We start from the raw sequence: 288,358 nt of genomic DNA, 5'->3' as shown, positions 1-288,358 counted from the left end.
AAATCTGTCAAAAAGCATGTGGCTGTCAAAAAACACGTGGCTTTGTTTACCTCATGCTAGTTAGGTTAAGTTGGCACTACTGAGGTTTAGGCCCGTCATGATGGCAGTACTGAGGTTTGCGATGCGTTGTTGTCTGTCAAAAAGCACGTGGCTTTGTTTACAAATCTGTCAAAAAGCACGTGGTTGTCAAAAAGCACGTGGCTTTGTTTATCTCGAGCTAGTTAGGTTAAGTTGGCACTACTGAGGTTTAGGCCCGTCAAGATGGCAGTACTGAGGTTAGCGATGCGTTGTTGTCGATGACAGCTGTCAAAAAGCACGTGGCTTTGTTTACAAATTCAAATTTCGCGCTAGTTAGGTTAAGTTGGCAGTACTGTCGCGCTAGTTAGGTTAAGTTGGCAGTACTGGAAGAGGCCACTGGCTGAGGTGGAGGCGGCCACTGGGAGCCGGAGGTGGCGGTGGCGCTAGAACCATCCAATTATACTACTAATGTATAAACTACAGCATCTTTTGCTTGAACAATCCGCTTCAACATATCATGCGTAGAATTCCACCTTGTCACTACGTCTTGCTTCAATTTGAGCTCGGGTAGTCCCATTTGTTTTTGAACAGACTGCAGTTTAGCGAGGGCATGCGAGCTCCTTTTGAAATATTCTACTATTGCCTTTACTTTTTGTATGACAACATTTATTTCACCACTGCGCAGTCCCGTCTGCACCACAAGGTTTATTGAGTGCCCGAAACATGATAAGTGACGCCAGTTACATAATCTTATTGCAGCAACAATGTTACTGGCGTTGTCACTGACGACAGCAACAACTTTATTCTCTAACCCCCACCCACGCACTGTCTCTTTCAAGCGCCCTGACAAATTTTCAGCAGTGTGTCCGTCCCGAAATTCAACACATCCTAACAAAACAGTACTCAGCTGGCAATCAGCATTGATATAATGGGCTGTGACGGCCAAGAAATTTTGATTATTTATGGATGTCCAAGAATCGGTTGTAAGACAAACAGCTTGTACATCTTCTAGGAGTTTCTGCACCTTTTCAACAGTGTTGCGGTAATATTGTGGTAATAAACTGGTGAAAATAGTTTTTCTAGTTGGGAGATTATATCCTGGGCACAGTAAATTTACAAAATATTTAAATTCGGGCTCCTCCACCATACTGAAAGGATAGTAGCCTTTAACTACCAGTTTCATTAATTGTTCGTCAATTACTTTTGATTTATGTGCAGTAACCGGTTTCTTTACTATAATATAGTCACCCATACTTGTCTGAGTAGCATTTCCGCTTGAGTAAGGCTTATCAGGAGGTCGCATTTCGGTAATGTTGTCTGTAAATACATCTGATAAGATTTTCGAAAGAGGGAACTACCCAAAAGAATGGGAAGTTTTACAAAAAGAAAGGACACAGAAATCTATCAAAGAATTATAGAGGAATAACATTGCTAGACTCGTTAAGTAAGGTGTACACAGGGATACTAGTGAATAGGCTAAGCAACTGGGCGGAGAGTCAGTCGATATGGTCAATCTACCAATCGCAAAACAACAGATAGCATAATGACCGTCAAGATGATCATAGAAAAATATCTGGATAGAAAAGAGGGAAAAGTGTACCTAGCTGCAATAGAAAGCATTCGATACGGTTAGTAGAAGAGCTTTATTGGAAAAATTAGGGAACTTAGGGGTATCTAGGAAAATGATCTTAGCGATTGAAGCTAGATACAGGAAGGTATATTGTAGGGTTAGATTGGAAGACAATCGGTTGAGCAGACTAATAGAGTGTAATGTAGGTCTAAAACAGGGCTGTAAATTATCGCCCATATTATTTCTCCTGTTCATTAATGACATCCTCCAGGGGCACGGTAGAGATAGCTGGGCGGTGCCAGCGGTAAATGGGCTTGAGGTACCAGGCTTAATATTTGCAGATGATCTGATCCTACTAGCCCTGACAGGGGGAGGCTTACAGAAAAGCCTCAACGTGGTTGAGGAGTTTGCAAGGAAATGGTCCCTGAAAATCAATGGAAGTAAGTCGAAGGTGTTGGTTGTAAGTAAAACTAAGAGAAGGAAGAATGAAAGGATATGGGCGGTACAAGGAGAGAAGATTGAAGAGGTAAGCAAACTATAATATCTGGGGGTAATTTTAAACAGGAAAGGAGACTGGAACGACCAAGTGAGGGCAGCGAAGTGGAAAGAAACCGCAGCACTTTCGGTGGTCAACATCCTAGAGTCAAAATTTCCTGGTGTAAATTACAGTCTGCAGAGAATGGTTTTGAAAACGCTGGTGCTGGGCAGAGCTCTGTACGGGGTGGAGCTATGGGTTTTAGAGGACAAAAAAGACATGTTGAAACAGATTATATCCAGTTTCAGTAAAATAATAATGCAATTACCACAATGCACGGCTAATGCCGGGGCATTACTAATGTGTGGGGAGTGTATTGAAGCTGATTGTGTGAAAAGAGTACTAAAATATTGGATGTGACTTAAACTAGGAGAAGGGGGTGCAGTCCTACAAGCAGCATATATCCAACAGTTGAAACATATGTGTAAGGGGTGTTGGTAGACGAGAGTTAAAGAGTATCTGAATAGGATTGGTATGGGGTATATCTGGAAGACAGTCTGGCACGGGAAAGAGAGCTGTAGACTGAGTGAGATAGTAGAGAGAATTAATGACATCTAAAGACAGCGCTTGATAGAGGAAGGTAGGGAGAAGTGTTCCCTTAGCCTGTATAATGAAATCGCCAAAATAACAAGAATAAGCATTACCAATGTTAACAGAGCAGAGATAAGAGGAATGGTATGGTGGTTATTGGGGCTGCATAAAAATAGGGGATGGATAAGAAGAGCGGACAAGTCACGGTGTATATTATGTGAAAAAGTGGCAAATGATCTGCACTTGGTGAAAGAATGTGTGGCTCTAGATAAAGTGAGAAATAAACTGTTGAATCAAGAAGAGCAAACCATATTTAATCAGGGGGATGATCATAAAATTATGAATTGGTTTGTGGAAGAATGGTTAAGAGCTGGTAATTTAAATAAATACTTATGTGCGGCAAAAAAATTATGTGTGAATAAAATAGAAGAAGGATATGGTCAATGCTGCTCTTAGGGTTTAGGAGTCTTAGAGTTAGAAGTAGTTAGTATATGACTCAACGATCTGCCATGTGTGTGCAACAAAATTGATCATGGACAAGTATTGCTGACACTAATGATGAGGGAAGATATGTACCCCCATAGAGTGCAGTTAGATTTTATTCTTAATATACATTCTTATGTATGTTGGATTAGATGTAAACCAGGGATCATATTGAGTAGGAGGTAGTAGGAAGAATAGTATTAGTTAATAATTAGAGGTACTAAGATAGAATTAGGAATGAGGGGTAAGGGGATTCAGGATATAACCGTTTAAAAGGGGTGGGACGGGCCCACCCGAAAGATGTAAGTGCCAACTTAGTAGAGTTAGACTGGGCGTGGTACCTTGCATGGAGACTGGTATCCTGCTCGTGCGGGGTCCACCAAGTATGTTGTAAGAGTATAGGGAAGTAGGGTTGGCCCTTACATGTGGACTGGTCATCCGCCAATGTGGGGGTCCACCCAGTAGTTTTAGTTGGTAGAAAAGAGAGCGGCTTCAGCTTTACGGGGCAGGCCGCAATGCAATGGTAAGAGGGACACACGGTAATCTGGTAAGTTGTGGGGGTCCTATTAGGGCCTAGTGGATAGGACCGGTCGTGTCATCATCGGGAGGGCGGCTTCTTCTCGCCAGGGGTGATGGCACGGCCGGGCAGTAGGGGTAGATGCTTAATTTTGGCTCCTGTTTTACTGTACATTAGATTTTAGAGTCATAGGGTTGGCCCTTTCATGTGGTATGGTCATCCGCCCATGTAAGAGGCCGTCAGTAGATTTAGTTGGTACAGTCATGCTTATACTGTTTTTCTTTTTGCTTATTTTAATGGTTCCTTTGTTATTAGTAGGGGCAACTTAGTAGAATTAGTCGAGGGTGGTGCCTTACATGGAGACTGGTATACCGCTCGTGTGAGGGACCACCAAGTTAGTTGACAGGATTGCAGGGTTAACCCTTACATGTGGACTGGTCATCCGCCCATGTAGGGGACAGCTCAGTAGACTAGTTGGTGTGCTTATAGAACTGATTATAATTGTTTAGTTTATTTTATTTTATGGTTCTTTCTGTTTCTTTTATTCTAGCACTGTGAACATGTATCGGGGCTAACAGCCTGTAATGTTCAACGTTCAATAAATAAATACATCTGATGCTTCAGAACTAACTTGTTGTTGTGGGTATGGTTCATATCTTGAGGTACAAACGGTCGGGTGGTTTACTTTTATGTGTCTCTGTAAATTACCTAAAGAACCACAGACAATGCTTAAAATTTGTGAACAATGCACACACTTCGCTCTTTTACTCTCTTCCACTTCACTGAAATGGTTCCACACTTGGCTTCTTCTCCGTGGTGGCATAATTGTAAATGTAATAATATCATTTTTATATACTCGCACAAACTCGGAAATACACCAACTAGTTGAACTAAATGAACTGTACGAACTTGTTTACGAAATGAACTGTTATAAAATTGACAACTGCACAAGCGCAATAATAGTCGACCTGTGTATCAGTGTTGCCAAATCCAGCGACAGCGACAAGTCTCTTTGAAGTCATTTAGCGACAGAATTTCAAAGTTAGAGACAAACGACTTTTCTGGCGATTTTAGGAACATTTAGAGACAATTCTGACGAATTATGATTTATGGCTTGATAAATTTGGTGAGTCAAGTATGTTAGCTAACGCTATGAAAAATGCAAGTGGTAAAGACGCATTCTGATTGACTGCCAGCATCTTTTAACTTAAATAAATGCAATGAAGAATATTATGGTATATTTTTATTTTAAACTTAATTATCATATTTTGTTATGAGAAATCGTTTCGTATTGGATTTATTGCACCCAACTCTAACTGAGCATATAGTCATTTTTCTTTTATTATGAATAGCGCCTGGGGCAGTCAAAGTCGAACTTCTTCAAAGAGCCAAATTACTGAAAAAAGATTATGACAAATGTGTTATAGATGACTTAGCAGAGAAGACTAGACATTATGTCCTAAGACTGCAGCCTTATCACTGCGAGTTGAATCCCATAGAACCAGTTTGGGGCCTTGTTAAAGGTTAGGTAGGAAAAGACACACAACTTTTAGGTTAAGGGACTTGCATGCCTTAGCTAACGGACTTGCTTATGAAACAGCTGAGAAAAGGCACCGCAGGCGTATTTCAATCATGTGGTGAAGGGAAAGGAAAACTGTGGGAGTTAGACGGGATTACGGACTCTGTGATGACCGGTAAATGAAAATGCATCATCATCAAGTGAAGGCGACGACTCTTACACGGATATGGAGGGAATCGAGCCACTGCCAAAATACGACTAATGAGACTGCGTAAGTTATGTGCAAATTACTTTGATTGTATTGTTTATTTATGAGTCATATATGTCTGTCTATTCTCGTAAGTTACGGTAGTAAAATTGGTACATATCAGCGTATACACGGCCCGGTGCAGATCCCTTGCAACCTTCGTCGCCTGATTTGAGGGAGCTGTAAAAGTAAGATTTTCTTTTTGCTAGGCACGTGAATATATATTTTTTAATTATTACATCGTCGTTGCCGGGAAAAAAACCTCCTATGTGGAACAATTTAGCTTAGAACTTTGGCCGGTAAGGTTCTGTCATCTAAGGTGCAATATTGTGTGACAGTTGTCAAGGCATTCTCGCTCTTCATAACGTATGTGCTGCGGGTCAGTATATCTCCAAAAATATTAACACATAGGAGGTTTCGTCCCGGCAACGACGACATATCATACAAATAAACTGTAAGTGGATTATGGAGGTTAATTCGACTTACCGACTTTTAATTTAGAATTTGCTGAAGTTTGTCTAACATTAGTTGGCGACCCTGTTGTGCAACTATCTGACGAGAAAGCTAGGAAATAGAGAAATAAGAATATGCCGGCATGGTTGTTGGAAAAAACGTGATGGACATGTTCATGTTATTATGTGCATTGAAAGCCATCGATGTGTATTGTGAAATAACAATTATGTATTTAGACCTAATCAGTGATTTCGTGTTAAATTTTAACTGTTGTATATATAAAGATGCACAGTCGAACAAATTATATACATGACACGGCATAAGCCCAAAAGCCTATAATTATCATGTCTATATATACATGCGCATGCGCGAAGTTGGAGGAAATGGAGATGTGAACTAGTGAACTAAACGAACTAGTTTTTCGAACTGTTCCTGGCAGTAAACTAGTTCACATTGACCTGATCGCAAGAAAACTACTTTTCCCATCACTAATACATAAATGGAACTTTTGTATGTTCTCAGACATTCCTCAGGAGGATTCCTTATTTTCCTTTCATTGACTTGGGACGGAGCATACAATTTGCGCATTTCTTATCCTGTTCATCTTTGATACTACAACGTCCTATAATTTATGTCTGCTCTTCAGAAATTCTCTCATAACACCTGTGAAGATATCTAAAACAATAATAATCACAACTGATATCATTAATGTTTTTCAGTAACGATGGGATAATATGAATATTAGCCTACATCATAAATGAACGTCAGGGCTGAAAATTAAAATCCACAGCCTGTTTTCCGGCAATTCGACCGGGTCTGGAACGGAAAGACTGAAGTACCATCTAGCGGCGAGAATAGGAATTGTGCCGGCTGCAGAAGCCATTCGCTCTCCGTTGGAGCAATGATTAATGACTGACAGAAAAATGAAATGATAAATGAAAGTGCTTCTGGAATGAAAGATGGCATGGAAAACCGGAGTGCCCTGAGAAAAGCTTGCCCCGCCGTCTCTTTGTCCAGCACAAATCTCACAAAGAGTGACCGGAATATGAATCACGGAACCGAGCGGCCAGAAGCCAGCGCGCTGTCGATTGAGCCTCGGAGGCTTAAAGCGTCAGGCATATTTTTTTAAATATAATTTTTGAAGAAATGAAGCAATTTTGCATTATATCGCATCGACACAGATAGGTTTTATAGCGATGATGTTCTAGGAAAGGGCTAGGAATTAGAAGGAAGCGGCCATGGCTTTAAGTAAGTTACAGCCCCAGCATTTGCCTGGCGTGGAAATGGGAAAGCACGGAAAACCATATTCAGGACTGTCGACAGTGGGGTTTGAACTCACTATCTCTCGATTGCAAGCTCACAGCAACGCGACCCTAACCGCACGGTCACTTCATCGGTAATACCATTTTTTAGAATAATTACTTGCAGTAAGGCCTAGGGTTCAGTTCTCTGCATTTGTCCAAAGCATAGTCTTCGTATGACGTTCAATGGATTCTTAACCTTTCAAATAACTCCAGTTAATATGCAACTGTAATTTCTTGGAATTAACCTATCGTCTTTTCTCCTTTACAAGCGCTGTAGTTTCAGTAACATATCCCTCTCAGAAGAAAAATTAAATCTAAATTCCATTTTAAAATTGAACTAATCACAATTTATATATAGCGAGCGAGCTCTCCGTGCGGTTAGGGGCGCGCAGCTGTGAGCTTGCATTCGAGAGATAGTAGGTTCAATCCCCACTGACGGGAGCTCTGAATATAGTTTTCAATGGTTTCCATTTTCACACCAGGCAAATGCTGGAATTGTACACTAACTAAGGCCACGGCCACATCCTTCCCACTCCCATCGTCGCCATAAAGACTACCTGTGTCACTGCGACGTAAAGTAAATAGTAATAAATAAAGGTATAACAAAATAAAAAGTAAGAAACCTAAAATTAATACTCTAAACAAATTTCGTATCTCATCTGTTATTCCGAAACCACGAAGGAACAAATAAGAAATAGGGTTAATTCTCAAGGAGGAATATTCCATAAAGCGATTAGTTCACTAGTAGCGAGAAACTAAAGGAAGGGAAAATTCCGTTCTGTGCTAGAAGTACTACAAGTGTCCGGCTTCATGGCTAAATGGTTAGGATGCTGGCCTTTGGTCACAAAGGTCCCGGGTTCGATTCAAGGCCGGACGGGGAATTTCAAACCATAATTGGTTAATTCTTTTGCCACGAGGGCAGAGTATATGTGTCTTCTTCATCATCCTTCCATCCTCCTCACGACACGCAGGTCGCCTACTGGCGTAAATTCAAAAGACTAGCACTCCGCAAGCCGAACTTGGCCTCGGACACTCCCGGCACTAAACGCCATACGCCATTTCATTGTTTTAATGCTAAAAACTTTTCTTTGCAAAGTAGGGGTCTCCATACTACGAAAAAAAAAATGAATCAGTTTCCTCAAGTGTGGCGAAAGTTGAACGGCTAAATGGCCCGGAAAGGTTTCAGATTGCGACTCTTGGATAGCTCCTTCAAACTTTAAAAAAATCGGGAAAAACAGCTTAAAATCGCTTATTAATTTACTCGTTTTCTTTATTATTCAAATGCTAACATAATTAACCTATTTACATAATTATTCCTCTAATGTGTTCCTTGGTTAAATACCCTCAGGATTTTTCTGATTTTTTGAATAATGTCTACACCGAATGTATTTATAAGGGCTTGAGTGGAACTCTGCATTGACTCACATTAGCGCTCGTAGTAGTGCTTAAGTGAAGCTCTGCATTGACTCACATTAGCGCTCATAGTGGTGCTTAAGTGAAACTCTGCATTGACTCACATTAGCGCTCATAGTGGTGCTTAAGTGAAACTCTGCATTGACTCACATTAGCGCTCGTAGTGGTGCTTAAGTGAAACAATGCATTGAGTCACTTTAGCGCTCGTAGTGGTAGAAAAAGGCAAACTGCTAATGTAATCACGGCCGACTCGACGCGCCGCTCCAGGTAGCGCAGCGAGGGATCCTGTCGACCGTGATGTAATCGAACGGATAACGATGATTAAGGAAAGGATTGTAATTTTTAGAAATAAATAAAGAATATATTCTCATACTTTATTATATTTACCTAAAATTCTTAGCTCATCTCCCTAGGATGTTTTCAACATTGAGTTGCTTGCCTGAAGGGTTAGTACTGTGGAGTTTTAGTACTACAAGTTGTTAAAGCCAAATCATTATAGCCGGTCTCATAATCACCGTATAAGTATCCACGGATCTCTGTAATTGATAACGTAATGAGAACAACTCCGGGGGCGTTGTGCATACGCTGTATTCTAAGTCACAGACGATAAATCAAGAGCACAGCCAAGGGCGCTAGGACACCAGTGTGTGTGTTTGCGCGCGCGCGCGTGTGTGTTTCCTCGGCAACAGTGACGTCACTGAAGCACTCGAGAGAAGAAACAAGCAATTTCACTTCAAAGCCACCACTTCATTCGAAAGGAATATAACTCTTATTATTGTGTTAGAAAACGGTAGAGTAGCGAGATACAAGCCCGATGTGCTAGAACTTATCTGTGAACATACAATGCAACTCCGTATGGGGTTCCGGCATCCTAGACGTCACCTACTTCCATTGATTTTAGGGCTATCAGGGGATTTGTATTATTTCATTTCCGTTATACAAAATAATGTAAAATTTTCTGACCAAGTTAATGTATCCTTTATTAGGAATCCCATTCAAGGAATTATAATAATAATAATAATAATAATAATAATAATAATAATAATAATAATAATAATAATAATAATAATAATAATAATAACCTACGGGGCTCAGGCAGCAGTGCGCAGACCTCTCACCGCTAGGTTCCGTTGTTCAAATCCCGGTCACTCCATATGAGATTTATGCTGGACAAAGCGGAGGCGGAAAAGGATTTTTCGGCGTACTCCGGTTTTCCCTCTTATCTTTCATTCCAGCAACACTCTGTAGTATAATTTCATTTCATCTCTCAGTCATCAATCATTGCCCCAGAGGAGAGCAGCAGGCTTCGGCAGCCGACACAATTCCTATCCTCATCGCTAGATGGGGACTTCATTCATTCCAATCCTCACCCGGTCGAATGACTGGAAACAGGCTGTGGATTTTCATTTTCAATAATAATAATAATAATAATAATAATAATAATAATAATAATAATAATAATAATAATAATAATAATAATAATAATAATTGTACCGGAGGTACAGCAACTCCGTACATTCAAACTAAGCCCCTTTTAGTAGGCCATCTATAATACCACGGCCGACTTGATGCGTCGCTCTAGCTAGCGCAGCGAGGGATCCAGTCGGCCGTGATAATACGAACAGATGAACGTTTATCGTCAGATGTGTAGTGTACTCTCTCTGGTGCGAGGACGAACAATCAATTTTCGAATTAATTTTGTTGTGTCAAGGTCTTCAAAACTGAATTGTTTGTATGTTGTTGTTGGTGTTCAAAGGTTACTAGCACTTCTTTCTCTTTCCGCCTTCTTTAATTTTCCACCAATCATAAAATCTGAATATTTATTAAATTAGCCAATCACCGTTGTGGGTGTGTGCAGGGCTTCGGCTCAGAGAATTCTTGAATCTTCGTCTCCGCTATAAAAGCTGGGACCATTTGGGGCCATGTTCTCTTTTGACCGCTCCAGTCAAGAAGTTTGGAGTGTGTTCGTAGAGGAGGCAGGGGGCTAGCCTGGCCCATCTCCGGAAGGCCCACCAGCTCACGGTAATGGCATGCATACATACATACATTATCATTATAGACTGTTATGCCTTTCAGCGTTCAGTCTGCAAGCCTCTGTGAATTTACTAAACGTCGCCACAATCCTCGATTTTCAACTAGTGTTGTGGCCTCATTTAGTTCTATACCTCTTATCTTTAAATCGTTAGAAACCGAGTCTAACAATCGTCGTCTTGGTCTACCTCTACTTCTCTTACCCTCCATAGCAGAGTCCATTATTCTCCTAGGTAAACTATCCTCCTCCATTCGCCTCACATGACCCCACCACCGAAGCCGGTTTATGCGTACAGCTTCATCCATCGAGTTCATTCCTAAATTAGCCTTTATCTCCTCATTCCCAGTACCATCCTGCCATTGCTCCCACCTGTTTGTACCAGCAATCATTCTTGCTACTTTCATGTCTGTTACTTCTAACTTATGAATAAGATATCCTGAGTCCACCCAGCTTTCGCCCCCGTAAAGCATAGTTGGTCTGAAAACAGACCGATGTAATGATAGTTTCGTCTGGGAGCTAACTTCCTTCTTACAGAATACTGTTGATCGCAACTGCGAGCTCACTGCATTAGCTTTACGACACCTTGATTCAATCTCACTTACTATATTAGATAGATAGATAGATAAATGTCTTTATTGGCGTAGTTAAGGCCATTTGGCCTTCTCTTACACTAAACCAATTTGTACATAGAATCAAAGTTAACACTACCGTAATTAATACTAAGTATAGCACAGTTAAAGACAATCTAAATATTTTATAACAGAAATAAAATTCCACCCCAGTGAGATAAACATACTTACAACAATAATAATAGGCCTAATAATAATAATAATAATAATAATAATAATAATAATAATAATAATAATAATAGATAGTAGTAATAATGTACTCACACCATCAGTAAAGGACTAGAAATGCACAGTTCATTCGTATCCTGCTGTACCTCTTAACGCTCTTTTAAATGACCTGGTGGTTGGTATTCCTCTGACGTCATCCGGTAAGCGATTCCATTCTCGGGCGGCAAACACAGAAAATGAGTTATTATATGTTGCAGTTCGATGGTGAGGAATGACGAGCAGGTTTGATGTTTGAGCCCGTGTACCTCTGTTATGCACATTTGAGAAATAATGGAAACGCGAAGAAAGGTAAGTTGGGGAAGATGTAGTAAGGACTCGGTGGAGGAGAGACAGAGTATGATGATGACGACGAACGTGGAGTCGCGACCACTCTAGTTCTAGGAAAGATGATGACACGTGGTCATATTTTCTTAGATTGCATATATACCTCACACATGCGTTTTGAGCGCGTTGTAGCCTTAGGGACAGCAGTGGCCTCACATCATTGAAAACAACATCGCAATAGTCGAAATGTGGCATTACAAGAGCCTCGATTAATTTCTGCTTAAGTTTTATCGGAAATATGTATTTATATTTATATAAAGAATGAAGAGCAGAGAAAACCTTCTGGCAGATATGTGAGATATGTCCAGACCAAGTCATGCGTTCGTCCATGATAACGCCGAGGTTCTTCACTTGTGGTACAAAAGGAATTGCGACATTCTGAAGGATTACTCTCGGCAATGGACGTTTATTGATACTTGCCATTTGATTTTGGTGGCCAAGAACGATTACTTGTGACTTTGTAGGGTTCAATTGCAGGCCGTGGGCAGCAGACCATTCACTAACAGTCTGTAAGTCAATGTTTAGTAAGTCTATATTTTCCTGAAGGTCTTGTGCTGTAGAGTCTGTGTAGAGTTGAAGGTCGTCAGCGTACATGTGGTATTTGCAATGTTTTAAATTCGATGATATGTCATTCACAAAGAGTGCGAAAAGAAGTGGTCCAAGTACAGAGCCATGAGGGACTCCTCTATTCACGTGACGCCACGATGAAACAATTCCATTATTACCTTTCACACATTGTTGACGTCCGTAAAGATAGGAATGCATCCAAGCAATCGTACTTTGAGAAAAATGTAGAGCCTTCAGTTTTACAAGTAATATGTCAATGTCTACGCTGTCAAAAGCTTTACTGTAATCTAGTAGTACTAGAACTGTGACTCGTCCTCTGTCTATTTCCTGTCGAACGTCCTCAGTCACTTTGAGTAAGGCTGTAGTTGTACTATGTCCTTGTCGGAAACCGGACTGGAAAGGATTAAGGAGATTGTGCGTTTGAAGGTACTCTGACATTTGTTTATGGACTATATATTCTAAGATTTTAGATAAAGCTGATAAAATGCATATTGGACGATAGTCTCCCTCGTTCGAAGGCGTTTGACTTTTCGGAAGAGGTAGCACAATAGCCTTCTTCCAGAGAGTTGGATATGTGGAGTATAGAAGAGAGAAATTGATTATATGGGTTAAAGTTGGTAATATAAAATCAAGAATTAGTTTCACCATGTCAGTCCCAATGTCATCAATTCCTTTCGCTTTTGTGCTTATCCTAAGGACTGCTTTCCTGACTTGGAGGGGTGTCACGTGACTGAAATAGAATTTATCTCTGTCAGGGGTGGGGTGTGTATCGTAATGGTTCATAAGTTTCTGTTTGTAGACAGGTCGTACTGCGGAGGAACTAGTAATAAAGTACTCGTTAAGAGCCTCGAGAGGTACTGTAATTTCGTCTTTGTTTTTGTTCTTCGTAAGTCCAAGGTTATTAATAGATTTCCACAATGTCGTCGCTGTTCTACCGTTAGGCGTAATTAAACTGTAAGCGTGCCGCAGTTTAGCATTCCGTATTTGTTGTGTTGTCTTGTTTCGTAACTTCCTATATTCGTCAAAATTTTGTACACTAGGGTCATTTTTGTATTGTCTGTGGGCGCAGTCTCTTTGTTTCATTAGTTGTCTAATGTCGTCATTTAACCACGGAGAGGGTTCTTTAGATATTCTCGCTCGCCGCTTTGGGGCATGCTTGTCAAATAATTCCGTTACTTTGCTGTTAAAGAAAGTAATTTTGTCGTCTAGTTTGTTATATGTCATTATGTTATGCCAGGGTATGTTGCTTGCGTCCTGGAAGAGTCTATTTTTATTTATATTTTTCAATGGTCGATAGGTAATAAATTTCTGGGAGCGTTTCGGTGGTCGGAGGTCATACGAGATGTATATTGCGTCATGTGCAGAAATACCAGGTACAGAGGTTTGATCAACATTGAGAATTCTGTGTGAATTGCTGGTAACTATAAGATCTAACAGAGTGTGCGAATGAGATGTGTGGTGAGTTGGAGAGAGAGGCAAGATGGCCATATTATAGGATTGAAACAATGTTTTAAGTCGCGTGGTTTCGGGAGAAGTTACGTCAATTATGTCCGTATTAAAATCTCCCATAATTATTGTGTGGGGATAGTCTGGCAGCAGTTCAGTTAAGTCAGCTTCAAAGTCTTCTAAGTGGCCTATATTCGGAGGTTTGTAAACTACTCCTACAAGTGCTTTAATCCCGTTCGCTGTTATTTCTACGAACATGTATTCTGGTTTTCTCTCATACCTGCCTGGTGAATGACCTAACATTTTGGGTTTGAGGCTGGTTAAGAAATAGCCACATACCCCTCCACCTCGCTTGTGTGTGCGGTCATTTCTCAGAAGCGAGTAGCCTTCAAGTTGACACAAAGAAGACGAGCTCTTATCTGTCAACCATGACTCAGACACTAGTAGGACATGGAAAACAACTGGGGTGAATATTTCTGTAAGCTCATCCATTCGATTGGTAGCTAATAAGCTTTGGCCGTTTATATGGCAGACGTGAAGGGCTCTAGGATGTTGCGAGACGAAGTTCTTAAGAATGTTAGCGGTACTTTGGTCAGGGTTGGAACTAGAGGGTGGGGGGAGCGGGGACAGCGGAAGGAAAGGAGAGGGCACATGGCCTGGTGGCTGCTGAGATAAACAGGTGACGTCAGAGGAATGTCCATTGTGACTCGTGACAGTAACCAACTTGGTAGAATGTAAATCACCAAAATAGACAAATAAACACTAGGGGCTAGGAGAAAATTATCGTTAACTGAAGTACAGGGGTGCAGGTAATGAATTAACTGTGCATAAAATTACCTAATAGTTTTAAAGGACAACTAAACTAGGGGTGTCTTGTCTTAAATTAATGAAGTATATATTACTGGTAAAGTATTGAAACTATTTAAAAATATTACATTAATACTAATCCTAAAAAATAAGAACGCAAATACACGTATTTGGTTAAATTCAAAAGTTAATTAAAATTAAAAATGAAGTGTTACGAATAGGAAATGTATATACAAATATAGCAATACTGAAATTTCAAAGTTACAGTTCAGAATAGTGGGCAACGGAGTTTCATAACTATGGAAAATAATGTTATCTTAATATTTACAATGCGATGTGTTCCATCCGTGTTGCTCGGATTTTGCTGCCGTCTGGTTTCCGAATGATGACCGTGCAGTCTTTCGTCCACACGTTACGCAGTCCGTGGAGCTCCACTGCTGCACGAAGGATACTCAGCCGGCAGGTCGTCATATCTTCCCGGATGGTGACCCCACTCCCTTTAAGCTTCCTCTTATTATGAAACAGTCTGCTGCGATCTCTGTATGACACAAATTTAACTATTATCGGGCGAGGTTTCTGCCCCACCTTCGGACCAACACGGTGGCTGCGCGAAATATCGGCTAACTGAATATCAGCTCCTATTTTTCGTGCAACATCCAGTACAAGATAGTCAGTGTCTTCCCCTTCAGTCTCAGGCACACCAAACACTCGCAGATTGTCTCTCCTTTGGTACTGCTCGAGGTCATCAGTCCGAGAGATAATTTCTTCTTTAGACGATGTCCTTAGCTCCTCCAAGCTTTGCCTCAATTGTTCAATTTCACTGTCCTTTAAACTGAGTTGTTTTCGAAGTTCCTCATTCAAAGTCTTGAACTCGGACAGTGCCTCCTCCACTCTATTTAAAATTTTAGTTTCTATGCTGGCTGCAATCGCATCGGCTAGCACCTTCGCTACGTCCGGCTCCTGGAGTACGCGCCGAATGGTGTCCTCCACGCTAGGGTTGGCAGCACTTCCTCTGGGCTTGGATGCAGGCATGACGCTACTTCACAAAGCAATCAGTAATTTAAAGATAATTATGAAACCGTAGCTTCTGGGAGAATACACAACCTAAATACTTGAAATTATCGACCTGTTCTAGCTTTGTATCACCAATCTGACATTCAATTCTGTTGAATTTATTACCTACTGACATCAATTTAGTCTTCGAGAGGCTAATTTTCATACCATACTCATTGCACCTATTTTCAAGTTCCAAGATATTACACTGTGACACCTTTTAATCATGTAATAGCATTAGAAAGCTAACGTGAGGGTAAGGTTTCAAAATCCTTCTTAATGTAAAATTTAATCTTTCTATGTAAATTTCAACCAGATCTCAACACATTAGTCTAATTTAAGGAATAAAGAGTGTTAACAATATTTTATTCCCTTTAAACTTGATACTCATGTGATATGATTTCGTAAACTTTAAAACTTTCCCTTCGTAAATTAAAACTTTCTCTCTATCTAGTTACCTCCGTAGTATAGGCTTAGCCTCTGTAAATCCAGGCCTTAATCCTACATCGGGTTTTAAGAATTTTCAGGTGAATTTCCAAACGAGTGCAAGTGTCCGCCTGCTAACATTTTGTTTTTCGGCCAATAACTTTAATCTTCCCTTTTTTTCACTAAGGGCAGGTAGAATGGGCATCTATCGCCCCATGTTAAAGTTTCAATTAACATTTAAAAGTAATTTAGACTGTTGACTATGTAAGACATTGGAAACTGTTTGTATTGTCTTTATGTTAATGTTAGATTGTGCCTTGGAGAGGCTTCAATCCTGTAAATTTTAGAGAGTAGCCTCCTAGAGATTTAAGTGTGTGGTGAAAAGATGCTCTTTTTAATGCGGTAAATTTGGAAACTCTGTCTCCTAGAAGATTAATTTAATGGAGCAGTGGCGCTCTCGTAAAATTTGTAACTTGGAAGCTTCAAGCTCATTCTGTTAAATCGTTTTTGTCTGATTGTTCTAAGCTTTTCTTATATAGTTACTCAAGATCACGAGCTAACCTTATATATTCAATTCGTTATTGTTTAACAAAGTATAAAATCTGAAAAGAAACAAGGAAAGAAATAACATTTCTTATTTTAGAGTTTTAAATTAGGATTTTATCTTTTCCCTGTCCACCCATTCATGTCCGCACCTTCTTACACCTCTATGCTCCACGGTATCACAGGAACAATTGGTAGCAGAGCGTGGTAGAATGGGTCTGGACACGGCTGATCATAGAACATGAAATCGAACTCTAATTTTTTTCTGGAATTTTCTAAATTTTGTCACTTTTCCATCACTATATCTGGTGCTAGGGAAGTCCTTGCACCGCGGTATCTGCGCAAGGAGGAAATAATTTACGAACTTTCAATTAGAATGTCCAAGGTGGTGGTACGGTTGCGATTGACGCAGCTAAGCTTAAAGAGACTTTACAGTTTTCCATCTGTATTCCGATGTATGGGGACAAGGAAATTGATGAGGCTCTGTCCAACATCACAGTCAGTACTAGTGAGCTTGCCTCTGTTTCAAGTTTTTTGAAGTAGGTGAACCTTCTGGAAATCAGCTAAAGTGTGTTCAAGCTAGATTGTTTCATTTTTACAAAAGGTCTAAGGAAATATTATCTCTGAATCTGAAGGACGATAATAATTTTTATGGTGCCAGTAAATCTACCAACAAGGGGCTTACGTGTTATTTTTATTATTCTGTAATTTTATTTTTTATATAATTATATTTTTGGGGAAATAAATTTGGTTTTGTGTTCATCTCTGAAATACCAGATGACAGTCATGGTGTACTGAAATTAATGAGCGGCAGTATATTTTACATATAGGAGTAATTTCACTTTCCATATGATTACTGAAGCGGAATGAAGTGATATATTATTAACAACTGAATAATTATATTTTACTTTCATCAAAGAATCATCCTTGGATTAAATGACTGTCTCACAAACGCGAGGCATGCTGTCAATTAAATTTTGTAGGCATTTTGAAACTATATGATCTCCACACATCTATATCAACGTTCCAGAGATATTCCTCGATGGATATATGAACTTCCCTGATACGCCTCTCCAGTTCATCCCCGGCCATTTTAATTGGATTACAATCCGGGCTTTGCTACGGCCAGACCGTATTTTTCAGTACTTTCTGTTTTTCCTTTGATGCAACGTACTTCTTACATAAAGCTGATCGATGTTTTGGTTCATTATCCTCTTGTAAGGTGAACCCCTTCCATATTTAGCACAATCCGCATGGTATAATATGATACTGAGGTATGCGGTGGTAGTCCTTCTAATCCATAGATCCTTCTTTTTTCACAATGTCTACAACTCTATCTCCAGCAAAACACCCACAAACCATAAAAGTACCCCCACTGTGTTTAACTGTAGGTAGAGCGCACTACTGTGCCACCTTTTCTCTTTCATATCAGTGAATAAATATCCTCCTTCTGGTTCCAAAAATCCTAAACTTCGATTCATCTGTGAATAATACTTTCTTCCACTCTTCATGTGCCCAATTATGATGTTTTCTAGCCCATTCGAGTCCCTCATTTTTATTTATGTGCTTCAGAAGTGCTTTCCTTGCTGATACACATCTTTCCAAGCCGACTTCAGTCACTTTCCTATTCACTGTTGCAACAGTTATTTGTGGCACTGTTTTGAACCTATTTCTCTTACTAGTAATTCTGATTAATCTATCATTACTCTTAGTTGTTTTACGAGGTAGTCCTGTTCGTGGTCTCTCCTTAGTCCTGCCTGTCGTTGTATGGTGGGAAAGGGTGTATTGAACTCCCTATATAAACACGCTCCATTGTTTCGCAGTTTGATGAACGGATAAACTCTTTTGCCTGATTGCTACAGTTGAACGACACTTTTCTATGAATATCTCCAATTTGGGAGCAATAAAAGCGATGTGCACACTGTCAACCGTCACTAAGGAACTGAAATTCAGGAACCAAATAGTATGTAGCTTAGCCAACTGAGGACATCACAACATTACAGGGACCAAGTTCGATAGCTGCAGTCGCTTAAGTGCGGCCAGTATCCAGTAATCGGCAGATAGTGGGTTCGAGCCCCACTGTCGGCAGCCCTGAAGATGGTTTCCGTGGTTTCCCATTTTCACACTAGGAACATGCCGGCGCTGTACCTTAATTAAGGCCACGGCCGCTTCCTTCCAGTTCCTAGGCCTTTCCTATCCCACCGTCGCCATAAGACATATCTGTGTCGGTGCGACGTAAAGCAAATAGCAAAAAACATTACAGGAAGAAAAGAGGGGCATCGAATGGGCCTTCACTCGTCAACTACGTAAACAAACATACCAGTTCATGTATCTATTGTTTATGTACACAACATTCTTTTGGGGTAATATTGCATCTAGATGAAAATAAACACCTAAACCTGACATCTTTACAAGTGTTGTACTATTCCTTTGCTTACTCAAGCGTTATCTTGGGATTATACCATATCTACAAGGATTTAGATAAAAATTATTAGGTGAATTGAAATTAATGAGTGGTAGGATATCAGTAACAGAAGGTTCTTAGGCATAAGGATACAAATTTGATAATGTTTGCATTTTATTAATATAAATTTTCAGGCACATTTACAACAATTCTGAAAAGAATTATGTAAATAATGACCATAACCAACCACATCCAGCGTATTATGGTGGATGCTTCGTTGTAGGTATTTCCATGGTAGAGGTATGTTTCGAGGTGGAATTGTACATGCTTAGTAAGTGTTTATACACCCTCCATCTAAATTATAAAATTCTCATATTATTTAATTACTTTCAAAAGGCAGGCCTTGTCGCTGCAGCCAGATTTGTCTCTCTTCTGACGAGCGTTTCAAGTCATCATATTTCTAGAAATTCAGCCTTCCCCGGTCTTCCCCTTCCCTTCTTACCCAGAACGTTTCTTTCCAACATGGTCCTGCGGAATTTGTTACGACGTATTGTGTAGCCATTGAATTTGGACGACTATGCCGAGAGACAGCGTCACTTTCAACCACTGTTTGGACTTTCTCAAATCCATCCTTCAAATCTGTAAAGGGTGATATATTTCTTGTTTAAATTGAATAAACAAAGGCTTAAATTTCAAAAGAAATTATTGAAATATCCTTCTTTCTGTGGTTCCTAGCATGGACCGTACACGCCCTGGCGTCAACCCACGGTATCCGATAAAGCTAAAGTGCAGGCGTTCCTGTTACAATACGTTGCATCCTAGGAGAACATTAACGAGTGTAAGATACCTGCATAGAATCCTGAATGGTAAAGCAGTTAACCGAGAGTTACTCCACCAAATAAACCGGTATGTAGCTTTTAAAAATAACAGGAATAATTTAACTTTCTTTATTAAAAGATCAAACACAGATCACCACATGAATTCACCATTAAACAGCATATGTCAGTCAATTAATAAAATGCCAAACGTGGACATATTTCACGAGGAGAGTGTCTTCTTAAGGTCGGTCAGAAGGGAACTCACACAGAGAGAAGATCTAAAATACCATACTTGTGTACAATGAATGGTTTCAGTGCTCAGATTATTTTAGTTTTACAATGTATATTTTAGGAGTGTACCCGTTGCATTTTCGGACGTGTTCCAAAATGGCGCCTAGGAAAGGTATAGACCACTCAGTCCCAAGAGAGTATACAAGAAAATCTTGACATGTGAATACAATAGGAGGCCATGATTAACTTGGAACGACTACCTTTCAAAGGCGGTGCAGAACAGAGCAATGTCAAGGGAATTTTTCAAAAAACAAGTAAAATACTAGATATTATTTAAAAATATACTTGAAAAACTGAACTCGAGAAGAGAGGAAGCAAACTGTTGTTGCTGCGTCGAAGAAAGGAAATGGTAAAGATTGCGGTGGAAGTTTCAAAGAATAAATATTATAAATTAAGAGAAGACGGCAAAATACCTGCAGAAACACTGTAAAAAAATATAGATACAGCAGGATATACTATAATTGATTTAAATACGTACGCTGATAAACCCACAGAGTGTCGGCCTGCGGATCCCAAGATAGCGGGTTCAAACCCGGCAGAGGTAGTCAGATTTTTGAAGGGCGGAATAAAGGCCACTCGACACTCCATGTCGTACGATTTCGGCATGTAAAATATCTCTGGTGATACATTTGGTATTTACCCGACAAAATTAATTAAATCTCAGCCATAGACGCCCATGAGGGATGCGGTTTACTCTGTCTGCCATCTAGTGGGCCTAGAGTAAAACGGAACGTCGAAATTGACGAGCAGACAGTCAGATGGCATCAAATCGAAATGTCTGCACACGGTAGCTGAGGCCATACGATTATTATTATTATTACTGATAGACCCGAGGCGCAAGAATAGCGATACATTGGAAATCATTAATTGGAAGTCGTAAAAGAAGAAAAGGATAGGAAAGAATTATTCCGTCAGAAGAAGAATCGAGGTCGGAATAATATTTTCAGAGAAGCAATAATTTTAAAATTGAATATTTTTATAAGACGAGACGGAAGATCTTACGCAGATTTAGAGAATTGGTTAACTAGAACACAAGAGAAGACTAATAGAATATTTAAAAAAAGAAATATTACTCTAAGAAAATCTTAAAAATGAACATTTACTTGTCGACATTATGTGATTATATGGACAGTTATTCCGAGAAGAAGATGACTTGCTAAGAATCCAGATGGACCAACCTGGAGGGAGATATCATCCAACCAGCAGACCCTACCTAAGATGAGATGAGGAATACAACCGAACCTCGAACCATGGCCAATGAACCAGCGATGTGACGAGCAGGAGGAGAGCAACTGACAGCTGATACGATGAAAGACGAGCTAAGTGTTTGCCATAAGTATTATAATTCTTAATTTAGCTAAGCATATGCATTAGCTTAGAGTATTCTAAGTGTGAAATATTTTAAGAGTGCAAGTGAAACAGTGAAGTGAAGTGCATTACATTTAATCTGCTAATACTATATTAAGTTAGTGTATAATTAGATTGATATCTCGTGGAGTATGGCTAAGCATGAAATAAGTGAATTATCAAGGTAATTGAGAATACGAGTAGGAAGAAAAGCTACCTAGCAGCTGAATGCAGAGGTTGTCGTATGGTGAATAATATCTATGGATCTCGCGAAACCATTCAGTTAACGATTACGTCACAGGTGGATCGCATGAGAGGAACTGAAAGAGGTAGTCGAGTTATTCTTTGTATAGTAATATTGTTAAATGCACGAACGCAATATTTTAAGGTTAAGCATTGTAATATTGGAAAAGAATTGATCTATTTAAAGAGTATTTACGTAAAGAAGAATGGTACGTCTTGGTAATTGCATTTATAATGAAAGAGGTTATGATGAGGAATGGTATTGAGAAAGATGAAATGGAATTAATCGAAGGTTTTATAATGAAGAAAGGAGATATATGAATTAATTTGTGTATGATAATGTGGGTTACGGTGATTATGAGACGTATATATGGATGGTAGATGCTAAATATGAATACATTGGATCAGTTAGACGATGCAAGCACAAGGAAAGAGATACACCGTGGGAGTGACATAAAATAAGGTATGAATGGTGGATATTTACGTATAGTTGAGATTAGATAGATGCTGTAACGTCAAGCACAGCTGTTAATATTAAAATATAGGAATTTTATGATGTATTCTCGTAACATATGTGAAGTGAAAGGTGTGTTGAGCCAATATAGATGTTAGAAGCGACGCATATAGATAGTACCGAGATATCATAACGTAAATACTTATTGAATTACTTGCACATATGATATATTATAAATGAGCTTAACGAATGGATGCATATTGAGCCGTATAGCAGTAAATTAAGAATTATTTAGATAGAACAGTGAGATAGATTATTTATATTTTTGAGTGTTGATTTATAATTGAAGGGGTTAAAGGTATAGTGGTGTAAGTCACTTTATCATCGTTTTTAGGAAATGAGCATAATGCGAAAGGTATTGTAGTTAATTCAGTAGACAAGTTTTTGTGATGGTATTGTTTTAGAGGTACTACGTAGGTCCAAACTTAGGGATTAGGCTTGATTTGAAATTTTTTTTGCTCAAAAGTTGTACCTCACGCACTAACCAAAGTCACTTGCACCACTGTGCCTTACCAAAGCCTGTGACATACACCACTGTATGACCTAAAACCAAAGACTTACACCACTATGGACATCAACAAAATGATGTAAAGTTGACTTGCACTTCTCAAACACATTTTTATTGAACATTACACAAAGTATAAGAATAATACAAACAATTTAATTTTTTATCACGAATGGAGTCTTAATGTTTTTAACATGGCAATACGGATTCAGTCTATTTCATCAGGATATGTGGTTTCCACAATTTCCAGAGGTCCAACATCTACAAGCTCCTCACCTTCTTCAATAGTGGTTCGCAGGGAAACGAAGAATTCATGTTTCACTGGTGGAATGTATGGCAGAAGATCAAGCATATCTTTCTTTTTAGCCTCGGTAACAGGCCTTCCCCTTGGGTACAAAACATCTTGAGAAACGTTGGCCAGAGAATGTCGCCTACCGGGCTTTGCTGCCTTTAGATTTACTTTAGAAAATGGGATATCCTCATTCACAGTTTCTTTGTAGAAGAGAGTGTAAGGTTGATCTTTCAAAATTCGTATCCATTGAATTTTCAACCAATTAACAGCAATGTTGTTCTCATTTTTCTTTCGTCGCGTGATACAACTTTCCAACTTTGCAACAGATTTGAAATCCTCTCGGCTCATTTTCGTCACCATGAATGGATTGTTCCTTCGGCACTTCATTATGATACTGTACCAGTCGTCTGCAGTATAAATGGACTTGTTCTTTGCGTACGATTCAATTGATCCAAATTCAGCGTCGTTGGGTAGAAAAGAGTGGCCACTTACCATAAATTTGTGATCGATAATTTCTGCATTGCTTTGAGGGCCCTGTATGTACTTCATGAGGTACAAGGAAAACTTAATATTACGGTTTTGGCCCGTGCATGCGTCACTGTACAACACTATGTGCCTAGCAGATGACGCTCTTGCTGCAAGATGTTTGACGATACAGGAACCAATCTCTTGAGACCCACGAGAAGCGATCGTTTCATCCCAGCAGAACATGAAGCCTAAGCCTGTTCCAAGTTCATGGCAGCCAAGGTTATAACAATACATATTCCGCTTATAGTAAGCCACGGACGTCGTCAAAACAGGAAATGGCAAAGCCTTTTCGAGGTCGAATGTCAGACCATAGAAAGATTCGTCTTCCCGTGCTTTCACTTTGTCCCGATCTCTAGCCTCTCTCACCTTTTCGGCATTTCTGAGGTGTAATTCTTTTTCAGCCTTCAGCTTTGTAGATTCGTCTTCATCTTCACACACTTCAATCTTCTTGTCAAGCACATCGCATCTGGTGCACGTATCTTTAAGAGGCCGGTGGAAATGCAAGTTGAACTCATTGCTAAAGGTTCGACGGTAGATGGCTTCAGAAACAGGAATATCACCTTTTTCCGTGCACTTTTCTTTGTACAGTTCATACATTGTACGTACATTCATGTCAGGAGGAAGGTATTTTCTGTTAGGGTTCTCTGATCTACTGTAGTGCGATTGATACGATGGGAAAGATGCTATGTGGTCACGCACACCATTCATGGCAGCCTCCGGTGTTTTATTTTTGGGGGGATGGCGTCCTCGGCCATCACTTCCTGGTTGTTGACCCTCTCGTACTTTTTGTATTGCCCTTGTCATTCGCCCATCCGAAACTTGGAGTGTTTGTAAGAAAAAACGCTTGCACATAGTAACGCTATTGCCTCTGACTTGGAATCTGAAGCTGTTTGAAACAGACTTTGCATTTCTCGTTGAATTTCGTGGGCGTCTTACATTAGGTTTCTGTTGCACAATCAAACCACATAAAAATACGTTTTGTTCAGAAAAACTGCTTAGCTTCCAAAAGGTGTCGAAAATTTCTCGCCTCGCCACTTCAGGTACGTTCTCCACACACTTTTTTTTACATTTACAATCAAAGTTCTGATACAGCTTACCGGCCACTTCTTTTCCTCTAGAGGACACGTACGGGAGCCCTGAATTTCATGCTCGCTTTCGCTTTTGAGCTTTACTTTCGTGTTTTTGTCTTTTCCTCGTTCTCGGGTGAGCGTTTTCTCGATTCTCAGAAGTTCCAGCAGTAGGAAATTCGCTGGAATGGTTGCGCTGGCGTCCGCCGTCTACCTCTTCATCTCCTTCTGATTCTGAAACAACAAACATCTTGTTACACTTACTACCGAAATAAAAAACTGCAGGGGAAGCTTCGATTCAGCATTCAAAATTACGTGAAAAACGATACTCAACACGACCATTTTCAATAATCACAGAAAATTCACTAAAAACATCACTCTTCATGCATTTTTATCCATTTTTCCTTTCTTTTTTTCCGAACCGATTACAAAGGTGTATTATTCAGGGAATAGTAGACCAAAAGGACCTAAGGCATAATCTAATGTAAGTACTTGCTAAAAACGTTGCAACAAAATAGGTTAGTAGGTGAGTAACTGAGAGGTTAGAAGGTGAATAGTACTTACCATCATCTGTTTCTGATGTGTTTTCTCCTTGTTCACGCTCCAATTCATCACTGGACTCCAGCTCATCCAACGGATCACTTAAACTTATTTCAGAATCCATCGTTTCTTTGAGTATTCACGCATGCATTCAACACTCGATGAACATCGCGGAACAATTACAACCACACTGGTGTAAGTCTGACTCACACCACTTCAGTTATCAGCAAAACAGATGATCCATTACCAGTCTAACTTGTGCTGCCATCTAACGACGAAATGAGTGAAGCTCTGACTTACTCCACTTTTTCTATGAACAGTTTTTTATTTCTACATCGCCTTTCTGTGCCTAAGTCAACTTCTACCGAAAATTGACTTACACCACTTTGACTTTAACCCCTTCAATTCATGTAGTAATTTTAAATGAGAAGATAGTAAATTAGGAGCTGTGATTTAAAAGGCAATAGGGATGGAAACCTTAGCACGTCAGTCATCATAATACATTTCTTCGCCAAAGAAATACTGCATTAACGAATTCAGATAGCAAGAGGTTAGATTTTATAAATTGTAAGGAGGAATTCCATTTTTAACAACAAAGTGATTATTTTACAGTGATAGATGTGGATTATTGATTTAATTTTTCAAAGATGATTATGAATGATGAAACTTGAGTTCATTTCAGAAATAGTGAATTCATTATATTATTTTATTTTGTTAGTAAGCCAGCGCTGAATTAAATGTAGAATATTACGAATTATTATTGAATTTAATTAATGATTGTGGAAGTTTTTATTAACACGAGTTCTCAATTCTTTATTTTTTTGCATAGTTTAATAAATGTGTTTGCTCATTATTTTTTTATACAGTGAGTGATAATTTGTAGCAATTGAGAGTAGATGGACTTAGATTTTAAGGTGTTTATCATACGATTTGCGTTAGAATTAAGCGGCCAATGATTAATTTACTATAGAATGCGATATGATGGAGACGTTCATCGGTGATTGTCGCGTGCGGTCCCTACCTTTTTTCTCTGAATTCACATTAAGCCAAGCCAAGAAGAAAAATAACATATTTTTCTTATGTGAAGAAATACCCTGAGATTACATCTGGATGTCTGGATATTATGGCTGTGTCGTACCTGGACGCGGGAAGGGCTCAGGAGAAATTAAAGTATTAATTTGGAACACACTTACCACTGTCCATAGTTGATAAGTGTAGTATTAGGTTTCACTTTTTAATGTTTATTTTATATTATTATACTGTAACATTAGAATTGGAATTGTGTTGTAAGTTGGCAGCAATGCCTGTTGAACAATAAATCAAATAAATAAATAAATAAATAAATAAATAAATAAATAAATAAATAAATAAAACTTATTTTATTAAAACCTAACAATCTGGACCCTAGGCATGAGTTCTGCAGATTATGGATTTCTTGCCTGAAAGATCGGATTATCCCAATTCCTGAAGCAGCATTCACAAGGCGGGACGCAGATGGTCTGTAATCACGTTGTCTGTCTGACCTTAAACCTGCAGCACGCTGGTCACGTCCTAAGTCTACATTTGTCTTGTCGGAACTCGGAGGAAGTTTCTCTGCGGTTTCCTCATCTCCAGCACTGGACGAGAAATAACAGTTATGAGAAGAAACCTGTCGTATTTTTCAGGTCTCTGAAAGTATGTGCGGTATTTCACGAAACATGATGCATAGTGAAAAATAAAATTACAACACACAATGAAAGTGGCACTTTTACAATCTCTCAAAAAACATTAATAACGTTATGGTCCAGAGTGTTAAGTGTACAATGCAGCACATTCCGCCGTTTGGACAATGAATCATGAGTAATTGACTCTCTCTACAGGAACAACGACACCTGCTGCTTGTTGTTTTAAGGGGCCTAACATCGAAGGTCATCGGCCCCTCACAATGACACCATTTTGTCAATTATTAATATAGGGGTTATGAAGTTTGTTGATAGGAGTAACTGTGTTCATTGTTATGTTAATCAACACAGCTGTATCAACGAGTTTCCCTTTGAGAGCGTTGCTGCAGCGTGAATCCGATGCGACTATTTAAGCACGGACATGTAGGCAGATGGATTAATGTCTTCTTCTTCTTAATCTGTTTATCCTCCAGGATCGGTGTTTCCCTCGGACAAAGCGAGGGATCCCACCTCTACCACCTCAAGGGCAGTGTCCTGGAGTTTCAGACTTTGGGTCAGAGGATACAACTGGGGAGAATGACCAGTACCTCGCCCAGGCGGCCTCACCTGCTATGCTGAACAGGGGCCTTGTGGAGGGATGGGGCGATTGGATGGGACTGGCAAGGAAGAGGGAAGGAAGCGGCCGTGGCCTTAAGTTAGGTACCATCCCGGCATTTGCCTGGAGGAGAAGTGGGAAACCACGGAAAACCACTTCCAGGATGGCTGAGGTGCGAATCGAACCCACCTCTACTCAGTTGACCTCCCGAGGCTGAGTAGACCCCGTTCCAGCCCTCGTACCACTTTTCAAATTTCGTGGCAGAGCCGGGAATCGAACCCGGACCTCCGGGGGTGGCACCTAATCACGCTAACCACTACACTACAGAGGCGGACTGGATTAATGTACCGATCAGTACTAATCCATCTGCCTACAACGTATTACCCACCTCCACGATCTGTGTCAAATAGACCCTGTGAGGGTGAGAATGGTTAAACTAGCTACGACAATTTACAGGAGGGCCCCACTGTGTGCTATCCTCATCATTAATACTTAAGAATTCTATGAGATTCATGGCCTAAAGTAAAAGAGGCCGCGAGTACTCATAACGTAAATTCTCCGCGCACCTAGCGCATTTTACTTTCTCTTCCAGGCGCCTAGCGCCATTACTATACACCACTTAGTTAACACAGCGCGCATGCGCCGGACCACACTCTGACCAAAGACTGACTAGATTATCACCCTAACCCAACCCACCAGAAAATTTACAGCCATGGAATTAGAATCGAAACAGACTTTCAATATTCATGGAATTAGAGATTATTACAGACATAACGCTCAAGAACGGTGTTGTTCGACGGGTAAAAATATTCTCGCATTGTTTTTTTCTTTTTTTTTTTGCTAGTTGCTTTACGTCGCACCGACACAGATAGGCCTTTTTTTTTTTTTTTTTGCTAGTTGCTTTACGTCGCACCGACACAGATAGGTCTTATGGCGACGATGGGACAGGAGAGGGCTAGGAGTGGGAAGGAAGCGGCCGTGGCCTTAATTAAGGTACAGCCCCAGCATTTGCCTGGTGTGAAAATGGGAAACCACGCAAAACCATTTTCAGGGCTGCCGACAGTGGGGTTCGAACATACTATCTCCCGAATACTGGACACTAGCCTCACTTAAGCGACTGCAGCTATCGAGCTCGGTACAGATAGGTCTTATGGCGACGATGGGACAGGGAAGGGTTGGGAGTGGGAAGGAATCGGCCGTGCCCTTAACTAAGGTACAGCCCCAGCATTTGCCTGGTGTGAAAATGGGAAACCACGGAAAACCATCTTCAGGGCTGCCGAAAGTGGGGTTCGAACCTACTATCTCCCGAATACTGGATACTGGCCGCACTTAAGCGACTGCAGCTATCGAGCTCAGTTTCTCGCATTGTGCCTATGGCTCAGTGCTACGAACAGGGGGGATGGCATGGCAGATAGATTAGTGTGGCAGTCTTGTCGTACCGAGGTACGTGCATTAAATGCGGCCATGTGAACTATGGTGATCAAATGCGTTCAAACTGGACCAAGGGGCTGTTATCCTTTTCATGGCCGCCGAGGGACAAACATCGGTAGACATACATCGGAGAACAAAGGCTGCGCATGGGGCACTATGTCTATCGAAAACCAGCTTTGTGGAATGGTGCACCAAGTTCCGTGCGAGTCGCGTTACGGACAACAACAAGCAGGCGGTGGATGTGCATAGTCCTGATCTCTCCCAGTGCGATTACCACGCCTTCAGACCCGTCAAAAAGGCCTTGAAGTATGGACGCTTTCTGTAGGACGAGGATGTGCAGCAGGACCCGGTGTTTCACCACACGACGATCATTTCTTTACAACTTGCTATACGTCGCACCGACACAGATAGGTTTATGGCCTGGGAGCAGGAAGCAATAGGCCGTGGCTTTAATTAAAGTACAGCCCCAGCATTTGTCTGGTGTGAAAATGGAGAATCACGGAAATCCATCTTCAAGGGCTGCCGGAATTGGGCTCGAACCCCCTATCTCCAGGATGCAAGCTCACAGTTTGGCGCCCCTAACCGCACGGCCAACTCGACGGAGATCTTCAACCTGGTGTGTAGGTCGGATGAGTGACTCAAATCTCACGGCGATTTTGCCTTTTTTGCATCCCGATTCATGACTGCAAGTTCGTCGAATGGAAACTTTCTGATCGCCCCTTGTATTTGTATACATTAATTTGTGAGGGTATACTTCTTGTTGTTGATGTTGCTAATTATTTTCATGTTTCAGTAATGAATGAAAACCTACGACCTGTTTTCCGGTCAATGACCGGGTCAGGGTTGTAATGAATGAAGCCCCCAACTTGCGGCGAGGATAGGATTTGTGCCGGCTGCCGAGGCGTGTCGCACTCTTCTGGGGCGATGATTAATGACTGACAGATGTAATGAAATGATAGTGGAGAGTGTTGCTGGAATGAAGGATGACAGGGAAAACCGGGGTACCCAGAGAAAAACCTGCCTCACCTCCGCTTTGTCGACCAAAAATCTCACATGGAGTGACCGGGATTTTAACTACAGTATCAAGCGGTGAGAGGTCGGCGCGCTGCTGCCTGAGCCACGGAGGCTCTCATGTTTTAGTAATATCAAAATATAAATTTGTTTCGAACAGCTAACCTCAAGAGAATTGTTTAAATTAATTGGAGTGTTTGGTCTGAAAAATGAAAATATTTTTATTCCCCATAATGTTATAATGTTTATTTGTGTATTAAGATCGATACAGCCAACTGTGCACTACGGTTACACAAGCTACCTCCGTCTTTTCCTTAAGGTTACACCTTTCTGTTTACATTGTAACCAAGAGATTATCAACCTCACATTTTTTCAGCCATTCTTCCGACGGGATGTCCCGCGGTTTACCAGGTTCTTTCCATCAGGCGAGTTGACCGTGCGGATAGGGGCGCGCAGCTGTGAGCTTACATCCGGGAGATAGTGGGTTCGAGCCCCGCTGACGGAAGCCCTGAAAATATCTTCCCGTTTTTCTTCATTTTCTCACCAGGTAAATGCTGGGGCTGTACCTTAATTAAGGCCAAGGACGATTCCTTCCTACTCCTAGGCCTTTCTATCCCATCGTCGCCATAAGACCTGTCTGTGTCGGTGCGACGTAAAGCAAATTAAAATAAAACAGGTTCTTTCTCTCGATCCTCCCTCAACTCCGTAAATTCATTCTTAAAAATTGTCCTCTCTATTGTCTTCTCGTCTTATATCATTTACCCACGTACTTTGTGCATCTCTTTCAGCCAGCGGAGATGAGATTTCCATTTTTCCTGTAAAATGGGCAATTTGTGTGCCAACCTCTCCGAGTTCATTCTCTTCAGATGACCATAAAATGTTAACCCTCCATTTTTTTCATAACGGTGGTAATCTTTGAGACGTTCGACTCAGAACGTCCCGGGTTCGATTACCGGCCGCGTTGGGGATTTTAATGGTGTTTGATTAATTCTTCTGGCTCGGGGACTTATTATTTGTGTTTGTTCCAACACACTCCTCTTCATATTCAGGCAACACACTGCCAACCACCACAGAAACACGCAATAGTGATTACATCCTTCCATATAAGGTTTGCGTCAGGAAGGGCATCCGACCGTAAAACAGGGCCAAATCCACATGTGCGACACAGTTAGTACCCGCGACCCCACAGTTGTGAGGAAAATTGGTAGATGAAGAAGTAATATTTTCGACTCTGCCATACTGTTCCTTGTTTGACATCAGGTGGAAAACAAAACCCTTAGACAATTTCTTAGGACACCAAATATTTCTGAGGAACTTACTTCCCCTCTTTCTCAATAGAAATATATTACATTTTTGGTAGTTTTATTAATAATAGTAATAATAATAACAATAAAAGTAATATGTGCCATGTACATTCAGCTGCAATAGGTCTTTAGAAACACTGGTGTATCTGAGACGTCAACTTTCCGGCAGGCAACCTCTTGGGATCGCCGTAATTAAACTCCTTCTAATATCACCAACCCAATGTAGAATGGAATACGCTGTCTGAAAATAAAAATTTAAAAATGTATTTTATGTTGCCTTCGAAACTGGTGTTTCTCTGATCATTCTGTACATGCGGAATGCCACATTCAGAATTATAAGAAGTTCACCCAATTACTTGTTGCTGGAGGAGGTGGGATACATTCATGGTATGCTTTGTCTTATCATAATATGTGTTGGCGACCACGGGGCCCTTATATGAGTAGGGAAATTCTTCCTCATAATGTGCGTAGTGAAATAAAGCTAGATCTGCTTGGGAACCAGCTCAGTAACACTAAAGAGTTTTCTTACTTAGGAAGCAAAATAACAGCTGATAACCGAAGTAAGAAAGATCTGGTCCGCAGAATTAACCAGGCAAAGATTGCCTTCAACAAAAAGAGAAAGCTCTTCACATCTAAAAATATCAGCTTAAAACTGAGGAAACAATTATTTAAGACATATGTATGGAGCGTAATTCCGTATGGAAGTGAGACCTGGACACTAGGGGTGGAAGAGAGGAAGAAGGTAGAAGCCTTTGAACAATGGTTTTAGAGACGAATACTGGACAATAATAATAACAATGGCGTTTGACCTCCCGAGAGGCCTGGTGCAGGTCTTTTGATGTGACTCCAGTAGGCGACCTGCGCGTCGTGATGAAGATAAAATGATGATGAAGGCGGCAAATACACCCAGTCCCCGTGTCAGGGCAATTAACCTATTATCATTAAAATTCCCGACCCTGCCGGAAATCGAACCCGAGACCCCTGTGACCAAAACGCAGCAGGCTAACCATTTAGCCATGGAGCCGGACTTCCTCCGACAGATCGAGGGAGTAATGGAAAGAATTGGAGAAGCCTCAATGAATATGAAGAAAAGAAGAAATACATGGATTGTACATGTAATCAGACATGAGAGTTTACTAGCCTTCACCCTGGAGGGCTCTGCGGAAGGAAGAAGTTGTAGTGGAAGGCCTAGACTGGAATTCAGCTGGTGGAGGAGGTGTAATGCCAATCTTATGTGGAACTGTAGAGGATGGCACAAAACTGCAACCTCTGGAGAGCTACTGCCAACCAACCTTAGGGTAGTAAACTTTAGTAGTATATTGCTCGTTTCACGACGTAAGGATCCATCTCGTATAAAATTACTACAGAGTGACAGGTGCTGTTAGACATAAAGTTTCCATCTGTCTTCATCTTTACCGTTTCGCCGTCTCTCAATTTTTCTCTCAAGTGTTTCCTTATGCACGTTCTAGGACGATCAACGGTAAATGAAGGCCTTTGTAACAGGGCCATTATCAACAGAGGCAGAATGTAGAGACTTGCTTTTGATGGGTCGATATGCAGATTCCTTATCCATACCTTCGCTAACTGGTGTGGCACGCTCGTCATATATATGACTTCAAGGGTTCTTATGCCGCGAAATGAACATTTCTTGTGCTAGGCTCCTCATTTTCGTATTTCCTCTCCAGCTTTCGTGGTTAACGCTTGTTCCTTTCTGACTCTGGTGTTTTTACGTTTGCAAGGCCATAAGAATATTTAGTGTACCCTTCTTTGCGGCCGTTAGCTTCTCTTTTGTTCTTACGCTCAACATTAAAGTGTTGTATGCCTTTATATTCCTCTGCTGATTACAGTATTGGTAAGAGAAGATGGTTGCCTGGATATCCTTCCAATAAAAATGAAATATCACTACTATTAATTCCAAGTCGCATACGCTGTAAAAATTAAGATTTACCCAACAAAAGTGGTATCATTAATACGTTGGGCACCAATTTGTTTGTTTCATCTTTTTTGCATTTTTCTCTAATTTTGCTCTGTGGGCCGAAGCGTAACTTTTATCCTATGCCAGTGGCTTATTAGGAAATTCAAACATAACCACCTGCGTCTACTATAGCGTTCTTGTTCTTCTTGATCTGTTTACGCTCCACGGTCAGTTTTTCCCTCGGACTCAGCGAGGCATGCCACCTCCGCCGCCCCAAGGGCGTTCTGGAGTTTTAGACCCTGGGTCGGGGGTTACAACTGGGGAGGATGACCAGTACTTCGCCTAGGCAGCCTCACCTGCTATGCTGAACAGGGGCCTTGCTGGGGGATGGGATGATTGGAAGGGATAGACAAGGAAGATGGAACGAAGCGGCCGTGGCCTTAAGTTAGGTATCATCCCGGCATTTGCCTGGAGGAGAAGTGAGAAACCATGTAAAACTACTTCCAGGATGGCTGAGATGGGAATCAAACACACCTCTACTCATTTGACCTCCCGAAGCTGAGTGGACCCCGCTCCAGCCCTCGGGCCACTTTTCAAATTTTCGTGGCAGAGCCGGGAATCGAACCCAGGCATTCGGGGGTGGCAGCTAATCACACTAACCACTACTACAGAGATGGAGCTATGGCGTTCAACGTGTTAATATATTTACTATAATTACGGTACAGTATTTTAATAAAATGTAGAGAACAGGTTTCCATAACGTGGCACTTAAAGGATTGCTAGAAATATCCTTTCTCCTCAATGCATTAACACAGTGCTATTCTACTGCAGATTACGTCGATTCGAAAGAGCTAGATATAGCTCTCAATTACACTTGGAGTCAGACCACAGGCAATCTATAGACCTTTCCATTCAAATACCCTTATTCCCTTGCAGGAGTAGCAGCGTTTGTCCGTTACCTTCGCTTCTGGCAGCAAAATGACAACTCCAACTTCAAAGCAAGTGGTAGAACTTAGTGTAGTTCACTCCTATGTTAGTAGATGACGGTAATGTTGCCATGTGCAGCAATATGACAATTACTTTCACATCACTGAATGAGAGGTATTTCATTAAAAGAAGAACAAGCATGCAAAGTTTCTACCCTACCCGCATCATATTCCTAATGGCCATTCAACATCAGAGCTTGTTAGATAACATTCGCGAACCTCAGTTCCATTTCGTGCTTGTAGGTGGAGATAGTAGTAGATAGTAGCCTTGCATATGTCAGGATGATGAAGATTATTAATTTGTTTCACTGAAAATAATGTTTTTCTGTAACCAACTGAAGGATGAAATTCATCATTTTATTATCATTGTAACCTGTAACTGGTGCCAGTTTTAGCCTTGCAGGCGTCCTTCTTTCCTCAATACCGTTTCAGAAGGTGAAGGAACTCACAGCTCACTAGTTCGAACTCATGGCGGTATATAGAACTGTGCGGATCAACATGACGAACATGGCACAATCAATTCGCCGAAATAAACTTTTCTTTTAAAAGTACTGAAATTGTGGACCGGATAGGTCCGTTGTGTTTTTCGTGTAAGGAGTGGTAAGAACGTTTGCCAGGTGCCAATTTCCGCTGTTAAAATGTTAACGTTTTCCCAATATCTGTGTGAATAATTATTTTGTATATAGGCAGATGTGGAGTCAAAATAAGTGTTAGCTTCACATGGATTTTAAAAATGCGGATTAAATTACTTTGAAAAGGACAGTTTTGGCCTTTTAGGTCTTAAAGTCCCATTTAGCCGGTTTTAAGCTAATCTAGTAGTTATATATTTGGTAATATGTCAAAGATATTGACTGCTTTCTTGTGGTTTGCGATGCTAAAGCCTTCACATAATTTCCTGCCAGGACGATGTACCTCTTGGTTGGTCACCTGGTCCACACATAGAATCCTGAAATTTCAACAATACATCCACAGCGATGGCGATTTCCTGATTGCTGATTACCATGAATTTAGTTTATTAAACGTTTATTTTAAATCCAGCCTCTTTGCTTACTTCGTGAATCACCCTGTAAGTAGGGGTGGTAGAATAAATCTACGGTATACCCTGCCTGTCGTAATAGGTGACTAAAGGGGGCGACTGGGGATTCAGAAGTTTGGAGCGTCAGTTGTTGGCCATGGTTCCTCTAAATGAGTATTTTATTTCTTCCACTTACTTGTGTCGGATAACTCACTTTCAACTTTCGTATCCTACCTCCCTCAGTCAACACTTGTTCTTTACCCAATCGCACTGTATTAGGTTTGTGAGGCTATTTCGGACACATTCTGGATGTGGCAATATAGAGCAGCTGAGAAATTTGAACTCAGTAATCAAGAAAAGGAATTCATGAATTTCGGAGCGGAATTTAAACAATAAATAGACTAGCATTGTCATGTAAATCCTAAATTACTTCGTGAGGTGAATATCTAGGCCCAAGGATTCCCAAATTTCAAATTTTCGCTTTCAATCTATTTTCGACTGTAAATTGTGTTCAGTGTAATGAACTGCATTTTGCAACAACAGAAGGGATTGCTGATGTACATAAATTTTGTTGAGTACGACTCATACTACGGAAAAATCGGTGTAAAACGGAACTTGCATAAAACGGAAACCTGTTTTAAACGGACTCCTTCTGTAGTCCCGTGAAGCTCTATGGCACTTTGTGCATTCTAAAACGGAACCTATCAATCGCGGAAACGGACTGATGTTTTCAGCCCGACCAGGGAATAATGTCTCAATAAACCGTAACTCGTGTCAATGTAGTGTTATATGTAATTCGTAACGGCAAGCAAGGATTTCTACCATACAATTGAATTTTGTTGTTGTCCATACGTTATTATTTTTTATGTCACACCGATGATGGGATGGGAAAGGGTTAGGAATTGGAAGATAGTGACAGTGGCCTTAATTGAGGTGCAGCCTCAGTATTTGCATAGGGTGACAATGGGAAACCACAGAAAACTATCTTCAGAGTTACTGACAGATGGGATCAAACGCACTATCTCCCGAATTATTTGTTGGAGCCAATAATGTGATCACGTATCACCACCTGTCTATGCCTTAAGAGTTCATCCCCGCCGCCAAACCCCCCCCCCCCTCACTTCGTTCCCCTTCAGGCGCTGGAATGCTGGACATCCTAACAGGAGAACACATGTCTCAACATAGCAGTGCACTTTCAACACAGTTGGCCAGTTTTTTCTACCGGTGTAAGCTGCTTACACATTAACGCCAAGGCCGGATTAAGGACGGGGCTAAAGGGGCTGCAGCCCCGGGCCCCACGTGCCAAGGTGTCCCGGGCTTTAGCCGAACCTAAAATTGTATAAAAAGGCCAGCTGCTCCACCTCGTGTGTATATGAATATTTACGCCCGCAAAATATCGAACACGCACTCTTCCTTCCTTCTTATCAGCTGTCGGCGTTAATATTTCATCACTGCTAGAATCAATTACCGTCCGGAGACACGAATCCTCGCTACTTACGCACTGTGATTATTGTGAAAGTTATTGTTGACGAAAATTTAAATCTGCCAGCTTACGAGTACGGGCAGAGGAGGAAGAAGTGAAGAGGGGAAGAGGTCTAGGAAGTGAGCGGGAGGGGACGGGGAAGTACGGTGGAATGTAATGCTATTCTATATCTTTGCATCAGGAAGAGAACTTCCAGTTCACCTCTGATTATTGAACCATTCGTAAGTTACAACTGTAATGTTCTTGAAAAATGGATAGAAAATATCCTAGTGGTGCCAAAAAACGTAAATTAAAAAACAACATTTGAAAGAAATTGAAAAGTTACCGAAAATATCAACATTTTTTGACAGGAAGTCTACAAGTGCATCGACGCTTGAAGAGACTGTTACTGGTGAATTGGAATCTTCTACAGGTAAGGGAATAGTGTAATATCTTAGTCTGCTGTTTTAACAGTGATTAGGTCTTTATGGAATTGGAAAGCATGAGCATTAGGAAGGTGGTTTTAGGAACAATGGAAGGGAATCCTAATGTGTATTTTAAAACTTCAGTCACATTGTATGGAACACTCGGAGTCGTAAATAATAAATTGCCGATCTCGTTGGTGTAGTGGTAGTAATAATGACTGCCACCCCCCGAAGACCCAGGTACCTTCCCTGGCGCTCCCTGGGGTGGGGGTGGCCTTGGTATGGGGTCTCATTAACTTGTTCAGGGCACTCCGAACTAAACCCAGACCCGACACGGTGTGGTCACTCGTTTACTTACTTAGTAATAAATTATTTAATAAATGCACGAATTAAAAAACCCAATGCTCTACAGCCGCGGGGGACCTTGCCTTTCTAAGTGACCGCTGCCCAATCTCTAGGACCTGCAATTCCGAGGTGTTGTATGGTCAGCACAACGCATCATTTCGGTCGTATTCTTCGTTTTCTTGCCCGGGACTGACATCTCACCGTCAGATGACTCCTCGATTGTATTCACGCTGGCTGAGTGGGCCACTTACCAGCCCTCAGGTACAGCTGAAAATCGCTCACCTGGCCGGGAATGGAACCCGAGGCCTCCGGGTGAGAGGCAAACACGTTACCCCTACACCACGGGGCTGGCTAAATACACGAACACACAAGTACATTTTTACTTGTGTTCTTATGTTGCAGATTCAGATTTAGTACTCAAGAATGAGGCTATGTGTGTCATAGAGCCTGGTTGCAGCTCTGCCACTGCTAATGACAGTCCTGCTTCAAATTTCCTTCTGCTGATCCTGGTTGTTGGCCTGAGTGCATGATGGACGGGATTAGGGAGCAATGTATTCATCTTGGGCCTCAACACTTCCAAAACCGTTCAGTTACGGGAAAGTACCTTGAATCGAAACAAGTGCAAAAATCACAAAATCGTTAATTGTCAAACAGTTTGTTTATGCGCAAACTCAGAAATAGAGACAATGTTGAAAGGATTTGGCTTGTATATTCGCCATCTACTGGAAAAGTGTTTTGTTACCATTGAAAATTACTTTCAAATGACAAGATGAACTCTGCATTTTCTTCACATGGTTTTGTAACTGGAGAAAAGCAGATGAAGCTGTCAATAGCCATGAAGACAGAATAGAACACAGTAATGCAATTAATTCTTGGCTGTATAGGAAGAAAATTTCCTCACGAGTTGATAGTCAGTTAGTTAAACAGATAACTTTAGTGTCCCAGTACTGGGGCGAGGTGTTGAAACGAATTGTGGCAATTATAAAATTTTTGTGTGTGCGAGGACTAGCATTTCGTGGAGAAAATGAGATTTTTGGAGTGTATAATAATGAGAATTACTTAGGAATCCTTGAAGTAATTTCCCAGTTTGACCCTTTTCTGAAGGCGCACATTTCAAAACACGGTAATGAAGGAAAAGGGAAGCCTTCGCATTTATCGAAAACAATTGCCGAAGAACTGATTCATTTAATGGGGGAAAATGTGTTAAATACAATCGTAAGTGAAATAAAAGAATCAAATTACTATTCACTGATAGTAGACTCTTCCCCGGATTGTGCTCATGTAGACCAATTGTCAATTGTATGTAGATATCTTCATTCTGGGGAAGTCAAAGAAAGGTTCCTTTGTTTTAAGGCTATAGAAAGCCACACAGGAAACTCATTGTTTAATTAAGTAAAATCATTTTTGGATAGCAAAAGCATACCTTTGAGTCAATGTAGAGGTCTTTCTTGTGATAATGCGGAGAATATGTCTGGCCAGTACAATGGGTTTCAGGCACAACTAAAGAAGAAAAATAAATTTGCCCCGTTCGTGCCTTGTGCAGGACACTCATTAAATTTAGTCGGAGTAAGTGCTGTTGAATCCTGTCGTGAAGCTTTGAAGTTTTTCGCCTACCTGCAATGAATGTATGTTTATTTCTCAAGCTCTTCTCGTAAATGGGCTATGTTATCGAGAAATTTGGAACCGCACTTAAATTACAAACTTATTCACCTAAAGGGTTTGAGTCAAATCAGATGGTGTTGTCATTACGAAGCAGTGAAAGCCTTGCGTATCAACTATGACAATATTTTGTGTGTATTAGATATTATATGTGAGAATGCTGAAGAAAAACATAAGTCCCGGAGAGAAGCAAAATCGCTAAAAAAATAAGTTCATAAAATTTGAATCGGCTTTTATATGTGTCTTTTGGCATGAAATTTTGGAAAGATTTGATAAAGTTAGTGTGAATTTACAGAAACCTACACTAGACTTGTTAAAAAACCTAACCCCATGGCACTACAGCCCCTGAAGGGCCTTAGCCTACCAAGCGACCGCTGCTCAGCCCGAAGGCCTGCAGATTATGAGGTGTTGTGTGGTCAGCACGTCGAATCCTCTAGGCCGTTATTCTTGGCTTTCTAGACCGGCATTAGACTCGTTAACAGGTTATAAACTTCCGGAGTCTCTGGTTACATTCACAGCCAATGAAAGAGGTAATTTTGACAAATATGAAGAGGAAGCTAAAAAGTTATGTGAAAAATATCTCACAGGTTCTGAGCATACATCTGAAAGACAATCAAAGAAGAGATATGCTGATGGTAATGCCCTTAACGAAACTATTTTGAAAGGAAGAAAATAATTTGAAGTAAAAACAGTTTTGGTGATAATTTGATAGTTTATGTAGTGGACTTAATAATCGTCTTCAGATTGATATTTTCTGTAGTGGACTTAATAATCGTCTTCAGTCTTACAAAACATTTCAGTCATTATTCCTGTTTCTAGTAGACTGTAAGGCTTCACGTACTGTGGATGAAACTTCTCTTAATAACTGCTCACATTTTTACCGAGATGATCTTGATGAATCTTTGAAACTAGAAATGAAACATTTTTATGATTTCGTGAAAAGTGTAGATGTAGTTGCCATGAGATAGCTAGATACATATACGAAAATGATTTGATTAGTTTATTTCCAAATGTATTTGACATTAAAATTGTATTTGGTAATTCCAATAACCAGTTGCGAAGCAGAACGTTCTTTCTCTAAACTGGCACTAATCAAAAATAAATTACGGTCAACCATGCTTCAACTAAGACTGGACGGTTTGACTATCATGACTTTAGAACATGACATAACAAATAAGTTATCGTTCGATGATGTTTTACAGTCATTTGCAAATTTGGAGGCAAGGAAAAAGACATTTTTAATGTAAAAGTTATTCAACTACCAATTAGGTCAGTTCAGTACAGCATTGATTATCTGAAAGAATTCGGAAATGGGAATGATCAGTTAAGTGAGTTTTCGGGTAGTAGCCGATCATTTGCGAAAAAGTCTGCTCCTACGCCATAAGAGCAATGCAGTGATACTGAACACTTTCAAAGTTTTCTGTTTCAAGCTTCCGTCCTTACTTACAGGGGTTAGACAAGGCTGTAATCTTTCACCTTTGCTGTTCGAAGTTTACATGGATCATCTGCTGAAAGGTATAAATTGGCAGGGAGGGATTCAGTTAGGTGGAAATGTAATAAGCAGTCTGGCCTATGCTGACGACTTGGTGTTAATGGCAGATTGTGCCGAAAGCCTGCAGTGTAATATCTTGGAACTTGAAAATAGGTGCAATGAGTATGGTATGAAAATTAGCTTCTCGAAGACTAAATTGATGTCAGTAGGTAAGAAATTCAACAGAATTGAATGTCAGATTGGTGAAACAAAGCTAGATCAGGTCGATAATTTCAAGTATTTAGATTGTGTGTTCTCCCAGGATGGTAATATAGTAAGTGAGATTGAATCAAGGTGTCGTAAAGCTAATGCAGTGAGCTCGCAGCTGCGATCAACAGTACTCTGTAAGAAGGAAATCAGCTCCCAGACGAAACTATCTTTACATCGGTCTGTTTTCAGATCAACTTTGCTTTACGGGAGCGAAAGCTGGGTGGACTCAGAATATCTTATTCATAAGTTAGAAGTAACAGACATGAAAGTAGCAAGAATGATTGCTGGTACAAACAGGTGGGAACAATGGCGGGAAGGTACTCGGAATGAGGAGATAAAGGCTAATTTAGGAATGAACTCGATGGATGAAGCTGTACGCATAAACCGGCTTCGGTGGTGGGGTCATGTGAGGCGAATGGAGGAGGATAGTTTACCTACGAGAATAATGGACTCTGCTATGGAGGGTAAGAGAAGCAGAGGTAGACTAAGACGAGGATGGTTAGACTCGGTTTCTAACGATTTAAAGATAAGAATTATAGAACTAAATTAGGCCACAACACTAGTTGGAAATCGAGGATTGAGGCGACGTTTAGTAAATTCACAGAGGCTTACAGACTGAACGCTGAAAGGCATAACAGTCTATAATGATTATGTATGTATGTATGTATGTAAGCTTCCGTCCTTATTGTCAAATGCACTTATAATTTTCGAATATTTATCACTCTTCATTTAAATGTTCGTTACTGTGTCCTTCCCGCTCCAAATTCTCAAACTAATCTTGATCCGCCAACATCATATTTAACTACTCTATTTTAAATTTATCGGAAAAACAGAAAATGACCTGTGTTCATTTAGACGTCATTGCGAACTGTACAATCATTCATTTCATTTCAATACCTGCCACAAGCGAAGATTCATGCGCCACTGACGGCAACGGCAGTATTGTTAACTACGTCGGAGTAAAAAAAGAAATAGGTAAGCTTTGGACGAAAAGTGTTGCAATTGGCTGAAATGGACCTAGATTACAATTATAATATATTTTAATGATATTTATGTATTTTTGGATGAGAGGCTGCTGACGTATCAAGGAGAAAACATTACTTTGTCACAGGACTTGCGGATATACATAGCGCAGATATTTTAATTTGCTGACTGGGACACTTTCTGTTAGCCGATATGTCTATTGATCGACGTTCGGATAATCGATACTTTACTGCAGGCAGGAATGTGTTTGTCAATGACATGACGAAGGACATTGTAGTAGTATTATGACTTGTAAAAAAGTAGTGCAAGTCATAATACTACAATGTCCTTCGTTATCTCACAATACCAATTGTGCTAGCTTTTTACATGTTGATTTAGTTTTAAATTTTAGATTTGAAATTCATGTAATGCCAACAATATAATGGGAATGAGATCGTATTAAGTTCTGTTTTGTATGTCGATTTGATAGTGATGATGAGACAAATGTAAAATATGTTTTGGCATTATGAAATATTAACATGAAAAATAGAGAAAAACTGTAGTCTATTTCAACACTTCCTTATTCATCAATTTAAGTGGAAGTACAGTAGTTTAGTATGCTAGTCTTACGTGATGTTACGAAGAAGAGGCCCCACATTTTTAAATAGCCCAGGGCCCCCAAACACCTAAATCCGACACTGATTAACGCGAGTGTTGTTGAACTGTATCTGTAATGTTTCGCCTTGTAGTAAACATAACAGGGAAGAAACATAAATCTCCATCACATGATGAAAAAGTTTAACTCATTGAAGCAAATTAAAATCAGAAGCGGTCATCGAAATCTATTACTAGTGATATTCCAATTTGCAAATACACAAGCCTATGACAGAGTTAATACAATACTTTCGTGCAGTGTAACATTTGTTCGACATTTTTTGATGCATGGATTGAAACAAGAAGACAGTAAGCTTGAAATATTGTTTAACCTTCCATAAAACGGAAATCTTCTCTGGCCATTAGCTATTCCGGTTTAGGCCAGTTTTACTGCATTTTCCTTTACTCATTGTACGTAATATTAATGAGTTGATAAGCTGGGTTTCCTATTTATTTAGGGTCAGGTTTATACAGGTTTTCCTTTAGAAAGAGTGATAAGAAGTGTATGTACATCAAGAGCCCATTCCGTTGTTACAAAATTCAGTTCATTAGATTGAACGCGATTAACGCGAATTATTAGATATTCTTCACACAAACTAATTAAGGTTTTCTATGACTACATTGGTGTAGTTCTTTTTCACATGTTGATTCTTATTGTTGTCAGCTACTAGCCGCCTTTATTTCCTTTGGATAGCAGCGTAAGCTCAGGGACGTGTTTGTGCACCTATTATTCATCTCGTGCTCCTCGGCACTGAGTCCCTGTAGCGGTGTTTTCTCTGTGTATACACGAACTACGTGGAAACCCTTTGAGAGAGCGATCTGTGTTTCCTCTTACGGTAATTTGAGATTCTACTCCCTCGAAGGCATCCGTGACACTGATGACCCTTGAGCTAACTGGACGGTGTTCGATTTCCAGTTCGGCTCGCAGAGAGGAGCAGTATATAGAATATTATGTTACCAGAGTTGTCAGAGAGAAATATATTTTTATCTTAAGACGTTGGCTTTAACGAGGACTAAATGACAGTATAAGATATAATTTTGGGGATGTTAGGTGTGTAATACTTATAATATGCTGATGCGTTTCGAAACTGCAACCAGGATCGTGTTCAGAGAAATGTCGTTTGTATAAAGAAACAATTTACACCTAGAAGCATTCGTGAGGAGATAGAAAGTGCTAAACACCCAAATAATTCTAAAAAATGGAACGGCTACATACTGAGTGGGAGGATCATGGCTATCCTCCCGCCCATCAATCCCATAGTTAACTCTTCAACGTCCTTATCCTTGACCATGGAGGCTCTGGAATGAAATACACTTCTAACATGGTCTCTCAATCTTGAGTCTGGTTACTATGGAATAAAAGTAGCAATAATATCTTTGTTATATGAACGACTATTGGCTGATACACGCACCCAAAATGAATAAAGAAGATACTGACTTCAGAACAGTCATGAACTGACTGATTAAAAGCCATGCTTTGTGCCAACTTGTCGACGTTGTAGAGAGAGAATTAATTTAAAAATATAAAATTAATCTAATATATACAAAATTAAGCGCCGGGCTGAGTGGCTCAGACGGTTGAGGTGCTGGTCTTCTCACCCCAACTTTGGAAGTTATAACCTTGCTCAGACCGGTGATGTTTGATGGCGCTCAAATACGTCATCACGTAAAAGAACTTCTGCGCGAAAAAATCCGGCGTTTCGGCGCTTTAGAAAATCGTCAAAAGTATTTCTTGGGACGTAAAAACAGTAAATTTATTCGAAAGCGACTTTCAACCTATTAGGTGGTGTTACGTACATTTAGTACGTGATGAAGAGAACAAAAATGGCCAACCAGACACCAGTGGGATCCGAACCCACAACCTCCCGATTTCGCGTCGGTTGCTCTACCAATTGAGCTATAGTGGCCTAGGCCATCTTTGTTCTGTTGGAAAGGATCTAAGCTACAGGTCTGGTACTACTACCATCACACTGTAGAGTGCGTTCAAGTTGCCCGTTGAGGGCCAAGTCAATGAATATTGAATTTTTACGACCACATTGTAATCGAAAGCGACTTTCAACCTATTAGATCGTGTTACGTACATTTAGTACGTGATGAAGAGATGTTAAGTACAGAATAAAAATGGCCAACCAGACACCAGTGGGATCCGAACCCACAACCTCCCGGTTTCGCGTCGGTTGCTCGATTACAATGTGGTCGTGAAAATTCAATATTCATTGACTTGGCCCTCAACGGGCAACTTGAACGCACTCTACAGTGTGATGGTAGTAGTACCAGACCTGTAGCTTAGATCCTTTCCAACAGAACAAAGCTGGCCTAGGCCACCATAGCTCAATTGGTAGAGCAAGCGACGCGAAATCGGGAGGTTGTGGGTTCGGATCCCACTGGTGTCTGGTTGGTCATTTTTGTTCTGTACTTAACATCTCTTCATCACGTACTAAATGTACGTAACACGACCTAATAGGTTGAAAGTCGCTTTCGATTACAATGTGGTCGTGAAAATTCAATATTCAGTAAATTTATTATTATTATTATTATTATTATTATTATTATTATTATTATTATTATTATTATTATTATTAAAGTGACTGAGGTAAGAGTGATGCTAGTAATACCATTCCTTATGCAGCCAGTCCCTGTTATGAATGGTATAAAAATATCGCTCGTAGGGTCGGTTGGTGCATGCATTTCAGTAGGCTTGGCAGACTGATACGTAATAGCAACGACTGGCTCAGTGAGGAAAGCAACGGGAAACTACCTCACTCCTCATTTTCTTAGTACACCTCTTCAGTGACGCCTAGGCTATTTATGACAGCTGTTGGCGGAGCTGCAGAGGATCAAACCAGCCTTCGGGCTGACTACCCAACATACATACATTATTATTATTAAATTAAGTTCCCAGAAGGAAACCACACTTTAATTTCATCGATTGCAAACGTTAAACACATTCAAGGTCTTTATGCTTATCAACCGTGAATTACCAGCATTTTGCTCTCTAGAACACCGTCACTGCATTGCCCAACAATGATGTCTGTCGGTGGTGTCTCAACGGCGTACTAGTTGCCAGCGTTTTGGGAAAGGGTGGTGATCAAAACGGCGAGCTCAGTGCTACACTGGGGCGAAGCGCTGGCAATTAACGATTGAGAAGGCATAAAAGGCTTCAATGTTTTTATTTTAAGAATATAATTTTAGCAAATAACTGCAGTAATAATCCTTGTCTTCTTCACCTTCCCCTCTGTCCTTTTTCCCAATTACTTGTGTTAGACACTAAAATATACTAAATCCACCTTTTCGGTGGAATGGCTTTCCTGACGCCAATCGTAAGTGGAAGGATGTTTTCACTATCGTGTGTTTCTGTGGTGATTAGTAGTGTGATACGTTGCACGTTAATTAAAATTTGTACTAAGGCGATCACAGTCACCCAGCTCTAGAGTTGGGTAGAAAACAAGAGATACGTCAATCGGCCATTCTACGGGATATTGGTGGAATATCGCTGGAGGTTATAACCGTCCTCGAATAACTTAATAGCATCATAAGTCATTTTCTTGTCTGTTTACCTAAGAAACCCTGCACCTAAATTTTTCCTCTGTTACCTCTTTATTATATCCGTAACTCATACCATTTGAGGGACATTTGGTTTTTCAATACATCAACTTGGTATTTAAATGCTTGCCCTATCCGTCTATCCTCACTTATAATCCTGTTTTCTATTAATTTAAACTTTCTTAACTGTATCACTTTCTTCCTTAATTTCTCCGCATGTATACGAGTGCTAATCCCGATACTCTCTTCTTTGAAGAAAAATCCCAAGCTGTTAAAATGTATAACTCTTGGCCCCGGAAAATATCAAAATATGGATGCATTTTAATGACAGTGCAGACCTTCGTTTCTGGATAGTTGGTGGCTAAACGGTAAGTCGTATTACAAAACAGATAGCATAATCCCCGTTTTATTTGCAGAGATCAACAACTTTGGTCCTATGACTTATTGTCTCGTGTCTCGATTGTTGATACGTTAGACAGCGCTGTATTTCTCGGTTATAATCAAATCTTTCGAACTCGACTATGACTTGCATTCGGAAAATGGGCCTGTCTGTATAATGAAAACTCTCCATCACTATTGTGAATGACAGTATCAAAGTTAGTCTGCCATTATAATAGAAATTCCCGAACTCGATTGTGATTGGCGGTAGCAAATGTGGCCTGCCATTTTCCCTAAAATTTCCCAAATGCCTACCTTACATCGTAAACAAAGTATTCCGTCCTTCCTGTTTTGTTTCTAGGATAGCGCTAAGAGGCATGCAGTTTAATATAATCTTACTCACCGCCTTTAGAGTAATTTATGGAGAAATCTGTATACGATGTAGAATATCGTGGCTAAGTACGGGTGCATATGCTAATAATAATAATAATAATAATAATAATAATAATAATAATAATAATATTAATAATAATAATCGCTGAGTCGAGGCTGGTGTGTACAGGTGTTCCACTGAATGCAATTTAGGTTGCCCGCATATCTAGAATGTGTCCCAGGATTTTAAAAATAACTACGAGGGCTGTAAATAAAGTGGCAGCTATATTGATAGATCGCAATCTTACATATCTAACAAGTAGAATTGCATTAGATTCCTTCAATGTAGTCAACCGCAAGTTTAGTACCGTTTTCCAAATGTCGAGAAGCTGTTGGGGACCGTTAGCAAGGTATTCTTTGTTGATGACTGCGACAGAGCACTCTACTGCAGGGCGTACAGAGGCCACGTCAGGAAATCAGCGGCCTTCAACTTTGGAAACAGGTCGAAGTCGCGAGGACTCATGTCTGGTGAGTACGGAGGGTGTTCCAAGGCCTCCCACAGTCACCGTTGAGCTTGACACTGTTTGCGACATGACAACGTGCGTTGTCATGGTACACGATCGCAATAAACATGGACGTTAGGGCCGCATAGCCGGACGTCGATGTCACCCCAGAACTTGGCAATAGTCGTTATTGTTAATAGTTTTCCCTCAGGCACAGGATACGTTCGAAACGCCTTGTCCCATAGTCCAACCGGCTTATACTGTAATGCATTCCCTCCCCAGGCATCAAGTAATTCTCAGTAATATTATGATGCAGTTTGGCCACGTGCAATCTCGATTTTAATCCAAAAACGCTGATCACCTCTGAAAACTTGCTTTCGAGCGGTGAAATCGGCACTCTTCACTTCAACGCCACACACAACAACTCTCCCAAATGAATGCCCGTCAAATGCACACTACATATCGACAACAACGCCACCTGTCCGCTCCCATATCCCATTTGCGAATGCCCGATCACCTGCTAGTGTCTGGACTACATTGCCCCTACTTTATCCACATCCCTCGTATAAATCACTTCCTTAAGGCTTCCCGGAGTAAGTGGCTGAATGGTTTGGCCCACGCAGTTCTTGAATTAGGAAGATAGTGCGTTCTAACTCTGCCCTGAAAATATAGTTATTCTTGGTTCCCACTTAAACACCAGTCATATTCAGGAGCTTTACCCTAAAAATCCCATCGTCACCATCGAAAAGTCAATTGTAAACCAATGTAAGACTAGGAACACTTTTTCTTCTAATTCCAATATTATATTTACGTGGACCACTCAGGTTTGGAAATGGAAAACTCAGTTATAAGCTATACTGAATCTCTTTCATAGTTCACATCATGATAGATGGGGAGAATAACATAATTAAAATTGCATGTGGAAGTTTTCTTTTCTTTTCCATTAGATGTACACAGACAGATTTAATGGCAACGGGGTGAAAATGGGAAACCATGGAAAATCTTATTTAGGACTGCTGACAGTGGAGTTTGAACCCATCATCCTCCAGAATGCAAGCTAACAGCATCATGGCCAAACCGCACAGCAAACTTGCTCGTATGGAAGTCTTATCTGTTCACTGTACACAGCGCCGAGGACTGTCGTGTCTCTATCTCGTGAGCTCTGTGGAATGACGTCAGACGTATTGACGACTGAGCTCGTTTATTAAGATATTATTCACCTGCACCTTCCACCACGGCTACATGAGACAACAAACCAGATGTGTCACAGACAGAAATAGCATTATGACAGCGGAGCCAGCGAATATTTCACAGCACATGCATAATAAGACAGAAACAATAATTTCATGACAATTGCACAAAGCAAACATCGCTGGCTGATAAACATGAAATACAGAAATAGTTCTAGCAAGGGAGCAATACCTCCGCTCCTTAAGGTTTTAAATATTTAGAAATAGTTGATTTTCTTTTTTGACATAATTACGTTTTATGGTTTTGGGCCATCCTAACATTCGTGTAATGATTAAGCGGTGGTGATAATGTACAACTAGGGCTCGACTATTCCAATACTGACGGGGTCGGATAACAACAAGAGTTGACCAAGGGAAGTCGGATAGGGTAGATAAAAGTGAGGCGCCTGGGAAAAGTAAGTGGAAGCAATGCCAGGCCTCGGCTGAGGGCCCCGTGGTCGTCAACCCACGCTCGCAAGTTCAGAGACCCTGAAGAGGTGGTGGGGGGATTATTATTATTTTGACAGGAAATACAACTAGGTAACCATCCTCCATATAACACTAATCAGAGGGGAAAATGGGAAGAGATCCGACACTTCGAAAAATAAAGGTATCAGCCAAAGAAAGGCACGGGCCACGAAAGGCGTGAAAATGAAAGACTCGCTAGGCCTCGAGTGCTCTAATACAGTCGGAGTCGGAAAAGAAGAAGAATTGACCAAGCGAGGTCGGATACGATAGATGAAATAGAGGAGCCTAGCACAAGTAAGTGGAAGCAATGCCAGGACTCAGCTGAGGGTCTTGTGGTCGCCAACCCACGCTCCCAAGTTAAGAACCCCCGGGGGCAGTGATGTATTAAATAAGGTACCGCCTCAGCATTTCAGTGGTGTGAAAATGGGAAACCACGGAAAACGATGTTCAGGGCCGCCAACAGTGGAGTTCGAACTCACATCTCCCGAATGCAAGTTGACACCACGTAGCCATGTGCTCCGTTTAGGAACCTCTATTTAAGTATAGATTAAATATTGGTTCCATTATGTTATTTGAACACAATATTTAAAGAGACCAGGGTAACATTCCTCACAGTCTGAGTTTATGTGAAATTACTACAGTATATTAAGTATTTACAATTGAATATATATTACTGTTATTCCCAACAAATAAAATTGATTGGTTGCAGTTTCTGGAATGTTCATAGCGACAGCCAGGTATTACCTACCTATTATTGACAACCTAATCTAATTTTACCCTTCCCGCCAAAATCTGGAGAGTCCTATTGGTTCTTATATACACTGGCGGACAAAATATCCAAACACCATGAAGTAAGGTCTGTACAATACGGAAATTTTGGCAATATATATGTCGAGGTAACATTTCTAATTGATTATAGGTACAAGACTGCAGGTTAAAAATACGCTCGAGAAAAGTCGTCTCAAATGTGCCATGCCGGTCCATTAATAACCAGTGTAATCGTCTGAGTGTTGAATGCAGACATGCAAACGTGCATCAGGTGTGTCGTACAGCTTGTGGAATGGAGTTGCATGTCTGTTGCACTTGGTCGGTCAATAGAGGGACGGTTAATACCGGCTGTGGATGACGCTGGAGTTGTCGTCCAATGATGTCCCAAACGTGCTCGATTAGGGACAGATCGGGGGATCGAGCAGGCCAAGACAACATGTCGACACTCTGTAGAGCACGTTGGGTTAAAACAGAGACATGGGGACCTGCATTATCCTGTTGGAGACCTCCCGGGAATACTGTTCATGAATGGCAGCACAACAGGTAAAAAACCCAGACGGACGTACACATCTGCAGTCAGGGTGCGTGGGATAACAACGAGAGTGCTCCTGCTATCATAGGACATTGCTCCCGAGACCAGAACTCCCGCTGTAGGCCCAGTGTGTCGACGCCGCTGACAGGTGGAATATTTGCGCTCACCTGGCCTCCTTATAACCAACACACGGCCATCACTGGCACCAAGGCAGAACGGCTATCATTGGAAAACACAACGGACATCCACTCCATCCTCCAATGAGCTCTCGCTTGACACCACTGAAGTGGCAGACGGCGGTGGTTTGGAGTGAGTGGATTGCAGGCCGTAGGGTGTCTGGCTCAGGGCTGTACTTCAAGTAACCGATTTCGAACAGTTCGTTGCGTCACTGTGGTGCCAACTGCTGCTCCAATCGCTGCTGCAGACGTAGTCCGCTATGCCACATCCATACGCCGAACACGGCAGTCTTCCCTCTGGGTGGTGCTAAGGGGACGTCCGGATCCTGGCTCTCTTGCGAGCGTACCTTCTCGTGAACACTGCTGCCAGAACGCATGCACAGTGGGGACTTTCCTGCCTAGTCGTTCTGCGATAGCGCGAAAGAAAAATCCACCTTCATGTAGACCTATTATAGGGCCTCCTTCAACCACAGTGAGTAGTTGATAATGGCCTTTACTTCGTCGTGAAGGCTACTCACATCCACTCCGTCAAATCTCACAGGTAACCAACGCTCTCGCACAGTACAACCCATATTTAAAGCGAGCCTGATGTGCAGCATCACGAGGGCACTACTAGCGCCACAATGATCCGTTTTGCGGAAACTTTGAATCAACATCTTTCGGATGCATAAATATCCCTACCAGCCTTCGTTAATCTAGCACAACCCCTTCTTAGTTTTCGGATATTTTTTCCGCCAGTGTATTTATCAAATATATTTTCACACAGATAAACACATTCATTTTTTGCTCCTTTGATTTAAAATAGATGATTATTTATAATTCGATACCGCTGAATCCAAGTCTGAAAGTAGAAGTGCAGTATCAACCATCGTTTTCAGTGGATTTTCATTTTTAATAAGATGTAACTCCCTTTGCATAATACATTGAAATTTGAAAGTTTGTGTTTGTTTGCTCATGAAATAAATTTAAATATTGAAGAGGATAACCACGAAATATATATAGGACCGATTTTGATTCAGGAAGAAAACTTTTTTATTCACAATTTCAAAATTTCTTTCTTGAACTCCTCCGTTTGTAAATGCCACCAGAAAAATCTTCGTTGAGGTTTCAATTGTAGTCTGCTAACATGTTTTGCCCCCATTTTCCTGCATATCGTTTCTCCAAGACATAAATATCCTGGTGAAATCTCTCGCCGCATTCGTCACTAGCCACGGCCAAGTTAGGGGGAACACGTCCAAATGCTAATGTAAAAAGTTAATTTTCAAGAACATTTTACATCCAAAGCACTGATAACACTTCAGCAAGTTCCTAATAAGTTCCTAGTAGTTGTCTGCTTTCACATTTTCACTTGCCTGAAAGCTAACCATGTGCATTTCTCTTTTTCTGTTAGCAATTCCACAAAGCGGTCATCACGAAGCATCACACGGATTTACGGCCCAATAAATATGCCTTCCTTTAACTTACTGTCACTGAGATTAGGAAAACATTTCTCAAGTACCCGAAACCCTCACCGTGTTTATGCAAAGCCTTAAATTTTTTCATCACCCCTAACATTATATGCAACGGTAGTAAAAAAATCTCTTTGTCAATTAAACTAGTAACGGTTTTTTAAAAATGAGATGAAAATTTCTTCTGACCCTCTATATATAAATTTATTTTTGTAGATAATCTATTTTTTATAATTTTTTACCTTTGTGAATGTATTTATAAACCTGTTTATGCGTGACTTGATAAATATACCTAAACAGGTATATTTATTTATTTAAATATTTATATAATTTCACAACTGTCATTTAGATCGATGTTCTCACTGCTCGCATTAATAGACATTATATTTTTGAGTTTTTGCTGTACGGAGCAGAGCGGTTGTTGTAATTCCCAATTATTTGTGAAAATATGCAAAGGAGGTAAACTACGACTACAGTGGAAACAGTTTCTTACGACATCGCTTTTAACGATGTATATTGAATATGGCGGTGAAATCTAACGGTCCCGTATAAATCCTATATATACACTGTATTTTTTAAAAACTCGCTTAGAACGACATCGGTAATACGACATATCGTGTAAAACGAAGCAGGCTCGATTTAGTTGAACGACCCGTATTTTGTGTCTAATGGAACAACGGGACACGTGCCAATAAAAGCACTGTCGTTTCCTGCAGTCCCCGCTAACAAGGCTGGGCTTTACATTTTTCAAAGTCTAACACGCTTTTTTTTTTTGCGGCGATGGGACAGGAAAGGCCTAGGAATGGGAAGGAAGCGGCCGTGGTCTTAATTAACGTACAGCCCCAGGATTTGGCTGGTGTGAAAATGAGAAGCCACGGAAAACCATCTTCAGGGCTGCCGACAATGGGATTCGAACCCACTATCTCCAGGATGCGAGCTCCCAGCTGCGCGCCCCTAACTTGCAAGGCCATCTCGCCCGGTAACACGTTAGTTTGTGCTTTCTCAATTTTTAAAACTCAATCCTACCCGGTGCCTAGGTATGTCGGATACCGTGAAACTATCGCGAAGTAATGAAAGACGACTAAATAAAACACGTAAAAGGCTTATCAATCCTTCACAATTAGCTTGTAATAAAAAGAAATGATTTGCGGGATCCTGAGAAATCATACGTTTCGATGGGAGGCGTTGACGTTCCTGCTGAAATTGCGCTGACTATGGTAATTTGTTCTACTTCTGGTTATTAATAATTTTCGTGGCTGCTATCGTACTTATCTAATATAATAAATAACCCATAAACTAAATGGTTACTTACGTAGTTAACTAAAAACGTTCGTACGTAACAATATCGTTTCTTGGATTATACCTAACACAGATCAAGCTACATCCGTCCCATTAGCAGAGGTGAACACGTACAAAGAAATCATGAGTTATATTTGTCTTAGCATGCGAGGCACAAATCTTTCATTAAAATAAATGAAACATTTTACAATCTAGCAAGTTAAAAGGTGCTTCTCGTGTAAGAACGTACTTCTCAAACCTTGTTTTACCTCGTGAAGTAGAAAGGAACAACGGGACACGTGCGCAGTAAGTCCCACGTGGAAGCAGCATGAGCTGAAGTTTTTCAGCTATCTGCTTTTGCCTCTCCTGCAGGAAGTGCTCAGTGGCGCTTGTCCCGCCGTTCGGCCGCACACTTCAAAAGGGGAAGCTAACGTCAGCAACGCGAAGGAATTGGAAGTAACACACTCAACGACTTTCACGATTTGGAAGGACGTCGCATTTATTATTGAAGACCTCGTGCGAAGGATCAATTTTGCATCATTGCTGTTATATTTTGCTGTACGTACTCTGTAAACATTCCTCTCAGACCTACTCCACGAATACTGTATTGCAAGTACAGTAATTATTTCACTTATATTTTTTGAAGTTTCAATTTTATCCTGTTAATTAACCATGTAAGTGTGCAGACGAAAACTTGCAGTTAAGACACTTTTAGCAATAAAGAAAGACCGCTTTGTGCGACTATCGCCTATAACGACTATTAATTTGCGGTCCCTTCTGAGTCGTTATAAATGGTTTCGAGTGTATTCTGACAATGATGGTTTGACCACTGCACTATTGATAGAATAATACGAGGTTACTAACCATGTGCCGTTGTATTCCGAGTAGGAAATGATTTCGCAATCTTTGCTTCAAGTCAGATGTTTCCTGTTTACACGTCCGTGAGTTACAGAAATAAGCAACAAGACTATTAACAAAGAAGAGGGAATGTGTCCGTATCTCACAAGGAAAAGCACAAGAGATTATCACGTCTAATTTACTACTGTCCGTGAACGCCTCTAAACATCGTTGAGGGGAGAAATACTGGCCCGCAGCACATGTGTCACAGAACGGAAATTCCTTGATAGAGTTCATGCAATACTGAACCTTAGATGCTAGAACCTTTCTGACCAGATTTCTAAGCGGAAATATTATCACATAACTCGCCGTAGAACTCTGCGCACATAACTGTACGCCTCCGTAGCGTAACGGTTGGCACCATTACCTGCCGTCCTCGGGGGCCCGGGTTCGATTCCCGGTACTGCGAGAAATTTTAGAATATCAGTAGAACTGGTATCTGGTTAAAACAGTACATGCAGCTCATCTCCATTGGGGGTGCACCTGAAAATAGCTGCACCACCTCAGGATGAGTTTACTTATCACATAGCTGTTTTCCTAGGTGCAACGATATAAGAATAATTCCTATATTTAAAATTTTATTTTACAACTTACTGCAACTTAAGATAATCATATGGCTTGCTCAAACAGTCTAGAAATAGTAATTGCTTTTTATATCCTTTTCCTACTTAACCAAACATTTGAACATCGATGGAAAATCTGTGAAGGAATGTACTTTATTAAAGACTTAAAGATTTATTAAATAAATAAATCATCCGTCCTCCAATGAGGGTGACCATTTGGATCAAGAATACAGTTTTAATTTCAATTTCAATGTAGTTCAAAAATGTCAGTTTTATCGTTGAAGCTGTTATCTTCTTTTTCCCAGGGTTAGTGGGGGAGGAATGTCAATCACGTTCTCAGGTACAGATGAAAGTGAAAGATTTGCAGAGAGTCCCTCAGTATCTGTATTACAATATTTTCTAACTCGCAGAATGGAACTTTCAAGTTTTGTAGGAAGTTCGATGTCTGACTAGGGAGGGTGCCTCTTGCTCCGAATAGCAGGCCTCTGACAATCCACCGATCGATAGGTATTTTAGATGAAAGGTAAAGCAAGCATGGGACATAAGTAGCTTGCTTTTCTAGGTCCACATCCCGAGCCTGATCCAGGCCCCTTTCAAAGCGAATGGTGGGATCTAAGACCATCGCTTTAATGTCCTCTCTGTTGATGGCTACGATGTCCGCCCTCCGATTCGAGTCATCGGTAGAGACGCAGTGAACCGCCTCGTGTACCTCCCATCCACGCTGTCTCAAGCCTTGAGCAATCGACGATCTTCCACAGTGGTGGCGGTGGTTGCGCAAGAGTTCGTGCTCCGGCAGAATCTTAGCACATGTCCAAGTGTTTCTGTCTCCTTGCAGCCATTTTGGCGGCAATGGGTTGTGTTGAATGACCTACCGGGAACCGACGTGACTGCGGTGAGGTTGCATGTCATCTTCACTGCATGTATGTATTCAGATGAGGACAGAGGTGATTTATGAGTCATCCAGGAGTTTGCTTTCAGGCAGTCTGAATATAACACTACTCGTTTTCCTTTATGTGATATTTTGTAACTAACGTGAAATGTTCTTTCGTCTCTTGCAGATCGTTCATGAGTAGCTAGAAGTACTGCGGTCTTCAAGATGCCCGTGGGAGGTCGAGTGGCGGGCAAAATCGGTATCATCTCCTCACTCCAGAATGGTAAGTTTGTAATTATGTACCTACATGGTATTTTTACAAAATATTTCGTAATATGTGAAGTACCCTAGTTTCGTTTGAGGGGAATATTTAAGAAAATTATCATTCAGGATAAAATATATAAAAAGTAGCTCTTGAACTCGTTATCGAGGGGTTAGTATCCGAACAATTCTAGAAAACGTGCCTTTGTAACCACTTACCGATGTTATTGTGGTGCATTTAGTGGCTTCTGTATTGTAAGCGTAGCTATGTAAACGTGGGGTTGAAATATGTACATAAGTCTCAAAATATAACATTTCACTGGCGAGCTTAAAACATTCAAATAAATCAATACATTAGGCATCTGCAATGCAAATATAATGTACGCAAACATGATAATAAGAATGGATCTGTAACATAAATCTGTTAGGTACAACACTTACGAATTTTTTATCGAAAAGGTTAGAAAAGTGTTAGTGTTCGTTACCAGTGAGATAATTACGTCAGAAACGAACAGCGTGAATTTATCACTTTAGTGGCCATTGCATACAATATTTTATGTCATGCTATGGTGAATTTACTTACTTGGAAATAAATTTTATTCGTTGTGACGAAGTAGTGCAGGTTTGATCCTTGCAATGGCATTTTCTCTTTTTGTTGTTCCTGCCTTGTTATGAAAGATATAAGATTTGTGTACATGGGGTTATGTTGAAATAAAACATAAAAGTTGATGTTATTTGAAGCAGCTTAGAGTCCACTAAGCTACCAGAGTAGTAACATGGTCCTCTGGTCCTGGATTAATGAAGGTAATACGAACTTCATGATATACCGTGATTTATGCGAGATTTATCTGTTGGAAATGTATTAACCTAAACATTAGTTAGTATTGTGATGGCAGTAGATTGCTTGAGCTGGGGATGTAGAAACGCCCTTTTTCTCGATGAGTATCGAACCACAGTGCTGCCATCAGGCGGAGTAACAAATCAACAAGATTAAATTCGGCACGGCCGACTTGATGCGTCGCTCTAGATAGCTCCTTACAAGGAGCGCAGCGAGGGATCCAGTCGGCCGTGAAATTTGGTGTTCCCTGATTCATTCTCTCTGACTATGCATATTTGCATTATTGCGAAGCGGAGTTCAAACAATCAGAGACGATTTCTAAAACAACACTGTGCAAGGTAATTACAGTGACATCTTTCGCACACTTCCGAGTACTGGAAGAAGGCAATTACGTTATAGTGTAAAATAAAACTTATTAAATGCACATAAATAGCTTTACGTAACTTATGAATGGTTTTATTCGAGCTGGAAAAATAAGCAATAGTTAACTTATGTAGTTTCAAGATCTTAAAATCACGGGAATAGAACGAGCTTTTTGTCTTGGAGGGGCGTGAAGGAGTGGAACAGTTTACCAGGAGTAGTGTTTGATGCTTTTACAAAATCTGTACAGGTATTCAAGAAGAGAATAAACAGCAACAGGGAAAATAAATGTTAGAAGGCATTCGACCAGTGCAGGTTATTGTAAATAAAAATGTGTGTTAAAAAAATATTAATTCCATCCCCTGGTCCATGGAGTTTGGACAGCCAAAGTAGGGGACTGCCTGTAGGGGTGAAGTACAGTGGGGACTTCGAGGGCCCTGGGACCGCTACGGTAGCTGTGAAGGCCCTTCAGGAACTCTGAAAAGTGGTGGCAAAAGGGGGCTCTGGTTAAGACGCAGCAGGTCGTTATGCTACTTAGGTTCCAAAATGGGTAAAAAAAAGTAAATAAATGTAATGTAAATTTTAATCTTATACCAGTTGCATAGTAGAGCCTCCGTGGCTCAGACGGCAGCGCGTCGGCCTCTCACCGCTGAATACCGTGGTTCAAATCCCGATCACTCAAAGTGAGATTTGTGTTGGACAAAGCGGAGGCGGGACAGGTTTACCTCCGGGTACTCCGGTTTTCCCTGTCATCTTTCATTCCAGCAACACTCTCCATTATCATTTAATAGCATTTATCAGTCATTAATAAATCACCTTGGGAGTGGCGACCCCATTGTAATAACAGCCTATATATGGTTCATTCATTACATCCCTGACCCGGTCAATGACTGGAAAACAGGTTGTAGGTTTTCATTTTCATTTTCACCAGTTGCATAGTATTATTCGAAGTAATTCCACATACTGTATATGAGTTGACTATGTTTGTAAGTACAGGAGATATTATAAGTAGAAGTTTGTAAATAATATAAATTTATTCAGGATGATCTATTAGTTTAATAGAAATTTTTTTTAGCATAAATAGTAGGCTATATTATTGTATTCTAGAAATTTTTTCTTCTCTTGTTAATTTAAAATTTAGTGCTTGACAATAATGTATTTTAGTGTACCATTTGCCACCGAGGTGGACACCTCATTTGCAAATAAAGAGATTTTGATTTGATTTGATTTGATTTGAAATAGCACGTCTGGGCGAAACTCTGCAAATGTACACAGTCATAGCACCCAAAAGCTGGTTCTATTCCCGTGATTTTAACTTACGTAGGTTTCCCCAATGCAAATTTAAAACGATTTATACTATACAGTTTTGTTTGTGAATTGAAAAAAGCAAAGAATTGTCAAATGAGGTTATGTGGATAGTGACAGAACCACATAATAGGATAAACAAAATGACAAGAAGAGGGAGCTCTTGAAAGGAAGACGAAGACAGACATAAAAACACTCAAGGCCAGGGACTTCATGCAATGCTTTCTTCAAATAGATAGGCACTCTCTCCTTTTCAATCCCAGTTCCACTATGACCATTTCTTCACAGCCCCCGATGAGGTCGTTCCTGCTTCCCATCTTTATCAGAAGGGAAACTTTCAACAGTATTAGGCGGGCCATTTTGACGGATTGTATATTTAGGAGTGATAAGTATGTGATCAGAAGACAGCCAAGTAAAGGTAGGAAAAGGGAAGAGAAAAAAAAAGGATACCGATTTTCTAACTTTAAGGTTTTTCAGTCTGTCTAAAACACTAAATATAACACATATGGTGAATTTGTCTCGTCGGTTGGCCGGCAAGTATCTCCCTCCATTTGTCTCATCACCTCCCGTTACACAGCGCAGCGACAACATAGGAATGCCCGCACTTCGCAGTTCAGGTCCGTGCTTAGAACGTGTCTTATGTGTTGATCTGTCGTTCCAACTGTTCTTGAGTTGTGAAATGTTACTTCGGGTTATAATTCTCATAATGTGTCCACATGTCTACACGGTAGAGGAAAGTGTTTTTATGTGCGATAATTATGTGAATACAAAGTCCTGCAGGGAAGTCGTTCGGTGATTTGTAACACAATTTCCAGGTGTTCGCGCTCCACCTTGCGGAAACTCGTTAACAAATTAAGAGGAACTGGTTATTTACTCGATAAGAAGCGAAGTGTTAAAAAACGTTCACTTAACGAGGAAAACGTAATTGAAATCGCAGAAATATTACAACATAAGGCTTACAAAATCCCTAAGACGACTTAGTCAAGAAGCCGGGGTTTCGAAGATCCCAGTATGTCGGGCAACGAAAATGTTAAAATTTGAACCATATAAGGTAATTCCTATTTTCTTAATTTTAATTGTTATCTAATGTCATGCACGGATAAAGTGAGCAAAGTGTTGTCCTTGTTGCTATGTCACGGAGCGGGCAGTGATGAGTCAACGGGATGCTGGGAGCACCTGGCGGCCAACGGATGAGAGAAACTCACAGTATAACACTACAATATACCTATAAAATATAAACACTATTAAACATATAACGTCATGTTTCGTTCTACAAGAACATCCTCAGATTCTATCAAATCACTTTAAATCATGGGTATATCCGTATATGTACAATATTGTTTACGTTGCGTGATATTGTCAATGATATAGTATTGATGATATTATGAACAATAAATAACAAATAACCATCACTCTATTAACTTATAGGATTAATGTTGTACTTATCCTAGCTGCTACAGAGTAGTCCGTTGCTTTCAAGGCCCACAAAAAGTTCCTCTTTTTCTAGTGTATTTTCGTGTATTAATGAGTAATCCAAACTAACGATGTGATTATATAAAAGTTTAGAAATGTATTGATAATGTCATTTGCTTTACGTCCCACTAACTACTCTTTTACGGTTTTCGGAGACACCGAGGTGGCGAAATTTTGTCCCGCAGGAGTTCTTTTACGTGCCAGTAAATTTACTGACACGAGGCTGACGTATTTGAGCACCTTCAAATACCACCGGACTGAGTCAGGATCGAACCTGCCAAGTTGGGATCAGAAGAGCAGCGCCTCAACCGTCTGAGCCACTCAGCCCGGCTAGAAATGTATTAAGACAGTATCTTGTAAGATGTTAAAAAAATTCCACAGTTCTAACCCTTCAGGCAAAAAACTCAATACTGAAAACATGATAGCGATATGAGTTACGACGTTTAGGTAAAAAAAAATATAATAAAATATGTCAATGTATTCTTTATTTATTCCTAAAAATTACAACACCTTTCTTAATCATCGTTATCCGTTCGATAAGATTAGCAGTTTGCCTTTTTCTACCACTATGAGCGCTAATGTGAGTCAATACAGAGTTTCAGAGTGTCGGCCTCCTGATCTCAAGATAGCGGCTTCAAACCCGACAGAGGTAGTCGGATTTTTGAAGGGCGGATAAAAAGTCCATTCGACACTCCATATCGTACGATGTAGGCATGTAAATGGTCTCTGATGACATATTTGGTGTTTGCCCGACAAAATTCATTAAATCTCGGCCATAGACGCACAGGAAGGTTTCGGTTTACTCGAACTGCCATCTAATGGACCTAAAGTGAAACAGAACGTCTAAATTGATGAGCAGACAGCCAGATGGTGTCAAATCGAAATGTCTGCACAGGGTAGCTGAGGCCATAGGATTATTATTATTATTATTATTATTATTATTATTATTATTATTATTATTATTATTATTATTATTATTATTATTATTATTATTATTGCATTCGGTGTGGACATTTATCAAAAAACAAAAACGCCTGAGGGTTTTGATCCAGGGAATACATTACAGAAAGAATTATATAAATAACTTAATTTGGTTAGGATTTGAATAAAATGAAAGCAATTAAAGAAAGAAGCAATTTTAGGTTGTTTTCCGGAACTGCATTTAGGCAGGAAGTGATTTTCGAAATTTGTTCTTTTAGTTTGATAGAGCTAACCAAGAATCACCATTTTAACCTTTTCTGTGCCTTTTAGTTCCTCAAATTTTGGCCAAATTGAGGAAATTGCTTAATTTTACATTTCACGTAGTATGGGACCCGTACTTTGTCTGATGAGAAATGTTTTCAACATTAAGGAAGGATAACGATGAATATAGGTGGGAAATGATCAGTGACAGTAACAGTAAGTAATTGAAAGCAACAAACAAGTTATAAATCCGGATGTATCGGTTTTCACACTGTTTTCGACTATTTTTCTGTTGCACCCTTTTCCAATGCTGACCCATTCTTGTGTTGATCATACGACGCGTTTCTGTTAATGTTCCTATCATTCTGCATATAGCAAAAGAAATTTTGAGTATAAGTACACTAATCAACATGATAGTGTACTATTTCCTTGTGACGAAATATCCTAATTATTATTCACTTAAACGCACATAAATTAATGTGAATATTTGCCGTGACAAGTAACTTGAAAGGAAATGGATCTTTTTACTCAATCAAAATGATCCGTACCCACTAGAAGGAGGTGGTCTCTCTGCTCGGATTAAGCGGAGGCAGACATTTACAGACTCGTATGTATTTCACGGCGTTTCTTCTGTTCTCCTAGTCACTCCATCGAATGATCGATGGAGTACGAAGGAAAATAGAACTATCTTGGAATAAAAGATGAAAATTGTACCGACTCCTATTTATTAAGACTAAAGACATATGCGGATTTTTTTTTTTTTTTTGGCTATTTGCTTTACGTCGCACCGACACAGATATGTCTTATGGCGACGATGGGATGGGAAAGGCCTAGGAATGGGAAAGAAGCGGCCATAGCCTTAATTAAGCGCTGCCGACAGTGGGGTTCGAACCCACTATCTCCAGATTAGCGGATACTGGCCGCACTTAAGCGACTGCAGCTATAGAGTTCGGTAAAGACATATGGAAAGAAATTCTATTATAAAGTGAAATTTAAATTATTTGAAATTAAGAACGAAACAGAAGGCGATGAATACCTGAAATGATTAAGTAAATACACTGATTCTTTATGATTTATTCTCATTGCACATATATCTGCATATTAAAAGAATTGTGTATGTCAACCTCTTATTTCCGGGGTCGTAGATGAGGAGAAATGAATGGTCGAGATCCATCGCACAAAATCTGAGCCTGGGAAGTTTCAATGGTAACAACTATATAGCTAACACCGTATGAAGTTTCACCCCGGTACATTTTCAGAGCTGTCGATTTCGAGGCACACAATTCATCACTCAATGGGCAGGTCCAATGGAGCAAACATGGTACGGCGGCTAAGCGTACCGTACCATTTAACAGCAGAGAGAACGTGGACGAATTCATTCACGAGAATCATATTAAAGAAGAATTCCTAACAGGGTTTAACTTTAAAACATTCGTATGTATATATAAACTTTATGTTTTTCGTTAATGGAAATTCTGAAGAAAAAGGACGAACAGATTTCAATGAGCAAATCTTCATTTAAAACCACGCAGACCCTCGAAAATGCTGTGGTTTTGATGGGATTACCATCTTTTTACTGAGTTCTCTGATTTTCTTAATATAACTCCAAGGTGAGACTGGCAGCTGTTATCATTGCTACCAATTTAAAGGTAGAATAACAATTTCAAATATTAGTTTGTTGGTTTACACTTAAGTCAGTTCCATTACTATGATCTGTAGCTTGAAGCTTCGTTGCTGTCATCTTACGAGTTTAATTCGTTGTATCAGACTTAATATACGAATCAATATCTCCGATGTCTGCTAGGGATTCCACTCCCCCGCTACCGCAACCCGTCTAGATTGGTCGACTTCGCATAGATCAATCGCACAAAACTTGAGCACGGAGAGGTTCAATACTGATATCCACAGTATATAGCTAACACCGAACGAAGTTTCAACCCGGTATATTTTCAGAGCTATCGATTTCGAGGCACGCAAATCATCACTCAATGAGCAGATCCAATGGAGCAAATACGATACCGCGGCTAAGCGTACCGTACCATTTAGCAGCAGAGAGAACGTCGGGCCATTACATTCGCGGTAAGCATACAAAGAAGAATTCCTAACAGGGTTTTACTTTGTTAGTGTTTCACCGAGACATTTCATGCTTTATAAGGTTTCATTATGTTGCATCCTTGAACATTTTGACATAAATTTATCATATGGCCGCGGATCATCCGAAAATTTGTGTAGCGTAACGCGACAGAATGTATGACGGAAGTGACGTAATATTAGTCGTTATCGTAGGCCTTGGTCGCCAAAAAGACTGCGCTGCGGATTTCTATAGAGTGTGTTGCAACAGAAAATGTACCGTCAGTGACATTAAGGCCTTGGTCGCAAAATAGGCTGCAATGTGGATTTCTATAGAGTGTGTTGCAACAGAAAATGTACCTTCAGTGACATTAGTTGTTAACGTAGGCCTTGGTCGTCAAAGAGGCTGCAGTTTGGATTTCTATAGAGTGTGTTGCAACAGAAAATGTACCGTCAGTGACATTAAGGCCTTGGTCGCAAAATAGGCTGCAATGTGGATTTCTATAGAGTGTGTTGCAACAGAAAATGTACCTTCAGTGACATTAGTTGTTAACGTAGGCCTTGGTCGTCAAAGAGGCTGCAGTTTGGATTTCTATAGAGTGTGTTGCAACAGAAAATGTACCGTCAGTGACATTAAGGCCTTGGTCGCAAAATAGGCTGTAATGTGGATTTCTATAGAGTGTGTTGCAACAGAAAATGTACCGTCAGTGACATTAAGGCCTTGGTCGCAAAATAGGCTGCAATGTGGATTTCTATAGAGTGTGTTGCAACAGAAAATGTACCGTCAGTGACATTAAGGCCTTGTTCGCAAAATAGGCTGCAATGTGGATTTCTATACAGTGTGTTGCAACAGAAAATGTACCTTCAGTGACATTAGTTGTTAACGTAGGCCTTGGTCGTCAAAGAGGCTGCAGTTTGGATTTCTGCAGAGTGTGTTGAAATAGAAAATGAATCGTCAGTGACACTAGTCTTTAACGTAGGTATTGGTCGCCAAAAAGGCTGCAGTGTGGATTTACGTAGAGTGTTTTGAAATAGAAAGGGTATCGTCACTGACATTAGTCGTTAACATAGGCCTTGGTCGCCAAAGAGGATGCGATGTGGAGTTCTATAGAGTGGGTTGAAATATTAAATGCACCGTCAATGACGTGACATCAGTCGTTAGCATAGGACTTCGTTGCTAAAGGGGCTGTGGTGTGGAGTTCTATAGAGTGTGTTGAAATAGAACATATACCGTCAGTGACGTGACATTAGTCGTTAACATAGGAACTGGTCGCCAAAGAGGATGCGGTGTGCAGTTCTATACAGTGTGCTGAAATAGACAATGTATCTTCAGTGACGTGACATTTGTCGTTAACATAGCCCTTGGTCGTCAAATAGTCTGGAGTGTGAATTTCTGTAGTGTGTGTTGAAATAGAAAATCTACCGTCAGTGACGTAACATTAGTCATTATCGTAGACCTTCGTCGCCAAAAAGGCTGTGGTGTTGAGTTCCATAGAGTGTGCTGAAATAGAAAATGTACCGTCAGTGACACTAGTCCTTAGCGTAGGCCTTGGTCACCGAAAAGGCTGCTGTGTGTAGTTCTATAGAATGTGTTGAAATACAAAATGTACCGTCAGTGATGCTACATTAGTCGTTAATGTAGGCCTTGGTCACCAAAAAGGCTGCGGCGTGGATTTAGATAGTGTGTTGAAATAGAAAATGCACCGTCAGTGACGACACATTAGTCTTTATCGTAGGCCTTGGTCGCCAAGGGTGCTGCGGCTACAAGTTAAATTCTATGACGTAGAGTTGCAGTTCTCCTTCTTATAACATTGAGTTAAGGTAAACTTTTCTCTTTTCAGTTTTCTTACAGCAATTGCTGCACAAGGTACGTTTTTTCTGCTTCGTGTGCCATGTCCTCTAAGAAAATTTGCAATCATCATAGCAATCCGAACCTTAGATCGATCAGCTCTGAATAGTTGACTGCAACTAAGATTTGAGGTTGTCCAACCAAGAAGTTTCGTGACTCTGCCCACCCTACTTAATCACACAAGCTATTACTACTTCCCAAAATGTCTTTATGATCCGGACGTGAGAGCGTTCCAAAATAAGTACAAATTTGTGAGCCCTCTTCTTGAAAAGTATTCGTTTGATTTTCATTGTGGCTCACTTATTACATAAAGGATCCATAATTTCTCTTTTAAATTTTAATGGCCTACAGTCATTTTTATTCATTAAATGAAGCTTTTCATTTAACGCATACTTTGCTCTTAAATAATTGCATGAAACGATCCCAAATGTCATAGTTTACACTAATACCCCTTGAAGGTAGTAGTGACTGTTTGGGATAGTATCTCTTAAAATACCATATTTATTCGAATAATAACCGCACATTTTAAAAATAAATTGAGGCACGAAATTTGGCCTGGTTCTGCTCGCCTACGTTCATAAATAATGGAAAATATATTTTACGTACAAAGATTTGAAGTTTAATAGTGGTAACTATTTAATTATAACTGATGCAAAAGCGGTACATGTTACCAAGTTCTACTGCACTTTAAAGTAGTCACCAGCATTGTGTACCGGTTTTCAGCGATGAGAAAGTCATAGGCTACCTTTAGCAGTGTCTCTTGGTTTGATACTACGAATGGAGCGGTCCACTGGCTGACGAATCTCTGGAACCGTTCTTAAGTGAATGGCACGAAGTGGTTCATTCATCTGAGGAACCAAGCCTGAGTCACAAGTGCTTAAATCGGGGCATTATGGTGAATGGTACGGAAATTTCAGGCCCCATCGACCGAACAAATGCACCACAGCTTGAGCTGTATGCGGCCGGGCGTTGTCATGGAGATTAATCGGTGGGTTCTGCAGAAAGCGTCGCCACTTCTTTCTCAAAGTTGGTCGCAGATTGTGTTCCAAAAATGAACAGTAATACTGCAACTTGACTACCAACTGTGGAGGAACGTAATGCGTTAGGAAAACACCTTCACAAACGTACACGAGAATTAACCATAACTTTCACATTGCTGGGTTCTTATGAACTTCGATCTTCGTTGTGACACGTGATGACGCCATTCGTTCGACTGGCGTTTCAGTTGTGGTTCGTAATATTTGGCCCATGTCTCATTCAGCATAATGATACGTCGCAAGAAAGCCTCACCTTCCGAGATTTTACGAGCAGCGTGGTATCGTAACAATTTATACATTTCCGTCAAATCACGCGGAACCCATCGTGATGCAATTTTACACATGCCTAGGCGATCCTTCAGAATGTCGAGCACAGTTGTATGCGCTAATCTGGTGCCTCGGGCTCACAAAACGTATGGAGTTGATCAGGGTCCAGTAACGCCGCAAGACCATGCACTTCTTTTTCACTGATACTAGGAAGGCCTGGCCGAAGTATGTCTGCGACCATTCACCGCCCCTCGTTGAATGCTTTTACCCATCGTGGCACTGTTTTGTAAGGCAATGTAGATTCCCTGCAAGCCTCTTTTAAAGACCTTGATGACATTGTCATGCTGTACGACCTCTGGCACTTTCAAACTTTACCTAACTCTGCTGTTCCTGTTTCGAAAACTCCGTGACAACACTACCTTAAACCACCAACTAACACGAGGCTCTGTTCCTCCAGCCAGTTCGCATGCGCATGATATAGGAAGGGAGAGTCCATGTGCTCTGAGGTAACGTAGGTATGTATGCTATCAGCAACATTATTAGGTTACATTGCACGTCGACTCTACAGCAGTATTGCCACTATAAAAGTTCTACCTTCGTATTTAAATATTCATACTAAATATTGATAATTTTTGGTAGAAAAAGATAATTATATTGACATATATACTGATAAATAGATTAGATTGATATCTACGTTTTCTGGAAAATTACATGACTCTATCACAAACACTTTGGGAGATACATATACCTCAGTTGACAAACTATCAATTTTGCAAGAAACCATATTAATAATCTATGACAGAATTTATTCACCATTATCTGGCATAACATAAACCAGGGTTGAGTTCGTCCTGCGCCTGACCCTGATAATAATATACTTACTATTCAAACTGGGTACAAATGTTCTCGCTATTTATACTACTACGCTTTACTAACATATAAACTCCCTCATTTCAAAGAGCTTAGGATTTGAAGGAGTTGAGGATGACCTAACCTCGCGTGCAGCACGCACTTCATCACTGTTATTTTCAATCACAGCAGTGGTCATACAGAAACTTTCACTTTGAATTGAATTTGTTTACAGTCGACATTTTAAACAAACACTAGAAGGCACTATAGGGATCAGTATTATAACTCAGCAACAGGAAACAATATGCACACGAACTGTAAATAAACATCATACAACGCGGGAAACAAATGAAAATCAACATCCGCGCTTGTGTAAACGTCAAAGAATAAATATAAACTACAAATTCAGCACTTACAAAGGAGAAATATACAGTCCAGATGTCGGCATACTGGAAGTGACGCGTGTCAAGATGGAGCGCCATTTAAAAATTGAATGGATTTCAGAGCAACCTACAGCAATATATACCTTATACTCGTACATACCATATATAAATTGTATATAACCTGAATCATCGAAGTTTCCTCTACTCATCAATTGCGAATTGATATTTTTGACAATTTTTGGGTGGACAGGTCCCCTTATAACTATTCTAAACTGCTATTTCATGGTTTTTCCATAATTAAAATGATCTTCCTCTCTATCTCCGGCCGCGATTTTATTACCCGTTCTTTTGAAATTCCTCTATCTCTTGAATTTGTACAGGAGAGAAGAATTAAACTCTACCAAATATGAAGAAGAAATTATTAGAATTACCGTCCGATTAAGATTGATAGATACACAGACATACCTCTTGAAGTGTTTGCAGTAAAGAATGGTTTATGTTACACAGAGTATAATAAAGGTAATGTTACAATTATGTATCCCCTTACCAAAAATATAAGACTAGTTGTACTTTTAATGAGTATTTTACATTATTAACCCTAAAACTCCTAACGGTAGTCTCTCAGACTCACCTCGTCATATTTTGTGCTGTTTACTACTTTGATTCCTTTGCAGGAACATCTCCTTCTATTTATGATCATGAATACTGTGTTTTTTTAATTTAATGGCTTCGTTCATTATTTTATTGTTCATTCTGCGTTATTATACCTTTAATTTTTCTCATTGTTACGCTGACACCCAGGCTGAGTTTAATGGGCTCGCAAGTATTTTCTGGCCCATCTAGAATATATCGGGAGTATTCTGTTGGCTGTTCTGTTGCGGCAATGTGCTAGTTTCTATTGTAACAGTATCCAAGTAATAACTGGCTCTTACAAGTAACCGTTCATTCTTAATGAGTAAGAGGAAGCTGACAGAATCTGAAATTGGTGTGATTTTAGATAGTGAGGATGATTCGAGTGAAGATGTTTTCATAAAATAAAGTGATGAAAATGAAAGTGAGGAGGAGAATCATGTCAGTGTAGTGTGTAAAAATTAACGATATGAGTAAAGTTGTTGAAACTGATGTTATTGATACTGATAGTACATTTCAACCAACAGGCAGTGTGTATGTGGGGAACATGGCTTTGTTTGGAATGTGTACCCTCCAGAACAAAGCAAGGTAAGGAAGCATAACATCCCCAAATCTCCGACTAGAGTTGTCAAGCTGCCACCTTTGAAAACAATTGAATCTCCTATGGACACTTTTGACTTATACTTCACATCAGACAAATATTTTCCTTCACACCAACTAAATATGTTGAATTTGAAGATATTCTGTATTTTTTAGAAGTAACTGTTAGTCATGCTAGTGCATGGGCAGTAAAACTGAATTCTACCAATCTTGAATTAAAACGAGTCCGAGAGACTCCTCTTGGGAATTATAAAATAGCTTAGGAGTTCTATGATTAATGGTAAAATAATTATATGGCCGCTGGTCGAGCAATACCACGAATCTGACAATGCTCTCCATATCCATTATTTTCTTAAAAACAGGTCACGCCTCCCTGCCACATATAGATATGCAGTCCATCAGAACCATTTTCGTTGTGTTCATGTTACTAATGTTATTTTCTTTACGTCCCACTAACTACTTTTGTGGTATTTGGAGACGCCGAGGTGCCGAAATTTATTCCCGCTGGAGTTCATTCACGTGCCAGTAAATTTACCGACATGAGGCACCTTCCAATACCATCGGACTGAGCCAGGATCGAACTTGCCAAGTTGTGTTCAGAAGGCCAGCGTCTCAATCGTCTGAGCCACAGAGCCCTGCGTTGTGTCATTTTGCTATGCAGACGTGATAGGAAGAGGAATTAGAAATTGGAATAAATTTGTTGCTATTGATGCTTTCACGGCCCGTACTTATAGGCATGATATAGATAACTTATCTAAAACCTTTATCATGTCTCGAATATATTGTTCTTTGTTTCATTCTTAATCCCTTTACCCCCTCGGACTCAGAGAGGGATCCCACCTCTACTGCCTCAAGGGTAGGGTCCTGGAGTATGAGACTTTGGGTTGAGAATACAACTGGGGATGAAGACAAGTACCCCTCCCAGATGTTCTCATCTGCTATGCTGGACAGGAATTTGTGGAGGAGGGTGAGAAGATTGGAAGAGATGGGACTACTACTCAGTTGAGCTCCCGAGGCTCTGTGGACCCCAGTCCAGTCCTCGTGCCACTTTTTAAATTTCGTGGCAAAGCCGGAAATCGGGGGTAGCAGCTAATCCACGCTAACCACTACACCACAGAGGCCGACTTTGGAATAAAATTTGTAACTTTATCATCATTTAAAAAACGACTAGGTTAAAAAAGGAAAGGGAACGTTCTCCGTGGACGACAGCCCTAAATGCAGATCTATGATGACTGATTGACAGGAATTTGGGGAACTTAGGAATCTGTTGTTTGTAGAATGTAGCGTCCATACAATGGTTTAGCATAACAGCAGGCTTCATAGCCTGAGTCACATCATATAAAATGCTGCTTCATTAGTCATTAGAAGCCGACCCCTTGGTATAGGGGTAGCATGCCTGCCTCTTACCCGCAGGCCCGGGGTTCTATTCTCGGCCAGGTCAGGGCTTTTTATCTGGACCTTAGGGCTGGTTCCAAGTCACTCAGCCTACGTGAGTACAATTGAGGAGCTATGTGACCGTGAGATGCCGGCCCTGGTCTTGAAAATGAAGAATATCGGCCGAGAGATTCTTGTTTCTGACCACACGACACGTCGTAATCTGCAGGCCTTCGGGCTGAACAGCGGTCGCTTGGTAGGCCAAGGCCCTTCAGGGCTGTAGTACCATGGGCTTAGGTAATAGTCATCAGATCAGTCAATATACTGGTTTGAAGTAGCTGTCCATGCCACCCTATGCTGTGCTAACCTATTCGTTTCTACGTACCTACTCACATCCTACATCTGTTCTAAACCACTTGCCATATCCCTACCTTCTTTACGTCTTACACTCACTCAAAAACCAACTTAACAAGTCCTGGATGTCTTAACATGTTGTGTCCTATCATGCTCCCTTCTTCCTTTCAAATTTAACCAAATCGACCTCCTCTCACCTATTCCTTTCAGTAAGACTTCATTCGTGTTTCGATCTACCCACATCATTTTTATTTATTTATTTATTTATTTATTTATTTATTTATTTATTTATTTTATTTATTTATTTATTGTCTTGTTTTATATGGCGGGACTCAGGCTATGAAGCCTGCTATTCTGTCCGACCATACATACACCTACATGAAGAGTTAAATATACACTAAATTGTCTACAGTTTAATATCTTAAGGTAGCAATTAAATGTTTTAATTAATCTAATACTTAGCTATGATCTAATCCTACTATGTTATAAGAAATTATTATTATTTATTAACCAGGTTTGACAGAGTTTCTTAAAGCGGAGGTGGTTTGACACGCTCCTAATTTCAGCAGGTAGGGAATTCCAAATTCGGCTGGCGGCGACTCTAAATGATCTGCTGTAGCCAGTTGAGCGGTGAATGGGAATGCTTAGTACTGAGGTGGATGATGATCTGGTAGGAATACTAGAAGGAGATGCTGGGTAATGGAATTGTGTGGCAAGGTATTCAGGTGTGTTAAGGTTCAGTATACGATGTAACAGGGAAAGAGTGTGTAAATTTCGTCGCTCTCTTAAGCGTAGCCATGAAAGCCTAGCAAATGTGGGAGAAATATGGCTAAATATTGGTAAATCTGAAATAAATCGAACGCATGCGTTATGTGCCTTTTGGAGCTTGATGGAAAGTGAGGCATTCAGGTTACTGTATACTACGTCACAGTAGTCGAATATTGGCATTACCATACTTTGGATAAGCAGTTTTCTTACATTTTGGGGGAGTAAATCTCTGAGTTTTTTAAGGGAATGTAAGGAATAAAACACTCGCTGACATATACCTGTTACATGATCGTTCCAACTAAGGTTTTTATCCATTATCATCCCTAAGTTTTTAACTGTTTCTTTGAATTGTAACTGAGTGCCTCTTAATGTTGCTGAGTGGGTATGGATGTCTGTAAGTCGTGCGTGGGTTTTTCGGGTAGCTAAAAGAATACACTGCGATTTTTGGGCATTGATTTTTAGTGCATGGTCATCGATCCACCTACATATTATTCCTAGGTCGTCGTTCATATTATTTATTGCAGTCGGTAAGTCACGAGGATGTGCATGTATATATATCTGTATGTCGTCTGCGTACACAGCATTCAGCATTCTTATGTAACACCACATTTCAAAAGCTTCTATTCCCTTTATTTCTGAGCTAGTTATCGTCCGTGTTTCACTTGTGTATACTGTATCTCCAAGCGAAAGTCTTCTAAAATATATTTCTAATTCGTATTTCACTGTTCGAAGTAAGCAGAATTTCTTTCCTTCTCCTAGTCTGCATTCTATATCCGCCATAACTCTGCCATCGTTATTTATTTTTATATCCAAGTAACACAGTTCATCTACTTTCTTTAAGACTTAATTTTCTAACCTATTATTTACTGCATCACCTGGCTTCGTTCGACTGCACTCCATTACTTTTGTTTTGGACTTATTTATTTTCATTAAACTGAATTTACAATGTTATGTGAACTCAGTGTAGTTTACGTCAATATACAATATAAATAATTAAGTTTACAGAATAGCGTCTCTTGTGTAGCTTGTGTACTCGCTAAGTTCTGAAAATGCTAAATAGTTCACTTTCTGTGTTGTGGCAGCGTTATCAGCTATATCCTAGTATTGTAAGATAAATTACCATGATGTCGTTTTGAAATGTGATTATGCAACATGGCATTACTAGGTGTGAAAGGGCTAAAAGTGGATAACCTTTCTTCAGCCATGCGCTGATCCTTATCGAAATCCCACCCGGAGTCACCTAGATTTAGAGGGATTTAAACTTAGAACACCCGTGTGCCCTTTGTGTTCGCAAGCTACCGTGTACAGAGTCGACTTTCATTATAACGGCTACAAGTTCAAACCATTCGCAACTCAACTTTACTGTTACCACAGTCCAATCATATGTCACAGTTCACTACAGAAGAAGAACATTACACATACAAATTATTTTATGCTACACTTTTTAAAATGAATAAATCTTTTGGAAGTACCTTTACCTGGGTCGTTTAAGGTCACAATATTATGTATTTCACAAGTGTGTAATATTTCTTGTCAGTACTGCCACTGTCTTCGTGAAGCACAGGCCGTACTGTAGCTCTAATGACGTCACACTTTGGGTGGGACTTGAGGGCGACATGCATCCACTCTGCTTGTGTAACACTCGTTTAAATTACTTAAGAAACTTAAGAAACTGTGAACACCTTATAGAACCAAATGCTATTCATAAAATATTTGTTAATTCTGACATACAATGTTCTATTTAACGCGTATATCCTTTAGTTTGCGTGAGAACAGGTTGCCACTTCGAGACATATTCTTGTGATTTCTATCCATTTTCTACTCAATTGGAACATTTACATCATACGCACTGATAGAAAACATGCAACCAATTATCAACAAATGTAAATTATTCGTGACACCAATCCAGTACCTACAAAGGAGATTACGAGTAAGCTAACCTCCAAAAATAACAAAACATTTATTTAAAGTTAAAAACTTCATGATTGTTCCGTATTGAATAGAGAAATAAGAAGATGTACAATATTATAGGGAAGAATCCACCTTTCAATACTCCGTAGTAAAAAGTAGTTACAACCTGTTTATTGGGACCGGTTTCAACACATTTCAAGTGTCATCATCAGCCAATCAGCGAATTGGCTGATGATGACACTTGAAATGTGTTGAAACCGGTCCCAATAAACAGGTTGTAACTACTTTTTACTACGGAGTATTGAAAGGTGGATCCTTCCCTATAATATTGTACATCTTCTTAAAACATTTATTGGCATTGCGGTGAAATTAATTTATTGTCAAGGTCTATACAATTATTTTCATATTCAATTTTCATGGAATAACCCTGTACCATTGCTTATGTTATGAAGATTGATAGGACAAATCTCAGCGTCTTATTCTACAACACATTTCGAAAATGCATAAATTGGACATGAATTTTCAAATACACCACCATCATCAGTGTTCTGCCGTATGGCATGTCTTCACATGACAGCTCTCCACGCAATGCAGTCTCTTGCTACCCTCTTTGTTTCCTTATACTTGTATTCTATCCTGATACTCTCCAGCATCTGCTTTCTTCTCCGTCCTCTTTGTCTTTTTCCAATTAACGTTCCTCCTATAACATCTATAAGCAAGCATTCTCTCCTCATCCAATGACCAATCCAATTGTTCTTTACCTTTTTGATTACTTTTAATATATTTCTCTCTTCCCCAACTCTTCTCAAGACTTCTTTATTCTTTACTTTTTCTATCGATTGTATCCTTTCCATTCTCCGCCAAATCCATATCTCAAATGCGTCCAGTCTTCTTTCGTCTTCTTTTCTCAATTTCCATGTTTCAGCTCCATACAGTGACACACTCCACACAAAGCACTTAACGAATCACTTCCTCAAGTCTCTCTCCATGCCCCCACAACAAAGTCTACTCCTCTAATTAAATGTTTCCTTCGCAATAGCAATACGAGTTTCCACCTCTCGACTGCACCTCGTGCTCTGATATTACACTTCCCAAGTATTTGAAAGCATCCGCCTGTTCCATTATTTCTTGGCCTAACCGATTATATACAAATATACGTAATGTTGCTCATGTGTATGACATAATAAGATATTTTAACTCACCATCAGAACGAGACACTTTTATTTCCCTCAGGATTTGGTCTTCAGGGAAGTGGTTGATACACAAAACTGTGTTGCGATTAACTACTAAATTCTCCCTAGGAATAGCCTTCTTCCATAACCTAACTCTTTGTTCATCAGAATGGAACACAAATACTGGAGTGTACTCTCCTCGTTTATAATTGGCTTTGCAACCAGGCACACAGTAACTCTTGGGTATGATTATTTCTCTCAATGATAACCTTTAATCATATTCACATGGTGGTTGATAATAAAACAATTAATGAACTAACACAATTAATTTTATACTACGGATATAATATTACACAAATAAAATACGAAACCACGAAATGAACACACTAGTAATCTCGTAATCTCACATGAATAGACGCTCACACTAAGTTTTCTTCACTAACTGAGGACTTCTTACTTAATAATACAGTCGGTGATGACTTGTCTCATATATATCTGAGCAAACATGCGACCAACGATAAACATTTCTATAAAACAGTGAAGAATTCACATGTAACTGAACTAACTCACGTGCTAAATTTCCACCGTAACGATCAGCTGATTGCTTTCCCGCGCTCGCTACAGTACGGCCTGTACATCACGAAGGCCATAGTACTGCTGTCTAGGTGTAGAGAGCCTGCCTCTTAGCAGGAGACCGAGGGTTCGATACCAAACCAAAACAGTGATTTATTCATTGATCAGAAGGCAGGTTCGTGGACCAATCAGTTAACGTGAGAATAATTGAGGAGCTACCTTAAAGTGATATAGAGGCGCCGTTCTAGAAAGCCGAGAATAATCACCAAGAGATTTAGTAGCGCTGAGAGCGCAAGCTATTGGGCTGGACAGCAGTTGCTTGGTAGGCCTAAGCCCAACCTGGCTGTAGCACCATGATTCTCCAGACACGCAGGGCTGCTGTTTTGTTATAATAGTATTCAGGAAAACAGTGCAGAAATCCGCATAACAATTCCCGACATGTATATGTTTTTGCTAGGGGCTTTACGTCGCACCGACACAGATAGGTCTTATGGCGACGATAGGATAGGAAAGGCCTAGGAATTGGAAGGAAGCGGCCGTGGCCTTAATTAAGGTACAGTCCCAGCATTTGCCTGGTGTGAAAATGGGAAACCACGGAAAACCATCTTCAGGGCTGCCGATAGTGGGATTCGAACCTACTATCTCCCGGATGCAAGCTCACAGCCGCGCGCCTCTACGCGCACGGCCAACTCGCCCGGTACATGTATATGTTGCCACCTGAAGAGTGCATTCCACTAGGAAAAATATTGCGAAGAAACGTCTAAAATTGATACACTCTCTCGACAAACAAAGCCATTAAGAAGAAATCTTGGAGAATAATGAATTTAGAATATGTAAATCGTAATCACATTAATAACTTATTCTAGTTTATTTTATATTATTGTATTATTGAATAATATTGCATTTGTTAAAAATTTTTAAAAAATGTGTGTATGTTAATGAACAGGTTATTTGCCCAATTAAAGATGATTCAATAAAACATAATATACACCATTATAACTCACCAGCAAGTTTTCGAGCTGCAATTGTACAGGTTGGGAGTTACTCGAAAACTTGCTGGTGAGTTATAATGGTACCTTCAGCTCATCTCAGAAATATAGATGCTCAATAAATTCGCTGATACCCAGGGAATTAAGAAATGGCCCGGAAAGTGCTAGGAAGACTTTGTCGTGGTCTTTCAGTCATTATCAGGCATTTATAGTCATTTGATGGGAGTCACCATCCACCTCACAAAGGATACTCAGATACTGGTGATCAGTAAGTGTAGATTGATAAATAATTATTGTACCCGAGTATCTTATGCGTGGACGACTCGTTCTGCATAATAGAATTACAGCAATCCCCAGACCATGAATGGTTGCCGAGTGTCTATTCCACGCTGTTTCTCAGCTGATACACAAATGTGTTAGATAAGGACAAAATGATACTCAAGGGAGTAGTCAAGCCGTCTTCAAGCAGTGGAAATTCATTTCCGATTCTATTGTTCGAAAGCAATACTTTCGGTAGCACGTTCATTACCATAGATCCAGTGACCATCTAATGATTTCAGAGCCCCATGCACTGAAGACATCATTGAACACAATTTTGTGTCGACAATTGGATTTCATAGTGACTTCCATCTCTGTCTTCCCTGTGCTTCTTGCAATAATAATAATAATAATAATAATCATAATAATAATAATAATAATAATAATAATAATAATAATAATAATAATAATAATGTCCGCCTCTGTGGTGTAGTGGTTAGCGTAATTAGCTGCCAACCCATGAGGCCGGGGTTCGATTCCGGGCTCTGCCACGAAATTTGAAAAAGTAGTACGAGGACTGGAACGGGGTCCACTCAACCTCGGGAGGTCAACTGATCACTGATGGATTCAATTCCCACCTCAGCCATCCTTGAAGTGGTTTTCCGTGGTTTCCCATTTCTCCTCCAGGCAAATGCTGGGATGGTACCTAACTTAAAGCCATGGATGCTTCCGTTCCTGTTCCTTATCCATCCCTTCCAGTCTTCCCATTCCCCCACAACGCCCCTGTTCAGCATAGCAGGTGAGGCCGCCTGGGCGATGTACTGGTCCTCCACTCCACTTGTATCACCAGAACCAAAGTCTCACCCTCCAGGACACTGTCCTTGAGATGGTAGAGGTGAGATCCCTCGCTGAGTCTGAAGGAAAAGCCAACCCTGGAAGGTAAAAGGATTAAGAAAGCATAATAATGGTAATAATAATAGGCTAATAATAATAATAATAAAAATAATAATAATAATAATAATAATAATAATAATAATAACAATTGTTACCGTGGTTTGGTGGATCAGCAGAGGTGAAGGAAGGTGCCGGGGTGAATGGGTCTAACTACAAGGCCGAGATATGAATTATAATTTCATTAAAGATTATATTTTCGAAAATAGCAAAACTTAACAATTTTCACATGGAATTTCAAAATCTAACAAATAACAACAAGTGAACAAATTACCGACACTCAGATACAAGACCAGGAAAAGCCAAGATTTAGAGACAATATAACAATCTGGGCTTCAAGCCCCAAGTTTTACAATTCCTGAGCTCTCAGCTCACAAACACATATTTACCAAGTGGCAGAAATCCCCTCCATACATGGAGCACTTACTCCCAACTTTGAATATCAAGCCTCTCTGAGGCACTTTTACCACAAATAAAAGAGCTGACCCGCTCTAAATTTTCTGAGCCTATCAAAGGCCTCAAGAGACTTTACCATTAACTGCCCTCAAGGCACATTTACAAAGAAACGGAGGTATCTTGTACCCAACCTACTGGGCCTTAGCAGAAAAGAACAGGTTAAGTAAATGGCCCAAAATAAGAAGATGGGTGGAGACGTGTACTTGCACTCCTATATGAAACTTCTTAAAACCTAAGAGGCACTACGCCGATAAAACAGGGGCTATTCCCAAACTATGGAGGTGACTCGTATAAGAAAAATTTTAAGGTATTACAGAAGGGAAGAAAACCAGTTACAAAATGCAGTCACCTCAAACCAATATGAAGGGGAGCTCGAGAGGGTAAAGCACTCTCTATCCCCGAATTGCAGTTACAGATCTAATGAAGTTTTTACATCAAACGGCAAAAAATTGCATGTCGGAAAGATAGTTTACATTGTAAAGGGATTCGGACCTTTCCCGATGGTTACAATGCTGAGCTAGCAAGAAAATAAAGATGTTACAGGGCAATTACCTTATTGAAGAGCTGCTGCCTGATGAAAGAGGCGCTTCCCGCCTCCTGCTACATGTCCATACACTAGGTTATAAGTTGATGAAGAGGCCGAGAGACAAGAAAATCAGCAGTTTTTATACCCTCGGCGAAAATTCGAAACCTTTCATGAATAAAACAGCCACACCCACTCAATTTCATTGGTCAGTGTAGACGGTACCCTCAAAATCGAAGAAGAAGAAAGACATGATTGGTCAAAAATTAATTACAGAAAATCTGGATTGGCTCAATTCAAAACCGGTGGAAAGAAAAGATTAATATTGCCAACCCACAATTGAATGAACGAAATTTAGTAAAGAGAAAAATTATGAATACAAATTTTTTTCAAAAATTCCTTCACTTCGCACCAGGGTGCATGATCATAGTTTTTAGTAGAGACATCTATAAGAGAATGTCCACACTTCTTGATCAATGGAAAACAAAACAAGTTGAAATCCACACAGTATTGCCAACTTCGTAATCACAAAATTTACGGTAGTGTCATCTTCTGAAAAACTTATGAGTTGATCCAGTTTTTAAAGTTCAGAGTTTCTCCTGTAGAGGAGGATTTATTGGCGCAAGATTTAAAACTGCGGCGTAGGGGTGTACCGCCCGGTATAATAATAATAATAATAATAATAATAATAATAATAATAATAATAATAATAATAATAATAATAATAATAATAATAATAATGTTGATCGATACGGCTACCTGTGGACCAAGTTTACACAATCTACCTGTCCTGTCTTCTCTTTAAGTCTTTCGATTCTTCTTTCCTTTTCTTCCGCCGTGATGTTCCATGGCTTGGCCAATGTGTCTTCGGGTGCATCTCTCACTCCCTCATTATTATTATTATTATTATTATTATTATTATTATTATTATTATTTCAGACATTTACAGCATTAGACGCCGCAATAAGCAACTGTAAGCAACTGTTACACATATTTATCAGCCTTATTAGCAGCCCAGTTTCGTTTCATTCTCTCTCTCTCTCTCTCTCTGGCAAGGTCGGGGATTTTAACCTTCATTGGTCAGTTACGATGGCTCGGGGGTTGGGTGTGTATGACATTATCATCATTAGAATTCATCATAGGTAGAGCCAGATCCTCTCAGACGGACGGTGTCAACTAGAAACACCTGTGCCAGGGCTCTTCGGGGACCACAGGCCATTATTCGGAAATCATAGCTAAATTGGCCATATACAAGGGTATGAATAGGCTGCGCAGCTTGATGTTTCGTATCTGAAAGTTTGAATTACGATTACGCTGGGTTCGAACCCCGCTGTCGACAGGCTTGAATATGGTTTCGCATGATTTCGCATACTCAGAGTAAGAAAGTCCTGAAGCCATACCTTAAAGTCACGAACACTTTCTTCCTAATCATTATCCTTTATAATCGCTGCGTTACATGATCCCTTCTTTGTGTTAGCACGACGTTACACCATTTAGCAAATACAAACCTTAAAAGTAAATATTGAAGTTACTAAGATCTTTGGGAATACTTGTGAAGAAACCGGAACCACACCTAAAAACTCCGAATTTTTGTCATTGTATTTTCTCAGCGATATTAAGAAAACGAGAAATTCTTAATAGCTGGAATTCACATGAGCCATAGCTTATTACCTCCTCTTCACAAAAAACATACAATGAGCCTCTCACGACCATAACTTTTTAAACTTTTAAACCAAAACACGTTTCCTTCAGCGAACCGATTCTTCTCCAAATTGACGCGCACAGCACTATCAATCGGCAATCGCTTTTTATCCTGCAGTTCTTGGTGGAAACCTTGATATTGCGTAGTAGAAGCCAATGCTATTTTAATCGCAGTTCTTCTATATGAAACAGTTGTCATGTGAGCTCAGAGGTTAGTCTAGAAGGGGCGACTTTTTCAAGTCAGAGAACTTCTTAAGATACAATGCCTTCATACTCGCACCCTTGAATATGGCCAATTTAGCTAAGATTTACGAATAATGACCTATAGTCGGCCGTGTTCTCAGTTGTGTCAGTTCCCACAGCGATAATGAGAAAATAAAACATTTAGAAGCCTGTAATTGGCGCCAATTACAAGAACAATATAGCGAAGAGTGAAGTTCGGATGTTAAGGAAAAGTCATAACTTATTTCATTCCTGAGCTCATTTTACACGAAATCGAAAGAAAAAAGTAACAGTAAATGATGTGTCCCTGAACCCGTTAAAAGCAATTTTATATTGCATACAAATGCACATTTCCACCAGTTTTATTGTTTTGGTCATATTTTGATAATTTTTCGTGATGTAAGGTCATATTTGTGTATATTTTGAACAATTTTGTTTAAATTGAGACGTACTGTTTAACAAGGTACATATTTTCTGCGTTGATTTTCAAACACAGGACTTCGAAAGACTGTATTAGGTGTATGTTTCTTTCTTTTCCAGAAAGGGATACTGAATAAATTTATAAAATTTTTACGTACCTACTCTAGCTATGTCAGTTTCAGTTCGCATGATTAAATGTATCTCCTGTATTATTGCTAATCACTTTCATGACACGGTATATACATATACTGAAAGAGTTTGCTAAAAACACTCTTAACAAATCCGTACGTCAGTTCTAATGGACCGATTTGCTTCATTTTTAATTTATTCTCTCCGGAATTACCTGCCGGTGAATTATGATCACTCCAATAATTGCAGGCGAAGGCTTACCTTAACCCGCAATACATTCTCTACTTAGCAGGTTGCTAAGCGATGAACACTTTCATTAATATTCTGATCTAATTATACGATTTTCATCCTTAGTAACGTCGTTGCAAACAGCCATGTCTGATTACTACCTATCAAGCCAGAGGGTATACACTCCCTTTGATCACGGAAGAATACTATTCCCTGCTATATACTCTTTGATTCTCAAACCTTTCCCAGGTTCCAAATATATACAACAGATGGCAGAAAGTTTCTAATAACTTACATGCTGCTGAGATAAAAAAAGTCTACGTACAAACAGACCCCATCATGACATACGATTAAAAATACCATTGCCTTCTACGACACAATACCAAGATTTACATCAAGAACTGCAAGATAAAAAGCAAATATATGGATACATTGTTACCAAACAGACGGCATGATGACTTCAGAATGGATGAACTCTGACTAAGAACTAAGCATACCCTAAAGCGCCTCTAATTAAATGTTCATAAAAACATTGAAAAGGGCACGCAAAACAATATTACCACGGCAGGCATATCAAGAAGAGTTCTCTTACCATTTTATAACGAATTCTGCGGGTCCTCTGGTGTAAGTAGTATTCTTATATTTGCTTCCTATCCCTAAATTGTTTAAGTCATACGTTACCATTTTTAAAGGTCATACTTAGCTGGGATTTACGGATATTTTCAGGCATATTTTTTTACTTATTTCGGTCATAAACTACCGAACCATAATGATCAACGTAGTTTACTAAAAAAATCTTCTATCAGTGAAGTAAAAGTTTCCTCACCACTCGGACATATAATACTTTTATTGCAGCCAAACAACCATAAACAGGGACGTAGAATGCATTATAAATGCGCACCTTCTCCATAGTTTGCATAGTCTTTAATTGATTTTGTTCTATTGGTGCGAAGTTGCAAGTGGTAGCATTCAAACGTGGACATTCATACAACTCGGTTCGTTCATGGTAAGATGTGTTGGTACAAATAATATGGTGAAAACGGTTTAATGCCAGTCTTGTAAACACGTGTCTCACCTTAGAATTTGATTTTGTCCACGGCCGATCTACCATGATGCTAGTTCCATAGAATTCTTGACGCATATCTTCACTTTTCTATTTTTCAGTGATGTTAGTAGTTCATCTAAAGCTCTAGAGTTGGATAGAGGCTAAAGTATTCTGAAGTCTTCAGTGGGGAATGATTCTCGTGCGATGAGGAGACAAGTCGTGATCTTTTAACCATTAACACTCAGATCGCTCTTTCAATGTATATCGCTTTCTCGTACTGACAGGTCTTTTTGTGAGGAATGATCATATGATTTCTATCCCATACGTTAGTATATGCATCGTTTTCGTTCCGAACAGCGCCATTGATGTCTCTAAGATGCTAGTGGTTTTGATTACTGTTTGAAGAAGAAGTACAAATTGACAACAATCCTCTATTAATACTGATAAGAGTGAACCATTGGAAGGGGTCCAAAACTTCGAAAAATTAATTTATCGGCCATAATAAGGCAAGGACCATGAAGGGCATCAAAATTAAATACTCCATAGAATTCTCAAGGCTAACACTTTCGGGGTCGGAAGAGAATAAGAGTTAACCAAGAGAGGTCGGATTGGACAGATGAAAGGTGGGTCCTGACAAAAGCAAGTGTAATCAATGTCAGGACTCAGATAAGGGCCCCATGGCTGCTAATCTACGATCCAAAGATGAGGATCCCTAGGGCCCCTTTTAGTTACCGCGGGTGTTATTCTATCGCCGCCCACCCTCAGGGGATCACCCAAAATAAAACATTCTACCCGAGGCAGAGAAGAAGGAAGAGCCAATAACCTCTCTATCCGTTAATACAGGCATTCCGACATCACAGCTTACACTTATAGTACGGGCCCTACTCAGAAGACAATCTAGCATGGGTAACATGGGTAGCATGGGCCCCCACACCGGCGTCAAGGTCATGGTGTCCACAGAGCGGGTGCTGTCTTTAAGCTGACGGTTCTGATGTAGAGTATTTCATGCATCGCTCGTACCGCTTGCGTTGCCATCTCGGTCACAAGCTTTGCGAAGCAATTATCGCTTGTTTTTAGCTTGATGCCTAGGCATTTAAAATCTTCTACAATGATTATTTTCACCATTCTGGTATATAATGTGTGGCGAAAAATCATGGGAAAACACTGAATGTGATGTTAGTAACGAGTTGCTCCTCCATGAACCCTCGAAAGGGCATGAGTACGGCAAGGCATCGACTCTACTAGGAGTTAGAATATTTCTGGAGGGATCTGGTCCCACGCATTTTGCAATTCAATCCACAATTGGTCTTGTGTATTTAGTGCGGGGTTCACGGAGCGTACACCAGCATCCACAGCATTCCATAAATGCTCGATTGGATGAAAATCGGGAATGTGGGTGGCCTGTCCATATCCGCAACTTTGCTGGAGTGCTCCTGAGTCCTACCATAGAGAGGTCACATGGCACATTTCCCTGTTTAAACATGGCACCTCCATCAAGGTACGCGAGGGCTACAAAGGGATGCAGATGGTCTAAATGAATGTCCACGTAACGTGCACCAGTCAGCGTTCCCTGCAGCCTGTCAATGGTGCCTAATTGCAATCATGAGAACCATGCTCAGACCAGAACTGAGTCACCGCCCGCCTGGACAGGATCCATAGCTTCATGGCGCATACGCCACACCCTAACGCGCCCGTCACGTCGATACAACTGGAACCGGGATTCACCGTACCATTCCACACGCCGCCACTGTTCTATGGTCCATTGCCGATGTTCGCGGGCCCATGCAGGTCGTTGATCTTTGTGTCGGGGTATCAGAAAAAGGGGCACGAGTTGGTCGCCGGCTGGTGAAGCCTGTGCGGTGCAGTTACCTCCTTACAGTCCTGGTAGAAATGGGTTTGTGACTCCCAAAATTCAACTGGGAGTTGATCTGACTCACAGTGGCCCGTCGAGCGTCCAGTATGGTTTTGCGGAGGCGGCGTGTTGTCCGTTCGTTAAACACCTGTAGTCTTCCCGTGCGGTGGTTTACGCGTGTGGTAACATTATCTCTACGATATTGAAAATGCACCCTCGGAAATTCGCAACCATGCGCCATGCGCCATGCGCCGATTACCATCCCACATTCAAAATCGGTTTACTCGCGCCGTTTTGCTATCTTCAAGACACTGGTGTATGTAACAGGCTGCTCACCTACGCCGCAGCTCAGGGGTCATACACGGCACATTTTCTAATGGGACACCCCTTACTGTGTCTTTTTGCCACTCTCAGTGTATACAGCGATATCACCACCATCTTTAACCATGAGATAGAACTCTGTAAGCTAACTTAGGGGACTGACATCTAATAAGTTTTGATCATGAAATTTACATTGTAAATTTTGTAATGGGTTAGCTCGGTAAATAAATTAATACAGAAACTGGTAGAGTTCTACTTCTTAGGTTTTACCAAGTAATTGCTTAACACAGGCATACCGACATCAAAGCTTACATTCATAGTTCAGGAAACACAATTACACAATTTTCGCTATTCATTCTCAATAATTCACTCACTCTTCGTTCACTAGCACTATAGCCTCATTCAGTCACAGAGCTACTTCGCTGCCGCTGTCATAGTCCGGATTTCACAGCCTGCACACGCCAGTCTTGCAGTTCAGGAAGGTATTCGCTGTCCACGCACTCCGGTACAACTTTCTTCACAGCTCAATGCCGATAACCACTGTTCTCTTCCACGCTACACCAGAACACGAACTTTCTCCCACAGCAGCTGGTTAAAGAGATGCGACCCATGACGACAGGCAATAGAACGAGTCCTTAGCTCCAACAGGTGGACACTCCAACAGACTGGTACACTCAGCTCAGGCTGTAACTCTCACTTGACTACCGACTGACGGAGCTTAAACTAAGCTCGACTCCAGATATTCGAACTAAACTCGTGACTGTAGTACTCTTTGCTCTTCTTCGCTCACTGGCTGAACTCCAAGTGAACTAAACAGCCTCCCACTTGTCCACCGGCTTTATATAAGGGGACCGATCCTTCTAGATCCATCGGGCACATAGATCCCCGTGGAAACCTCCAGATATAAAAAGCCCTTTGTCCGCGGGCCTAATCATCCCTGAACTCATAGAGACCTCGGCGACGTAGCGACCTTTGACGGTCACATTAGTAGGGTTTGATCAGTGCGCGCCGGCCCTCCTCCAGTCAGGTTGGCTGCGTACTGAGGAGCGAAGTTCCGGCGTGGCGACGTTACGCAGCTTGAGGCTACAATGGATCCCTCACCCTCGAGCCTTGCTCCACAAAATAGCGAACACACCACAATATTTATTTGTATGGTAGATATATCATTCGAGTAAGGTAGAATTCTGCAAGCTTTGTCTTTTCTCAAATGAAATGTCTCTCATTCAGCGCGGTGGCACCCGTTTCGGTGCAAGCAGTGAAATGAACATCATCTCCTGCTATAATTCTGTCAAACCAGTGCAACTTATATTCATCGGATGCATGTACGTGTACACGCCAATTATTATATTCACGCAGTCAGTTCGGTTGTCGGCAACAGGCTTACATACGAGCAAGATGTTTTTTTCTTTTTGCTTTACGTCGCACCGACACAGATAGGTCTTAAAGCGACGATGGGACAGGAAAGGCGTGAGAATGGGAAGGAAGCGTCCGTGGCCTTAATTAAGGTACAACCCCAGTATTTGCCTGGTGTGAAAATGAGAAACCATGGAGAACCATATTCAGGGCTGCCGACAGTGTAATTCTAACGCACTATCACCCGGATGGGGCCAGCAAGTTAATAAATCCAGATCCAATTCTGATACAGCCTAATATTTACTGGACACTGCCTTCCAGTGCGATCTCGGACAAATGTCATACTTTCATTGAAATGTCTCAGCCTCATCCTTAATTTTTAAAATATGAAAGTGACCGTGAATATTGTCAAAGCTTCACTGGGTGTGTCCATCTCAGTGGGATAAGTGGCACAAGGAATACTACCTCAGTTCTCGTTTATCTAGTACCCCTATTCAGAGACGTTTAGATTGTCTATGACAGGTGATGTTGGAACTGTTGTATATCCAACCAGAATTCGGGATCTACGAGCATTTAAGGACTGCTAATTGTAGTCATCAGTTTCAGATATACTGTAGACCTGAAGTTCTTTATTTCTTAACCTTACATTGTTGGTGGGCAGCATTGTCATCCTCACGATGGAGGTATTCTCTCCAGTGTTAACTTCTTTATAGTTGTATAGGTCGTCCATTCCTGATGTCCCTCATAAATATTTTTTTCGTATTCAACCTCTCATTTTGACCTCTGCTATTTCCTCAATCAGACTAGAGCACCATTTTGAATGTCTTAGCAGGTGACTTATGAATTTTTCCTTCTTCTTTCGTATCCTTTTTGTGAAGTGGTATTTTTCATTCAAACTTTTGAGTACTACTTTATTACGTATCCTACTGGTTCAGGTACGTTTAGCATGCGGTGCGAACATCACATTTCAGAGACCTTGATTTTCTTTTTGTCCCTGTTCATGACAGTCCATCTTTTATACCATGCAGTCCAACAATCCATACAAATGTTGTTATTTATTTCTTGCGAATGTCTATGCTAGTTGCCTTTAGATGACAGCAATGATAGTTTCTTACAAAAGACTTCCTTGGCCTGTGCTATGCTGCTTCTTATCTCCTATTCGCTTCTGCCATCAGATGAAATTAAGCTGCCAAAATGAGGGAATTTTTTCACCTGTGGCAACTTTCTCCCGCCTAACCTGACTTCTGTTTTTCCCATTGCTCTTCATTTATTCTTATTTATTTTCAGTATACATTTTTCGTTGATCAAGTTGTGGAATAATTTGAAAGCGATCTCCATATCGCATTTGGTTGCTGTGACCAATGCAATATCGTCGGCAAAAGCGCATGGTGTTGTATAGCCTTCCATTGCGACTAACCCCTCATGTATTCCTTATACGGTGTTCTTTTAATACTTCAGGCCTGTACTTAACTTCTCTTAATTTCATATAGCAGTTATATTGTGCTGACGAATCCACAATTCTTATTTTTCCCCCTCCTCCTCCGTCACTCTTATCCTGAGAGCTCATTGAATCATTGACCACTCTCCGCTGAAGATACAAGATGCGCACGTCGCCTCTGCGGTACAGCTTACATCTTTGTTTTAATACACTTTGGACGATTCATATATACCATTATAACTATGGCCTCGCCACACCCAACGGCGTTTTATATCCAACTGCCAGTTTTCAATGAGGCGGCCTCTGAACTGCACAAGAGACGCTGCTTGTTGGGTTTCAGAGGTATAAGCTCCACTAGAGGTACCAGCACGCAGCTAAACGAAATTGTTCCATCTTTCCCTTGGAGAAAGTCGGGATATGCTCCGTCGCTCAACACTCGGCATTGAGACACCGTATATACTCCAACCCGTAGCAGATAACGCCGGCCAGACAGCCTCACTTGTCCTTACGAATATATAAATATTAATGTTAATCTGTTTTTGGTACCTTGAATTAATATGGAGTTCAATTTTTATTTCAATACCTAGGCCCTTGTGAATACGTTGGCCACTTATATATACTAAAAACAAGTTTGAAATAGCAAGGACGTAAAGCAACAATAAAGTTAGATAATGTTGTTTATTGTATCACAGAGGCACACAACCTGGCAATGTAAACTTTTGCAGACTCATATGGTTTCTTCGAATAATCTAATATAAATAAAGAGACCTAAAGGAAAGGTTACAATTTTATGCCTAACTGCCAGATTTCAATGAAGCCACCCCTAACCTGGAGAACAACTGAAGATTGTTCCGTCTTGAATCTTCCTTAGTAACGTATGTGGTCTTTCTGGCATTGTTCACGTCTCTGAAACGCTGTGGCATGTGACGTCATCTTAAGGCGGAAGATCACATTCCATCTGGGAAACTGTAATGATCCCTCAAAGTGTCTGTGGCGGCTGTGGACCATCAAATAAAGTAGTTTTCAACGTATTACACGCAATAACAATGTAGTTCATGTCCGGTGAATTAGCTGGCCAATTCATATGGTTATTACCCGCCTCCCCCATGAAGTTCTTCATTAATTTACCTCGTTGAAAATGAATTCATTATGACATCTTCCGTAAATGGTTCTGCAAATTGTCCACGAATTCCATCGGTATACCGCTGGGCAGTTGACGTTTCTAGAATTCGTATGAAATTTGTACGACAGTCGTGCAAAATCCTAGTCAAAACATCACACCACTACCCCCATATCCGTCCAGCTCTTGAACATGCTCTTATCTGCCACCCCATCCTTTACGTTTCCACACCTACTGTCGTCGAGTACCTGGCCTAAATGTGTTTCATCTGCAGCCATGAAATTTACTTACCTACCGTCGATTATGCAATTATGCCACCTAAATGTTTGGATGACCCATGTTCTTCTCTCAGTGCGACGGCGATTTTCTAGTGGAAGACGTCAAATTTGTCAAAATGGCCTGATGGGCACTATGGCGTCCATTACGTACAGTTTGTACGGCACACGGACCCTAATCTCCTAATTGCTGAGTAGTCGAAATTGTTTTTCTCTGCGCTGATAAGCGGATATACCGAACTTGAGGCGGCGTTCTCACCCTCGGTCGACCTTCCCTCGGTTTATCAGTCATATAATTCGTCTCATGGTACCTTTTCCGCGCTTTAATGTTGAAAATACTTCTAAGGAGACAAGTAAATAGTGGTAAAATTCCAAGGGCTAAATGGCCCGGGGAGTTTTCAAATTGTGAGTCTTGGATAGTTCTATCAAACTAAAAACACAAATTTCGGAAATCACTTCCACCCTAAGTGCAGCCTAAAATCACATGTTCCTTTACTCGTTTTCATTATGATTTCTAATTCTATCCAAATTAACTTATTTAATTCTTTCTATAACGTGCTCCTCGGTTGAATACCCTCAGGCATTTTTTTGATTTTTTGAAAAATGTCCACACCGAATTCGTTATAAGGGCTTCAGTGAAACTCTGCATTGACTCACATTAGCGTTCGTAGTGGTAGAAAAAGGCAAACTCCTAATATGATCGACCGGATAACGATGACTAAGGGATTTTAATTTTTAAGAGTAAAACACTATATATTTTATTACTTTATATATTATATTTTATTTACCTAAAATTCGTAGCTCATTTCCCTAGGTGTTTTCAATATTGAGTTGCTTGCCTGAAGGGCTAGGACTGTGGATTTTTGTCACTAAACTACAGAAAACCCCTCCGTTGCGTTTTAGAGCTCCTTGTGTATGTGCATCCTCAATCAACACCTCAATTATATCTCCGTCAAACTGGGAAATACGCATTGCGAATGAGATGTTAACATTAGCAGAAGCTTGCACCATACACTACTTCAAAGTGTTGGCTTAGGGTTATTAATATCACCTCATTCATCCTGATCATATTCATCCGTTTCAAAAAGGGTTGCCATACGTCCTGAAAAAGCGGGATTGTCCTGAATTCGAACATGTGTCCCGAGGTCTTTACTGAATTTTTAAAAATTCCTAAATGTCCTGTATTTTTAAAAATCAGATAAAATTATTTAAAATTGTGCTTCAAGGATTTTGAAAGGGAACGGAATGTTTTGGTTGGTCATACTGAAGAAGAGTCTGACGTCATTACCTGACTTTGTCAAGGTAACAGGCTTGATCTACGCTAACGCTATCTACTTCCGCCCGGGAGCAGCGTGTTAATAATAATGAAAATTATTTTGTATCCTATTAGCTAGTAATAAATGGGTTCAGTTTTTAAAGCAATGTGAATCCAGTGAGCAATGTTCTGAATTGCTTACATTTTCTTTTCTTTTTACTGAAGACAGTGTTTACATATGTACATTGGCACATTTCACATTTTGTTTAATCTTGATTTTCATTAATTAGCATAACCTAGAGCCCCAGTTAGTTCATATTAATGAGGCTCTTCTGTACGTTTATATATATATATATATATATATATATATATATATATATACAATGTTCTCTAGCACTTACAATATGACTACATACACCCTATCATAAAACGCGACTAATTCCACGATGCTTCAAACTGTTTTCGAGGTATGTATTGATCTTTCCCATAGTTTCCCGCTAAATTGAAAATAATTGGAAAAAGATTAGCCCTATCATAAAATGTTGACTTTTTAAAATTTTTGCTTTACGTCGCACCGGTACAGATATGTCTTATGCCGACGATAGAACAGAAAACGGCTAGGAGTGGAAAGAAAGCAGTCGTGGTCTTAATTAACGTACGGCCCCAGTATTTGCTTAATGTGAACACGGAAAGCAATAATAATAATAATAATTTCGTGTGGCTATGTCTAGCCGAGTGCAGCCCTTGTAAGGCAGACCCTCCGATGAGGGTGGGCGGCATCTGCCATTTGTAGGTAACTGCGTGTTATTGTGGTGGAGGATAGTGTTATGTGTGGTGTGTGAGTTGCAGGGATGTTGGGGACAACACAAACACCCAGCCCCCGGGCCATTGAAATTAACCAATGAAGGTGAAAATCCACGACCCGGCCGGGAATCGAACCCGGGACCCTCTGAACCGAAGGCCAGTACGCTGACCATTCAGCCAACGAGTCGGACACGGAAAGCAATGAAAACCATCTTTAGTGCTGCTGGCAGTGGTGTTCGAACCCACTATTTCCTTAATGTAAGCTCACAGATGGCTCCCCCCCCCCCCGCCCGGGATGGCGAACTCGCTCGGTAAAACAGAAATGAAGAGCACCAAGCCCGAATTCCGGGACTTAAGCACAACGAGCCGTGTACGGCTGTGTGCATCAGGGTTAATCACGTCAAAATTATGTGAGCAATTGGGCAAAAATTTAGTGTGGGTATATGACAGGTATTCATTTCACACGAAGGACTATTTTGATTTTGTATTATTTAACCATTGTAAAATGGTGGCTATTTGTATTTAGGAGTGTACTGGTCAATGACAGCAAAAAAATAGCCCGTTATCAGATGAATTACATTTATGTATTTACCCATAAACGCTCATTAGGAAATTATCCCAGATTATTTTCGTTTAGAACTGAAATTTCTGACAACACACTCTATAATCATAAACAATAATATCATTTTGAATTGTAGGTGGATCAGATAGGACCAAATGTGCGGATGAGTTTATTCTTATTTTGAAAAGTGTGCGTTCCTGAAGAGAAATACGTTTGCCAATTTATCAGTGTGGAGGCTGGTTGTATCCTCAAACAGCATCACCTTGAACTATGTGGTTCCGTAGAAACCGAGAAAGCTAATGGCGAAGCCAAAATGAGGAATACTAAGCAAGATAATGAATGAGGTAGTTGGCTATTGGTTTCTTCACTGGGCAATAAAATATTTCAGGGTGATTGACGATATGAGTATTACTTTTCATTACATATGGAGACACTACTAGTGCCCTAGATGTCAATACTTCGCACCACATCACCACAGTCATAAATGAAATTGGAACTTAGATGGAAACTACATTTTACTTTCACCTGTGTAAGAGGCAGATGAAAAATTACTACGTCAGTGAAAAACACGTTAAAAACCAAGTGATGTGATTCAGAGGAATTTTTGCAAACTCATAAATAAATTAGGGAAATTTAAAGGCATATTCTGAAAAATTATTGAATGTAATTTAATGTTTAACCACAGTTTCCCGCAAAATCATTCTCGTTTCTTATTCACGAATATACACTGACACTAAGAGTCTACATCACCCTCGGGGGTAGGGGCGGTAGAATAACACCCACGGTACCCCCAGACTGTCGTAAGAGGTGAGTTAAATGAGTCCCTGGGGCTCTCAACATAGACGTGTGGGTTGGCGACCTCGGGGCCGTTTGGCATTGCTTCGAGTTACTTGTGGCATTCTCCTCACTTTTATTTGTCCTACCCCACCTCGTTTGGTCAACACTTGTTCTAGGTTCCCGAGGCCTAGAGAGCCTTTCATTTTCACGCCATTCATGGCCCTCGTCTTTCTTTGACCCATATCTTCATATTTCGAAGTGTTGGATCCCTTCCAGTTTTATCCTCATACTACTGTAAATGGAGGATGTTTTCCTGGTTGTCCTTCCTCTTAAAACAATAATCAACACCATCACCAGAAAGTTCTAAAATGAAATGTGGCTTCTTGATTGTGCTGTTTCTCAAATAATATGATTCTGCTGCAAAATGTACGTTTCACCTAATTACATTTTAAGTAATAAGTGAAGTCTTGAATATTTGGCAAAAGTAGACATTCTAGAGATTCATACGATATTATCTATATATAGAATGTGTGATAAACGTTTGTAAGAAGCAGTACTAGTATTTTAGTAGGAGAGTGTACGTCTATGATGGCATGTTTTAACGAGACCTCGAAAAATTACGTAATTTAGAAATAGTGCTTGGATCAAAAGAGAATAGTAAATACAATTAACTGTAATCCACTCTAATCTGTGGGTATATTACTTCAAAAAGTAAAAAATTGAGTATCTATATCTTTAATATTGTGGTAGATACGGCGAGAAATATTACGATAGTTTGAGCACCATTTTACTGTTCTGTCCTTAAATTTAAGATACGATATATATATATATATAAGTTTCTTCCATTGCATTTTCTATAATATTTGGGCACAATCACACAAGTCAGTCTTTTCATACATAAAACAGCGCAGTGAAGGAATATGGAACGGAAGGTGTAACATGTATTTTCAGTGTTCACCTCTGCGAAGGGAATCAATAGAGGACGCTGGTGACAATAACTTGCAGCCTGGCGCCTGGATAGACGGCTTATTATGCAACCAGCCTGACAGCAACCTGCCGTCGATACAAATTCCTTGCAAAGTTCAAAATTCAAAAAAGGAAATACACTTCACGAATCCATGTGCACTTTATGAAATGCTTACAGATTTAAATGTAAGTGTTGTTTCTGACGTTTCTATTCTACTTGACCGGAGCTAAAGGTATAAGAACTCTATTGGCGATTTATTGCTGAGTTTTAATTAATTTTGACAGGAATGCACCACCATAGATATTTTACTTACAGACAGTTGCCATTCCGTTTACAACATAGGCCGCCAAAATCTGTACAGTATGGACAAAGATATGGTATTTTGAAAACCACCATGTTTATCATTGTATAAGGCGTGATCAAAAAGTTTCCGCTTGAGAGCTTTGCTGCAGCGGATATGTAACGTAGCGCGACTCCGATGTGGGTATATAAGCAAGGATATGTAGGCAAAGGAATTAGTATGGCAGTCGTGTCGTGCCGAGATGCGTGCGTTAAATGCGGCCTCGTGAACTATGGCGAAGTTATTGCCTAATGCGTCCAAACAGGACCAACGTGATATTATTATTTTCTTCTCTGCCGAAGGACGAGCGCCGTGGGGTTCCATCGGAGAATGAATACTGTGCTTGGGGCAGCATCTCTGTCAAGAAACACCGTTGTGGAATGGTGCATCAAGTTCCATGCAGGTCGTGATTTCGACACAAGACGCCAATCGATCTGGGAGTACAACAGAAAGCAACAAGCGGGCAGTGGATGGGGCGATTAGGGCGGGCCACCGTATAACCCATAGGCCTGATCTCTCCCCATGCGATTATAACGCCTTCGGTCAGCTCAAAAAGGCCTTGAAGGGTCGACGCTTCCTGTTGGATGAGAATGTGCAGCAGGACACAGTGTTTTACCATATGGGGATCTTCAACCTTGTGTGTCGGTGGGATGAGTCCATTAAATCCCATGGTGATTTTATACAGGACTGTACGGCCGTTGAACGGAAAATGTCTTTTCCCCCCTTATAGATCTCCCTTCTTCGTGTAGAGGCAGTGGCGGCGCGTGGATAAAGCGTCTGGGGGTTCACTGCTGTCGAAAATAACGTGTTGAGATTTATTGTTACTTGATGTTTACATAGATGAAAAATAGTGGCATTGCTTGATTAGAAACGCAACTTTCCTTTGAAGGGACACGGCTACAGCTCGAAGAAGTTGAAAAAACAATGAAGATGAAAGACAGAGAATATGAGGTGCAATGACTTAAAGCTGATCCAATTACCTCTGATTTTGGAGACGTTGCTTGCGTACAAATAACTTTAAGAACGTGTTAGGCAGACTACTGTTGTTTATGTATTGACGTATTTTGCTGCTTACTTTTCATAAAAAGCTCCAGGGGCTCTTAGCTGAGTCCTGGCATTGCTACCACTTACTTGCACCAGCCTCCTCACTTTAATCTATCCTATCCCTTGATCAAGTCTTGTTCTTTTCCGACCCCCACGGTATTAGAGCACTCGAGACCCAGGGAGTGTTTCATTTACATGCTCTTCGTGGCCTTTGTCTTTCTTTGGCTGACACCTTCATTTTTGAAGTGTAGGATCCCTTCTATATTTTCTCTATGTTTAGTGTTATATAGAGGATGGTTGCCTAGTTGTACTTCCTCTTAAAACAATAATCACCATCACCACTTACTAACGAAACGTTTCATGAATCACATAAACTTAGGCTACGTACACCTATTGATGCTATACAAAACGTAGTTACCAAAATATTCTGGCTCATTGTGGTTAATTATATCAGAATGGCAAAATCGTCAAATTAAAACCCCTCCAAAACCTACCACACCACGCGCTCTGACTGTGCTTCGGCTAATTTCGGAACTGCTCGATGTAACTCGTGTCTATCGCTGGTCCAGTCGCCAGCGATTCCTGGGCTATGTTTTCCCTGCTCCTCACAGCCCCTCGCCCTGTGCACCCTCCTTACGTCTCACGGCCCCGCTCGCGCAGTTCTGAAATTGAACCTCTTCGCTGGTTCCGAAGAGCAACAGTATGTTGATGTCAAAAATATCGCTACGCTCGTGGATATACAGAGCTTATTAAAGGAATAGGCTGTAATAAACCATTTTACATAGACTTATCTATTTCTAGGGGGTTCACTGAACCACTGAACATATAGAACGCACCGCCACTGTGTAGAGGTAACATGAGATACCATAAAGAAACGTATCCGCTCATGATGTCATCACAGCGTAGCGATCGATAATGGCAGACGTATCACTTGAAAGAGGGCAAGATTTAATTAAGGAATACTGGATTGTTTGTCAGTGACATTTCTAAGAAGCGAAAATTACAACTCGGCATGAGAATTTCTGAATGTCCAGGATTGTCGGTCAAAGAACCTAGAATTAATTAGCAAAACCACATGAGAATCATAGCTTAAATCATGATAAATCGATTTGTGAGCCTAAAAGTAATGCCTAACATTATGAAGGATTTACGGCGCGTCTTAAACCTCGGTTCAAAAATTATCACGTCGAACATTTTCGACACCACCTGAGCATGGAGATAAATAACAGATGCAAACAACGTGGAAAAGTTGGGGATTGCCCAGTATCTTGACTCCTATCTCGAAAGTGATGGTAGGGACATAAGAACAAATGTCAACGCAGAGAGACTATGTTGTTCGAAATTCAGTGATGCATTATGTGAAAAATGAATGCCAATCCGGTTCAGATCGATGATACAGTGACAAGGTCAGTCGTCCACGGTATTGCACTGAGTTGCACGGAGTGTTTAGCAGCAAAGATGGACGTCGAGAGACAGGCCCATACCATGGAGATGTGAATACTCCGACGGATACTGAGTATCCCTCTTCATGATATTTTGAGCATTTACACCGTTCGTAAATAATTTAGTGTGTCATCAACTGACCTCCCTCAGGTTTTTGGACAGTAATAGCTTAGAATGCAAACTTACCGAAGCGAGTAACAATTACACACAACTGCACAACGGTTGTGCTAAGAGTTTCGCATAAACATCAGGGGTAAAAATCAATCAGAACCCTTGAATTTACGTTACTCTCGCACGCACGGGCTAAACGATACTTCCTAATAAACAAATCAGTTTGCATTCGAACCTATTGCAGCCCAAAAATCAAGCGTCCAGTCATCCATTTACAGAAAAATATATCAGATAAAGCCGGCTTCATCAGTATGGACATGTACCAATGACGCTACCGTCCATGAGTGTCAAAACCACTTACCACATTGAAATCAAAGACGAGTGTCCATGTGGACAGGCAGAGATGGAGTGGACGACACGAAAATTAAGTATATACTCCCTGATGATACATTTGATTGAGCAAAGTGGCGTTCCAATATGCAATTAACTACTGTCGGATTACGTAGGGATGATTATAATAATTTATAATCGAGAAATGCCCGGCTCCTTATTTGAATGGTCAGCGTGATGACCTTAGTTCATATGGCACTGAGTTTGATACCTGGTAGGGCCAAGGATTTGAAAAGCGTATAGTCAATTGCACCAGCTCGGGGTCTTTGTACTTGGTTCATCTTCACACACATTTCATGCTACCAACGAGTGCAGCAACACGCCATTGTTAATACATCCCTCCACATGTTTCATTTTCGAAGAAAATTAAGGAATGAGTATTTAATTAAGTGACTGACTAACGCTGACACTTCGTGGAAAATCAGTTTCAGTGAGATTTTCACACATGAACTGTAAATTCTCTGACGTATTCTCCATTTCTGTCCATAGCATTGGCATTCGTGGCATGGGATGCTGCTATATTTATCGAGTTATTCCATAAAAATAAGAAATTAAACGAAGTACGAAATTCTTCTTCTTCTTCTTCTTCTAATCTACTTTAAGTCACACCGACACATGTCTTATGGCGATAATGGGATAGGAAAGGGCTAGGAATGGGAAGGAAATGGCCGTGGCCTTAATTAAAGGACATACACAGCAAATGCCTGATGTGCAATTGCAAAACTACAGAAAACCATCTTCAGTGCTGCCAACAGTCGGATTCGAATCCACTATCTCCTGTATGCAAGCTGATGACTACGTGGTCCAAATCTCACAGCCACTTGCTCGGTCGTAATTATTCTAAGCAATAATGTAACTGATTAATTCTACTGTACTATAATTTTAAATTTTCAGTCTATTAATTTCGTTATGACTGAATACTTTAGCTCTTCATAATGAATTCTAAACGATTATCAAATTACTTTATAATAGGAAATAAATGAATCAGGACAGAAATAGTGCATTTTATAAGTTACTTCCATACAAGAAAATATTTGAATATTCATTATTCAAATTGGCGTCCGACTCGTTGGCTGAATGGGCAGCGTACTGACCTTCGGTTTATAGGGTCCCGGGTTCGATTCCCGGCCGGGTCGGGGATTTTAATCGCTTCTGAATAATTATTCTGGCTCGGGGACTGGGTGTTTGTGTCCGTCCCAACACTCTCCTCTTCATATTCACACAACACACTACACTACCAACCACCACAGAAACACGCAATAGTGATTACATCCCTCCATATAGGGTTGGCGTCAGGAAGGGCATCCGGCCGTAAAACAGGGCCAAATCCACATGTGGGACACAGAGCGCACCCGCGACCCCACAGGTGTGCGAAAAGCGGTAGGAAAAGAAGAAGAAGAAGATTATTCAAATTGGCAGCCTTAGATCTCTCCTTTGATCCATCTTCGTTTTAATTATCTTCCCATTACCATCACAGAATTAATTATCATCATCGATATCATCATTTTTTCTTTTAATTGAAAATTTTCTGTCTACTTCCTTGGATAAATGTTGAATATATTAAAATTTAGAGGTCGTTCACTTCTTTCTAGGGGTTTAAACAAGTTGTTGCTTTTTTCACCTTATATACAGGTTACCAATATTTCCAATACGTTGTAGTATTCTTTATGAAGGCAACCGATGCAATCTGTTCTATCTGAGGTTATTAGTTATCCCCTCCAGCCGAAGTCAATTTCGAATATTGTCGCAATGCTCCTTCGCCTTATGTAGTTCCTCAAACCCCAGTCTACCGCAAGCTCCTTCCACCATTCAGAGGATCAAGAAATGTCTTGAACATAATGATATCAGAATGGCGATTGAAGCGTCGTAAAAATTCACCAATAATGTTCAACCCGTTAAAAGACGTGGATAATAATGTAAAAGACCGTGAAAGTCTCAAATCCATAAGACAGGTCGTTCGCTTATAGCTCATTAATACAATATAGGGAGAGCCTTCCTGTTTTCTTTAAATGTCTCAAGCAAATTGAGAGACTTACTTCTGTAACGAATCAGCCTATTTTTGAGAATTGTACAGTATATTTATAGCCCTTCATGCATATTGTCCAATGTAGCGAAAAACCTTGATATTTTTCCGTACGTCAGGATGATAGGTCGTAACAGAATGTTATTTCCAAAACAAAATTTATATTTTCCTATATAAATTTTCAAATTATTGAATTAATTGAATAAAATAATGTTTTCTTAAAATATAATTGGGTGGATAAGGAGATAAAATATCAGTTGAAATTAATATTAAAATAACGTCGCTTCATCGGTAAAAAGTTGCAATCCACAAAGCTCTTTCTATCGATTATTCTCCTTAAGACTGGTCACGCCTCCCAGCCACATTCATTATATCATAGGAGTGCGTAAATACGTAATGCAAGCATACATTCGTATAGTACGGTACAGTAAGGTTAATTTTCTTTTACACATGGGCATAGGAAAATGAACACCAAAAAATGTTCTGATGACTGCATAACCATATGTGGCTGGGAGGCGTGACCTGTCTTAAGGAGAATAATCGATAGGAAGAGCTTCGTGGATTACAACATTTTACCGGTGAAGCGACGATATAAATATATTAGGATTTCTGAAGGGATGAAGAATCTTGGAGATGAAGCTTCCATGATATGACCATGATTCTTATTTCATGTAACCTCTATACAGACTGCCACCAGTTCCCTATTCAAGTAGCTACGACTGAAATTCCTACCATTACCTGTGATATTTTAGTAATAAAATTTCCAATCTTACTCTATACTGAATTTAAGCATAGAGCTACAATTTACTTGGCTTACGATCAAAGCTCAGTTTTTCATTATTTTCTAATTTTCCTACTTCTACTGCTTGCAACACAAATTTCAAGTAATTGATATGTAAAGATTCTAAGAATCTGCATAAACCGGAATGAGTGTTGATAGTGTATGTCTCTTAGATTTCCTCCTAAGGTTCTGGATCCTAGTTTGCTTCTTTGACATCAAATTAATATTTTTCAATTCCCATAACGTTTTGAGATTTTCCCTAAATTTTCTTAATTTCATTTTTTATGTCACATTGCAGAACCAGCGAGCGTTCTTGTCGTCAGAGCTGAAGTTATTGCAGGTAACATCTTCACTAGTTACCATTATTTCTTATTTTATTATAACCCTAATTATTGATTTAATAATCATTGATTTAATCTTAATATTTATTTAGCCTTAATTATTCACATGACTCCTCTTTCACGAACGTCAGTACTAAATAAATTTTTCAAGCTGAAAAATTACTTTTGATTCGAGTTTATTTCGATAAACATCACTCTACGATGAAACCATGATACTACGCGCCAGTTTATTATAATATCTCGACCGAGCTCGATATTTTCAGTCGCATGAGTGCGGCCAGTATCCAGAGATAGTGGGTTCGAACCCCACTGTCGGCAGTCCTGAAGACGTTTTCCCGTGGTTTCCCATTTTCACACCAGGCAAATGCTGGGGATGTACCTTAATTAAGACCACGGCCGCTTCCTTCCCATTCCTAGCACTTTCCTGTCACATCGTCGCCACATGACCTATCTATGTCGATGCGACGTAAAGCAACTAGCAAAATAAAAACAATATCTCAAATATTTCTGGTTATTTCTCAGATCCCAACTCATCACATCCATCATCCTGTTTACATTTTCCACTCAGAACGTTTAATAATTTTATTTGGCAGCTGACGAAGACATGAAATTATAAGTCACTTTTGTAGTTGTTTAAAATTTTCCCTATATTGTGCACGAAAATTATACTTCAATCACGAAATATATTAATTCATTGTCACCAATGTTAATTTTGTTTACTTTTTCTTGCCAGAGTGCCTTAAACAAAAGGAAAAACTTTACACTTCTCACAATGTCAGTGCTGAGATCTAGAAAAGACTTCTAAAGGCATATGCTTGGATTTTACCTTCTTAATTCTATGAAACTTGTCCTGTGTGAACTTACGAAAGAAAGAGGCTAAAATAATTAAGACGTGGTGCTTCACACGAATGAAAAAATGAACTAGACTGATAAATTAACCAAGGAGGGTATTCTTCAAAGAGTGGGAGAAAAAGTGAAACTATAGAACTGCATCTGGAAAATCAGAATGCAACTTATAGGATTCTTAATAAGACACGAATGGCTCCTGTAAGCAATCACTGAAGGGCATATAGAAGAGAAAAAACAAGAAAAGACCACGGTTGAGGTGCCTGAACCAGATTATTAAAAAATGAAGTGCGCAAGATCTATGAGCAAATTAAGAGGAAAATGGATAAGCGAGAAGAATGGAGAACTACTACCAATGAATCTACGGACGGAACACTACGAAGAAGAAGTTCTCGGCTAGGGTATTTTATCTGTATGATATTAGTAGACGAATAAGTTTGAGCGGTGTCTTTAAAAGTAGGAAAGATCACTATATGAAGATAAAGTTGGAATTCAAGAGGACAAATTGGGGCAAATATTCATTTATAGGACGGGGAGTTAGGGATTGGAAAAGCTTACCAAGGGAGATGTTCAATGAATTATCAATTTCTTTGAAATAATTTAATAAAAGGCTATAAAAACAACAGATCGAGAATCTGCCACATGGACGACTGCCGTGAATGCAGATCAGTATTGTCTGAGCGTTGATTTGTAGGTCACAGTCATGAATGGATCTGCCTAAAAGTAGAGAGACCTACGATGTTGAATATTTTATACTTTACGTACCTAGTACGTGGTACTAGTTAATACGCGATTCGAAGAGCATTTTATCACGGTAAAAGTTTGATTCACTTTCCCATCAGTTAATGTATACTTTAAATAAATGTCGTGTTCATTTCAGCATTTCCTTTTTTTCGATGTATACATTTGTGCATAAGACTAGAGATTCACTTTTCCTTTTTCTGGGAGGAACCTTCTCCAACATGACTGTTGGAGAAAGTCCAAGAAGCGAAACACAGTGATATATGTTATGATTTGGTAGTGAGCCAACATGTACTGAAATCGATGTGTATCTTCTAGTCGATATTGTACTGTAAGGCAGACAGTCTACTCTCAAGAACTGAGTGATGTAGGGTACAAGAGTCATATTACGCACGACTGGATATTTTGAGGTGTTTGTTGACCTAGCAGCCTGTACCTCACCATCGAAATGCTAAATATAACAACCCATTTTCTGTGTCTACTACTCGAGAACGGAACCATTTAACATACGAAGTCAGAGGTTTCCTAAACACAGCGTCATTTGAAAGATCGTTTGGAGGTACAGGAGGATTCCAGGGAAATGTGCAGTGTCCTGGAGTATGAGACTTTGGGTCCGGGTCCGGAGGGTACATCTGAGAACGAGAACCAGTACCTCACCCGGGTGGCCTCATCTGCTATGTTAACATGGGCCTTGTGGGGGAATGGGAAGATCGTAAAGGATATAGTATTCTTATGAATAATGTTGTTAATATTATTTCTTTCTTTCTTAATCCGCTTAACCTCCAGGGTTGAGTTTCCCTAGGATTCGACGAGAGATCCCATGACTCTACCGCCTCAACGGCAGTGTCCTGGAGCGTAAGACATTATATCGGGGATACAACTGGGGACGAGGACCAGTACCTCACCCAGGCATCCTCACCTGCTATTATGAACAGAGGTCTTGTGGGGGGATGGGAAGATTGGAAGGGATACACAAGAGCCGGGAATGGAACCTGGGCCTCCAAGGGTGGCAGCTAATCGCTCTAACTACTCGTACTACACTACAGAGGCGGACATTATCTATGTAAATAAAATCGAAACGACCTTGTGTCTGTACATTGACTATTTTGGAGAAATTTTCATTCAGTTGTCCGTTTCAGGAGTAATAATGACCATCTGCATGGTTTCGGTTTGTCTGTTTGCTTGTCTGAGTACTTACACCTCGAAAACTACTGCATAATACCTTTCTACCAAACTTCATATTTAGAATCCATCTGTCCCGGGGTAGGTTTTAGTACCAATATTGTTTCTAAATCCCTGAAATGACTGGGGGTTTATACGAAAGCGATACCGTGATTTTGCACGCCCACAACATATACACAACCAAACTTAACGGAAATCTGCCTGCCTTAATGGAAATCAATTTTTAAAAATTTCTTCTCAGATATGTCATTCGATAGCGGATTAGTAAGGGAGATATCATTAACGCATTGTTTTCCAATCTGAGTTCCATTGAACATATCGTCGCTGCCGGGACAAAACCTCCTATGTGAAATAATTTTAGCTTAGAACTTTGGCTGGTAAGGTTCTGTCATCTAAGGTGCAATATCGTGTGCATATCGTCAAGGCATTCTCGCTCTTCACAATGTATGTGCTGCGGGTCAGTATATCTCCAAAACGTATTATCACATAGGAGGTTTTGTCCCGGCAACGACGATATTTTAGCTTTTTCGTCGATTTGTCTGTTTGTCTGTTCATCCGTTTGTTGAGTTCTTATAACTGGGAAACTACTCTATATATTTCTACCAAACTCTGTACCTGTCCTTGGGTAGGTAATAGGGCCAATATTATTTCTAAATCCCGGACTGCTTTGGGGGTTTATAGGAAGTCGAAACAGGGAAATTATACATGACCAAACTTAATGGAAAACTACCAGCCTTAATGGAAATAAATTTCTAAAAATGCCTTTCTCATGTGCAGCTTTTTGATAGGGTAATAACAAGGGAGATATCATTAGTGGACTGTTGAACAGGCTGTCATGTTCTTTCAAGTTTGGTTAAAGGATTGAACTAATGAGCAATTTTAGTCTTTTCGATAGAACAAATAATAAGAGAGGTTATCGTCAGTGACTGGTTTCATGGGTCTTCAGCTGCTGTGCCACTCCCGGTTAAGAAGAACAATAATATGTAACCGGGAAATATGGAGAATTACGCGCAACTTCGGACCAAGAACTGTACCGTTCAATAAACTCTGTGATCTAACCCATTCTGTCTCCACTTTCTTCAGCTTTATCGTACTTCACGTTACTGCCACGAGCTTTCGTACAAGAATATCAGTTTAACATGCCGTATTAAAGGTTTGAATACAGGCATATAACATTGCATAGATTCACGAAGAAATCGTGAAATCAATGATCAATTACCGTGCTAAGAGTGGGTATATATGCTAACTGCTATTATTTCAATCGTGTAACTATGTATGTCACACTGGGGTGGAATTTTATTTTAGTTGTAACATATTTTGTTTGTGTTAGAGTAACTGTGCTTCATATAGTATTCAATACGGGAGTATTAATCACGATTCCAATGTACAAAATTGGTTGCGTAAAAGAGAAGGCCTAAGGGCCTTAACTGTGAAAATAAAGTCGTTAATAATAATGTTATGGATATTACGTGCCACGAAATACTTTCACTATTTTCGGAGACGCCGAGGTTCAACAATTTAGTCCCGCAGGAATTCTTTTACGTGCAGTAATTCTACTGACACGAGGCTGACGAATTTGAGCACCTTCAAATACCTCTGGACTGAACCAGGATCGAACCTGCCAAGTTGGGCTCAGAAGGTCAGCGCTCTACCATTAATGACGTTTATCTGTCTATCTATTGTAGTTAAGAACTACAACCCTGTAGCTCCTACTCATTTCCTCTAAATAAGGTTAAAATATAATATAGTTTATAACCGCCATACATCCGTAGTGGTAAACAGGCACATGCTACTCATAACGATAAAAGTATGAGCCAAAATTTCTAATTGAAAAATGGGATTGGAATATAGGTTACACAATTCAGGTGTTTTTCATGTTTTACTGCAGTTTGCACTGCGTGTTTATGCTGGTTTTGTCAGTTGCACTGAAAAATCATAGATGAAGAATCGAATTCACTGTAGACCTCCGCGGACTACCCACTAATCACTGGTTCTTGTAGTGATATGCCTTAAATCGTTCTTAACCCGGCAGGACACGCGATGGGTTAAAATTACCCACACAAAAAATCCTGCTTAATTCGAATTATTAGAAATCATAATTATAATGTAGTAAACCAATCGTAATATTTTCGATTAATTATGGCAAAATTCAATTTGTGATAATAAGAATCAATATTAAAATATTCATGTTTTCGTAACGCTTACACATATTTATTTATTTATTTATTTATTTATTTATTTATTTATTTATTTATTTATTTATTTATTTATTTATTTATTTATTTATTGGACTCAGTGTCCCAGTTGCAGTGGTAACTACGTCATATAAATTACAATTAAGATTGTGGTACTTATGTCTAAACTATATTCTGCAATTTTATCTAATTTAATCATCTATAATGTATCAAAGTATTTTTTCTGAAAACTAAGGATCCTTACATTAATTTAATATGGTGAATCAACACACGACAAGGTAAAATGACAAAAGAAATGAAGCAATTTACGTACAAGCATAATATTATAGAACTTTACCTTACAATTAATAAGGTAGTTCTTGCTTAAGTGCGGCCAGTATCCAGTAATCGGGAGATCGTGGGTTCGAGCCCCACTGTCGGCAGCCCTGAAGATGGTTTTCCGTGGTTTCCCATTTTCATACCAGGCAAATGCCGGGGCTGTACCTTAATTAAGGCCACGGCCGCTTCCTTCCACTTCCTAGGCCTTTCCCATCCCATCGTCGCCATAAGACCTATCTGTGTCGGTGCGACGTAAAGCAAATAGCAAAAAATAAGGTAGTTCTTACATTTTCCTATTTTTATGACTTCATACAATTGAGCGAAGTTCAGTTAGAAACTCGCGCATTGGCAAAATGAAGTTAAGGGCATTATTTTTGTGAACGGCACTGTTGACGAACTACAGAGTCTGTTCACTGGCGAGTTATATTGACATCAATCTTTTATTTACTTAATATTACATTTTTATATTATATACACATTTTAATTATCAAAAGAATCACATATGCCAAACACCCGTCAGGTACAGAGGGAAGAGCAGAGATTAAGAACTCTAAAGGATGTTCAAAGATCAGACTTGAATACATTTCATTCCTGGTCTATTACTTTCTAGTGCTCATTCATTTGTTTCATACATTCACCGAACACTGGCTACACATGTTCCCGGCAAATTAGATTCTCGCACATTACACAACACGTTGTGGTTTTTTATCCATGTTACTTCTACGGTCTTCGCAGCTTTCTCCTTTACGCTTCTTGAGGACGGTCGTTTTCCTTTCCTCCGATTTTCCAGAAAGCCACTGAACATAACTTCGGAGATTTGTTGGTGGAGTCAGTGTTTTACTTCTCGATGCTGAGTGTTCCTCTGTGAGATCCAAGAACATCTTCAAGCAATTTCGACGGAATGTAGGTTCAGAGTTGAATTTGAATTTATAGATGACTTGAGAATTTAAAATAGAATAAAATTGTCAATTACTCATTCCTGAAGAGGAAATACACGTAGAATGAACGTACCTGATCACTTTATTAGACATTGTCAATTTCTGACCCATCACTAGCCTCAATATCGATGTCCTCCTTGGGAGTAACAGGTTGATAATTTCATTCTGCATTATAGAGTGATACATCTTCAGTTCCCGAAATTCACTAAAATTTTTGGTAAACTTGCCAAAAAACGCACACATACTATAAAGTACACTTGTTTAGAGCCCCTCGCACGAGCTATCGACAGGTCAGTCATGTATGCTAATAGCAACTCAAATAAAAATATAAAGCAAATATTCGAACCTGCACTGTTCATCCGTAAAAGCAAAGTAGTTAGACATAAATATGAATGATATTCTGAAACGTATAAGCGCGCGCATGGGTGAAATTTACCCAGTCGATGTTTCTCTCACACTATCAGGGGAACTAACAAAGCTGCGCAGCTGATTCAAGGTCATAATATTTGGAAGGATTCACTCGAAGAGTACATTATAAATGACTGAAATATACATCTTAATTTCGACTGGGTAATGTTTACCCATACGCACGTACTTATGGATTAAACGAGAAATATTTCCTACTTCATTAAGCTCCACCTTATTTAAAATGGCAAGGTATTCTGCTTTAGCGAACGATATATAACGTAATTAACACGCAAATTCTTCAGCCGTCTTCAGCATTAGATTACATCTGAGGTAAGACCCCATCTTCAGCGACGCACAGGTCGCCTGTACGATGTCAGCTCGAAAGACCTCTGCCAGGCCCCTGCGGAGGCCGCACTAAAATGGACAATAAGTGTATAGTACCGTATGAAACCAAAAAAATTACACTAAAATGTTATTTAAACGCGTTGGTATAGTGTGTGCCAAAAATATGTACAGTGCCATCACATGTCACATGCTGCTCATAATATTTCTGAAGATTATTGAGTATTTTGATGAACAAAGTATGATGTTAATGTCAAAAATATTTCTTAGTGGACACTTTATGGGTCCCCAAACTAAGAAAAACGTAAAATTAAACAATTTTCTCAATTGGCAATAAAATTGAAGGCCTAAAGGGCCCAGAAATGTTTCAAATTGTGAGTCCTGGATAGCTATATCAAAGTAAAAGAACAGATTTCGATAATGACTTCCGGAAGAAATGCAGATCCAGAGAAAATGCCTAAAATCCTGTATTCGTTTTCCTTTTTATTCAAATCCTAGCCAAATTAACTTATTTACACAATTCTTTCTGTAATGTGTTCATCGGTTCAATAGCCTAAGTTTTTGAAAAATATCTTCACCGAATGTAGTTATAAGGGCTTAAGTGAAACTCTCCATTGATTCACATTAGCGCTCGTAGTGGTAGAAAAAGACAAAATTCTAATCTAATCGACCGGATAACAATGATTTAGAAAAAGATTGTAGTTTTTGGAATGTACATAGAAATATATTCTCATACTTTATTGCATTTTATTTACCTAAAATTCGTAGCTCATAACCCTAGGATGTGTTCAACATTGATTCGCTTGCTTGAAGGGCAGGAACTGTGGATGGTTTGAATGATCAGCGTAGTGGATTTAAGTTCAGAGTGGCTCGGATTAGATAGATCAATGATTTTAGCTATGTTTGGTTAATTTCTTTAGCTCGGGGTACTAGTGCTTGTGATCATCTTAATACATTTCTTCATAACTTACAACACATCAAACTTGCAGCCACCATAGAAACTTGAAATAGTGAATCTATCTTTTGATTCATCGTTGGTATCAGAAAAAGCATATGTTCGGAAAACTAGGCTTAATCTACAACAGTACCGATGAACATGCCTGTCAAAACGTCCATGAATGAATAATCACCGCAACTATAAAAGAGCTATCGACAGTGGTGGATTATTATTGTTTTAAGAGTAAGTACAACTAGGCAACCATTCTCTAGATAATATTAATCGCGTTTAGGGGATCGCAGCTGTGAGCTTGAATTCGGGAGATAGTGGGTTCGAACAGCACTGTCCACAATCCTGAAGATGGTTTTCCGTGGTTTCCCATTTTTACACCAGACAAATGCCGGGTCTGTACCTTAATTAAGGCTACGGTCGCCTCCTTCCCATTCCCAGGCTTTGCCTGTCCCATCGTAGCCATTAAGACCTATATATGACGGTGAGGTGCAAAGTAAATTGTAAATCGGGGGAAACATTGGAAGGGATCCGACCCTTCAAAAAATGAAGGCATCGGCAAAAGACTCCCTAGGTGTCGGGAAGTTAAAAACGTCGGGGTCGGACAACAAAAAGAGTTGACCAATGAGAGCTCGGATAGGGTAGATGAAAGTGAGGAGCCTGGCACAAGTAAGTAATGTCAGGACGCCAGCTAAGGGCCTCGTCGTCACCAACCCACGCCCCCGAGTTTAGAGCCCCTCGTACGAGCTATCGACAGGTCAGTCATGTACGCTAAGTGCAACTCAAATAAAAATATAAAGCAAATATTCGCATGCGAGTACACCGGACACAATTCAAAATTAAGTAATAATATGATGTCAATATTCTCATCAGATACACCGAGGCAAATTCCAACTAATGTTTTATATTTCTGGATAAAAAGAAGTCACAAATACTATATGGAAATTTTGATAAAAGCGAATAGAACATTTTTCTAATATTTGTTTCATTTGTATTATTATTATTATTATTATTATTATTATTATTATTATTATTATTATTATTATTATTATTATTATTATTATCGATATTCTTGTCGTGAAATGCTCGATCAAGTAAAAGGTGGCAGAATTCTCAAATCTCACGAAAAGTGCTAGGAACCAGTGCCGGAATGACCTGGCCAGAGAAATAGGGCAAGACTGCTCTGCCATGTTCCATTCAGTGAGCAAACTCTCTATTCCTATCAACTCCTCCATAGCACATACCAAGTAGCTCGAATACTTTGATGGACGAGTTTGTCTCATGTACCAGCAGTTATATGTACTATCCAGAAAAATTTCTGGATAAAAAGAAGTCACAAATACTATATGGAAATTTTGATAAAAGCGAATAGAACATTTTTCTAATATTTGTTTCATTTGTATTATTATTATTATTATTATTATTATTATTATTATTATTATTATTATTATTATTATTATTATTATTATTAGTATTAACAAATACATCGCAATGGGGGAATATCCCGGTGGCAATGGTCATTTACCGTGGTGTGATAATGAAGTTAAAGCATAACAACACAAAACAACAACTGCAAAAAGAGTACAACAAGCAATTCCATGGAGAGAAAATATTACAAGAAGTTCTACTAGTTTAACTTTCTAAATCCAGCATCGCCATGTACAAGTTCACACACAACTTAAATATTTCCAGTGCTTAACACTATGGTTTAATATACTATAGTTTCAGCCTATTACTAGTTTAACATTAGGGGCTGCCTGACCGAAGCGGTAAAGGCGTGCTCGGTTCGCCCGGAAGGACGTGGGTTAGAATCCCCGTCAGGAAGTCGTAAAATTTAAGAAACGAGATTTCCACTTCCGGAAGTGCATATGGCCCTGAGGTTCACTCAGCCTACACCATAAATGAGTACTAGGTTAATTTCTGGGGGCAAAGGCGACCGGGCGTAGAGCTAACCACTCTACCCCATCACGTCCCGAGGTTTACAATGGTGGAAGAATTTACCTTCCACTCCTCCAAGCGCCTTCATGGCCTGTACGGAGGTGACTTTTCTTTGCTTTGCTTACTAACTTAACATTACGATACCGTCATAAAATTCACACGTAACATAAGTATTTCAAAATTTTCACTATATACAAATTCACACGTACCATAAGTATTTCAAAATTTTCACAATATACAAATTCACACGTACCATAAGTATTTCAAAATTTTCACTATATACAAATTCACACGTACCATAAGTATTTCAAAAATTTTACTATATTCAAATTCACACGTACCGTAAGTATTTCAAAATTTTCACTCTATACAAATTCGCACGTACCATAAGTATTTCAAAATTTTCACTATATACAAATTCACACGTACCATAAGCATTTCAAAACATTCACTATATACAAATTCACCCGTACCATAAGCATTTCAAAATTTTAACTATATACAAATTCATACGTACCACAAGCATTTCAAAATTTTAACTATATACAAATTCACCCGTACCATAAGCATTTCAAAATTTTCACTATATACAAATTCAACCGTACCATAAGCATTTCAAAATTTTCACTATATACAAATTCACACGTACCGTAAGCATTTCAAAATTTTCACTGTATACAAATTCATACGTACCACAAGCATTTCAAAATTTTTCACTATTACTTACAGTAAATTAAGTGGTCCAAATACTATTGTCTTAGCATTGTAAATAAATTACGTTCATATGCAAATTCACACATACCGTCATAAAAATCACACGTACCATAAGTATTTCAAAATTTTTGCTATATACAAATTCACACGTAACATAAGTATTTCAAAATTTTCACTATATGCAAATTCACACGTACCATAAGCATTTCAAAATTTTCACTATATACAAATTCACACGTACCGTAAGCATTTCAAAATTTTCACTATAAACAAATTCACACGTACCATAAGCATTTCAAAATTTTCACTGTATACAAATTCATACGTACCACAAGTGTTTCAAAATTTTTCACTATTACAGTAAATTAAGTGGTCCAAATACTATTGTCTTAGCATTGTAAATAAATTACGTTCATATGCAAATTCACACATACCTTAAATAATTCAAATGCCTTTAAAACTACAATTTACTGCCCATTAAAATATGACACCATCACATTCAAATGTACACACAATTTAGAGAATGCTGGAGTCTATATTCGAAGCACATTTTTGGGAATCGTCTCTAAGACAGCTGAGGGTAATGCATTCCAGTCATCAACTCCCCGATTTATGAACGAATATTTACTATAGTTACTTTTTTGCGATATAACTTTTACTTTATGCTGATGATCTGTCCTTCTTATGTAAGAGGGCGTTTCTACTCGAGTGTTAAACTCTCCCCAAGCTGGCTTATACATGGCACATAACCGTGTTCGTTTCCTTCTAGTGCCCAGTGTCTCCCACCCAAGTTTTTCTATCAGGTATGGATCTCATACGGCTGATCCATATTGCAGGACTCGCCTAGTGAGTGATATATAGCCCTGCGCCTTCGCCTGGTAATTGCTGCCCTTTAACACCCTCATCATGACGTGTATGTATTATTAAATTTTCCTTACATAATAAAACACGCACTTCATCCCCACTCTCCGGCTCCACGGCTAAATGTTTAGCGTGCTGGCCTTTGGTCACAAGGGTCCCGGGTTCGATTCCTGGCAGGGTCGAGAATTTTAACCATAATTGGTTAATTTCGCTGACATGGGGGCTGGGTATGTGTGTCATCTTCATCTTCATCATCATTTCATCCTCATCACGACGCGCAGGTCGCCTACGGGTGTCAAATCAAAAGACCTGCATCTGGCGAGCCGAACTTGTCCTCGGACACTACCGACACTAAAAGCGATACGCCATTTCATTTCATTTCATCCCCACGTTTTGCAGTTGTTCCTTATTCCTTTCCTGAATTTAAAAATATATAAAACTGCATTTAAATTAAAATTATGAAAATTAATATTCATGAAATAAAATACACAATCGTCAGACCTTGTACTCACACTTAGTTCTTACCTGCTTACTTACACATACGTTATTGAAGGGCGCCAGCTACAACTCAGTGCAGCAACAAGAGAATGAGATTCTTGAATATCTCTAGGGTGTGGGGTAATAAGCTTACTTGTGACAACATACCATATAAGTTCTGGGAAAAGGAGATTGGCATTCGGTTTCCCCATTAAATTTGAGGTGAAGAAATTTTACTGTTTAAATAAAACGATAAATTTGATAGAACAAAATATATTCTTGAAATAATTTCAATAAAAGTAGTGAGAACTGCTGTGATTAAAACAGATGAGAATATGAAATTATGACATTGCAACTGAAAGAAACTAGGCATGAATTTGAGTTCTTCTTGACCGGACATTTAACAATTATACACGAAATTTATCCCTCACTTGTTCACTTGACTGTACCTTCAACACTTTAAGTGTAATTACGACGTATTCCTTTGAGTTGGTGTTTTGCTGTAGGTGTTTCAAGCCTAATTTGGTGATGTGTCTTTTTTGTTTCACTGACGAATAAGTTTCCATGTGATGACTTCTTGGTAAGGCTGTCCTATATGACTTCATGGAAAGTCTATCCTATGACTTCGTGATAAGCCTTTCCGTCCGTATCTTCAACTTAGTGACCGACCAACTGTGGCCTCACTCTCTCAATGACCAATGACTAATGACTCACTGAGTCCTCTCCTTCTCGTAGACTCCCGTTGACTTAATGACCTACTGAGGCCACTCCATCTCGTTCACTCAATGACTGTTCACTTATCCATTTGACTTCTTCACTGTTCACCTTCCGTTTAACTAATGACTGACTCTGCAATATACAGCCACCTTTTATAGACATTGGTTGACACACCTACGCAATCTCCAGGAATAACTATGATCTACTCCCACCTCACGACAAATGTTACACCCTATGGTGAAACCGCCGGCGGCACACTAGGTATCTCCAAGAAAGTGAGCTCACCGCTAAACGCCCACGATGACGTAGCGATGACTCTGCAGTAACTCTAGCAATATTTCGCAATGTTACATTGTCACAGGTTATTGCACACACTACATCCACATCTGACTATCAGCAATTCTTACTGTACATGTTTTTAGTGTTAATTTACACACACATATGTATACGTAACAATTTGACTACAATCACGCAAGCGACAAGCATTGCAGAATTGAATTGAACAAAAATAATAGTAACAATAATAGTAATATCCCAGTGAAATTTATGACAGGAATAGGTACAGAACGTTGATCAGAACATCAAACTCTCTCCAGTCACTAACAGAAAAAACAGTACGTCCGGGAGGAGGTGTGAAATGGACTCAGGAGCGAAAAGACATTCACAGTGCAAGAATGAAGGAGTACTGGTCAAAGAAGAAAGCTGCTAGAGATAAGAACCACGTGGTCCATAGCAGGCCCAAACGGAACTAAAAAATAATAATAATAATAATAATAATAATATCACAGATGAAATAATAATAATAATAATAATAATAATAATAATAAAAATACAGATATCATCTTGTAACGGGACTTGGACCGTTACACTTTACACGAAGAACTCAAATGTTCAATTTCGTTATTCATTTTTGAAATACACAGATATCGATATATTTTTACCCCCAACACGAAACATGTAAATAGAAATTATCTAAGCACTGTGTCCTTATTGGGCAAGATTCAACCATGGTAAAATAAGAAGGAGATGGAAGTTAATACTTGAAACGAAACTGATAATATTGTTGAACAGGAATACATTTGGAATTATAAAATAAAGCAGTTCTATTACAACCGTCACTGTTATGGTATAGAATTCATTTTTGTTACCGGTATTGTTATGCTCTATTACTGAAAAATAAGAATGTTTTGTACACAGTAAAAGAGACTGATATGAAAAATATTTGACAGCGAAATACTTCGTAAAAGTGGACAATTAAAGAAAACAAAGAGGGAAATCACTAGCAAATGCATAGCAGATGCACGTGATATAAAATATTATAATCGAAGTAAATCATGTAAACATTTCTCTTTCACGATCGCCACTGGTCAGACAACCCAACGCGAAATTAGAAGTTTGCACTTTCGGATCTCACTGGTGTCCAATTGGCCATTTTTATTCTTTAATTAACATATCTTCGATGTGTACTATGTGAACTGAACGTGACCTGATACACTGATATTATTTACTTCTGGTATATTATTATCGTTCCTCCCGAAAGTATCACCACCTTGACGAAGGCAAAATACATTTTGCCGGGAATTTGGAGGCTTGCGTGTTCAATTGATTCTTAGAGCTATTCCGGTGGAAGCACATGCTCCTTGTTGGCCCACCCAAGCCCTACAGTTCCAAGGTTATGATACAGACAAAGAGTCCTCCAGGTTGGGGATTGGGCGTAAGATTAACTCCCCCACATCGTAAAAAGACAAATGTTACGGATACCTTGATACATACTACAGGAAAAACGGATAACTTGGTGACGACCCGGCGAGATAAACGGCTTAAGGGAAGGAATAATGATATCATAGTAGCAACGTGTAATGTAAGGACATTAAGGAGACCTGGCAAGTTGAAGGAATTAACGAATGAACTGGATAAGTATAGAGTGAAGACAGTAGCATTGCAGGAACTATTGATGGTGTTGAGGATGATCTTAAAAATATGGGAGTTAAATGCTGCAGGGGGAAAGCCGAGGACCGGGACGAAAGGAGGCTGGTGATTAAGGAAACCAAGAACCTACATGGACTGTAGCGCCGACCAGTAAAAAGTATATTATTATTGATTTTTCAATTCCAAACAATTTTATCAGTGAATACAATACAATAATACTTAAAAATGAAGCATTAATATATTTACCATTGATGTATTTCTGATGTTAAGACACAAAGGAACATTCAACAACATGAATATTTCAATGTTGGTCATATTCAATTGGAATGTCTGTCAAAATGTTTGTGTGTCGTAGGCTTCTGCAAAACGCATCGCATTCCATAGTCTAAAAGTTCAACGTCAACCTAGAACTCTTTACCTCGATACGAAGGTGGCATTTAGTGTCACTTTCTGCCAGCTAAATTGGTCATTATTTCCTGTAGGAGACAGTGTTGAGTACCCCAAGAACTAACGCAAAAGATACGATAATACAATGTCAGAAGCCCTGTTTTGTAAAACCGTTGGATTTATTTAGACGTTTTCTCTTTCATATCCCTGATAACCATAAATAATTCCCCAAGTAACTCTGCCCTCCATCTTAATACCGCGTGGCTGTGTACAGAACATCTTCTACGATTTAAATTTTCAGGATCTACTGCACGGTCACTGTTGATGTGATGAATTGAATGCTGTAGCACACGTATTAATTATAATATTGAACAGCAATGATTGCCTCTGTCAGGGAACTGTAGTTTGGTTATATACATAATTGATCATGCCATAGGACCGAGCCATTAACCAATATTACACGTAAATTAAACTTTTATTTTAATGATTAGTAAATAGCATTTTACAATAAACCCTTTCTTGTCTCGCTTAGGTGGGAAGCTGAAAAAGCGCAGTTTGCGCACTATTGGCACTAACGTACTTTATGCTGAAAACTGTGCATTTTAGTTCTTTTAGAAGATGAAACAGTTACTTAATAGTACTGCCATCTAGTGAAAGGTATACTTGAATAATATTCCCCGGAATACCACGATCTAACTACGTGTATCTGTTACGGGTAACGCAACGATACTGAAAAAGCCACACATTACCCGTGTAAAACTAACGTTAGACGACAGCTTTGGATACAGCGTGGAGTTAGTTTCATTTCATTTTCACTCCGGGCGCTGCCTCAGTAAGTCACGTACTTTCGCTACTCAAAAACCAAATAACATGTGCTATGTCGTGCATGTCCGACGTGTGTTGGTAGGTTGGTGGGTGAAGGGATGGATGGCGCTGTTGTATTGGTACCTTGATGATGTTTGGTTGAATGCACGCTGTTTCAGTAAAACATTTGTAGCGGTATTTAAAACGAAATTTTGAATTTTTATTTAACTTTGAGGGCTTTCATTTTATTTGCTCTTGTGTATTATTTCACACATCGGTATTTCGACGTAAATAATGTGATGAATACCATTGATGTTTTACAATACGTCTCTTATATAGGTACATTATAGTTTGTGTGTGTATGATATTGTAAGGCTTTATTCCATTGCATAACAAGGCTATCTTGGACATTGAACTGATGAACTCCAGCCCGAGTTCGCTTTCTTATTCGTTCTTCGATTTAATGGCACAACAACTATAATAGTGCGTTGTGTAGAAACTGTTATGTATCAGTATATGAATATGTACTATTTTTCTGAATTTCCTATTCTAGAATGTAATAAATTACCTATTTACTTAAGAATTGATTACTTGTTCTAAACTGTGTCTCCTCTGTTTAAATGTTTATATATGTTCTAGGGACGATTTATTTAATGTAATTTTCAAATTGGAATTTCAAAACTCAGAAAGGAATGAAACTTTAACCCACTCAGACCCGACGTTTTCCCCATTAAGATAAATTTTACCTCACGAGATAATTTAGAATGAGCGTGTTCATTAGAGAAAATAATGTCATAAATTCTATTAACAGTAATGGCAGGTGACTCCGTATTTATTACTGGGTAATTTTATTCTTTCATAAAAAAATGTTTCATAGTTTGTATGTTTTAAGCGAGATAAGCACCTGTTTTAAAACATACAAAAATATTTACTTACAGAGTTAAAAAGTTATTGTTGTAATTTGTCATTCATTTAGTATTTTATTTTAATCATATCTCTGTGTATGGTAACATGTTAGCAAGAGACAGCACATAGAAGTCTACGAATATGTTCAAACTGCTATTTCAAAATTTGTAAAGTAACGAGCAAATATCCAACTCGTTTGAAACTGTTATTTAGTTTGGGTTGTATAAGTAGCTGGATGACATGGTATGCTTCTCATGAACTGAAACCGTTCTGGTGCAGAATGGTATTTAGGACCGTTTTAAAACTTTAAAGTTTGGAACGACCGACCACTAAGTGTTCGGCGCTTGGAAGTGCTGCCCTTACGGGTTCAATGATAGGGGAATTCTAGCGAGACTACGTAAAAAGGAAAATCAGAATTTCTTTGTTTACGTAATCTCGCTAAAATTCCCCACTCCACACTGAGCTTTGTTGCAGCCGTAATGGTATTTCCAGAACTCCACCCTCCGAACACAAAGCTCACGTTCAAAAACGGCCCTATATATATATCACTGTGAGCTGAAACTATTTCAGTTTCTGAGTGGAACACCACCTCAGTCAACTATTTGTTCATAATGAACGAAATCTCAGTTTTAAACGAATTGAAGTATTTCTTGCAAGGTAACAGCTTTAAGGATGATTATACAAGTTGTGCGTTACAATGGAGAATGGGTCTGATTGGGTCAGAGCGACAACTTCTGGCTATACTTCCTTGTATGTCTCTAAATATGTTATGTCTAAGATTTGCAAATAAATATCCTAGTACCCAAATGGGCAATCTAAGCTGTTTTAGTATCATTCACATATTATTTCTTTGATTTAAATGTATCACCTACATATTATAAATTATTTACGGTCCATGATTCCCAAGAAGTCTAAACCATCAGATGGAGGTGAAACCCTGAGGTACAGTTACTCTTTTTGGCATGGTTATAATATTTAATTCTTTTCTTACCTTGTGAAAGCTGCATACTTATTTTATGCATCATACAGCTTTGCATCGTTCTGAATGAGAAGCATTGCAGTTATGCTTCTGCAGCATGGAGTACGTTTATTTCATATATTTTGCATTGTATTGTAATTTGTAGTTATTTTTATAATTCGGTAGCGTTTTCATCTTATGTAATAGTTATAGAAATTTAGAGTGTTTCTGAGCAAAACTGATTTGATTTCTAAATTACGAAATTTTATTAAAATCAATGGTCTCATTTCTCTGACCTAGTGCCCAAGTGTGATTGCAGTTTTGTACTAATCACAGTACACTGATTTGCATTCTACTCTGGTTAAGTACTAGTTAAATAAAGAGGAAGGAATTCAAATTAAATTTTTTTAAAATCATCTGCGTTTCCTCTTCAGTCAGTAATAGGCTTATCACTAAGAGCAATGCATCATATACCACTAAATGTATGATATATTTGCGTTAACAATTATGGTTAGGAAAATAATTTTAGGCACGAATAAGTTAGCCGCTGAGGGCGTTTCGACGTGTATGTGTACGGATCTATAAAACGTAAGCCGGGAGCGGTTAGACGTATACCTGTACGGACTAGGCTATCGAAGCTTTAGATGTACACCTGCGTGCCATCTGTTGGTTGTAAACGTGAAATTTTAGCACGGCTTGCAGCACAGAGTATCATTCCATGCAGGGGAATATCTTCTACCGTAATGCGGCATTGTGATGGCTTAAAAATCAATTGTGCCATCAACGTCGATTGTTGTAAACAAAATGGTGGTGTCTTAACATGAAGCAAATTAAACATAATGCCGCATTACGGTAGAATATACTCCCCTACACAGAACGATACACTGAGCTGCGAGCCGTGCTAAACGTTCACGTTGACAACCAACAGATGGCATGCAGATGTATATCTAAAACATAGATAGCCTAGTCCATACAGGTATACGTCAAACCGTTCCTGGCTTATGTTTTATAGATCCGTACATGTACACGTCAAACCGGCTTGAACGGTTAGAATGCGAAGGTATTTACCCAACGCGCAAGTGTCTTCTACCCACACAACGCATGCGCAGTGAGGTTTGTAAAATAATCAGCGATCTGAACTCACAGAACCACTAAGGTTTATGCAACTCACAGACATATCTGTAGAGCGGCTGGATTATACTTGCGCCTTGTTCAAATATGTTAACATTCCAAACTATTCGTGCCTTGAAATTCTTTCCTTAATTATGATGATTCACGTGTTTTCTTGGAACACTGTGATGTTAAGAAATGAAGCTGCACTTGATTTTAATAAAATGTTGTGTTTTCTAATACCTCAAAAACAAGGCAAATTTTTTATGCGGTGATTGAAACGGGACACGATTTCAACTACGAAGGTATACATAATTAGACTCAAACAAATTAAAAACATTTTTTGCAGAAAAGCTATTAAAGCTTGCAAATGCTAATTTGGGTACATACTTAACACAAACATATTCATATTAACTGAATAATTATACACTTTGAAATCACATACCTAAAATAAGATATTAAAGTCTGAATTAATTAATTTTTGTGTAATATACTGGGAGCTGAGCAAGATTTCATGACGTATAAATAAATTTAAACCACGACACTCTCATTTCAAAGATATTGTCTATTTTCTTTATCTTGATTCGAGACGAAAAAAGCATCTATTCATTCTGGCAACTAGATCTTAATTTTGTCATTTCAAAGAAGAATCAAAATTGTTTTGTATATAAAATTCTGGACCAGTTAGAATGAAAAATAGGACACAAAAATTAAGTTGAAAGAGGCGTAATCAGTGGAGAATTTTGAACTCAGCACCCACTATATTAGTTGATCTTTATTTTTGTAAAATATTATTTAATTTCATGATATTTTGTAGTTTTTACATTTAATGTGTTTATCTGTGTGAGTGTTATTTCATCCAGTTCTAATTATTTATATCTGTGTTTTGCTAGCATTTGCTTGGAAAATATATATTATATCTGCATTTCAACTTTGACTACATACCATATAAATATGTAGGGATTTAAGTATATTTCATGATTAAAAGTACAGCCTACAACAGTGATATATACAAAAAGAACACGTATCATAGAAGGCGTATTGCATTATTAACTATCCCTCAGGTGTAGCTTAAATATAGAACTAGTTTTCAGTATTATTCAATATTTTGTGAAAACTGTAGAATGGGTAGAATAAGTTAGATGTAACAGTTCTTTGGTTACTACTTATATACTCCATCAATTGTTTAATAGTTTGTATAATGAGATTAGTATGTAATTAGTTCTTTCCATACTGCGTTGAAAAATACCTAAATGTCTAGGTAGTATACTGGTAGAGTAATTGATGTAGCAGTTATATGAGGTACTAAATGTTCTATTTCAGTAGATTAACAATGATTAGAATGACAATAGGTTTTGAATTCCTGATGAACATTTAAATTTTCAATATTGGCATAGCATGTTATGTAGGTTAACTTTTCATAGAAGTAAAAGTTAGAAACCCAACATAAATTTTCAATATAAAGGATCCATTTCCACTCACATAAGTTTACATGTCAAACTATATATATTTCGCACAAACTGAAACTTTAAATATAATAAATTTTACTTTCGTTCCAACGTTGGAAAGTCAGACAATATTAGGCTCCAACGATACATAATGTTAGCAATGTTAGCCGAATCAACGAAGCTACGGCAGCTTTCAGTAAGGAAGTTTAACTCTGGTTAGGAAAAATCTGAGACAAATGTGTTATTTCTTAGGTTGCAATGCGAAAAAGGAACAAATGTTGGTTTTATGTTTCCTGGTATGTGTACGTTTCGACATGTCCTTGTCAATGTTTCCATACACACGCACTAGGTGGCAGGGCTGTGCTTGGCAGCACTCTGTGTGGTTTAGTGACGGTGACACAATGGGCGCTAATTGTGAACGAAGAGTGAACATTACGTTTTGCGTTAAGCATGGGGAGAAATCCTAGTGAAACATAGACAATAATTGCACAAGCATATGGAGGCTACGAACTGTGAAGAAGTCGGGTGTTCACGTGGCACAAGAGGTTTCGGGAAGGCAGAGATTCAGTGCAAGACGATCCCAGAACTGACCGCAAATCTACAGCACATTCCGATGCAAATATGGAGCGTGAAGATGAGTTATTGCGAGAAGACCGTCGTGTAACTAAGCATGCTATATCAGAAGAGCTTTATTTGAATCGTGACATGTGTCATAATATTTTACGCAACGATTTAAAGTACAGGGCATATGAATCTCTGGTAAGAACCCAACTAGAGTATGGTTCCAGTGTATGGGACCCTCACCAGGATTACCTGATTCAAGAACTGGAAAAAATCCTAAGAAAAACAGTTCGATTTGTTATGGGTGATTTCCGACAAAAGAGTAGCGTTACAGAAATGTTGCGAAGTTTGGGCTGGGAAGACTTGGGAGAAAGAAGACGAGCTGCTCAACTATGTGGTATGTTCCGAGCTGTCAGCGGAGAGATGGTGTGGAATGACATTAGCGGACGAATAAGTTTGAGTGGCGTCTTTAAAAGTAGGAAAGATCACAATATGAAGATAAAGTTGGAATTCAAGGGGACAAACTGGGGCAAATATTAAAGGCTAGGAAAACAACAGATAGTGAATCTGCAACCTGCCCTAAATGCAGATCAGTATTGATTCATTGATATGTAATGAAATGGAAACTGAGTACAAAACTCATCCCGCACACCCTAACAGACGACCAAAAAGAGGAAAGACGAAGAATTTCAGCCGAACTACTGGATAGAGCAGAGGTTATTGCTGGTATGAAAGTTTGTGTTACCAGTATGCCCCCATTCGAAGCGTCATTGTGCAGAATGGCGGATTCCTGGATCACCAGCCTCAAAAAAGCCAAACGTCAACCTTTGAGAACGAAGACAATGTTCATTGCATTCCTTGACAGTAAAGGGTTAGTTCATCATGAGTACGTTCCACCCGGTGAAGCTGTGAACCAAACTCTTTAAACGAAGTGTTCAAACGTTTGCGATAAGCAATTCGACGTTGCCGACCTGATTTGTGGCAGTCGCAGGACTGGTTCTTACTGCACTACAATGCAAGACCTCACACCGTTTTATCTGTTACCGAATATCTGGCCATATATTCTGTCACTGTTGTCTCGCATACACCATATTCGCCCGTTCTCTCGCCTTGCGATTTTTTTCTTGTTTTCGCGAGTGAAATTACAACTGAAAAGAAAGATTCATCAAGATATCGTAGACGTCCCGCGGGCTGTGATACTTTGAGATTACAAGCATCGCAGTTGACAGTTTTCCTGCTTCCTTCCAAGACCTACAGAAACGGTGGTAATTGTGTATAGACAGCCAAAGGGACTACCTCGAAAAGAGCTAAGATCATTACATGGTAAGTGCAAGTTTCCTGTTTTTTACGACCTCAATCCTGGAACTTTTCTGACATAGGTTATATGTGCGCAGCGTGTTCGTCTATGAAGACGAGATCTGGACAGATAGACGAATAGCAGAAACACTTGAATTACGGGGATAGAAGAACGCTGAAGGTATCTTGGGTAGATAGATTTAGCAACCAAGAATTACTGAGAAGAACGTGAGAGACACTATGCATGACAGCGTACATGAAGGAATGAATGAACCGTTGGATAAGATATATAATCAGGCATGGTATTCTAAACCAAACCCAACGAAACCCCATGGCGCAACAGCCTCGAAGGCCTGCAGATTACATGGTGCGAGTGTTCAGCGCGGTGGATCCTCTCAGCCGTTATTCTTGGGTTTCTAGACCGGGGCCGCCATCTCACCGTCATATATCTCCTCAGTTGTAATCACGTAGGCTGAGTGGAACCCGAAACAGCCCTCAGATGCAGGTAAAAAATCCCTGACCTGGCCAGAATGGAACCCGGGGCCACCGGGTAAGAGGCAGGTGTGTTACCCCTACACCGCCGGTCGGGCACGGCATGGTGTTCTACTGGTGACTGTTTTAGAGGATACTGTAGAGGAAGGACATTGCAGGAGGCAAGCTCCACCAATCTACACGGATCAGCATGGGCGCCAGCAAGGGGGGGGGGGTGCATTGGGTAAGAGGGGCGTCCCCTCCCCAGGAATTCTAAAACGGTTGATGTTCAATTTTTCAATATCAGACAAGATTATTTATAAACTGAACTTACTGATACTCCTCTAGCATCTGTTATAACCGGAAATTTCCGTACACAATTTAATGTTGCTGACGTTATATTGGTTTTTATATTCAAGAAAATTTTTAATATGCCCCCCCCCCCACTGGAAAAGATCCTGCGGGCGTCCATGCGGGTCAGTAAATATATATTCAACACAACACGAATACTTACCTCGTGGACTCGGTAGGAACAGGCTAAAAACTGCCTGGAGCTGAACTCGTGCCTCCTAAATTACGGGGAGGAAGTAATAGAGGCATAACCTCCAACAAAAGGGATCCAATAAAAGGGTTTATTAATATAAAAATGAAATTAAATGAGTTAATGAGCAAACGCTGGGGGTACAAATAACAAATTACTTACATGACCTGTCCAAATAACACCATGTGCGTAGTCAATTTCCATTCAATTCAGAAAACTTTATCTTTTACACACACTAACAGAGTTGTCGTGGAAGCGTTGCGATAAGTGAGAACCACATCAATTTTTTTTAATGTCTCGAAAGAGTAAGTCAAAATACGAAGCATCCCTTTTATCGCTGTGAAGAGTAGGACACACGTGAAAGAACACATACAACTCAGAAAGTTGCATAATGGTGTATACGGCAATGTTAGGCCTCAACAGCCACATCCATTCAAACAACTCGGGCCAGTACAACAATAGCTCCATAGAGACTCGCATCCCCAGCTACCAGAAAAGCACCGAGAAGCAAAACCCCAGCCAAAAACCAAGTTACTGAGATCAATCAATATCTGAAACAATGAAACATGTTAACTGAAATAATTTTAAAAAAAAATATAACTAATCGCGCATACAAAGCCGAAAACAAATATAATTAAGAAAACAAAAGGCAAAAAATAATATTCGGTAGATGCGGAACCAACACAAATCACATCCTTCAATGCACACAGACACACACGCACACACAACCTAGAGACCAATATGAGTAAATCCAAAATGCGTAGGGGTCAAGCTATGATACGAGAACGCTCGAACCACATGACAAATAAAACCAGAGGCTCGTGCACTTGAACAAGATACCCATATCAAAACGTCGGATGGCCGTACAGCAACCGAGGCTCATCCCAAATACAACCGCGATCCACACATATAATGCACACTACATTACATACTCATATCACCTCTCTTTTGGTGAACATGAGATGCGTATCATTAGCGTCAAAATATGTCAACACCGTACAAGCTCAGCCAGTCGTAGACTCGCAGAAAATTAAACAGGTTCTCAAATCAAGGTCACAGGTACACACATAATTTACACAGATCGGTGTCACACTCCGTCTCTCGTATAATAAAGATACACACGAAACAGGCGATATATAAATTAAAACCTACGAGGCCTGCAGCGAACAAAAGATAGGGGTCTGCAGAATAAAATCTCAGAACACAAGATCACAATAATTATGACAAACCCAAAAGAAAAATGTAAATAAATACATTTAACAATTTGTAGAATGAAATCTGCAGATTATGTAATAATCAACATTACCCCAATGCAGGGAGTTGCGTTGGGCGGATAGAAAATCCACATATAATACCATTTAAATTTAAGCATATACATGTCACCGTTTAACGTCCAACTTTTCACCAGCAGTCATTACTGTTGACGCTCTACCCGAGAGTAAAAGATAAGGAAATTGAAAGAGAGAAATGCTTCGTCGATATTGATGGTCAAAGAGCGCCATCTCTCTAAGAGAAGCGAATATTACGTCACAGTCGGGAACATAGATTGATGTGTCATTGACTTATTCCATGAAGGTGATGACAGAATGGTGCGACACAAGGGAGCCTTGGTGTGGCACACATTCCCATTGCCACTCAGAAAATGAGTCCTTTTCCTGGTGATCAGCCAAGAAGGGCTCATTTTATATAAAGGTCAAAATCTTAATCTGTATGTGCGTGCACACTAAAACTAAGCTTATACTAAGATTAACCTAAACTTATAAAAATAGTATGTACACAGGATATTATAAATTTACATGCGTCTTGGAAGTATTATGGAAGCAAGTGTCTTTTTACGTAGTCACACATAATTCCTTATAAGATGGTGAAGTTTCCGGGTGAATACGTATAGTAATAATCCATTCTTTTGTACGAGCTAAATAAGTCCAAATCCACGTGTCCCGTCTTTAATATTTGCTCTTGTCCTCATCTTTGTACACGGAACAGATATCCGTTTCTTCATTATACCCTCTTTCTCACGGTTGTCCTTTTGAATGGAAAACCATTCTACTTGGAACAGAAAGTGTCTGAGTGTGTTGTCCCCTTACAGTAAACTTGATCTGACTCAATTTAATTAAATAAAAATGGTGTAATGTTATTAACAAACTAAGCCACATTTACGACCTCCTACGGTGATAAGACCTCAACATGGATACATGTGCTTTTGATAGAACATGAGTAGTGATATCCTCTAATTTTACCGTGACAGGTCCCAGAAATTCGATGATCATTTTTGGTTCAGACCACCTCCGACATAGTTTCCCGCTGACATGGTCCACAGCAGAACTGACGGGGAAAAGTTTAGTCAGGACCAGGTTTCCAACTCTCAAGGGCACAGGTTTCCGCCCCTTGTTGTATCGTTGTGCCACCCTGTTCATGGCCTTGATCAGCTGTTCGGAGGCGATTTTCCACTTTTCCTGAACGTCCAGGTGACGGGAAGACCCAGAAAGATATCCAATGTTCCACCTTAGAGCGAGTGGGTCGTTCAGGACTCTACTCAAGAACAGCTCAGCAGGAGTGAACTGGCTGGACTCGTGGATCACTGTGTTGAAACCTAGGCTAAAAAGGCAAGTAAGAATACCAACGGGATTGATTATTGTGATGGAAGGCAGAAAAACATGTTTTGACATTACAATGGAATCTCTCAACGAGGTTAGGTTGTGGGTGATGAGGGCTAAGAAGGACGTGTTTTATTCCCCAAGAAAAACACATGTTTTGAAAATTTGCACTAGTAAAGACAGAAGAGTTGTCAGGTACTAACATCTTAGGTGGGCCAAAAATGCCGAACACATGTTTGGTAAGAATTTGGAATTTGGAATTAATTTTACGAACAGGGAATATCCAAATGAATTTGTGGAAGCCGTCGATGACAGACAATATACCTACGATGTCATTTTGAGATTTCGTTAGCGGTCCAAAGAAATCGATTACATAACTTCTCCCCGGTAGACGTGGCAACGTCCGCGGAATGGAAGCCGAACTGACTGTTTTGAACGGGCTTGATTTTTCGACAAACATCACAGGTTTTGACGTATTTGAAAACTTCCTTCTTTAAATTTGGCCAATAGTAGGTCCTAGCGACTTTACGCAATGTTTTTGTTGGCCGAGATGAACGCCTAAATAAGAATCATGAAAATAATTTAGAATCTTAGGCATTAAGTCGTGGGGGACGAATAATTTGGAACTTTCGTTAGGACGATTCATATGACATAAGAAACCTTTCTTCAACTCAAAAGATTCCCAATCTTATTCTTTCCTAGAGAGTCTATCCATTAAACAGATACATTCATCATCCTTCTTTTGGAACTCGGAGAGGTCAGTGAAGCTGAGAGGGTAATTTTGAAGAACACGTACGGGGAGATGGTTATAGAGACTACACTCTATATTACAATCAGCTGCTTCTACTCCTTCAAACATCAGCGATAAACAATCAGCAACAATGTTGTCTTTACCCTCACATGTACTACAGTGAAATTGTAGGATGATAGCCGAAGAATCCAACGAGCTATCCTTCCTAAGCTTTTGACGTCAGCACTCATGAAAGACAACGCTTGATTTTCGGTATGGATATAAAAGTGTCGATTCTCTAGATATGAAGGCAATTTTTCAACGCCACGGACAACAGCTAAACATTTCTTTTCATAGGTGGAGTACTTAACTTCAGAATCTAGCAACCTCTTACTGAAATATGCGATAGGGGACAGACTATTATCTTCATTCTTCTGATATAATACGACAGACACAGCGATATCACTAGCATCGCACCGAAGGTCAAAAACACCGTTGAAGTCAAGACCGTGCAATACGGGTGCTTGGCAGAGATCATCTTTAAGCTTATAAAAGGCGCGTTCTTGTTCGTTACCGCAGAAGAAGCGAATGTTTTTCTTTTTCAACAAGTTCAAAGGAGCAGAAATATAGGAAATGTTAGGGAAAATCTGCTGTAGAATCCTACCATACCAAAAATGCGGATACTTGGAAGACTTTTTTGGCCTAGGAAACTCGCGAATGCAATTGACCCTCTCAGGATTTACGAAGATGCCAGAGCTGGAAACAATATGCCCCAAAAACTTGATTCGCCTAGAGCATAAGGATACCTTTTCAGGGTTGACCGTGAATCCATGTTTTTCAATCTATTGATAAACCCAGGAAGGTGAGTGGCGTGCTCCTCGAAAGTATCTTAAAAAGTGATGACGTCCTCTAAATATGCGAACAGACAGGAGAATTTCAGGTCTCCAAAAACGGAATAAGTATGCGACTAATCGCCTGATAACCTACTGAAATGCCCATGGGGACCTTACTAAATTGATATAGGCCGAAAGGAGTGGCACAGGCCGTAAATTCGCGGCAACTAGGGTCGAGAGGGATCTGAAAATATGCAGAATTGAAATCAAAAACAGAGTAGAATTGGGCTTTCCCGAAAGATTGTGGAGAAGATTCGATGGTGGGAAGAGGAAAGCTGTCAAACACAACATTACGGTTTAATGATCTATAATCGACCTCAAGCCACGGTTGACAGTCTTTCTTGGAGATTAGGAAAGCGGGGCTACTAAAAGAAGATTTTGATGAACTTTGATGAATTTTTGTTCATTGATGCATTTTCTGATGGCAGCGAGTTTGGGAGGGGAACAACTAAAGAGGGAGTGTCTGAGAGGCGAACGGTCTTTCAATTCGATACAATAAGATAATTCTTAGGCACACCCCAATTTGGCAGTAAGCACATCTGGAAATTCTTTTAGAAGATTGTTGAGCTCAGCCGCTTTATTATTAGATGGATCAGACTGATTGATAATGGGATTATAGTCCGATGGAAGACACAATGGTTTATTTTCAGAAGGATTTTCAAATGAGAAATTTCCATCGGATCTAAAACGAAAGGCGAAGGTTCGACTAATGAAATCGATAGATAACCCGGTGGCTAACATAAAATCAGAACCAAGGATGAGAGGAACAGTCAGCTCTTGGACAACGTTGAAATTCCAGTCCCATGAAAAATGATGAATTATTATGTGAATTCTGACACATTTTATAGGGCGTACACGACGACCATCGGCAGACATGTAGGTGACGGAGCTATCACCATCTCGAAGATCCTTCAAATTCATCCGCTCTATTAAAGATTGATTAACAAATGAACTGCAAGATCCCGTAACATACAGGGCGTATATTGAACACAAACCAGAGGTAACTTTTGCCCAGGGTGAGGCAGATGGAAGTCCTCAAATTTTGCGATCAGGAAGGTTTTTGGGCACCAACGGTGTGCCGTTACGTTATTGCAAGGTTAGTTTCCCTGATTTCTATTACATCGTGGACAGATGTTTCGGAAGACGTCAGCCAAGCCGCACTGACTGCATTTTATTGAAGATTTCGAGTTGCAATACCTAAAGACATGCCCTACCTTTCCATAGTTCCAACGCTTGACAGCGTTCGTCACCCTACAGTGAAATACGGTCGAATTTTGAAGAGCGCTGGCCACGCAGTCAGAAGAACGAGGGGGGCTGCCGTGGTCAACAGATCTATCAACGCGAGGTGTACGGGTGCGTGACTTAGCAAAAGAAACATATTTAGACATGAAGCGACAAGCAGTATCAGGAAAGGAGCAATTGGCAGGAGAAGTGGGGTGTTGGTACAGATTGTTTAATTGAAGAGTTGACTTCTGCTCCGTGGACGCTGACACCAAGGCGGTTGAACAATGTTAGGATACCGGTAGCATACTCATCAATGGGCTCATCCGTACCTTCGTTCTTCTAAGAATTCCCTGTTTGAGAATAAAATCCATGTCGGACAGACCGAACCTGAACTTCAGCTACCTCGCGAAGTCAGACCAGCATCGAATTTTATACTTATTGAGATGGAACCATTTATTTGAACATCCTTCTAGCATACCTGAGATAACGGGTACAAATAACTATGGACATAGAGGTGTATGCTGCGAAATCTTCGACCCTTTCTAAGCATTCTATAACAGGTAGGCCCCAATTTTCGCCAGAAAATAGCTAAATCCACTTTAGAATGATGTATAAAAACGGGTTAAGTTGAAATGGCCCACTCGTCATAGGGTGGGAAATCTGATTAACAGCATTACTATTTGCCTCAAGGATAATTTCGTTGCAGCGATCGTTTTCTACAATGCCGGTATGGCTGCTGTTTGAGTAGTACCGCCAAACGAGAAAGTTCTTAAGGCTCAAGTGGAGATTATACTGAAGTTTTCAACGGTAATGTGAGGCTTGAAGAACCTATATTCGATTTTATTCAAGTACACTCAGTTCTGTGTTCCACCAAGTAATCTATTGCAGGCTTGGGTTTTACGTATGTTATCAATCCGTATGAACACTTAAAATATTATTATCAATGAGTCTCATTTTACCTATTTTTATATGTTTCCATCTCAGAGTACATTTTCTTCAATACTTGAACGCCGACACCACATTAATTAATTTGGAAGGAATATTTTGAACCGCATGTACCCTTCGGAGGCTATGAACTGGAAATACAAGTACGGAAATCGGACTGCTTCAACTGATTTTAATATTTATATTTACTTTTCAAAGACCCTCCATTCTAATCCGAATATTGTATTCTTTCAAATTTATCACAACAAGCTTCTGCGAGGTCCTTAATTTATATTACTGGCCCGTTAATTTCAACCTTTTCCCCTTACATCTTACGACTCATGCTATGAGTGGCTGGCACTGAGGATTTAGTAACACTCACCGGTTTTTTCATGTCATAATACGGCTTACATATACTTAAACAGCAGGTGAAATTTTTATACATTCGTTCATGGATATTGTTCGCAAAATTTTGAAGTCTCTGGAAATAGGACTTCGATACTTTTCAGAATTATTTTAAGTCTGTTATAAAATTAATTCCAAATCAATTTACAAGTTTGGTTTATTTTCGCCCAGGCACTTTGAGAACACCAGATTGTGTTTGTCCAAATACATTATCAACCTGTTCTGATTGTTGAGATGGACCTGGTCGTGGCTCCTTATTTTTCGGACTAATTACAAACCACTGTCAGTACTAACAATATTATTAAACTTATAATTATCACAACAAACACAACATATTCACTAACACGATTCGCGAACAACAGTTACGTTCTTGGTATCACACGTCTACAAGACGGCGCTGCGAAATTACTGCGCTTTTACTGAAGGTCGAACAGCGAATGGCGCATCATTTTCACTTCATAGAGCCGATACTCCAAATGAAAGTTACACAAAGTGACAAAGCAGTAGGGCGCAGAAGGAGAGGGGATGGTCGCTGGAAGTTTCCAGTTGGTGGTTATTATTCCTGTCATCAGCATACCTCAGCATAGCAAATTTTTCATCTTGCATCTTAACATTTATACCGACTTTCTCTCGAAGCTCCTTGCATTGAACGTCACTAGAGACAAAAAGTAACAGTGTCTATCACAGGATTTCATCTATTTTCCAACAATACAATAAGAAGGTTAAAGAAATAGCGCAAAAGGTACTGCCTAAGTAGGAGCGGTCCGCATGTCGAAGTAACAATTTGAGTGTCTACAGAAGCAATACTTCCAATGTAAAATACGATGTTTGGATTCACACAATTGGAATTTTCGGGAGAAAAATTTAAATTGAGTTTTTATTGGATTTTAAAATATAAAATAGCTTATATTTATGCCAGTAAGTCGTAAAGGAATTGTTCAAGTTATATACTGAAATAAAGAGCGGAATTTCCGCTTAATAAGGAATAGAAATTCAACTATGAAGTACAATGCATGGTATCCGTCGTAGGCAAAACAGTTCCATCTCCTTGGAGCAGAGGAAGGTACAGGCATACGATATCCGTAAGCTTGGCAAAAAGGGCGACAGAATGGCTAGTTCAACATCCATCACTTTTTCCTCCAGGTGTTAATTTGGTACAACTTTTGTACAGGCTGAGTGAATCTCAAAACTTGACACTCACCAGAAGGGAGAGTAATGAAAATCTGGTGGGGAACTGAACCCTATTCTTCCTTTACTGCCTCACATTGACAGCCTGTGAGACCCTACATATACTGTGTATTATTCCAATTCACAACAGAGACATCATTCAATTTAATAGAATGAAATACTTGTAATCAATTCTGATATTGTTCAAAGTTCGTTTAAAATGTAATGGAGTATTGGTGGAAGAGGAGAGGGATATAAATTGCAAAATGCAGCCATTCGAAGTTCCAATCTCTTTTATTATCACATTGTGTAAATATCCGTAAACGCCACGTCCATCGGGCAAGGTTTCAGTGGAATTGGAGTAGCTGTATAAAAACAGTCAAATATTATTCGCGTAAAGTTCATAACTGGCAGCAGTAACAAACCAGAATAGACATTGTACCTATGTGAAACATTTATTCCGTAAGGGAACGATTTTCAGAACTAATTTACTGAGAGATGGCTTCGATAGAGCCCATGTAGCACTGAAATTTTAAGACAGACGAGGAAGGAAATATTTACTAGAACTATATTAGCCATTCTAAATTGTGACAACCTGGGACAACAAAACTTGATTCACTGCATACAGTGGTAAAAAGTAGTGTCAAATTTATCTTTGGAAAAAATCAAATGTTCATTATATTTCTTTCAAAAAATTAAACTCATATTGATTACAATTGCATCTAACGTCTCGTTTCGAGAGTTAACTGTATGGAATTTGCAGTCGACAGGTGTAGGAATCAGTGCCTCTGAAGGGGAAACTGATTGAGGGCTTATGGAACCACCACGAATAAAATGTACAGTTATCCACAGTATGGTGAGGTAAGGCCTCTTTTAATAAAAGGGCCTTCCATAGGTTTAATCAGTCATGGCCATTCACCAATACTTCACAGCTTGTAGGGTTACTAAGTAAAATCACTTCACAAACAATGTACCACTAATTTTTGATTACCCCCAGGCACAATTCATATTTATGTCGAAAACGCAGAGTGATAGTACGGATGTGTATGTTATGTGAGAAGTTCAATTTCAGTTGAACGTACCTTTACGTAAACATAGGAAAAATTCTTTATACTTTCCAATACTGATGATATGAAGAATTGTAAAATATGGTTTATAGAACCGATCGAATGGCACGATCGGAGTAACTTATAAAGACACTCACATTGCTGGAAATTTTAAAATGCTAAAAATTATTTACACATGAAGTTGATATTGTTTAAATTAATTTGAAACCTAAGTACGGTAACGATGGTGGCTATCACACAACAAACTGGAATAACACAGTAATTCTGAGTATGTTGTCGAATGTGTGAACTAGTCCAGTAGAGAGACATGAAATTTACACCTCGAGTTTATGTTCGAGATTTAATTACAAGAGTCTGCTTGATACCTTCTAAGGTAGCTTATGAACCACTGCACCAAACAAGTGTCCTGTTGTGTGTCCGATCGAAAGACAGAATTCACTTACACTGCCGGCCAGGAGATTTTGGACGAAACATATGTACTCGCACGAATATGTTTAAAGATTATTTAATGACAGAATATATTACTGTAACAAAGTTTCGAAGGTTTTCGGGCAACGGCGACGAGTTTATGTGTGACGTTTAACACGGGAAATATGCACCCCAACTACAGTGAAACGTGGAGAGGCTCTGTGAAGGTTTGGGATTGTTTCACATTCAGTGGAGTTGGTAGACTGCACCGCATTCAAGGAACACTGGACAAAAACGGCTACCATTTCATTCTATCTCATTATGTTCTTCCGGATGGACTGCAACGTGGGTTTGTCCTCCAAGAAGACAATGACATGCATGAATTATGAGCGAAACAAACAAAACTCTGGTCAATTTTTTGTAATGGAATGGTCCCTTCAAATCCCCGGACTTGAATCCAATTGAGCTGCTGTGGGAGGAGTTGGATCGGCAAATCTGAAAAGAGTGCCCTTCTTCATTGGAAAAGCTCTGGGACATCTTGCATAATGCCTGGCAAAGTATACCAGCATGTGTTAGAAAAACTTGTTCTGAGAATGCCGAGAATAGTTAAAACTGTAATTGCAGCAAAGCGGGGTTTCCTTGATGGGAAGATAGTTTGATGTGTTCTGGTGAACTGTAGGAGTAAATGTGTACTTATTGTCTATTTCTTGCCCAGAATGTGCTGTCCCGTATTGTCAGCTGAGAGACTACAAGAATTCTCTCGGCTATTAACTACACTCAAGTGAGAAACTGTGCGAATTCTCAGGAACTGTTTAATGCTTGCCCGGAAACTTTTGGACGGCAGTGTAAGTATAAGGCTGAAATCGAGAGTGAAGGTGTTAATGAAGTCAGTACAGATATTTGAACGACGTCTGTTGTCAGCGTTACGGACAGAGATAGGATGATGATGATGATGATGATGATGATGATGATGATGATGATGAAGAGGAAGAAGAAGACATTGAAGAACAACCAAAGTGACAGCATGAGCAGCAACAGAAATAATGTTGTCGTAGTGTATCCAGTGTGATTCCATACATAAACTACGAGCGTACGATGTTAATAAGTAAATCATAGAAATGGCATTTCTATGTGGACCCTTCAGTAGTAGATGTGATCAATTGTAACAGATTCTAAAAAGGATACCATGAGAGAGAGAAAGAAACTGACTGAGGTCTCTATCACGAATAAAATATACAATTATCTAGAGTGTGGTGAGATGCGCCAGAGTTCGATTGCGAATTGAGTATCCACAAACGGCTGTAGGTCAACTGCGACTACTGACAAAGTTGACCAAACGAGATCAGACAGGATAGATGAAGGGGAGGAAACTTACACAAGGAAGTGGATGATTGCCATCCCACTGGCTTTAGGTCAACGATATATAATCAAGGCTAATTTACACGGCTTGTGCGAACGGGACGTGCTATGTTTTCGTTGCGGATAGTTGGGTAAGCGATCGATTAACATCACAATTAAATTTACACGCTTACAGTTGCTATAATGCCTACGATCACAACCCAAAAGTCGTAAGGTGACACACTTGTTGACGTACTCTTCCAGCACGACAATTCACAACAGAATCAACTCGTGTATAATGAGTCGAGTCACTAGACTGAGCAGCCTCTACTTCACAAACTCTTCCCAAATTATGGTGCCGCTGCTCCGAGTGTGAAGGAAGTTTGCGAAGAGTACGCAAGAATGAGTCAACGTCCTCTTGCGAGGGGATAACGCGTTTCCGCCAACTCAACGCTAATGATGAAGCTGACATTTGTGTGGAATATTCAGAAACAGCCAGCTATAGTTGCACATGTATGTGCTGTTATTGTGCAGATTATCGTTGTTTATACGACAGATATTGAACGTGATTACATCCACAACAGTTCGGATTAATTGGTCTTAAGTGAAACCTGGGTGGATAAATAAATCTGTACAACTATCTTGTTTCGAAGAGAACCGAAAAATAATTATGAATAACTTCGTTCTATTTTATCTGTCAATACGCCTGTAGAATCCGTGCCAATGAGCTTATAATTCTCCGGAATTCAAGTTGATCTTTGTCTAATTCCTTATCGACTCATCATTTTGTCTGTAAATAATTAATGTTGAAAGTTTACTCACAAATAATTTGAATCCTAATTTTAAGATATCTGAACGGATATATTTGCCCAGATTTCAGCAATGTGCTTTCTAAATTCAGAGATATATTCACAGTAGTGACAGCAAATTTCAGGGGGATTATTCACAGTTACGGCATCAAATTTCCCGATGGAAATAAATTTTATGTATCTTCTAGACCATGTGGCTGGTGTTGATTACTATTTCAAGGAAAATAAATAATAATTTAAATCAAAGGAGATCGACATTCAACCTTTTCAATATTGATTATATCTGTAGAAATAATGAAAGGCCATAAATACTAAGTTTACGGGCTCATGAACAATGGTGTTGAGTCAAGCAACGAGTCACCACTGATATATAATTAGGGCAGTCGCCCACGTGGCAGATTCTCTGTTGTTTACTTAGACTTTTCTCATATAATTGCAAAGAATTTGGAAATTTATTGAACGTCTCCCTGGATAAATTATTCCAATCTGTAACTCTCCTACTATAAACGAATATTTGCACCAATTTGCCCTCTTTAATTCTAACTTTATCTTCATATTGTGCTCTTTCCTACTTTTGGAAACACCACTCAAATTTATTCGTCTACCAATGTCATTCCATGTCATCTGACATACCACTTACTCGAGCAGCTAGTTTTGTTTGTCCCAAGTCTCCATAGCCCAAATATTGGAACATTTTCGTAACGCTACTATTTTCCTGTGAGGTCCTTTAGGGCATGCTTCAACAACTAGTTAATTAATGTTCTCTATTCCAGATGTAATTAAACTTACATTAGCTAAATACTTGTATTTATCTCACAATTTACATAAACTTATTGTAAGCACTTTAAATATGGGCTAATTTTGCAAAAATAATTGGCAATGATTCCTAAAGACGTAGTTTATATGACCATGTGCCTTATAATTAATATAATAAGACTCACACCCCTGTATTTATGAACACAAATAAATTTAACATCTTGTACTATCGGGGCATACTTGAGCTGAGAAACCGTTTACAGTTTTCCAGCCTTCATTACTCACATAAAATAATCAACGGCTATACCAAATGCAATACTCGTCCAACATACTTCCCTATACAATTTTCTCCCCCCAACCCGCCCCTCCCCAACATTTCAACAACGCTCCACCTTGCACGGTCTCCCAACTCTTCGTATCTCACTACCAGACATTGATATATTCACACCCTATAAATCCTTCAGACACAAAATTAAAATATTCCTCCGAAGTCCTCTCCAAGTTTTCATTTTCTTCCATGCCTCGGAACCTTGATTTTTCCTCTTGCAAACTCTGTTAAATGATCCTTGCCAGTTATGGTTCCCATTCTTGTTACTTTGTCATTGTTGTTAATATTACTGTCGATAATTAATATTGTTCGTTATCCCAGTTGTTACCCTATTATAATTATTTAAATTTATTATATTATTAGTGTAAAATAAACCTCCATCGGCTATATCTAATAAATATATAAATAAACAATGAAAGAATATCATAATATGTTCACAATTAAATCAGGAACATAATCACAAAATAATACATAGATTCAGGAAGAGAATTATAGTTTCCTACGTTATTTTATGCCAATATTTGATTTTATGAGGTAATTTCACATAAGTTACAGACAGAAAATCAGAATATAATATATATATTTTCCAAGCAAATTGCCAGCAAGGATTGCGGCATGCCAGCACCCTGTTATTGGTTTGCGTTATCTCCTCCTGCTCTGGTGTAGGCTCCAGCCAAGGACCCCGTGGACCTAGGACCTAGGACGTAGAAGAGTACGATGCCGGTCGGAGGACGCATGGTCGGCAAGTTCGGCCATAGCTCCGCAAATCAACAGGGTAAGCCATGCACGATTTTTCTACACAAAACCTTTGTACACTTCTGTATACATCCATAGGAACCACAGTAAACAACGTTGGAAGATGGTTTAGAACTTCATGGAAAATATAGTTTTCCCAACTGTACAAAGAAAGATTTTTATAAGGCACAAGAAGGCCTCCGACCGCAATGTATCATTTTGTTCAATAACACTCTCACGGGTGTATTTGCAAAGTTTCGAGGTAACGAAATAATACCAATGATCTGTTGTGGTAATGGAAGGTAAAATTACGTGAAGAAGCACTTGAAAGTACTTGAAATCACTTGTAGAAAATTGAATTACATTGTTTCTACAGTTTGGTAACTCTTTGAACTTATTTGGGAATTACTGATATCTATTCATTAACTTCGTACATACAGGGTGGTCGGAAACAGCGTGAAGCGGGTATATGAGCATTAGAGGGTTGGTCATACTGATATAAAATTTGAAAGAAATACTTCGCCTCCCAAAGCCGATTACAATTCACCCCCAAAAATATTTGATTGGCTAATTTCAGCAGCTGATAAAATGTCAACAGCAGTAAAAAAAAGAATCCGCAAATTCGATTGTACCACCGTTCTTATCATAACACGAAGAGCATCCCTGAATGTTTGTCGTTATAGTTTTGACACCATGTATAAGCTCGTTGTACTTCTATTAAAAAAAAAAACTGTCATACTGAAAGGTTTAAGTGAAATATTTCTTGAAATTTTATTATCAGATTTAATCATTCCTTTATTCTGAATTTTCAATACAAGTGGTATAATTTAATACAGCTTCGAACTATCTTCCGGACAACTGAAAACGTATAAATTAATCGTATATGACCACAACGGGTTAGGTTCCCCATTGAGTCAGTTTTTATCTCAACACATTATAAATACACTCATGTACAAAAAGAAAAGAACACCTCATATTCATTAGTATGTTCTGCACAAATATTTAGCATCCCACTCACCTAGGGGTTGATCAAAGACAGTGGGACAATGTTAATAACAAGATGAACAAATTTAGGTCGACGCTTGGTGAAAAAATTGCCTGAGTATCTGTAGGATTAATGGCAATGTCATCTGTGTACTGCTGGATTTCTCCCCATCACAGGAAACATAAAGTTTGCAAATTAGGTAAACAAAAGACACTGAAAGTCTTGCGAACAGGCTTTATATTAGCCACTGAAAATCATTTAAGTCGGCATTAAAAATAAGTACTGTGAACCATGTGGCCTTGCCGTGGTGGGAAGGCTTGAGCGTCCCAGTGAAACAGGTGCAGCCAGAACAGAGACGTATCTGCCGTAAGACTAAACCAATGAATGTTCTTTTTTGAAAAGGGTTTAGCAGCATTTCGGAAGTTTCAAGGACAGCGGTCTGATTGACTGATATGACCTTATAACAATTCTCAACATGACTTCTATATATTCATACTGCTATTCGGCTAAAGGCAACTGGAAATTACAGCCATGATTAACTCAGAGGAAATGCAAGTTTCTTTATTAATAAATGAGGTACTGGTGATGGCTTCTCCGAATAAAATAATACGGAGCTAAAATAGACCCCATTCGGATCCGTGGGAGGGGATCACACGCGGGGGAGGGAGAGGGTGCAATAATCAGGAAAATTAAAATGGCATTCTACGAGTCAAAGCGTAGGATTTTAGAAGTTTTAATCGTTGTGGTAGGCTATAGAATCTCATAAGGGTAATGGATAGTCTAAAGTTAGTAGTAGTTGGTACTTGTGAAGTACGTTGGCGGGATGAGTAGGATTGTTTGCCCAGATGTCAATAGAATTAACTTCACAAAATCAAACAGAGGAAATGCAAGAGTTGGTTAATAATGAACAGGGCAACGGCTATTTTAGGATGACCAGCATAGTGAACTGTTTATTGCTGTCAAGCTGGATATCAAGCCAATGCACACCACAATAGTGCAAGACTATATGTCGGCTATTTCAATCGATGATGAAGAATTCAAAAGAATATACTAAGAAACAAATATTTAATGCAATATCCAAAAGGAGATGAGCATCAAACTGTGATGGGAGACAGGAATACATTGGCAGGTCAATGAAGATTAGGGAATACAGTAGGAGAATATGTTCTGGGAAAAAGTAAGAAAAGAGATTTCATGATGAATCGACATAGAATCAGAAACCAGGTTTTCAATTGCAAGGCCTTCCAGGGAAATTTGAAGTTTCACCATTTCTGAGCTAGTTAATGTCGAAGTTTAACTTCTATACCAAGTCTCAAGAAACATCTTTCTAATACCTGTATAAATATTTGAAGTGAGCAAATGTCGTTTTTCAAGAAAGGCCTTCCTATCTTGTGCTAGTTTGCATTTTATGTTCTCCTTACTTCTACCATCATAAGTTATTCTAATACCTACCTGACAGTATTCAGACTTATTATTATTATTATTATTATTATTATTATTATTATTATTATTATTATTATTATTATTAGACTGCCCTGCGGTGTAGACTTAGCGTTCCTGTCTCTTTTTCCAAGACAGCAGAACGCGGTTCACTTGATACGAGACTTCTCAAGCTCTTAGTTACAGGAAGAAAGTGCACAGCTACCGACCTAGTATACATAGACGAACAGTGGTTGTCATGGTTACAGTGGTGTCAGGAAGTGGACGAAGCTAATTCCAGATAGACTTACCCATGTTAATAGTGGAAGTAAAATCGGACTGAACCAGGAGTCCGAAGTCGTCAATCCATATCCCTATCTGAGAGTCCGTAGGGAGTCATTTCTTACGAGAGGCAGAATATATCACGGATATATTCTGTCCTCCAGTCAGTATGGAAGATATTAGAGGGTCTCATATGAATCCTGGTGTGAGAATATTCTTCTTCTGCTGCTTTTCGTTTTGGGCCATCTGAGAACCACGTTAATTCGTTCGTTCGTTTTCTTCTGGTTTTTTTCCTCCTCCAATATTGTTTCAATGTCATAACTTGTAACCTTCTTCGCTCTTCTGTCCTTGATGAATATATTCTGGGCCTAGTTCTGTCTTGAAAACCTGTACAATCCTTAATTTTTTCTTTGAAAATTACTCTGTTGTATATCTCTGGTTCCCGAATTCCCATTTTTCTATATCCTTTTGTGCCTCTTGGATTCAGCGTACTTTGGTTCTCTTGTATAAAGAAAACTGTATTATTTGTAGTGTTAACTTCGTCTGGTCCATTCTCAGGGTGTGACCGAAAAATACACTCTTTCTTTTCCCTATGACGTCCGTCATTTTCTCCATCCTGATATAGAGTTCTTGGTTCGCTCGTCTTCTAAATTGACCGTCCTCTGTTCTTTGTGGTTCCAATACCTTCTTGAGAAACTTTCGTTTCACCATTTCTAATCTCTTAAGGCGACACCTCGGAGATAAAAAGATATATTTTACCTAATGCATGGATTTTCACGAAACCTTGTGGGAATGTCACCTACATAAAAGTAGAGAGATAACGAACATCTCTTTCATGTACAATTAATAGCTTTTCCAAAATAAATTTTTGTTTATGAAATGTTTAATTTGTTTCATGAAATTTAATTAATATGTTAATTTAAATTCGTAATTAGATAGATAGTACTTCTTGTAAAAGCAGTACGTATGTATTTTTCTGTACATAATTTATATAAGGAGATATATCGTACTAAATTTTGTGTAATTTTTACGTTTTGACTTAAAAATCTCTACTACTTGAAAAAAGTCTGCAATCAAAAATTCCATACGCAGGTTTTTGTTATATTTAGCAGAATATTATGGGGGGAAAATGGATTTAAATGTAAAATTACAAGTGCCAAACAAAACATTTTTACAGTGATAAATTTTCTGATTCGGCAAAATAACTCCGTGACAAGAAAAAAGGAAACTCAATCCTTTCAAATTCAGTAATACAAAATTTCTCCAAAATGACAAAATTATCGATTTTTATCTCCGGAGTGTCTGGCTCCATGGCTAAATGGTTAGCGTGATGGCTTTTGGTCACAGGGGTCCCGAGTTCGATTCCCGGCAGGGTCAGGAATTTTAACCGTAATTGGTTCATTTCGCTGGCATGGGGGCTGGGTGTATGTGTCGTCTTTATCATCACTTCATCCTCATCACCACGCGCAGGTCGCCTACGGACGTCAAATCAAAAGAACTGCATCTGGCGAGCCGAATTTTTCTTTGGACACTCCCGGCACTAAGAGCCATACGCCTTTTTTTTATCTCGGGAGGGTCGCCTCAAGTACTCCTGCTCTTACTAGGTCAGGAGTTTCTGCTGCGTATACTCTAGAGTCCCGAGTCCCTTGTTTTGGACCAAAAAGGAGAGCTGTGGTATCTGCAGTATCAAGGAACATAACATGCCATTTTCACGACCATAAATTTTTCTGCAGTTTTGTTTACTCGGGAGGATATGTGTCACATTTGATACATTGGGTCTCTTACCAGGACCATCCATACAAAAGAAAATACATTTACCGTAAGACCACAAATATATAAGTTTTCACGTTACAAAACAAGTTTCAATTTTTATGAAAGTATTTCAGTCCTGTCTGTGCCACTTTTAGTAGAATTTTTCAAATATTCATGAATTTAGCATCATAATCTTCATCTTTATGATATTCAGGAAGTTTTGGTGTTTGAATATCTTTTTCATTGTTGTCATTATCAAAGTCCAATTCGGAATTGCAAGGGTCCACGCATTCAACAACGAGATATTTCATGCATTTTCGAAACTGAAAACAATAAACTATACAATAATGACATTAAGGCTAAACATAACCTGAGATATTAACGTTATATATTAACAGAAGACAAAATATGTCAAAAATAGTACACACAAGTGTCCAAAGGATTTTCGTTTCAACAAATGCAGAACAAATCTCGTGTTGCCCTTAGAAGGAAATATGCTTCTCAGCAAACAATATTGTGTTTATCGACTAGAAAGAAGTTCTAGGCTCCCAAAGTATAATGAATGATACAGATAAAATGCTCGCAATTTTCGCAAACTTAAAGTGAATTATCCGAGAGAGGTGTGTTATTTATGTTATGCAGAGGCATCGCGGTAGGTGAATATCAAAGTCAGATCTAAATATAAGATTATTACTAATACTTACCTTCTTTCTTGGGACTTAGGGTATCTTGATTTAGCTCCACCGAGCTCGATAGGTGCAATCGCTTAAGTGCGGCCTGTATCCAGTATTCGGGAGATAGTGGGCTCGAAATCCACTGTCGGCAACCCTGAAGACGATTTTCCGTGTTTTCCCATTTTCACACCAGGCAAGTGCTGGGGCTGTACCTTAAATAAGGCCACGGCCGCTTCCTTCCCAGTCCTAGACCTTTCCTCTTCCATCGTCGTCATAAGACCTATCTGTATCTGTAGGACGTAAAAAAAATTGCTTGAACATGCATTGCTAATAACGCGTGCTGACAACTAGCGCTGTTGCTGGTATGACGAAACAGTTGACGCAAAAACAGCGGAAGGAAATAGAAAGAAAATAGGTCACGTAGCAACATGAGGACTCGCTTTCGTTAAAAAAATTAAGGGGATGCTAGAGAAGTCTTCAGGGCAGATAACTGTCTGGTAATAACTCAATTTTGCATTAATCGAAATATTTCTTTATTATAGACGTTCATATTTAGTTTATATGCAAAATTCATTTTGATTATTCCAGCTCCAATTGCTTCCTTTTCTGCCAGCTTAGTTTCTATCCATTCTCCTAAGTAGAGTGAGAATATGATAATGATCTTTATATATCGCCTAGGACAGGGGTCGGCAACACGTTGATCACCATATACCGGTACATCGAGAGAACACAGTTGGAAGTTCACGAGTATCAAGGAAACAAAAATTCTAAAAGATTCAAATAGCTTACATGAAATTCCTAATGAAGTACTATAAAAAGTTTGATTTACATTTCGACCTTCACTTCTTCCCGTAGAAGCATGTTTGCAGCGACCGATAAAAGGAATTCCCTTGCATGCGGATCATATAGCGAGGCTGTTCGGAATCCTAATATTCATGTATATTCATTCCGTGAGTGAAAAAGTTTGCATAACCTAAATAATGTTGGTCTGTGATTCTACAACAGAAGTACCTTTATACTGACTGACGATGAAATTCGTTTCAATGACTTGCTTGCTTCACTGTACCTTTGTTAATTTCTATTTTCAAGTCTAAACTTTCATTAATATTAGGTACACAGCTTTGGTCAACTGATTAATATTAGGAGTCATGTATTCAAGTCTTTGTTACCATTTTCTCACCTTGCGTCAAGCCAATTGTCGAGTAACGTTTCCGCCAAGTAGAGAGCTGATCTTAAATGTTTATGTTTACGCAGCTGTTTGCAATATAATGTATTTCCATATTAAATTTTGTTATATTAACAATCTGGGACTGCAGCTCTTAAAGAGAACACTATTTGAAACTATTAGGGCTTCTCTATAGATCACTGAAGCACCTAAAATGACAGCTTCAAGCGCTAGGTTCATTGTATAATATTTAGATAGGTCAATTTTAATAGAAATTACAGTACAGACCGAGTGCATATATTGCGTATGAGAAACCTGGCGACCTACGCACTACTGGGGTAAAGATTCCTTTATAATTACTACGTTGGTGTACATACCTCTGGCTGAGTGGTCAGCATCTAGTGCTTCGGGGCTTGGGGCCCCGGGATATGTTCCCCAGTCGGACGATGGATTTTATAGTTAAATGGTTAATTTCCTTGGTTCGGTGACTTGATATTTGTGTCATTTTCAACAATCCTACAACACAACCCTTACACATACACCACACACCAATGCATGGCAGAAGCCGTCCATCCCAATAATAACAATAAAAGTAATAATAATTGCTCATAATGTTCAAAAATTAATTTTTGAACCTCTGAGATGTTTAGCCTTCTCATATCTTTCCACGTGACCCTAATCAATCTGTATTGGTCTTCTTATCCTACAAGAAGGTAAACATATTATTATTATTACTGCACAGATATCCTCTGTTTTGTATGCGCTAAACAAAGCATTTTCTATACGGCAAGACATACGATGGAATTTATTGCTTTTATTTCAAAATTAATATCCATATATGCAAATATATGATCAACCCTGTAGTCTAAAATGTATCCTTGTAGTAATCCAACAGTTCGGAATGTAGAACAAAATCAAAACAAGTGATTTGCGTGAAGTATGATCTATCATTTTCCTACCTTTCCCGATAGATACGCAGAATGTGGACCTGTTTCCCACATATCTTGATAATCTCCTCGTGGAAACACAACACAATTTTGAATTCATTTTTCTTTAGTGCTGAAAATACACACAAAGAAAGGGACAATAATTTAGAATAGGAATAAAGTGTAAACTATTAACAGATTAGAGAACAGTATGAATGTTTAAGGTCTGTACTTCGTCTTTTTACCTGACTCGCTATATCATTCATTACTTTACAAATATCTAGTGATGCATCTTGATTCCTATATCCGCAGCTTCTTCTTATTTTCTTATTTTCTTGCCTATTTCAGTCCACTGCTGGATACAGGCCTCTTCCATATGCTTCCATCGTCTTCGGTACTGAGCCACTTGGAACCCGCGTGTTCCAGCCAACAGCTTTATTTCATCGAGCCATGTTCATAAAAAAACAGAACACCTTGAATGACTAGAGGTGCCTAGTAGGCACTCGTTCTTCCGTGGGCACTGATAGCTTGTTCCATGAGTGATGGCATCGACGCATATAAGGCGCGAATGGCGTCTTGTGGTATAGCCATCCATGCTGCATTCAGCTGGTTCCACATCTTTGGCGGTTGGCATTGGGTCACAGCGCCGCACCCGTTGTTTCAACATATCCCACACATTTTCGACTGGCGACAAGTCCGCTGATCGGGTGGGCCAGGGCAACAGTCTGACATCCTGTGACAACAAGAAGGCACGTGTTAGTGCAGCAACATGTGGTCGCGCATTGTCCTGCTGAAATATGGGGTCTGGGGTGTCGTGCAGAAAGGGTATGGCTACGGATCGCAGGATGTCACTCACGTAAGTCAAACTGGTCACAGTGTCCTGGACACGCACCAACTGTGATTTTTTCTTGTACCCAATAGCATGCCACACCATAAGGCCTTGAGTTGGTGCTGTAAGTCTTGTGCGAATGCAGTCAATGTGATGCCTGTCTGCAGCGAACCAAAATTTGGGCATCATTTTCAAACAAACAGAACCTGAATTCGTCCGTCTGCTGCCATTCCTGCCCCCATTGACGTCGTTCAATACACCGTTGCAGTCTAGAATGTTTGTGTACATTAGTCAAAGGTAGGTGGAGAAGTGGACGACGCGCCGGTAACACAGAACGTAATAAACGGCGACGGACTGTCACTCCTGATAGAGTATGATGTGTTACACTGTTCCGCTGTTGCGCCAGAGCCGAGGAGGGCGCAGATCTGTCCAGCAATGCCATTCGGATGAGGTGTCGATCTTCGCAGGGGTAGTCTGGGCGGTGCAACCAGACCAATCTCGTCGTGTTCTACGGCCTTCTGTTAACCATACTGCACATACGGATTGCACTGGCGACACACTTCGTCCCACACGAGCAGCAATTTGCCGGATTGATGCAAAACGTTCTCTCATGCCAATGATGCGCAGTAGTATAATGCAGGGATTCGGCGGCCTCCTCCTCCTCCGGCTCTCGGAAGAGGCCTCCTCCTCAGCCAGTGGCCTCCTCCTCCTCCTCAGCCAGTGGCCTCCCAGTGGCCACCTCCTCCTCCTCCTCAGCCAGTGGCCTCCCAGTGGCCTCCTCCACCTCAGCCAGAGGCCTCTTCCAGTGCTGCCAACTTAACCTAACTAGCGCGAGATAAACAAAGCCACGTGCTTTTTGACAGACAACAACGCACCGCTAACCTCAGTACTGCCATCTTGACGGGCCTAAACCTCAGTAGTGCCAACTTAACCTCACAAGCGCGAGGTAAACAAAGCCACGTGCTTTTTGACAGCCACGTGCTTTTTGACAGATTTGTAAACAAGGCCACGTGCTTTTTGACAGCTGTCATCGACAACAACGCATCGCAAACCTCAGTACTGCCATCTTGACGGGCCTAAACCCCAGTAGTGCTAACTTAACCTAACTAGCATGAGGTAAACAAAGCCACGTGTTTTTTGACAGCCACGTGCTTTTTGACCGATTTGTAAACAAAGCCACGTGCTTTTTGACAGACAACAACGCATCGCAAACCTCAGTACTGCCATCTTGACGGGAATAAACCTTAGTGGTACCAACTTAACCTCACTAGCTCGAGATAAACAAATCCACGTGCTTTTTGACGGCCACGTGCTTTTTTGATAGCTGTCATCTGCCATCTTTGAGCACAGTGCTGCCCTCTTTAGCTACTTACCTTTGAAATGTGGTGGCGGATAATTTGAAAAAATGCTTTTCGACATGCAGCCATCTTTAATCCAGAGAGAACAGTGCTGCCCTCTATGTGGTGGCGGCAAATTCCACGTGCTTTACAAACCTATGTGCTTTTTTTGACAGCTGTCATCCGCCATCTTTAATCCAGAGAGAACAGTGCTGCCCCGGCGGCGGCAAATTCCACGTGCTCTTGTTTGAAAACATACTCACGTGCTTTTTTGACAGCTGTCATCTGCCATCTTTAATCTATAGAGCACAGTGCTGCCCTCTTTAGCTACTTACCTCTGAAATGTGGTGGCGGCAAATTGAAAAATTCCACGTGCTCTTGTTTGAAAACATACTCACGTGCTTTTTCGACAGCTGTCATCCGCCATCTTTAATCCAGAGAGAACCGTGCTGCCCTCTATGTGGTGGCGGCAAATTCCACGTGCTCTTGTTTGAAAACATACTCACGTGCTTTTTTGACAGCTGTCATCTGCCATCTTTAATCTATAGAGCACAGTGCTGCCCTCTTTAGCTACTTACCTTTGAAATGTGGTGGCGGCAAATTGAAAAATTCCACGTGCTCTTGTTTGAAAACATACTCACGTGCTTTTTTGACAGCTGTCATCCGCCATCTTTAATCCAGAGAGAACAGTGCTGCCCTCTATGTGGTGGCGGCAAATTGAAAAATTCCACGTGGAAACAAAGCCATGTGCTTTTTTGACAGCTGTCATCTGCCATCTTTGAGAACAGTGCTGCCCTCTATGTGGTGACGGCAAATTCCACGTAGAAACATACTCACGTGCTTTTTTGACAGCTGTCATCCGCCATCTTTGAGAACAGTGCTGCCCTCTATGTGGTGACGGCAAATTCCACGTAGAAAACAAAGCCATGTGCTTTTTTGTCAGCTGTCATCCGCCATCTTTAATCACCGTGCTGCCCTGTGACGGCAAATTCCACGTAGAAACAAAGCCATGTGCAGCTGTCATCCGCCATCTTTAATCACCGTGCTGCCCGGTGACGGCAAATTCCACGTGGAAACAAAGCCATGTGCTTTTTTTGACAGCTGTCATCCGCCATCCTTAATCACCGTGCTACACTCTATGTGGTGGCGACAAATTCTAAATGCTTTACAAACCCATGTGCTTTTCTGACAGAGCTGTCATCCACCATCTTTAATCACCGTGCTGCCCCGGTGACGGCAAATTCCACGTGCTCTTGTTTGGGAACAAAGCTTTTAATCCAGAGAGAACAGTGCTGCCCCGGTGGCGGTAAATTCTACGTGCTTTACAAAGCTATGTGCTTTTTTGACAAAAAAAATTCTGCTCTCGAGATACTTACCGAACTATACTCACGAAACTGCTCATCACCTTCTTTCTTCTATGAGTAATAAACAAAAACTCTATCCTGCAAATAAGGAGCGGGAGGAAGGTGATACCTAACCTAAAATAAAAGAATATGCCAATTCTACATTATTTATTTACATCTTGTATGTACAAGTTTTATCTCGAATCATTTCACCCTAGCGTACTTCTCGATGCAATTCTTGAATGTACAAGTTTAGACTTGCCGTACCAGCGTTCCTCCCCGAATTGTGATGTAAGACAGCGTAACGTAAGTACACACACCTCTAGCATAATGTTTATGTAAAGTAGTACTTATCAATACTACTATGCCCCCAGGCTAGCGTGTTGGTAGAATTTGGAATGACAAACCGTTTACAATCATCGCTATTAAGGGCTACCTTACTAATTAAATGAGTGTACAACTGGTGCTTCTTGCTTCTAATGACAGACATTTGCTTATGCAAAACAGGTGGATTACTTTTAATGCAATTGTTATAGTTTTCAAAACTTAGCTGATTCTGAACGACATTCTTTTTAACCCCCTTCAATCTCTTTATTTGTAATTCATTTAAGAGTTTTATGCAATATGACTTGGATTTAGTACCTACAAATGAATCGATAATATTCCCAGCACATTCATCTTTCATTTTACCTAGAACCTTTTTGTTCACTAGCGGTAGATGATATTGATTATCTGCAGGATAGTTACTCGTATCAAACCTACCCAAGTCAGGCTTTATATCATTGTAATAGTCATCAGTTTTGATTTGATAAATAAACGAATCGGTATCTGTGTAGAGCAATTGCGCATTATGCGCGTACTTCTTCATCATATAATCGTAATGGAATTCATACATGAGTGTTTTAGCCAATTCAAGTACTGTGAAGCCGACGTAGGTAGGTTTGTCATACTTAACCTTGACACGATTCATCTGTATAATAACTAAATTCTCGTGTATGATGGTGCAGCTGTGGAAATTTGGTTTACTTATTAAATAGTTAGCACCATACCTTTTCTTAATATTATCCCAGTTTGTAATCAATTTTACATCAACGCGTTTGTCAACATTCTCCATAGTCTTACCAAACACACTATTATTCATGAGCTTGTAGAAATCTTTTTCAAACTCGTTAACCGCATTCGTTCTTAAATTATTGTTCAGATCGATATATGGCTTTAGCCACGGTGACTGATTAAATTCTAGTACGCGATGAATTTTGGATAACTTCAAACCATGCTGCAAACACTGTTTTAAATTTCGGTAATGAATGATATACTTAGATTTATCGCATAAATTAGCAATGAGCATTTTCGTCGTTGATGCAATGTACGGGGACTTCATATTTTCAGGGCAGAACGGTAGGTCATTATGAGAAGTGTGTAACTCTTTCGGATACTGTAAGTCAACTTCGAGGAAATAACCTTTATCAGCTTCATCGCCTAGGGCGTGTAGCTGTAAAGCATCAATTTCGCACTGCGTCAGCCAGCGGAAACCACTCACCGGTAGATGCTGACTCATCGCCCACCCATACTGATTATTAGCATCCAGATAAACGATATACTGAGATTCCTGACTGGTATCGAAACTCGGCATGTACTTATTATTAGCACTCGAATACCGGCCGCTACACTGACTCAGACCACCTCGAATGGATGCTTTTATAAAGTGCACCATATCGATATCCGTTAGCAGCTCCAAATTCACACGCGTGTATTTTAACATCGCGTCCCAACTTAACCCAGGTGCAGTAAAATACTGACATGGGTCAAGGCTGTAGGTGTTCATGCAAACACAGCGAAAATTTTCAAAAACATCAGCTAACAAAAGTACATCTGTCTTTAAATATAAATCGGAGTATTCACCCAGCGTTTGAATGTGGAACTGCTCCCAGATATGTTGCGCATGTAAATAGTCATCATCACTAATATCTGCTGAATTCAGCGAGCTGTAAAAGGATTGTTTCGATGGTAAGGCACGTTCTTCGAGGCGGTCTAAGCAGTCGAGATATTCGTAACAAAAAACACCCTTACGCCGAAGTAAATTAAACTGCGCTTCTTCGGGGAAAACGCATCGAATTTCCGTAAATTGGTCAGGCTGTAAATGACTAGAAAGTTTATCGAGGCTACTCGCCATAAAGCGAAACGAGTCAAGGAATCTCAGTTTTATAGAATGCTCAGCATCTACTTTTACAGACTTTGCAAACGCAATGTACCGCTCTTTATTCTGAGGGATTATATCTACTTTTTCATCCGAAGCTCCAAATTGTGAAATGATGAAATGAGAGTCGTAACCAGATAAGTTATGAAAAATTACAGGGATGAATTTAGGAACTCTATACTTAAGATTACAGCTATAATGAGCGGCACATCTGTAGAAACCAGTTAAATGATCATGATCAAAAACTTTAGGGTCATTTTCGGAAAATCCCCCATCACAAATGCTACACTTTGTAGCACGTTCATGATCATTTAACTGAATGTCGGTGAGTGGCTTCATAGGAATATTACTATTCAGAATACGACCGAGACGAACTGCATCACTTTCAAGTCTTTCTAAAAATACTTTAGCAGCATCATGTCCTCGATACAGCTCTAACTTGTTAAGCGTACTATCGTAACTACACTTGATGTAATACGCGAAGCTATACGGGACATGCATGTGCGTAGTATTAGTGAAAGAGTTGTCAGGATTAGGTGAGCATGTGTTGCATGGCGTGAGGATGGCTTCAAAGTCTGCATAAATCACGAACGGTACCCACATCTGCTTGTGAAAATTTGTAAATTTTAAAACATTATTACCTGTAGTAGGTATCTCTGTACGTACATGATTGCAGTCATTCTTGGAATGCTTCGTTAACTGATCTTCAGTTCTAAAATACTGCAAGCATCCATCACATAGCCACTTTTTACACCTTTCTTTGGATAACTGACTACCAACAAGTCTACTCAGATTTTTAATCCAGCAAAAGTGGCTATTCTCACTGTTTTCAATATAGAGTAAATTAACGTGAGTACTCTTCTTATGACATGTATAATACAGAGGACCTACTACAGACTTTTTCTCTACACCATACACATTGATACTAATGTTATTTAGTTCCTCAAAGCGCTTAATATCCTTTAACTGTACGGGAAATTCTATACTATCGAAATTTAGCTGCGTTGAATAGTGTGGATAGGATGATGTTCTCTTAGCTACGTCTGATTTCGCAGGATTTAAAGCCGACATCACCGCCCATGCGAAACATGCTTCGTCATTGTTTTGGATGTTTACAACAGCTTCTTTTCGCTGAATCCATGCCGGCAGCTCGATGTACGATGAACCTCGCATGGGATTGTACTTATTGATGTTAACTTCTAGATACATTATCTCAACTAAAGCCCACCCTGATTCCTTTTCCTGAAATTCCTCGCTCTTAGTTGAAATAATGTTAGAGACATCCCTAAGTACATCACCAAAATTAGTCGACTCACTTATGACAAAATTCTTCGTATTAAATGATTTAATGTCCGTTATTTCGGATTCATCCGTGCTTTTAATGTACAAGGCGAAAAGTTCAAAATTAACTTTAAATAAACTATGATTGGACAAAGATTTAGCAAGAAGCTGTTGTACATCCGGTTGAACGCAATTTAAAAAGTTTGAAGTGCTCTGAAACTTTTGACTGGTGCGAATTCGGTAACTAGCAATCCTACTTTTAAATGCTGTATTAATTTCCTCGATGTTTGCGTTACTACCACTTCTACACGCATTATTTTTATGCGCATTACTCCGTAAGTGTCCCTGAAAATGCGAAGATGGTACATCAGTGTTACAGTGCTCGCAGTGAATAGTTTGAAGTTCATTTTTCCTAGGTTTTTTACTACTAGTACTTTCTACAGCTACATCAGTAGCTGCACGCTTTTTCCCTACTACTACCTGAGGGCAAGTCGATATTTGATGTACCTCTGCTAAGTGAGCCTGGTATTGCTCTACATTAGCGAAGTACAGCCCGCAAACATCACATAAAGCAGATGTTATGCTAGGGTGTTTTGCTTTTATATGACGTGCGAGGTTATCCTGTCTTACGAACGTTGCCTTACACTGTTCGCAGGGGAACATAGTTGGGTTATAGTCGCAAGCAGATAGCTGATGATGTTTTGTTTTTACATGGCGTGCAAGGTTGTCACGTCTTGTGAACATTGCCTTACACAGCTCGCATGGGAACATAGTGTCTTCTCTTTCTTCGAATAAAGTGTTTAGGTGAACAGCGTATGCAACAAGTTCTGAAAAGAGAACAACCAATAGAGATTAGCCTAAAGTTGCGATGTTCAACCTATAGAGGTTGGACATGGCTGTGAGTTAGGCCTATAGCATGAGGATTGAAGAGAACGACTAAAGTTACGATGTTCGGAAGAAACCAAGTTTCAACCTGTTGAGGACAGACATAGCTACGTGTGCGTGTTTGAAATTATACCACGTCTATAGTATGTTGATTAAAGAGAACAACTATTTATGATTAGCTTAAAGTTACGATGTTCGGAAGAAACCAACTTTCAACCTGTTGAGGGCAGACATAGCTATGTGTGCGTGTTTGAAATTATACTACGTCTATAGTATGTAGATTAAAGAGAACAACTATTTATCAATAGACTAAAGTTACGATGTTCGGAAGAAACCAAGTTTAAGCCTGTTGAGGACGGACATAGCTATGTACGCACCTCGTCTATAGTATGTAGATTAAAGAGAACAACTATTTATCAATAGACTAAAGTTACGATGTTCGGAAGAAACCAAGTTTCAGCCCGTTGAGGGCAGACATAGCTATGTGTACGTGTTTGAAATTATACCACGTCTATAGTATGTTGATTAAAGAGAACAACTATTTATGATTAGCTTAAAGTTACGGAAGAAACCAAGTTTCAGCCTGTTGAGGGCAGACATAGCTATGTACGCACCTCGTCTATAGCGTGAGGATTAAAGAGAACAACTATTTATCAATAGACTAAAGTTACGATGTTTTAGAAGAAACCAAGTTTCAACGAATAGAGGTCAGACATACCTTAAAATCTTCGCGCTGCAAACTGTTACTCGGATGTATAAAATGCGTGCGTTCAAGCCTGAAACTCGAATGATAATATTCTGGTCGTACCTAAAAAAAAGAAGAAACATATATGAATGTAGTGTAGGGTACATCATCTAACCTAATTATCTTTACAACTCAAAGTTCGAAAACATACCTTTAAAAAAATGCACGTGCTGCAGGCTGTTACTGGGATGAATAAAATTGTTGCGTACTTTCGAACGGTACCTAAAAAAAGAACAAACATACATGAATGTAGATGTCTAGCGTAGAAGTTGCTTTGCAAATAAAAAAAGGTAATTAACAGTTCTACCTTACCTTAAGATAAAGGCTGAAGAATAATATTCACTGCAGACGGGAGATGTGTGCATGTAATAAACGCATACAGAGAACTGTGAGCACTTCGCGCAGACTGCTGCGGCTAAATATTCTGCTTGTTACCAAGCGGATATGATAATCGCTGAGCTGACAACTGCGGTACAGTCGGAACGAATGCAAACAAGAGCTCCTACCTGCAGGCTGACGTATTCAAACCTCCTGTTGATACCGAGGTATCAGAATTTAAGAGTTCGATCCTTGGAAAGTTAGCGTGTGATCCTCGACTTCTCGAGGGTACATACGCGGTATTCCTTACCTGTAGGTATTGAGCTAAAGCTAGATCATGTAATGACGATCGCGCAGGCCCCTCGCCTAGCATTTACGGCTTCCAGTTCGAACCCGCTATCTTCCGAAGTAGCTAGAATGATTGAAGAGTGTTTGAGGGTGATTCATTTGTTGGATGGAGGCGTTAAGCTGACTTCTTCGGTAGGAGTAGGCTATGTCGGGATATCGATTTAAAATCCTAGTCAGGAAGGGCAACCGGTCGTATAAAACTATGGTGTGAGGCGGGGTGTGCAAAAAAGCTAGCAATAAGTAAGGGCTGTTGATGGGGACGTTAAACCTTGTGCAGACTCCTTCGAAAATGATTTTTTGAGTACATGACTTGACGGTGATTCATTTGTCGGATGGAGGCAATAAGCCTTGTGCAGGCTTCTTCTAGTCAGGAGTAGGCTATGTATCGGTACCGGGATATCTAGTTATAAAACCCGCTACAACAAATTTATCGCGTATACTGCGATTTAAAATCCTAGTCAGGAAGGGCAGCCGGTCGTATGGTGTGAGGCGGGGTGTGCAAAAAAGCTAGCAATAAGTAAGGGCTGTTGATGGGGACGTTAAACCTTGTGCAGACTCCTTCGAAAATGATTTTTTGAGTACAAGACTTGACAGTGATTCATTTGTCGGATGGAGGCAATAAGCCTTATGCAGGCTTCTTCTAGTCGGGAGTAGGCTATGTATCGGTACCGGGATATCTAGTTATAAAACCCGCTACAACAAATTTATCACGTATACTGCGATTTAAAATCCTAGTCAGGAAGGGCAGCCGGTCGTATGGTGTGAGGCGGGGTGTGCAAAAAAGCCAGCATTAAGTAAGGGCTGTTGATAGGAGGCGTTAAACCATGTGCAAGCTCCTTCACCAGGAGAAGCCTACATACCGATACCGTGCAGGTTCTTTCGATAGGAGTAGGCACTGTGTGTGTTTTAACCTCTCCGTACAATCATGATAGTTTACGTTAGGAACTTACATAGGCTAAATGCTACACATTCCGTGGCAGAGCCAGGAATCGAACTCGGACCTCCGAGGGTAGCAGCTAACTACTGCACTACAGAGGTGGACTATTTCAGAATATTTTACAACCTTAATTAGTACTGTGTTTTAAGAGCTTGAATAGTACTCACATAATAAGACGTTCGCGAGTTACAAGCCGCTTATCAGTGTCCTCGCTCAAGGTCGAGGCGGAAGATACGTATACAATTTCAGCTAACACATGCATTCCACACAACTCGCTCAGAATGACTGTGCCGATACTTCGAGGACTGTAGAACGAATCTATAGCCTACAGTATGCATGCCTCTCACCCGGTAGTCTCGGGTTCGACTCTCTTGGGGATAAAAATGTGTTTAAATCACATGAATGTGTTGAGTTGTCCTTCCTGATGCAAAACTAGCAGTATCTAACCTCATAGTTTTACGACCGGTTGCCCTTCCTGACAACTCGGATTAAGAATCTGTTTTACAACGTCTAACACGGGGAATCGGGGATTTACAGCTAGATGCACTTCTTAGATTTTAAATCACGAACTATTGTTTTACGGCCGGATGTCCTTCCTGACTAAGATTTTAAATCGCAAGAATTTGTTTTTAAGACTAGTCGCCCTCCCTGATGCAAAACTAGCAGTATCTAAGCTCTTGGTTGCCCTTCCTGACAACTCGGATTAAGAATCTGTCGAGAATCGGGGATTTACAGCTAGCTTAGATTTTAAATCACGAACTAACAAGAGCACGTGGAATTTACCGCCACCGGGGCAGCACTGTTCTCTCTGGATTAAAAGCTTTGTTCCCAAACAAGAGCACGTGGAATTTGCCGTCACCGGGGCAGCACGGTGATTAAAGATGGTGGATGACAGCTCTGTCAGAAAAGCACATGGGTTTGTAAAGCATTTAGAATTTGTCGCCACCACATAGAGTGTAGCACGGTGATTAAGGATGGCGGATGACAGCTGTCAAAAAAAGCACATGGCTTTGTTTCCACGTGGAATTTGCCGTCACCGGGCAGCACGGTGATTAAAGATGGCGGATGACAGCTGCACATGGCTTTGTTTCTACGTGGAATTTGCCGTCACAGGGCAGCACGGTGATTAAAGATGGCGGATGACAGCTGACAAAAAAGCACATGGCTTTGTTTTCTACGTGGAATTTGCCGTCACCACATAGAGGGCAGCACTGTTCTCAAAGATGGCGGATGACAGCTGTCAAAAAAGCACGTGAGTATGTTTCTACGTGGAATTTGCCGTCACCACATAGAGGGCAGCACTGTTCTCAAAGATGGCAGATGACAGCTGTCAAAAAAGCACATGGCTTTGTTTCCACGTGGAATTTTTCAATTTGCCGCCACCACATAGAGGGCAGCACTGTTCTCTCTGGATTAAAGATGGCGGATGACAGCTGTCAAAAAAGCACGTGAGTATGTTTTCAAACAAGAGCACGTGGAATTTTTCAATTTGCCGCCACCACATTTCAAAGGTAAGTAGCTAAAGAGGGCAGCACTGTGCTCTATAGATTAAAGATGGCAGATGACAGCTGTCAAAAAAGCACGTGAGTATGTTTTCAAACAAGAGCACGTGGAATTTGCCGCCACCACATAGAGGGCAGCACGGTTCTCTCTGGATTAAAGATGGCGGATGACAGCTGTCGAAAAAGCACGTGAGTATGTTTTCAAACAAGAGCACGTGGAATTTTTCAATTTGCCGCCACCACATTTCAAAGGTAAGTAGCTAAAGAGGGCAGCACTGTGCTCTATAGATTAAAGATGGCAGATGACAGCTGTCAAAAAAGCACGTGAGTATGTTTTCAAACAAGAGCACGTGGAATTTGCCGCCGCCGGGGCAGCACTGTTCTCTCTGGATTAAAGATGGCGGATGACAGCTGTCAAAAAAAGCACATAGGTTTGTAAAGCACGTGGAATTTGCCGCCACCACATAGAGGGCAGCACTGTTCTCTCTGGATTAAAGATGGCTGCATGTCGAAAAGCATTTTTTCAAATTATCCGCCACCACATTTCAAAGGTAAGTAGCTAAAGAGGGCAGCACTGTGCTCAAAGATGGCAGATGACAGCTATCAAAAAAGCACGTGGCCGTCAAAAAGCACGTGGATTTGTTTATCTCGAGCTAGTGAGGTTAAGTTGGTACCACTAAGGTTTATTCCCGTCAAGATGGCAGTACTGAGGTTTGCGATGCGTTGTTGTCTGTCAAAAAGCACGTGGCTTTGTTTACAAATCGGTCAAAAAGCACGTGGCTGTCAAAAAACACGTGGCTTTGTTTACCTCATGCTAGTTAGGTTAAGTTAGCACTACTGGGGTTTAGGCCCGTCAAGATGGCAGTACTGAGGTTTGCGATGCGTTGTTGTCGATGACAGCTGTCAAAAAGCACGTGGCTTTGTTTACAAATCTGTCAAAAAGCACGTGGCTGTCAAAAAGCACGTGGCTTTGTTTACCTCGCGCTTGTGAGGTTAAGTTGGCACTACTGAGGTTTAGGCCCGTCAAGATGGCAGTACTGAGGTTAGCGGTGCGTTGTTGTCTGTCAAAAAGCACGTGGCTTTGTTTATCTCGCGCTAGTTAGGTTAAGTTGGCAGCACTGGAAGAGGCCTCTGGCTGAGGTGGAGGAGGCCACTGGGAGGCCACTGGCTGAGGAGGAGGAGGAGGTGGCCACTGGGAGGCCACTGGCTGAGGAGGAGGAGGAGGCCACTGGCTGAGGAGGAGGCCTCTTCCGAGAGCCGGAGGAGGAGGAGGCCGCCGAATCCCTGCATTATACTACTATGCGCCTTATTTCAAACTCACTCATTTGACGGTACGATTCTTGCATACGTCTGCGAGGTATCCTGCACGTCTGATCAACTCACACTGATCCATTTCCTTGGGTGTATAGCGACAACGAGAGCCGTAGGCACATTTTACCAGTCGGTTGTGGTGCGCCGAGATATCGATGTGGACCTTGAACCTGAGGGCAGACATGGTTCAAATGCTAATCATTTCTTCAGAATGTACTAATGCACATGTCCTGTGAATATGAACTTCCTATCTCCAGTTTTTCAAGGTTTTCTGGCTTTTATGAACATGACTCTAATACATTACATGCATGTGCTTTAGATTCTCAAGTAGTTAGTGCATGGTGTTTTGCCATGACTGCAATTAGTGTTAAATTTTATATTTTATAGAGTTATATTTAAGATTCTGCATACTCTGAGGTCTCTTTACTTGTTCAGGTAAGTACACCAGTACTTCGTGTGTTTCAAGAAAGCTTTTCCGGGATACTTTACGTAATGCATATAACCCTCAGGCTGATTTCAGTCATTCGACCGGGTCAGGAATGGAATGAATAAAGCCCCCATCTAGCGGCGAGGGTAGGAATCATGCCGGCTGCCGAAATCTGTCACACTCCTCTGGGGCAAAAATTAATTACTGACAGATGAAACGAAAGATGACAGGGAAACCGGAGTAAACGGAGAAAGTCCTGTCCCACCTCCGCTTTGTCCAGCACAAATCTCTCATGGAATGACAGGGATTTGAATCACAGAACCCGGTGGTGGAAACACGGTGCGCGGACGTCTGAGCCACGGAGGCCTACGTAACGGACATCAAGCAAATGGAAAGTGGTTGTAGTGTCTCTGTCACAATTTTTGCGTGAATAAATTCCCTTCGACCTATTAAAATTTGACCTATTTGATAATATAAGTTTGCCATACCAGTAATATTTCGATCACACGATGTAGGAGTAGCGTGCCTGCCTCTTCTTTGGAGGCCCCGGTTTCTATTCAGTCCAGGGAATATTACTTAAATATGTGGGCGTGTTCGAGGTCCACTCAGCCTACATGATTACAGTTGAGGGGATATCTGACGGTGAGATAGTTGCCTCTGTCTAAAACGTCGTCCCGACCACACGCCACCTTGTAATATGTAAGCCTTCGGGCTGAGCAGCGGTCGCCTGGTAGGCCATGGCCCTTCTGGCCTGTTGCGCCATAGTTTCCTTTGTTTGGGTTTGGTCATACCAGTAGCATAAAAATCCTGACTTTTTAATTGACAGTTCTGCACTTGTCTATCCATTCATCCCACTACAGAAACTGTCCGGCTCCATTGCTAAATCGTTAACCCACCGGCATTTGATCACAGGGGTTCCGCGTTCGATTCCCGGCAGGGTCGGGAATTTTAACCATAATTGGTTAATTTGCCTGGGACGGGGACTGAGTGTATGTGTCGCCTTCATCATCATCAGACCTGAACCTGGCCAGCCGATGTCCTCCGATACATCCCGGTACTAAAAGATATACGCTATTATTTACAGGAGAAATTAAAAATATTAACGGCAATATTTGAGAATGGGTAACAGGTAGAGACACTGCCCAAGCGAGTCCCAGAGCACACTTATCCTGTGTGTAGCATCTGGTATGTGTCCGAGATCGTGGTTACTAGTGAAGACATCAACGGTACCTGCAGCGGAGAAGGTGGTCGTCGTGATGGTGGTGGTAATTATTGTTTTAAGATGAAGTACAACTAGGCAACCATCCTCTAGTAACACTAATCAGAGGGGAAAATGGAAGGGAAAGGAAATTTCAAGAAATGGGTATATCGGCCAAAGAAATATAAGGGCCACGAAGGGCGTGAAAATGACTCACTAGGCCTTGACAGCTAGCACCGTTGCGGTCGGAAAACAACAAGAGTTGACCAAGGAAGGTCGGATAGGATAGACAAAAGTGAGGAGTATGGCACAAGTAAGTGGAAGCAATTAAGGACTCAGGTAAGGGCCCCGTGTTCGCGAACCCACGCTCCCAAGTTGAGACCCTTTGGGCCACTTTTAGTCACCTCTTAGGTCAGGCAGGTGATACTGTGGGTGTTATTCTACCGTCCCCACGCATAGGAGGACTACAGCGGAGAAGAAGGACTTCAGTACAGTGTCGGTGGCGGAAGAGGCTGTCCAGTGCTCGGGTTAACTGAGAAAAAGGAAGCATTGATCAGCCGTAGTGTTTGTACCTCAGAGAGGTGGCTAGAACAGCGACTGTTCCCTGTGTTAAGGGCGGCTTATGAATAGCCTAAAATAGCATTGAGGAAAGCAACAGTAAACAACCTCAATTAATTTTCCCTCGGATATCATGATTTGATCACTGCCATAACTGGACCTACTGACATGCAGAACAACCTATGAAGATTATGATGAGGTGGAGGAGGATAGTGTATTAGTAAAATTAAAATAGATTTATTTATGTGAGTTTTATATTACCTATATGAGCATCAATCCAAGTTAATTACATTTTGTAATTGATTGAAATGTAGGTCCATTATCTGCCTGCAAATCAAGTATCCTCATTTACTTGTCGACCACAATAACAAACACAAAGGAGAGAAAGCGCGAGCTTCACCGCCGCTGGCAAAGTAAAGAATGGCAAAGCGTAGACGAACTGATATTGTCAACCGATTAATCATCATGTATACAGAAAGGAGGAATCGATCTTCTGGCGACTTCGGAAGTAGATCACAAACTCCTGTGCTCTCAGTGATAACGAAATCACTCTTTATCGGAGAGACACTTAATAAACAAAATTTTAATTGAATTTGAAATTTAAATAAACTGGAAAAAAATACCAAATGAGGTGCACAGGGTGGGGATTGGGTTCTCACCTCACCGTCGGCTGTCCAGATAATGGTTTTCCATAGTTTCCTATTTTAACTTCAGGCAAATACCGAGACAAAATCGTATTCATAGGCCACAGCCTTTCACCTCTTTATCCTATTTCATTCGCCATTATTGATTCATTAGCTCCTCAACAGTGGACCCGCTGTTTGTGGGGGTGGTAGATTAACACCCTGCCTGTCGTAAGAGCTAACTGAAAGGGTCCCCAGGGAATTTAAAGTTAGCGGTGTGGGTTGACGTTCACGGGGACATAAGCTGAGTCCTGTCATTCCTTCCACATACTTGTGCAATGATCCTCACATTCATCTATCATCCGACCTCCCTTCGTCATTTCTTGTTCTTTTACAACCCCGACGGTATTAGAGCAGTCGAGGCCACGGGAGTTTGTCATTTGCACGCCCTTCGTAACCCTTCATTTTCTTTGGTCGACACCATCTTTCGAAGTGTCGGATCCCTTCATTTTTTCTTTCCGATTAGTGATTTATAGAGGATAGTTGACAAATTACACTTCCTATTAAAACAATAACCACCACCTCAACTGTGGCTGACGTCAGGAAGGGCATCTGATCGTAAAAACTTGCCATATATTTCGTATAACCTCGTCCCCGACTCAGTGTCAGGAAAACGTGACCAAGTGGTAGATATAGAGGCGATATATTTTATCCCGGTAATATAAAAAATGCAGGATATACAAACATACATTATCATTATAGACCTTTATGCCTTTCAGCGTTCAGTCTGCAAGCATCTGTGAATTTACTAAACGTCGCAACAATCCTCTATTTGCAACTAGTGCTCTGGCCTCATTCCGTTCTATACCTCTTATCTTCAAATCGTTTGAAACTGAGTCTAATCATCGTCGTCTTGATCCCCCTCTACTTCTCTTACCCTCCATAACAGAGTCCATTATTCTCCTAGGTAACCTATCCTCCTCCACCTCACATGACCCCACCACCGAAGCCGGTTTATGCGTACACTTTCATCCATCGTGTTAGCCTTTATGTCTTCATTCCGAGTACCCTCCTGCCTGTTCCTACCTGTTTGTACCAGCAATCATTCTCGCTACATCCATGTCCGTTACTTATGAATAATATATACTGAGTCCACCCAGATTTTGCTCCCGTAAAGCAAAGTTGGTCTGAAAACAGACCGATGTAAAGATAGTTTCGTCCGGGAGATGACTTCCTCCTTACAGAACATTGTTGATCGCAACTGTGAGCTCACTGCATTATCTTTACTACACCTTGATTATGTCTCAGTATATTGCCATCCTGGGATAACACACAACCTAAATACTAAAAATTATCTACCTGTTCCAGCTGTGTATCACCAATCTGACATTCAATTCTGTTGAATTTCTTACTTACTGACATCAATTTAGTCTTGCACCTATTTTCAAGTTCCAAGATATTAGACTGCAGGCTTTCGGCACAATCTGCCATTAAGACCAAGTCGTCAGCATAGACCTAACTGAATCCCTCCCTGCCACTTTATACCTTTGAACACATGATCCATATGAACTACGAACAGCAAAGGTGAAATATTACAGCCTTGTATAACAGTTGTAAGTACCCTGAACCAAGAACTCATTCCACCATCAATTCTCACTGAAGCCCAATCGTCAACATAAATGCCTTTGCTTGATTTTAAATAATCTACCTTTAATTCCATAGTCCTCCAGTATGGCGAACATCGTTTCCCTGGGTACCCTGTCATATACCTTCTCTAGATCTACGAAACATAAACACAGCTGTCTATTCCTCTCGTAGAATTTTTCAGTTACTTGGCGAATACTGAAAATCTGATGCTGACAGCCCCTCTGTGGTCTGAAACCACACTGTTTTTCATCCAACTTCTTCTGAACCACTGATCGCACCCTCTCTTCCAAAAATGCCAGGGATATTTGCAGGAAATTAAAAATACAGGTGAGACAACACTTTCGAAGCCAAAATTCAGGACAATCCCGCCTACTCAGGACGTATGCCAAATGAGTGACAATTAAATGGCATCGTCGGCGTAAGAGTCAACAATTCTCACTCCATTACTTCTGTAATCAGTAATTCAATATCAGTCCACGAAACGTTGAGAAAAGTTGTACCTAAATATTGGTTGTCCTTGAAAAATTTTGCAGTATTTATACAGGTGGCAGCACGCAACAAATGAAGGAAGAAAAGGTCCTATGACCATTGCTCTCTGGAATGAAAGATGACAGGGAAAACTGGAGTAAGTTACCCGGTGAACGCCAAGGAAATCCTGTCCCGCTTCCGCTTTGTCCAGCAAATCTCTCACGTGGAATGATCGGAATTTGGACCAGGGGACACAGCGGTGAGAGGCCCGTGCGCTGCCGCCTGAGCCACTCAGGATCGCATATATACAGTGAACTCACAATGTGCGGCTTATCCAGTTATTCGTGCAACTTCCAATAGAATGTTGGTGAACTAGGTGAGGCTTTCGGCAATTTGAGTTGTTTTCTATATAAATTATTTCATGCTGAATGAAGAAGTCCGTTGTAACTATAATTCATAACGCGATAAATTTGCACCCTCTGGCGTATCATCATCATCATATCTGATTTTCCTTAAAAGTCGGAGAAGATACAAAAAAGTATTAAAAAGTATTAAAATTTGTATGAAATAGTAATCAATTTGTTCAAAAGCTTTCGTAGATGTTTTCCATACAGCGACTTACTCGTTAGTTATGGTATTTTTCTAATTCCGATGTTCTGTGAAAGCTAAAGTTCATTTTCATTCTTTAACATTTAAAAGAATCACTCCAAGGACTTGTGTGGCAAACGTTACGATTTTCTTACTTTCAAACAGCTTCACCTAACCTATAATTATCATGCAAGTTTTATGAAAACATATTTCTAGCCCCCGGTAGAGTAAACTATTCACTATTAAAAAAGTGCTCTAGAACAGCCTTTCTGAAGAGTTTATAACTTGACCTCCGAAATACGAGATGTACACAGACGAATCTGGAGACATTTAAATTAAGTACCTTGTATTAAAACGAAGCGATCGTTTACGTCAGGATTTACTTCGAAAAAATTAACAATATTGCTATCAGCCAGGTTATCAATCACTATCGACAGCAACTTGAAAGGTCAGCCAGAGCTCGCTCGCGCATGTACCGAGAAATTGATACGGAAGATAATCAGCCGTATTCTGCTTAAACGCTGGTGTGTATAAATATCGATAATGGAAGAATAACGCACCCTAATTTGCTCGTAATAACGATGTATCTGTGAAAGGGGTCTCGTTGTATCCGATGAACATGTATTACACAGATTAATATCGAAATTTCCAAGTGGCGTAAATGTCCGTCGTTATAACAGTATTCCACTCGTTATAGCGGACTTCCACAGTACGTACCTATTTTTTTTATTTACTATTATTAATAATTATATACAGTCGTATAAGCACACACTTTTTTAAACATAACCGGTTTTCGGACACTAAGGTCCATCATCAGTGTTAAAATTTTAATTTAATTCCACATGAGTGTGTCGTCAAAATTGGTTAAAATGAGTTTAAAATGTAGCCCTGTTTATATCAACTGTAAAATAAGGAAAAGAAAAATAGCGTGTAAAAGTATGAAAATAATACATATAAACTTACAGCGTTGTTGTAAAAGATATGAACATACCATAGGAAGGGCTGGCTTTCCTAGTGCTCAGGCTGTTAGTCGAGTACTGACAAAAGTTCAGCTAAGTACGGAACCGCGCTGCAAGCACATGATGTTACGTCATCTCAAGGTTGCGTTGGAAGGGATCGCAACAGTGAGTTCACGATCCGTGATCCATACAAGTTCCCAGCTGTGCACCTTGTAACATCCAGGTCGTCACCGACCTCTGATATATTTTATAGTGTGTTCAATTTAAATTGGTGTCTGATATCAATTAATATCTTGTTATATGTGTATATATCTACATATATAATTTAATATTGTCATTTCATTTCGTTATATTGTACGGTACATGCTAGCAAGAGCTGAGAAGAAAGGTTTCGTACAAGTAGTACATTGCAACATACACCCTAAAACTTACTTAATGATTTACTTGAGCACTCACGACAACAACTATTGTCGCGGCCACCAAATTAGGCGGGTGAGGGAAACAAGCGCTGTCGTCAGATATGGGAACGGTGAAGCGACAGATGGTCGAGATTCGCTTACCTCCGAGCACGGATTGGCAACGCTGATCGTACAGTGCTGTCAAGCTGAAGCCCATCCGCTCCAGGCCACCTTACCTGAGTCATTCCCTGTCATGTGGCTGTTGAGATCGCACCGTAAGTGCAGTTACCAAAGATGGATAGTGAATGTGTTCAGCCTGGTGTTTCTTCGGGTCTAATATCTTCAGAGGACGAAATAAGTGCGAGAAACGAGCAAGAAACTCCTCTGAAGCGCCGTCGGTTGGAAGGGCTTAAGAAGAAGGATTTAGCCAGCCAGACAAAATCGGTCATTGTGAATGTATTGCAATAAGTGCACAAGTTGGCCGACTCAAATATTTTGCAGACTGTGAGCTTCAAGAAGGGTCAAGAATTGACTGCAACAATGTGTAATGTTAGCTTTCGTTCTGTCCAGAGATGTGTTCAAGAAGCGAAATATTCACCCAACCATAAAATAGTTTCATCTCCAAGGAAAACTTGATAATTTAGCTATCTCTTGGGGCCATGAGGTAGTAAGGTTGCCACCCTACCACTGCCAATACAACCCAATTGAAATAATTTGGGCTAAAGTCAAGGGAGAAGTGGCAGAGAGGAACAAGACATTCAAAATAAAGGACGTAGAAAAACTCACGTCAGAAGCCATCGTCCGTTACTGCTGCAGACTGGGAAAAGTGCTTCAATCGCGCGGAAAATCCTCAAGCAGACGATTGGGCTAAGGAAATAATAAGGGAAGAAACAATGGAGTCAGTCATCATCAGTTTAAATGACGACTCGACAGATAGCGAGATGAGTGATGACAGTGACTAAGAAATCTTAGACTGCCTTTTAGATAGAAACCGATTCTTAATTTATTGTAAATTAATGTAAACCGATTCTTTAAAGTAGTTCTTTTTCTATATTACTCTGTCCAATATACATTACTCAAATATTCAAAGTTATAATGTAAGAAAACCGATACAGATTAATACGCAATCCGAAAGTATTTACAGCGTCCTGCAGCCTGTGCTGGCGCGCGCGCCCCGAACTGTCTCAGTTAGTGTCATTTACATGATCGCTTCCCGGGCAATTTTCCGGGAAAGCTACAAGACTCACAGAAATATGTTTCAGATTAAAAAAATGTAAGTCAGGCGATTTTTTTGCATTTTCCCCGCAGACAAAATTTTATTGGCCGAACTAATAAAAACTTGGCCGCTTACTGAAATTTTCAATACATCATTCTACGGATTTAAATTTACTCGTTCAAGATTTTATTTTTAATAATTATTTAAAATGGTTTATATGTAAAATAGTTATACCACTGAAATCAGCAGTCTTTTCTGAAGCTTGTAGTATAATTTGTTTCGAAGCATTATATTAAGTAACATCAGGAGCTTGAGAGAGAACAACCTGCCTCGAGCTCCGAAATGATGTGCTCAGTTAGACATTTCTTCGCCAGTTGCTACATAACGTTCGCAACAGCGTAATTTCTCTGACCCGCCTAATTTGGTGGCCGCAACAAAATAGTTTCATTTACTCACCCCAAACAGAGGCTAGCTTTTTCCTGGAATTTCAAGACAGCAACCAGCCAAGGCCAACGTTTCAGATGTTTTTCAGGCCCTGAGATAAATAACAAATTTTCAGAACTGTCTTCCATTAGGAACAAGTTACTTACCACGCTTCCCATTCTGCATTATCCATAACATCAGCAAGTAAACCATAGAAATTATGAACATTGAAAGTGGAAAATTAGAGCCTTGTCTATTCCCTGTAACTATTTTTCAACAAGAACTCAGCGTGCAATCAATTGTCGCTTGGCCTGATTCTTAATATAAATGCCTTTGATTGCTAATGTGAACCTAAGACCAATATCTTTCTTCTTGGTAAATTGACGCGAAAGGTTGAAGAGATTATTATCTATCCTCCTCAGTCCGTATGTAGCATATCGTCGTTGCCGGGACGAAACCTCCTATGTGATAATATTTTTGGAGATATACTGACCCGCAGCACATACGCTATGAAGAGCGAGAATGCCTTGACCACATTCACACAATATTAGACCTTAGAAGACAGAACCTTACCAGCCAAAGTTCTGAGCTAAAATATTTCACATAGGAGGTTTCGTCCCGGCATGGACGATATGCTCTACATATGGTTTTGTCTACTTACAATAAAACAAAGTAATTTAAGGAAAAAAGTAATAATAGTAGGAAAGTCCTGATGTAGCATATATGCTACACGAATAAAACAACTTAGTGAAACACACTAATTTTCTATGGTGAATTTTTAAAAATTATTTGAGCAAAATATAACACATCGAATGCATCAACAGGCTCGGGACTGAAGAGGCTATAATAATATGTTGTAAAAATTCACCAATTTTGCAAATGTTTCGTGTGCTCATTTGCATCTAGCAGAGTGGCCATGCGTGTTAACGCACTAAGGCTATGGAGCCAAACTCTGCATTCGGGAGACGCGTGGGTTCAAAACTCACCGTCGGCTGTCCTGAGAATGCTTTTCTGTGTTTTCCCATTTTCACTCCCAAGCAAATGCCGAGACTGTTACACTGCGTAGGCCGCACACCATTTCTTCCACCTCCTCATCAAATTTCATCCCCGAATATTAATTTAATTAACAGCTCCTCAAATGAGTTTGGTGGCGTCAGGTTGCACATTCGGTCGTATAAACATGCCATATAAATTCATGAATAGGGTACTAAGCACTTCACAGTTCGGCTATCTGAGAAATTTTTTCACTTATATCTCCTCACAGCTCCTGTATACCCGAGCGCGTAGCACCGTCCTTGAACTGCCGGCCCACAGATATACTACGTTCCCCAACTCTTTCATAGTTTTCGCATCTCGTGAATGGAACAAATTTCCTGAGAATATCGGATCCATAGAAAGCGGAAACGCATGTAGAGGAGCTGTTTGATGTTCATGTGCAACTAAATAGTTAATTTCTAATCGTACATAGTTTTTATCTTTTATATCCTCCCAATGTAAATCATTGAATCTTGTTAAACTCATATATAAACATAATTTAAACAGGTTGTATCTTAGTGAATTTATAAATAATTTAGTTGTTATAGTTTATTCACTTAGAACTACTTCCCAGTCATTTGTTGCTACGGGGCAAAGTATAAGAAATATTTAATTATTTAATTCTTTATTTTATGTCTATGTCTATGAGGATGATTACTCAAATTAGATATTGATGCCGTTTAAGGCCACGAAGACGATATTGCATACTTATTCAAACACATCTTAATTATTGTAATTATTAACTTACGTTACAAATAATATTTTAAGTATGTTTTGGATCTATAACACAACATTCATATCTTACACATACTCTGTCCCTATATACATAACTGTTAAATTCGTATATGAACATTATCTAAATAATGTTGTGTACTTTTATTATACGATTAATTTAGTTAAAATAATATTTTATTAATTGCTCAGTTACTTATTTCATTTTTCTTATTAATTACTGTTGTACATTGTGCAAAATCGTTTTAAAATGTTTAGCGGTTAAAACACAATGTTCAAATCTTGTGTATTTATATAATATAATTCGCTGATATTTCGGATAACATATCATCTTAATCAACAAAGGGGCCTATTTAATCGCAAACAAATTAAACTCAAGGTGTAAGAGAAGGCCAACTGGCATTAAGCTTGCCAGGATAAATAAATAAATTAAATAAATAAATAAATAAATAAATAAATAAATAAATAAATAAATAAATAAATAAATAAATAAATAAATAAATAAGAAAATAAATGAATAAATAGATAAATAAATAAATAAATAAATAAATAAATAAATAAATACATAAATAAATAAATAAATAAATAAATAAATAAATAAATAAACCTCGGAATTCTTCAAAAATACGGTGTTTCGTTTTACGCTGTTGACTGGGTGTGCTGCTTTATTGCCGTGCCAAGGAACTACGCCCAGGCCATTGCATGAACGCCCGATGAATTTCGACATCCACAACAGCTCAGCCGAAGCACCACATCCGTTAATCGTTGTGATGGCCACCATTAAGGTGATGGACATCTTAAATACTTGCCTGAATCAATATCCGAGGAATTGACAAATGCATCCTTCAAGACGCAAATAGCTCATTTTAATTTTTTGCTGTATGTAGCCTAAACGTGTAAATGTTCTACTGTACACGTGATCAATGATCCAGTGCAATTGTCCTTGGAAAACCGTTGGAGACGTTTCATATTTTTATCATTTAGCACAGGATATCGATGTTGGAGACAGAAGATAGAAGCGTTCCTAGGAGAGCCCCCTGTGGGACACCATTTTCCATGGATCGCATTAACATTGTGGAAGGTACGCTCACATAGTTAACCTGTGCTGAGCTCTTTGAGGTGTCATCTTCGTAATCAGCAGTAATTAATGAAAATCTGTTTGTTCGGTTCTCACCTGCAAGACTGGTTGGATCCTCAAATAGCTCCACCAGAGTTTCTGCGGTTCTGAAAAACTGCAAACACCGATGGTGGAACTAAAATAAAGCATAATAGACAAGACGATCAGCGAGGTAGTGTGTCATTGCTTTCTTCACTGGTCTGGCATAGCTGATCTCATTGGTAGCACGTAGAAACACTCACTCGCGCTAAATATATCTGCAAGTTGTTATTCACTACCACATACCTCAGTAGCCTATATGCTGCCACAGCCATAAATGAGACCGGGAGTCCGGTACGAACTTTTGACTGGAATGTACCAAGACACAGATGCAGTCAATCAGGAAATTGTAGCATGCGGTATTTATGAAGGAAGCTTTCATACTCCTCTTTATTTGGACAGGGATATTGATTCGTCTATGAATCCCATCGCTTTGCGACTGGACCATGATTCGCTATATTAGTATAACACTTAACGCTTCTGAACACGCAAATATCCGCTTAATGTTAGGATATTTAAATCACTTGCAGTTCTCACTTTATTAATAATAATCACTCATCCATCAAACCTCCTTACATCCTATTGCGGACTCATGCCACCCACCCATATCTTCAGAATAGACGAAATGATGTCTTATAGTTCGTTCGTAATCTGTTTACCATCCAGGGTCGGTTTTTCCCTCGTACTCAGTGAGGGATCCCACCTCTACCGCCTCAAGGGCAGTGTCCTGGAGATTCAGACTTTGGGTCGGGGGATACAACTGGGGAGAATGACCAGTAACTCGCCCAGGCGGCCTCACCTGCTATGCTGAACAGGGGCCTAGTGGAGGGATAGGAAGGGTGGATGGGACAGGCAAGGAAGGGGGAAGGAAGCGGCCGTGGCCTTAAGTTAGGTACCATCCCGGCATTTGCCTGGAGGAGAAGTGGGAAACCACGGAAAACCACTTCCAGGATGGCTGAGGTGGGAATCGAACCCACCTCTACTCAGTTGACCTCACGAGGCTGAGTGGACCCCGTTCCAGCCCTCGTACCACTTTTCAAATTGCGTGGCAGAGCCGGGAATCGAACCCGGACCTCCAGGGCTGGCAGCTAATCACGCTAACCACTACACCACAGAGACAGACATGTCTTATAGTACTGGTGAAAAAATGTTGCAGAATCTTCTAAATGAGTGAGCGTCGCAAATACTTTCTGGAAACGCTACTACTAGGCGCTTCTATGAAAGTGGTTCGTCTACATTAGCTAATTCACTGAAATCAATTGCTGATAAATTATGGTGGTTTGAGATTTTACGAGGGCCATCCCTAAATAAAGTTTCCCCGTTAAAAAAATGGACAAAATAGTTACAAAAATCGTTATTGGCACCCGAAACAGCGATATTGGAGCAATGTTTCGACATAATCACCACCAGAATTGAGACATTTGTCATATCGTAATATCAACCTTAGTGTGCCGCAACGTAGAAGTCTGCCGCCTGCGAATGGAACCAGTGTGTGACATTCGTCTTCAGCTCTTTGTCCTTGTGTAATGCTGACAGGAGGACAAGAATTAATTGATATGCAAGAAAAGATAAAATCACTGGAAGTAACATCAGGACTGTGGTGGGATGATCGTACACCTCCCAGTTGAACTCCGGAAGAACAGTTGCTGAACGCCGAGCCGCATGTGTGCGAGCATCGCTATGGATCAGCGCAATACCTGCACAGAGCATTACACGGCTCTTGTCTTCAATGCCCATCGCAATTTCCTGAAAACCGTTATCACAGACCGACCCTCGCAGACGGCAGGAGGAAGAATACGAGCCACCATTTCGAGGCACTAATGCTGCTCTACGGACACCAGGTGGAACTTGCCCGGTATGTAATTGCTGCGTCATAGGTCTGTTGCACATGCTCGTATTTCCTGGCTAAATACGTTCACTTTATAAGAAAATATAGGGAAACTTAATTTCTGGATAGCCTACGTCCGTTACGTCTATGCATGCCAGTCGACTCACAAAGTTTCCTCTAATTCTCTATTGAATTATTCAGTTCCCGAAGGTAGAATGTTCGATTCACAGTGCAGATATAATCACAATTATGTAATAAGCGTAGATGTGGTGTCTCCGCATTCAAAATAATGATGTAATGTCGCTGATGTAATAACGTCACCAGGTGGTGACCTTGCAAGAAGTACGACACAATGGCAGGTTTCCATAAGAAGGAATACGTGCCGGTCATTAGTGAGTTATTAAAAAGACCATGGTGTTAAAACCCTGAATGACCTGAGCACACCAAGTGACCATTGCTCAGCGTGATGGACTGTAGATTAGAAAGTGACGCAAGGTTGATGTAACGAATTTTCTCACTGTTATTCTAGACTTTCTAGATCAAGAAAGAAGAGTTATGGGGGGTAATTATAGTCTTAATGATTTGTGTTTTCCTACCATCTTGACTTCGATTTTTCTAGCTTATTTAACTTATGAGGGCGTGGCGTAAGATAATTTGAAAGTAAGAAAATTATAAATGTTTTCTCTGTCAGTGAAGGGGGTCACTGTACAATTACTATTTACTGTTTTATATATCTCTTCCCGAATACAAGGTTACATATGTCCACAAATATTTGGACAAAGTTTTAAGAAGGAGCGATATCCTGTCTATTCATGGGCTACTATTTCGTTGACGAGATCCAAGTATCAAATATCTATATACAGGTATCCTTGAAAAATGTTCCAATATTTACGAAAGAGGCAGCACGCAACAAGCGAAGGAAAATAGTTCCTATAAGTATTGGTGGAAAACCCAGTATCTTCGGAGTTATGATTCACTACCAGTACTGCCATTGATCATGATGTTCCGATAATTTAAAGAGGAGCGTATGTAACAAAATACAGAAAAACGTTCCTACCCAAGTATTGGTCGAAAATCTACTGGCATGGTACATGTATGATGGGGCACCGGTCTATTTTCATCGTTGGGTTAAGCGACACGTAACACTGGTCTTCCATTAGAGATGGATTGGCCTTCACATTCGCCTTACCTTAACCCTTCAGATTTTTGTCTTTGAGGGCAGGTAAAGCCCAGGGTGTATATGGTCGCCGTAAATGATGTGGATACACTACGCGAGCTCAATGCCTGTGATGCAATCCGGCAACAGTCAGGAGCTTTCCAACGAACGTGTGAGTACACGCGACGTACGTCTGAAGACTGCATGGCAATGGATTTTGGTCACGTCGAGCACATGTTGTGAAGAGTAGATCAAGGACATGGTAGTCGCAGCGGACCATAACTCCGAAGATATTGGGTTTAGGACCAATGTCTATAGTAGTACCGGTAGCGTAGCCAGGATCGGCCGATGGCGGGGGGAAGACGGGGGGTATACAGTAGTTACAAAATGATGGTAGAACACAATGAAGATGTATGCAGGACCTCTCATTACAAGGGCAGTGAAATTATGATGAAAATTCACAGCCTGTTTCCAGTCATTCGAGCAGGTTAGGGGTGGAATGAATGAAGCCCGCTCTAGCGTAGAAGATAGGAATTGTGTCGGCTGCCAAAGCCTGTCACATTCCACTGGGGCAATGATTAATGACTGAAAGATGACAGTAAGTGATACTGGAGAGTGTTTCTGGAATGAAAGCTGACAGGGAATACCAGAGTTCCCGCCTCCGTTTTGTCCAGCAAAAATCTCACATGGAATGACCGGGATTTCAACCACGGAACCCTGCGGTCAGAGCCCAGCGCGCTGCCACTTCGGCCACGGAGACATTTGTTACAAGGGCACTGATATACGTGAATTGTAGATCTGTTGGTTCTACTCTAACAATATGTCTCTGAGTATTTATTTTTGATGGTTTATTGCCAGTTTCTCTTGATTTATTTTGTAAAAATGCCGTGTCGGGGGTTCTAACCCCCAGTACCACACCCTTCTGGCTGTTCCCCTGGTCATAGAACGTTTTTTCCTTCATTTGTTGCATGCTACCTCATGTGTAAATATTGGAACGTGTTTCAAGAACAACCCTTATATTCATTGACATTAAATCAAAACTACTTCATTAACGTAACTCAGCGAAGATTTTATCATTATTTGAGTTCCTATCACCACTGGTCTATAAAATACATTCCTATAATTTTTATCTGCACCATTTAAATGAAGTATTGATAAAAGCGGATCTGGGATTTAAGTTTAGCTCTCCCATTAATTTACTGAGCTTCGATTGGAAATGTATTTATACTTATTTACAGCTCTCTCATTCAGAGACCAGTACTTCACGTTCCTATTATAATCCGATGAGAGTTAATTGACAAGTGTTTCTATTTCAACATAGAACCACTACATAACTAATTTATTTTTGCATATTTTATACAATGTATCGCATATTCTTACGCTAATTTCCGTACCCATAGTTTATGTAATGTTTCAATGTAAAGTTAAGCCATGTTAGCGGAGATGTTATAGACAGTGCTGCAAATTGCAGATATCTCCTCTCCTATATACTCCTATATACTCTATATACTCTGAATAAATATTCAAGGAAGGGCTATGAAATACCAGAAGCTGTCGTGGACGTGAATGATATGTCGCTCAGCATCATGGGCTACTCCGATGACACCGTTCTCCCTGGCAGTAGACCTGAAGAAACTACAACAGCTCGTCAAGACAGTCATGTCAAATATGCCAAGAGACTATAGCTTAAATATGAACACTGCAAATACAAAGTTGATGATCATCGGTTGATAACCTATTGAATTGTCATGATTAAAAACAAATGGAAGTCCTTTAGATATGTGGGAAAAGTACTGTGGTGGTAAGACACCCCTAGCCCCCATAGGGGAGGGAGTAAAGTAAAAACTAAACGTTAATGACCGGTATCAATGTCGAATGCATAATTTTTCGTGTCGTTGAGACGAACTATGGCACTCTGGATGGCGTTTAAGTGAAAGTTCAGGGTGTTAGAAAGGAGTGAAAAAACGTATAAAAACCGATATTATGGAAGTATCTATGTATGATTCACTATACTGCACCTCTCGGTCACTCTTGGTGCGCATATGACTTACTACGTCGAAAAAATACTCTGGGGATAGGACACTCCTGGGCGTGATTGAGCAGAGGGTGACATGCAAAAATGTTCGAAATTGACCAATATTAGCGTCGAATCCATAGTTCATATTTTTTGGGTTGCTGAGATGAATAGTGATATTCTGGATGCCGTTTGCCATTTTCATTGTGCTGAGAAGAAAAGAAAAAGAAAATTCAAAATGACGAAATTATAAGTGTATATGGGCGCATGACACCCCGAGCACCACTAAGTGAGGGGGTGAAATTTAAAAATAATCGAAAGATACCGATAATATTGTCTAATCCGTGGTTTTAGGGGTTGATGAGATGAATTATGACACTCAGGAAGCTGCTTAAGTCAAAGTTCAGCCGTAATCGGCATGAGGGTTGAGAAGGTGTGAAAAGGAAGGTGTCCAAAATGACAGAGAAAAGTTTGAAACCCCAGCTTTCTCTGTCCCAGTGACAGTTGGAATTGTATACATTATATCTATAGCGCAACTTTTAAATACACAGGGTGTATGAGAACTATATCAACAACAAAAAGTCAGGGATGCTCTTCCTGTTATGATAAGTACGATGGAGGAATCGGATTGGTGGAAAAAAATATTTCCGAAAATATGAGGTTACTTTGTTTATTCAGCGATCCCGATTCCAATTGACGAACTCGCCACATTTGCTATGCCAGAGCATAAGACACTGCCGTGTCTCAGAGATGAGAAGGGGAGGGAGGGGAAGTGGGGTGTATGATTGAGACAGAGGTAATGCACAAGTTTCCTCGTTCGACTCGGACAGAATATTGTTCTTGTCTCTTACAGGCAATATCCACAGTTCCTTTCTTAAAGAAACGTAACTGCACGCACAGTACAAGAACATACTATAATTAAGACACGCCTGTCAGTCAGGGAATGCACCGGATCGTTTCTTCTCTCATCTGTTGGTCGGAGTAACGTTATTTAATATTAAAATGCTCGAAGATACAACACTGTCCCCACCCCTACCCCCCACGACTGTGTGTTCCTTCACTCATCCCACTGTAAATGGAATGAAATGCTTAACGAAGGAAACAATACATCCAATGGTTTGAATACAGTCGGTGGTCCATAGTCCCCCTCCTAATTTGATGCACTCTGGACTATGTTCAGGATGTGTGGTGTGTTGCGAACGACCTGGAAAGCTGCCTGTTTTCTCGGTACAATTTAGTCTTCTCTTTCTACGGTGTTCACATAGTACTCAATTTGTGCATAACAAACTATACATTTCCTACTGGCAACGAACGGGAAACTTGTGCATTCGCACCGAGCATTATCTCTGTCTTCCCCATCCCACTTCCCCTCCCTTTCCTTCCTTCCTCTGACGCACAGCAACAGGCAGCGGCTGGCTCTCTGGCATAGCAAACACGGCAAGTTCGTCAGTTTGAATCGCGCACCAACCCCATTTTCTCCACCAATCTGATTGCACCGTCATTCTTAACATAACACGAAGAGAATACCTGATTTTTTGTCGGTACATTTCTGATACATCGTGCATAGGGTTATACATTACTTACGGAAGAATACTGAAGGTTAGATTGATAGATCGAATCACAAATTAAAAGATATTGTGTCGAATTGCTGAGTGGAGAACGAGTTTGTGAAATGTGACATAAAGAAGAGACAGAATGAGAGGGCACATCTTAAGACACACAGATCTTGCTCAGTTAGTTCTTGACGGAAGTGTAGGAGGTAAGAACAGCAGGGGTAGATTAAGTTATGAATATGACAAGCATATTAGAGTAGATGTAGGATGTAGCACAGGATAGGGTGGCATGTAGTGCTGCATCAAATCGGTCTATAGATTGATGATCCAAACAAAAACTTACTTTTATGATTCATTTGAAAGGATCAGCTATTTTCCAGACAATCATGGCTTCCGTAAGAACAAAGCTTAACGCGAAACTAAATAATCTCATAATAATACTTCAAATTAAGAAATGTAAACATTTAAGAAAGTACCCGGGGAGAGCTGGGTACTACAGCCAGTCAATTTGTAATTTGAAAGTGTGACACAAAATTGTGAGAAAACGGCAATACTAACACCGATGTATTATACATCAAAAGGAAGGTTTCCATCTGAATGACCGAGCTCGATAGCTGCAGTCGCTTAAGTGCGGCCAGTATCCAGTATTCGGGAGATAGTAGGTTCGAATCCCACTGTCGGCAGCCCTGAAAATGGTTTTCCGTGGTTTCACATTTTCACACCAGGCAAATGCTGGGGCTGTACCTTAATTAAGGCCACGGCCGCTTCCTTCCCAATCCTAGCCCTTTCCTGTCCTACCGTCGCCATATGACCTATCTGTGTCGGTGCGACGTAAAGCAACTAGCAAAAAGCCATCTGAATGAAAAATGAAAACCTACAACCTGTTTTCCAGTCATTGACCGGGTCAGGAATGTAATGAATGAAGCAGATATAGGCTATTAGTACGATGGGGTCGCCACTCCCAAAGTGATTTATTAATGACTGATAGATGCTATGAAATGAAAATGGAGAATGTTGCTGGAATGAAAGACGACAGAGAAAACCGGAGTACCCAGAGAAAAACCTGTCCCGCCTCCGCTTTTTCCAGCACAAATCTCACATGGAGTGACCGGGATTTGAACCACGGTATCCAGCGGTGAGAGGCTGACGCGCTGCCGTCTGAGCTACGGAGGCTTCCATCTCAATATTACTAGAAAAATATTATTTCCTTCATTAAGTCGTATATTTGCCTAAAATAGTCATTTATTCTAATAATGTGGTACTTAGGTCATTGCAATTAACTGTATTCCATGACAGTTGTCTCCGCTGATCTTACTATGCCAGCCCGATATGTGGCTCCGACAAAGTTGTCTATTATTCCAATAAATGGCATTGTGGAATCAAGTTTTCACCGGAATGTAAATTGTTGCTCTATGTTCGTTCTAATAAGTGATGTATGACAAAATTATAAAATTAGAAGTCATTACACGTCTTTCCAAGAATCAGGTAATTTACCTACTTAGGATTGGTTTGGTGTCTATTGACAGTAACCTGACTTTCAAATTCAGAGGGAGACAGTTCCCGTCACGCCTTGCTTTAACAATCGCCATTAACAAAGCACAGATCAAAGTTTTGACAAGATAGGTATTTACTTATGTCATTGCATTTTCAGCCATGTGTCATTTAGTAGAGTTACAGGGATTTCAAAATTAAAACTGTAACTACACCATATCAGAGTCAGTTCACCAGAACTGAAGGGTACTGCACAAAAAAACTTAGTTTACAATAAAATACTAAAATTAGTCCATGAATAGGACAGTCAAATGCAATCATTTACAGTGAACTGCAGCCTACATTATTAAAATGATTCACGACTGTTACAAGCAAACACAAGAAGACTATGAGAGTGAAGTTGCCAAGGTTCAAAAATGTCAAATTTTTCTTCACAACGGAAGTGTAAGTTTAAAGGCAAATGTATGGTCTCCCAGAGATCAGTTTTTTTCCGTTATTTTTTTCATGATCCTTTATTATCAGTTTCAGTTTTAGCCTTTATTCGCAGCTGTTTCTGCGACAAGAAAAACCAAACCGGTCAAAAGTTTAGGGCCACATTACAAAATCATGAAATATCATATAAAACCTAAAATTGTGTTATTAGACCTCTGTAATTTCTTCCTGAGCTTTTGCATCTAGTATGATATACGTTGCCTGATATCAATGAGTTACGCCAAGCATTGTAGAAGTTATACATTTTTAATTGTGGCACCGATTTTTGTGCGTTTATGTTTCTTTTTTTTTCAAACCAGCGCTAAGATGGTAAATGTTCCCTTGTTCTTACCATAGGTCTATCAGCATCAGCATTAGAAATGTGTTCTTGGATGCCATCTGCAGCGTGCAAATGAAACTACCAGGGAGATAAGACTGATGCCAATAGCTCGACCCGAGACCCTGGCCCATACATGGCAAAGACAAAGAAAAATCAACCATCTTGGCGCAGCTTAAAAAAAAAACATAAAAACCGGTGCCGCATATTTTCGTAATTTTTATAATTATACTAGAATGGCCCCCACCTATTGCTAAGTCTACAAAAACGTATTGGTGGCGATACCTGCAACTAATTAGAGTATACAGTGGGTGTGACCATCCAAGACTTCTAGAGTACTTGCACTAACGCAATGAAATCACGCGACATATATAGTATTAGATGTGTGAGCTCACAAGGACAAGTACAGAGGTCTTATGGTACAAATTTAGGCTCTAGGTGATATTTCGTGATTTCTTTATGTTGTCCTAAAGTTTTGACGGGTACTGCAGTATTAAATAAAATGGCATCCTGTAACGTAATATCCAGAAGAACTGGGGCACGAACATACACATAAAAAGAAGAATATAGAAATTTCCAGTTGAATTATGTAAGATAAGAATAGCTCTTTGCAACATCACCCTAAGTTTAAAAATGGAAATCATGTTTGTCAGATGCTATTATCCTCTCCATTCTGCTTTACGGTATGGAGAGCTCGTCCTTGACAGAGAGAGACAGATATAAAAAGGGTTGAAGCATTTGAAATCTAGGTTAATGGATGCATACTGTGTATAAGCCGGATTGACCAAGGGAGATAAGTGTAAGTGCTCGAGCGTGTGAGAGCATGGAAGAAAAGAGTGTGAAACATCAAGAACCGTGAGCTTAGAAATACAGTCTTCAACGTGAGATCGAAGGCAAGGAAAGTTCTGGTAGAAGAACATCGTGGCTAATGAATCTTATAATAATAATAATAATAATAATAATAATAATAATAATAATAATAATAATAATAATAATAATGAGAAAACGAGGAAGAATAGAGTATTCTCGGCAGAAGAACGAGCACGAGCAAGCCAACGGATGAAGGAATACTGGCGAAAGAGGAAGGAGAAAGAACTTGAGAAAGCAATGGAAGTTGCGTAATTGCAGCCCATAGATGGCTGAAACGAAAGTAATAATAATAATAATAATAATAATAATAATAATAATAATAATAATAATTCCGTGCGTCTATTTCTTGCCGATTGCAACACTTGTAAGGCAGACCCTCCAATGAGGGTGGGTGGCATCTGCCACGTGTACTTAACTGCGTGTTATTGTGGTGGAGAATAGTGTTATGTATGGTGTGTTAGTTGCAGGGATGTTGGGGACAGCACAAACAGTCAGCCGCCGAGCCACTGGAATTAACCACTGAAAGTTAAAATCCACGGACCAGCCGGGATTCGAACCCGGGACCCTCTGAACCGAAGGCCAATACGCTGACCATTGAGCCAACGAGTCGGACAATCAATCTGATAAGTGCTATGGAAAAATCTACATTCGAACAGTTTTCAGTAACTGAATGATCACCAACATTAGTGCCAACGTTTATTAGACGAATACGGCAGAGAAAGGACAAGGGGAAGAGAACGAAAGAAGTCTAATTCATTTTTCGATAATTGTTTAACGTCGCACTAATACATTGAAGGTTTTCGGCGAGTGTGGCCTTAATTAAAGTACAGTCCGAGTATTTGCCTGCTGTGAAAATGGGAAACCACGGAAAACCATCTTCAGGGCTGCCGACAGAGGGTTCGAACCCACTATCTCCCGAATGCAAGTCACAGCTGCGCACCTCTAACGACACCGCCAAATTGCTCAGTCGGTCACGTATTTTCTACCCGGGACATCCACTTGTTCACGCCCTTCGTGGCCGTTTCCTTGCCATATTATGATCATTTAATTATTTCCCCGCATTAGTGTTAACAGAAAATCTTACCCATCTCCACCCTCACTCAAAACAATAACCACGAAGTTATTTTCATATTAGATGTCACTGCCAGAGGGTGCGTATGCATTGTGCGGTACAGTTGTAATATCCCTACACTGCCTACACCCAACCTATAGTTGTGTATGAATTTGTATATGATGATGCTGGATTTAGAAAGTTAAAGTAGTAGTATTTCCGGTAATATTTTCTTTGCATGGAATTGCTGGTTGTATTCTTGTTGTATGTTTGTTTGTTTGTTTGTTTGTTTGTTTGTTTGTTTGTTTGTTTGTTTGTTTGTTTGTTTGTTTGTTTGTTTGTTTGGTAATTATGTTAACTTTACGTCATTATTACACTACTGTAAGTGACCATTGCCTCCGGGATATTTCCCATTTGCGGTGTATTTGTTAAGAGGAAGAATAAGAAGAAGGAGTAGATGAAGAAGGAGCAGAAGAAGAAGTAGTTTGCTGTTCGTTGCTTTATTCGAATAAAAGCGTTCCATTTTTGAGCTGAATCTTTTTCATCTACACTCTACAGCATTCCCCATACGTGTCCCCTTGTAGAGAGATATAGTGTGTTTCCGCGGTGGTTGGTAGTGTGGTGTGTTACTGGATACTGGTCGCACTTAAGCGACTGCAGCTATCGAACTCGGTCTCTACTAAGAGTACGGGGGATAGATTGTTTAAGCTGTTCACTAAATGAGTGATGGCAGAAATATCAAGTGATATGGATCCGAATCGAGAAAGCAAGGGCAGCATTCCATCGAATGAAGAAAGTATTATGTAATCGGAACTTATAAGTTACCTTCATCCTAGAACCCCAATTCTTAAGTGTTATGTCTTCTCCGCTTTGTTATACGATGCGGAGGCTTGAACACTCACGACCATAATAATGAAACGGTTAAATATCTTTCAGTTCTGGTTTTTATGTCGTGCGCTCAGAATATCTTCGTTGTATCACGTAACGAACGACGTGATTATGCAGCGCATGAGAAAACAATTAGAAGTAACAAACACCTTCAAAGGAAGGAAGACCACCTCCAACAACTAATACTTCAAATCAAAGGAAGAAGATGTCCTGGGCGACGACGCATTTCCTGGTTAGGAAACCTCCGCCAGTGGTTCAGTTCAGCATCAGCTGGCTTATTTAGGGTAGCTGTTAGTAGGGAGGAGGTCTGGACCTGATAGACCGCCAACGTTCATTGAGAATATGGCACTACCAGAAGAAGATGACGACCATCTTTCAATGAACTTAATACATTGTCTTGTGCAGGCCCTTGAAGACGACCACCTTCAACCCCAAGTTGCAAGTCACTTGTATAGAATCAATTACATTTTCTCAGAAATACGTACAAGTACACGGTAGCGACAATAGTTTTTCATGCCTTATCTGCAATTAATTTCATTCATTCATTCATCCTGATGGTAGTGTACTTTCAGCCCATTATCTGCCGGATACAGATCAAGGGCGCTAGGAAACAACTCTATTGTAAGAGCTCGACCTGCAACTATTTTGTGTTAAACCCTCAGTAGAAGGCCATTGACCACTGACTATGTGTAACTTGTTCTGTTGTAAGGGAGCAAGTAATAAATTACCAAACATTATGTTAAAATCTTAAGAAAAACACTAGTGATTGTTATGTCTTCAAAGTGAGAGCACGTCATCTAATCAAAGGGAAAAATGCATGTTCATTCTATAGAACAGGGGTTTCCAAATGATGGCCCGCGAAGTCGTGTTTTGCGGCATGAGATGGCTTTTAAAATATTTTTAGAAATGTGAAAAAGATTGACGATAATTTCATAACTCGTTCCTGTTTTAAATAACCCAATTCACTTGGTCTGAATATAATATTTCTGATTTTTAAACATTTAAAATCCAACCTTCGACGGCAAATGGGCCCTCACATATGCCAGTGGTAGGTCTTAACCATTATCAAAATGGCGATGGGATCCCTAAAAATTCTTGAACTCCATGCCAACCTCACTGTAGATATTTTGTCCAACGTAGCATGCAATGAACACCAAGAAATACTTTACTTACTATTGGTGTAAGAAACTGTTCCAATTCTTCTTTTTTCTTTCATTGGTAGAACTGGCTGGTACACAGTGGTACTCACTCGAAGAAATTTCTGGGCAAGTACTCCTGGAAGTACATTGTTGCAATTTTGGTCGCTTATAACTCTATATCGCTGTTCCCTTCGCACTACTTCCACCAAAATGTCCTTTAATTTTTGGTTTCAGTATATTATTAATTCTCGTTTGTCTTTAGCTATTTTTCCCTTTTTGTCATTTGTCAAATATTAATTCAAATAAACTGACATTGGTGGCTGCTCTTCTTCAAAATTCAATTGTCCTGATTATAATAGTTTGTTGTTTGTGTTTAATTTCACTCTTTCATGCAATTGTAGAACGGTGCTTTGAAGCATTAAAATAATTAAACCTTCATTTCTATTCAAGTATGCATATTATTTAATGCTGTTACCTCTGTTCTATTTTTGCGGAAATTTACGAACCTTGGCCTATTGTTAAACTGCTGCCCGCGAACTTGCCTAGGGTTTCCAATATGGCCCTTGAACACTTAGCAATTGGAAACCGCTGATCTAAAACAAAGTATTTCCGTGATTAAGTAAAGTGAAAGAATGACGAACACAGTGTGATTTAAAGAATCTCTTTAATTGCGGGATAATCCAAATTCGAAATAGAGTTGAAAATATTGAAAGTTACAAGAAAGCCAAGAAGGAAAATGCAAATAGAGACATAGAAAAGACGGGTGACAATTACGCTGTGTGCGAGCTGTTAACCACGCTCATGCCAAGGGATATCAGTAATGGAATACGTGAAGAAGGAGAATTCTTAAGACAATGTTCCTATATCTTATATACTTAATGAATGGGGCGCCAATTATTGTGGTATATTCTGTACCTGAGAGCTTAACCAGCGTAAGTCACATTTTGGTCATTTTATGAAATTTACAACCATATAAACGTAAGTCCACTTATTTTACTTTATGGGAATAAACTAATAATTAGTTATTTTAAGTGAAAATTATATTAGTGAATGTGTTTAGTGATCAAAATTACACAAAATATATCAAGAACGTATAGCCTCCTTGGCCCAGGCAGCAGCGCGCCAACCTCTCACCGCTGGATATCGTAGTTCAAATCCCGGTCACTCCATGTGAGATTTGTGCTGGACAAAGCGGAGGCGGGACAGATTTTTCTCCGGGTACACCGGTTTTCCCTGTCACCTTTCATTCCAGCAACACACTCCATCAACATTCCATCTGTCAGTTATTTGTCATTGCCTCAGAAGAGTGCGACAGGCTTCGGCAGCTGGCACATTTCTTATCCTTGCCGCTAGATAGGGCTTCATTAATTCCATTCCTGACGCGGTTGAATGACTGGAAACAGGTATGGATTTTCATATCAAGAATATTTTTTAACAATTTGTCTTACGTCACACCGATGACGATGGGATGAGAAAGGCCTAGGTTTGGGAAGCAAGCGGCAGTGGCCTTAATTAAGGTACAGCCCCAGCATTTGCCTGGTGTGAAAATTCGAAGCCACGGGAAAGCATCTTCAAGGTTGCCGACAGTGGGGCTCGAACCCACTATTTCCCGGAAGCAAGCTCACAGCTGCACACCCCTAACCGCACGGCCAACTCGCCCAATAATAACAATTTATAAACATTTAATGCGTAGGTCACAATGCAGCAAAAACAACTGACGTCTTTCCTCTCTCCTGTAAAATGACTAAAACGACTCACGTTGATTTAGCTCTCAGGTACAGAATGTACAGATTTTCCGACAGTGGGGTTCGAACCCACTACCTAGCGAATGCAAGCTGAGAGCTACATAACCCAAACATTATTATTATTATTCATTCTTCGTTATGCTCATTCAAATAGCGCGTTTGAACTTGTTCGTTGGCCTGATGGTTTTCGCCTTCGTATCCTCCCTAAATCTCTTCATGAATGAACTGTGTTTCATCTTGCGTTCAGTGGACCACTTCCTACCGTTTTCATTTTAGATTTCTCTACGAATTTGGGCTTGGCTACTATTGTGCTAAAAGCTCCACGACCTTCTATGATGACCCATCCCCCCCCCCCCCCCCCGTGATGTTCATTTCTTGAAGGTCGGCATAGTTTCTTCTAGCCAGTTTATTTTGTCCTTCTATGAGTTGTGATAGTACATATATCACACCCACGAATTATATGTAGAAGTTAGAGATATTATTGTCAGTATTCGATTTATTATTATTATTATTATTATCGGTATTTCATTTGTATGTTTTGCCATTTATATTGGTAAGCTGGAAGATATCCACATATGTAGGTATGAGTAATTTGTTTTGCACGAGTGGGAAAACATTGCTTTAATAACTCTGGTAATTTGAATGAGTCATCTGGCTACCCCAATGTTTGGTGTGATGTACTTGTGTCGGGAAATTCATGAGTCATGTATATATCCCAGCCTGATGAGATGAGCTTGTTGTTGTATTAGGAAAGTTTGGTGATTCATGGAATATACCCCAGAGTTTGTTATTGTCTTGGGAGGAAGAAGTAGTTCAGGGCTTGGTCTTGACAAGAGGACCACCCATGATTGGCTGGCAAGCACCAATCCAGACGTATCATCTGAGAGGAGGGGGATGTTGATGTCTATAAAGGTTGATCATACGGCGGCAACCTGGGAGATTGTATGGAACATTGTAAGGGTGATTGTAGAGGTGATTGTAAAGGAACGAGAAGGAAGATAACTACAACTACAACTGAGGCACTGTACGGGAAGGAAGTGGTGCTGATACACGGTACTGGAGTGACACGGCTGCAATGGACTGGACTTCAAACGTTCGTGGAGCGTAGTCTTGTTATGTTTGTGGAAAGTGGATGATTGTGGAGAGTGCTTGCGCATTAAGTATTGTAGCACTTGTGGCGGCCTAGCATTATATGTTGGTGAAAGCTATCTCAGACTTTCCGTAAATTTATATGTTGAGGATCGACAGACGTGTGTATATATCTTTACAACAAGTGTTAAAATATGTGAACACAGTAGTACAAGGTACAGTATCTGTGTGATGTGATAACTGCCGATTATGAGAATCGGTAAGTCGAATTGATATAGAGACAGTGAAGGGTATTTATCTTCATACATGTACATTGTTCATCGGACTATTTACAAATGGTAACTTAGTTCTCGCTTTCGTTTTCCCACTGTTTTCATTATTATTATTGTTGTTGTTGTAAATATGGAGTCTTCCAGCAATATTTTATGTGTGTATTATATGTATAATGCTGTATGTTGATGAGGTGCTCATGCACGGAATTTGTTCAGAATATAGTTAGCTATTTTAGAATCAGTGTTATTGATGAACCTAGGTGCAGTTCCTACCTAATTAGTCATTTTCAGGAGGTTAGGTAAGGCCTGCAGCAGATGTACCAGTACGCAGCATTATGTACACGCCCTGGGATATACAGTTTATCATGCTCTTATCTAAATTCGAGGGATCCATTCTGGTGAACTCTGGCGCCCATACTACGGACATTTCGGTTAATTATGCTTATTAATTTTATTAAGTTTTTGAGTAATTTTATTTATATATTTTTAGTCATGATTTTATTTATTATTAACAAAAAAAGTTACAGAGTTGATGACTTCAAATAATAAATTTGGTGAGTCTGTTGCTGTCCATTCTGTAGATATGGCCATAGAATTCCAGGCGTATCTTTCGTACGGCATCAGTCAACCTGTTAGTTAACGAGTACAGGTCCGCTGTTCTCCTCTTAATCTACATGCCATTTTCTCTCGTGTGACCATATATTTTCCGTAGAATTTTCTTTTCTTGTTTTCAAATTTTTATATAATTTTATAGTGACCTCCAAGGGTATGGTTTCTGAGCCGTATAATGCTTCCGGGAAAACAAATGTCTTGTAACGTCGCAATTTTTCATTACGCGATATGACTCTTTTGTTGTAGTAATTCCACGTTAGTCTGTACTCCCTATGGAGTTTAGTGGCTCTTCCTATGTCAGTTAGCTCTACTGTCCAGTCTCGATGGTAGTATGATTTCTCCAAGGTATTTGAAGGAGGACAGCTGTGAAATTGTACCGTTTTCCGTCTGTAGCGGAGTTTTTCTTTTGCTATGTTGATATAGATTTTCCACGAACTGTATTTTGTAATCTTATTATTATTGTTATTATTGTTGCTATTGATGTTAAAGAAGGGAGAAACTGAATACATGTATAGATCTGTACCTTAGAACTAAAGCAACATGTCACATTTTAGTCAATTTACAGGAGAGAAGAAGAAAATCACTTGAAGAGCATTTTTGCTACATTATGGCTTAGAAATAAAGGATCATTATTGTTCTTGATATATTTTGTGTAATTTTGATCACTGAACACACTCGCTTATATAATTTACACCTAAAGTCATTAATTATTACTTTACTGTCATAAAAATAATATGACAGTGGACTTAGGTTCATACGGCTCTTAACTTCATAAAATGTGACTTACATTGGTTTAGATCTCACGTACAGTATTGTTCATTAAAGTCTTGTGCAGTACTGCAGTAGTAGTAGTAGTAGTAGTATTTTGACCTTCCCCTCAAATAAGACTGCCCCTTCTAAAAGATCCAGTTAACTTCTTTTTCATGAAACCAGCTGTGCAGTTAGAATGAATGGCGTCACATTTTGTCACAGATGAGAGAACAATAGATATTTTACCTTGGAAGTACCGTTTAATGAAGGGTTATATCACGGTCAAGTGGAGTAACTGTTAATTATCATCATCATCATCATCATCATCTGTTTACCCTCCAGGTTCGGCTTTTCCCTCGGACTCAACGAGGGATCCCACCTCTACCGCCTCAAGGGCAGTGTCCTGGAGCTTCAGACTCTTGGTCGGGGGATACAACTGGGGAGAATGACCAGTACCTCGCCCAGGCTGCCTCACCTGCTAAGCTGAACAGGGGCCTTGTGGAGGGATGGGAAGATTGGAAGGGATAGGCAAGGAGGAGGGAAGGAAGCGGCCGTGGCCTTAAGTTAGGTACCATCCCGGCATTCGCCTGGAGGAGAAGTGGGAAACCACGGAAAACCACTTCCAGGATGGCTGAGGTGGGAATCGAACCCTCCTCTACTCAGTTGACCTCACGAGGCTGAGTACCACTTTTCAAATTTCGTGGCAGAGCCGGGAATCGAACCCGGACCTCCGAGGGTGGCAGCTAATCACGCTAACCACTACACCACAGAGGCGGACACTGTTAATTATACCGTACATAAACACCCACTGCTAGCACTCGATTGCGAGCCGATCGACAAATGATGTTAGCTCCGTGCATTATTAATCACTGTGCGAGTCGCCAGCTAACAGTACTCCAGGAATCTGGGTTGAGATGGAAATGCCAATAGTTCAGACACGGAGTAGAGGGAGGGATTCACTTCTTGATTTATCGCGGCTGGGTATATGGCTGACAGCTGGTCATTGTTTACCCTTGATGCTGTATGACACAGAAGCAACATGCCCGCCAGCCGGATTCCCTCATGTAAATCCCTGCCTGTCACCGGCGAACGTTGAGATTGATGACATTCTAAAACGCGACGGACATGACGTTAAAACATCTCCTAGAATGATATGAAGATGTCTTTGTCACTCTTATTAGCGGATGATGAAGAGGTTAGCTTGCTAACCTCTCATTCTCGAGATGTCCTCTGTACGGCCTTCCAGCCTAACTTCGCGCCACAGAGGAAAACGTGAGGAAGGTCCATCCATTATCTAAAAGCTAAGCCTTGTCGCTGCAGCCACATCCCACGGTCTTCAGCAGTCCGTTTCATCGTGACATAGGAGGCAAAACCCAGCTGAGTGATTATGTTCCTAAGGTATGACAGACGTGGTCTTCCTCTCTTCCCTAAGACCTTTCCTTCGAAGACATTCTGGAGAAAGGTGTCATGTCATAGGACGTGTCCAAGAAATTTAGCTTTCCTTTGCTCTATTGAATAAATTAAGTTCCGTTTCTCATTAACGTCATTGAAGATTTGGATATAAGTCTTTTTGTTCTGTCCAACTCGTCCCTGTCATTCTTCTCCAGAACCACATTTCAGCAGCTTCTAGTGTTGATTGTGCTTGTTTTCCCAAAGTCCAGGTCTCACAACCGTAAGTTAGCACACTCCAAACAAAGGTTTTAACAAATTTCTTCCTGGTTTCAATTTCTATTTAACAACAGATTTTTCCTGTTTTGAAACGCTTGTTTTGCCATAGCAAATCCTCTTTTGACTTCTGTCAGGCACTGATTATTGTTGGTAATAACACTACCCAGATAAAATAATTCTTTAACCTGATCTATTTTTTCACAGCCTAATTTAATGTTTGTGTTCAATTCAGTCTTCTTCTTTTGAGCGACCATCATTTTCGTTTTCTTTGTGTTTATTTTTAGCCTGAACTTCTCTGACGTGTTGTTTAGTATACCGAGCATCCTAGTCATTTTGTGCTCTGAATCAGGAATGTAGCATAATGCAAAAACGAGCAGCGCTACTCAATTACAGACAGTTGTAAATAAACCATTATGGCTTCGGCCACAGTGCAGGCGGCGAGCGGAACGTTGCTGCTATCCAAGGGGAGGAGGAGAGAGCGTCTGTATGGATACCTAGGGCAGTTTCAAAGTTTTCTCGTTTGTCTTTGCTTTTAGAAAATTCTTATCCAAATAGAAGAAGAATTCGACATAGGATTGGGAGAAAAATTTCGTGATCATGCAGGAAATAAACAACGTGAAATGTATGCAGAATTTTGTCATTTACAGTACATGTAAAACTGTTTATTTCCTGATAAGATTTTTTGAATATACTTGCATGTCCTTTAAAACTTATGACATCTTACTAAACAAACTTAAGGCCCGACTGCAGAAGCAAGGCATCAACTTTCCGAGACCCACAACAGTCAGATATAATGCCGAACACAAGTTTTCATCTCGGCAATATCTTACAAAGGATAATAATATTAATTAAATAATAATAGGATGTACAATAATAATAATCTTGGAAAAATCGGTCGTGTCAAGAATTTCAGATATCTTGGTGAAGTCATCCAGCAGAATGGATTAGAAGAGGAAGCAATTAATGTCAGGATGAGGAAGTTAGACCAGGCATACCAAATGACAAAGAATATCTATAACAAAAAGTCCATGAGTATAGAGGCTAAGTTCCGACACTATAACACAGTTGTAAAACCTGAGGGATTGTATGCGTCTGAAACCTTAAGTTGTAAAGATCAAGCTGACCGGCTGGAAAAAAGAGAGCGCAGGATACTAAGAAAAATCCTAGGTTGATGGACAGTGGCAAATGAGACCAAATGAGGATTTGTACAGCAAGACAGAACCTCTCACAGCGTCAATTAATAAGAGACGGCTACTATTTTACGGTCATCTCTTGAGGATGACTGATGATCGACTAACGAAAAGAATATGGAATTTTATTCAATCTAAGACAATAATGCCGAGATGGTTCCAGGAATGCGAAAAAGATCTGAGGTAGATTGGTATTTCAGACCAAGAAATTCATGACAGGAACGCATTCAGAAGATTGGTGAACAACTACCAATGTTTCCAAATGGCATCAACTTCCAGAAGACGGAAAGGACCCTTGTCTGAAGAGCATAAACAGGCACTCGTCGCTGGGCTCAGAAGATACTGGCAGGAAGTCAAAGCCGGAACAAGAACAAGACCTAGACACTGATATGAAGTTGGTTGTTACCACGTAGTCCATCGAGGCTCAACTCGATGTATTAAAAAAATAATAATATATATTAAAGACAATGTTGTTTATGTCCATAACCGTGCTTGATTTTAAATTGAATTTATCTGGTATATTTAAAATCGTTTCAGTCTCTTTCCAGGGGCCGATGACCTAAATGTTAAGCCCCTTTAAGCAACAAGCATCATCATCATCAATCTCTTTCCAGGCTTCCCTTGTCACTGATAGGTCTCTGTCGCTCCATAGAAATGTTCGGGTTTGAACTTCAGAAATTATCACTTTCTTCTCTTCTCTTCTCTTCTCTTCTCTTCTCTTCTCTTCTCTTCTCTTCTCTTCTCTTCTCTTCTCTTCTCTTCTCTTCTCTTCTCTTCACTTGTTCATTCACTAACAGTCATTGCGAGCGGCGCAGCTGAAATCTCAAGCAGGAGTGAGTGGCTAGGGACGGGTAGCGTTGTCCTTGAACCAACTTCCCCTCCAAAATGACGCGCCGCTGTCACTATGGCAACATGAATTTGCTAACGCAGGTTTGAGATTAATCTACGCTGCCATGCAACGCAGCGCTACGTTCGCCGCTAGCATTGTGACCGGAACCTAAGGCTAGGGCCACACTTGCGTGATTTCAAGCGGCGTGACTAAGTGCTTTTCGCGCAGCTGGACGTTCTGCGAGGTGGGTGGTCTCACTTGCTTTTTTGTCACTCTGAATTTCTGCGGGGTTTTTTTTCACGCAGCTGCACGTTCTGTGAGGTGGGTGGTCTCACTTGCGTTTTTGTCACTCTGAATGTCTGCGTGTTTTTTCACGCAGCTGGGCAATCTGCGAGGTGGGTAGCCACACTTGCGTTGTCACGCTGGATTTCTACGTGCGTTTTCACGCGTCTGGACAATCTGCGAGGTGGGTGGCCACACTTGCGTTTTGTCACGCTGGATTTCTGCGTGTTTTTTAAGCAGCTGGGCAACCTGCGACGTGGGTGGCCACACTTGCATTTTGTCACGCTGGATTTCTGCGTGTTTTTCACGCAGCTGGACGACAAGGTGCGTGATCACACTTGCGTGTTTGCACGGCGTGATTATATTAGTCTTTTCTATATTTTAAAGTAGCTATGCATCGCCATTGCTGTCCATATGGAAGGAATTATATTAAATAATAACACCGTTGTTGCGTCATGTGCTGCGTTGGTTCTCCGTTTCCGTCGTCGTGGTCGTCGTCGTCGTCGTCGTCAAAGAAAATATTGGATTCATCCAATAATAAATAACAGGTTACCGAGTGGACAATTTGTGCTCTTAAACAATAAACTAAAAGGTAACCATTGACATTTTTGAGTGTTACAGAATATGCGTGAGCTCATTTGAAATGCTTTTCTGTTTGCTGATATATTCTTTCACCAAAAGACGCTCGTCTCCCCGAACACTGCGTCCTTTAGGGATAACCACGCATCTCTCTTCATGTCTCGGTTTATGGATTCTTTGTCCTTAGTAATATAAATGCGCGGGTACTTTTGTAACTCCAAAATTATTAATTCACTGTCTAGTTCCAATTTGCAAAGTGAAAGTACAAAACGAACGCAAATGGACCACGCGCAATATTCAAACAAGAACACAATACCTCAGCGTCTTCAATCCGCAAACGTGGCCAGGCACTGAAATGGAAAACATGCAAGCAAAATGTACCCCGGCCCATTCTGGAGCGGGCGACCTCGAAGACGCGCCTTGTCTTGTGTCCCGTGGCTGGAAATCACGCTGTGTGTGGCCGGTCCCGTCCAAATCAGGGTTGTGCATTTTTGACTCTAGATTTCACGCAGTAACGCAGCGTGAAATCACGCAAGTTTAGCCCTGGATTAAAGTCTATTAACGGGGAATGTAACCAAATAGATCTGATATTTCTTCGAAAATCTATGGCTGGCACTGATAAACTGTCCTCCTTTTCACCGCCCCCAGGTATCATATCGCTCAGTCGATGAAGCACAAGGTGTCTTCCTTTCGCTGGAACAACAGCACACCAAACCGGATTTTACAATCGCTTAGCTCGATTCTGGAATAGCCTTCGTCATGTAATAAAGGACCATCCTCTACACCAATTTTGCCGCGAAGTGAAGGCTCTAAAGCAGAGGTGCTCGGTTGGGCGCCCCGTGTGACCGGGATGACGTGACGTAATTTCGGGCAGCTTACGTAGCAAGTGGACGTCACAGTGAAGTGGGAGAGCGAACACACTTTGCAGGAAAGGAAGGGAACATTGACGTTCACTTGTGATTAACGAAGCTCTTCTCCACTACTCAGCGAAATGCTGAATGGGGTGTAGTATTTAAAAGAAAGCGCTCTGACATTTTCAAGATATTCCGGATTGATTTATCCTGCGCTCGGTATAAACAGAAAGTTTCATTTTCTTATATTTATTCATTCAAAGACAACTGACACGTTATAATTGCTTTGTTACAATCTACAAAGGTACAGGGTTTATGCCGCTATGAATTTATTAGATAATTTAAACCCAAGCAACCAAAAGCTACAAGCTTATCTACCTTAACTCCGTATTATATTAGACATGTTTTTAAAGCACCTCCTAAAATTGAAAAGTGAAATTTGTAATTCATTACGTACATTATAAAAATATTTGAGGTTGTGGGCCTAACTCTTTATTGTACCCGGCTAAAATACACAAACTGCAATGAACGTAAATAAGTTATTTCTTGCAACGTAAATTGAATATGACATGGATTTCTGTCTTAATTTCAAACTTGAGTATCGGCACAGTAATGGAGAGTGACTGGGAGAACTTCGCTACGGCCTGTGACGTAGCAACAACATCACTGTGGTTGAATAGCATACGCTGCGCTCATCGCCTGCCTGCCAGCCTAATTACAGTGCTGGGCGCCCGCGGTACGGAATACCCAGCGTGAGCACCTCTGCTCCGAAGGGTCTTAAAACCGGTGAAAATGCAAGGTGTGTGTGTATAAAGCAACTGTGTGTGTATGTTCAATTGTAAACTTGTATACATGTACGAAGGGTAATCCCAAAAATAAAGTCTCCTATCTTTTTATAAATACAAAACTCTGGTCACAACATTGTGAAGAGTGTTTCCCGCGCTCGCATATAAACATGCGCATGCCGCGCTGAGGCACTCAGGCTTGGCTTGGCAACCGTTGAGAATGGAGCTCCCTTTGGATGTTACCGCCAAGTGCGAAGTGAGCGCAGTTATTCGGCTTTTGAACGCCATAGGTACTGAACCGATTGAAATCCATCGCCAATTGACGGAAGTGTATGGTGAGTCGTGCATGGATGTCAAAAATTTTCGTAAGTGGTGTAGAGAGTTTGCAGCCGGTCGGACTGAAATCCACGACGAACGAACAAAGGAGCGGGAGGCCGTCAATTTCCGTCGAGACAGTCGTGAAGGTTGAATAAATCATGCGTGAAGATCGGCGGATTACCCTGGATGATCTCTGAGGTTTCCCGAACTACCTGAATAGCATGGCGGCCAGCTGGTGTGACATGGGTGTACAAAAGCTGTCACAGCGTCTACAAAGATGCATCGACCGAAATGGTGATTATGTAGAAAAATAGCTAAATGTTCAAGCTGTATAATGAAATAAACCATTGTAGACATAAACACGTCTATGTATTTATAATAAAATAGGAGACCTTATTTCTCGGGTTACCTTCATAACATATCGTCGCTTAGAAACAATACCGCCTACCTCACAATGCTCCTCCTATTCATTGTTTTCCTTTGGAATGGACACGCCTCCCAGACTAATGTGGTGCAGTCCATAAGAACAGTTTTCATGGTGTTCATTTTCCTATGCTTGTGTATAAAGGAAAATTAACTTGAATACATTGTACTGTACTAGCGCGTGAATACGTCATGCAAACACACATCCTTAATATAAATAATAATAATAATAATAATAATAATAATAATAATAATAATAATAATAATAATAATAATAATAATAATAATAATAATAATAATAATAATCAAGAACTCGCCTGAGATGGCGCTAGGCATTTTAAGCAGAAAAATCCATATCAGAGTGTTTCACTTCAGCAGGTTCTCCGTATCAAATCTGGCTGAGTATATCGGCATTATCAACGGCAGGAACTTATAAACGTTACGTACATGAATTATCCTTCCTCTATCGTAATAAAAAATGATAGAGAAATCGAATGATTTCCGTAGTTTTATCTGTTCATTTAAACTTTTTGTTTCCAAAATTCAGTAGAACAGTATTGAATGCCGTTAGAAGTAATAGATGTACAATTTCAAATATATTTTGACTTGTCAATTGAATTTAAAAGACGTCAGCACAGCATCATCAAGTTTGCGACGCTCCTGTATATGTCTCAGTTGTGCTTTTGGTTTTATTCGATCTCTTGTTGAGTTTAGATTCCTCTACCGTGCGTTTTATATAGGAATTTACACATTTATTAATCAGTTGAAGGGTAAAATGTTCTAAAACAATGGATGCTAAGTCATCATTTTCCCACGCATTTTTGAGTAGTAAAGCTATGTATATTGTAGGTCATTGACCTAGTAGTAAAGATATGTAGGTTCATACCCGGGTTCAGTGACCTCTCGGTGAGGTTAAGAAGCGGAATAATGTCACAACTTTGCGTACGAGAGCAAACTAACCTCAGAGACACCTTTGGAGGGGCCTAATTTGTCAGGGAATGAAATGGGGTCCTCTTGGCCCGTATGTGAGGCTATGACATCATACCCATACTTACGAGGGCAATGCTAACCACACTGGCCAACTTGGAGTGTTGTTGACTGCTATGTGAGTTTATGACGTCATACCCTTACGTACGAGAACAATGCTAAGCTCACGGACCACTTTGGAAGCAGATAAGCTGGGCGCGCCTGCCGATCAACCGATGAGGGAAACTCGCTCTGATATTGAAAAATTACCTGGATTTCTGCTCACAAGAATTTAAAAATAACACTGTTCACTTAATTTTTCACCGTCCATTGACTTCATCGTCTGTGGGGTAACCACAACTTTGCGTCACTGAAGCGCACATATGATCGCTCGCCCGTTAAATTATATGTCGTGTACCTGCGGGACGAAAAGCCCAGCGTGAGCACATCTGGTTTAGAGGAAAGGAATTAGGGATTGAAATCATTCACCAAAAAGACGTCCGATAAATTTCCAACTTATATGAAATCATATATATAATGACTACGAAAACAATTGACGGGGAAGCGACGGCACTAAATACAGATCAGTGGTGATTGATTGATTGATTGATTGATTGATTGATTGATTGATTGATTGATTGATTGATTGATTGATTGATTGATTGATTGTTTGATTGATTGATTGATTGATTGATTGATTGATTGATTGATTGATTGATTGATTGATTGATTGATTGATTGATTGATTGGGTCCGCCTCTGTGGTGTAGTGGTTAGTGTGATTATCTGCAACCCCAGAGGCCCGGGTTCGATTCCCGGCTCTGCCACGAAATTTGAAAAGTGGTACGAAGGCTGAAACTTCGTCCACTCAGCTGTTACGATGTGCGTTGACACATTTAAACAGATATGTACTTTCAAGTGCTGGCAGCAATCCCTAAGCATAAACCGACCAAGTTCGACGTAAAGTAAGCAAAGGGACTCAAGAAATACTTGCCGATGCGGGGGGGGAAGAGGACTCAGCAGAGCAATGCGCAGGGAAGGGCGTAAAGTGAGGTAACACCAAAATTTAAATGTCGTGTCTAGAATAACCCAAATCCAGTGGTGATTTCAATTATGGGGCCTTTCCCCAGAGGAACTATCGCGGTAGGGACACGTGGAAAGGGGGGGGGGGAAGGAGAACACCCAAGAAAACTCCCACAAGCACAGGTTTCAAAAAATGAACACATATATTAAAACAACTCCAAGAAATAACAATTGTTTACACTATAAGAATGAGAACTTCGACCATTTGATACACCATTAAAATGGGAAATTGTACAAGCCAAGCACGAAACCAGAATAAAATTTTATACCAACGTTCACGCGAATGCCACAAAAGTAGCAAGGAATTATGGAAACAGGAACAAGAAAAATTAACATTAGTTAAAAGGAATTTTTCCAGTGCTCACAAAGGCACGTGATAAAAGAACAAGCAAGTGGATACCAGAATAATCGAAAGTCACACGCCAGATGAAGTAAAAAAAAATTTAGCAGAGCACCAAGCTACAAATTTCTTAATATGTTACTAGAGGTACGAAAGATAGACGAAAAAAAGAAAAAAAGGAAAATTCGGGAAAAGGATTCAAACAGGGAAAGGGGATTGACCAGGGTACGATGTCCGCTCCAAACGAAAGAAAAGGTTCCAGCACAACTGTTCAAAACTTGAAGCCCAGCACGCTTCCTCCTTCATATTTCCATCATAAAGTCAAAGTCAATAATTTGCCACCATGAAATTTCGCTGTGTCCTGAAGGGACGATAGTTCAATATCGAAGCGTTATTCAAGCCCATATGATGAATGAGTGGGCAAAATTAAAATGAATGGTAAATAATTACAGGAAAAGTCTGCTCACCCAACACGTAACGGAGAACCAAGTAAAGTCCAAATGCACTCGGACCAGCCGGTGCAGAGCTTGAGCTCCCACTGCCGATTACAACACCAAGTCACACCTGATCGCCGGACAGGAGAAAGCGGCGAGTATATATACACGGAGCGAAGCGAGCTCGAGAACACACTAGAACTAGGTGACGTCACGGAGATACGCGTGACGGTGCAGCAGATGAAGCAGTGGTGAGACAGCATAGCAAGCAGAAGGTTCATAGAGCAGCGCAATATAGTGTGCACTAAATCAAGACGAAGAAGCAGCCATAAGGTAGGCGAAGTTGAGCTCGTAACATACTCCCACCACCAGGAGAAATCCGAAGGATTGGTGTCCAAAGTTGACGAGACGGCAAAAGAGAGCAGAAGATGGTGAAAGCAGTACCGGTGGTCCAAAGCGACACGGACGAAGATGAAGAGTGGCGGAGATCCAACTGCGGCGAAAACGATGACAGGCAAAAAGGCAGAACCGACGAAAACATGAAGACAGTAGAAGCACCAGGTCCCACGAAGTCTGAAGGAAGCGCGGTCTCAGGGCCAGACAGGAAGACGCAGCATCATAGGAAAGAAGAAATAAAGAGAATAAGTCACCAAAGAAAATAAGAAGAGAATAGGGGGGAAAAGGACGGGGGGAAAGGAGAGAGCACGAAAACAAACAGGATGATTTAAATGATCAAACCAAATTATCTAGTGCTCTGCATAACAATATGACAGTAAAAAAAAAAATTTTTTCCAATATTTATCAATAATATACCCCCAAAGGGATAACAAGACAAACTTTAGTTAAAAGAGGGGGAGGATCAGGCATGAAATTTTCGGCAGTGGGAGAAGAGCTGGGTGAGCAGAGACAAGGGAAAAAAAACAAAAAAAAAATATTAAGAAATATGAAGGAAGGAGAGTAATGGACAGCAAATTAATATCATAAAACCAAGAAAATACAAAAGGAATAAAAGAACCGATCAATACCCCTCTCCCGCCCTACAGAAAAAAAGGGAAACGTAGGGATTAGGTATGGAAGGGCTTTAGTCGAGAAAAATGAGCCTTTCGGAGATCAGTAGGGGAGTCCACAGACTGAAGCTGAACAGTATTGGGCGAGGGAAAAGAAAGAATACGAAAGGGACCCAGCCAACGAGGGGAAAGTTTAGCCGAAATATTCTGAGGTGCAGAGCTAAATGGATGATTTTTAAGAAGAAATAAATCAAACAATTTAAATTTAGAAGGTAAGGCACGAGAATTACACAGATTTTTATGAACTTTACTGGCCTGAAGGAGCTTTTGATAAGCGGAATACAATTGGGAGTGATTAAGACGATCGGAGGGTGTATCCAAAAGCGAGGGGAGATCCCACGTAAGGGCAAGGGGGGTATTCAACTCACGGCCAAGAAAGAGTTTAGCCGGTGTACAACCAGTAGAAGAATTGATGGTGGAGTTGAGGGCGAGCACAAAAGAAGGGAGTTTGGTGTCCCATGATTTCTGGTTATGGGAGTGAAAAATTGATAAAAATGTTTTAAGGTTACGGTGGTAGCGTTCGACGGTATTTGCCTGAGGATGATAGGGGGAAGTACAAACCTTTTTTATGCCAAGAGAAAAACAAAAATTATAGAACTGTCTAGAGGTGAAAATCGAAGCATTATCAGAAATGAGAACTTTAGGGAGGCCAGTGATAGGAAAAATGTAATTGAACAAAAGATTAATAACAATTTGTGAAGAGATATTTCTCAAAGGACGAACAATAAGAAATTTAGAAAACCCATCTAACAGAGTAAGGATGTATGAATTGGACTTAGAGGATTTAACAATAGGCCCAACAATGTCAATGTAATACTTTTCAGACGAGTAAGTGGCGGGAGAAGCGGCATAGGAGCCGTAAGGAAGGTGATTTAACGGTTTATGTTTCTGACAAGAAGGGCAAGATCGAACCCACGAAAAAATGTCTTTACGCATCTGCGGCCAAAAAAATTGGAAGGCAAGGCGAGCGTAGGTCTTAGCTCTCCCAAAGTGGCCGCCGATAGGCGAATCATGAAAATATTGAAATACCATAGACCGGAGAGTGGAAGGAAGAACGAGACGAGGAGTAGCCTTAGGAGTAGGTTTAAAAAGAAGGAGTTGGTGGTGGACCCGAAAAGGGCCAGAATAATCAGGAGAAGTAATTTCTTGGGAAATTTGTTGACAGTAAGGGTCATGCTGTTGATGGTGCAAGCAAGATTGAAAAGAGAGGGGAAAGTTAGTTAAGGAGGAGACGGAAATAACAGAGTTAATAGGAAGGGAATCAAGTTCGGAAGGTTGAAGCTGGTGGTCATCAAAGAGACGAGAAAGAGCATCGGCGACAGAGTTATTATAACCGGAAACGAATTTTAAAGAGAACTTGAAACGAGACAGGCGGAGTAACCAACGACCCGTACGACCAATTTTGGGGGCATTATGTAAGAGCCAAGAAAGGGCCTGGTTATCAGTGCTGACAATAAACTCGCGATGGTCGAGATATTCAGAAAAGTGTTCTATTGAGAGAATAAGAGCCAGGGCTTCCTTTTCGTAAGTAGAATACTTTTGTTCAGCAGGGGATAACAGGCGACTAAAGTAGGCCACGGGGAGCGTACGGTCATTAATATTTTGTTGAAGGACAGCACCGATGGCAATGTCAGAGGCATCGGTAGATAATTCAAAGGTAAAATTAAAATCAGGAATTTGTAAGAGGGGAGCATGAGATAGTTTCGATTTAAGAAGATCAAAGGCCATTTGTTGGTGAGGGGACCAGTGAAATTTGACTCCTTTTCTTTTGAGTTTATTCAATGGATCAGCAATAGATGAAAAATTAGGGATGTATTTGGCATAGAAGCCAACCATTCCCAAAAAGGAACGTAAATGTTTCAAGTTCGTAGGAGGGGGTATCTTATTAATGGCAGAGACAGGATCAGGATCAACAGCAATGCCATCAGAACTCAATATGTGGCCAAGAAATTTAATCGAAGTTTGGGCAATCAAGACTTTAGAAGGATTAACGGTGAGGCCAACATTGCGAAGACGAGTAAGGACTTCGCGTACATGAGACAAATGTGAGTCAAAATCCGGAGAAAAAACTAAGATATCATCAACAAAAGGAAAAAGATACTTATACTTAATGTGAGCAAAAAGGGAATCAACAAAGGGCTGCATTATTTGGGAGCCAAGATTAAGGCCAAAGGGAACTTTTTTAAATTGATAGAGCCCAGTAGGAGTAATGAATGCCGTATACCGAGAACTGAGGTCATCTAAGGGAAGTTGATTGTAAGCAGAATTGAGGTCGAAAATTGAAAAAAATTTGGAACCGGAAAAATGTTGGAATGCCGAATTTAATTTAGGCATCGGATAGGCGTCATAGACGATTTTCTCATTAAGCTTCCTATAATCCACAATAAATCTCGCAGAACCATCTGGCTTGGCGACCACAAAGGCAGGTGAGGCATAATCGGAAGATAATGGAATAATAGTATTATCTTTAAGCATTGTTTGAATCAATTGATTTAAAGTGTTCATCCGAGGAGGGCTAAGAAAATAGGGAGAAGAACGGACAGGGGTAGAATCCACTAGATCAATATGTGCAAAAAAATTCTTAACCGTGCCCAAATTAGGGGTAATAACGTCAGAGAACTCAGTGAGCAACAGACTTGTGTGAAAAGGAAAAAGAAACTTTAGACTGGGCAGAGTCAAGAAGAAGACCAGTATGTGAAAAGAAATCATAACCTAAGATAACCGGGAAGGACAAGTCCTCCACAATCTGAAAGGTGAAAGGCCAAGAAAGGTGCTGGAGTTTAATATGTAACAAGATACTACCCAAAATTTTTAAGGGTTGATTAGAGACTGAAAGACATCGAAGGGGAGATGGAAGATATTGCAGATGAGGATTATTGTGAAGTAAATCGCTATAAAATCGGGAACTAATGAGTGACACTGTCGCCCCAGAATCTAGGAGCGCAACAGAAGGAAGGTTATTAACAGTGAGCATAACATGACAACTCGGGGGTGAGAGAGAAATAGAATTATGAAGGGATTGGGAAGATGGGGGTACGGAGGTAAGCTGGGAGGAATGAGGCAGATTTTCCCTATGTGAACGCCTACTGCCTAAGGACGCAGGTGGAAGGCGTTTCCCGAAGGCAAATTAGTACATTGACGGGCAATATGGCCCGGTAATTTACAACGATAACAGGTTATCGGAGGACGGACACCAAGGGTAGGTACGGCAGACAAAGAAGAACGTAAAGGAGGAGCAAGGATCGGTGGGGGAGAGACGGAAGCATAGTAGGAACGATCCCCTAGAGAATGTATCATATGTTGTTGAGCAAGATTGTAGAGTTGAAAAAGGGAAACGGGGGGGGGGGGAGTAAGAACATTAAAAAGCATGCGGAATGATGGAGCGGCATAAAACTGAATAATAGACATCAGTTCGGAAGTATTATATGAAACATTCAAAACGTCACTGTAAGTGATGATAGAGTCCAAATAGTCGTGCGCAGGTTCATTGGGTAGCTGGTGGCGTCTGATGAACTCTGTACTTAGTTTGTAACGGACTTCTAGGGGCAAGAAATAATTGTGTATCCCATGTCTCAATTCATAGCAATTTGAAAAATTCGACATATTATCCAACCAAAAGGTGGAGAAAAAACCCGTAGTTTTGGTGGATAAGAGACCAATTAATTGGGGAAAGGAGGCAACTTTTATATTTAAGAACTTACGAACTGAAAACAGCCAAATGGTAAGATTTCGGGGATCTGTTGCGGATAATTGGGGAACTTGTAATAACGATTGCGTAATGATTTGTACATTAAGGGCATTATCAACAGAGGGGGTAGTAGGTACTGGGGGTTGAGAATAAGGAGGGGGCGACGGGGCCATGGGATGTAGTAAAACGGAAGGTTTAGTATCATCGGATTGCAAATAAGGTGTATGGGTTGAGGAAGACGGATATAGGGAAGGAGAAGATGGGGTAGACGAAAAAGAAATTAGATTCGGTACAGGAGGGTTAGGTAATGATAAATTTGGTGTTAGCGGAGAAGATAGTACGGAAGAGTCATCCCCTAAAGGGAAATTATCGGAAAAACAAGCCATGAATGAAAGCACAAAAAAGGAATGAAGCAGTCAAAATAGGAAGTACTCTGCTACCATTTTGTTACGATGTGCGTTGACACATTTAAACAGATATGTACTTTCAAGTGCTGGAAGCAATCCCTAAGCATAAACCGACCAAGTTCGACGTAAAGTAAGCAAAGGGACTCAAGAAATACTTGCCGATGCGGGGGGGAAGAGGACTCAGCAGAGCAATGCGCAGGGAAGGGCGTAAAGTGAGGTAACACCAAAATTTAAATGTCGTGTCTAGAATAACCCAAATCCAGTGGTGATTTCAATTATGGGGCCTTTCCCCAGAGGAACTATCGCGGTAGGGACACGTGGAAAGGGGGGGGGGAAGGAGAACACCCAAGAAAACTCCCACAAGCACAGGTTTCAAAAAATGAACACATATATTAAAACAACTCCAAGAAATAACAATTGTTTACACTATAAGAATGAGAACTTCGACCATTTGATACACCATTAAAATGGGAAATTGTACAAGCCAAGCACGAAACCAGAATAAAATTTTATACCAACGTTCACGCGAATGCCACAAAAGTAGCAACGAACTATGGAAACAGGAACAAGAAAAATTAACATTAGTTAAAAGGAATTTTTCCAGTGCTCACAAAGGCACGTGATAAAAGAACAGGCTATCCCCCTAAAACTAAGGCACACCGCCTTTTTTTTAAGCAAGTGGACACCAGAATAATCGAAAGTCACACGCCAGATGAAGTAAAAAAAAATTTAGCAGAGCACCAAGCTACAAATTTCTTAATATGTTACTAGAGGTACGAAAGATAGACGAAAAAAAGAAAAAAAGGAAAATTCGGGAAAAGGATTCAAACAGGGAAAGGGGATTGACCAGGGTACGATGTCCGCTCCAAACGAAAGAAAAGGTTCCAGCACAACTGTTCAAAACTTGAAGCCCAGCACGCTTCCTCCTTCATATTTCCATCATAAAGTCAAAGTCAATAATTTGCCACCATGAAATTTCGCTGTGTCCTGAAGGGACGACAGTTCAATATCGAAGCGTTATTCAAGCCCATATGATGAATGAGTGGGCAAAATTAAAATGAATGGTAAATAATTACAGTAAAAGTCTGCTCACCCAACACGTAACGGAGAACCAAGTAAAGTCCAAATGCACTCGGACCAGCCGGTGCAGAGCTTGAGCTCCCACTGCCGATTACAACACCAAGTCACACCTGATCGCCGGACAGGAGAAAGCGGCGAGTATATATACACGGAGCGAAGCGAGCTCGAGAACACACTAGAACTAGGTGACGTCACGGAGATACGCGTGACGGTGCAGCAGATGAAGCAGTGGTGAGACAGCATAGCAAGCAGAAGGTTCATAGAGCAGCGCAATATAGTGTGCACTAAATCAAGACGAAGAAGCAGCCATAAGGTAGGCGAAGTTGAGCTCGTAACACAGCCTAGGGAGGTCAACTGAGCAGGGGGTTCGATTCCCTCCTCAGCCATCTTGGAAATGGTATTCCGTGGTTTCCCACTTCTCCTCCGGCAAAAGCCGGTTTGGTACCTAACTTAAGGCCACGGTCGCTTCCTTCCCTCTTCCTTGTCTATCCCTTCCAAACTTTCCATCCCCCCCACAAGGCCCATGTTCAGCATAGCAGGTGAGGCCGCCTGGGGGAGATACTGGTCATCCTCCCCAGTTATATCCCCCGACACAGTCTGAAGCTTGAGGACACTGCCCTTGAGGCGGTAGTGGTGGGATCCCTTGCTGAGTCGGAGGGAAAAAACGTCCCTGGAGGGTGACCAGATGAAGGAGAAGATTGATTGATTGATTGATTGATTGATTGATTGATTGATTGATTGATTGATTGATTGATTGATTGATTGATTGATTGATTGATTGATTGATTGATTGATTGATTGATGACGAATGCAGTGACTCCGTACCCAGGATTTTCTTCGGAGTGGTTATGACTTGACTGGGTGGCGGGGGGGGGGTACCGAAAACAAAAACTAATAATAATAATGTTGTTTGTTTTACGTCCCACTAACTACTCTTTTACGGTTTTCGGAGACGCCGAGGTGCCGAGTTCTTTTACTTGCCAATAAATCTACCGACACGAGGCTGACGTATTTGAGCACCTTCAAATACCACCGGACTGAGCCAGGATCGAACCTGCCAAGTTGGGGTCAGAAGGCCAGCGCCTTAACCATCTGAGCCACTCAGCCCGGCAAAAAAATACTAACAATTGTTTTATTTGCAAATAGATTTTGCAGAAAGAAATGCTTGAAATAGTTTTAGAGCAGTACCTTTTGCAACTCAACGGGTGAAGTAGAAAGGCAAATTCATAGCGGTCTCGTTGGCAGAACACGCTTTAACAAGTGCGTTTGTTTAAAAATGGAGGTAACAATATGTTTTATTGTAAGTAGTACAAATATTTATAGGTTTGATTCCATTTTAAAATTCCAGCGGCTTAATAATATGGAAACATTTCTATACGTTTATTGAAATAGATTTTTATGGTGAAAATTTATTAAGGACATGAAAATCAAGCACTCCCTGTATCTCATCAAAATTAAAATTTCCATTTCCATTTTCTGTAAATCTGTTAACTATGTCCATTGAAAAACATTTAAAGATGGCACAGATGTTGTAGGTTAAATTCACTTGTTTATTTTTCAATTGCTCGTTTTTATAATATTTCTAATTTATTGTTGGCTATTTCAAAACCCGTATATGCTGTTTAAATTTGTCAAGTTCTCTTTTATTTCCGAGGAGGTTTGAACCCCACTAAACTCCACCCCCCCTCCCCTCCTTGGGTTCGGCCTTGGAGTGACTCATATTTTGCTCTATGGCACCTCTATACATGACTAGCAACAACATGGATTCCATCACCGAATATGATTACAAAGAGGTAATCATGGACGAACTGAAACATGTAGAGAGCAATGTGGAAAATACCACGTACTAAGCTGTTCAACATGGACAATCCGGCATTGTGAAATAATTTATGTATATAATATTGTAAGACATATTGTGTTCAATAAAATCATATTTCTAATAACGCTAGCACAGAGGTTCGTACTGCGAATTATTCTGCTTGCCTAGTCGACCCCGTCAGCTTCCGTGCCACAATCTGACAATGCAGTATTTACAAAACAGTCAATATGACCATTCAACACTGGACGTTCCACTTCATTTCCGTTGCCAATTTCATTTGTCAGTGAAAGTACAGGCTACCGACCATCGGTATTTAAATTACCCCGGTTCCTCTTCTCATTAATGTCCTCTCCCTGGCCGGTGTTCTTGCTTACTGAAGCCTTAGAAGATAAATCGGTCACTGCAGTGCCCAAATACTTCCTGCGGGGAAAGCGAACAGATGTTCCGAACAGAAGATACTTTGCTGCTCACTTCTGAATGCAATTTGATTGGCTAAATAGGACCAAGTTTTTTGGGTTATGATCTCACTGATAATCAGTTGGTCATTTTTGCTCTGTACTTAACATTCCTCCGATATGTGCTATATATACTGAGCATGAAATAATACATTGGAAGACTTTTTCGAATACAATGCAGCCGTTAAAAGTAAATATTCATTATTATTATTATTATTATTATTATTAATATTATTATTCTTTCTTCGTTATGCCCGTTTAGAGAGCGCGTTGGAACTTGTTAGCTTGATGATGGTTTTCCTTTCTTCTTCTCCTCCCAAAATCTCTTCATGAACTCGTTATGCTGTTTCTTGCGATCTTCCGTCCATTGTTTCCCTGTGGTTCTTTTAGCCTTTTCCGTGAACGTGTGCTTTGCAACCAGATTCCCAAAAGCCTTGCGCTCCCTGTTGATATCTTCTGTGATATTCATTTCTTTTAAGTCCTGCTTTATTTCCTCTAACCAGCTTATTTTGACCTTCATTAATTTAATTACATCAAGCAGTTTTTTGGCACATGTAGTGTCGTCCATTCTACAGATGTGGCCATAGAATTTCAATCGTCTCCTGCGTACGGTGTCGGTGAACTTGTCGATTATTATTATTACTATTACTATTATTATTATTATTATTATTATTATTATTATTATTATTATTATTATTATTATTATTCTTGTTTCGTTTCGGCCAACTAAGGACCACGTCATTTCAACTGTTTCTCTTGAGCTTTAATGTTGGTCCAGGATTCCTTCATTCGTATACGGTGTCCATGCCTTTCCAGTTTTCATCTTCGGCTTTGGTAATTTAATTTCGTGTGGCTATTTCTAGCCGAGTGCAGCCCTTGTAAGGCAGACCCTCCGATGAGGGTGGGCGGCATCTGCCATTTGTCGGTAACTGCGTGTTATTGTGGTGGAGGATAGTGTTATGTGTGGTGTGTGAGTTGCAGGGATGTTGGGGACAGCACAAACACCCAGCCCCGGGCCATTGGAATTAACCAATTAAGGTTTAAATCGAACCCGGGACCCTCTAAACCGAAGGCCAGTACGCTGACCATTCAGCCAACGAGTCGGACTTTGGCTTTGGTAGGAAACTCTGATGTTCTTGGAGATTTTTTTCTTAAGTGGGAAACGCTCCTATATCTTCAAATGAGATCCCAATCTCCTGCAGATCTTTCTGTACCTCACTGAACCATGCCCCCTTTGCCTTTTTCTCTTGGAGGAAAGTGAAAATGCGGTTGGTTAACCGTGTTGAAGTCATTCGGGCCATGTGTCCATAAAAAGTTATCCCCCTTTTTCGCATCACATCAGTAATTTTCTCCACATGCGAGTACAACTCCTGGGTGTGCCGTCTCCTTAACTCGCCGTTGTCTTTGACTGGACCTAAGATTTTTCTCAAAATCTTTCTTTCCTTGGCCTCCAATTTCTCCATCATGCCTTTTTTGTTCATGGCGAGACATTCCACTGCATATAGAGCCTCTGGCCGGATAACAGTGCAATAGTGTTTGATTTTTGCATTCAGAGATATAGATCTTTTGTTATAAACATTTTTAGTCAGATGGTAAGCCAGTTCCATTTTATTCATGCGTGAAGAAAAGCCTTCTTTTTCGGACAAGTTAGGTTCTATCAATTCACCATGATACTTAAATTTTTCAACTCGCTTGACTTTTCCGTGAGTCACATCTAGCTCACTTGGCGCCAGTTTGATGTTTGTAATGAATTTCGTTTTCTCAAAGGAGATTTGGAGGCCCGCCTTTGCAGCTTGTGTTTGAAGCTGGTTGATCTTCTTCGTGGCCACATCCAAGGAATCAGCGAAAACCGCGAGATCATCTGCAAATGCTAGACAGTCAATTGAAAGGTGCTTGTTCTTGTGGCCTAGTCTGACTCCTGCTTTCGACTCCTTCATAACTCATTTCTCTGCGCCATTCACGGATCACTTTCTCAAGAACGCAGTTGAACAACAAAGGTGAGAGACCATCTCCTTGCCTAACTCCTGTCCGTATTTCAAAGGCCTCTGAAATCTCTCCTCTAAACCTCACTTTTGAGATGGTGTTGGTGAGAGTCTGTTGGATGATCACTCTTGTTTTACCGTCCAAGCCAAATTCCTCTAAGATTTGAAGTAGGGTAGTTCTATCAATTGAATCATAGGCCTTCTTAAAGTCGATGAACGTTACTACAAAAGGCTTGCTCCTTAGTTTAAGATATGGAAGGACAGATTTCTGATTCATAATCTGCTCCAAACACGACCATCCTTTCCTGAAACCGCATTGGTAATCACCCAGCTCTGGATCTAGCTGTTCTTCTGCCCTGATTTCATGAGCTTTCGAGAGAATTTGTAGGTTATAAGTAGGAGGGAGATGCCGCGATAGTTGTTAACATCCGACTTGTCGCCTTTCTTATGAAGTGGGTGGCTTAGGGCAGATGTACAGTCACTTGGAAGTCTTTCAGTGTTCCAGATTTCATGTATGATGTCCGTTAATTTTTCCACTGCATTGTCACTACCATACTTCCACAATTCAGCTATATTCGAATCTTCACCCGGCGCTTTATTATTCTTCAAGGTTTGCATAATCTGTCTGACTTCCTCTATCGTAGGTGGAGCTGAATCTCAGTGAACTGTTGTTTTATCTTCAAATGTGATTCTGGACATTGGGGCCTCGCAGTTAAGAAGGGATCCGAAGTATTTTGCAAGGATCCGGCAGTTTTCTTTGTCGTTATGGGCTAGGTTACATGGAATCTCTGAACTGTATTTCCTCAAGTTGCTTTTAAATGTTTTATAAAAGTCGCTTGTATTGTTCTTAAAATACTGCTCAATTTGAGCCAGCTGGTGTTTATCAAAAGCACGTTTAACGCTGCAGATGGTTTTTGCTGCACACTTTCTCTCATTCAAGAAGTTTGTCCAGTTGACTTGGTTCTTTAGCGAGTTCCATTTCTGCCAGGCGAACTGTCTTTGCCTTATCGCTGCATTGCATTCACTGTTCCACCAAGCATGCTTCCTAGGCTTAGTAAGCTGAACCGTCTCTTTAGCTGTTTTAACCAGGGCCTCGCGCAGTTGTTGCCAGTTCTCTGCATCCACCGATTGTAGTTTCTGAGTGCACTCATAGACAGATCTTAGTTTTTCTCTATCGAATCTTTCAATCCTTTTGGAACGAACTCTCTTTGTGCTTCTCGGGAGCAGTTTGATTTTTATCTTGGATAGATAGTGATCTGAGTCCAGTTTTGCTTGTCTTAGAACTTTAACATTCTGAATTTCTCTTTGAGCCTTCCTTTCGATCGCGACATGATCAATCTGGAATTCACCAAGGTGGTGATTTGAGGATTTCCAGGTCTTCTGCTTCTTGGGCAGGTGTTTAAAAGCAGTAGACTTCATTACGAGGTTAAATGCCTTACACGGCTCTATTAGCCTTTCTCCATTACGATTTGTTCTCTGGTGAGCAGGATAGTTTCCAACGATGTTTCGGAACTTTCTCTCTTTGCCTACCTGGGCACTGAAATCTCCAAGCATGATTATGGTACGTTTGTCTGGAATCTTGGATAAAATCTCCTCAAGTTCTTCCCAGAATCTATCAGTTCCCTCTGGGTCTCTCTTGTTCGCTTGGTTGATCGGCGCATGAACGTTCACAATAGTATACATTTTGTTTGTGCTTCGAAAGGACAGAGTCGAGACTCTGCTATTCACAGAGGCGAAATTTGTTATTGAGTCCAGAATCATTTTGTTGACTACAAATGCTGTGCCAAGGTGGGGGACAGTTTGTATGACACGTTTACCAGGTTTACCCTTGAAGATCCTGTAACCTTCAGATTCAAAGGCCTGCTCATCTGTAAATCTTGTTTTCTGAATTGCTGCAATCAAAATTTGTTGTTCCGATAGGATATCTGTGAGCTGTTTCAGTTTTCCTACCTTCTGGAGAGAATTGGCATTAAAGGTAGCAAAGAAATTCTTGGCTCTATGTTTGTTCTTTCGTGGAGTCTCCGATACCTCCGAGCATGTCGGTGCAGGCTCCCCAGAATCCGAAGGCACGCTAACGTTGTATAAGACGACGGTGGATTGGTTACCACCTGCCGTAGTAGCTTTAGCTGAAATTTCCTCCATGCTTTTTTCACAGTTGAAAAACTGTAGAATGGGGTCTGTGATATTTCGCACCGACCATGGTACTACCAAGGTTGCGAGCCTTGGAGCCCCCAGCACTGATCGGTTCACCGACCCAGTTTCCCGCTGGGATTGGTTACCCAATCTTCCAGTGGATTGCTCGGCTTAACAGGGACACCTCTTGTAGGTTACGTGCTGGAGTTGGAGTGAAAGAGGCTAGTTGGATTCTCGTGCTGAATCCAATAGTTTATTGTTGCAGATGGTCGCAATGACGCATTTCACTCCCATTTGCCAGGGCCGTGAATAACCCTCCTAGGTTGACTCCTAGGACCCTACTATTATTATTATTATTATTATTATTATTATTATTATTATTATTATTATTATTATTATTATTATTATTATTATTATTATTATTATTATTATTATTATTATTATTATTATTATTTACATCGATACATCCAACTGTCTGTAGGCTACGGTTACATTACCTATCTGCCTAACTTCCTTCCGCTTACCTTTTTGTTTACAATGTAACCAACGGTTTTTAAACATCACTCTTCTTTTTAATGTTGAAAACATTTCTTAGCCCATACAACGAAAAACGTGAAATGAAGCAATTTACTCAACCGTGCCGAAAGTTGAAGGGCTAAAGGGTCCAGAAAAGTTTAAAATTGTGAGTCTTGTACAACTCTATCAAACTAAGGAAAAAAATTGAAAATCACTTCCGGCCTAAATGCAGTTCCGGAAAATCAGCCTAAAATCGCTTGTTTCTGTATTAGTTTCCTTTCTGTTTCAAATACTAGTTAAATGAACTTATTTACATAATTATTTCTGTAATATACTCCTTGGTTCAATATATTCAGGCATATTTTTTAATTTTTTTAAGGAAAGTTACGACTGAATTTATAAAGACTAGTAATTAATGACGGAATTGAATGAAATTTGGTTTGTAGTCTCCTAATGGTGAAATAAGGCCATATACCAATTTTCAGGCAAATCGCAACATAACTTTCTGAGAAATTAACACTTACAATTTAATTTTTTTTAATCGATAAGCATAAAAAATGCTCCAGCTGAACAGTTACTTCAAATATCACATTGAAAACTGGTGTACAGGGACTTCAATGAATGGAAAGGATTTTAACAGAGATACAGTCTGCAAATGTAGTCCATGAATGTGAGGAGAAAATATGTTTTATGTGTTTATGTTTTTCTCAAATTATGGTAAAAAATACCCCTTTGAAGGCTACTATCTTTTAAAGTATCAACGTTATAAAAAAATTCCTTCCGTTAATATGAAGACAATACAGGTGTTAACAACCCATGAAATTCTCGTGGCATTTGAAACCAAATTGGTTCAACTGGAACATTTTAAATACCTGAAAATGTATATATGAAAAACACACATTTTCGTAAGTAAAAGCTAGTGGATGGGGACTCAACCGAAGACTTAAATATCACGACAATACTTTAAAACTGGCGGAAACCGAAAAATACCACCGCCAAATGATCCGCAGGAGTCCGGCGTACAATAATATGCACAAATTGAAAAATCGATCATTTTTACTGTTTTCACCAAAAACTCAGTCCCAGCCTCCCTTAAACGTCCACGCCGAGTGTACTTATAAGACCTTAAGTGAAACTCTGCATTGACTCCAATAAGCGCTCGCAGTGGTGCTTACGTGAAACAATGCATTGACTCACATTAGCGTTCGTAGTGGAAAAAAAGGCAAACTGCTAATCTAAACAACCGGATAACGGTAATTAAGAAAAGAATTGTAATTTTTAGGAATAAATAAGGAATATATCCTCAAACTTTATTATATCTAAAGCTCGTAGCTCATATTCCTAGGATGCTTTCAACATTGTGTTGCTTGCCTGAAGTGCTCAACCGTTGATTTTTGAGCCGTTTCCCGCCGAGGTGTTTCGCGCTTTTGGAGGTTTTCCCTCTGGATCATCCCTCAACTCCGCAACATTCTTCATAAAGACGGTCCTCTCAGTTATGTCCTCTGGTCTTATATAATTTACCCGCATGTGTTTGTGGATCTCCTTCAGCCACTGGGACTGAGAATACCTTTTTTTCCTAGAAAGTGAGCAATTTGAGCCCCAATCCCTCTGGGTTCATCCTCTTCAGATGGCCAAGAAAGGTTAACGTTCGTTTCTTCACAACGGTGACGATCTTTTCGACTCTCGCAAACAGTTCCTTGTTTGACCTCAGGTGGAACATAAAACGCTCGACACTTTCTTAGGACCCAAAATCTTTCTGAAGAACTTCCTTTCAATTTTCTCAACCGATATAGGCCTATCTTCCATATTTACTCGTGTTTCTGCAGCGTAAAGCATGCTGATCTTACTGCTACGTCTGATAGGGGATGGGTTTGAATCTGTAAGCTTCATGACTCATTTTAAATGCCAAGTCTATCTCCCTTGCTCTCTCTCCGGTGCTTCTTTTCAATTGCCATTCGGAGTAACGATTTCGCCAAGGTACATAAATTGAATGGTCCTCCGGACAATCCCATAGCTCATCTCAATCTTGTGAGTGAAGTCTATCTTTTACGAATCCATGTACTCGGTCCTTCCTAAGGAGATCTATAATCCTGTCTTAACAGATATTTCTTGAAGAATTTTTACCTGTTTTACTGCTGTCTGAAGATTGTCTGCTAGGAGCAGAACATCGTCAGCGAAAGCTAAGCAGTCAAAAGTGATGCCTGTGTTCTTACATCATACTCTCACTCCATTTTGAAGACCACTTTCGGAGAAATTTTTCCTCCACTCTCTGATTACCTACTCCATTTCTTACTAAATTCTTATCCCAGTTTTAAACTTCGTTAGGTATTGAAAAATATTTGTTTACAAACATAGAGTTAGCTGCCATCCTCCGTTCAATATTAATTTTTAGAAACCTTTTATACAGTCGCCAACGGACGTAGCCATGTTGAAACACCGGATCCCGTGAGATCTGCGAAGTTAAGCAACATTGGGCGTGGTCAAGATTTGTATGGGTTACCACGCGCTGTTGGTGGGGTGTAAGGGAATGGAGGAGCGGAAAGGAACTGGCCACCCTACCGTACGTAAACTCCGGCTCAGGCACACCTCTGCGGAGGTCCGGACCTGCCTTCGGGCAGAATACACCCTTACCTTACCCTTTATACAGTCAATAACATCGTGTGCGTACTTTTTACTTCTTTGTTCCCTTTTGTACTCGTATTCTATGATAAAATTACTATAAAGTACCTTTTTATAACCTGTTCAGCAGTGATGATAAGATGTGTATTGAAAAATTAAGTAGACTTTTGCCTAATGACAACCTTGTAATTAAGGAAGTTATAAACATGTATTACTATTATTATTATTTTACAGCATTATGCGCATCTGTGGAGTGTGATAAAACTTATTTTGCTGATGATTTGTTATTCTCCCAAAATCGCTTCATCTGGGCACTGAACGTTTTCCTCCTTTTATTCACTCCATGTTTTATTTGTTGATATTCATTTTCTCAGCGAAAGGATAGTTGACTGCTTTTTTGAACTGGAGTTGATATTCAACTATTTTCAATTTCATGAAAGTGTTTTTCTATTTCACTAAGCGAGTTGTTCTTGACTTTCACTGAGTGAGCAAGGTTGAGAATCCTTCTGGTGAGACTGTCATTGTTAGTTCTGAGAATGTGGTCATAGGACTTTAATCGCCTTGATGCTGATAAAGCTCCCGAGATTTCTGCTTCATCCAAACTCCCTCTGAGTAGACTGGACCAAATATTTTCCTCAATATTTTCCTCTCCTGATTCTCTGTGTCTTTAATAAGTGATCTGCCTCCAATGATCAAAGTTTTTGAGGCGTATAGTGCTTCAGGATTAATAACTGAGTTGTAATATCTTAATTTTGCATTTCTGGATTTTTTTTTTGTTATATCTGTTCCAGGTGTGTCTGTAAGTCCTCTATAATTTTGATAACTTCTCCTTATTCGCTTCACGATTCAAGCCTTATGTCCAAATAGTTCTCCTGGGATTATTATTATCATTATTATTATTATTATTATTATTATTATTATTATTATTATTATTATTATTATTATTATTATATAATTCACAATTTTATAATTGGGTTTATGACCTTCTTCGGTACAATGTACATGAAAGAAGTACTATTTAGTACATACGCACATATGCTTCATACATATCGGTATATACTTACATTGTTGAAAAATAACTTTTACAGATATTTATGAGATATTTACTATACATAAATGGTCAAAATTATCAGTGGACGATTTTCATTAGTCCTCTGTATATGGTGGATGGCTCATGCCAATGAACTTTCTTACTACACGGCAAGTGGCCAGGATTGCTGCTTTTTGTAATTCTCTGAAAGTGAGAGGGTGGAGATTAAGGGCTTTAATGCTCCTGTGTAGTGTCATTGGTATAATACCATTACATCCAATCACTACTGGAATTATGATAACATTGTTGAGTTTCCACATATTTTTTATCTCTATGGCCAGATCTGTGTATTTGGAAATCTTCTCTGTGATGTGTTGATTGGAGGTTGTGAGTTTTAGGACATGCTATGTCAATTATGAAGCAGATTTTCTTGCTTTTATCTACAAAAGTTATATCTGGTCTATTGCTGGTAATAGTTTTATCAGTAATTATAGTTCTATCACAGTAAATTTTGTAATTTTCACTTTCCAAGACTGATTGGGGTTTGTACTTCCAATATGCTGTGGTACAATGGATTAGGTTATTTTGTCGGGCTAATTTCTGGCGAATGATTTTTGCAATTTGGTCATGTCTGTACTTGTAGTCTGTATTTGCCATCAATTGACAACCTGAGGTTATGTGCTGGGTGGTATCTGGAGATGTATTACATCGTCGGCACAGATCTGAATACACAGACGGATCATGCTGTATATGCTTTCTGTAGTTCCTTGTGGCAATGACTTGATCTTGTATGGCGAACATGAAGCCCTCTGTTTTTGGGTACATATCCGAGTGTGTCAGCCACTCATGCGACGCTTGTTTGTCGATATATGACTGATTTAACTCATTTGGATACCGTCTATGAAGAGGGTTATTTTCATTATTATTATTATTATTATTATTATTATTATTATTATTATTATTATTATTATTACGGAAGAATGCTCGTCGTCAGCGGATATGTATTACTTGTTATTCAACGAACAATAGCCATTAAAGGATCTATGTTTGATGGATTTCCATTGGTATAATGGCTGACAGACGGAAAGAGGATTTTATAAATGTGTAACCTTTGTATGTGAAATCTAAACAGAACCGACTAAAATAGCACGCGCATGCACGCCTCATAAAGCATGGGGATATTAATTTTGTGTAAAAGCTTCTATCAGCTACCGGTATTCTATTTTAGCTAACAGTTCGGTTGTGTTTTATGTTGCATGTAGCGTTTGAAATTTTACAATAGGAACACATTTTTTTCGTTATATTTTAATCCTCTCAACTTGTATGAATTCTACTATATGAAATATATCACCCTTGTATAAGATGGTTTTAGTGTGTAATGGAAAAATGTACAATATGTATTCGGCATCGTAGGGATGTTAGAATGTAAGGAATTGGAAACTGATAATGTTGAGAATTGTAATTCGTAAAGCATACTACGAAGTAATAACGTCGCTTCACCGGTAAAAGGTTATAATCCACAAAGCTCTTCCTATCGACTATTCTCCTTAAGACTGGTCACGCCTCCGAGCCACATATGGATATGCAGCCCATCAGAACAATGCCCGTTGTGTTTGTTTTCCCTCTGCCGACGAGTAACCGAAAATGAACCTAACATGCATTATACAATAGGAGTGCGTAAATACGTAATGCAAGCATACATTCGTATAGTACGGTACAGTAAGATTAATTTACCTTTACACATGGGCATAGGAAAATGAACACAACCAAATTTGTTCTGATGGACTGCATAACCATATGTGGCTGGGAGGCGTGACCAGTCTTAAGGAGAATAGTCGATAGGAAGAGCTTTGTGGATTACAACCTTTTACCGGCGAAGCGACGATAAGTATTGTAAAATGCACATTTTCACTGCAGAGTGCTCTGGCGAAGTACTAGATAGGAAGATGTTCTAGTTCTGCCATTAGACAGACCACCCAGCCCTAAAAAGCTATTTTACACTTGTAGTAAAATATAGTCCATTAAAACTGTGACATATTGGAAAGTAGGTGAACGAATCAACTCTGCTAATGGCTGATTCATTCAATATGGAGTCATTCCTACTATTCACTATTATTTATTTATTTATTTATTTATTTATTTATTTATTTTATTTATTTATTTATACTTCCCCAAATGGAGATTCCACCTGACAACAAATTATACAGTAAAACAAGAGAAGTTTTACTAGTAATTGTGAGGAGTGGAATACATAATTGTTGGTTAGTATATTTGATAAAAATGTGTTTTCATTAAAAGCTTATGAGATACGGTTCTTCAGAATTTGGATTGAATATTTCAAGGCAGCCACTGAAACTTCTCTTAACTTATTCTCTTGATTGAGGTTAAATGATTTGCAGAACTTGACGAGGAATGTAGGAATGGTTCAGCTAGCGCTTAAGATTAATCCGATGCTTTCGATATCATCCAACTGGAACGTATGTCGTTTCACGTCATTGTCAACTACGCCACAAAAATTTATTCCAAATTAATGGCGACAGAATTTCTGAACCCAGGGGATGACCGCTTAGCATCTTGCCACGGTTACTCTGTAGTAGGGCTCAGGCCAATATCTGTCAGTGTTCTACACGGTCAGGAAAGAAACTCAGGTTTTGTCTACTCTCAAACATAGAACAGAATGTCCTGCTCTATCGCTTAATGCGCCTACCAGCTGCCCCCCGGTATTTACCTGAACACGTGATAGCATTGACCGGGTGGGATATATAGGCGCTAAGAGCAAAAGGTCATCATTTTCCACCCGTACTGCAGCGTGCTCTGGCGAAGTACTAGATAGGAATATGTTCTAGTTCTGTCTGTCTGTCAGGTCAACAGCCCAGAGGCTGGTTGGATCCTCAAATAGCACCACCAAAGGCTATGCGGTTATAAGGAAGCCCCAAAAACCAATGGCAGCACCAAAATGAGGCGTACTAGGCAAGATGAGGAGTGAGGTAGTTTGCCATTGCTTTCCTCACTGGGTCAGAAAGTACTATTGCGTTCTAGTTCTATCATTAGACATATAAAACCAAAACAGATAAAGTAATTTTTAAACGTTCAACTTGCACAATAACAATATGACCAACATAGTTTCTTTCCAGAAACATTCTTCTCGGGAATATCCTGTAAATTCAGGAAAAAATCAGGGGTAAAATTTAGGCCCTTTAGATTTTCTTGCATTGATCAATGACTTGGCTGAACAAGTGAAGCATTCCAGCTGTTTGCTATACGAGGACGATTTCAATGTGTTCAAAGCCATTGAAAAAATAAATGACTGTAAACAACTTCAGCTGGACTTGAAAAGTGCATTGGAGTGGGCGACTGAAAATAAACTGCCCTTAAATACAGAAAAATGTGCATCGATGTCGTTCATCAGTAGAAACATCTCCCGTCCACTACACTTGCAAGCTAGGTGACAGTGATTTACGATCGGTTTGCGAGATGAAAGACTTCGGGTTATTTTTCTACCACGAGCTGACTTTCGATTCGCATATACTGAAAGTGGTAGCTGAGTCATACAAACCTCTAGGATTCATTATCATGAATACAAAACCCTTCAAAAACACACGAACTTGCATTCATCTGCTCAGTACCATAGTAAGACCAGAGATTGAATATTTCAGCGTTGTTTGGAGCCCTGGGGGTCAGTCATATATGTATCAGATTGAAAAATGCAGATAAGATGTTTAAAATACTGTATAAAACACTGGCTGCTATCCCCGTATGGTACCCTATAGTGATATCCTTTTAAATTTCGGAGTGGTGAGTTTAGAAATTGCAGACGGAAGGATGCAGTAAATTTATTTTAAAAATTGTAAACTATGCTATTGAAAATCCTAAATTACTGTCTATCTTAAATTTTCATGTACCTCGCTTTAATTCCAGAAATAACATAACATTTTTAAATGAAAAAAAAAAGGACGTGTGTCCACGATAACTCATCGATGAACAGACTCTGTAGTATCTTTAATGGCCTTGACTTCAATCTACCAATGCGTGAGTTTCTAACTGAACTTCATCGTACCATTGTATGAAGTCATATAAATGGGAAAAATTGTAAGGTGAAGTTATCTAATATTATGCTTGTAGGTGAATTGCTTCATTTCTTTCATCATTTTAATTTTTCACATGTTTTTAACCATAATAATATATGGCTCTTGAGTTTTTAAAGAAATACTCGGATATTTTACATGAATATTATAGGGCATTAGATAAAATTGTAGAATATAGTTCAGATAAAAGTACCGCCATGTTAATTATAGTTCATATGACGTAGTGACGTAGTTGAACTGGGAGACTAAGTCGTGTAGCATGCAATGAATAAATAAATAAATAAATAAATAAATAATTAAAATAAATAAATAAATAAATAAATAAATAAATAAATAAATAAATAAATAAATAAATAAATAAATAAATAAATAAATAAATAAATAAATAAATAATTTCCGCTCGAGATCAAACCATGAACTCTATAAAACTATCGAAAATATTACAACGGCGATGCGGAAAGGAATACTGACGTTTTATGGACCCATTAAAAGGCTGAATCAAGAGAGGTTGGCCTTCTACAAGAACAGCGTAAATCACAGCCTGGCCGGCTTAACAAGTGCACAAAGACCTATCAAAAATGGATGCCAGGGAGCAAGCGATCCATGGAGCATCTCGGCGGAAGAAAGAGAAAGGAGAACCTAAAAATTAAGGATTTTTTTTATGAGAGTACACAGAGAAGGACATTAGTCTGCGTGACAAAAGACAAGCCTAAACGTGGCCCACAGATGGCCGTATCGATGATTGAATGATGAATAATATTGTTGTTTGAGTCATCAGTCCATAGACTGGTTTGATTCAGCTCTCCAAGCCACCCTATCCTGTGCCAACTTTTCCAATTTTTTGTAACTATTGGATCCTATATCTACTATAATCTGCTTGCCATATTCATACCTTGGTCTACCCCTACGGTTCTTACCACTTAAACTTCCTTCCAAAAATCAACTGCAAAAGTCCTGGGTGTCTTTCTTCTCCTCAAATTTAGCCAAATCGTTCGCCTCTCACCAATTCGATTCAGTATCACTTCATTCGTGATTCGCTCTATCCATCTCACCTTCAGCATTCTTCAGTAACACCACATTTCAAAAGTTTCCATTCCCCATTTTTCTGGGCTAGTTATCGTCCATATTTCACTTCCATACAATGCCGCGCTCCAAACGAAAGTCTTCAAAGACTTCTTTCTAATTCCTATATCAATGTTCGAAGTGATCACATTTCTTTTCTTTAAGAAAGACATTCTTTGCTTGTGCTAGTCTGCATTTTACGTCCCCTTTACTTCAGCCATCGTTACTTATTTTACTACCTAAGTAACAATATTCATCTACTTCCTTTAAGACTTCATTTCCTAATCTAATATTTCTTGCATCACCTGACTTCGTATGACTGTGCTCTATTACTTTTGTTTTAGACTTATTTATTTTCATCTTGTACTCCTAACATAAGACTCTGTCCATACCATTCAGCAGTTTCTCCATATGTTCTGCAGTCTCAGATAAAATAATATCACAAGCAAATCTCAGGGTTTTGATTTCCTCTTCTTGGACTGTTCCATATTACTAGATAAAGCTCCTTAAACGCAGAACTTCAGATGAGTGTCGCTGTTACTGTGGTGAAGAACAGTCTTTTGCGTGGTACATAAGTTGCAAAAATGTTGGGAACAGCACAAAACCCAGTCCCAGAGTCAAGAGAATTAAATGTTTACGATTAAGATACCAGGCAGGATATATTGTCGCACAGGTTTAAACCAGGCGGAGGTAGCCGATTATTGAATTTACTTTGTACGCAGATAATATAGAATTCATCACCATTGAAGTTTACAAACACAATTTATAGGATTAATCGAAGATTCAATCTCTTCCTTTTTTCTTCTGATTAGCGTCAGAATTTAATTGGATGAGTTTCTGAATTCTTCAAAAAATATACCCATAGTTGCCTGGAGTCCTTTGTTTCATTCCAATTTATAGTATTTAGTTTTGATAGGCCTTTTCCATTGTATTCTAGATATTTCTTTCTGGTTGCAAGTGAAAAGTGTTTTCATGAAGCCCAATTATGAATGCTCTTGAATATATAATTCCAGTATTTTCAGTAGAGTGTACAAACTGTATGAAGGATGTTTTTGAAGAAGATCTTACATACAACCAGAGTAGTATAATGGGAGAGTTCTGCCGCCTCCTCCCGCGGGAAATTTGAATTCTGGCGGGAAATTTGAATTTTTGGCGGGAGATTTGAATTTTGGCGCGAGATTTGAATTTGTAAACAAAGCCACGTGCTTTTTGACAGCTGTCATCGACAACAACGCATCGCTAACCTCACTGCTGCCATCTTGACGGGCCTAAACCTCAGTAGTGCCAACTTAACCTAACTAGCGTGAGGTAAAAAAAGCCACGTGTTTTTAGACAGCCACGTGCTTTTTGACAGCTGTCATCGACAACAACGCATCGCTAACCTCAGTACTGCCATTCTGACGGGCCTAAACCTCAGTAGTGCCAACTTAACCTAACTAGCGCGAGATAAACAAAGCCACGTGTTTTTTGACAGCCACGTGCTTTTTGACAGACAACAACGCATCGCTAACCTCAGTACTGCCACCTTGACGGGCCTAAACCTCAGTAGTACCAACTTAACCTAACTAGCGCGTGGTAAACAAAGCCACGTGCTTTTTGACAGCCACGTGCTTTTTTGACAGCTGTCATCCGCCATCTTTAAACCACAGAGCACCGTGCTGCCCTCTTTATCGTAGTAGATGTAAAATTCGTCACCTGTCATCCGCAGTGCTGCCATCTTGGCGGGCCTAAACCTTAGTGCTACCAAGTTAACCTAACTAGCGCGTGGTAAACAAAGCCACGTGCTTTTTGACAGCCACATTCTTTTTTGAGAGCTGTCATCCGCCATATTTAAACCACAGAGCACTGTGCTGCCCTCTTTATCGTAGTAGATGTAAATTCGTCACCTGTCATCGGCAGTGCTGCCATCTTGGCGGGCCTAAACCTTAGTGCTACCAACTTAACCTCACTAGCGTGAGATAAACAAATCCACGTGCTTTTTTGACAGCTGTCATCCGCCATCTTTAATCTATAGAGCACAGTGCTGCCCTCTTTAGCTACTTACCTTTGAAATGTGGTGGCGGATAATTTGAAAAATGCTTTTGACAGCAGCCATCTTTGAGCACCGTGCTGCCCTCTTTAGCTAGATACCTTTGAAATATGGTGGCAGGCAATTCCACATGACAGCAGCCATCTTTAATCAAGAGAGCACCGTGCTGCCCTCTATGTGGTGGCGGCAAATTCTACATGCTCTTGTTTGGAAACAAACTCACGCGCTTTTTTGACATCCGTCATCCGCCATCTTTAATCGACAGAGCACAGTGCTGCACTCTTTCGCTAGATACCTTTGAAATGTGGTGGCGGCAATTTGAAAAATTCTATGTGCTCTTATTTGGAAACAAAGCCACGTGATTTTTTTGACAGCTGTCATCCACCATCTTTAATCAATAGAGCACTGTGCTGCCATCATGCGGGCAATTTCGTCAGCTGTCATCCGCCATCTTTAATCCACAGAACACCGTGCTGCCCTCTTTATGACATGTAGTAGCGGGCAATTTGAAAAGTTCTGTTAGCTGTCATCCGCCATCTTTAATAAAGAGCGCACCGTGCTGCCATCTTTAGCTAGATACCTTTGAAATGTGGTGGCGGCAAATTGAAAAATTCCACGTGCTCCTGTTTAGTAAACAAACTCACGCGCTTTTTTGTCAGCTGTCATCCGCCATCTTACATCGCAAACCTCAGTGCTACACTCTTTAGGTACATACCTTTGAAATATGGTGGTGGATAATTTAAAAAGAAAAATTCTACAGCAGCCATCTCTCGACGCTAATTGCACAAGATGGTGGCTATACATGACTCCTTAAAGGTGCTTGTGCAAGATGGCCGCTATACATGGGTTCTTATGAGACGCCCTTGGGATGCTTGCGCAAGATGGCGGTTATACATGGCTCCTTATGAGATGCCCAGGGATGCTTGCGCAAGATGGCGGTTGCTCTTATGAGGCGGCTTAAGGGTCCTTGCACAAGATGGCTAGAGACGCCTTAAGGATGCTTGCGCAAGATGGCGGACACAAGATGGCGGCTATACACGTCTCCTTATGAGACGCCTTAAGGGTGCTTGCGCAAGATGGCTGCTGCTCTTATGAAGAAAGCTAGCTTAGAGGCTAACGCGTCGTGCTAGTTCGATTCATTAAATTTGGGGCTTAAATGCAAAATGTTAAATATCTCGAAAGCGGTGCATCGTAGAGCAAAACGGACAAAAAAATTTCTGCCCAGTACCTCGGTTCGCAGTACGAGGAACAAGTAAAACATAGTCTAATGATGAGATCAACGGTTCGGTTCCTAATTAGGCCCTTTGTCATTCGCTCTGTTTTAGCTTGTATTGAAGCAAGTCTTCGTAACATGATCAGGTTTAGCTATGGTAGAGTGTATAACGTGCCGTGCAGGTTCGATTCATTAAATTTGGGGCTTAAATGCAAAATGTTAAATATCTCGAAAACGGTGCATCGTAGAGCAAAACCTGATACCTAGGTTTGCAGTATCAGGAACATGATAGCAAAAGAAAAACATAGTCTAATAATGAGATCGACGGTTCGATCCCTACTTAGGCCCTTTGGCATTGGCAGCTATCTAATTCTACAAGATGGGGGCTATACATAGCTTCTTATGAGGCAGCTTAAGAGCGATTGCACAAGATGGCTGCTGCTCTTATGAGACGCCCTAGGGGTGCTTGCGCAAGGTAGCAGCGACAAGACGGTGACTTTACACAGCTCCTTATGATACGGACTAGAGGTGCTCACACAAGATGGTGGCTGCTCCGATGAAGAAAGCTAGCTTTGCATCGTGCAGGTATCTTTACAGCACTAAACCTCATACCTTTGAAATGTGGTAGCGGGTAATTTGAAAAATTCTACGTGCTTTTCCTTAACAGCAGCTATCTTTAAAAAATAGCGGCTATACATAAGCTGTTAAGGCCTCCTCTTATGTCAAGGCATAGCTCTATCGAACAAGTTTAAACCTGCATCGGGATAGCTAGAGTAAGCACGTGTTGTAGTGATGACGTCATCATGCATGTTTAGGCTTGCAAATCACTAAAGAAACATAACAAGACTAGAATCGAACACTGCACTCTATGCTGTTAACTTTATCATGTGATCGGAACATTGATTGAAGTGTTTAGAACACTAAATAAGTGATCAAGACTAAAATAGAACACTGTACTCGATACAACATGACAGGGGATACCTTTGTTCTAAGAAGATTAGATTACCGCACATTCCTTGTAGGGCTAATAGGCTAAAGGGCTAATGGGCAAAAGGGCAAAAGGGCTAATGGGCTAAAGGGCTAAAGGGCTAATGGGCTAAAGGGCTAAAAGGCTAGGGTGCCTCTCCTCTCTTTATCCGGGCTTGAGACCGGCTCTACAACTAGAGGCGGAGTTAACCCCCTAAGGAAGGGAGAATGTTGGGAAATAATCTATACGAATATAGCTACTCGATCGACTATATACTACAGATGGATGACTTAGGTGAGGGTAAGCGCTTACTTAATAATACCAACACGACGTAATTCATGCTCTATTTCAAAAATATCTTCTTTTTCCTGGTTTAACCAGCATCATGATAGGCTCTTAGCAGTTGTAAACGTTTTACCAGTACGTTGGGGTCTTTACAGTAGCTTATATCTACATAGGGTAACAGAGGCTCGTTGTGAACTTTGAGTCTATATGCAGACAGTTGATGTGTAAGGACTGGTTTTGATGTAATACGTGCTTCAGCAGTAGCGTTTCTAGGTACAAACTGAACTTGTTTCGATAGCGATGAAGCGTTGAAATTTCCATCTTCTTTACCTTGCATCTCTTCTTGAGATGTTTGCACTCCGACAGAACGTGTAGTAGGCTTAGGAAATGAAGTAAAATCATCAAGCTGTAATGGCAATGAAACATTCAGATTTTCTTCTTCTACTTTCCCTTTACTACTGTTTTGATGAACATCATTATCCTTATTATCATAATCATGATCTTGCCTCTCTTTATCTTGAAGTTTGTGCTTAGTAACAGAACTCGCAGCAGGTCTAGACAACAAGGGAGAATTAAAAATCTCTCGCAGAGGTGTACTTTTTAAACATAAATCAGTGTTCGCTGGAATATGGTTGAGCTCTTTGTATTTTGTTCCCGATGAAGCTGCATTACACGCGGCTTCATGACGTTGAGCGTTGTATGCGTTCTTGAACTCTCTTCTACAATGTTTGCATTGAAAAATTGTCCTGCATGATCTCTCATGACGTCTCCTGTGATAGCTTCGGGAAAATGCTTTTCCACACTCTTCGCAAATATACCTAGAAATAGGTTTTTCCATGACGGACTTTTATCTTCTGCTAACAGATTCTTCTTTAAATCTACTCGACATTTGTTACTCTCTACTTCGATGATGCGAACAGCTTAGCGATTAACAGTAAACTAGCACAAAAGCGTCTAACCAAGGTAGCAACAGTAAGGTTTAAGCCCATCAAGATGGCAAGGGTGAGGTTAGCGACGTTCTGCTGTTGGATTTTAAATTCCGCGCTATAACATGCATAAGGTGGCAGCCTTGAGGTTTACTGCCATAAAGATGGCAGCAGTGAGGTTAGCGACGCTCTATTGTCCTTCAACGTGAGGTTAGGGTTCGTCAAGAAGACAGCTGTCAAAAAAGCACGTGGCTATGTTTACCAAACAAGAGCACGTGGTCGTGACGTCACGGTCACGTAATCAATCCTTAGCTCTACGTCGTTAATCTTCTTCCGCTAGATCGTGCTGCTATCTTAGCATAACCTATACGTATGAACTTAAAGTATAAAGAATAGCCATGTTTGAAAAGCGTGTACACATTACCTATCGATTTTGCATGTATCGACTCTCGTACTAAATTTCTTCCGCTAGATTGTGCTGCTATCTTAGCAGAACCTATACGCATGACCTTAAAGCACAATGAATAGCTATGTTTCAAAGCGTGTACACATCACCTATCGATTTTGCATGCATCGACTATCATACTAAACTTCTTCCGCTAGATTGTGCTGCTATCTTAACATAATTTATACACATGAACTTAAGGTACAGAGAATAGCCATGTTTCAAAGCGTGTACACATTATCTATCGATTTTGCATGCATCACATATCACACTAAACTTCTTCCGCTATTTTAGCATAACCTATACGCATGAAATTAAAGTACAAAGAATAGCCATGTTTCAAAGCGTGCACACATTACCTATTGATTTTCATGAATCGACTATCATACTAAACTTCATCCGTTAGATTGTGCTGCTATCTTAACATAACCTATACCCATGAACTTAAAGTACAATGAATAGTCATGTTTCAAAGCGTGTACGCATCAACTATCGATTTTGCATGTATCGAATCTCGTACTGTACTTCTTCAGGTAGATTGTGCTGGTATCTTAGCATAACTTATACACATGAACTTAAAGTATAAAGAATAGCCATGTTTCAAAGCGTGTACACATCACCTATCGATTTTGCATTCATCGACTCTCGTACTAAACTTCTTACGTTAGACTGTGCTCCTATCTTAGCCTAACCTATACGCATAAACTTAAAGTACGAAGAATAACCATGTTTTAAAGCGTGTACACGTCACCTATCGATTTTGCATGCATCAAATATCGTACTAAACTTCTTGCTCTAGATTGTGCTGCTATCTTAGCATAACCTATACCCATGAACTTAAAGTACAAAGAATAGCCATGTTTCAAAGCGTATACATATTACTTATCGATTTTGCAAGCATCGACCCTCGTACTAAACTTCTTCCTCTAGATTGTGCTGCTATCTTAGCATAACCTATGTGCATGAACTTAAAGTACAAAGAATAACCATGTTTCAAAGCGTGTACACATCACCCTGAACTTCTTCCGCTAGATTGTACTCCTATCGTAGCATAGCCTATACGCACGAACTTAAAGCACAAAAAATAACGATGTTTAACAGCGTGTACACATCACCTATTGATTTTGCATGCATTGACTATTTTTTACCGCCAGAGTGTACAACGATCGCATATGTGTATTGCTAACGTATGTGTATAAAGTTAAAGCACAAAGAATAGCTATACTCCAAAGCGTGTACACATCACCTATCGATTTTGCATGCATCGACTATCGTACTAAACTTCTACCGCTAGAGTGTACAACGTTCGCAATTGTGTGCTGCTACCTATGTGCGTGAACTTAAAGCACAAAGAATAGCGTGTACACAACACCTGTCAATTTTGCACGCATTAACTCTTGTACTAAACTTCTTCAACAACAGCGTGCGATCATCGCTTGTGTGTGCTGCAATCTTAACATAACCTATGTGCACGAAGTTAAAGCACAAAGAATACCCAAGTTCAAAGCGTGTACACATCACCTATCGATTTCGCATGCATCGTCTTTCTTACTAAACTATTTACACTAGAGCGTGCAACAACCTTATAAGTATGCTGCTAACTTAGTATAACTTATACGCAATAACTTAAAGCATAAAGAATACTGATGTATAAAAATCTTGTGAACATAGCAGCAGCAGCAGTAAGAATAGCAAAATTTTAAAAGCGTGTACGCATTGCCTATCGAATATACATGCATCAACTAGAGTACAAAACCTCTCCCGCAAGAGTGTGCTGCTATCTTAGCATAACCTATGTGCACGGATTTAAAGCACGAAGAATAGTTAAGTTTCAAAGTGTGTACACAACACCTATCGATTTTGCATGCATCAACTATCGTACTAAACACATCCCGCTAGAATGTACAACGTTCGCATGTGTTTGCTCTGCTACTTTAGCATGACCTATGCGAACGAACTTAAAGCACAAAGAATAGCGATCTTTGAAAATCTTGCGAACTTGGCAGCGGTAAGAATAGCAAGGTTTAAAAGCGTGTACATATCACCTTTTGATAATGCCTGCATCTTCTACTAGAGCACGTGACCATCGCTTGTACGTGTGCTGCTATCTTAACATAACCAATGTGCACGAACTTAAAGCATAAAAAATAGTTATGAGTAAAAATTTTGTGAACATAGCAGAGTGGTTACTACGTAGGTGTAGACATTGAACATTGCATGCTGAAGCAGCATACTACGTGTCCGTGACGTCACGACCACGTGCTCTTGTTTGGTAAACATAGCCACGTGCTTTTTTGACAGCTGTCTTCTTGACGAACCCTAACCTCACGTTGAAGGACAATAGAGCGTCGCTAACCTCACTGCTGCCATCTTTACGGCAGTAAACCTCAAGGCTACCACCTTATGCATGTTATAGCGTGGAATTTAAAATCCAACAGCAGAACGTCGCTAACCTCACCCTTGCCATCTTGATGGGCTTAAACCTTACTGTTGCTACCTTGGTTATACGCTTTTGTGCTAGTTTACTGTTAATCGCTAAGCTGTTCGCATCATCGAAGTAGAGAGTAACAAATGTCGAGTAGATTTAAAGAAGAATCTGTTAGCAGAAGATAAAAGTCCGTCATGGAAAAACCTATTTCTAGGTATATTTGCGAAGAGTGTGGAAAAGCATTTTCCCGAAGCTATCACAGGAGACGTCATGAGATATCATGCAGGACAATTTTTCAATGCAAACATTGTAGAAGAGAGTTCAAGAACGCATACAACGCTCAACGTCATGAAGCCGCGTGTAATGCAGCTTCATCGGGAACAAAATACAAAGAGCTCAACCATATTCCAGCGAACACTGATTTATGTTTAAAAAGTACACCTCTGCGAGAGATTTTTAATTTTCCCTTGTTGTCTAGACCTGCTGCGAGTTCTGTTACTAAGCACAAACTTCAAGATAAAGAGAGGCAAGATCATGATTATGATAATAAGGATAATGATGTTCATCAAAACAGTAGTAAAGGGAAAGTAGAAGAAGAAAATCTGAATGTTTCATTGCCATTACAGCTTGATGATTTTACTTCATTTCCTAAGCCTACTACACGTTCTGTCGCAGTGCAAACATCTCAAGAAGAGATGCAAGGTAAAGAAGATGGAAATTTCAACGCTTCATCGCTATCGAAACAAGTTCAGTTTGTACCTAGAAACGCTACTGCTGAAGCACGTATTACATCAAAACCAGTCCCTACACATCAACTGTCTGCATATAGACTCAAAGTTCACAACGAGCCTCTGTTACCCTATGTAGATATAAGCTACTGTAAAGACCCCAACGTACTGGTAAAACGTTTACAACTGCTAAGAGCCTATCATGATGCTGGTTAAACCAGGAAAAAGAAGATATTTTTGAAATAGAGCATGAATTACGTCGTGTTGGTATTATTAAGTAAGCGCTTGCCCTCACCTAAGTCATCCATCTGTAGTATATAGTCGATCGAGTAGCTATATTCGTATAGATTATTTCCCAACATTCTCTCTTCCTTAGGGGGTTAACTCCGCCTCTAGTTGTAGAGCCGGTCTCAAGCCCGGATAAAGAGAGGAGAGGCACCCTAGCCCTTTAGCCCTTTAGCCCATTAGCCCTTTAGCCCTTTAGCCCATTAGCCCTTTTGCCTATTAGCCCTACAAGGAATGTGCGGTAATCTAATCTTCTTAGAACAAAGGTATCCCCTGACATGTTGTATGGAGTACAGTGTTCTATTTTAGTCTTGATCACTTATTTAGTGTTCTAAACACTTCAATCAATGTTCCGATCACATGATAAAGTTAACAGCATAGAGTGCAGTGTTCGATTCTAGTCTTGTTATGTTTCTTCAGTGATTTGCAAGTCTAAATATGCATAATGACGTCATCACTGCAGCACGTGCTTACTCTAGCTATCCCGATGCAGGTTTAAACTTGTTCGATAGAGCTATGCCTTGACATAAGAGGAGGCCTTAACAGGTTATGTATAGCCGCTATTTTTTAAAGATAGCTGCTGTTAAGAAAAAGCACGTAGAATTTTTCAAATTACCCGCTACCACATTTCAAAGGTATGAGGTTTAGTGCTGTAAAGATACCTGCACGATGCAAACCTAGCTTTCTTCATCAGAGCAGCCACCATCTTGTGTGAGCACCTCTAGACCGTATCATAAGGAGCTGTGTATAGTCACCGTCTTGTCGCTGCTACCTTGCGCAAGCACCCCTAGGGAGTCTCATAAGAGCAGCAGCCATCTTGTGCAAGCGCTCTTAAGCTGCCTCATAAGAAGCTATGTATAGCCCCCATCTTGTAGAATTAGATAGCTGCCAATGCCAAAGGGCCTAAGTAGGGATCGAACCGTCGATCTCATCATTAGACTATGTTTTTCTCATGCTATCATGTTCCTGATACTGCAAACCTAGGTATCAGGTTTTGCTCTACGATGCACCGTTTTCGAGATATTTAACATTTTGCATTTAAGCCCCAAATTTAATGAATCGAACCTGCACGGCACGTTATACACTCTACCATAGCTAAACCTGATCATGTTACGAAGACTTGCTTCAATACAAGCTAAAACAGAGCGAATGACAAAGGGCCTAAGTAGGAACCGAACCGTTGATCTCATCATTAGACTATGTTTTACTTGTTCCTCGTACTGCGAACCGAGGTACTGGGCAGAAATTTTTTTGTCCGTTTTGCTCTACGATGCACCGCTTTCGAGATATTTAACATTTTGTATTTAAGCCCCAAATTTAATGAATCGAACTAGCACGACGCGCTAGCCTCTAAGCTAGCTTTCTTCATAAGAGCAGCAGCCATCTTGCGCAAGCACCCTTAAGGCATCTCATAAGGAGACGTGTATAGCCGCCATCTTGTGTCCACCATCTTGCGCAAGCATCCTTAAGGCGTCTCTAGCCATCTTGTGCAAGGACCCTTAAGCCGCCTCATAAGAGCAACCGCCATCTTGCGCAAGCATCCCTAGGGCATCTCATAAGGAGCCATGTATAACCGCCATCTTGCGCAAGCATCCCAAGGGCGTCTCATAAGAACCCATGTATAGCGGCCATCTTGCACAAGCACCTTTAAGGAGTCATGTATAGCCACCATCTTGTGCAATTAGCGTCGAGAGATGGCTGCTGTAGAATTTTTCTTTTTAAATTATCCACCACCATATTTCAAAGGTATGTACCTAAAGAGTGTAGCACTGAGGTTTGCGATGTAAGATGGCGGATGACAGCTGACAAAAAAGCGCGTGAGTTTGTTTACTAAACAGGAGCACGTGGAATTTTTCAATTTGCCGCCACCACATTTCAAAGGTATCTAGCTAAAGATGGCAGCACGGTGCGCTCTTTATTAAAGATGGCGGATGACAGCTAACAGAACTTTTCAAATTGCCCGCTACTACATGTCATAAAGAAGGCAGCACGGTGTTCTGTGGATTAAAGATGGCGGATGACAGCTGACGAAATTGCCCGCATGATAGCAGCACAGTGCTCTATTGATTAAAGATGGTGGATGACAGCTGTCAAAAAAAAGCACGTGGCTTTGTTTCCAAACAAGAGCACATAGAATTTTTCAAATTGCCGCCACCACATTTCAAAGGTATCTAGCTAAAGAGTGCAGCACTGTGCTCTGTCGATTAAAGATGGCGGATGACGGCTGTCAAAAAAGCGCGTGAGTTTGTTTCCAAACAAGAGTATGTAGAATTTGCCGCCACCACATAGAGGGCAGCACAGTGCTCTCTTGATTAAAGATGGCTGCTGTCATGTGGAATTGCCTGCCACCACATTTCAAAGGTATCTAGCTAAAGAGGGCAGCACTGTGCTCTATAGATTAAAGATGGCGGATGACAGCTGTCAAAAAAGCACGTGGATTTGTTTATCTCACGCTAGTGAGGTTAAGTTGGTAGCACTAAGGTTTAGGCCCGCCAAGATGGCAGCACTGCCGATGACAGGTGACGAATTTACATCTACTACGATAAAGAGGGCAGCACAGTGCTCTGTTGTTTAAAGATGGCGGATGACAGCTCTCAAAAAAGCATGTGGCTGTCAAAAAGCACGTGGCTTTGTTTACCACGCGCTAGTTAGGTTAAGTTGGTAGCACTAAGGTTTAGGCCCGCCAAGATGGCAGCACTGCGGATGACAGGTGACGAATTTTACATATACTACGATAAAGAGGGCAGCACAGTGCTCTGTGGTTTAAAGATGGCGGATGACAGCTGTCAAAAAAGCACGTGGCTTTGTTTACCACGCGCTAGTTAGGTTAAGTTGGTACTACTGAGGTTTAGGCCCGTCAAGATGGCAGTACTGAGGTTAGCGATGCGTTGTTGTCTGTCAAAAAGCACGTGGCTGTCAAAAAACACGTGGCTTTGTTTATCTCGCGCTAGTTAGGTTAAGTTGGCACTACTGAGGTTTAGGCCCGTCAAGATGGCAGTACTGAGGTTAGCGATGCGTTGTTGTCGATGACAGCTGTTAAAAAGCACGTGGCTGTCAAAAAACACGTGGCTTTGTTTACCTCACGCTAGTTAGGTTAAGTTGGTACTACTGAGGTTTAGGCCCGTCAAGATGGCAGCAGTGAGGTTAGCGATGCGTTGTTGTCGATGACAGCTGTCAAAAAGCACGTGGCTTTGTTTACAAATTCAAATCTCGCGCCAAAATTCAAATCTTCGGCCAAAAATTCAAATTTCCCGCCAGAATTCAAATTTCCCGCGGGAGGAGGCGGCAGAACTCTCCCATTATACTACTAATCACTTCATTTTCCTTGAGATTTCTGGGTGATTTCCGACAAAAGAGTAGCGTTACAAAAATGTTGCAAAGTTTGGGCTGGGCCGACTTGGAAGAAACGAGACTAGGTGCTCGACTAAATGGTATGTTCCGAGCTGTCAGTGGAGATATGGCATGGATTGACATCAGTAGATGAATAAGTTCGAGTAGTGTTTTTAAAAGTAGGAAATAACGTTGAAGATAACGTTGGAATTCAAGAGGACAAATTCTTGCAAATATTCGTTTAAAGGAAGGGGAGATAGGGATTGGAATAACTTACCACGGGGGATCTTCAATACATTTCCAATTTCTTTGCAATCATTTAAGAAAAGGCTAGGAAAACAACAAGTGGGAAATCTGCCTCCTGAGCGACTACCCTAAACGCAGTTCAGTAGTGATTGAGACAGCCCACTTTTCATGTAAAATTTTCGCCGCCATTCAGGGTAGCTCAGAATAACACCGGCCACCACCAATATGATGTTGAACTTCTCATTACGTTTCGCTGCACGTTAGATCCATCGAAGGTTTAAATGTTTGCATATCGTGTACAATTAAATTTCATTCCATAAACTGTATGGAATGTAAATGGACCAAAATTAATCCATCTCTCTCACTAGCAATACTTCCTCCGAGTTCTCCCTGTTTTAAATGACTGTAAATGCTATCAATCTATCATCAACTTGTGCTCCATTCAGTCATCATTTTAGATACGCAAATGGATGGATAAGTACCTTGCCTTTCCTGAGAAAGTGCACCTGGGCAACTGCAATATTAAATTAAGTTGGGGATAACCACCTAACCGTGGCCCCCTGGCTTACTAGTCTGCACTCCACGAGGCCAAGGAATCTGCACCAGGAATCTGCACCAGGGAGCTGCACGTTCCACGGGATTTGCCGTTCAGGCGACCTGAGGACCATCCTGCTCCGACCGATAGATACTGCCTCGATCTGACAAGGATACCAGAGGATGTACACGCCTTTGTTCGGAAGAGCACTAGTACAAAGATCGACCCAGTAAAAGCGCAGTACGACAAACGAGTAGAAACTATCGGAAATCATAAGAACGACCTAGGATGGTTACGTAATCCCGTAAAGAAGGAAGTCTTGTCTGTCAAGTACCATACCAGAGGACGTAGAAAGTCACTTCCCACGTTCTGAAGGGATTAAATGGCGTCAGCTACCGAATACGACGGAGGTCAAGGTGTAAGATGAAGATGGTACATCTCCACCTTCAGGCGCCATACCGAGCAACACCTGAGAAAAATGATAGGGACGAACAACTCCGATGATGATGCTTGTTGTTCAAAGAGGCCTAACATCGAAGGTTATCGGCCCCTAGAACAACTCTCGAAAGGAGGCAATGATACATGCCAGCCCTGCGGTAGCCCCCTTTCTATACTTCCTGGAAGGGGCTACTGAGTCAGATGGCTGGGGATTTCCCAGCCGGCCTGTAGGACGGGGCGGCCGTTTTTGCGTATTTTTCTCGTCGGGTGGTTTACCTGTGGATACAACGAGAATGTTCCGTCTATATCCACATCACGAATATTCTGGTACACATCACTCAAGTTATATAAAGGAGGTTAGACGCGGGCAGTCTGTTAGTGTCGGACTCGGAAATCACTGTGGGACTCAGTGTGTTGGAGTTTGGTGGCTGGGCTAAGGGCGACAGATGTGTAGGCCGCCGCTAGTGTCCCACCGAGTTCCGAACGAGTTACTGTTGTTGTGTCGGAGTGTCCAGCGAGTAGCTGGACTGCAGACGGTGTACGGAACTGAGTGAGTGATTGAAGACGCTGCCGTGAGTGTAACTGGATCTGTGTTCACAGTATCTGTTCAATACTGTAGAGCTGTTGCTGTTTACTTGTTCACTGCATGTGACTGTATGAATTACTGGACTGTGTCTTGAGTCGAGCCAAGGAGTAATGATCGTGTATTGTGTGACGAGTAGCTCTGACTTCAAAACTGTCTATATGCAGTTGTTCTACAGGGTGACTGCACTTAAGTGAGGCGAGATAGTAGTGATTCAAATGAGCTGGAATTTCCTGTTGTGTGTAGAGAACGGAGACTTGTAAATAGACAGGAATTAGTGATTGTGGCCATTCATACCTGATTATAATTCTCTGTGTGTGTGTGTGTGTGTGTGTGTGTGTGTGTGTGTGTGTGTGTGTGTGTGTGTGTGTGTGTGTGTGCATTTATTGGGTCATCATAAAATAAATTTCAGTAATTAAACAGACGCTGTTTTATTCGAAACATAATGAATGATGATGATGCTGATGATAATGATGCTGATTATTATTATTATTATTATTATTATTATTATTATTATTATTATTATTATTATTATTATTATTATTATTTCTTTTTTATGCCCATTCATAGAGCGCGTTTGAACTTGTTAGTTGGTTTGATGGTTTGTGCCTCCTTATCCTCCCAAAATCTCTTCATGAATGCACTGTGTTGCATCTTGCGTTCTGTCGACCACTTCCTACCAGTTGTATTTTTTTTGGTTTCTCCCTAAATTTATGATTGGCTACTTTTGTTCTAAAAGCTCCACGATTTTCCATGATGTCGTCTGTGATATTTATTTCTTGGAGGTCCGCCTTAGTTTCTTCTAGCCATTTTATTTTGACCTTCTTTGAGTTGATTACTTTGAATAATCTTTTAGTTAGACTGTCGCTGTTCATTCTGTAGATATGGCCATAGAAATTAACGCGCCTTTTCCGTACGGCATCAGTAAACCTGTCGGTGAAGGAGTAGAGGTCCGCTGTTCTCCTCTTAATCCACATTCCATTTTCTCTCGTAGGACCATAAATTTTCCTGAGAATTTTCCGCTCCTGCTTTTCAATATCTGTAATTTTAGAGTGACCATCTAAGCATATGGTTTCTGAGGCATATAAAGCTTCGGGCAATACAACTGTCTTGTAGTGTCGTAATTTTGCATTACGCGATATGACTCTTTTGTTGTAGTAATTCCACGTCAGTCTGTATGCCTTATGTAGTTTGGTGTTTCTTTCTACATTGGCACTACTGTCTAATCCTGATGGTAGTATAATTTCTCCAAGGTATTTAAAGAAAGGCACCTGTGAAATTGTGCCGTTTTCCATCTCTAGCGGAGTTCTTTTGCTATTTTGACGTAGATTTTCCATGTTATTGGTTTTCTCGTGGGATATCTGGAGGCCTGCCTTTGATGCTATATTGTGTAGTCTCTGTATGGCATACCTTGTTTCATCCTTGGTCTTAGTAATGATTGCGAGATCATCAGCAAATGCTAAACATTTCACATTGACCTTGCTTCCCAAATTTCCGATGTTCACACCCTCGATATCCTTTTCCCACTCTCTAATAACATTGTCTAGAACTAAGTTAAACAGAATAGGGGAGATGCCGTCACCTTGACGAACGGCCGTACATATTTCAAAAGGCTCAGAGATTTCTCCAAGGAATTTCACTTTAGAGGTCGTACTTGTGAGGGTCTGCTGGATAAGTGATCTGGTCTTCTTGTCCACTCTGAGTTCTTCTAGAGTATCAAATACTGTCTCTCTGTCCACAGAGTCATACGCCTTCTTAAAATCCACAAAGGTGACGATCGTGCTGGCACTTCGGCGAATCTTTAATATCGTCTTCAAGTTACATATTTGTTCTGCACATGATCGACCTTTCCTGAAATCCGCTTGGTATTCGCCAATCAGGTGATCTGTCTGTTATTATTATTATTATTATTATTATTATTATTATTATTATTATTATTATTATTATTATTATTATTATTATTATTAGAAAGATAATAATGAAGCTGCAGAAAATCTTCAAACTTTTGATCGTATACAAATTGTACCGGGTGGTACACCTCCACGCCGCTAATGCAAACCTTGCGCCAGTTAAAACTCCTCTACTGGAGGAAGCCTGAACTTTAACTTCCATATTAATTCAACGATTTCATTACTATAAATTTTGAAGTGTTCTGAACTATGTCAGTTTCGATTCATTTTTGTTTTATCTGTAGCAAGAAGTGTGAACATTCTCTTCTAGAGGACACTACTTAAGAACTACAATTGTGCACCCTAGTGCGAAGTGAAGGAACCTTTTTTTTGAAGAAATTTAGTACTTATAAGTTTGTTCTTTATTAAATTTCTTTCTGCCATTGTTTAAGTTGGCAGTGTTAACCCTTTCTTTCCGCCAGTTTTGAATTTGACCAATAAGGAATTTCTGTAATTAATTTTAAACCAATAAGGTTTTTCTTCTTCATCTGGTGTAGTAGTTTTTGCCATTAACCAATAAAAGGCTTGTGGGCGGGTGTTCTCATTCCTGAAAGGTCTCGAATGTTCCGCGAGGGTATATAAACTGCTGATTTTTGGGTCTCTGCGCCACTTCAGTAACATCTTCTTTGTGTAAATTATGTAGCAGGAGGCGGGAAGCGCCTCTTTCTTCGGGCAGCAGTTCAACCACCAGGTAATGGCCTTTTAATAACTTCTTTTCTAGCTAGCTCAGCAGTTTAACTCTCGGGGCAGGTCCGAAGCCTTTTACCGTGTAATTTTCCTCTAAAATGTAAAGACACTTGGTATCAATTCTATCTTTTTAAACTACAAATTGAGGTAGAGAGTGCTTAACCCTCTCGAGCTCCCACTCATATTGCTTTGAGGTGAACTTATTTTCACAACCGTTTCTTCCCTTCTAGTGTAATGTAAATCGTTTTCTTATATAAGTCACCTCTTTAGTATGGGATTAGCCCTTGCATTAGCGGCCTAGTGCCAGGTAAGTTTTAGTAAAGTATATTAGGAGTGCAGTTTTGCCTCCTCTCAAGTTGGTATTGTGGAGGCCATGTAATATTTCTGTTTCTTCACTGAATAGGCCTCAGTAGGTTGGGTATTTTTTACCCCTGTGTGTATGTCCTTGGAGGACAGCTTGAACGTGGAGTTTGGTGTGGCCTTTGATAGGCTTGAACTTTAAGAGCGGGTGCTCTTTCTTAAAATTTGTTTCTGCGTGCCTCGAGGAGGCTTTACTGTGTAATTGGGAGCAAGAGCTCCTGGGCATGATTGGGGTCTTCTGCCCCTTTGTTGAATCTTGTATATCGTAAGGTTGGGCTTATAGCTCAAGAATTGTGTGTCTGGCTCTCGGAGCCCAAATCCTGTAACACTGTAATTGTACACTCTCGATTTGTTGTTAAGCTACTGAGTACCTGTTATATTTATTACTTCTCGATCTTGAAAAGAAAATATAACCTTGTTAAATTTTATCTTAACTTCAATTTCGTATTTTGGGACCTGTTCACCCCCGCACCTTATTTCACCTCTGCACATCCACAATACTCCGTAACACAAATAATCAAATAACTACTCATATTCTCTATTATGAACAATTTACAATTGAAACTAGCAAGAGTGGCTTCTCTGACAGAGATAGGTATTTAATTCCACAGTCGTGCTGTAGAAACGAAAAGAGAGTTATCATGTTTTACGATGGGGTGGTATGTCCGGCTCCATGGCTAAGTCACATGGGTCCCGGATTCGATTCCCTGCAGGGTCGGGAATTTTAACTATCATTGGTTAATTTCCCTGGCACTGGGCATGGGTGTCTGTGTCATCTTCTTCATTTCATCCTCATCACGACGCGCAGGTCGCCTACGGGAGTTAAATCAAAAGACCTGCACCTGGAGAGCCGAACATATCCTCGGACACTCCCAGCACTAAAACCCATACGCCATTTCATAGATATGAATGTGTCTGTTTTGGACCGCGTTCCAAAGTTGTGGTGTAGACAACCAGTTAAACTGAGAATGAATGTATATATAAATGTGATGAACGTATATAGAAGATAGAAAAAATCGGTGAAGAAGGCATAGAGCATGAAGGTTACGGCGTTTCTCTTAGCATTAACCAGACAATTTCGTCATAGGCCGAGGAGATCGTAATAGCGAAGGTCGCGTATGTTGTGCACACAAGCATTTTGAACACGTTGTAGTTCATCAGCAAGTGTGTCAGTCAAATGATTGCAAATATCACAATAATAAAAATGAGTTGAAGTGAAGAGAAAATAAGCTGTTCTTTCAATGCCGACTAAAAGAATCTTCCGGAATCTGTGTATCAATTTAGGAAATGAAAATACGTTTTCGCAATATTACAATGTGCTGCGTCGTCCAAGTCTAGGCTTATCCCTAGATCTTTGAGCGATTCAAGGTATCCACTTGGTGATTCATGCACGTATAATTTTTTTAGACAGGCCTTATTTCGGTGCGAATTTTTGGTGGCGAAATTACAATTGCTTGAGATTTTGCGTCGTTTAGTTTCTATCGCCTGAACGGAAACTTACATATATGTGAGACAAACCACTTAGCAACGGCTGTATTTTCCATCGTTGTTATTACCTCAAAAATCACATGGCAATACACAACCTCCGAAATATTATCTGCAACTCAAAAGACTCTCAACGGACACTTGCTCCTGGGTGATAAATGGAGTAATTATTCTGTACTATTATTGTTTGGTTATTTTTCTGTGCCCGTAATGGTTGATGCCCCTCCTGTTCCTTTCCCTTCCCTTCCTAAACGTAGTCTTGGTGGCTGTCACATTCCTGTGTATCTCTCTCATTTTCGCTTTATTTGTGAGGAAATTCCGTTGTCTAGTTAGGGGTTCTTTTTTCTGGGCTGCGCGTATGTTGACTGAAAATTTGATGATTGTGGCAGTGAATGGGCGTGAGAATGGGTGTTTGTGATATCTCTGTGTGGTGTGCACATGTGTCGGCTCATAGCCCAGTATTCTTCTTTGTTCTGGTAGCTGGTATGGCTTTATTATTTTAACTGTTTTCGATAGGACCAGTATGCCCTTTACCCGATTAATTTTCTGTGTCCTTTATGAAAGTACATTAACTTTGTTGAAGAGTACGTTCAGTTAAAATAACTTTGTATTTTATTATTTGTATTGAAGTTTCCTCTTTCTAACGTAATGTTGCTGAGTTTGTGTAAATGAACCTGGTGAATTAGAGATGATAAACTTCCTTATGGTTGTACACACATGCATAGAAATTGTGCCCCGATATAAACAAAGCACGGCGTCATCCCACCTCCTCGATTAACACATTGCTGCAGGCAGACAGCCCACTACAAGACTGATGTGATTGAAGTAGGCACAGTGGTGGATATATAGCAATACACACACTGTGCCTTCAACACTACCCGTCCACTCCATTCCCCTACTTTTAGGTAATGGAGTGGCCTTCACACTACCCCTTCACTACCTTCCCATCTCGTCAGCACTGGAATGGAGCAGTTTTGATTTGCTATGTCCTAAAACCATTTCTGTGCATGCGTGTACCGTACTTTCAACCCACCTCCGCTTCCCCTCTGGTTATTTTCCACCCTATGGGCCTAATACTAGTACCTTATCATTTTAAAAGGAGGAGGATTCGTTAATTTATCCTTCTGTGTTCAATATCTCTTAACTGCCTGAATTTTATTTTTTCCCGACTTCGGTTTCTCAGTTAGAAAATGCTCATAACAAACGAAAACATTAAAATTGAGTCACAGTGCAAACACTGTCACAGGAAATGCCCATATGTGAGCATAAGTAATATTTTTTCATAATTTATGTTCACGAAAACATTAACACATTAACAGACTCATATTGGCAATCAGATAAGCATAAATATTGTAACTATTTCTACAGTATAAATGATAGTACCAGTAAACAAATATACTAATAATGTTCGAGATGGAAACCAAAATAAAAATATCACAAACGTCACACACAGTAAATGGAAATTTTGTTGGTTTATGCTGTTTGACTCGTGTGAAAGCAAGTAACAAAGGTCTCTAACATCACATCTGGAGGATTTTCTCATAATTCATTAGTTACGCAGTTCATACGCCCGTGTTGTTTTTGCAGGCCGTTCATTTGATGCGATACATTTGGAAGCAAGCCACACACACACGCGCGCACACCAATATCGCACTCCGAACATTCTGTCCTCGTTTAAGCGATACATCCCTCTTACGCGCATCGTCGACCGTTGCATTCTCTGATAAACAATCTGCCTGCGGAATTCAAGCTGAGCATTGTGTCTCCATGACATTTCCTGCATAGGAGCCTCGCGTTATGTACTGTCATGTCCAATAGCCACGTGAAGATGCACTACCACCACCATTTCTTTCCACAAACGGAAGTACGGTACTCATTGACGTTTTCAGCACCTCTGTCCACACCACTCATGAACTCACTATACTGGCCTGTCATGAGGGGACGTGGTGTTTAAATTCTTCGTTTCTCAGACTGTCTCCAGCGGGAAACACAACTCGTGGGCGTTACACTATAAGCCGAGGAAGTCACTGTTACAACGGCATTGTACTTCCTCCTGGTGATCACAATTTTCATTTCATTGTTCCTAGCCACCTTTGAATGACACACGATTCTTCTTACTGAATTGTCTGCTTGGTGTTAGTAGAACATCTCTTGGAATAGCACCAGTTCCTAAATATTCCAGGTCACTCAGCGTCTTGATAAGCTGCGCAGAAGTTTCTATCTTCTGGAAATTCCCTCAAGTCTGGAATAATAGTGCTGAAGCCCCGCCATAGCTCTTTTTCTCCTCTCCATCACTGCAATATATTTTTCCTTCATACATTTCCAAAGTTATGGTGTAGCTTTGAACCAAACTAACAACCAATATTTTGTAACCGAAGCGAATGGACTTACCACGTAAAAACTGTTTACAGCCATGCTTTCCATAATATGCTATCGTAGCTTTGTCATAACTTACATGATACTTTGGAACGAAGTGCTTCAGAAACCTGTTTTATAGAAGTTCAATGAATGGCCTGAGCTTCCAAATCTTATCCTGTACATTCGGAAAATTGTTATCTACAAGGTGGAGTTCTGACAGGATTTTTTTCAAATCTGTCTCTACACATGGACTGGTGAACAGCAACAATAGTATCTGTATCCTGGCAAGTTGTTGTAGTCCGTCAGATATAAAATTTCTATGAATGTTTTTATTTCCCCAGCACTTATTTCAGGATCTTGTTGCTTTTCGAAGGCTGAGTATTTCTTACTCTTTCTCAGAATCAGTTCTAGCAAATCATTATCTATGAACAGTTCAAACAGTTCACGAGGAGTAGATTTTCTATAAAAGACATAATCGCCAGCGAGGAATAGAGGCACACTCAGTATGACATCATCTTCTTTTTCATTGATATAATTGGTTAAACATGAAATATTTCCTTCACTATTAGTATTCATTCCTTGTGATTGGATAGTTCTTATACACTTACCACGACTTTTCGCCTTACTGTTTCGTAAACGTTTCCCTGGTGGTTGAGTTTCCTTACGAAGAGAAATTTTCCTCCTATCTGCGGTAACTTCAGAGGGAACTTCAGGAAGTTCAGCTGAAGTGTTAAGAACAGGTAGATTACTATGACATGTAATCCGATATTTCGATGTTACCAACTCAACAGGCATCTGCAGTTGTTTCCCAGGTAAGTTTTCAAGATTGTCCTATCGTCTTCCTGTTCATCGTCTTCATCAGACATATTCCCACAACTAGGAGGCTCCATAAATATATCACAAGTATCAGAAATGCCATTTCCTTCAATAATATCCAATATTTTATTCAGAGAAAGCGATCTGAAATTCAGAACACGGAAAGCAAGAATGTGTACATTTCTACTATTGTAACTGCCTACGCTAAGGACTAGGGGAAAGTTTTCATTCCCCTCCCCTTCGGGCCACCTAGAAAGTAACGCCTTCTCTCTGGCCAGGAGATTTGGCGGGTTTAGAGGATTGATTGGGTTTGAGGGCGGAGGGGATGGGCTTTGATTCGGTGAAGGAGTTGGGAGGGGGTTTCGACCTCTTGGCTAAGTATTTATTGATTTTTCAGTACATACAGAATATTTACAATTTACAACTTTTCTGATTTACAATTTTATTTTTACAATGTTAAATTTGGTTTTTACGTCTTCCATTCTTCTTGCTGCGTTGTTGATTTGAGAATTGGTGTGATTTGTTTAAATATAGGGCTTTTACAGTTTTGTTAGTGGAAATATATCCCTTGTCCCCGGTTTCTTCTTCTTTTCTTGAGTTTATTGGGGGCTATTAGGATATTTACAGTGATTGTTTACTTATTTTTACAATATTTATAACATTTTACACTATTTGGTTAGGTGGTATTTGCATAGGATATTTACAGTGAGTGTTTACAAGATTTTACCATTTTGTATTGTTCAGTGAAATTGCCATATTTACATTATAGGTTTTCGGTTGTTTCTGCTGTACTATTTACATGGTGTTAAATTACAGTATTTATGTGAGGCTGATGTTTTACAAATAGTGCATTCTTGCCTTGATTTATGAAGATAAACTGCTTCTGAAACATATGAGACATATATTAATATATATATTTTGATTACATCAGCTGTTTGGTGGAGAGGAGGAGTTTCGACGAGGACATGTTGGGCTTTTGTGGAGAGTTGGGGATTGGGGATTTCTATGGGGTTATAGGAGTTCGGGTGGCGGGTTGGGTGTCACAGCTTATTTATCTTATGGGTTACCGCCATCGGGTAGGGGCTTGGAAAGATGGGGGGTGGGGTGGGAGCGGGGGGTGAGGATGGTTGCGGGGGATTTCAGCCTAGTAGTTTGTGTAAGGTATAGTGGAAAGATCGTTAATGTTGGTCTAGGTCGTAGAGATTAAGGCGCGGGTTGGGGTCCGGGTTCACCAGGGTGACTTGTGGGCTATGCTTATACTAATGTTTCGAGACGGATGAAGTGGAAGTGGGTGCTCAATCCGGAGTGGATGGTTTGGAAGTAGGCGTTTAGGGTTTGGTTGGCTGCTGCTTACAGTTGGGCTAGGACCAGTGGTCGGTGGTATGGATGGATGTTCATGCGAGAGATTGTTACGAATCGGATTATGTCTTCAAGGGATGGGGAAGGGAATTGGGATTGGGTTAGTTGGGTGGGAGTCTATGATTCGGAATGGGGCTACTAATTCAGGACGATTTTCGGGTGATTGTGGACGGGCTTTGCATTTGAGGGAGTATGTGGGGTGGGGTTCACCACAGGTGTAACATTTCGGTGGGAGCTGGGTAGCCTACGCTAACAAAAAGCATAACATTTCTATTTTCGTAAACAGTATTGTGATAATTCCGCAGATATATATGATCATTTAGGACCTATTTATTTCAGAAGATAACAGATTCCCTCTAACTGTAATTATATTCACAAAAATTTAATATACTTACTTTGTGTTGGAGAACATTGCCACTAACTGCCAAATTCAAACTATTTTATTATGCTCTCTCAGTCTCGTTTGAAATAAACACTTTCTGACATCTCTTCGAAAATATTGTAACTAGAAAGTAATTATCACGGCTGACTGGATCCCTCGCTGCGCTCCTTATACCGGCCATGACAATTACTTGTGAAGCCCAGCATAAAGCTGTAACTGGAAAGTTTCACCGTAATGCCGCTGGAGCGCTGGCCTACTACTCACTGACAGGAAGCTGTATACCGCAAATAGCCGCATTTCCAGTTTTATTTATATGGTTTTGCTGTCGTAAATGTTGGCAATGTGTTCGCAATGAGGTGCTTGTTGGCTAGATATTGAGATCTGATAGTTATGTGCTAGTGAGTTTATTTGTTGTTGTGTAGTGTGGTGATTATATTTTTTAAATTGTGATTACAAATCTTGGAATTTGTGACATTCTTGTGCACCTTTCGTACTTCGAGCAGAAATTGTATGGAAACAAGAACAAAGTGATTTCTCGCCGTAACTTCGTCCTGAACAAGGATTTTAATTTATGCATTAATTCGTTTTTTAATGGTGTGGTGATTTGCTTTTCTTTAACTGTGATAGGAAATATTCGAATATATATTGCTGTATGCCTTTTTTTGTATTCCGAACAGGAAAAAAAGAGCAAAGGGACACTATCATATCACGAATTCTCTGTAGACCAGGACAAACCTACGGAGTGGCTAAAAGCGGGTAGCACTCTCATCTTAGTTTTCCGTTTCTATTTCGGGTATTTACCTTCGTACTTTCTTTCTATTCTTACTCTGTTTACCCCTCCAGGGTTGACTTTTCTCTAGGACTCAGTGAGGGATCCCACCTCTACCACCTCAAGGGTAGTGTCCTGGAGTGTGAGACCGCGGGTCGGGGGATACAACTGGGAAAGATGGCCAGTACCTCGCCCAGGCGGCCGCAACTTCTATGTTGAATAGAGACCTTGTGTTGCCAAGGGGAAGATTGGAAGGCATAGACGAGGAAGAGGAAAGGAAGCAGCCGTGGCCTTAAGTTAGTTACCATCCCGGCATTTGCTTGGAGGAGAAGTGGGAAACTATGGAAAACCATTTCGAGCATGTCTGAGGTGGGAATCGATACTCCTCCTCTACACAGTTGACCTCCCAAGGCTGAGTGGACCCCGTTCCAGCCTTCGTACCACTTTTGAAATTTCGTGGCAGGGCCAAAAATCGAACTCGGGCCTCCGGGAGTGGCAGCTAATCACGCTAATCAGGTATTTTTACCCTTGAATTTTCTTTCATAGAACAATCCTTTAGGCCGTGTCGTATTTGCCATATGACTGCAACACAACACATTTTTATCCAAGATAATCTGAACTTTAACATTTTAACATTGACTAGTAAGAATCACTACTACTATGACGGTAAGGCCAACGTATAGTGTTGTTACCTGAGCAATGGGACCGATGACCTAGATGTTACGCCCCTTTAGACAACAAGCATCATCATCATCATGGAGCAGAGAACAGTTTACAATTTATTTACTCAAAATACTTTTCTCTCCCTGAATTTTTATTTCAATTCTTCTTCTTCACCTTTTTCGCTATTTGTTTTACGTCGCGCCGACACAGATAGGTCTTATGACGCCGGTGGAATAGGAAAGGGCTAGCAGTGGGAAAGAACCGGCCGTGGCCTTAATTAAGGTACAGACTGATGTGAAAATGGGAAACCACGGGAAACCATCTCCAGGGCTGCCGACAGTGGAGTTCGAACCCACTATATCCCGAATGCAAGCTCACAGCTGCACGCCGCGCGGCCAACTTGTTCCACTCTACTGCATTTCAAGTAAAAATTTTATGAATTTCGCACGACCAACTTGCCCGGTATTTAATATTCTAGTGAAAGGTATGAATGAAATGTAATCTGAAACTATATATATTAAAATTAAAATTTAAACATTTTTGAGTCAAAATATTTATGTTATGCATACAAAGAATATGGAAAAAGTAAGACTTTTATGTTTTGTCCAGCCCCCTTTCTGAGAGCAGCGCTTGAAGAATTTTAAAACTCTAATTGAGCAATGACTCTTAATCTCAATATTAAAATCAGAAGACAAAAGTATTATGGTAAGTTCTGCAATGTATCTAAATGCCATGATAATAAAAACGATTACTATTATTCCTCACAATTAAGGAACGTCAGTTGGACTACTCCATCCACCGCAATTTCATTTCACGACGTTATTTTGGCACATATCAATGAAAGTTGCCTTTAGGATTAATCATTTTAACAATATTAGTCAATGTAACATACTATTTTATTCCCTAAATTAAGATACATCGGCAATCAGAGTCAATATCAGAACGTCAGCTGGACTAAGTCATCTCCCCGCAGTTTCATTTCACGACATCATTTTGGCAAATATCAACGAAAGTAACCTTTAGGATTAATCATTTTAACAGTATTAACCTATGTAACATTCCCCATAACTCTAAATTACGATAAACCGGCGATCAAAGTTAATATATTTTCCATAAAGAAGTATGCATTTATACCCCAAATAGGTCGGCCGCCAGCGCCACGTGTCGAGCTGTGAAACTACTCCGATTACGGTATGTGGACCCGATTGTCAAGGCCGGTAAGGAGCTAGCTAGAGCAACACATCAAGTCGGCCGTGTAATTATTGTGGCAACATGCCCCCTCTTGGAAAAAAGGCAACTAACAAAATACACATGTTACACGTGAATTCTTCGCTGTTTTATTGAAATTTTTAACGTGGGATGCATGTTTACTAAGATATATAACAGACTGTGTCGCTACCGACTGCTTTATTAAATGAAAAACCTCAATTAATGAATAAAACTTAGTGAGAGCGTATAAACATGCGAGGCTTTAGGTTAAGAATATCGCTCTGCAGTGTTTTATTTTCGTAGCTTATTTGTGTAATGTTATATCTATAGTGTAAAATTAATCCAGTTACTGCATTCAGCGTTTTATTATCACCCACGATGTGTACTGTATATACCGGTAATTGAATTAAGGTTATCAGTGAGAGAAATCACCCTGCTAAGAGTTGCTGTCTGCCTGGCTGCAAAGCCAAATTATAAACGAGGAGATTACACTCCAGTATTTGTGTTTCCTTCTGATGAAGAAAGAGTTAGGTTATAGAAGAAGGCTATTCCTAGGGAGAAATTAATAATGAATCACCACACAGTTGTGTGAATCAACCACTTTATTGAAGACTAAAACCTGAGTAAAGTAAGAGAATCTGATCCAGACGGTGAGTTATAATTTCTTATTATGTAAAAAACATGGGAAACAGGAGATATATATTTATGTAATCAGACTTACGGCTTATTTGAATTCAGTGTATTTGAAAATTCAACTCCAATGTATGCCTTTTACCATTTTAGGTAGAAAGGTATTGTGAAATAACAGTAGGGAAAAGTAGGCGGAGCTGGCACAGGGTCTAATGGGCGAGATGGATGCTACACACGTGCTCTTATGGGACTAACTCCTGGGGAGCGGGCACAGGGGCAAGTGGGCAAGATGGCCGCCAAGCGCAATCCACCTGTAGTTACGCGTTACAACCTCTGACACCTTCAGAGAATAGGATGTCGTCATCGTATGGATTACTGTCGAAGAAGGCTACTAAAAGGGGTACCTGACGTAAGAAAGCCTGGGTTAGCGAACTCTGGGGTCTTCAGCTGAGTCTAGGCATGATGTGTGTTCTAAGCTGTTGTCTATCAAAGCTCCCTTGGCGAACTCTTGTACGACACTTCATTCTGATGTGGTGGGGGCCTAGCAGAGTAAAGTTCCTCCCGAGGCACCCTTGCCTTAGGTAGAAGCCGAGAAACCTGTTCTGTTGTTGTGTTTGCATTGGCGAACTCCAAGGGGGGTCTTTAGCTGAGTCAAGGCATGTTGTGTCGCTGTCGTCTATCAAACCTCCTTGACCAACTCTTCAGCTCTAGGGGCAGCAGAGTAAATGCCACTCCTAAGGATTCGAACGTGTTGTTGACATAAACTCAAACTAAAGGGCTTAAGTGCAATTCGAATATCCTCACCCTAATTGAAATGTGTGTACGATGAAGGTGTGCTGACTATAGTGAATGTGGAGACATGCACATGTTAGCAGAGAAAGAATGACTTTCTGAGCTAAGCTGTATTTTCCCATCTGGTGTAGTAAAGGAATGCTGACAATGTGTTATCATGCAAGACACCTTACTTGAGAGAACTGCGGGCTTTTAGGTACAGGTCAAAGCTTGTTAGCGGCGACGACACTACAGCTCTCGTTACTATGATGACGTTACTCTTAGGCCTAACTCTAGAGAGCTACCTCACGGGCTCACAACTTGTAACTTATGACCTATTAGTTTTATCAGCCTGACATTCGAGAACTGAGCCAAAGGATGCTATGCACGGTAGCTGTTATACTCTATTCGTATGGACCTAACTAGAGGGCTCCCTCAGGGCGCTCACAACTTGTAACCTATGACCTATTAGTTTTATCAGCCTAACTTTCAGAAGACTGAAGCAAGGGCTACTCGGCAAGATGGCTGCTATACTCTATTCGTTTACACTTAACTAGAGAGCTCCCTCAGGGATTCACAACTTGTAACTTATGACCTATTAATTTTATCAGCTATGCTGAAACTCGCTGCCGGCACAAAGCCTACTACTTTCGAATAGCGCACAGGGGTCTGCTCAAGGCTTAACGTCTCCGTCCGACGAACGAATCACCATCAACAGCGTTATATTCCCTCACTCCATATGAGCACTACGGAGAGGTTTGGAATTTAATCCAAGCTTTTGCCACACAATCTAGTGGTTAGAAATTGTATACTACCAACTCCTCTACCCTCCCGGCCAACATTCTGATGGTGAAATTTTTTCGACCAACGGGGACTCGAACCGGCTAACCTCGGTGTCAGACCGTTTAGACTTTAACGTCTTAACGATCATGGCTAGCAGGCGGGCTAATGCAGTCAAAGCAGTATATAATTATTAAGATAAGGCATCACAATGATTTCAAACACGGAATGTAGAATAGAGAACACCTTATTCCTTCTTCTCCCTTTTAACCTTTTTCTCAATGTATTTGGATCAGCTCTCTAGTTACGTCTATACGAATAGATTATAGCAGCCATCTTGCCCATCAGTCCTTACCCAGGCTCTCGAAAGTTAGGCTGATAAAACTCATAGGTCATACGTTACAAGTTGTAAGTCCTCCCTGTGGTAACCTATTCAGAGAAAGTTAAACATATATAATTCATGCCAGACTCAGCTCGAGGTCCTTTAGCCGCTAAACGACGCTCAGAAGTTAAGATCCCCTCCCTGGCACCCCTTTTAGTAGTGTATTACAGCAGTATTCCATCAGGTTGATTTAAATATTTCAGATGTTTGTAATTTCAGGCTGGGTTAGGGATTTTATTAGATACAAGGCTCCTTGGCTGTATAATTAGTATAGTGACAGATTTACAAGGCCATGGGTTCGATTCCGGGTGGGTTGTGATTTTAACTGCGTATGATTAAGTTTTTTTGGCTTGGGAAAGAAATGCTTTCGTATTAATAAACTTCTCTTCATCTTCATAAAACAAGGGCTTGGGTTCGATTTTCGGCTAGGTCGTGATTTTAACTGCGCATGATTACGTTTTCTGGCTTGGGAACCAAGTGTTTTCGTCGTGTTGATACAAATATATTGAGAAAAAGGTCAAGAAGGAGGAGAAGAAGAAGAAGAAGAAGAAGAAGAAGAAGAAATAACGTGTTCTGTATTCTACATTCCGTGTATGAAACCATTGTAATGCCTTATCTTAATAATTATATACTGCTTTGACTGCATCAACCCGCCTGGTAGCTATGATCGTTAAGACGTTAAAGTCTAAACGGTCTGCTACCGAGGTTAGCCGGTTCGAGTCCCCGTTGGCCGAAAGAAATGTCACCATCAGATGTTGGCCCGAAGGGTACTAATCACTAGGTAGCGTGCCGAAAGCCCGGATTAAATTCCGAACCTCTTCGCAGTGCACATATGGAGTGAGGGAATATAACGTTGTTAATGGTGATTATTCCAGATGGGGACGTTAAGCCTTGAACAGACCCCTTTGCGCTATTCGAAAGGAGGAGGCTTTGTGCCGGCACCGGGTTTCAACCTCCCCCTTCCTACTGTCATATATGACATTATTCATTTCATCTTATTGACTCCTCTGATGGGATTGACGTCAGGAAGAGCATCTGGTCATAAAACCTCGCCACGACAGATTCATCTCACCTCATACCCGCGGCCGTAGAGCACCGGGACAAGGGTTGGACAAACACACGGTTTTGACTGCACAGTCCGCTATATTTCCATCACCTTTCCTCACTGTTGTTCGCAAGCTCTCGGCAATTGTTTCTTGATCAGCATTCCTGTATGCTACAAATTAATTTCAAAAAAGCAGTTCGCATTGACAAAATTTATTTTGTAATAGACAAATCGAGGTCCTATAACCACTACTCTAAGCTCAAAAGTTTAGAGCCGACTGGAACCCCTTTTAGTAGCTATTTGCAACTCTTGCAGCAGTTCCGAAAGTTAGACTGATAAAAACTCACTCATTCAACAGCTTAGAACACATCATGCCTAGACTCAGCTAAAGACCCCGAGTTGGCTAACCCATGCTCTCTCAAGCCAGCTAGCCACTTTCGACAGTATTCCATAAGACGACGACATCCTATTGTCTCAGGGTGTCAGAGGTCGTAGCGCGTTGAACTTTACCTTGCCTACCTTGCCACATAGTGCCCCTCATCCTTTTTGAAACCGGCTTGGGACCGGCTTGGCACCGGATTCAGCACCCTAAGTATGAATAAGGACGTAGAACTGGGAATTTAAAGAGTCGGGAATTTTGTAGGGTGTTGTGACATTGTGGCTACTCAATCCACCACTAGAAATAGTTTAAGTCAACAAGACTTGTTGATTGATTGAAACGGTTATGCGAAATATGTAAAGCCTTTTCTGGATGAATTTTAAGAGGAATAAGACAAATAACTGGAAGAGGAGGAGGATATGGTGCCCCTCATCATTCCTGAACCGGGCTTGGATATTGGCAGCGGATTTAGCATGACTGATAAAACTATTAGGTCATAAGTTACAAGTTTTGAGCACCTGAGGAAGCCCACTAGTTAAGTGTAAACGAATAGGGTATAGCAGTTATCTTGCATAGCAGCCCTTGCCTCAGTTCTCGAATGTCAGGCTGATAAAACTAATAGCTCATAAGTTACAAGTTGTGAGCCCCTTGAGGGAGCCCTCTAGTTAGGTGTATACAAATAGAGCACAGCAGTTACCTTGCACAGCAGCTGTTGCCTCAGTTCTCGAACGTCAGGATGATAATACTAATAGGTCATAAGTTACAAGTTGTAAGCCTCTGAGGTAGCTCTTCAGAGTTATTGTCTGAAGTTGCCAGAAGTCGTAACGCGTAGCTAGAGGTGGATTGCGCGTGGCGGTCATCTTGCCCCTGTGCCAGCTCCCTAGGAGTAAGTCCCATAAGAGCCCATGTATAGGTGCTACCTTGCCTATTAGACCCTGTGCCAACTCCGCCTATTTTTCCCTACTAATAATAGCTGAGTTTTTCCCGTAAAATTTCATATCTTGGGCAATGGAACAGCGTTATTGCATGAAAACTGAGAATGAAAATAACTGTATAGGCATTATTTGCTGTTTAAAAATCTATATTTTTTAAACAATAACTGAATTTCATGACAGTGACTGTAATGTTTTGTTGGAGGTTAGCTTACTCGTAATCTTTCTTGTACGTACTGAATTGGTGGTTCAGAAGTAATTTACATTTGTAGTATACTGTATTGGTAATTGATTGATTGTTTTCTATCAGTGTGTATGATGTAAATGTTCCAGTTGACTGTAAAATGGATAGAAATCGCAAGGATATATCTCAAAGTGTTAGTCTACTCATGGGAACGAACGGATATACGTGAGAAATAGAACGTTGTGGGGAGGAATATGCATTGTGTGTCAGAACTAACAAATATTTATAAATACTTTTTGGTTTTATAAGGTGTTATCAGTGTTTTAAGTAATTTAAACGAGTGTGTTATTCAAGCTGAACGGATGCGTATCGCCTCCCAGACCCACCCAAAGCGTGATGTGATCAGAACCACAGTACGGCCTGTATATCATGAAGGCAATGCCCATGCCCATATGGGCACGCTAGGCAGATTCGAGATCTTTATCTTGTGTGTTTCATATAATTTGTTACTGTAATTTAACTGAATGGATCTGAACCGTCTGTTGCAGGCCGAAATCACACGGGTATCAACGAGGAGATCATCTGGGTCAGTATTGGCATGGGAATCACGATCGCTATTCTCATCACCATTGCCCTCTGTTACATCATGCGGGAGAAATGCAGGAAGAGGCACGAGTACTACATCACAGCCTAATGCTCTCCCTATCCTCAGCTGGTACCTGCGATCGTTGGGTCACCATATCGCCAGCCCGGCTCAGGAAGGCATTAGAATATCTCAGACCAGCACTTTTTTCTTGTAGCCCGTGATACATTACTGGGATTCTGAGAACAGGTGTTCATTTCTTGTGTTTTAACTTTCATGTTACTATGTATTCTTATATGTTCATAAATGAACTGGAGGTCCAACGATAAAAGTAAGCTAACTAACCATTCTATAAGTGATAGAGAGCATCAACACTATGAACTGTCAAATTATACTACATTATTGTTTTCAAAAAATTGCGAAAATCAACCTTTATAATGGTAAATATTCCACCCGGTAGGATTCACTTCACAGACTCATTTCTCCCTAGAACACTTCTGAGAAGTGTATAGAATAGTGAAGGCAGAAGGAAAAGAGAGTTTTGCTACATCCTTTTGCCGATATAAAACCAGTCGTGGCATGGTAGCATTTTTAGTAATTTGAGTGTTTCTTCGTTTTCGAGAGTCAACGCCATTGACGCTTTCCTCTGAGACGTAATTAATTGTAAGAATACCAGTTTCTTCCTTGATTCTTTTTTTACATATTTCTACCCCCAATGGAAAGTGAACTACTTTTCAATAGATACTGTAAAGAAAGCCTCTGTTACGCCAGTCTATTATTATTAGTGGGCACAGTGTGCAGCCTGTTTTGATTGGAAAGCAAATTGTGATATTAGTAAATAAATATTGTATTGGTGCAGGGTCTATTTTCGAAAGTCCAGTTAAAAATCATACTTTCGTTTTGATAACAAGGCCACGCAGGAATCATTATGTCAGTGATATCATTTGTATGTAATAAATATTTTCAATTGCATAAATACTGATCTCTATCAGGTTATTATGTCTTTGAAATGAAAGAAAGGTAAGTTCAACTTTGAGATGTATGAGTCTGTAATGAATCAGTTTTGAGCGAAAAGTCCACTCCAAAATCATGCCTTGCTTTTGCTAACAAAACTAAATCAATGATTATTCAACCCGTATACCACTACCACGAAATACCTAAATGGTGATATTTATTTAAGTTTTGGGCTAATACCTTGAATGTAAATTGTTTCAGTCTTGGACGTGAAATAAACAAAATCTCACACTTTGCAATTCTGAAATATCAGGAAATAGAATCGTTTAAAATATTGCTTTGTTCCTCTGAAATGTAAATTTTCCTCTCAATTTCCTTCCAAAGAACAGTCATTCTCTTACGTTTTATTTCCACTTGAATTGTTGGATTTTAAATAGAGAATCCTACCTTCGTGTATTAGAAATTCTCTCTCTCATATTCGAATATTCATATTATTTATTTTGTGAAAGATAAAAACAATGTATTCAATCTTCTGTTCGTATATAATTCCAGTCAACTTCTTCCTTCCGTAGAAATTTAAAAGCAGTGTTAAATTCTTCACACGTTGAGCCTGTGGAAATAAAATATGGTTCGAGTATATACACAGAATAATTCCAGTTAATAAATCATAGACCATGTACTTAAGATATGCATTAGCATACATTTTGTTGAAGTAAATGTTTTCATTGTGTCTACAGTAGGCGAAACTGTGTTCCTCTCAACCGAAAGGTGTAGACTGAAATACTCAATCTATGTAAGTTAGTATGAACATGATCCATACCTTTATGTTCTATCTTGTTCAAGTGAAGTAAATAATGTGGTGTAAATAAGAAGGTATTAGATCCGTCTAGTTTAACACCATTCATGCGCATGAAGAAGCGCAGAGGGACACACCAAACTTGAGTTAGTTTCAAACTCGAGTCTAACTAACGTCAATTGATCGACGTCACCGGGACCAGCAGTTTATTTCAAACGTGTACCAACGATGGTTTTGGTCTGCTGTTGGATGTCATTTATATGTCAGTATGAAATGCCGTACAATTATTAACCTTTTGTATTCTAGAACATTGTGTCATTTGAATGAGACTTACGGTATACCCAATTCAACTATTTGAAATAATCATTTACATATGTGCATGCGACCTAAATATAATGTAGATATATTTACAGGGTAGATTTGTTATCAATACGCTTCTGAGAGAAATCAAGCATTGAACTTGAAGCATTCATAAAATTCAGTTGTAATTTTTACTCCATATTGAAAATATTTGTACGACTAACATTGTATTATACAATACGGAACAAATTTTATTCATCATCATAATTATTTACACCAAGGTTTAGAAGTGTACGCTTAACCATACAAATTCCTCTAGTAATTTTAATCGGAGTACATAATATTTATTCTTGTGCTTCTTGAGCGAAATAACTTTGCTCTCATGGCTGTACAATTTTATTTACGTTTCCGTATAAATTTGATTCCCAGAACTCCTCTGATTCTCTTTTGATATTTCTATAAATGTTCTTAAACTGTATATATGGTAAAAATAAAACTGCACTAAATCGAATCACAATGATTCAGTTTGAAATTAATATTAATAAATAATAGTCCAACACAATCTTGCTTCAGCTAACAATATTATTAACGACTTTTTCAGTCACAAATATATGTACAAATTTGTATCGAATAACTTAAAGGATTTGTTAAGAAGAATTAAAAATATCATGCTCAAATAGTAACATTGGAAGTATGGAACCAATAGCCTTAATCAACATTGCTAAAATTAAAAAATAAAGGGATATCGTAAGTAGATAACCTAATTAACAAGTTACAGTATAATGTCCAGGAACTTAAGGAAGGCGTTTAACTGTGCATTTATTCGTAATATTTACTTTTTGTAGCAACAATAATTGCAAAGCAATACTGGTAGGTTTCTGTACCGTGGTATCTGGAAAATGTTTGTTCATACAATAGTTTAATTTTCGATTCAGCCTATACGTCAGTCTCTCTCTGAAAATTAAAGACTAGCTGACACAAATATTTACAAAAATGTACGGGCTTTGAGAATGATTAATATAATTAAATAATTTCTCTTTAGAATGAAAACTTCCGAGATCCAATTGAAATAAATTAATGAGAAATACAAAAATCTGCTCTTCTTCAGATCCAAGACTACCTCAATAGTTTTTATATGAATATGTTGCATAACAACTTGGAGATGTGAACACGTTTAAAAGTTAAAATAATTTATTTAATAGGCCTGGATATACGACTTCATGGTTAAGAGTTAAGAGGTTTACATTATATTTCAGAGGAACTCAGAGATTCAAGTGTAACTCGTATTTCATGAAAAGCGGAAATAATTTAATGGTACTCGAAAATGTTATTTAAATTAGGTAAATGCAATAAGTTATTTGACAGCTTTATCCTTCATTAGTTTCACAGCCCGTGTAACTATTCATGATGTAATATTTTGGGATAATGTCGCGTTATTAATGTATATAAAATCACTGAACGTGCGTTTCGAGAGGTATCTTGCCTTTACTCATTAGGAGAAAACAGAAAACGGAAACACGACCTACGAATGGTTGCTAAGAGAAAGCAACAAAGAACTTCAAATGGTGGCCTAAGAGGAACGCCATTTCAGTCCCATGCTAGGAACAACGACTGGCAGCAGTAAAACATCACTTTCTGATAGTTCTGATAATACTCTGGGTGGCGGGAAAAGGCACATAAGTTAAAAAGTGCAACTTTTCAGAAGACAGGTTTTTCTAATTCCTACAAGGAGTGTACAAAGGAAAGGTACACGGATAAATATTGTTACGAATATAGAACTCCATCTGTTTCATTGACTTGACTTAATTCCTGTTGTTCCTTGTGGAACATATGGCATCAACAAAGCATCTCCATCTGATCCTGTTGCCAGCCAACCTCTTCATCTCCCTCCAGGTCTTGCCTTCTTCCATTGCCTCCATGTGTACAGATCTTCGCCACGTTTGTTTCATCTGTTTCATTACTCTAATTTATTTCAGGATGTCCTTAGAAATGTACACACATATAATTAAACACCAACAATTCTAAACAGTTATGAATGGATACACACTAATTACCAGTCTATTTACAAATCTCTCTTCTGTAGACACACCCGGGAGTCCCTGCCGATTTGCTACCTGGGAATGTGTCTATAATCCTTACGTTCGCTTTCCCCTCAAGTCCAATCACCTCGTGCAGCAACTGTGCGTAAACAGCTGGATTGAACACAGTGCCCCTGACTATTCAACACACGACGACTGTTCATCGGCTCGACTCCAATGATAGTCCGGTACTTCACACAATCATATGAAGTGAAAACCAACCGGCAGCAGCTCAACAGCAGGACGATACTCACAACAGCGAATATTAACACACGTCCAATTATCCTCTCACTCACAACTGCTTCAATCCCTGATTCAAGGCGGTCCTCAATTCACAGAAGTACACACACACAGTACTCCTAAGGCAGTACCCAGTCTATCGTTCTGTCTCCTCCAGTTACTCACCCACTGGTCTCTCCGATACTACAACCACAGTTCCTCGTTCAGACCTCGGTGAGACGCTGGCGACACCCAACACTTCTGTCGCCCTCAGCGCAGCCGCCGAACACCAACTCACTGACTCCACCTCGGAGCCCAACTGTCACTCCGAGTCCAACATTTGACTGACTGCCCGCGGCTGGTCTCCCTTCTTATTTCACGATGTCACTGAAGGCAGAACATTCTCGTTGGATCTCAAAGAAACTCGCAGGTAAGCCGGCCGCTGAGAATATTACATGGCCGGCTGCGAGACTCCAGGTAATCTGGGTCACCAGCCACTTCCTGGAAGTACTGAAAGGGGCTACAACGGGGCCGGCACGTAACAATATTAATCGTCTTCAGGTACATTAAATTTATTTAAACACACGATCTAAAAGCAATGTTAATTTTACAAATAAATGGGTGACAGGAATTATCACTGACTTAAGTTCTTATTATTTCATTAGATTTCAAGTTTAATGCTCTGTTATAATGTTAAAAAGCGTGCACAAACATCAGTATGAAGTAACACTTATTATTATTATTATATGCTGCTAGTAGGTCTATGCCAATCTAATCATAAAATTCTACCAAGTCAGGGACTGTATCACGTTGTTTGCTCTGAACTTTGGAGCGTGGGTTGGCTACCACGGGGCCCTTAGCTGAGTCCTTACGTCGCTTCCACTTACTTGTGACAGGCTCCTCACTTTCATCTATGCTATCCGACCTCCCTTGGTCAACTCTCGTTCTTTGGTGACCCCGACTGTATTAGAGCACCCGAGGCCTAGGGAGTCTTTCTTTTTCACGCCCTTCGTGGCCATTATCTTTCTTTGACCGATACCTTATTTTTTCGAAGTAACGAATCCCTTCCATTTTTCTCTCTGATTAGTGTTATTTAGAGGATGGTTGCCTAGTTGTACTTCCCCTTAAAACAATAATCACCACCACCACCACTAGAACTGATGAAACACGGTGGGTATTAGAGGGAGCAGAGAAATGACACCTTCATTCATATCTGCATTAAATGGGGCAGGTTTATCTGTGATTTGCTTCAAGCAAATCTCGCTCGTACTGGTTTTACGCCTTCCCAGATATAGTGTTTCAAACTAGTCTTCCTCTTCAAGTGTCGTCCTGAATTTCACTTCTCCAAAGTTAGGTTGGTAACGGAGCCACTTAGACTTTTACCATGATTCACTCAGGTTGTAGTCTGTATCGCGGTTGAAATAGTGCATTCCTTGGAACATGACATCATGATGTGGATGTTCTTGCCTGTATGAAACAATATTGTCCCAGAATTATCAGGGAGGTGGTTGAAATATGTAAACACCCAGATAATTTCAACCACGATACAGGCTACAACTTCTTTACAGCTGCTATTCGTTGTCCTTAGCATGGGACTAAAATGGCTCCCTTATTAAATCCTAGGACACCATTTCAAGTTCTTAATTACATTCTCTTAGCAACCATTGATACTTTTTGTTTCCGTTTTCTCCTTACTCCTGATTAATAAAGGCAAGGTACATTCCGAAATGCGCGTTGAATGAGTTTATATACTGTACTTTAATTACAAAATCCCCAAAGATTATATCATGAATTGTTTTAATTGAGTTCAATAAGCATTATTACGAGCAATTGGATCTTAAATGTTTAATTATTATCAACTACCAGCGAGTATTTAAGAGTAAATTATGTCTGCTCGGATACATGTGATCGGTGAAGGGCAGTGTAATTAAGTTTTCTGCCTTTATTCATTGAGCTGCTTGACATGTTAGACTTTAAACCTGCGGTTCTAATGTCTCTAATCTAGAATAAAATCCGACACATGAGGTTTTCAATCCTAGGTATCGATATGTCCTATTTTTGACAAGTAATACGTTCAAATATATGATTGCTTGAAGTTCATAATGCGAAATGTTATATAAATAATTACATGTTATAGCACAAAATGTTAGGAACTTTTGTATGTTAAATGTGCACTGAATTATGGCTTAAGGCAGGTCCTCTATTAGCCATCATTACATTCTTTCTATAATTTTAGTGATAGAATGATCGACGGGTACAATAAATATGAAAGAATTGTTGGTCCTAATTGAAGATGTACATTATTTTTTACTTCTTATTGTAAGTATTACGTGTACAGTTTGTATATTATAAAGATGGTAAGTCAATGCTTGAACACAAATCCTTACCGAACAATTGAACTATAGTACGCGAACTTTTTCCTGATACCAAGTTCCGATTCAACACTAGGGAGCTCAGGTATCGAGAAAAGGTTCGTATGTATGTGCAAGATCTGTTGGATAAAAATGTTTGCTATTCATATAACTTGCATTCATTTAAAATTAATCCAACTCAAACTATAAATAAAAGCATTATTTGACCAAAAAGATTCTTGGCGTTTGATTAGGAATTTGATTATTATGCCAAGTGTATAGCTCTGTAATCATCCATGTATTATTAAAAATTGGTCTGAGGATTCATTAAGTACGAAGACATGTTTTGCATGACATGGGGTTTTATTGACACTTAAATGTAGTACACATTATAAAAATACTAAAAACAGAGACTAAGAAAAAATATTTCTCGTCTTAATTTCACTCTTACGTGGAGTTCTGAATTCATGCAGCGTTTCCTCCACTTCAGACATTCCATACTTTCCGATAAATCAGTTTAGATGGGCGCATGCTGTCTCTGACCCGATCCAGCGAACGAATCGTCAACACCAGCAATCCTCCCGTTTCCGTATTTGCAACTGAGGTGTCAGTTCTCCGCCCGTACAATAGTAGGCGTGATACTCACACTTTCCGTGTGATTGGGCAACTTGTAAAAACAGAAATATTCAGCTAAATTAACAGGAATTTTGCTGCCACTTTTAATCACCTGACATTAAACGTATAACATTTTCAGAATGATAAATTTAAAATAGTCTGAAATAACCGTTAGGCATTCGAATTTACTGATTTAACTTCAAGATAAAAATATTTGTATTCACTTTGTATGTATTCATGCCACCAAAAGAAAGCGATTCCAATTATAGGTGGCTTAAAATAGGGACAGTTTACAAAGTACTTCATGAAAATTAAATTAAAATAATGCACTGGAATTAAATTGAAGTGTGGAAAGTTATGAAAAGACGGGTTAAATATATTCTATTAACAATAGCAAAACTATTTCCGCACGGGAATTAACTGGCTTTTAACGAATTAAAAATCGTAAGAAAAGTCACCTTGTTAAAATATAACTCCCTATCAAACAAACGTAATTCAAGTTCTACAGAATGTTCTCTTACATGTAAAAGCAAATAATTCTGAATTTGATTATAATATCGTTTCAAACTAACTTCTGATGAAAGAAAAATACTAATATTTTAAATTTCTTCATTTAGTTTGTCACGGTTTTTAAATCTCAAAAGAAAATTTGTATTGTACAAGATATTCACAGTGTCATCACGATTCAAAACGCACCTTGAATATTTTCAGAGCTCAGAGTTCAATCAGAGTTAAGCCAACGTATTTGAAGCAAATATTTCCATATTGCCATCTATGTAACACTGTGTACAGTGTCGGTTGGAATGCGGGAATATGACCAAAAACCTGCTTTTCTTTGGGAGTTTCTCCCAACATTGTGTATGGAAATCCCATCAGTTGATTTTGAAAGTAGTTTATCATATCTGTAACCCACGTTTCAGTTCGTCAATTTCCTGTTTCCTGTTTCCATTTTATCACATTCTTTAAGCCATGTTTACACACTGGGAGATGCAGTCATTGAATAACTTAACCATGTATCATCATTGATGGCACAATAATTAAGAAAACATATCTCAATGCTTCAACTATATTTACTTCACGTAATTTCTTGAGAGGGGTTCCAAAGTTTTCAAATGAGCATTGCAAGAGTAACAGATGCCTGTAGGGGCATTGCGATAGGGAGGAGTCGGTGGAATATTTCGAAATTCAGCATTAGAAATGTAGGCCTATACGATTTATAACGAGTAAAAGACTGGAGTTTGTGTTCTAATATGCATTCTTAATATTTATTAGGGAATATTTTATAATATGAAACTGAAGCCTAATATAATAATACAATCTGTATTGCTGACCGATCTTTCTAAATTACTTTCATACCTATAAATGACCAGTAGAGCCTTATTTGTATATTCAAGCAATGACTTACAAGTACGTCTATTATTCTATAATGTACATAGATTTTACGAGTCATTGTTGTAAGTGTTAATATCGTTGTGTAAAAAACTGACTTTTTAGATATATATTTTTCCTCATGTAAATAAGTTAATAAAATATTTAACCGTATTATGAACATTTCAGCATTGTGTATTATTTTAAATATCTCCACTTTTAGTTGCGTATATTCTGTCACAAAATGTATTTGCAACTGTGAAATGGTTTTACACAGGTCAGCCATATAAATTGTGCGGGTAAACTGGTTCATGGCTGGAGTTAGAGTATGAACATGACGAATAGAAGAGATCAGCCACCGAGTTCAAGCACGCTCCAACACAACGGTATACTGGAGTCAATCAAGAACGCTACTCGATCAGCTGTTTTAGTGGAATACACTGATACGCGAATAACCAACAACAACACCCAACTGCTTAGACTTATGAATAATATCGTCAGAGAGTTGTTAATAATATTCTCAATCCCCATAAATAAGTATCTTTGGACTTAAATGAGAGAACACACGAGATAAAATGGAACATTACGAAAAGAAAATGCAATATTGTGCTTTTCATACTTAAAAATGACTTTTTAAACACAGCACATAAAACGAAAAACATTCCGTGTCCTTAGTCTGCCCCTGTAGGAAATTAATCCTAGCTTTGGCTGTGGAAAGATAAATTTAACCGGCATTAAAGTACGAGTTGCTTTCTTTAGTCGCCTTTTGAGAGACGCTATTAAGCGCTTTCGCACTTTCAAGGAAGCACTTTGGAGACATTTTATGCACCAGTGAGGATCATCTGTAAACTTGATGCTGCTACTTACAACCATTCTATTGTTATGGATGTCCTGGTAGAGAGCTTAAAATTCCTATCCGATTTGTCTTTAAAATCAAATTTTATGTACTGCCTTCGTTTTAAGAATTCATCCCTTTTTATATCTGATTTATTTCAACTTAATTTAATCTTAATTTATTTCATCTTAATGTAATCTCACCATTCTTCTATTATTATTAATTTAATTTGTATTAGATCTAGTTATTGTAAGTAATAAAATGCAATATTTGTGTATTTCGGTTCCTGGTTAGATGGAACAGAAGGTCTGAAGGCCTTAATCTTGCCAGGTAAAATAGAACATTACTAAACTAAACTAAACTAAACTACTGGATTTAGGGCATCGGTAAGAGAACTAGACTGGCCGTGAATTTGACTCCAACTAGGCTGACCTTGAACTTGAACTTCACCGCTTACCGTTGCCATCGTTGCTTCACTCCCACCATGATTCTTGTTCCTTATCCTTTTGAAACTGTCTTAATTCCTTTTCCTACTGTGGCCCTTTCACGATTTTACCTCGGTGGATAGGTATTTCGGTAAATTTTGTAAAATATGAGGCACCACTCCTGGTTTAAATTTCAACCTCACACGAGGAAGTTCAGCACCTTCACCCTTAACAACGAAACAGTCCGTCTTTATAAGTTAATTAAATGTACCGAAGTCTGGTTTTGGCCGACAATTATTTATCTATCAGCGGAAAAACTCTCGTCCTCTTCTCAGACAGATTATTTTCTTTTGGTGGTGTAAAAAGTCGTCTGCCATTAGGCTTCGTTCCGTAACGCGATTTAAAACCAGAAACGAAACAGTACGTTTTCCTGAAATAATAAAAAAACAGTTGATTGCACACGCAAAGCACTGCGCAGATATTAATACAGACTTTCCGAATATATCAAAACAAAACAAAACAAAACAAAACAAAACAAAACAAAACAAAACAAAACAAAACAAAACAAAACAAAACAAAACAAAACAAAACAAAACAAAACAAAACAAAACAAAACAAAACAAAACAAAACAAAACAAAACAAAACAAAACAAAACAAAACAAAACAAAACAAAACAAAACAAAACAAAACAAAACAAAACAAAACAAAACAAAACAAAACAAAACAAAACAAAACAAAACAAAACAAAACAAAACAAAACAAAACAAAATAAAACAAAACAAAACAAAACAAAACAAAACAAAACAGAACAAAATTCCCTCGATAGGTGTTAAAATTGTTACCATGACTTCACGCACCCTATTACCTTGGTTGACAATTTTGGCGCACATGTTTTTGTAGCTGGTCCGTTGCGACAGCAGCGCCGCGCTCCGGCGGGGCCACTAAGGACAATGTTAAGACAGCGGAATGATCACACTAGATGTTCTGTTCACAATAGTATGAGTATGCTGGACTATCTGTAAAAGGGCAGGCTCATTAGTAAGTAATCTACATTAAAACCTGCCGTTAATGGAACCTTTATGAACCGGAAACCTGTCCATAATGGAAAATTGTCCTTGTCCTGTAAATTATGATTTCATTTTCATGTAAGTTCACCTGTATTTAGCGGAACCTGTCTGATGTGGAAACGTAGGGAATTGTCGCTACTAAAACGGAAAAATATATGTAAATTTCCTTCCTAAACCTTTTCAGTACACGTGTATTCCGAATGTATTTAAGATGGCCGAGAAACCATTCAACCAGGAAATGTGTCTCTCTGTGCTCGATGTTCTAATGTGGATCGCAAAAGCAATGAAAGGAGTGTCGCCAAATACGGTACGTCAGTGTTTTCACAAAGTCATGTTTGTCTCGCGCCCTTACGAAAGAACCGTCATCATCATCTTCATTTCCCGTTTCCAGCTTCCGCGGTCGGGCTGTGAATCAAGTACCTCCATCGCTGCCTGTCTTTCCACCACTCTTCTCCCTTTTTAAGTACATCTTCTGGTTTTCCTCCCCTCTTCCCTATGCACTCCCACACTGAATCTGTCCACCTATGTCGGGGTCATCCTCGTGGTCTCTTTCCTGTTAACTTCTCTGGAAAAGCTTTTTTGGCACTCTCTCTTCTCCCGTTCTCATCATATGGCCATACAACTTTAGCTTTGTTGTTTCTATCCGGTCTTGAAATTCAAGATTCCTGTCCTTTTACTTATCTCTTCATTCCTAATTCTATCCTTTCTGGTCTTGCACTCGATACCTCTTAGGAATTTCATCTTCGCTGCCTGTATTCAATTCTCCTCTCGTTTTGTTGTAGTCCACGATCCAGTTGCATAAGTTAGTGTGCATTCAGAATAGGTTGAATATAATATTTTCTTAGATTTCTTCGGGATATCTTGGTTCCACAAAATACCCCTTACACTCTGGTTGCTTGTTACATTCATTTCCCACCTTCTGCGATCACACTCACAAGTACGTGAAACTTTTAGCCACTTTCAGAATTTTACCATTCAGTTTTATCATTCCTCTTCCTTCCTTCCTTCCTTCCTTCCTTCCTTCCTTCCTTCCTTCCTTCCTCTTGTCATCACTATTGTTTTAATTATTTCTCTGTACTTACTTTCATCCCAAATGTTTCTATCCTTTGATTCAATACATCTACTTATTTTGCACTTCCCTTTCATCCTCATCCCATATCACTATATCATCTGCAAAGAACATGGCTTTTGTTTCCTGTCTTCCCAATCTCTGTTTAATGTTCTTATGAATGTCATCCATGATTATGATGAATAGTAGGGAAATAATAAACGAAAATACCGGTGTGCTACAACAAACTCTCCAACAATGTAATTATGGTAATGTCAATGCAGAAGTTTACGTGGCCATTGATCTAGTAGTTGAGACAGAGGCGGAGTTAGAAAACATCCAAAAGTTAGTCATCTGTCACCTCCAAGAAAAGAAAACAGAAATTGATGGCGATGATTACGAGAACGAAGACGATGAAGAAGATGGTTTATGTAATATGAAGTCCTACCGACATGCCCTAACAGGCGTAAAAGATATTCAGTCTATTTCGCTAGTGAAAAATGAGTTCGAAATTATTTGTCATGCCCGCATTTTAATTATTGAGAACCGAGCTACCAGGGATAGTTGTGTCCTGCGTACAATTCTCGATTACTGTACAGTATTACTGCTGGTGTTAGTTGTATAAAAATGCCATGTGTTTGAGGAGATTTTAAGCAAGAACTGATTTGTGTTAGTGCTGATGAACTAGTGTATATAATGTGTGATTAGTGTCATTATTGTATCTACCACCATACAAAATTATATAAATCTACTGATGGATTATCTAACGGAGGTAGGGGAAGTCCCTGTAATATGGACCGGCGTGTAATTTTGGTAATTGCAAGTCTGATCATCCCCTGTCGGAGGCAAGGTCAGCAAGACAGCCGAGGGTAGCTTTCTTCTTGAAAGTTGTTTTGCTAATGTACTTCTAAGGTTGAAAGGGGAAGAGAAAAGCAATCTCAATACAAAACATTCCTTGTGAGCTTTTACGGCGACAAGTAAGTGTGCTATGAAGTATTCATTTCAGCCAAGAGGGTGTTTAGTTAGTACAAGTTCTGATTATTTTTAACATAGTTTCATCCATATATTTTAAGTACTTTAAATGTTTGCATGTCATGTAATTTGGACCGTTGGTGATTCTGAAATAACTTGCTTTATGATTTGAGGGTAACCCTGCGATGTAACAGTAGCGTGCCTGCCTCTTACCCGGAGGGCCGGGTTCGATTCTCGGCCAGGTTAGCCGTCTCATGCAAGAATTTTGGAATAGAATTTTTAAAAATTTAATTCTCATGTTTCTAGACAGGAAATACAATAAATAATGCCATCTAATACAAATTTCAACAAATTGACTGTTACAACTGTCGAAAAATGAGAGGCCTCATATGAGACTTAAGTGTACCAATGACATCTCTTTGATTACTAGCAGTATAAATAGATGCATTGCAACAGGTATCTAGAAAACATGGTTTAGCAAGAAGTAATGTTTACTCAAATATAAATAATACATCCATATACTAGTAAATAGCAATAATAATACGTAAATAGCACAGCAAAATAATTGTCATTCCAAATCAATTTGTACTGCACAGGTGAATCTTTATATCTGAGGAATGTACATGCTGTATGTATAGGGGAGTCATACCTTCCTTGATTCTTCCCCTGAATGATGTAACACAGTCTTCTTGTTGCTTATTCCAGCATGTTGTCAGCAATGGTGGAAAGTCTTGTACCATATGTCCGACTCCAGTACTGTCTTAGTCTTGCATATCGTAAATAGGTAATCATATAGTTAATACCGAAATACGCTTTCAACTCTGGGACTGTAAGTCAAAAATTTTCTCTACCCTTGTGGGTGGCATACAAATTAATAGCATCAACTCTTTCCTGTATGAACTCTTTATGGATAAAAAATAATCTATAGGCATCCTGCGCTTCAATATTTGATGTATGTGTACCCTGAAATTGAGGAATGTTGCCCACAAGACCATTTTCTTCCTCACCAAACCACAGAAGTGGCCGTGGATTTATCTGAAGACCATTTATTGTATCGGTCGCAAGTGATGGTGGTTGTGGTGATAGCTCCAGAGAATCATTTACACTATTGGGTGAATCATCTTCAATGCCTGATGGCTGTGGCTCCACATTCTCAGATGGGACCCAGAGTTCATCCTCTGATAGAGAAAGATCATCTTCTGAGCTTTACGTGTACAGCATGTTGTGGATCTCACGTGTTGATAGCACATCCCTCAAGCCTGCATTCTAAAAAATAGTATAAAATATAACTATCAGTCTCAGCAGTAAATCAATATTATAACTTATAAACATCTGGGCCTATTTTCATTTTTGCTGTTATAGATATCACAAAAGTAGGCTACTTTTAATCTTAAACACATTTTAAATATATATCTGTTGCTTGGTTCTAAAAGGGCCAATGTCAAAAAAACATGTTTTTGAGCTATGAGCATTTGAAGTTTTGCTTATAGTTTTCCTATTATTTTTTTCAACAACTAACTTTAAATAACTTTATACTTTCTTTGTGGAAGTCACCTTATTAAACGCTAATCTTTTCTATCGTATTTTGTAAAAACTGCCTGGTCTCTAATCTTTATTGGTAATCTAACATTATTGGCAAGAACTTATTTAATTAAACGTTAACTGTTCGTTTAGTACTTAACAGAGACATTAGCCCTTATAACATATTGCAAGCCAGGGTAAAACGCGTTTGTATCAGTAAATATCTCAATTTTGATAAAAAATGACATTGGTCCTTTTAGAACCAAGCCACAGATATTTGGTACTAATAAGGCCATTACTACCTTTGTTTCTTACGTTGTTCCTCCTGTGAATCATGACCAGGGTTTACTGAGCTGAAAGAACGTGACGGACCAGGATCTCCATCCATGTCTACTTAAATATAAACAAAATAATAAGTGTTACAGTATGCAATTATCATATAATCAAGAGAATTTTAGGTTAACAAGTAAAAATTAGCAAGATATGCTCCACAAAGGAGCGCAGGGTTAAAATGTAAGGTTAGAATCCATCCTGCACCCTTCAACACAGGTAGGCCTCATGTGAGATCTCACATTCAAGCACAAATAACATGATCTACAATAAAGATAGTTGTTATAATGTTATATATTCCTGATTTCACATGCTTTTCAATCCTAAAAATAATTTTACTTACCTCCTAGTTGATATATGCCGAGCAACACAGGTCACTGAACATTCACAGATGCAATATCAACACAACTTCAAAGAATATCACAGCAGAGTTGCAAGTTCTGAGTCCGTGCGGTGCTGCAATCTGTCCCACACTCATGAAACTATAAAATGACCTTACCTGAGGTCTATGTGTAGCAATGGAAACGTAACAGAAAACATATGTTGTCATGGAGACTTAGCATGACAATTCAAATATCAATTAATTTCAGACCTCATATGAGGCTTTCATGCACGAGAGGGTTAGGAATTTTAACCTGGATCTGAATGCTGGTTCGAGGTCTACTCAGCCTACATTATTACAATTAAGGAGCTACCTGACTGCGAAATAGCGGCCCCAGTCTAGAAAGCCAAGAAGAACAGCCGAGAGAATTCTTCATGCTGCCCACACGCCACCTCGTAACGGTCGAGAAACTGTTCTCTACAGAGAGAAGAAAATCAAAACCATTTTGCATTGCACGTGACAAGTATTATGATGACGATTGGGTTCAGTGCAACAGTTACAAGAACATTTGGAAACTGAGTCAGAATTCAGGATAATTTGTTTTATCATTGCCCTATATGCGAAAAGTAACCACCACAATTTATAGTGTCCTATTTTATTTCTTAGGATATCATAATGAATACATTAAATAACTTGCGTTCATATTTGGCAGTCCAAATTACACGATAATAACTTTTAGAATAAAATTACTTTTAAACAAACCCTACAGATGATATTTATTTTCACCAAATCATTTGATATATTGTACTAATTATCCTGTATAAAATTGGAGACATTTTTGTTGCAGTCAATATAATTATGGGCGTTTAAAATAAAGTGGTCCAAATTACACGTACTTCCCCTAAGTACTTATTATTTTTATTTTATTTTTAACCACCTTTATGAAACGGAATCCTGCATACAGCGGAAACAATTCCGGTCTCTTTGGTTTCCGCTGAGGACAGGTTTTACTGTATTAACTTAAATGTAGTACGGAAGGTGAGAAACACGTTGAGAGTGTTATGTTGTCATAAACCGACGCTGAAAGTTACTGCTAGTTTCCACTCCAAAGCCGTGAAATTGAAAGTGGAATCCTACGTAGTCAGGCGCCAAAACGAAAAAACTGGGAAGCTTGACTGACGAATTTATATTTGCCGTTACATTGCCGACTGTTCCACATTGAGAGCTGTACAAACGTGTGTGTACGTGACTTTCCTGTCACATAGGTCAAACTATCAGGACAATTTCTCAGACACAGAAGAAAAAGTATGTTAGATGTACGAAAGGTACCCAAAAAATAACCGGACACCGCTTTTAAAATATACAGAATTTATTTTGTCGAATTACAAAGAAAAATTCACCATCGAAGTACCCTCCATTAACATTTATACATTCATCCAAACGTTTCCTCAACTCCACGATACACCTTTCGTACTCGACCTTTCGTATGCCTTGCAGCACCACCATCGATTCTCTTCTCATCTCCGGAATAACTGCAAAACGTTTACTTTTCAGCTCCCTTTCCATCCGGGGAAAAACCATCTCATTTCTAGCCTTTCAGGCAAGCAACTCAGTGTTGAAATCATCCTTGGGACATGAGCTTCGAATTTTACGTAAATAAAATAAAATAAAGTATGAAAATATATTCTTTATTTATTCCTGAATCCTTTCCTTAATTATCGTTATCCGGTCGATTAAATTAGCAGTTTTCCAGTTTCTACAACTATGAGCGCTAATGTGAGCCAATGCAGTGATTCACTTAAGCCCTTATAACTACATTCGATGTAGACATTTTTCAAAAAATCGTTAAAACGCCTAAAGGTATCGAACCAAGGAAGATATTACAGAAATAATTATTTAAATAATTAGGCTAGGATATGAGTAAAAAGGAAACGAGTGAAATAACAAGCGATTTTAAGTTGCTTTTCTGGGCCGGAATTACATTCGATTTTTTTAAAAAGTTTGATAGAACTATCGAAGTCTCAAAACTTGAAATCTTTCTGAGCTATTTAGCTCTTTAGAATTCGGCACAATTGAGGGAATTGTTTAATTTCACGTTTATCGTAGCATGTTGAAAAAAAGAAATCCCAAGGTGCGACATCTGGAGAGTAGGAGGTTGAGGAAGTGCTGACATGCGGTTTTTCGCCAACGTGTGAACTGACACTAAGAACACAGCGAAGATCCAACGTGCTGGATTTGGTCAAAGCTAGCAAAGACTGCCAGGAACTTGACCCGGGCCTCTTACACAGATAACACACATATAAAAGACACAAAGAAATACAAATATAACAGGAATAAGGGCAAAACATAAATTTATTATTAAGAGAAAACTCAAAAAGGTCGTATAGACGGAACAAGGGAGCCAAAAATCAAATAGATTATATTAATTGTACGTGGCCCATAATCAAAATACACCAAGATTCACTGTTTATCGCACCTTCACACTCTCTTACCTTGATATAAGGCGTGATGAAAAGTTAGGTACAAGAGCTTGGCATCCAGCACTATTAAATGAAGAAAATAAATTCAGGTGGGTACAAAGTATTTTTTTTTTATGCACATCAGGTCCAAATGACCATAAGTTAAGGGTGAAACAGCACATCATAACATTCTCCCTTGTAATTCATAAGGTAAAACATAACGCCCCCACAACAATCCACATTCCTGGAGAATACAAGATCGTTGAGTAAAAGAGCTTAAAACAGGAGAAGAGGAAAAGGTGCACCGAGCTCATAAAATTAAAGCAAAAAGAAAAGGGGGCTTACCATGGTTACACGCCAAATAACTAAGATAAAATAGAAAGGCGTCCCGTAAAGAATAAAACGTATTAAACTAGAAAATAGGTAAAGAAAGCAAATGACGACAATGTGAAACGATTAATAAATAAGCACATTAGACACAAAAGGTATCACGGATCCAGGGGTCAGAATCAACCACGCTTACACAGAGACCATAGAGGTTAGGTCGCCGAGTAAAGGGGCACACATAGGCCAGACGTATAAGAATGTCAACCACACAGCACATAACAAAATAAACAACCGCTCTAGAGCTCAAACAGACAATACGAACCAGAAAATGGTCCATCTTAGAGAGGCAGAGTGTCTCCATCCAAAACACACAGAAACAGGCCAATCGCATTGTTAGCTTGTATTCATACCGCGCGAATGTCATGGACATGAAATACGAGGATTGGGGCAAAAGTCATGCCAACTATTTTTTCTTGTAGATATGTGAACGGATCACAAACGTACATGTGTCGTGTGGAAGTTATTCAGGCATGGTGTGTATGCAGAACAACAGATGGCTCTGTGATAGCTGGTAGTAGCGCAGTGAGGGCTCTGATATTAATCGTTTGGTGAGTGTCGTGCGAGATGGAAGTAACCCGCGTTGAGCAGCGCGCTTACATTAAAATAGCCATTCTCCGATAGAGAAATGCGATGGAATGTCACAGTGAATTAGTGGAAGCCCTTGGGAATAATGCCCTACCATACTGTACAGTAGCAAGGTGGATAGGAAAGTTTCAGCAAGGACGTGTGTCAACCAGTGATGAGCAACGTTCGGGACGACCTGTCAGTGTGCGGACCGACGTGGCACGTGCCGTCATCGAGCAGCTCCTGGACGAAGACAGACGATGGACGCTACTGGAGTGAGACAGGGCAAGTGGCATCGAGAAACGCACCGTCTACAGAATATTGCGTAATGAGCTGCAACAGCGCAAAATCGCTTCGCGGTGGGTACCGTATGCACTGACGGAAGTTCAAAGGTGGGTGCGCTATGTAATATGCTCCGACCACCTTGCACGCTGGCAACAGGAAGACGATCAATTCTTGTCACGAATAATCGCCATCGATGAATTTTGGGCCAAGGCATACGAACCAGAACTGAAACGTCAGTCCGCGAAGTGGCGATATGCTGGATCACCAAGGAGGCAGAAGGTCCGTCAGAATCCTTCCCCAGTCAAATTGATGGTGATCGTCGCGTATGACATCAGGGGTGTCACTGTTTGCCACTTTGTTCCACATGGCATAACAGTGACCGCACAGTACTACAGGGACTTCTGGTGCGACAATTACGACGTGGCGTCGGGAGAAACGTCCTTATCTTGTGGACAGTGCAATAATCCTGCATGACAATGCAAAACCACATAAAGCAGTGTGTGTAGGGCAGCTACTACGACGTTGGTGATGGGAAGAATTGGAGCACCCACAGTACTCTCCCGACATTTTGCCCTGTGACTTTGATCTCATTCGAAATATTAAGGAACCACTGCGCGGTTTGTAACACGAGAGGATATTGCTAATGCTGTGCGCCAACAGATAACCCGATTCACACATGGTGCGGCAAATGCTGAGGCAGATGTTATTCAGCGCCTCCCACATCGTTGGCAGCGTGTGGTGTCAGTAGCAGGGGACTACTTTGAGGGTCTTTAGGCCCAGGTTTGTCATGTCAACTGTGTACTGTGTTGTCATTCTTTTGTACCGGGAAAGGCATATTGCCCTGCTTACTACCGTAATAAATTAGTGAGTTACGATAATTCCGTACTATTCATTGTCCACACATGTAGTTAATACCTTGTCCTTTCGTCTGTATAAGTCACATTTTCCAACTGGACTGGCACCTTCAAGAAAAAAATAGTTGCCATGGCTTTTGCCCCAACCCTCGTGTACAGAACACGCTATAATGTATGTAGTATAACACGAGCTCAAGCGGAATGTTAAAGAAGCGACATGAGTTAAAAGTCTCGGACGGCACACAGCAAAACAACTTATACACACACATGAATCCGTCTCACCTTCTGTTCTCAAAACAAACATAGCGGATCGGTAAACGAAAATACCGAAATAAGCGTGTAAAAGCAAAGTTATTAACAAATAAAATAGAAACACAAGTAATGAGTAGGGATGGCAACGATATATCGGTTTTTACGAAATACCGATATTTTCCTTTCGGTTTATCGGTATAACGATACCGAAATTTTGATTCAATTTATCGCACATTATATCGGTTTTTCCGTAAATGTATCGTTTTTCTTTGAATTATTATTTTCATAAATACATCCGCACTAGAGAACGCCGATAATTCTTCAAGATCTGGTGCTAGTGAAGGTGGAATTGCAACCTGGAAATATCCAATCTAATCAATACCTCCCTCTGAGCCTCTGATAGGCTTGACTATAATTCGAATACAAACGGTGGAATATGTAACATCGTTGTCTACATTACGTGATTAGTAATAAGGCCTAAGCATGGCAGTTTGCACGGCGCGAAATACTTCTAGTTCCAGAGTCGCCGCTAGACTTCGTGTTAGCCCTCCATTGTTTAACAACACAGACGTATAAGGAAACTGTGAAGCAAAAAGGTAAGTTAGTGAGTTTTTAGGTGAGATAAGCCTTAAAATTAATTATAAGAGGCGTTGATTTGTGTATTCAGATTGGGGTGAGTATATGGTTTATATTTAAACGTAAGATTAAGAAAATAGATACCTCCGTGACTCAGGTGGCAGTACGCCAGCCTCTCACCGCTGGGTTTCGTGGTTCAAATCCCGGTAACTCCATGTGCGATTTGTGCTGGAAAAAGCGGAGGTAGGACAGTTCTCTCTCCGGGTACTCCGATTTTTCCTGTCTTCTTCCATAATTGGTTAATTTCGCTGGCACAGGGGCTGAGTGTATGTGTCGTCTTCATCATCATATCATCGTCATCACTACGCGCAGGTCGCCTATGGGTGTCAAATCAAAAAGACCTGCACCTGGCGAGCCGAACTTGCCCTCGGAAACTCCCGGCACTAAAATCCATATGCCATGTTTTTTCTCCACTATCATTTCATTTCATCTGTCAGTCATTAATCATTGCCCCAAAGAAGTGCGACAGGCTTCGGCAGCCGGCACAGTTCCCATCCTCGCCGCTAGATGGGGCTTCGTTCGTTCCATTCCTGACCCGGTCAAATGACTATACAAGCTGAGGATTTGCATTAAGAAAATGTTTTGTGCATATTGATAAATATACAAAGCCGAGAGAGAGTTTATTGTAAACATTATATTCACAGGATGTTTATTAGGCGTGATAAACAATGGTTTATTGGTGTGTACCATTCTGCCAAAGTAAACTTCAGAAAGGTAGTGGCATTTCTTTCCACAAGCAAATGTAGAACTACGAGAAAAATGGGTCAATATTATATCATGTCGGGGTGACGTGAAGAATAGCATGTGGCAACCTTCCTCGAAGTCTGTAGTATGTAGTGAACATTTTGAAAGCACATGCTTTAGCATTTCTACTAAAACTAGCCGCAATCAATGCCAACACTTTTTTCAGTGTATCCATCATATTTGCATGGCAAGACTAGGCTATGTACTACTACTAAAATGTTATCATTCCTCCCCTGAAGGAGGAGGCCGGCCTCTTAGACGGTGACGCCGTCTCTCAGGCCGGGAGATTTGTCACGTTGAAGGAGATGCTCGGAGAAGGCGAGGGGGTTGGTGGCCGTGGCCTATACCAGAAGTTGTTCCGACATTCACCTTAGTGCAGGAGAATGGAAAACCACGGTAAACCATTCTCAGGACAGTCGACAGTGGGGACCAGCCGTGAAGTCCGGCCCTGTCCCGTGTTCCGAATACCGAGGTGAAGAGCCACGGTAGAGCCATGGCCAGCCCTTCTCTGTTCGGTTGGCCGGTTGGAGTGCAAAGCTCTGGGACCACGGACCACCCATGGCCACTTGTGGACCGATATCCACTCTGCATTCATCGACGTAGGTTATGTGAATACTGCAATGTTTTAAAATATACCATGGAGTATTTTCATTTTTATTAGGATGTGAACTTTCCGGTTGCAATGATACTACCTGATTCGTATGAGCTCATCTTGAATTACTGGGTGATACATTTATTTTTCTTCATTAAACGTCATAGAAATATCACTTTCCTACTCAAAACGCAATTTTTTTATATTTGTAATGTGCTTTTATGTGCAAGTTATTCTCGTAATGCCAACTGGAATCGTGCTGAGGAATGGAGGGAAAACCTGACATCCAGCGGCGCTATTTGAACTGCTGCTACTCTGTCAATTTAGTACTTGAAGAGACCGTGCATGCAGAGGTTTTTACTTATCTCGTAAGCAATGATAACACCTGGGGACGTTCCGATATACCGTACTAAGGTATCGATATTTCCTTCGACATAGACATGCCGATATTATCCTACTATCAAAACAAAATATCGATATACCTCGACATCAATTTTTTTTTTCCAAAATACAAGGATTTGAAATTATATTGAAGTTCTATAAAACGAGGACCACGGCAGTTCCAAGAAAAACAAGAAAATTAAGAGAATCAAATATAACGACCAAAATATTTTGTGTAAAATGGTATCAGCAGTAAAGTACAAAACATCAAAACCTAATTCAACCATGAATTCTAACACCTTAAGTGTCTCGGTTAATGCTATTCACCAGAAAAAAAGACCAATGACATCTTTATTCCCAGAATGCAATGATAAAGCCATAAATACTTGCACGGTAGATTCTGCATCATATTCTCAACGAATTTCGGCCATTCTTACTAATTTACGAGGTTTATATGAAGTACATCAAGCATTACTGACACTATTGTTTCACTCTCTTGCACAGGTGTACTTAGTTATTTCAAAAACCGAATTATTCAGGATCTATACCTCGACCGCTGGCGCCTATTGACATAAATATATCTTGTGGCTGAGGGTCAATGAAAATTTCTGTTTCGGAAGTATAACCCTAGCAACCGTGCAGGCTGGTGCTCATCTGAAATTAGCAGCCGTTGGTGGATATATTCCATGGATAATTAAACCGCGAATTCCAGTAGCAAAATAAACTCTACCAACCAGTCGCCTGCGCAGGCAGAATACCAATATTGATATTTATTCATTGAGATCTGATGATATTGTAGTTGGTCTTGGACTATCATTCACGATATATCGATATCGTTTGAATATACCGATATATTATGTGCAATAAATATCGATTATCGAAAATAAGCATTCAATATATCGGTATTTTTAAAAAAATTGCCATCCCTAGTAATCAGGAAAGCTCTTCTAATTCTAACCCAACCATGGTGAGCACCGAACGAAACAATTATCAAAGCAAGAGAAGATACCAAATACTTGAAGATACCTCAGAAATACCTCAGATACAAAGGCAATTAACATACTCGAAAGGTCGGAATATGTAAGCAGTTAACATTCTCGAAAGGCCGAGATGTGTACAAAGACATCTTGAATCTGTTAAAATATCTTTTATACGCCACAAAGGCGACTTGGAAAGTCAGTGCTTCCATCTTCTCCATTCAACACTCCCCACATAACCAAACAGAAGGATAACACAACAAGACGGGGCAGAAAAGAAATGCTTTGACCTAATCTAACGCATGACATGCCATCTACCGGAATAAGAAAAGTTTACGTAGTGGTAACAACACATGATGGGGAAGAGAAATAGTTCACAATTGATACAAGAGGTTGCTAGGAATGTGAAGCCTTCAGAACTGGGAAAATTACCATAAAATTATATGGTGCGGTTGTAGTGTCACGCACAGAAATGGATGGGTGAGCTGGAGCATTGTAATGGTGGTAGAATCAGTCCCCACTCCGTCACAAATCTGGCCATTTGAACCGCACATTCTCACGTAACCGTTTCAAAGCACTCAGAGAGAAGACTTTGTTGACCATTCAAAAAACACAGAAATCGAAGACTTCAAAAGATCACATCGCACGAAATCAGTCTCAAACCATGCCCGTTGGCAGGAGGGGTCAATTAACACTCACCTAGATTGAGAAGCTCGAACTACAGGAGCGACGCGCGCAGTGAATTACGTCCGGTTATATTAATGTTTGAAAACATTTCATAGCAGGCAAAATAGGGGTCCCCATACTACGAGAAAAACGTAAAACTAAGCAATTTCCTCAATTACGCCGAAAGTTGAAGACCGAAAAAGGGCAGAGAAGTATTAAAATTGTGGATCTTAGGTGCTCTATCAACATTTGAAAAAGCTAAATTCGAAAATCACCTCCGGCCTAAATGCACTTCCGGGAAAACAGTCTAAAATCGCTCGTTTATTTACTTGTTTTCTTTTTGATTCAAACCCTAGCCAAATTAACTTATTTGCATAATTCTTTCTGTAATATACTTCTCGGTTCAATGCCCTCGGGCCTTTTAAAAAAAATACCAACACTGAATGTAGTTATAAAGTCTTAAGTGAAACTCTTCATCGAATCACATTAGCGCTCGTAGAGGTAGAAAAATGCAAACTGCTAACCGACCGAATAATGATGATTAAGAAATGAATAAAGAATGTATGTATGTTAAGTCCTCAGCCTAAAGGCTGGTTGGATGATCAACAGTTCTACCATCAGCTGCCATAGATGGCCCATGCATCACTAAAGAGGCTTACTAGGTAAATGAGGAGTGAGGTAGTTTTCCGTTGCTTTCCTCACAGATATCAGTATGCCAAGCCCACTGAAATGCATGCAAAATCCGAGTCTATGAGCTACATTTTCGCACCATTCATAGCAGTGACTGTCTGCATAAGGAATGGCATTACTAGCATCGCTAATACCTCTGTCACTTTCATTTTGTCAAAGCCAAGGATAAGACTGAGACAGATTAATGAAAGTAACAAAATTGCTCTAGCCCATACCAGAAGACATAGTGCACTGTAAACACTAGGTCCCGCCAGCAAAGGCAAAAAGTAAAGAATATAATATCATACTTTTTTATATTTAATTTACCTAATATTCGTAGCTCATATTCCTAGGATGTTTTCACATTGAGTTGCTTTCCTGAAGGACTGGAATTGTGGACTTTTAGGTACCCCTCATATTTGGGTCCATGTTAGAACTCGGTCTGTACAATTGTACACAGTGCAGTAATCATGGGAAATGCACAGAAATAAAACATTCAACACTGACTCGCTTATGCACTGATAGTAAGTTGATGAATGTATCAATGCTAAAGGAGGACAGTTTGAACATTTCATGTGTTATGCTGGTACGATCTGTTCCTGTGTGTTTCCTATAATTAGGGCAATATTTAGAATTGCATAAAGTGAGTTTTAACATCGATACAAAGCGTTAACGGACCCATGTCTATATAACATATTTTCTTCTTCTACTTGCGAAGAATGCACCCTGATAGTTTGTCCGCACATTATTGTTACACCCTGCATATTAATTGGAGAAAATCGGCATAAACAATATTTCGGGTCTCATTAACTGGTGCGTGAAAGAAAAGTAAATGATATGACTCGACTCAAGAACAAGCGACGTACAATTATTGGCCGTTCTAGAAACCCCTGAATTTCCAAGCTCTATCCCAGCGTTAGTTAGCATTTGTTTTCGTGACTCGTTTACGGACGTGGCAATGCAGACTCAAGTGGGAGAAATTGAAATGGACAGGAGAATGCATGGTATAAGTACAGTCTGACCACTTCCAGTAGCAGTTAAAATGGCTGTCTCAATTATATTACTTCTTAGGCGAGTGAAAATGAAAATCCACAGCCTGTTTCCAGTCATTCGAGTTGATCGGCAATGGAATTGAGTGAAATCTCCGTCTACCGGCGAGGACAGGAATTGTGCCGGCTGCCGAATTGTTCGCACTCCTCCGGGGCAATGATCAATGACTGATAAATGAAATGATACAGGAGAGTGTCGCTGGAATGAAAGATGACAGGAAAAACCGAAGTACCCGGAGAAAAACCTGTCCCGCCTCCGCTTTGTCCAGGACAAATCTCACATGGAGTGACCGGGATATGATCCACGGAACCCTATGTTGGGATGTCGCGCAAGTGCGCTGCCGCGGTGAAGGTGAGAAGTTTTTCAGCCGTGGCCTATACTAGGAACTGCCCCGGCATTCGCCTTAGTGCATTTTAAAAAATCTAAAAACGCCTGATGGTATTGAACCAAGGAAGACATTACAGAAAGAATTATGCAAATAAGTTTATTCTCAGGACAACCGACGGTGGGGACCATCCCACGAATACAGAGGCGTAGAGCTACGGTAGAGCAGCAGCCACCTCTGCTCCGCTTATTTGGCCGTCCGGAGTGCAGAGCTGTCGGACCAAGAACCACTTGTGGGCCGAGACTCACTCTGCACCCGCCGAATTGACCATAACAAGCGGTAGAATAATAGGACTCATCTTAAGATGTAGGATGTAGCAGTTATATGGAAATCAAAAATATTAACGAATGGCAGGGCAGCATGGAGAGCTGACTGCTGATCCAAGTAGCAATTCATACTGAATTAGCAGCATCTAAATTTTATTTTGTGCTATTAGGATAATCACCGACCTGTAAGTAACTTCAATCTCACTAAAGCCGTAATGAAAATCTGGTGGAGGGTATCCTGTGTTGCATGAAGGAGGTTATTATGTGAAGCTGTATATTGTTCGCTCTGACCTCCGGATTTATCTTGGAACAATGCATACCAGACAATAGAGTCTGGAACATTGAGTTAATTAATTACGTCCACATCCGACTTCCATAGTTCAGTTAAGAGTATCGCATACGATCAAATTCATACACAAGCCTGTGCAATGCACCAGTCAAAGGTCATAGAGTGTAATGAAATTCATTTTATGTCTCATATTGGGCATGTATGGTTTCAGAAGCTATCACCTCAATCCGCACAGTGGATAGGATTGTATGTGGTGGTAATTATTACTTTAAGAAGTGCAGGTAGACTACCATCCTCTCTTAACATGTTTAGCATCACAGTGGACAGTGACTAATTTTGGAATTCACGCTAGTTCATGGCAGACATGGGTGTCCGCTTGAAAGATGGTAAAAATAAAGCTCCGGCCCAAAGAGCAAAATCAATCAATCAATCAATCAATCAATCAATCAATCAATCAATCAATCAATCAATCAATCAATCAATCAATCAATCAATCAATCAATCAATCAATCAATCAATCACCATTGATCTGCAATTAGGGCATTCACCCATGTGGCAGATTCTCTATCTGTTGCTTACGAAGTATTTTCTTAATAATAACAAAAATTTTGAAATATATTGAACATCTCCCGTTATAAAATATCCCAATCCCTAACCCCCTTGCTATGAACGAATATGTGACGCAAGTATCCTCTTGAATTCCAACTTTATTTTCATATCGCCATCTTTGATACTTTTAAAAACAACACTAAAACATTCGTCTACTAATGTCGTTCCATACCATCTCTCAACTGATAGCTCGGAACATACGACTTAGTCGAGCAGCTCGTCTCCTTTCTCTCAAGTTTTTCCAGCCTAAACTTTGCAACATTTTCGTAACCCAACTCTTTTGTCGGAAATCACCCAAAACAATCGAGCTGCTATTCCTTGGATTTTTTCCAGTTCTCAAAACAAGTAATCCTGGTGAGTGCCCCATACAATGGAACCATACTCTAAGTATAGTTTTACCAGGGATTTAAACGCCCCCTCCTTTACATCCTTACTACACCCCCTAAATACCCCCATAACCATGTGCAGAAATATGTGTCCTTTATGTACAATACCCGATGTATTCTGTCACTAACACCCACAGCGGACACAATGAATGTAAGTTAATAACAATGTTATTTTTCTGTGCTCCACTAAGTACATTTGACGGTTTTCATAGAAGCCGAGGTGCCGGAATTTTTTCCTTAGGATTTCTTGTACATGCCAGTAAATCTACCGACACGAGCCTGGCGTATTTGAGCACCTTCAGAAACTACCGGATTGAGCGAATAGAATGAAAGATAACTTGAATTTTTAGTTCCCACCTCCGTAGCGCAACGGTTAGCACTATTAGCAGCCATCCTCGGAGGCCGGTGTTCAATTTCCGGTACTGTCAGAAATTTAAGATTGGCAGGAGGGCAGGTTGTTGTTGAAAAGATACATGGAGGTTACCTTCATTGATGTTGTTTCTGAAAAGGATAGCACCCTTGGTCCTGCATTCAATGGTCATCATAATGGTCTTTGGTTTAGAGAGCCTCGTCTTCGATTCCCGGCCGGGACGGGGATTTTGACCTTAATTGGTTAATTCCAATGGCACGGGGGCTGGGTGTATGTGTTGTCTTCATCATCATTTCATTCTCATAACGACGCGCAGGTCGCCTACGGGTGTCAAATAGAAAGACCTGCACCTGGCGAGCCGAACCCTTCCTGGGATATCCCGGCGCTAAAAGCCATACGACATTTTATTTCATCTCAATGGTTAGTACCTCGGTTCGGGGAATGGGTTTTTGTGATGTTGCGAACATCGCCGCAACTCATTAATAACCCCCAAGACAATCTTCCACCACATTAACGCATAGATGTAAACACAGACGCCATTGAATTAAAACGAGGGGTGAGACAAGACTGTATACTATCCCCATTTCTCTGCAATCTCTACTCTGAAGGAATCTTCTTTTACAAGTGGCTTTACGTCGCACTGAGACACATAGGACTTATGGCGACGATGGGATAGGAAAGGGATAGGAGTGGGAAGGAAGCGGCCGTGGCCTTAAATAAGGTACAGCTCCATTTGCCTGGTGTGAAAATGGGAACCACGGAAAACCATCTTCAGAGCTGTTAACAGTGGGGTTCGAACACACTATCTCCCGAATACTGGATACTGGACTATCTCTCGAATACTGGATACTGGCCGCACTTACGCGACTGCAGCTATCGAGCTCACTGGGAATCTTCTCGGAAGCTCTGAGAGAAAAAGGAAATGGTGTCAAACCTTTCCTTTTAGCCAAATCACATGATCACGCATATGGCTGTCAATAAATGCAACTCAAATTGAAGACGATTAATGTATTTGCATCTGACGTATCATTTTCGGGAGACAGCTGTATGGAATTTGGAGTCGACAAGTGTAGAATTCAATGCATCGAAAAATGGGGTGGTGTAGAGAGCAACTGACTTACCTGTAAAACCACCAGGAATGAAATAAACAGGTTTCTAGAGTATTATGAGATAGGGTCTCTTTGATAAAAGAGCGATCTATCAGTACTTCACATCAGAACATGCACGGTAAAGTTTTGTATAGTTAATTTCTTGAGGCAAATCTTCAGATGACCCCAGCCGTATGTATGTCAACAGAAGGGTATTGTAGTGAATGACAGTCAACACTGCCCCACTCCAGTACTGAAAATGAGGAGAGGGATTAAACGGGTAGTTCTGAAGGCACACCACTGTGGCCATTTCCATTACGACAAAGTTTTGTAGCGGGCTGTCTACCTGCAACAATGCGTTAAGCGAAGAGGACACCATTCCTGTAAGAAGCGCGCTCCCCACTATGACATCCGTGTCGGAAGCTCACCGCTGGTTGCCGTGGGGAGAGAGGGGAAATGAAGGGGTGCTGCGGCGGGGAGGGGGACTCCCCACGTATCAACAGGGGAACCGTTGGAAGGGGGCTAAGCCTTTGCTGCGAAATAAATATAATTCAAGGACGGGATGATATAAGCATTGTCCCAGGTCTTGGCTTCGGAGACGAGAGTTTGGTGACCAGACACGCTGATATTTATATACCATTTCATGTTTTTGATATACACTGACTGACAGTGACAATGCAGCACCAAGGAGGAGTGGTTCGAAAGGGATGAAAGTTGGGGAAAAAACAGAGACGGCACGGACGAATAATTGATGTTTATTTCAAACCGATATGCAGGTTACACAATGCGCACGGCATCGACTCAGTAGGATGTAGGACCACCGCGAGCGGCCATGCACGCAGAAACACGTCGAGGTACAGAGTCAATAAGAGTGCGGATGGTGTCCTGAGGGATGGTTCTCCATTCTCTGTCAACCATTTGCCACAGTTGGTCGTCCGTACGAGGCTGGGGCAGAGTTTGCAAACGGCGTCCAATGAGATCCCACACGTGTTCGATTGGTGAGAGATCCGGAGAGTACGCTGGCCACGGAAGCATCTGTACACCTCGTAGAGCCTGTTGGGAGATGCGAGCAGTGTGTGGGCGGGCATTATCCTGCTGAAACAGAGCATTGGGCAGCCCCTGAAGGTACGGGAGTGCCACCGGCCGCAGCACATGCTGCACGTAGCGGTGGGCATTTAACGTGCCTTGAATACGCACTAGAGGTGACGTGGAATCATACGCAATAGCGCCCCAAACCATGATGCCGCGTTGTCTAGCGGTAGGGCGCTCCACAGTTACTGCCGGATTTGACCTTTCTCCACGCCGACGCCACACTCGTCTGCGGTGACTATCACTGACAGAACAGAAGCGTGACTCATCGGAGAACACGACGTTCCGCCATTCCCTCATCCAAGTCGCTCTAGCCCGGCACCATGCCAGGCGTGCACGTCTATGCTGTGGAGTCAATGGTAGTCGTCTGAGCGGACGCCGGGAGTGCAGGACTCCTTCAACCAATCGACGGGACGGGAAATTGTTCTGGTCGATATTGGAACAGCCAGGGTGTCTTGCACATGCTGAAGAATGGCGGTTGACGTGGCGTGCGGGGCTGCCACCGCTTGGCGGCGGGTGCGCCGATCCTCGCATGCTGACGTCACTCGGGCTGCGCCTGGACCCCTCGCACGTGCCACATGTCCCTGCGCCAACCATCTTCGCCACAGGCGCTGCACCGTGGACACATCCCTATGGGTATCGGCTGCGATTTGACGAAGCGACCAACCTGCCTTTCTCAGCCCGATCACCATACCCCTCGTAAAGTCGTCTGTCTGCTGGAAATGCCTCCGTTGACGGCGGCCTGGCATCCTTAGCTATACACGTGTCCTGTGGCACACGACAACACGTTCTACAATGACTGTCGGCTGAGAAATCACGGTACGAAGTGGGCCATTCGCCAACGCCGTGTCCCATTTATCGTTCGCTACGTGCGCAGCACAGCGGCGCATTTCACATCATGAGCATACCTCAGTGACGTCAGTCTACCCTGCAATTGGCATGAAGTTCTGACCGCTCCTTCTTGGTGTTGCATTTGCTCTGTCAGTCAGTGTATATTTCTTCTATTACAATCTAGAATGAGATATCTGTAGATATATAGAAGAAATACAGGTATACTGTACTGTACTATAATTAATACATTTCTCGGAACCAGATCTGCTCCATGAAACGATAGGCATCAAATTTTAACTGAAGCAAAACTGGAAGAATTTCCTGACGTAATCTTGAGGAGCCCCACTAAATCAACATGGAAATAAACTCATCAGACAATGATTCTGTGCGGTGAACACAGAGAGCCGTACGTAAAGAACATAAATTGCATCCTTAAAAATTTTCATTTATCATTAAACTTAAAGGAACAGATCACGAGAAAAGAATACTAAACAGAAAAATTATATTTATCAAATAATTTGTCAACCAAATAAACTTATAATTTATATATTTTATTCAACATGGCATTCAGTGTCTCATGACAATCTACAGAGGCAGAAATAGGTGTAAAAATCCAAAATTCATGGAAGGAAACTATAATTTCATTTGATCACTTCCAAATGAATCAGAGGGTGCTGAAAAGCATTAAGTATACATTGCACATTTCTTAATCAGTCAGTATTCTCAAGTATTGAAGCAAGGGCCTTCGAACGGCATAAGAAAGAATTTAGCCAGCCTTTTCTTTATAACAGAAACCAGTGATACGTCCAGCGCGATCGGAGGGGAAAAGCATAATTTAATATCTTGCTGCCTTTCACCGCCATATTCATTGTTTAATATTCGCCGTACTGCAACATTCTTGCATGTTTCATTATTTTGCAGCATTAGCTGGTTACACATTGTTTACTTTTGATAACTTAATTACGTGGATATTATGTCTCACAAAAGGGAAAAACAAAAGGAAAACATCATAGAAGACGTTATCAGAAATGATTTATAGGCATGATATGGGCTTTTGGGCTTACGCCGTGTCAAAAAAGCAAGGTGAAATTCTTTAAGTTTCGCAGAGAACATTGCTCTGCCTCTTCAGAATAAAATCTCGACTGTTCAGTCTTCCACAATAATGAGGGTTTGAATTTAAGAATGCTTTACAGTTGGAGCTCTAGCGGTACGCTCGTTCGTCGCCAGGTGGCTCGCTGTATGATGGCACAGCGCTCCAAGCGGGAACTGACGGAAACAATTAAGCTCCAGCACAGCCGACTGGATGCGTCGCTCTAGCTAGGAGCGCAGTGAGAGATCCAGTCGGCCGTGGCTCCAGTTAAGATGTTCAATCACGCCGGTGTGCTTGAAAAGTAACACAGAGGTCATCAGATAAATCAGGGAAGAATGTGGTAGAACAAAATAGAAACTATTCAAATGAATGCAACGAAAGACACCAGGATAGAAAAGAACAGAGCTGAAGAATTTGAAGAATTCGAAGAATTCAAGTTTAAAAACTTCATGTTAATTCCGTATTGAACCGAGAATCTAATGGAAAAAAGAGGTCCACCTATTCAATACCATATAATGTTATAAGATAAATTATAATATTTTATTATACTTAGTACTGGTTTCGATGCTGGTGTGCATCATCATCAGCCAAAAATAAGAAAAATATACATTGACAAGGTTACAATAAACAATGCATAACGTATATACAAATTTTACAAAACTGGCAAGACCTAATTATTAAAAACAAGATCCATAAACATTACCTTATGACCTAATCTAAAAATAGCACCAACTATCTTAAAACTTTGAATATACGTCCTCTTGACAAACGTTCTCCGAATCTAAAAACATTAAACCATGTGCGAGCAGATTAAATTGAACCGAGGACAAAAAAAAACCAATGCTTCACTATCATAAATGTCCAAGAGCATATCTTTTCATTTTGTAAGAACATATGTATAAAAGGTTTTTTTGCTGAACATCCACTGAGTATTAGAGTAACAGGTGCAAGAATTAAGAAACAATTTTTCTATTGGTTGAAAATGGCTGTCATTAAAATAACGTGTCACTGTCTGAAGCTCTCTCATGTTCTTTTTTAGTACTGGAAGTTGTTACGTCTTTTGACTGGTTTGACAGGTGCTCGGTTCGCCCGGAAGGACGTGGGTTCGAATCCCCGTCAGGAAGACGTAAAATTTAAGAAACGAGATTTCCAGTTCCAGAGGTGCTTATGGCCCTGAGGTTCACTCAGCCTACACCAAAAATGAGTACCAGGTTAATTCCTGGGGGCAAAGGTGGCCGGGCGTACAGCTAACCACTCCACCCCATCACGTGCCGAAGTTAACAATGGTGGAAGCCTTTACCTTCCACTCCTCCAAGGGCCTTCATAGCCTGTACGGAGGTGACTTTGACTTTGCTTTACTGTAGGAGAAAATTCAATGAGAAGAAAACAAGCGAAGATTACAGGTTGGTAAAGACAGTCTAAATGGCAATAAGTGGCTTAATACGCAAATGCAAGGGAGTTCTTGTACGTTCCATTTCATGAGTGGTGTTGTAAATTATATTTGCACAGGAATTAGGGGGCTTGAATGTTACAAATACACTTTAAGACAAAATATCCTCTGAAATATTCATTATGGATGGATAATGCCTTTTTTTAAATGACCGAGGAGATGAAGGGCATTAAATCACTTTTTCGAAATTGATTCTTGAAATTGTTTATTAAATTAAAAATGACCTTCTACTAACACAAATATAATCTGAGAATCTGCCCCACAATATCGAACAGTAATAGTGTTCTTCTTATGTTCTTTCGCCTGACAATTAGTGACAATTGAATGCTTTTCAGATCGGGCCAATTCAATGATAAAACATTCAAGCTCTTTAGGAATTTTCAATCGGAAAACTACCAATGTTTCTCACGAGTGTGGCAATGAGTTCATCAGTTTGATTGCTACACCTTCCCAAAACGCTGGCGGCCAGTGCGCTGTTGAGGCACCATTGCAAGCCTTCGGCTGTATCACGATTGATGTTTTTAATTTTTTTAAAATGGTTCTTCTTTCTCAGGAATGTATTGTGACCGTGAGGCCACAAAGGAGTGAACAGGTGTTGGTGCGGCTTGTGTTCGCTTGTCGGCGAGATGGGGTGCGCGCGACCTTGGACAAGGGCGAGAACGAGTTTTTTTGTGCGGAGAGCGGCCGGCTGGCTAACGGAATAAAAATAAAAAAATGAAGGTTGGCGAGTGAAAGAAGGAGGCCAGCGCGTGTCACCTGTAATTGCGAGGAACGATATGAATGACATATTTGTAATATCTTCGGTGGCGACGTGCATAATTACGGAAGGCTCAAGGATTAAATCAAAATAAACTGGATAAAAAAATAGCACATTTAGGGTATATAAATTAAAAAACTGAAATTTTGAAATAATTTACACGACCTTGTGGCTAAAATGGTGATGAAGTTGTAGATTCGTACAGTAGAAAAATTTAGTTCCTAAATTGACTTTACTTCCGTGCATGTGCACCAGACATGATATTTAAGTCATGTGATACGAATACTCATTCTCACACACTGGCGTGTTCCTGGACTATCACCTTCAGTCGCTCAGCGTGGAACGTCGTGAATACTGGCTTCACTCCTGTGCTCTACACGTCTGAAAATTGGATACAATTTAGAACAGTGCTGTGATCAGACGTCGAATGTGCAGATATTAATCCCTTAAGTACGTGTCATTTCCAAAATACAGTTACGTGTGTGTTTGGAGCCTACTCTAAAGCATTTTGTGTAAGTTTCAGCTTTCTCACGAGTGGACGCGGAAGACGTGGACGTGAATATTTCCAGAAGAGGATGGAACTTCGCATTATGGATTACCAGTGCTTCACCATGAAGTTCTAAACCTGACCATCGTTGGCGGCGTCGGGATGCAGATTCTTTCGTCCTGGCATGGCTGATTGAGAACCCAGACTTCCAGACATGAAGATTTCTCTATAAGTTAAGTCGATTACGTCTCATTTATATCTGTTCTATGTAGTTTTGTTCTATTCTTTCTTTCTTCTTAGTAAGCTATTTTGACACTTTTTATGGTTGTTTATTTGTTCGAATACGTCGTAAAACTGACACATGTGATTACTTAATGACCATGTGGCCATGAATTTGACAGTGAGGGTTCTGATAGAGTTATCCATGTGTTATCGACACCATCTTTGCTTATTGAGTAAATTTCGTCACGAATATGAATTAATTTATGTCTGATAGATTTAATGGTAGGATATTTCGTCCACATTTTCTATATTTTCCTTGTATTGGAACTTCTACTTGTACCTCGTGTCTGAGACAACGTGTCATCGGGATATTGAGTCCGAATTCTATGTACGAATTTAATGTGAACATGTGCATCGGGAGCATGTGATAATTAGTTGGAGTAATTAATCATCGAGACACTTTTAAGTGGATATTATGTATTTGTAGGACGTTGGTAGGTCCTGATATTTCATGACTACACATATTTGAGATTAGGATGCGACAAGTTAGGGTCGTCATTGTGGTACACTGTACGTGTAGAGTATATGGAATAATTGTGCATGGCACGAATCTTCGCGAAACTGAGCTTTTCACATGTTAATGGATTATTCGCGATAAATGCAGTGTAGCCTAATGTTGGTGTCTTCAGATGAAGAAAATGAAAGTCCATGTTAATCGATGTACTTTTTAATTCGTGGGAATATCCCAAATTTTCTCAAGTAATCCAGTAATTTCAAGCTCAAGGTACAGATGAATGTTCGAGAAGGCCTTAGGTCTAAAGAACAGGTCTTCGACGAAATATCTAAATAATATCTGATTCGTGACTATATCAGCTCATTCGTTGATGCAATTTTTCGCTCTCATGTGATAACTCAATCTTGCTGTAACTCAATAAATTCGTTAACAGGAGAGTAATACGGTTGATCGACACTCGTCGACATGTACATAGTGTAGATATTTTCTTCTTGGTACTTACAGTCTTCTTGACAATTTCCGTAGTTAGCTGTAGAAGTAGTAATTTGTTAGTATTTAGAGGATTATTTTTTTTATGTGTTCTGTTCTGAAATATGTGACACTGATATTATCGATTGATAGTGGACAGGATTTCCACATGGATGGTATTCTCCCCATTTACTTACGTTTGCAAGCCCAGGAGGCGTTTTATTTTGTTTAATTATTGGTCAAATACTTAACGTTCAGTATAAATTCTCACGGAAAAAGAGGTGTGAGACGACGTGAACAGGTATATCCGACGTCTCGGATTAACTTAGAGAAAACCAAGGCAAATTCAACTTTTCATTTTATTGTTAAGACAACGACTGTAAATTTTATTTTTGCTATGAGTGTTAACTTTTTGAATCTTGGATATTTCTTTATTATACTCGTTCTTACAATTACTGCATTTTTTCCAGATTATCGATGAAGGCTTGGCCCAGACCTCATTTTTTCTGAATGAAAATTTTAATTCAACTTTAAACCAATAATTTAATAACTTTAAAGACGAAAAGAAAAAATTTTTCACAATGTAAATACTCTGTTAGAATGTCAGGGAAATAACTGTCGTGTACCATCCCATTTGATTGTGCCTAGGTTTGTTACATCAAGAGCCATATTAAATTCCATAACGTAACGATCATAATCATAATCACAGATTTCAGGATGGCCAATATTGCATTTAATTAAATAAAAGTGTCATATATGTTCTATACCTGGAACGTGCTTATTTGATGAACCCTATGATAATCCTGCCACATTCATTTATTTTATAAGCCTACAGCCACCGAACTGAGCACCCCTGGGGTGTCTCGTGTTCGCAGACTGACTACGACGGGCACAGTATAAATATCACTACGTTTAGTGGGATCCCTTGCAAATGCAATTGAAAGTAACCGAGTGTGCTGGTGTATGCACCCCGCTGCGGAGACAAATTTGCCACAAACTGCACTTGCAACAAGTGCTGAAGTCCTGCAGGCTTACATCTAAACTAGCATATAAGTCCGTCTTCAACAGTAGAAATTGCTATCTATAAAGTAATTGGAAATTCTAAATGGACCATTATGAATGTATATATATTTTAATGCTATTTGTTGGGGGCGTCGACCTATAGAGATCTTTTGGCCCTATGAATAAAAGTTACATGTACTAGGTTTTATACGACATTCGAATGGAATCAAAACAGGTATTGTAGTACTTCCTTACAAATCATATTGTGTGCAGTTGTAGCTCGGAGTTGTACTTCGACGTTTATGGATCTGCGTACTTTTGAGAAAGTTACATACACCTATCAGAAACGAATCACCATCAACAGTGTCATATGACTTCACTCAATATGAACACTGCGGCTCCAAGATTTTGGCACGCAGTCTAGTGATAAGAAATTCTATAACACCAGCTCACCTACCTACCTGCCAGCTCCGCCTCCGTGGTGTGGTGGTTAGTGTGATTAGCTGCCATCCCCGGAGGACCGGGTTCGATTCCCGGCTCTGCCACGAAATTTTGAAAAAAGGTACGAGGGCTGGAACGGGGTCCACTCAGCCTCGGGAGGTCAACTGAGTGGAGGTGGATTCGATTCACTCCTCAGCCATCCTGGAAGTGGTTTTCTGTGGTTTCCCACTTCTCCCCCAGGCAAATGCCGGGATGGTACCTAATTTAAGGCCACGGCCGCTTCCTTACCTCTTCCTTGTCTATCCCTTCCAATCTTACCATCCCCCGCAAGGCCCCTGTTCAGCATAGCAGGTGAGGCCGCCTGGGCGAGTACAGGTCTTTCTCCCCAGTTGTATCCCCCGACCCAATGTCTCACGCTCCAGGACTCTGCCCTTGAGGCGGTAGAGGTGGGATCCCTCGTTGAGTCCGAGGGAAAAACCAACCCTGGAGGGTAAACAGATTAAGGGCCGGTATTATAATAGACTTTTAAACTGTTGATTCAGTTTAAATTTCGGTTAATCTGTTAGTCGTGTAGTATAAAACTTAACCTCAAGTTTAACTACAGATTACTTTTTCTGCCACCCATCTACGGTTTAACTGAAGTTTAAGAATACATAACCTTACAACATGGCAGAACGAATGGATCTCGAAGATATATTTGAGGTTTTTGAAGAAATACTAAGCGATGAGGAAGAAGTGGTTCAAATTATTGAACGACCACGGACACTACGAGTTTTCCGAGCAAGGGGACGTCACTTTCATATATGGAATGAAAAATAGTTTTTAAACTGGTTTAGGCTTACAAAACAGACTCGCATAATCATATTTCAGCAAATTGGTGCTAGAATAAAACATTCGACGAGAAGGTAAGAATGCAAAAATGATTTTTTGAACTGTTTGAATGTCAAAAGTGTATATTTTAGAAAATAAAGTAACTTCCTTCTATTTCAGAAATCATGCTGTAAAACATTCTATTTCCTTACAAGTAAAATTACGACAACGCTTATTGCTTTTATCCGCCATTTTACCTACAAGAAGTAAACAAAACATTATCGATAGTCATCTATTCTTGCAAGTCACTGCAAAACATTATCGACAGCCATCTTTTCTCGTACGCACTGCTACCAAGATCGTATATTTCCTTCTTCGCAGAGCCATCTACAGTTAAAGCCGGGAGGTACGCTTGGCAACGCTGTATCTATCTGTCAAGCGGAGGCCGAGAGAAAGGGAGCGTGTCCGACTTTGAATTGACTTCAATGATATTCAGCGCACTTAGACCAACATGATGAATATACACACTGTGAAAAATGACACTAAGAAACACACAAATCAAGAAATGCACTCAGTAAAGTTAGAAATACACATTTTACATGCATAAAAACAAAACCCTTTAAAGAACAGTACTCACAAGCTCAATATTTATGGAGTGTTGCCAGCTTCCTTCGTTTACTGATTTTATCATCACTGCTGGCATGACTCTTGTTCTTAATCTGCTTCTTATAATTATTCAATATGACGTTGCAAAATGTGGACAATAAATAGTCTGTTAGACTATTATTGTCATGCCCACAGTTACCCTGTTCAAACCAGAACTGTTGATTTTCATCTCTCCCTAAAGCAGCTCTGGATAGAGAGAAGAGAACTTCTTTGTGATTTCCACAATCCAGGTAGTCTTCCTTCTAGTCTTCAGACACCAACAAGGTAAACATTCCTGTCACTGTTACACAGACACACACAACACAATCTGATGGCACCACTAACCCACCTCTCTGAAGTTCTTCAAAATAGGGGTCATCTGTTTCATTGCACTGCAGGAGACCTAAACATGTGTCACAGCTTATCCTTTTGGATATTGCCCTTACTGCATACCCAGAAATGTATATTACACCTGACATCTCAAAATGCCCATCAGAAATGTCACATGATAAAAGTGACTCGAACTTTCTTATCACTGCCATATTGAGCCTAATATCATCTGTCTTGGTGGAATCAGACATTTCTAACTGGCTACAGTCAAACTGCACTTTTCCATACCTAGATGAGTGCAAGCCCAGAACAGTCTTAATCCTAATTTTCTTCTCACTTTCTATAACTTGAAGTGCAGTAACATTGTAGTTACAACCACTAAGCTGTCTGTACTGACCAAACCTTCTTTCCAGATTGTCACTCTGAAACTTTCCTAACAGTAAATAATTTGGTTTCACAGTTTCAAATGAAAATTGGATAATTTTTAACAGGACAGTTGTGGTATGTACCAAAGCTCTTGAAGTGTCAGTTGTTAAGTGACCATGAACCAAATTTAAATCATCCCAACTGCTTACCCACTCACAGAAATGTTGAAGAAATTGAATGCGGTCATCATCTAGTTCAGTAAGAGGCATTTGATTGTGGTCCCTCTTGCAAATTCCTTTAGTTACAGTTTTGACGTTTACAATACGCCACTACTTACTAATAATTTCTAAAAAAATTGCAGTGGCATTAGAATCTAGTTGACTGGTTTTTAAAGCAGCTATGGTGGTGTCATGGAACAGATTATCAACAAGTAACACTTTCTGCCTATCAAGATTGTTGGGATACACCGTTTTATAATTAAGTTTAAAAGCTGTAGCAATCAGGTTGGATGCATGACTGTGGTACACATAAAGGTTCCTTAAATCATTAAAGCACGCCTTACGGATAATCTGATCTACTTCAAAATCAGGGAAAATAAAAGTTTTGTCTCTCTCTTTCTGATTCAGTCAGTTATTCCTGATGTTCTTAAATATATGTACAGGATCAAACATGAGAAATATCTGTAAATTCTTGTGTTGGGGATTTGGTACACAATATGGACTTTCACTTCCTAACAATGAACACATACTGCTAAACATATTCTTATTTATCCTACTGTTGTCACATA

At 40.0% G+C, this 288,358-nt stretch overlaps 1 protein-coding gene across 1 annotated transcript; it reads left to right on the top strand.

Annotated features, from left to right (window-relative positions):
- The first annotated feature begins 55,612 nt into the window (after positions 1–55,612).
- Positions 55,613–248,069, top strand: LOC136875852 (uncharacterized). The gene is made up of 2 exons (XM_068228036.1): positions 55,613–55,670; positions 247,924–248,069. The coding sequence occupies exons 1-2, from the start codon at positions 55,613–55,615 to the stop codon at positions 248,067–248,069; spliced, it is 204 nt and encodes a 67-aa protein (XP_068084137.1).
- The last annotated feature ends 40,289 nt before the right edge of the window (positions 248,070–288,358 follow it).

This window comes from Anabrus simplex, chromosome 6, assembly GCF_040414725.1.
Source record: "Anabrus simplex isolate iqAnaSimp1 chromosome 6, ASM4041472v1, whole genome shotgun sequence".
NCBI lineage: Eukaryota > Metazoa > Arthropoda > Insecta > Orthoptera > Tettigoniidae > Anabrus > Anabrus simplex.
This window is presented reverse-complemented; position numbering and strand designations above follow the sequence as displayed.

Bases quoted from the DNA above. Each gene is read 5' to 3' on its own strand.
- LOC136875852 (XM_068228036.1), top strand. From the start codon at position 55,613: ATGCCCGTGGGAGGTCGAGTGGCGGGCAAAATCGGTATCATCTCCTCA. The intron at 55,671-247,923 runs GTAAGTTTGTAA...CGTCTGTTGCAG, and splicing joins CATCTCCTCACTCCAGAATG to GCCGAAATCACACGGGTATC.